This window comes from Pipra filicauda, unplaced genomic scaffold (genome assembly GCF_003945595.2).
Source record: "Pipra filicauda isolate LSUMZ 115617 unplaced genomic scaffold, ASM394559v2 scaffold311_size1313980_pilon, whole genome shotgun sequence".
NCBI lineage: Eukaryota > Metazoa > Chordata > Aves > Passeriformes > Pipridae > Pipra > Pipra filicauda.
The window spans coordinates 1-288358 of NW_024104434.1; the positions used below are offsets into that span (position 1 = coordinate 1).

The 288358-nt window shown below is 45.5% G+C and overlaps 2 protein-coding genes and 1 long non-coding RNA gene across 7 annotated transcripts; 1 reads left to right on the forward strand and 2 right to left on the reverse strand.

The window, feature by feature from the left end:
- Positions 1-12169: 12169 nt before the first annotated feature.
- On the forward strand, positions 12170-57120 carry LOC113982172 (podocalyxin-like). 4 transcript variants are annotated; one of them, XM_027710187.2, is made up of 9 exons: positions 12170-12238; positions 41549-42418; positions 44553-44716; positions 45859-45942; positions 51423-51579; positions 52439-52497; positions 52601-52771; positions 54287-54343; positions 55656-57120. In XM_027710187.2, the coding sequence occupies exons 1-9, from the start codon at positions 12187-12189 to the stop codon at positions 55848-55850; spliced, it is 1809 nt and encodes a 602-aa protein (XP_027565988.1). In that variant the 5' UTR covers positions 12170-12186; the 3' UTR covers positions 55851-57120. The 4 variants fall into 4 exon arrangements, with proteins under 4 accessions (XP_027565988.1, XP_027565993.1, XP_039239422.1 ...); XM_027710192.2 differs by having other exon boundaries at positions 55659-57120; XM_039383488.1 differs by lacking the exon at positions 54287-54343.
- Positions 57121-60042: 2922 nt separating this feature from the next.
- MKLN1 (muskelin 1) lies at positions 60043-162750 on the reverse strand. Of its 2 annotated transcripts, XM_027710054.2 has the most exons (18): positions 162644-162750; positions 148319-148388; positions 140536-140678; positions 139050-139138; positions 132998-133107; positions 129011-129203; positions 121715-121792; positions 120409-120474; positions 112802-112914; positions 95917-96129; positions 93939-94160; positions 92270-92399; positions 84245-84392; positions 83148-83262; positions 81270-81409; positions 79285-79387; positions 71057-71111; positions 60043-69139 (listed from the first exon to the last, which is right to left on the reverse strand). In XM_027710054.2, exons 1-18 carry the CDS (start codon positions 162739-162741, stop codon positions 69018-69020), a joined length of 2208 nt encoding a protein of 735 aa, XP_027565855.1. In that variant the 5' UTR covers positions 162742-162750; the 3' UTR covers positions 60043-69017. The 2 variants fall into 2 exon arrangements, with proteins under 2 accessions (XP_027565855.1, XP_039239421.1); XM_039383487.1 differs by lacking the exon at positions 148319-148388 and having other exon boundaries at positions 162644-162692.
- Positions 162751-227398: 64648 nt separating this feature from the next.
- Positions 227399-229777, reverse strand: LOC113982190. The gene is made up of 2 exons (XR_005564352.1): positions 229615-229777; positions 227399-227698 (listed from the first exon to the last, which is right to left on the reverse strand). It is a non-coding gene; the product is annotated as an uncharacterized LOC113982190 (long non-coding RNA).
- Between the last annotated feature and the right edge of the window lie 58581 nt (positions 229778-288358).

The window sequence follows — 288358 nt, forward strand, 5'->3', positions numbered from 1 at the left end:
TAGGGTTTGAAGAGGAAAAACAGACTCCTTTTGGAGAAAATGGTTCTTTTTTCGTGATGCACCCTGTGAACAATAATGTTACAGCATCAACCTGTTCTTTAATCCAGCATCTTGAGAACAACATTAAGGGTCAGCATCTGGGTTTGTCATCTACCCTGTGACTTCAGTTGCTTTGAAGGAGGTGAGGCTCTTCCTCCAGGGAAGGTTCTCATGGGACAGCAGTTGTTTCCACATTCCTTGTTTCAGAGAGGTTTTTTTTCCCATTATACAGCAGGCAGTTTGCATTGATGCATACGAAGCTTTATGCATTAACTGATGATGTTCCCCAAGTCTAGGTAGGAATTAATTTCCTTCTCAAGATCTTTGAGACAAAAGGGCTGGAAGTTCTTCCGAGGTTACCTGACTCTTCCCAGTGCTGCAGCACCCTTATTACCCTTGTGAACCCATCCTGCTCCTTCCACCCTTTCTCCTGGGTGCTCCAGGATAACACCAGATAACACCCATGGATGGGCAACCCTGCCTTCACCAAAACTATTCACAGGTCATCTCAATGCTTGAGTCCACTGTCCAGAGGGTTAGAAATACAGAAATACAACAGACTTAACATTTGCCTTGTTGACTTAGGATCCTAAATGTTTCCAAATATGAAGGAAGTTAGTGTGGCACTACCTTCTGTGGCATGAGATGATAACTGTGCCTCATCTAACATTACCCACAACAAAGAATAAACATCCATGCTCATCCCTCTGTTCATTCCACCCAGGGCACTGTCAACTTCTCAGACTGGTGGTGGGAGTTATTTGCAGGGAAACATCTCCATCTCCACTGATTGGAGAGACCCTGAATGGAGAGACACACTTGAAAATGTCCAGCTGGTGGTGAACCAGGACCTACAGGAACTTCACAGGGGGACACAGAGCACTCACTAGTTGAGCGTTGCCTAAGCCTGTCTTCCCTTTGATTGTGACCAAGAGACTGCAGTGTAGATTCCAGTTCCACCCTGCTCTTGGTAGGTTTGGGATCTAGCTCAAATCCTGGAGTAGGTCACTCAGACCAGGCATGAAAAGCACACCCTCCTTATCCTGATTTGCCAAAGCCATAAACTTGATCCATCATCAAAGGGATCTCTGACACAGTCACTGCTGGTGGTGGGTTTAGCTCTAGATCTTTGCAAGCCTGATGGGAGGGAACTGCAGGTTTTCTTTGAGTGGATTTGCCATTTGCTACCAGGAAGGTCAACCCCGTTCAACCTGCTGGAGAGAGGTCAAGGTCCCGTGTGTCCTTTGGCATCTTTTGCAGATGTTCTCCTCAGTGGACTGTAGCTCGCTCACACACAGGATGTAGGGACATAATGACAACTTCCTCTGGTCCCAGAGATTTCAGCAAAGCTCTCCCCACACCGGGAGCATTCCCACCATGTTCATGGCAGAGGTAGTGGTCAGGCTGGAGCAGGTCCAGCCCAGCCCTCTCTTCTTCCCGGAATTTCCTTTTATTGTTGATCTCAACAGTGTGAAACATAGACCACATCTGGACTGTTCTTCTGGACATTCAACTTTCTAACCAGCAACCCTTTTTCGTGACGTTTGTTCCCTTCTCTGGAAAGAGAGATTTTTGCTGCCTCCTTGGTTCACTGTTATTCTAATTGATTCAGGAGGAATTTCTCTGCTTTGCTGTGCCCTACCTTGCACTTGGCACAGAACTGAATCCTGAAAAACCCTCCATGCCTCTCTTCAGTGCCTTCAGATCTTGTGCCCTTCTGTGTCCACACACCATTGCACAGCTTGCTTGGCATAAATACATTTCTCAAATGCAGAATCATCAACAAAGCAGCCACATCTTTTGCCTCCATGAGCACAGGATGTCTCTCTGGACCCTTCAATAAATTCAGCGTCCATTTGAGACATCCCTGAGCAGCTTCCAGCTACTGCTCCATAAGGACACGTGCCTTCTCTAGTTACTGGGACACATCTGTCACTATGGGTGAATGTCCGAAAAACTGAGGGTTTGAATCACATCCCACCCTTCACTTGTGCCTCAGAAGTGGTCACATTTCTACACAGGGCAGAGGAGGGTTGTTGGATGTGATATGTTCCCTTCCATGTTCCTAAATCCATCCTGTAATCCTCATGTAACTGGCAAGGACTCTATTGCAAGGACTCCCAGAGAGAGGAGACCAGGCCACAAGCCACAGATTACTGGGTAATTATTGCCCAATTTGTTAATTTTCTTCTTTACGCTTCCACTCTGGCTTTTGACTCTCCTCCTTTTTTACCTCAGTAGAGCTGCAGCCCCTCAAAGCTGCAGAGCAGGGGGTAAGCAGGGGTGTGCCTCTGACTGCTGCAAGTGTAGGGGTGCACTTGCAGAGCTCCCTCCTTCTGGCTGCTCAACCTCAGAGCCAAAACTGACATTTTTAGGGCAGAGCAGCTCCCCTGACATCACTGCCTGCATCTGTGAGCTGAAGCCTTCCCTTTGCAGGCAGCAGAGATCTGAGGCACTTGCTGTACGAAGCAGGGCTGTGTCTGATGGAAAATATCAAGGTGAAGAGTTGTGAATGCTGCTAATTCTCCTCCACAAAATGCCAGCTCCCCAGGTACCTAATTAACATCCTTAACCCAGCCTGGAGGATGTGGCTTTACCCTGTGCTGGAACAGGGATGCTCTCCAATGCCTGTTTGCACAGCATTGAGCAAAAGTCAGGTTTGAATCCATTTGAGCTTTCTTAGATCAATCCAAGCCAAAAGAATGAACTGTAATATTCCTTAGCTCTAATAAATCCCATTTCATTGCCAATGTGCCAGGCTAAAAGAAGAATTTCTTTTTACTAGGAAGGAGGCTGCAGGCAGATTGCCTCCAGGCTGGCTTGATCTCAAGTGGGTGAAGTGTTTGCACAAAGTCTCCTGGCAACAATTTCCCAGTGTCTGGGCAGTAGGTTTGGAAGTGGCTTAGGCTGAATCAACAGTGACTCCACGTTTGGGGTGATCTGGGTTAATAACTCCTGCCCAACTTATCCTAGACCTGAGTGCCAGAGCAGTTAAAGCCATCACAGATGCCAGTACCCGTGTGCAGCAGGGAAACCTACCATAAACCTTTCCTAAGGTCAACACTTCGCTGGGAGTCCTGGCACCAGCAGGAGGGAGATGATGACAGGGTCTCACATCCTCAAGGTGTTTTCTTTTCCAACTGCTTGGAAGGCTCCGAGGTGTCTTTTCTTTTGCAAACACCACGCAAAATTGTCACGCTGGGGGCGTTGCTGATGTGGGCACCTGCACAGAACTGCAGGACTGGTGAGGAGCTGGCTGCATGGAGATTTCCCCTGCTATTCTCACCTCCTTTTCTCCTTTCCTCATGACAAACCTTGCAGATGCACTTGTCAAAGTATGTGGCTGCTCTGCTCTGCTGTTGTTTTTGTCACCAGCAAAAGGACAGGGACACAGGGGGGTGCAGAGGTAGGTTGGGCTGCATTACAATGAGGGAGTGAAGGGAAGGAGTAAAGGCCAAAAGTGCCTGATAACTGTTAGTCTGCATCTCCTGAGTGGGCCTTGACATCCCCTGGGAGTGGCGCTGGCTACCTGGATGTTTAGTGTGTCATGTGTCTGGAAGACACTGAACATGATGGAGTTGCCTCCAGGAGATGGTTAAGGGGTGTCTTGGTGCAAGTGATCTTTGAAGGACTTTGCATGTCACACAGGGTCTGGCTGCAGCAGAAAGAGTCCCAACCTCACCAGTACCAAGGTACAATTAGTCCCTATTTTCCCCATTCTCATAAGCAAGCTAAATTCAGCAAACCTCTGGCTATTAATTGTGGTGGGTTCCTTTGCAACCAGAGATCTAGAGAGGCCTCAGCTGTGTTCTCCTGAAGAGTTCAGTACTTTCACCATATGTTGTGACACAAGCAGGAATTCTCCTGTCTCCTCTGCACTTCTCCAGCAGGAAAATTCAGGACTTATATCTCCATCCTTATCAATCTTCTGATGACATAGCATCCACCTAAGCCAGACTTAATTTATTCTCCTGTCCCAGCCAGGAGTCACCAGCTACAGTTGAGATCCATGCCAAGGAGTGAGGCAGTATGTCTTGCTGATGCAGTTTAGCTTAGTTGTCCATTAGCCAGGCCAAATCAAACTGAAACATGCTGTGATTTGTCCTCAGCTTTCTGGGGCTGCAGGGATTTCAGGGAGGACTTTGTGCAACCGATGTCCTCCTGTAATTCCCATTACTGCTGATGAGAGTGACGCATTTCCACTAACTGGATGAATGTCCTTTAAATTAGGCTTCACTAAAACATGGGAGTAGGGAAATAAAGGAGAGGCAGTGTTTCAATTAGCTTCCAGTTTGTTTTCAGTCTTGTCTCTGAATAGGAGAGCTCCTTATAAAGTATTTAAAAAACCCACACTTTTATGCAGGTAAAAGAGCAAATGAGTTTATATGTACAAATCTTCAGTTCTTGGAAATAATAACATGTATTCTTTCCACTGCATGTTCTTTCTTTAAATCTCAAAACCTTTCATAGATCCAGTCCATGAATTAATCTCGTGTTATTAATCTTGTTAAAATGCAGGATGTAACTTAGAGCTTGCATTGGGAAACTGAGGCGCTGGAAGAGAAAAACACATGTTAAAAACTAAACCAGCATCACTATTAGGGCTGAGACTTACGAGTGGGGTTCCCCTCATCTGGCTGCAAACAGTAACTCATCTGTCCCGGCTTGGGTTCCCACTGAAATTAATTCCCTTTTCCAAAAGCATATTGATCATCTTAATCTACCACAAGCAAAAACCAGCATAAGGATTGGAGGTACTGAGGTACTGACACAGGATTTACAGCAGCTCTGCCATGCTGATACCCCAGAGAGAAGGTTTTGGGGTGGAAGGAAGCCAGCTGTGGTGATTTGTGTCTCAGCAACCCACAGCTGCTGCACCAGACACAGGGGAAACTGTTCACAAGACAACTGGGAGAACCAACCCCACAGAGGACATTGGAGTGGGGAAGAGGATATGAGTTTTTTGATAGTACTGAAGGAAGTGGAGGGGTCAACCACTACTCTGGGACATGAGGGACATTTGACCTCCTCTTTACCCTTTATTTTTCTGCCATGTCTAAAAAAGCACATGGAAAAACAGGAGGACACCAACTGAAACACTTGAAGTCCGGGACAGGGCCGGAGAGACAAACAGGGATTTTCCGAAGGCAACCCGACTCAACCCAGCCATTAACCCTCTGCTCCTCACTCCCAGCTCACTCCAGTGCTCAGCAACCCTCACTGTCCCCCAGGCACCCTCACAAAGCCCCAACCACATCCTAAACGCTTCATGGAGGGGGTCCATGGAGCCAAACCACTTGCAACAAGCTCTGCCCCTTCCCCTTCCCCAGTCCAGGCTTCAAACAATTCACCTCATCCCTAATAACTCAATGAGCTTTGTTATGACAAGGCAATGCAGTTAATGGAGAGTGAAATTGGAGAAGAATGTGTGGAAGTTGCAGCTTTTATCTCTAAAACAAATAGTGAATTCCTCAGGGCTGCTGCAGCCCCAAAACAATGATCCAGGCTGCCGGAACTTCGCAGGTTGCCCTGGTAACTTCCAGGATGGTTTGGGGCAAATCCTTGTCAAAGTGGGAAGAGGAGGCGGCAAAGCCAATGGGAAGAGATGTGGAGTTGGTGTTTGGAGAGCAGTGTGTGCCCAAGTGGCCAGCACAGAAGATATTTAGATTGGAGAGACGTGCTGCACCCAAGGATCATCTTGTGAAATTCCCGCTGAATCCAGATCAGGACTTCAAGGAGTTTCCCTGCTCCATCCAGAAGGAAATAATCTTGGTACATTGTCCAGCAAAATGGAGCAATCCATCCCAAATTTATTGTAGAGGTCTCCTACTGGTCCTTCCCAGCCCACAGACCTTTTCAAGCATTTGTGGGGAGGATGAACAGAGTGGATTTTGGAGCAGGAGTGATCCTCTCACTCTGGGCTTGAACAAAGAGACACCTGTTTTGCTCTTTACAGCTTCCCAAGGCGGGAAAGCAGAGAGGGAGGTGCTGAGCTCTTCCCCCTGTGATCCAGTGACATGTAGGAGTGATTCAAAGCTGTGTCAGGAAAAGTTTAGACTGGGTATGAGGAAGCATTTAATTACCAAGAGGGTGGTCAAACACAGGAACAGGCTTCCTAGAGAGGTGCTTGATACCCCAAGCCTGTTCAAGAGGCATTTGGAAAACACCCTTAACAACAGAGTTTAACTTGGTCAGCCCTGAGCTGCTCAGGCAGTTGGATTAGATAACTGTAGGTTCCTTCAAACTGAAATATTCTATTCTATTCTGCTTAGCTGGAGACACACAGAGTGACAGGTATCAACCAGTGCCTATTTCCAGCAGTGGAAAAATGCATCTAGCTGCTGGCCTGTCCCTCCTAAAGGGCTGTTTGCTTTTTTTTTTTTCCTGCACCTCTTCCTCTTCCCTTTTAATACAAAACCATCAGGCGAGCCCTGTATGAAGGACAGTGCACGACAGACGTGATGTGAAACTTCTAGATGTTTCTGTGAGCCACCCTTAGCCCCAGTGGGGAGAGGTTTGCCCCTCCACATTCCCCCTTCTAATGCACCTGCTGTCCAACAGCCATCAACGTCCTTGTGCATCCCGATGAAGGCATTTCTAGCACCTGAGATGCCTCCAGGCACCTCTATTCAAACACCTGCACTTTTCCAGTGATGATAATGAGCTCAAACGGAGATCCCTACAACTATCCTGGAGACACAGACACACAGATGTGGGTGTCTTGGTTTGGACCTGAATCCACCCACAAGTGGGTTTGTTTGTCCATCTGCATGTGGTTGAGGTGGTGACCAACCTCCTGGAGCAGATGCATTGCAGGAGGGTCAGCAACTCGCTGAAAAGGAGGTTCCTCCCTTCTTCTTCTTCTTCTTCTTCTCTTAAAAAATTAAACTCAAGAGAATCAGAAATTACATTTTTCTGAACAGCGAAGTCCAAAGCAAAGTGCAAGAACAGAGATCCTTCCAAAAAGGATCACAGTTGAGATCAGGATATTATTTCAGAGCTGAACCCAGATTTTAGAAGTCTTTGACTAATACCTATAGGATTTTTGCCTCTTCATCCTAGGAGTTCAGGGAAAGACAGTTGGCATTGTGAGGGGTATCCTGAACTGTTCTTAGCTTTCTCAAGGTAATTCCTGCTCCTGAGGCAAAGCTGCATTTTAGTTCCTCCTGGGTCAGCTCCAGGCTGAGGAACAGACTCCCACATGACACTGCTGACTCCTCATCTTCTGAAATACAAATACAAACATCAGACCACAGGTATTTTTGCCTCTTAATAAAGGGAGGGTACTTTGAGGGGTTTTTTTGGGTTTTTTTGCTTTCCTTCCTGAAATAACCACTTGGTGATCCTCACCCCAGGAGCCCACGTGCTGTTGCCCACGTCAGAGGTATCAGCTCTGTGTGTGTCGCCCTCCATCTTCCCATCTTAACCCCGAATTTGAATTCCAAACGTTATTACTTTGCGCCCGACCGCACAAGGAAATAGGTGACGACATCCAATAAAACCGGATTACTGGCAAGTTGAGTGATCCTAAGCTGGATCTCAGCCCGAGGATTTTCCTGCTGCGTCGCTTTCCTCGGTCATTTTCTGTGAAAAGAGGTAAATATCGCAAGGCTGCCTGGAGACGTCAGTCAGATGTTATGACGAATCTGAACACAGCTGAGAAGGAATTACAAGATAAAACTGTCATTGGGAATTTATCCACCAAGAGCAACTCCTGCTTTGTGTTTTCTCCTCCTTTGCCCAGTCTACTTTTAAGTTGCAGAATAAAATGGGGTTTTCATACCTCTTTGGGGAGACGAAAGAGCATCTTGGGATTTCCTCGACAAGGAAATCTTGTATCGGGTGAAATCTTCCTCCTCCTGAGGCCATTTCAGCCCAGCTGACTCACATACCTTGAAACCACTGACTCCCTGTCCTGTTCTCTCACAGTCTTAGACAAATATTTAGCTGGTACACACAGAAACAGGTACATGTCAATCTGTGTGCAGTGACAGGATTAAAAATGATACCTGACTGACTTAAGCCCGTGAGATTTTTAAATAATAATAATGTTAATAATAAATTTTAAAGCAAATTCCTATTTTTTTGCCCCCATTTCTCAGGCAGGTGTGCAGGCCATTCTCCAAAGGGTTTCTCTACACCTCAAAGACATGACTTTCATGTTTGGAGTTGAAAGCAAAAGCTTTCACATAATTTCCTGACCTTGTGATGTTGGTATTCAGGAAAACCTCCAGAGCTGGGACACTCGTGACAGAGCTCCCAGTGAGCAGTGCTGCACTGGGCATCAAAGACTGTTTACATCTCTCTGTGAAACACCTTTTTGACCTCCCTGGAAGTGCCCAGTTTCCCAAATTAGGGCTTTTTCTGACCTTTTCCCAGACTGATGGTAAAACATTGGTGCGGGATATGCTTTAACAGACCCCCAGCTTTTGAAGCAGCCATGCTAAATATCCCTTTCTCTTTTCCTTCAGCTGCTCATGATTCATAGCCCTGATCTGACACCCTCTCAGTAATTATCCCCTTTGAGGCAGAGGCGAGAGGCAGATCCTGGGCCGACGCCTGTACCCTGCAAAGCAGTGGGAATAATGCAAGACCTTTGTGCTGCCCCCTTGAAAAAGGGAAGCTTAGCACCATGTTTCTGGATGAATCAGTCTTTCCAAGAAGTGGAGAGTCTTGGAACGCCGTTATTTTACCCACCATGGCAACTGCCAGCAGCCAACACTTGCAGCAAAGGGAGGAGCAGCATGTCCCACAAGTAAGTTGAGAACTGACAAAACTCCCTGCGTAAGTGCCAGGGTTATGGTAATTAAGAGAAAACCCACATCCCAAATTAGCAATTTAAAAGGATTTAGGCATCAGGTGCTCAGAGGGTGAGGGTCCCTTCTCCCTGCATGAGGCCAAAGGACCAGCACAGCCCAGATCTGCTGATGGGACCAGCCAGATGGAATTCTTCTCCTACCTCTCATTACAAACATTGCACAATAAAACCAGTGGCCACCAAAACTAGGCTGATTTTTAAGTGGATTTCAGGTCATTTTGTTTTCCTTGGGTTTTCCCTGCCAAAGGAGCTCTTCTTCTGTCTGTCCTCCCCACAGCCGTCATCCACGGTGGAGATCCAACCCTGGAGGAGCCCATCTCCCAGGCACTGCTATCCCAGAGTAATGTGCCCTGGGATATTTTTGCAGTGTTTTGTGGGCACTGGTGCCATAGAGAGTTTGAAGAGCTCAGCATTCCCCCCCTCCTCTTCATCCCAGGGACACTGCTACGCTGGAGCACCTCAGATTTTCCCCTGGGCTGCTTTGACTCGGCAGTTAAAACCAAAATGTGCTGACTGGGAGAGTGTGTGTGTGTGTAAGTGTGACCTGATATTAAAAATACTCTGCAGGGGGAGAAGAAACTGCCTCTCTGATATTGGCAAGATTGATAATGTGCATCAACGTGCTCATTCACTTATTGCAGCTTGAGTTTCCCAGGTTTTAGGGGCTGTGTAATGCAGAGTTGTAGTAAGAGGAGGTGAGGCTGGGCTGAGGCACAGGGAAAGTCTCTCCACTGACTCAGAACCCAAAATCAGGACAAGAAGCCTTTTCTGGGGACAAATGCAAAGCAGGTAGGGAGGGTGAGCCAGCCAACCCAAGCATCTCCTCATCTTCTCAAGGTGACCTTGCAACAAGAAGAAAGTCCACCTTTAACTGAAGGCATCAAGAAAACTGTATTTGAAAAGTCCTTTTTGGAGGGAAGGTTATTTTTGCCACCTCTGGGTCCCGGCTGGGAAGGTTCCTGGTTTAGTTGGATCTGTCAGAGCCAGGAGAGGGATTCAGTGCAAAGCTTTGAACTTATTTTTAGTTTCCTCCCAGCTACAGCCTGAACATCAGAGAAAAAACTTTCAACACCCTTCCCTCTTGCCACAAAAAATGCCAAGATCTGATAATAATTTTGTCCTTCATACTCTGGGCATGTTGTTCCTTTAAGACATTCCAAACAAGAGTAAACCTTTCCTAGAAATCATCTTGTGAAAAAGTACACTCACTGTGGGGTAGAGGAGGGATCAGGGGGATTTTGTACCATTGGGGTACTGTGTGTGTGTTCAGATGGGTGAAAGTGCAGAAAGTGATCCCAAATTAACCCAAAACTCCAAAGAAACCCCCACTCATGGTGAGAATCCCAAAATGAACCCAATCTAGATGAAAATCCCCAAGAAACCCACACCTGGATGTGAATCTGAAATCAAACCCCCATCCAGATGAAAATTCCAAATCCACCCCCAAATGCCCGTCCTTATAAAACCCACAAATTTTCCCCATGCAGGCAGGAATCCCAAATTGATCCCCAAGTCCTCATCCAGATGAAAATCCCAAATCCTTATTCATGTGGGTGGGAATTCAAAATCAACCTACAAACCCCCATCCAGACAAAAACTTACAATCCCTCACAAGTCTTCCCCCCAGTGAAAACCCCAAATTCACCCTGAACTCCAGTGAAACCTCCCAGTTCACCACTATGCAGGTGGGAATACCAAATCATCCTCACACCTGCCATTCCAATGAAAACCCTAAACCCTCCCCAACTCCCCAGTTCCAATGAAAACCCCAAACCCTCCTACATTCCCTTTCAAACCGCCCACCCTGACAAAACCCCCAAATCCTTCCCAAGTCCTCATCCTGATGAATTTTCCAGATCCCCTCCACACAGGCAGGAATCCCACCACCCTGATAAAAATCCCAAATCCACCTCTAAACCCAATGTACTCCCCAAATCCCTCCATGTAGGTGAGAGCCCCAAATTCACTCCAAACCACCATCAAAACAAAACCCCAAATTCTCCCCAACCACTCGATTCCAATGAAATCCCCAAATCCCCCCATGTAAATGCAAAATCCCACCGAAACCTCTCACCCTGACTAAACCCCCAAGTCTCCCCATGCAGGTGAGAACTCCAAATCCCTATCCCAAAGAAACCCTCCATTTCCCCCCATCAAGCCAGGAGTCCCAAATGTCACCCTAAAGTCCCCAATCCGATGGAAACCCCAAACCCATTGAAACCCCCAAATCCCCCATGCAGGTGAGAACCCTAAATCCCCCCAAACCTCCATTCCAACAAAACCCCTAAATCCTCTCCAACCTCCCAACTCCAATAAAACCACAAAATTGCCCCATGCATTTGAGAACCTTAGATGCTCCCAAGCCCCCATCCCGATGAAAACCCCAAACCCAGTCCAAACACAATGAAGCCCCTAAATGGCCCTATCCAATTGAGAACACCAAACCCCCTCCCAAATTCGTCACAACCTCATAATTTCTATGAAACCCCCATGCTCTCCCCAAATCTCCCACCCTGACTAAAATCCCAAATTCCCTCATGCAGGTGGAACCCCAAATACAATCCCAAACCCCAATCCCAACGAAAGCCCCAAGTCTCCCCACGCAGTTGAGAACCCCAAATCTCCCCCATACCCTCATCCTAAAGAAACCCCAAATCCACACCCATCCCCCAATCCCCCAAATCCTCCCATGCCGTTAAGAACCCCAAATCCCTCCCAAATCCCAATCCCAACAAAACCGCCAAATCCTTCCCAACCTCCCAAATCCAATGATACCCCTAAATCCCCCCATACTGCTGACAACCCCAAACCCCCGTCCCAATGAAACCCCCTAAATCCTCCCCAACCTCCTCACTCCAAATCTCATGCAGCTGACAGCCCCCAGTCCCCCCAAACCCCTATTCCAACAAAATCCTCAAACCCCTCCACACAGTTAAGAACCCCAAATACCCCCTCACCCCAAAATCCCAATGAAACCCCCAAATGCCCCCATGCAGTTGAGAACCCCAAATACCCCGCACACCCCCATCCTAACGCAACCCCACATCCCCTCGGCAGGTGGATCCCCCTCTCCTCATCCCCCCCTCCATCCCCATCCCCATCCCACCGCTCTCTCCCTCCGCTCCGGGGGCGGAGGCGGGGGCGGGTCGGGGCCGCTCCGCGCCTCCCCCGGCGGGGAAAGGGGGGGCCCGGGCCGGGGCCGGGGAAAGGGAAGGGAGGGGAGGGAGGGCAGTGGCCGGGGAAGGGAGGGAGGGTGGGAGGGAGGGCATCTCCCGCCCGCCCCGCCGGGATTGAGCGCCGGGAGAGCGGCGGGACGGCCGGGAAGCACCATGCGGGCTCCGGGGCTGCTGCCGCTGCTCCCGCTGCTGCTGCTGCTGCTCGGTGAGTGCCGCCTCCTTCTCCGCTTTTTGCCCTCGCCGTGCCTTTTCCCCACCTTCCAGCATCCCTCGCCTTCTCGTCCCCCTCTGTTTTTCCTTTTACTATCGGCGAGTTTGGAAGATAACGATCCGGGGGGGGGGGGATGCTGAAAGCCCACCCGCCTCCTGAGTCCGGCTTATCGCCCCGCTTAGCCAAAACCAGAGCGCATCCAGCCCCCCGCGGCAGCGCAACTTCGGGTGCAGGAGCCGCAGTGCTGGTTCGCTCTGCAGCGGGATGAGCCAAACCCGCTGCTTCCCGCCCGCATCCCTGCCCGGGCGCTGGGGAAACATCTGTCTTGGGAGAGCGATTTTTTAGGGTCCCATCGAGCAAGGGGGGGACCTTGGGTTCGGCTTGGTGCGGCTGTTCTTGCAGTGGTCCAGCGCTCCGGGTGCTGCACGTACCGAACACGAGCCATCACCTCTGACCGTGGAGATGGCGTGGGAAAAGAGTGCGGGGGGGGAGAAAGCAATTCCCTGTTGGAAGTTGATGGAGGAGTTGGAAAAAGGTTAAACTGGAGACCCCTCGCTGTGGGGCAGCGGTGGAGCCGGGCGGGATGTGTCGTGTCGGGGAGGTTTGGGAGTGGAAGCAGTGCCTGGGGTCCTGCGATGGTGTTGGGGTTCAGGGTCTGGTGGGTGATGGAGTGGGAGGTCTGGCTCTTTGATGGGGTGTATTGTTGGAGAGGTGGCCAAAAAAACACATGGAAAAGCAGCAGGGAAAGGAAATGCACTGATTCTTTGGAAAGTGAATAAAGGTAGGGAGGAGTGGGGTGTTTCTTCCCTGTAATCAAAGAAGACAAGGGAGGTGGGAATCTAATAAAATGAAATAGTATAAAATAAAATAAAATACGAAATAAAATAGGAGAAGGTGAAATCTTGCTCCGACTCCTGTCTCCCAAAAGAGCCTCTGCTGAGCTGAATGTGCTTTTATTCAAGGTAACAAAAGCTGGAGGAGGCTCCGGAGGTAAAAGCACAAGTGGAGGCAGGGCCCTGGGGATTTAACTGTGGGGTGAATTCCCAGAGGTCTGGCTGAAATCTCTGCCTGCCTATTTTTTTCCTGTTCCTCTCATGGAACTCACGGTGCCGGGGGTTTGGTGGGTGAGCAGGTGTGAGCCCCCATCTCTCCCGGATGCCAAGGTGGGCTTGAAAAGAGATTTCTCTTCCCCTTAAAGCTCAGGAAGGCTGAGAGTCATTAATATATCGGCATAAAGTAGGAGCAGTTAACACAATTTTCTTGTGCTGGACAGAATTTAGCTGAGTTTAGCTGACTTTGCCTTCTCAGAAGGTTTTGTTTTGTTTTTCAGAATGGGGCAATAAATACTCTGGGCTCGGGACAAAACAGGCTTTCAGTGGGAGGATGTGGGGGGACCTGTTTCTATAACACTCTCAAGTGATCCTATTACACCTTTCTCAGAAATTAATTAACTAAATCCTTGAAAACAGCATTTTCTGTCATTCATTGCTGCTCTTAAGTTCTGAAATAAGCTCCTTAGAGATGCTTTTATGTTGCTCACTGGGTATTGGCACCAGGATTTTCTTCCTTAGGGGCCAAAATAGGCATCCCAGTTTGCTGGGTGTTTGGGCTTGGAGTCTCAAGGCTGATATCTCTGCAATCATCTGAGCTACTCAAAGCTTAAAATTCATCTTTTTTTCCCCTCCTTAAATGGGAAGAAGTTGAGTCTGTAAGTGAAACTGCAAGATTTCGAGTATCTTAAGAAATCGGGATGGTACCTGCATGATTTGCTCTCCTTGAACTGGATGTGAAATGGGTGGGTGAGCGGGAAGTTGGGATTTTGGATCATGTTTTTGGAAGGTGACAACCTTTGTGCGTGGGGCAGAGCAGAGTCAGCGCAAGGTTACTGAAGTTTTTTAAAGGCAGCTCTTTTGGGTACAGCTATTTCTCTAGAAATATTGACTTCCAGGCTTGTGGCATCCCAAACCCCTGATTCTGCAGAGATTCCCTCTTATTTCCCTCCTTAAATCAGGATAAAATCAGCTTCAGACAAGAGCGTACAAGAGATGCAGCAAACATGGCACTGGGCAAATAACATCTGTAAATTCAACCAGCCAGTGAGTGGCTCAGTTACCCATTACAGTGTCTTCATGGGATATTTAATTTTATTTTCTCCTTCCCCATATTGCGTCTTGTATTCCCACAGGGGGGTCTGATAACAAAATTGCATCAGGAAGAGAAAACCAATTCTTTTTATTCACAGAGGATTCAAAAGAGCCACAGCACAAACCTGTCCTGGGGGCAAAAAAGAACAGGAAGGGGCTTTACTGGAGATCAACCCCCGGATCAAAACAAACCTCAGATTGATGGGTTTTAAATCCTTGTTGCCAAAACACTGCTTTTCATTCCCAAAGCTGGGCTGGCTCCCTGGTACTGGGAGTTCCCTGGTACTGGGAGTTCGTGTTTGTAGAAGACAAGCTGTCAAAGATGTGCATTTTTAAAAAACCATTTTATCCGTTGAATACTAATCCTGACATGGGCGGGAGGAGGCAATTTGGGGCCATGTCTCCTGGAGAAGAAAAAAATGGTTAACCTGAGGGTTTCAGAATCAGCAGTGAAGCAGAGTGTCTTCTTAATATATTTGCTGTTGGAGGAACTTTGATAAGATTTTTGCAACCTTTCTGCAGGCTGTTTTAGCAGTGCGGCATCTTCGATTCCCCCGTGGCAGAGCAGGTACAGTAATAGTAGCCTGGGGCCTGTTTGGAAGGCTTAATTAAAGAATTGTTTGTAAATCATTTGAAGATCTTTGGATGAAAGGAACTGGAACCATGCAATATGCTGATTTAATTCTGGAGAGTTGCTCTAAAGGTTTGTGACAAGGAGGTTGGTGATCATTCATGTTGGCGGTGACGGGAGACCGGCTGGAAATATCTGCTCTCAGCATTTCTAGGGAGGCTGGGGTTGCACTTTGGTTATTATTTACTTTATAAATCATGTATTTTCTCTTCCCATTTGGGGGAGAGAAAGTTCTGGGGTGTTTTGGGGCTCAGGCCGTGGGGAGTGATGGAGGTTATCCGTGGCCAGTGAGGATCCCTCTGCTGTGCTGCTCCCCTGTGAGCGCAGAGAGGAGCTGCTGGGGTTTAGGTACCCCAAATTTTGCCCCCTTCTCCATGATGCTGGTCTGGGTGGCCTCTTTGCCCTGTCCTCAAGGACCCACCGCAGCACCCAGAGCCCCCCCTGGGGGCTTTGCAGGGCTGGGGAGGATGGAGTGATTGGGGTTTTATCCTTATTACAGAGTGATGCTCTGTGGAGGTGAGATCCTGCTGTAACATCTGCCTGTGCTATGGGAGCTCAAGCCCCAAGCCCAGGTGCCTTCACCTTTATCTCCAGGGGGTCCAGGCAGTAGCAGGACCAAGTACGTAGCAAATCCATCTGTAGATGCACAGAAATTCCTCCCTTCCCACTGCTGATCTGATGGGGAGTGACACAGACAGAACCACGCAGGTTGTGAGCCTGAGGATCCGCCTCACCCTCAGTTCTGCTCCCAACCTGACAGCGCTCTTGCATGACCAGCAATCACCCTCAGCTCCGAGGGCTGAACACCACAGAGGGTTTGAACTCTGCAGGAATCCAGGTGGCCCTGTTTAGTCCATTCCCCATGTGCAGGAGTGTGAAATCTCCCCAAGCCTCCGAGGACAACTTCCTTGTCCAAAGCCTGTTTACGTGCTCAGCTTCTTCCATAACTGGCCCATCTCCATCTAAGGATGTTGTTTCTGAATTCTTGCAATGCCTGCCCTTTCCTTCACACAGAGCTCCTGAGCAAACCTGGCCTTTTTTTTCCCCACTCTAAGCCATGCACAGTCATCTGGCATTTGTTGTTCTTCAGCTACCTGTGCTCTGTCTGCTGCAACCCCCAGGGCTTTGCTGGATACTCCACATGTCAGAGAGCAGTTCCTTTGGGCTTGGAATTCCCAAACAAATCCGCCAAGTCTTTCTCTTGCAGTTTGTGAGACAGCCAGGCTCAAGCCTGATTCTGCATGGGAGTCTTGCAGGTCCCACTGCATGGTGGGGTTTGGGGAAGTGCCACCCATCTCCCCCCAAACCCTCTCCATCTGCCATTGGGGCTTAACCAAAAGAAAATCCCTATTTTCCTCCTAGAATTACCTGGTGTGATGGTGTCCTACAACCCAGAGTGAAGCTGCTTTCTCCTGTTATTTTGGAGGCTTGGGAACAGTTTGTCTGAGCTTCATCAGGTTTTATGGCTCTAATGTATATTTGTTGTAGAGTTGTACCACAGCCTTGTTCTCTTTGCTCTGGAGATCCTTGTGGAAACTGGGTGGAGGCAGGAGGGATGTGCTCTGCCCACATCACAGCTCCAGTTTAGAAGTGCCTAAATGTGCCATATCCAAACACATGTTAATATTTGTGCTAAACAACCCTGTCTGAGAAGGTAGAGCTGGGGAGAAAAATACGATCTTCCCTGTTACTGTACAAAAATCATATATGAAGAGCTGAAAAGCTGTTTAAAGGACTGTGACAGAGTTTCTGCCTCTGTTTTTCCTGTTTTTTCTTAAACTATGTGCTGTTTGGTGGAGAGACCGTATGGTGAGCGGTCAGGGATGGGGAGATTCTCTCAGCTGGGGCTGCTGCAGGACAAAGAGCAGTGAGAAGTGTTCAAAAAACAACTAGACGTGGTGCTTAGGGACCTGTTTTAGGGGTGGACCAGGCAGTGTTAGGTTAATGGTTGGACTCAATGATTTTAGAGGTCTTTTCTGGCCTTCCATGGTTCCATGAAGTTCTGGTGAGCAGGGGACTGAAATGCAACAACAGCTTTCCATGGCCAGAAGCAACCGCGCGACGCTGCAAGAGCAGAAGGCACAAGCCACAAAGAGGGCTTTTATCATGAGACCCACTAAATTTGGAGCTTTGTGCTGTGATTCAGGAGGAGCTGGTGATTTGCACTGCTTGTTTTCTACCCCTTTATAGTGTGACAGCCTGGGGCCACCAGATGCAGTGGTATTTTTCTTCAAGGTGAACTTCCCGGGGATGGGTATCAGTGTCCTCACCTCCTTCCAGAGCCAAGGAAGAGAGTTCATCATAGAACCACAGAATGGTTTGGATTGAAAGAGTCATTAAATATCATCCAGTTACACTCCCTCCCATGGGCAGGGACACCTTCCACTAGACCAGGTTGCTCCAAGCCCCATCCAACCTGGCCTTGGACACTTCCAGGGATGGGGCAGCCACAGCTTCTCTGGGCAACCTGTGCCAGGGCTTCACCACCCTCTGAGGAAACCTGAGGTTCCCTAAAGGATGATTCAGCCTCCTTCAAGTTTCTTGCTCGCTTTGAATTACAATTAGTGCTGGAAATAGTGAGTGTCTGGAAGAGTCTTAGAAAATGCCAATAGTAAAGTTACTGCTTTCTGGAAGTACAAAATTTGTTTTGTGGGTTATTTTGGGTGACCTTTTTCAGGATTGCATGGACATATTCACTTGATTTGAGTCCCAGTGTGTCTCAGAGTCAGCCTTTGGTACCAAGTATTGCTCCCCATGGAAGTGGTCATGGCGCCAAAGCTGCCAGAGTCCAAGAAGCATTTGGACAACACTCTTGGGCACGTGGTGGGATTCTTGGGGTTGTCCTGTGCAAGGCCAGGAGTTGGATTTGGTGATCCTTGTGGGTCCCCTCCATATCTGAATATTCTGTGATTCTGTGAAATCCTTTTGGAACCAGAAAGTGCCAGGATGCCCCATCAACCCTAAAGAGAAAAAAAAAACCCTCTCTCCTTCAAGACTCGGAGTGAAGTTGCTCCGAACTCCAAAGGCGCCAACATCCTCCAGTGCCTATTTGCTTATTGAGCCCCAGGCCTTGTTGATGAAGGTTTTCTCATCACTAAATGTGTCTGTTTTGCAGATCTCTGCAGCTCCTGCTGCTCTGCACGTTGCAGGCACCTTTTCTGTCCCGTGGAAAACGTGTGTCTCACAGCTCGCTTGGCCGCGGGCCAGGGGCACTCAGCAGGCACCGGTGACACTTCGGTGACAAAGTATTGCAAGGAGACAGGGAGGATGCAAACATCTTGTTAAAATTAACTGAGTGTGGCACCTCAATGCCCTGCAGAGAGCAGACGGGGTGAGGAAGGGGAATGAGCCTTTATTTTGGGCTGAAGCACCTGCTTTTAGAATGTGCATCCACAATAAACCAGCTGAGGGAAGGCGACGTTGAGGTTTCGCTTTCAGCAATGGCTTGACTTGTGCATGATGTCCAAGGTTCTGTGTCCTGGTGTAGTGCTGGGGCTGGGTGGTGGCAGAAGGGCACTGGGCTCCAGTTTGGGATGAACTGGCTTGTGGAGGAGGAGAAAACTGGGAGTCCCAGTATTGCCAGCTCTTCTGTAATTGGAGACAAGTTGCTTCTTCCTCCTACTGAGGGACCCAAGGTAATGCCATGTAGGTTCAGATATTTATCCAGGGTGTTCAAGGTTGGAGCTGAGCTGTTCTTTAATTCAGCTGCATCCTCTGAAGGCAATTTAGATGTGTCTTGGGCTAATTTGTCCACTAGAAAGGTTTGTTTCCATATATGCTCCTCAACATGATCCAACGTTGTACCAAAAATATCCAGAATCTGCTCCTGGAAATACTTATCATAGAATATACTGAGTTGTAAGGAACCCATCAGGATCATTGAGTTCATCTCCTGGCCTTACACAGGACACCCCAAGAATCACACCGTGTCCCTGGTGTTGTAGAATAGTGTCTGTATGTGCTTAAAAACATAAAAAAAAAAGGTGTGTTTCGGGATTTGGAAGAACGTCTTGGTGGTGGGTCAGGAGTGCACCCTAAAGGCTGCAAAATGAAAAGGCAAATATGATATATGATCCTTGGGTTTAAAACCCAGATCTGTGTTCGATGCCAGGTTCAGGACAGATCCTTGGAAATAGGCAGATGGGATCTGTGTTATAACCTCCTCCAAAATGGAAATGGGAATTTTTTATCTCTGAGTTAGTCCCATTTTAGATGTTGGTTAGAGGTCCAGTTGATATTCTTAGGATCCTTAATAAAAATTGCATTAATCCAGAGCCTTTTTCTCTGTCTTACAAACTCTGTGTGCAGGGAGCTTTGGTCTGAGGCCACATGGCTCATGAGAGTGGTGAAAGGCAGAAGGAAGGTCATTTTGCAGTGGAAGAATAAGGCCTTAGTTATTAATGGCAAAGGCTGAAATTTTCTCTTGCAGCCTTAATTGATTTTAGCAAATTTAACTGGAAGAGAAGGGAGAAATTGGCTTAGAGTTATTAAGCTGTAGTGCTTAAATATATATTAAATCTATTGTAGAGAAATGAGGAGACAACCTTGTCAGACATTTATTCTAAGTGGCTTCTGTTAGATGAAGGCAAAGAGAAAAATGCCAGATCTCTAACTTTGACAAAGGGGACTTGAAAGGCTCTTCAGAAAGATTTGGAAAAACTGTATTTGAGAAAGTCCTTCTTTGAAACCTAATAGCAAAGACCACTTTTTTCTTTTTTTTTCCCTCCTCCCTGGAGTCTGAAGGCAGGAGAGTGAGATAAGACATTCCACCACGTAGGCAAATGGGGGGGGGGAAGAAAAAAAAGGAAAAGTTTAAATGATACTGCTGCAGGCTGAGGGAAGTGGAGAGCTCTCAGGGTGACCATTATATGCTGCTTATCAAGATACTGCAAGCCTTGGCTGTGAGAAAAAGCAGAGTAGAGTTAAGGAGATGCTCTGTGCCAGCAGGGATCTGGTTAGCAGTGGCTGTGCTGGAATAACATCAAGTAACCAAGGTCTTGGGGATAGATAGATATATTTATGCTAAATAAGCAATAAAGTTGTCTTGGTTGGACATTTCTAATTTATTAAGCAACAGAAGAAATGTTTAAAGCACAGGTAAAGGGAGCAAGTTTCTACCAGGTACTAGGCCAGCTAATAAGTAACACCCTCAAACCAGGCTGTGATTGCTCCAAACCAGCTTTCTCATTAATGCATTTTTTCAGTCATCACTCTCTGCTGGTGCCCTGATTTGGTTTTGGAGCCTAAAGGAATAGAAATAACAAATAAATAAATACAAATTTGCTCCCATGGGTTTCTCTTGGCAAAGTGGAGAAAGTAGCAACGTGCAGTAAAAGCACAAAACGACCCCCTCGTGGTTTTTATTTTCCTTTTCGTTATTTTTTCCTTCTAATATGGGTTTCATTTTTACTCTGATCTGGCTGTGAGGTGTTTGTGCTCTCCACTGCCTCCTTCTGAGGCCACATGAGTTTATACCAAGTCCCAGCAATGCCATAAGCCCCCAGAATCCCACATGGAAATGAAAGTGTGCTGCAAATGGGATGAACCAACAATTCTGGGGCTCCCAGAAAAGCCTCATCCAACTGAGAGACAACAGGGCAAATTATAAGCAAAGTGGGACATGGCATCACATCAGCTGTGAAGTCAGAAAGCAAAAATCACCCCCTTGAGCCCATTTTCCAAGTATGCAAGAGTTAATCTCAGCCCATCATCACTTGGGGTAATTCCCATGCCAAAAAGGCCATGAGAGGTGTCAATCTCTTTGGCATAAGGAATAAATTTTCCTGTCCTGATCAGTCGTGTGGAATATTGTGGGGGAAAAAAGTTTAGAGATTAATACAACACTCTGTTATAGAAAATTATTTTGTTTCCTTAAAACTTTCCCAGATGGCTAAAAAAAGCCCTCAAGGCTCTCAGTCTGTGTGATTTTGGAGGCTTCTAAGATAGTTCCTGCCTATGAATGGCACCAATAAATCCCCATTAACTTCATTCAACGGGAGGACGATCTTTTTTTTTTTCTCATTAAAACCTCACAAAGGGTTCAAAACCTCATTTTATGGCAGGGTGCTTTGATTTAAATTGATGTGGCTTAAATTATGAATTTTAATCACGACTTAAAATACGGCAGGAGAAAGTCAGAATTTGAATGATTTGATTTTAATCATGTTTTTCATTTACAATTCATAGCTACATCCCTTCAGCAGGGCTAATTCTCCTCATTGTAAAACTTGGAGATTTACAGCCCACTCTTGCCTTTCAACTGTGTTTTCCAACCAGGTTGACACACTCTTGAACATATTTGTTTAAGCAATTTTATAGCCTGATGCCTCTCTGTCTTGATTTCTAATTTATGCATCTCAGAAGTCTTCCTTGGTAATGATGAAAAAAACTAATTCGGGGTTTATTGGTGGAAAACGCTCTTTGCTTGGAGAGGAAATTGCTGTTAAACTGACAGATGCAAAACCAGCATTTAAAATTCCTTTAAGTCACATCAAATAACCCAGGGCCTGGTTACCTAATGAATAAAGTTTTCAACACACTTTTGAGCTCAGCGCCGAGCAGTTCACTGAGCAAATCTCAAGCTTAGTGATGGGGTTTATTTCACGACTGAAATGAATTGTTTCGTGTCCCTCGAGGATTCTGAACAAGCAGGAGTTGTTCCCTTAAAATTCACTTTTACTGTTTAAAACGGGAGAGGAAACAATTTTATTTTTCAGCTGCCAGTTCCCAGTTGTTTTCGCAGCTCGGAATTAACTGTGGATGGAGCGGCTGGCTGTGTCTCCCCTTGGTCTGCAGAGGGAATTTCAATGGAGAGCTGAGGTTTATATGTGTAACTTCTGACAGAAGAACCCCACGCTGAGTGTCTGGATACCCTGGATATCTGCCCATAGTGTGGGCAGAAGGCAATTAAAGGAAAGAGAAGCAAGAATTAACGAGGCTTCCTTTAACTGGCTGCCTGTTTTTTGTCCCGCATCCAAATCCAATCCTGTTTAGTGTTAGAAAATCCAAATTCCCCAAGTGCCATGAGTACCCTGCTTGGGTTTGGTCTTACTGAAGTATATTTAATATTTTATTTTTTTTTTAAATTTGGTCTTTTACAAATTAGGAAGAGATTTGGCCTTGACGGATCGTGGCCCATGGCAGTGAGCACACCCATTCCCAATAGGACAAGCCCAGACTGGAAAGATCCTTCTTGTGTCCAGGGGACCAACATAGCCTAGCAGATCCTGGTGGACCTCCATCCATTCACAGTGCATGCCTATCATGGCAGTTTGGTGAGGATAGCAGGGATAACCTGAATTCCCCTTCTTTTTTCCCAAGTAAAACACTATTCATAGACAATTCCACAGAGCCTGGTGAATCCTGGATCTCCTCATCCAGCCTATTTTAATGCATCTCATTGCTGATCCAACATGAGACCATTTTATCCAGCAAGTCTGAGAAATAAAACTTTACAATTTAAGGCAACAATCACAGGGGGTGGGGAAGAAAGGAAAATAAAATGATCTTGAGATGATTGTGATGCCACTCCTGCCATCACTGCTGTGCCACTGCCAGTGACAATGGTGTTCTGTTTCTGCCACAAAACATCAGTTTAGGCTCATAAAGTTCCCTGATAAGCTGCAGTTGAACCCAGCCTAAGGTGGAGGATGCACTAACAGACCCTGGGCAAGACCCTGCAGCCCTGACTCTGCATTTGATTAGCCCAAATCCCTCTCAGGGTGTTGGGAGGAGCAATATCCCATGATGGCCATGGGAGCCAGAGGCTCTTCCATAGTGAGTGGTTCTCCAGACCCGGCCTATAATTTACTATCTCACCCCAAACCTTATTTCCTGTGGAGTTTTCCAATCAGGAGAATGTCAGTGGTGGATGGGGTGGTGATCAGCAATTCCTAATGAGGGAAAGGATGGTCAAAACAACCACTCTGGGCTGCACAGCGAAGCACAAAGCCTGTCACCCACCACTGTCCACATTACCCACTTCAGGTTTCTCCAAATCATGGCTTCAGTTTCTGGGGGTGATTTAGGGCAGCTGAGTTGGGGGGAGAAATCTTTTATTTTGGCAAAGCAAGTGGTACAAAAAGAAGAAAGGCAGACTGGTGGGACGAGGGGGAAATGTAGCCATGTAAGGTGGGTTGGTGGCAGGAGAAATAGGGGACCCCATGGTCAACATGTGTGTTGTGTGGTCCTTTATGAATGCCCTTTAGAGAGGGTTAGGGGGGGAGAGACAGGAATCCAAATTGATAGGATGAAAAAGTGAAGAGATTGTTTTCTGCTTTAAAAAAATCCAATTTTTTGTGTGCTGCTGTTACGCATCTGGCCACGGGTGGGCTGGGTAAAATTCTGGGGGGTTTAAAGGACTTTTGGTGGCACAGGGAACCCCAAGGGAGCAGGGCTTTCCCTCCCCTGATCACATTAGGAATGAGATTACAGCATCTCATCAGCATCTTGCCCCACCAGCAGCTCCTGCAGAACCCTCTGCTTACTCTCCCTGGCCAGTGCAGAATGTTCCAGCATTGCAGGACACGGTGTGCACAACTGGATAGGCCTCGGGATGGGTGGAGAGCCCCAGCACGATGCTTATTGGTGAGAAAGTTGGGGGGACACTGTGGAGAGAGGGTGTATTTTGGGCCAGACCCAAAGCTCTGGAGGGTGTGGCTGCTGAGGTCCCACTGTGCAAACTCTCCGTGTGCTCTCACACAGGAAAACCCCGCTAACAGTCCTGATAAAAAACTGCAAAATCAATAAATAATAATTTTTAAAAATCGGAAAACCACCAAAAAGACGCTGCGTGTGCCTTGCGGGTTTGAGGAGAAGCGCTCGGGGGGCCGGCCGTGCCGAAGGAATGCCGGCTATTTCGGGGCTGTGTTTGTGTTTGAGCTGGCGGATGAGGGTGGCAGCTCCACTCTTTGTCTTCCGTGAGAGCATTTTGCGTGTCTGGCAGGACCACTCCAATCTGATTAGGAGGGGGCTCGCTGGAGGGGGGGTGACAGCAGCGATGCCGGGATGGATGTAAAGCTGCTTTCCCTGGGAGCAGGGGCTGCCCCGAGCCTGAAACACAGCCCAGCTGGCCTTTTAGGGAGGGGTTCCTTATAATCCAGCTCAGAAGCAGTTTTGGGGCACGGGTTTATCTCTGTCTTGGCTGGGAAAATTGGTACCCTGAGGCGCTGGAGGAAGAGGGTTGATAAAGCGGATGGTGAGTGGGACTAGCTCTGGGAAACCTCTGTAGGAAAACTGGCTTTGAAGCTGGATTTTGGAAAGCACTTTGGGGATTCACTTTATTTACTCCCATCCTGAAGGCTGACGCTCATCACAGTGGGGGGCTCAGGGAAGGGAAGGGTAAGAAAAGTGCAGCCCATGAGCTGTTCCCGCAAGGATTTCGGCTCAGTCTGAGCAGGGGCACTCACCCTACTGAGGGACAGGAGAGAGAAGGGGTAATAAGATTTTGCCTCTGCCCAAATCCGGCAAGACCAGATGCTCACAGCCTGTGTCTGAAGTAAGAAGTATTCCTGATGCAGGAATTTGTTTCACAGAGGCAGGGAAAGACCCTCGGATCTCTCAGCTCCTGTTTTTAAGCAACAACTCTGTTCTTTGCTGATGTGGACAGATGTCCCTGAGGTGCCTGTGGGCAGATTTCCCGTATTTCTCCTCACAAAAGGCTTGTTACAGGAGCTTGGTGACACCTGGACCTCTCAGGACTTCCCAAAGTCTAAGAGTTGCACATCATCCCAGCCTGCTCAATCCATGGATTTTTCCACGAAACTACCCAGAGTGGGGAAAGGAGGAGCCCTCTCCTTGATCATATAGATTAGGAATAATGCATTTGTTTTGTAGCAATGAAGAACAACTTTTGGAGCTGATTGGGTTTGGATTTGAGCCACCTTCCCAAGGGTGAGGGTCTAACATACAAAGGTCCTGCTGCTGTAAATCATCTCCATCACATTCCCTTTTCTCCAACACTATTCTGCTCCCATTTGGGAGATCTGATCCAAATCTTGCAGCAACACAGAACTTGTCCATCTGCTGCATCCCCCACAGTCCCAGAATGCAATGCTGGCTTCTAGCATGGGTGTCCCTTTTATTTTGCTACTCTGCTGTGCAGAAATTTGCTGGACAAAGGACTTGGTGCTGTTGATCTTCAAGGTTCCTTTCTGTGATTCTGTGGTGATTCTATGTCAGGTAAGAGGGGCCAGGAACATGCCTGCACCAGAGAGCAGTGTCTGTAGTAGGTAGACTTGCAAGTTATTAATTATTTAAAGCAATCAGTTACTGAGAATTTAAAACAACCAACAATCAATTACTGAGAATTATCAATAATCGCTGCTAGAAGTCATTGTTTGCTTTTGATGGCTCAGCTCTTTCTTGCCTCCATGCTCAGCAGGCTCAGGGCTTGCTTTCTTAGTGGTGTTCAGCAGCATTTTGCCCAGATAATAATTTCCAGAGATGTCAGGATGAGGTGGGGCTCAGGGCAACGGGAGGGTCTTTTTGCACAGCTGATTGTGCTTCTCCAAATGTGCATTTGAAATCTGTGTGTGGATTTTTCAGTCGTCACTTCTGCCCTTCCATAGTCAGGGAAGCTCTTTTCTTGTATCTCATAAAACTGGGTGGTTTCTGCAGCAAATTCATGCTTTGATTTGGCTAAGGGTCACTTGCAAATATGACAGGGCTGTTCATGTAGCTTCAGCCTTCCCCAGTGTAGCACATCCCCCAAGTGGGGCTGCATTTGCTCTCCCTCCAAACTCCCCACTCCTGGATTCCAACCAGCAGCACCCACTGAATCCCAGCTCAGTGCTCTCTCCCTCCTCTGCTCTGCCGATGCCCTTCTGTGGGTCCAATCACAGACCTGACCTGCAGTCCCTGCCCTCTCTTCCCATCCCCAACCCCACTGTGACTCCAGCTCAGTTTTCTAAAGGAAATGTCCAAGCTGACATGACGGAGTTTCGCTGCTGAGCCAAAAGCAGGATCTGGTCTCTGCTGTCTGGGGAACGGAGGAATTTGAATATTACCATCAAGCCCAGCCCCACATCCCACCCCTGCACCCAGAGCTGCTGGTCACCTCCCTGCAAGGTGGGAATTCAACCTGGTGTTTGCAGACCTGATGGCTGCTTTTAGGAGAAAGAGGAGGATGATTAACAGCAGGGAGGGGATGCAGCTCCTTCTTCCTTCCTGCTTCCTTTGCTCCCTCCCCTTGCCCTGCCATGGCCTGCCCTGCAGCACAACCTCCAGGCACTGCCCTGGAGAGAAGGGTTTTGGTGGCAGGGAGATATTTTGATGGCAGGAAGATGCCAGCAAAGCCCTGAGCTCAAAAGGTGACATGGACAGGGGTCTTTTCCAACCAGGCCACTGTGGGTGTAGGTGTTGCAAGCTTTCCTTCCCATGAGATATCATTTAGGATTTTGCTCCCTAACCAGTGAATCTCTTCATACTCAAACTCGCTACCTGCACTTACCTGTCCAGGGAGTCTTTGGGGAGCTGAGTATGGCCACTGTGTCATGCTGCATTTGTATTATAGATTATATTTTTTGGGTGCGGTTTCTCAGCACGCAATGCCATTGAAACCCAGCGAGTGCAAAGCTTTGGATCCCCATCTCGGTGACATCCCGCAACTTCCCATGCTCTTCTGCTCAGCTGTAACCACGCAGGAATCTCACTCCTTGCTGGGCTGCTGGGTGGACAACATTGTTCCCCTATTGAGTCATAACAATGAGGTCACTGGGCTGGAAAGACAATGTCATTCAGCAGCCAAGAACCCAGCTGGCTGATCCCGGTTGTGTCTCATCTCCTATGACAAAGCCACATTTAATTGACTAATTAAAGCCTTTGCAGGCTCCATCTTGGAAGGGGTGAGCAAAATAGGCATTGTTCTTTGTCAGCATTAAGTCAGGGCAGTTGGCCGATTAATAAGCAAGACCTTTCTTCCTTCTCCACTTTGCTACCTGCTGTGGAGGCCTGAATTCCTGGTCCTGGCAATGGGAAAACATCCTCAGAGACAGCCCACCATGTGTTTCAGGGCAAGGTGTCCGAATGAGGACCCAAGGACCTCAAGAGAGCCCAACCAAAGCCCACTCTGCCCTGAGGTGACCCAGCTCAAACCACTGTTGTGGACTTTTGTGAAGCCTTTTGTTGAACACTCGATATTTGGGGTTCCCAGCTCCCTCTAGGAGTTTGATATTGCACCCAAACCTGCAGCATTGGGGTGCTCCCATACTCTGTACAGCCTACAAAGACAATTTGGTCCACTGGCTGTGGGACAAAAGCATTTTTCTCCCCATTTATGGGTCATCTTTCCCTTTATGCACATTTTGGGTGGTGCAGGCCGGATGCCCACAGCACAGGCAGAAAGCAGGGACATGTCCAATAACTGGCACTGTCCACAATAAATCTCTGCTTCCCTCAGCTGAGCACTCCTGCAGTGCCAGGGCCTTCACCACTCTCTGGATGAAGATGTTTTGAGCCCTGAGACCAACAGGCACTTCTGCTCTCAACACTTCTTGCTCTTATTGCCGATCCAAATAAGATCATCCTGAAAATAGTGAATAAATGTGCCCTAAGGGACCTTTCAGGGTAAGAGCTGTTTCGTGCTGCTACGTTGCCGTTTCCATTAAACCCTCATTTTTCTTTTTCCGCCCTCAATGTGATTGTCTTACATCAGATTTATCTCCTTTCTTGCTGCCCAGGCCCAGCTGAGCGGGGTGTATGTTTACCACGGCCGGTGTCCCAGCCCTAAAGCACAGCAGCTGCTTCTTTTGAAGAACATACAAAGCAAGGAAGAGGAGCAATTGTTTGGGAGGAAGTTGAACCATAATGTAATAGACTCCCATGGGATTTACTATTAGTAATTATTTGTATTGCTCTGGCACCTCACCAAGGTTGGGGCCCCGGTTAGAAAGGTGCTGGACCAGCCTGTGAGTGAAGACAGCTCCTCTATCCAAAAACTGTCCACTCTTGCATGTAGAGATGGGGAAACTAGGACAGGGAGAGGTTAAGAAATATAATGAGGTTTATTCTGGAAAGTTGTGGCTGAGCAAGGGTGTGAGCCAGCACATAGTGCTTCCAGGAGCATCCTTCCTCTCTGGAGGTAAATACTAGAACATGGAATCATAGAATGGATTGGACTGGGAGGGACCTTAAAGCCCATCCAGTTCCACCCCCCTGCCATGGGCAAGGACACCTTCCACTAGACCAGGTTGTTCAAACCCCATCCAACCTGGCCTTGAACACTTCTCTCAGTAAAAGGCCACTGAGTAATAAATATGCTGTGCTGGAGAACCTTTCTTTGGGACAGCACTGAAAAAGGTCATCACTCACTGTTCCTGCCTTTAATCAGTGATTCCTGTGATCATGTGTATTATTTTAAGGAGGGGAAGAGCAGGAGTTGTTGAAGAACACAAGTTCTTCAAATAGAAACTAGGTCCTAGTGGTCCTGAAAAACAAAATAAAGCAAAACAACAACAATAACAAAAAGCTAAAATGGATATTCTTTTTTCTGTAAAACCAACTGTTAAATAATGAGGCAATTATGAATTTGCCAACAATAGAAGTTGATCAGATTACAGAGCCTGTAAAGCCAGATCGTCACTGGAGCCCTTTGGTGGGAAAGAAACTCAGTGCCAGACAGTCTTTAAATAGTTTTGAATAGGAGGGAGGGTTTGCTGTGTCCTTCCCTTCCTAGGCTCTCCCCACCTAAAGAATAGCACCGAGCCTCCTGCCAAGTCCTCCGTGTCCAGTCAGTGCCCAAAGGCTCAACTCGCAGGCACAGCTACATAAATATCTGTAGGTGCATATGTACACATGTGTGTATATATAGAGCTCCCAGTTATCCAGGAAGACCCCACCCTGAGGGAGGTGTGGGTGTGGAACAGAAGAAAAAAAAAAGGTGGGACCCAAAATAGCACCGGCACACAAAGGATCCCAAGGAAATGTGGAGCTCTCCTCACGGCATTAACAGGAAATCTCTGGGCTGCTGGCTCGGTAACCCTGGCTAGCCAAGGTCATGGGGGACTGGTCGTGGTGGGGGGACAGATCCTGGCATCCATCTTCTGCAGAAACATGGAGTGAGGGGGGTGTGGTGGCAGCTTGTGTGTCAGTGAAGGTTTGCAGGTGTCCCAGACGCCCCCGCAGACAAACCTGTCCCCAGCACGGCCTGAACGACCAGCAAATTCTCACTGGGGGGGGTGAGTATTTAACTAGGAATCACCCAAAAGTTTACGTAGAGAAGTTGGGATGCTTGAGGAGGTCACCAGTGCCTGTTGGATGTGGCTCCTATGTCACTTGGCATCAGTCGTGTCTTTCACCCCGTCACATCACGGCGCCTGTGAGTCTCGATAGACCAAAAATCACGGAATCATAGAATGTCTCAAGCTGGAAGGGACTCATAAGGATCATCCAAGATATTTCAGCTTGTCATCTTTGGGTCCATCCTGGCTTGGTGGTGGGTGACGTGTGAGATGGGCTGGGGGAAGCAACATGACTCACGACCCCAAAAAAGGTCAAAAATAAAGTTGCTGCTGGAGGGCGTAAATTTGGGCCGACCTGTGACTCACCAAGGGTGCTGGGAGCACAAAGGAGGGTGAGGCTTTGGGTCTTATCGTGTCCCCACCATCTCTTTTCCGCTGGCCCTTTCTGCCCTCGAGGTGGGCGAGCAACCTCTGAGTCCTGCCCAAGCCTGGCCCCGGGGGTCTGGCCACCTCCCCACCAAAAACCTTGGTGGCAGGAGCAGGCAGAGGCTGCTGAGCGAGGGCGATTCCTGCTGTAAATCTTCGGGAGAGGTGGAGAGGAAAGGGAGGTGCAAGGAGCAGGGGACAGTGTGTTGCAGCACCACAGCGGTGCTGTGCCAGCACAAACTGACCTCCCAGTCACCCAGCTCCAGTTTTTTTTCCCCTTGTACTGAAGCTGCCTGTGACCAGGCTGAGGTCTCCTTATTCCTTTGGGTTTGGAGTATCTCCTCTTCATTTCTGACCTTCAGGGCTGCAGGTTGGACCTGCTCCATGCTGGGCCTGCAGCAAGTGTCAGCCTCCAGCTGAGGGTGGAATCATCTGTATTTATGGCACAAGTTTGGGCATGAGATCCCTGTTGCTAATGCCAGCTTTAATGCCCCTCTGTGGTCTGGCTTTGCTGGGCTGTGAGATCCCAAGGGAAACCAATACCCCCTATTTGGGTTTGGGGTTAATCCTTTTCCTTTAAGAAGTGACCCCACCACAAGACAGGGCATGTTCCCTCCGCTCCTCTTCCTCACTGCAAGATTAGTGGGATACTCATGAAAAGTGGGGGCTTTTTGGCTGCAAAACCTCTCCACGGGAGCTCTGCTCTGCAAGAGCCCTGTGGCCCTCATCCCCCATGGATAAAGTCTAGACACATCACCGATGCTCGGCGCCCAACTGGAGTGACATGAGATGTGACAACTCCTCCCTGGTGCCCGCCAGCTGGCAGGGCTTCAGCTGGCAGGATGAGTAGCTCAGGGCCAGCTCCATCCCTGCGTGGCTCGGTGTGAACCCAAATACGAACCCAGCCAGCTGGAGAGGAGAGCAAGGCGATGGATTTTGTGTCCCCGTGCCCCTCAGCAAGACTGGGATGGTGAGCCCACCTTGCCCCTCTGTCCTCCTGCCCATCCTGTCCTAGAAGACAATGGGTGATCCCACTGCCCTGTGCACCCACTCCCCAGTCTTGTGGGGACAGTGCTCTGTCCACTCTCTCCTTAATGTCCTGTTTTCCTCCACGACAAAAACTGAGCAAAACTGAGCTCCAGGGAGACCTTATTGTGGCCTTTCTGTACTTCAGGGGGCTTGTAAGAAAGATGGGGACAAACTCTTTTACAGGGTCTGTTGCAATAGGATGAGGGGCGATGGTTTCAAACTGAACAAATTGATTATCTATTCAATTTAGATTAGATATAAGGGAGATATTTTTTATTGTAAGGATGGTAAGATAGTGGCACAGTTTGCCCAGGGAGTTGATGGATGTCCCATCCTTGGAAACATTCAAGGCCAGGTTGGATATGGTTCTGAGCAACCCGGTCTGGTTCAAGATTTCCCTGCTTGTTGCAGGAGGTTTGGACAGGATGGCTTTTTTCTGGCATCAATCAGAGCTTTCCATGCCCAGGAATCACAAAAGGCCAACCTCAGCCAGGGAGGCAAGTGTGCCCCATCCCTGATGTTTGGTCAGTGCAACATCTGGGAGCTTTTTTCTGCAGGGACCATCACCAGATTTCTCCTGAATTAACTTCCTTAAACTTCATCAGTTCCCTCTCGTCAGCTTTCAGAGCTGAGGAGACTTTAATTTGATTTAACCTACTTCATTTTGGCTAAATTAAATAAAGAGTGATTTAAAGCTGAAACAAGAGTGGCCACCTGGTGGGTTGTGTGCACTTTGACTAATCCACTCTGAAATCATACCTCCTTTTAATTTTAGATTAATTTTTCTGAGTACCTCGGTGTAGACAAGCCATCAGGCTGAATAAAGATCAGTTCCTGTCTCGCAGGCTCATGTCCTCCCTCCTCCTCAAGTTGTCTGGAGCAAAGTCCTCCAGGAAAAGCCAGCCAGGGAGGATTCATCTCTCTGGGGTGGGAAGCATGGGGAGGAACTTTTGCTCTGTCTTAATGAATAAATCTGTGTCCCCAAACATCTCCACTGGTGAGCAGCAGCTCCGCGGCGGGGCTGGAGAAAGGAGGTCAGGTCCCCAGGAAGGGCTGCTGAGATGTGACAGCTCAGCCCTCAAGAGCAAAGCAGATGCTTTGGCCAAGGAGCATTTAGTGTTGGCTTCTCCAGAGCTCTCCTTCCCACCACCTTGCCAACAGTTTCACAGCTCCTTAGTGCTGGAGTCAGTTCATGGCCCAGCCGTCAACTTTGGAGAGAGGTGGTGAACTCCTTCAAACCTGAAGAAAGATGGTGAAGCTCCTTCAACCCTCTGAACCTCTTACCACACCTCTCTGAACCTCCCTGGGGTTCAGAGCGAGGTGGTGAAGGAAGCTGGGTGGTCTCCTCATGGAGCCAAAGTGGAATTGTCAATCTGGTAGCTTTAATCATCTCTCCATCCTTCTTATGGCCCTGAGATTCCTCTCTAAATTCACACAAATCTAGACTTTTCATCTATTTACTTTTTGGTTTTAAAAAGGTTTTTTTAGCACTTGTGTTTATTTGACAAAAGCCTAAAAGAGCATCCTAAAGACTTACCACATTGAAGTTATGCAAGAAAACCCCCGGATATTCAGTGTATAATCAAGTCGTGGTCTTAAGAATTTCTGTGGATTTCAGTGTTGTGTTGATTCTCTTTTGAGACAGAGGTACCTGGGCTTTACCTTGCTGCAGAAAGACTTTTCTGGCCCATTATTCAGTGTAAATGCTGAGTTTCTTCCAAAGTCCTGGGTGACTTTTGCAGGAAAAGAGGGGTCTTGGGGTTGAATGTACCAGACATGGTGTCCTTCAGCTGATGGGTGATTGATGCTCAATCACTGCCACAAATCCTGCTTCGAAGCAGCAAGGTCATCACAGGATAACTCCACTCTAATGGCATAAAGGATTCAGGAGAAGGACAGGAGCGTGGCCACATTCTGTGCTTTGAGGGTCTGGTCAGGCAGGGATGTGAGGCTTTTTTTGGCTCGTGCTCCCCATGTTTCCGCTCCAGCGGCTCCGCCACCATTTCCTCCACGATGAGGTGTTTCTGTTCAGGCTGCAGAGCCCCCAGTTCATTTTGCAGCCTGGGAAAGGTGCAGGACTGGAGCCAAGCCCCTTAAAAATCCCATCAGCTCCTGGTGGAAATAGGATGTTTCCAGGCTCGGTGATCAAAAATGTCTGGGGGTGGCGTGGACAGAGGGGCGCGCGTGTGTTTGTGTTTGTTTGCCTCCCTGGCAACCTCTTGTGAAGGATTTCAGAGCTTTCATTTTCCACAGTGGTCTTCCTGTCTCCTTTTGATTATTTTTTCATCTTTCCCTTCACTTCTTAGACAGCTACAGATTTTCCATGAGAAGAATCGTGGAGACACAATCCCAAATAGGATGTCCTATGTTTATCCTTAAGAGAGGCTGGACTGGTGCTTCCTCCCACTGCTGGCATTCCTCACCTCTGGCTGGGGCTGGCCATGGGATGGAACACGGCCTGGGATTAGACTTGAAGATCCTTGTGGGTCCCTTCCAACTCAGCATCTTCTGTGATTCCGTGATTTGGGTGAAATGTGTCCCTTGTCACAAATTTCTGGCAAAAACAATCTTTGAGGGGAAATTCAGGAGAGCATGGCATGGAAGACAATTCAACAAAGTTTTTGAGAGGGTGGGAGTGAGGAACACTGAGATACTCCTGCTCCCTCAAACCCACTGTGTGGTCATTAATTAGTGCAGCAAACAAACCCATTTCTGCCTCCCCAAATGTGGTGTTCAGAGGCACCAAGGGATCAAGGAGGAGATGTGTCAGGGCTGCAGGGGAAGAGGAGTGTGGGGAGATGTGCCTTGGGATGATTATTTTTAATATTTGTCATCCTTCCAAATGAAACAGCAGACAAGCTGAGCTGGCTCAAATACTTGCAGAAAGAGCTGATGGGGAATTTGTTAATGAAGCAGGTTTCTCATCAGAAAATGCCGGTTCATCAGAACCTGGATTCTGGGGACATGTGTGGCAGTCCTGGTAGGAAAAGTGTATCAGATTGTGGATGGGTTTTTTGGTTGAAACCAAAGAGGTTTAAAGGCTGCTGTGTGAATTAAATAAAGTCAGGCAGATCTAACAGGAGGGACAGAGCAGCCGAAGCTCGTGTGAGGTTTGGTTCAAGTCCTGCTTCCTGGGCTTCAGGGTTACTTCTACTTGGTAGAAATAGGGACAACTTAAATTTTTCCCAGTTCTGGAAGCCAAATGGCTTTTGGCTACTGTAGGGATGTGACTGACTGCAAAATCCTGCAGACTGGTAAGAGTCCTCAGGATGATGCTGAAATACTGTGGGGACATGCCCTAAATCTCCAGCCAAGGGGTATCTCCAGGCTGGCAGTAGAGGAAAAAGCCCTGGATGCTCCTCTCCATCTGGAGATGAAGCAAAATTGCTTGGGGCTTGAAGCACATCCATTTTGCCCACCTCCATGTCCAGCCAGTAAGGGTTTTATTGGGAAAGTCTTCCAGAACAGAGGCTGTGGGGCAGGTTCCTTTCATTTGACAGCAGAGAAAAGGGCAATTGTCAGCATTATTGCCTTGAGCTCTCTGTCACTTGCCTGCAAGATCTAAACAGCAGCAATTTGAAGAGTCTTTTCAACAGAGTCTTTTCACAGAGGGGTAAAGAAGGTTCCCTACTGAAAACAAACCCAATGGCTTTAAATCAGAGTCCAGGCATCCTCGTTTCATAGAACCATAGAATGGTTTGGGTTGGAAGGGACCTACAGATCATCCCATGGGCAGAGACACCTTCCACTAGCACCAAGTGCTCCAAGCCCCATCCAACCTGGCCTTGAACATGTCCAGGGATGAGGCAGACCCAGCTTCTCTGGGCAACCTGTGCCAGGGCCTCACCATCATCACAGTAAGGAATTTCTTCCCAATATCCCTTCTAACCCTGCCCTCTGGCACTGGGAAACCATTCTCTGTGTCCTGTCCCTCCAGACCCTTGTCCAAAGTCCCTCTCCAGCTCTCCTGGAGCCCCCTTAGGCACTGGAAGGGGCTCTCAGGTCTCCCTGGAGCCTTCTTTTCTCCAGATGAACACCCCCAGCTCTCCCAGCCTGGCTCCAGAGCATCTCTGAGCATCCTCTGGACTTGCTCCAGCAGCTCCACGTCCTTCTGATGTTGAGGACCCCAGAAATGGAGGCAGTTCTGCAGGTGGGGTCCCACCAGAGCAGCGTAAAGGGGCAGAATCCCCTCTCTTGACCTGCTGCCCACAGTGCTTTTAGTGTAGCCCCTTCCCAAGTGTTACTGCAGCACTAATTAGGTCTCATCTTTAATATTTTGCAGAGCAATTCTATCTAAGCTGTTTTGCAGCAGTTCTTATTCTGGCTGGGTTTTGGATAGGACAGACATCCCTGCCCTGGATAATTGGATTAGAGTCTAATGCTCTGGCAGCTGCTGTTGGACCTTTCCCCATTCCCCATTCCCTAACCCAGGAAGCCAAGTTGGTCTTTGGCCTGGGTGAAACTGTTTCATAATGCTGATGGTGAGCCTGGCAGGAAAGGGGTTGGGTGATGCTGGTTTGGAAGTGCATCTTATGAGGTGGACAGTGCCATTTTTCAAGGGTGAAAGGTGCTGTGTACACTGACAGCATCCTCGTACCACCTCCCTCACCAAAATCCCAGCAGGTAGCTCAGGAGGACAGTGCTGTTTGGATCCCACCTATCCCTGAGCTGATGGAAGGGAGAGAGCCCTCTGCACAGGCAAAATTAAAAGCCTTGTGAGGTATTTGCTCTGGTAGCCCAGCTTAATTCCAGGATAAATAACACTGCTCTGTGATATTCTGCCAATCTGATCGCTCTCACAGTTTCAAAAGGAGGTGACAAATTTCCTGTCCTCTGCAGCGACTGGTCCCTGCTCCACCTCAGACACGGCTGCATTAAAACACTCCTTTTGCCCAGGAGCTTCTTGTGATGCAAAGACAAGTCCAGGAGCCTCCTCACTGGCTTTGGCACACGCTCTTCCCTAGGAAAGGCCACCCCTGGAGCCTCAGCCCCCACTTTCCCTTTGATGAACTCAACCCGTTGCCCCTGTTCAATCAGGAAAGGCTGCAAAAAAGGGGGAGGAAAATAGGAACTTCCTCGGGCCTGGCTCACATCCCTTCCCCTTCCCCGGCTTGTTCAGGCTCCTTGGCTTTCTCATCCCGCCTTGGGAGGAGCAGGAGCCGGCTGGCGTAAGGCTCTGAGCCGGGCTCAGCCCGCCGGAGTGGGGTGTGTCACCCACCATTTCCTAAGTTATTCTTTTGAGTTTCCTTTTCTCACTATTAATAGAATTTCAGCCAATATCTGAGCTGTTGCAACAAGGCGGATGGGGGGGGGGGGAGAGTCGGGGGAGGCGTTACCAAAATAGGAAGCGGGAAGCTGTTGGGCAGGGAATTAATCAGAGGAGCTGCGTGGAGAGGGAATTAATCGCTGGCTTCGGGTGGGCTGATGGGAGGATGGACAGGACGTGTCCTTTCACTTTGTGTTTTGCGCTGATTTGATTCTCTTTCTGTGCTCCAAGCCGTGACCTTTCCAAACGAGCTTCTCCCCTGAGCACCTTCCCCAGCCTGCAAAACACCACGTACCCACTGCACCGAGGTTACAACCAGAGCATCACTCCATGGCACGGTTTAACTGAAAGAGAGAAGCTTTAGATTAAATATTAGGAAGAAATTCTTCCCTGTGAGGGTGGGGAAGCCCTGGCACAGGTTGCCCAGAGAAGCTGTGGCTGCCCCTGGATCCCTGGAAGTGTCCAAGGCCAGGTTGGATGGGGCTTGGAGCAACCTGTTCTAGTGAAAGGTGTCCTTGCCCATGGCAGGAGACTGGAACTGGATGATCTTTAAGATGCCTTCTAACCCAAACCAGCCTATGATTCTGTGATTAGTGGTGGTGCACAGCAGCTCAAAATTCTGCCTGTAACTGCTATTGTAAGGAGCTGTGTTGGCACAGACCAGCACATCTTTCCTTTTACGTTTGGGGTGGCTCTTCAAATCCCATCAGCTCCTGACCAGAGAACTCCCACACCAGCCCCATCCAGGAGCACCCACGGTGGCACTTCCAGCCTCCCAAACACTGCCCACTGCGGGCCAAACAAGCCCATCTGGAGAATTAGCAATAAGGGAAAGTTCTCTCCCCTCTGGGGCTGTCCCCATCATGGCCACACCATATCCCAGGCACAGTCATGGGATACACATATCCGGACATGAAATCATGTTTATGCAGGGGACTCATTTCCTCTGGGCTGTTTGGCCGCCGTGCTCACGGATGCGCGTGTGGAGGGCTCACCCTCTCCTCCTGTGGGTCTGCCCCACTCCCAGCACAGAAGGTTTGGGTTTTCTGAGTGGCCCACGTGAGAGAAGAAGTGCAGACCAAAGCTTCAGACTCACTGCAACCAGTGCTCTCAAAATACCCTGGTATCTGCTCTATTCCTCTCATTTTCCCCCAAATGACGAGTTGGTGACGGTCCAAAAAGTGAAATCAAAGAAGTGGCCTTGTCGTGCCAAAATGCAGCCAGGAAGGTCAGGGGCAGGTAGTATTTTTTTTCTGCCTTTTGGAAAACAGGGTGAGGGACCCTGGCTGAAATTCAAATGAACTTTCTTTTGGAAAGGATCTCCTCCGGGTGCAGGGAGTGATAACTTGGAGGATCTCCTCTCTCATGGCGTGTGTTAAATCCTTTTATCTCCGTGAAGGGGTCACTTTGTTTCCTGCAAAAAGACTTACTGTATCTTTTGTGAGTGATTTTCATGCTGAAGGGGCACTGAACATAATCCTGTCCTGTCTGGTTGTTCTTACCACCAGTCTGTGGTCACAGGGCTTTTCTCCTCCTTCAACCAGATCCTTTTTGATTCCTCTGTTGAGCGCATTTGTCAGGCAATACTGGCCACCAGCCCAGGCAAACAGGGGCTTGTTACCAGTTATTACCCCTGGGTCCACTGGCAAAATTTGGCACAGGTGGCCAGTGAAGGAGGAAAAGATAAAAACATCATTCTCTGGCATTTAAAGGGATACAGTACATGAAGGAAAACAGTGACTCCTGGGATTCTTGTGCTCTCACTGCTTGTTCTGTATTTGTTTCTGCTTTGTTTTTATGTTTGCAATCATTTTGCCTAAGCTAGGCCTTCTGCAGGTGGTGAACCTGCAAGACACCAAAACCATGCAATTTTTCTAAGTAAAATACATTTTTCTCCAGTGCTGCAGTGAGAGAGTCCCTGGGCAAACACCTAATGTTGAGCTCAGAGCAATAAAACTGCAGAAGGGTATTGAGCCCCGTGACTGCAGCAGCACTTGACTTCTTGAGCAGCAGTGAGAAAACAGATTAATCTAATGCAGATGCAGAGAAAAGGTAAATTTGGCTGAGAGAAAGGTGCCCAAAAACCTGCAGCACAGGTGTGGGGATGGATACAGGTGTTGGTCCTCCATGGGAGGAGGATTTTACCAACTCATAGCCACACTCTCGCCTTTGGCTTGTCGTGAGTCCAGGCCACAGTGCTGCACGTTTTCTTGGAGTGTCAAGTTTGCAACCTGCCTGGATTTCTTCTTCCTATGGCTGCTGTTCACCACAGCTGCTGCATTTCAGCCAGCAACAGTCATTCTTTAAAACAGTCTGCTTTGAGACAAGCAATCTGTGGAGGAAAAAAGGGGGAAAGGGAGAATTTGGTAGCAGCCCAGCTGAGCTGGGGTGGAGGTAATTAAAGAAACATCATCTTCAGATCAAGTTTGGTATGGGAGGTATTTTGCAAGGGGCTTTCCAGTGGTCCCATCCAGCCTGATAGAGCAGGAGCAGGTCTGTGTGGCCACTTACCAAAGAGATGCAGGTCATTACCCACCAGAGGAGAGTGATTTCTACCTCTGTGACACTAAGCATTGCCCAAGTTTAGCCAGGGCCATGTAGTAGGATGTATAGGATGTATAGTGTCCTACTTGCCCATGTGGTTGGCACCCATTGAGTCCATCCCTCAATCCCTCCATCCATCCCTCCATCCATCCATCCATCCATCCCCCTCCATGGCTGCTCACCGCTTCCAAGTAGGAGTGTGCTAACTCCTCAAGTTGCTTAAATCCCACTTAAATCACTGGTCCTGGCTTAACGAAGAAGAATAAATTGGTCTTTTAACATCTCTTGACCTTAGCAAAGAGGAAAACCAGGAGTGGATGCAGAAAGATAAAACACCAGTAAGTTTTGTGGGCATCAACTTGAGTCTTGGTTCTTCTCCCAGTTATTTTTTTGGTCAGTGTCACCCTGTGCACCTCAAAAGAAGCCCAGCTAGCACCACAGCCAGGGCAAGCTTGGAGGATCCCACCAGATTCCTGCATCCCTTGCTTTGGGCTTTTGCCTCCATTTCCAGTTTAAAGTGGTAAAAAACTATCTGCAGCTGCCCAGGTCGAGGCGGGGAAGTGCTGGGGCAGGGATCCTGTTTTCTTGGACCACAGGGTCCCAGCTGGCCACTGGGCCTGGCCCAGAGCCAAAGCACGGCCCCTTCTCTTGTGGACAGGGTTGAATGGAATTGTCTTTCTGACTTCTCTTTGGTGCCTGTGCTTTCTGCCTCTCTGGGATGGGACTGTGGCACAAAGAGGAAGCGAGAGCAGTGGGTGATTTCCACTTTGCTTCCAACCCTTTCTTTATTTACATCTCTTTTATGTATTGTTGCTACGTTTAGGGGATATTTTTGCTTTACCTCTTCTGTTGTCAACAAAGTTTTACACCCTATTTATGGGACAGACCCATTTTGTGGCTCACTGGATGCCTGGCCTCTCTCTAGTGATGGTGCAGCCATCATTGAGGATTCAGATTCAAGGCACACAGGTTGATAATAAAACTGAGGAGGTGGGTAGATCAAAACTCCCTCCTGTCTTTGGCACTTGGGGTTTATCTGTCAGATCCCTGTGACGGTGTTTTGCTTCCTTACCTTTCCTTCTCCTGCAGACAGCGGTCAGCCTATAGGAAATATGACTTATCTCCACAAAAGCTCTTTTCCTGCAGATATAATGGAAATGTTCTCTCACAAGCCAAGTGTTTCCTAAAATAATTCATGCTGCTAGTTTCAGTTAAATTCACATCTTAATGGTGTTTCCAGGAATGGGAATGGCTGCTCCCAGAGGCTGGTGGGGAAACAAGAGTAGGAACAGTATTTCAGGAGGAGGTCTGCACTTTTATGGAGTGACAGGACAAGGGGGGATGGCTTTAAAATGACAGAGTACAGGATTAGACAAGGTATTAAAAAGAAATTTTTCCCTGTGAGGGTGGTGAGGCCCTGGCACAGGTTGCCCAGAGAAACTCTGGCTGTCCCATCCCTGTAAGTGTTCAAGGCCAGGTTGGATGGGTCTTGGAGCAACCTGAGATAGTGGAAGGTGTCCTTGCCACAACAGGAGATTGAAACTGTATAATCTTTAAGGTCACTCTCAACCCAAACCATTCTATGATTCTCCTGAAATGGTCAGGCAGTTGTATTAGCAGATCATTACAGGTCCCTTCCAACTGAAATCTCCTCTCCGACCCTCTCCTCTCCTGTCCGACCCTCTCCAACCCTCTCCTCTCCGACCCTCTCCGACCCTCTCCTCTCCGACCCTCTCCAACCCTCTCCAACCCTCTCTGACCCTCTCCTCTCCAACCCTCTCCTCTCCATTCCACGGGACCTCAAATCTGTTGCAGCCTCCCTACCCCAAATCCCACTCCTCGAGTCCTTCTCAAGCATAACTCCACCACGCCAGGTCCTGACATGGTGGGGTTAAGTTTTCCCATCAGAAACTTGAGCTTTCATCAGGCCCTTGACACACAACCAGTGCTAATGGGCAGGTTCTGTGAGAGCAAATCCTTTGCTGTTGTGCCGGCACAGAGGAACGAAGCAGATCTCTGGAGAGCAGCATTAGGCTGCAAATCAGATCTTGGAAGTGTGTCTCCTGTTTGGGAGGGTTGGAAATAATGTACAGATGCTTCATGAAGGAAAAAAATAGCATTCTTCTGTACAGTCACCAAATGGAAGACACCCCCCCCCTCAAAATCAGGTTGTTGCCTTGACTCCGGACAGATCCATGGATAAAGTGGCTCAGTGCAGCCTGCGGTTCCTGAAAGGTGAAATATTGGTCAAACCTTTCCTGGGGTGAATTTGAGCAAGAGCCCAGAGCTGGTGGTTACCACGTGGAGAAATTACCTCTGCAGCAGTTGATGGAGCTCCTGCAGTGATTACAAGCAGAAAAATAGACCCAAGGTTTTATATTGGTCTAGTAGTGAAAGTACCACCTTTTAAAGCTGTGGGATGTTGCAGAGCTCTCTGCTGTCAGAGGGTTCTCTCTTGTCAGGAAAGCTGTCCTTCAGCTGAATCCCTCACTGAGAAACAGCTTCATCATCTAAGAACTTAAAGTTTTGTTCAGAAACCAACCACAGATCTCCTTATGTAGGATAATGGGAGGTGGTTGTTTGGACTCGATGATCTTGGAGGTCTTTTCCAACCTTAATGATTCTATGATTCTAAGTGTCACCTAATTTATCATCACCACTTCAGGGATGTGAGAGACCCTCATAACAGGGTTGGACAAACACACTCGGCACATCCCTTGCTGGCCCCTTGTAAGGGCTGGATCTGCTTCATTTTGGGAATCACTTGCAGGGTTTTGCATAGAAGGTGGTGGACCTGCCATGTGAGAGGGACCTGCCTTCAGGGAACCAGCAGGTCTTGTCCTCCTGCTCACACTTTGAAGTCCTGTGAGTTTGACTATGTTTGTCATGGAGGTTCCTCGGGTTTCCTCCTCACAGTGATACCAGAATGTGGAATTTGATATGAGTTCAGAGAGCACGAGGCAAGACCCGAGTGAATGACTCAGGGTTTGTGGGCAGCGTTTATTTCTACAAATACCTGTTCTGGGTGGAAACCAAGGGCAGCTTCCTTAGTTCACGGTTTATCTTGGCATTTTTACTTTTCCGCAGGTGCCAGCTGTGAGGATGATCCAGCTCCTGCAGGTCCAGACGGAAGTGACACCATCACCACGACCACAGGCACCAGCAAGGCACAAGTGACCACCCCTACAAGCAGTGCAGGAGACACACCACCCGAACCTAAGTCACCTACCACAGTTCAAATGACCACCACAACAGCCAAGCCAGAAACCCCTGCACCCTCTGTCACGTCACCCACCGCTGCTCAAGGCACCACCACTGCAAGCACTCTGAGAGCCACCCCATCCACCCCTGCATCATCACCTACCACAGCGCAAGGGGCCACCACCACCACCGCCAAACAGGGAAACCCAACACCCGCCCCCACCACATCGCCCCCCAGCTCCCAGCAGGCCGGCTCTGCAGCCAGTTCTGGAGCATCCACAGCCAGCCCTGCTGCAGCCCCCGCTGCTGCCGAGCAGCAGACCAGTCCTACAGTCAGTTCGGGAAGCTTGGGGACCACCACTACTGCAAACCCTGTCCTCACTCATGTGAGCAGCCCTCCAACCACCCAAGGAGGTTTAGGGGCTGCTGCCACATCCAGGTCGGATGCTCAGGGAGGCCAGCCTCCGGATCATTTGGCCAGTACCACTGAGAGCACTGGAGTCCTGAGCAGCAGCTCTGCCCTTGGCCCCAAGGACCGTGCCCCTTTTTCTACACATGTCACCAAGCAGCCTCATTCTTCTTCCAGTTCTCCAGCCCAGGACCTTGCCTCTTCCACCAGACCTGGAAGCACCAATCCTTCTGTTACCCCTTTAAGTGGATCTCTGCCCCGCCCCACCAGTAAAACATCTCCGACTTCACCACCTGGCAGCATCCACAAGAGCCCAGAGGCAGCCACCACACTGACTCCTGGAGCAGGTACCAGAAGATGAGAACCTTGATTTCTTGTGCTGGGAGGCCCTTCTGTGGTCTTTCCCTTTGTCTACCCTGAACACCTCCTGTCGTTACGGGGTGTCATCACCTCGTCTCATTTTAGGACTTCCCAGCCTAGTTGTCTCTGTGACATCCTTGCATTTAGGTCCCTGTTGCCGTCGGCGGAGGTCGAGTCAATGCAGTCAGTGAAACTCAAGGCAAGAATCAACTGGCAAAGCATTGACAGTGGCTTTTGGATGGACTAAACAGTGCCCAGGGCACCATCAACTGCAGTGACTCGATCTCCAGTGACAGCAGACGGGGGCCAGCAGCGATGGGTTCAGGGGCGGGGACCGACGCTGCAGAGCTGCTGAAACAGTCTGACAGCACCCGGAATGTTGAGTGTAGGAGATCCCTAGTACAGCTGACAGCTTAGTGAAGGCTGTCTGGGCATGCACAGCAAATGAGCTTTAGATGACTAAGGAGATTTTGTGGCTAAACTCTGAGTCTGCAACCTCTGAAAGAGTCTGAGCACTTGGGGAGGACATTCTTCACTGCTGCGGGAGGGGTTTGGCTGCTGGCTTCTGTCTAAGCAGCATTAGGAGTGTCCATGTGGTGTTCAGGATCTTGCTGAACACCATTAATATGTTTTATCTAGATCTCTGGAGCTTTACAGAGTCATGTTAGTTACAAATGCCCTGCTGAGGCACAGTTTAGTGTCCCCCTTGGCATTTTCTCTGGTAGCATTCCCAGGGAAGGAGTCACCCTGTGGGAGTGTGAGAGCTCCATGGAGCCTTCCAGACTTGGCTGGGATTGTGGGTTCAGCTCCCATTTGGCTCTGAATAAAAGCTATGATGACACTGAAGCCCTTCATCATTTTCCCCTGGAGAATGTCATTCTTGAACCAATTTCCAGTTACCTGGAATAAAGAAGCCACTGTAAAACCATCTCCATCCCCTTCAGCTGTTGGCATCACTGAATGGGCCAAGGTCTTAATGCAAGACCATCTTCACTGGATTTGCCTAAGTCATGTTTTGAGCATTTTAGCAGCCATAAGGAGGTGAAATGAGTATCACCATGAAGGATGTTTCATTCCCCTCCTGCTCCACAGGACTGCTCTTCATTAAAGGATGATATATGAAAACATGTTAATTCAAATTTGACCTCAAGCATTAAGCCTAAAGAGGTCTAAAAAACCCTTTATATTTAATAACTAGGTGAGGGAATGTAAGAGAAACAGATGGCTTTGGAATTAATTCTCTCCTGGAGCCTTCAGAATGTGTCTGGGAGAGAAATATCCCTCATCTTCTCTGTGGAAGAGGCAGGAGTCCCAAAAGCAAACAGGCTGTGAACATCCTGTGGCATTTTATTTCTCTTTGTCATCATCTAAGGCTCAATTAGGAATGCAGGGATGAAGATCCATGTCTTCAAAGGGAACTGGGGAGGCAGGAGGCTGCTATGCTCCTTACACTGCTCCCATTGCACACATAATTCTAAGATGCTCCAGACCTTTACAAAATCATCTGAGGTCCCTCAGATCTGAGACACCTGCATGAGGGTGGTAGACATGGGGCTCGTGCCTTTCTGGAGTAACAGGCAGGCAGGACACCCCAGGCTGTCTCACTTAGCACCAGGCACTACTTCTAAACATGTCTCCCTGGACTTCTTCCATGGAGGTGCAGCCAACAGAGGCTGTGGCACTTCATCCCCTCCTAATGGAGGTGGTTGGGAGATTTTGGGTAGCCAGGTCTGCCTCTGTTGAGGAAACCCTTCATGGAAGACACCCCAGGTCAAGTGAAATGAATGTCATCCCATACTTCTTTTCTAGGTGATTACCCAGCTACCCACACACAGCCATCACAGCCTTTGGGTTCAGCTCTCCAGAATGCTCTGATGGGTTTCAGCAGCAGAAAGTAAAATCAGGAATGATATTCTTTCCATATCGAAGTTAATCTAAAAAAAATATAAATAAATTAAAAGGAGCAACCCAAAGCCTCTCCAAGCTTTGACACAGTGATCCTCAAGGCAGGGCTAGAGCTGAAAGCTTATTTTCAGCTGATCCCTAACAGAGCTGTGTCAGCTGTATCCTCTGTACTGTAACAGTGTCTCCCTGCTTGTTTGTGTTTTTTGGTGCATGTAGAGGACTCAGACCAGAGAAGCCACGATGTTGGACCTACATCAGCCAAACCCACCAGTGCCTCCCGGGGCCCTGGCAGTGCCCAGCCATCCCCCCCAGCCCCAGGGGACCACACAGTGCCCAGCAGTCCTGGCCACCAGCACCCGAACACTTCTTTCCAAAATGAGGTAATGACACCTGTGGGAAGGTGGGCACTCTGGAGTACCTTTAAAGGTCATTTAGTCCCATCCCTTTCTGCTGTAGCTTTCCAGTGAAGAGACACAGAGGATGGAGGTGAAGGGGAGCATGTCCAGAGAAGGGAAAGGAGCTGGGGAAGGGTCTGGGGCACAAGTCTGATGAGGAGCAGCTGAGGGAGCTGGGGGGGCTCAGCCTGGAGAAAAGAAGGCTCAGGGGGCACCTTCTTGCTCTCTACAACTCCCTCACAGGAGGTTTTAGTGATGTGGGGGCTGGTCACTCCCTCCAGGTAATAAGTGACAGGATGAGAGGAAATGGCCTCAAGATGTGCAAGGGGAGGTTTAGATTGGATACTGGGTAAAAAAAAGTCTCTCTGAAAGGGTGGTCAGGCTTTGGAACACCCTGCCCAGGGCTGTGGTGGAGTCCCCATCCCTGGAGGGATTTAAAAGCCGTGTGGATGTGGCACTTGGGGACATGGTTTAGTGGTGGCCTTGGCAGTGCTGGGGGAATGGTTGGATTGGATGATCTTAGAAGGCTTTTCCAACCTAAATGATTCAATGATTCTGAGATTATGGTCTGGATGTTGAACAGGGAAAAAGTGAAATTTGGGAAGGAGGGAAGCGTTATGGAGAGCAGAAGCTGCCTTGGTGTGAACTTGGACTTGATGAGAGGGCAAATATCACAACTCAGCATAAACAGCACATGGATGATACCAGCAGAAAGTGGTTTGGGAACTTTGGGGGGTCTCAAAACACAATTCAGGATAACCAAAGTGCTGGGAAGGGGATCCTGTTTCTGGATGATCATCTTTTGTGGGGCTGGGCTGCATCACAGTCTGCTGGCATGGATCTTCCTACTTCCCATGAAATTCCTGCTTTACCCCATACTGCAAATCCTAGGCCTGGTCTGGGAAGGGCATTAGCAAACATTCCATGGACAATCCTGTCAGTCATCTGTGAAAACCCTTTCCACATATAAAGGGCTGAGTGAAGGGCTCCTGGGCCTGTCTCGTGTCCATAAAATGGAGCAGAGCTTTTGCTGGGACATCTCCTGGTTTGGAGCAGTTAAATCAGTGACCAACTGTCCTTCCAACCTTTCCCAGCTGTTGAGAGTTGCTTTTCTTCTGTCTTTCCAGGTCATCTGCAAAGATGCTAAAGGTGCACCTGTAGAGGTGCAAAACAACTGGCTCACCATGTATCTGAAAGAAGCCAAAACCTGTGTAAGTACCACCTTTTTGGACTTCCATGGAGGATTAGCAGCTGAGTTGTGAGGGGAGATCAGCTGCTGCTCTGAGCACGTGAGAAAATGCTCACAAATAAGAGTAATTTCATCAAAATAAGATGTGACCAATGTAAAATGGTGAATGCAAACCCACGCTCAGCAGTGTCAGCCAGCGGGGGATGTGGCAGGAGGAGAGGCTCATGTGGTTTTCCTCAAGCTGAAGGACCAGCTGAGGCCACAGAGGTCTTACAAAAAAGTTAAATGGGAAATTTTAAAGGCTAAATCTTTCCCTACGCAAATCCTGACAGAAGAACTTTTTGCCTTAACTGAGGGGCAGAAATTTTGTTCCAAAACGTAAGAAAGGAATGTGGTGCTGCTCCAGAGTTGTTGTGTAGTTGGTGAGACCTTGCAACCTCACACTGGGTTAGGGCAGCATCCAACTGCAGAGCAACTGGGAAGCACTGGAACCTGGAGTTTGGGACTCACTGTGCTCCTTGATGCTGTATCAGCTCTCACAGAACCCTAAAGTGAGAGCAAAAAACTCCATTTCATTTGTTTTGGACCCTGTACAAGACCAGGGAGTAGCAAAATGTAGTGCCAAGGCTGGGGACAGGCAAGCCCAACACAAGTCTGCACACCAAGACCCCTTTTGATGGGTCTGCTGGTGTTCCTGAGGGATATCCACCTTCAAAGTGGTTCTTGTGGAAACTATGAGTCTCCTGTACTAGGGAAGATGCAAAATACTGATAACTTCTAAATAGGATGAAGTTTTAGGCTGATGATAAAGAGGAAGAGACGCCACTTGGCTGGTGAGGTCCTGACAGGACACACCTGAGCTGTTGGGTGGGGCTCAGGGGTGGGTTTTGGCATTATAATGCCCTGATTTCTGACAGTCTAAGCATCAGGAAACTGGCATTTCAGGGATGTGGTCACAGGCTGTGCCATGGGCAGGGACACCTTCCACTAGCTTGGGTTGCTCCAAGCCCTGTCCAACTTGGGCTTGGACTCTTCCAGGGATGGGGCAGCCACAACTTCTCTGGGCAACCTGTGCCAGGGCCTCACCAACCTCACAGCCAAGAATTTCTTACTAACATCTAATCTAAATCTCTCCTCTTTTAATTTAAAACAATTCCCCCTTGTCCTATGACTCTCTTCACCAAGTGAAGCCACACTGTTCATAAAACCCCTTGAGACACAGGCTGAGACGAGCACAGTCATTCCTGCTGACCACAGCAGCTCTGGAAATTCCCTGTACCTTGGTGATGGCCCTGCCTGGCAGCCCTGGAGAGGGCTAGGACCTCCTGACAGCACCCACGGTGCTCCTGGAGGAGGGGAAGCACCTGCTTCTGCTGCCATCTCATGGTCATCACCTTCCTACTTGGGCTGCTGCTGGCTGAAAGTGCTCCTTGCCCACACACCCAGAGAAGTGATGGTGTTCTCAGTGTTGCTGTCAACGCTGAGGATGACTCCAAGGGGGGACCTTATTACCACGATGCCCCAGTTTCTCCTGGGACCACCCCTTTCCCCCTGCAGTGTCTGGACGTGGCTGCAGGTTTCATGCTGGGAAAGCTTCTTGCCAAATTTTATACTGAATATAGAAAAAAATATTTAAAGAGATTGACAAAACCCAGTTTTGGAGCCTGAGATCAGTTATGACCGTGCCGGTGTTTAATGCTTCCCTCTTCCTTGTGGGTACAGTTATGGAGCCGCTGTCCTTCCCATTTTGCTGGAGGTTTTTTGGAAGCACTGGTGAGTTAGGGAGTAGGCAAGCATCCCAGCTTGGCCTCATCCATCACTCCTCTGTGCCCACTCCATCGGGCAATGGAGTGTTGGAGCTGGTGAGCAGCGAGTCCGTCGTCCCGTTTCCCTTTGATTCCTCTGGGCTTAATAATGAGCCGAATCACTGTTAGTACAAAATGCCAATTATGCCTCAAAACAGCCACAGAAAGGCTCCAAGGGTGCATCCTCCCACAGCAGCACCCTCCTGGGCTGCCAAAACAACTCCCATCAACCTTCCACTCGATGGATTCCTGAAAACTGCGACCGGTTTTGTGCCTCCTCAGCGGAGCAGATAACAGAGAAATGGCACTATGCAGCTTCCCTGCTTTGTAGGCCCTGGTAAACATGTCCCCAGCCAAATCCTGACAGCAAAGTGAAAAAATCCTTTGCGTTTCACAGCCCGTGGGAAAACAGGAAAGTGTGTGCTATAAGGAGAAGTGGCTCCAGAAACAGTTCCAATCCTGAGCCAGAGTTGGGGCGGCGTTGTGCTGAAAATTCAGATCCAGCAAGAAGCCAGGGGAGCATCGAGGGCAATATGGGGGACCAGTGGTGGGGGACGTGTCCAGATCACACGTGGCAAGGGAGAAGGCACTGTGCAGCCACTCACCCCAGGGCTGGGCTCGTGGGGCAGCAACATTGATGCAAAGACCCCAACAAACAGTTGGGACTGAACCCAGGAATTGTGGACGTTTCGCCCCATCCCACCTCAGTTTCTCCAGTAAATTTAAAAATAAAAAGGAACTCAAACTATAAATAATAAACAAAAGCCAAATATACAGTTGGTACCACTTTGTGGATCAAATATACTTTATGGGCTGGTTGGTTCCCTGCATCCTTCCTCTTCAGGTGATGCTTTGAACCAGCCCTGAACAGTTTGGTCCATGTATCCCCCACCCTCTCCTTCTCCTTCCTTTAATTAGAGCAGGATCTTAATGGGGTTTTTAATAAGGCTTATTAGCTTGATGCTTCACATTCCACAGGATGCCTTTTCCCAAGGACTGGCTGTCAAGTATTTTCAGTTGGGTTTTTCTTGGCTGCTTGAGTAACTCCCTCCTTGGAAGAGATGGATGTACGGATGGGTGGATGTACAGATGGGTGTTCTGCTCCTCATCCCAGCCCCAAAATGAGTCAGGTGAAGCAAGAGGTGATGATGTCAGAGGTGGCTGGTGCAGCCCGAGCTATGGTTGTGCCACATGACCCTGTGGCCTCTTCCCAGGGAGTCACTGGTCCTCCTCCATCGTGTCCCCCACCGGGTTGTGGATGTGCCCAGGGAGCTGAGTCGGTGGATGCTTGGGAGAACCTGCTGCAGTGGGGGTTGCAAAAGCAACAGCAGGAGCACCTGACCTTTACTGAAGGAATTTCTGTGTGACACCCACCAGTCTGGGCACAGCAGGACATTGCCCGGAGCAGGTGGAGGGACCCCCTGACCGAGGAGGGTCGTGGTCCCCCTCGCCCTGTCCAGCTGGCGGGGCTGGTTTGTTGACTCAAGTGCTGTTACCTCATTCGGGGATGTTGGTTTTAGGTCCCCGCCAGTGTGGGAACCGGATCCGAGCTGCTCGGCAGCGCCTCTCAACTCCGGCCAAGGAATGCGAGCGGGGAGGGGAGAGCTGCCAGGGCATCCCTGCCGGCTCAGCGGCCTTACCCTGCCCTTCTCCAAGCCTGGAAAGGGGTCAGTCCCTCCAGTTCAGCCTCGGAAGGGGTTTGGGCGCTGCTCACCAGCCGGCAGTGAAGTGGGTTTGGTGCTCAGTTGCGTTTTAGCCTCGCATCCAATTTCCTTTCCCACCCAAGAAAAAAACATTTTAAAAGCTTTTTTTTTTTCCCCACAGAGTGGTAGGGAGAGAAGCGGGTTATTAAGGGCTGGGGGAACGCAGAGCTGCGGGGGAAGGAGGATGCAGGGAGGCAGCAGAGGCTTTCCCTGCCTCTGCCGAGCAGAAAGCGCTGCACAGCCAGGGATTGATAAACCTCAGGACATTCCAGGCGTAGGAGCAACACCCAGCGTCCAGACATGATAAAACCACCGCCACGACCAAGCCACAGCCCCCTCCTCCCTGTCCTGTTGGGAACCAGCTTTCTAGGGAATGCCACCTCGTCTTGCTGCCCCGGGGGCAGGTTTCCCATGCAGCTCTTTTCCCAGGAGCGCACCCGGGATGGTACAACTCCCGAGAGGCCCGAGGGAGGTTTCTCCCGGTGCGAAGTGAAAGGACAGGCGAGGTTCCCGGGGACAGCGAGTGCTGAGCTCACCCTCGCACTGTACCCGGGGCCGGCCTTCCGCCCCGGCAAGTGCATCCTGTCTCCACTGACTGCTTCCCAAATATTTAGATAAGATGGGGTGAGATTAGGTGCCTTCCTCGGCCGGGCAGCTCCCATCCTTGTGGTGCAGCAGGCGGGATGCTGCCGGCCGCCGGTGGTGTTGGAGAGGGAGGGGAAGGTTTGGGGGGAATGGAGCTGGCAGGAGCAGAGCCTTTCCCGTCCAGCCACCTCGTTTCAGCATGGATTGAGGAGTTTTACACACAGGACTCTGCAGGCAAGACCCTGTGCACGAGCACCTGTGCACAAAGGAGCTGTATATGCAGCATGTTCCATATAGGACCTGTGGAGGCCAGGTCTGTGCATGGAATCATAGAATCATTAAGGCTGGAAAAGCCCTCCAAGACCACTGAGTCCAACCACTAACCCAGCACTGTCAAATCCACCACTAAACCATGTCCTTTAGTGCCACATCCATGCTTTGGGATCTGTGCATGCAGGAGGGTGATGGTCTCTAGTGAGCTCCCAGCTGCTACAAAGCGCTGAGCAGATACAGAAAGCCTCAGGAATATCTTAGAGGGACCATGGGCTCCACCTACCCCTTTACCACTCCTCCAGTGCTGACCAGGCTACTCCCCCCAGGGACACTCCTGCTTGCCCAGAGAAGCTGTGGATGCTCCATCCCTGGAAGTGTTCAATGCCTGTTTGGATGGGACTTGGAGACACTTGGTCTAGCAAAAAATGACCCTGCCCATGGCAAGGGCATGGAACTAAATGATTTTTTTAAAGTCCCTTCCAACCCAAACCATTCAGTGATCCATTTTATAATTCTATCCAAAAGCAAAACACTGTCTCTTGCTCTTCCCCATGGGGAAGTCAGGAAGCTCTAAGGACAGGGACCCGTGTTGGTGAGGACAGATGGTAGAAATGCGGGTGGCAGAAAGGCTGAAGATGCCTGTGGGGGAACAGTGGGGCTGCACAGCCCTGCCCTGCTGCCACTGTGGCCCCTCAGCCTCCCCAGCCCCCCCGCCCTGCTTCCCTCAGGGACCTGCTATTCCTGTAACACCGAAGGCTGCGGCTCACAGATAAGGCTGGTGCAGGGCCCCGGTGAGGAACTGCGGCCAAGAGCTCGGCTTCTTGTAAAGAAACTACTTTTAAACTTTTCCTGTTCCCTGGGAGGGCCGGCAGCAGCCAGGCAGTGCAAAGGGATGAGGGAAGATCACAGAATCACAGAGGGAATTTGGTTGGAAAAGACCCCTGAGGTAACTGAGTCCAACCTGTGACCGAACACCGCCGTGTCGACTAGACCATGGCACCGAGTGCCACGTCCAGTCTTCCCTTGGAGGGGTCATTCTTAGAAGATGGGACATTTCCCATCGCTGTTGAAGGGGTGAGGTGTTCCTGGGCAGTCCCTGGGTGGGGGGACAGGGCTGACCCTCGCTGTCCCCACAGGCTGAGTGGAGGACGGCGAGCGCCAACATCTCCTTCTTCGAGAGCTTGTGCTCGACGGGCCGGCACACGTTCGACGCCAGCAGGGAGAGCTGCACGGTGACACTGCTGTCCCACGAGCCACAGTCCCAGCGCTGGGACGTGCAGGTGGTCCTGCACCGTGAGTATGACCCCGCCCTCCTGCCCGGAGTGGGACAGGATGGGACTGGCACTGGGGACCCTGGCACGGGGATGCAGGTGGAGGCTTGGCAGAACCCTCAGGTCTGGTGGGGCTTGGCCAAGGGGCTCTGTTCTTTGGGCTGCCCCATCCCATTGGCTCAGAAGACTCCAGAAATGAGCTTTTCTCTCCAAGGAAAGCACCGGATCCCTCTCCCATCCACGATGCCTAAAGGCAGGAAACCAGTCCCCAGGATGAAAAATTCCTCCCAAGTGGTTAAAATCCAGTGCCCAGTTCAAATCCTTCCCTAAGGGACCACAGAGGGGAGTTTCTTGCCCATGTCACAGCCCTTTGGGGAAATCCATCTCAGCCCTGGGATGCCCAAATGTTGCTTTAGGACCAGGGTGCCAGGCAGAAGGAGACATCCTGCTGCTGTAACATGAAGGCAAGGAAGGCCTGAGCTCCATCTCCCCCTTCCTCATCATCAGGGCAACCTAACCATGCATTAGGTGGGGAGTCCAGCCTCCGGCATCTGACCTAAGGCAAGGCAGCCAGGCACTGGGGACTAATCCTACACCACTCTGGCATGGCCTGAAGGAGCTGGTAACAGCCCCTCGTTGGCCTCGCTCATAAATCATCCACTGGAGATGCCCCCAACCCCCTGGGGCTGGGGGATGGTGGGGACTGAGGGTTGTCCCCCTTCCAAGAGATCCTGGCTCCTTGTCTGGCTGTGAAGCACCTAAAAGGGTTGGCTTCATGCCCACACATCTCCAGAAAGAGGATCACCCCACAGACCAGAGGATGGTGGCACGACCTTGTCCCCCCCCGCCTTGTGCTCATTGCAGCCTCTTTCTTCCCCCAGTCCCTTTGCACCCTGAAAACATCCTCGAGGAGCTGGAGAGGAAGGACAAGTTAGAGCAGGTAAGTGGGTCCCTGCTCACAGCACAGCTTCCCCAGGGCAGACGTGCCCTGAGGTGCATCTGGGTGGGTGGCTCCGGGGCCTGACCTGTCCCTTGTGTGGCAGTTGGGCATCAGCATCGCCAACGTCACCAACGACAAAATGGAGAGGGAGGCGATAATCGACGAGTTCAGCACCCCCCTGATCATCACCATCGTCACCCTGGCCGGCTCCCTGCTGCTCATCGCCGCCATCTACGGCTGCTGCCACCAGCGCTTCTCCCAGAAGAAGGACCAGGTGAGGAGGCAGGGGGTGGGACGGGTATCCCGAGACCTTTTCATCCCCCTCGGGAGATGGAGGATCACCGGGGTTGCCGTCTCTGCTGGTGGAGACATCCTGGCTTGCCCAGTGGGCACCACCCTCGCTCAAGGGTTGCCCAAGTGCTGTGGGTGCTCCTGAGGGGCAAGAGCTGCTTCTTTGGTGGGGAAAGCAGCCAGGATGAAAAGCAGGAATAGGAGAGGCCGGGCACTCATCCCTGCTGCCACCCAGGGCACAGCACAGCTGGGCAGCACCCTTGGGTCATAATTTTGACAAGAAAGGCTTTCTCAACGCAAAACCCCCCTCCAAAACCACCTATACGCCCCCCCCAAAAAAAATTCTTGAAATACTTTTATGAGTAGTGGGTGCCCAGAATCACCTCGATGCCTTCCCAGGGATGCCAGGGAGCCCGAGGCTGTGTGCAGGGGGGGAGGGAGGAAGGAGAACATCCACAGGAGGGCATCGACCCTGCACAGCTCAGCCTTTGTAAGAGCTGGGCCAGGGCCAAACCTCAGAGCAGCAGCAGCAGGATTTAAGGAAGAACAGGACATGGAAAACGAAAATAATGTAATTTTTATCTCAGGAAGCAATTTTGGGTGATTTTAGTGCAGCATCCACCTGCAAGGACTGGCCATTCCCACACCCTGTGGCACCGGCACCAGGGTTTTCATTGTTCCCAGCTGCTCTTGCTGAGGATTCAGCTCCAGAACAGAGAGAAACAGAAAGGGAGGGAAAAAAAAAAAAAGGATAAAATCAAATTATGTAATCAGGGAATGAAGAAGCAAACCCCTGCATCCTACTTCAAGTCATTTCCCCCAAAACCAGTTCATCCTTCCCCGGGGATCCCAATCTTTGCCCCACAGGGATAAGGCAGCCTTTGCTTTAGATACTTGCAGTGTAAAGGAGGTGAACATAGGAGGCAGGAAAGAGCAAACCAACACCAGCATCAGAATTGCCTGTATTTACAAGGCTTGATTTTTTGGGAAAAAAATGGGGGAGGATGCAGGACCTCAACAGATGCTTGACCTGCAGTGTGGTCCCCTTGGGGTTTCATCATCCCTTGGATGAAATCTCCCTGACTGGGATGAAAAATATCCCAGCAGAGACAGGGAGCAGTATAACAACTCTTGCCCCATATTGCTCAAAAAACAGGTAGAAAGAGGGTATTTTTAGCGATGGGAATGTGTGTCCCTCAAATATCCTGGTGCAGAGGAACAGGTACCAGTCCCAGTTGGATGTTCCGGAGGTAAATTCCCACCAGGCACCGGGTAAAGCAGCGCCACCAAAGCAAGGGATGCGAGTTCCAAAAATCAAACACATTTCTCCTTCCTGGCTTTGTTTTTGGGTGGTTTATTTTGTTTTCCTCCTGCTTCGTTTCCAAAAATGATTTGAAAGTTTTTTTTTTTTTATTTTACTTTTTTTTTTTTCTCCAACCGTCCCTCCCCTCCCCTCCCTCCCTTCCCCCCTCCGTTGTTTTCCATTGGAAATACCCAGCACATCCACCCTGATCTCCCCGGGTTTGATGATGGACATGTGGCCCTGATCTTTAATGTGAGTTCCAACACAGGGGTCGGAGGGGCGGGAGCTGCACCCATAACACCCCCAGCTCTCACCTCCGGCGCTTGGTAGGGTCCAGTAGCTTTTAACAGGACTAAAGCCTACTAAAGCCCAGCTTAAAATCCCCCTTCCCCTTGCTGCATGGCCAGGGGGTGCCTTGCCACGGCGGGAGAAAGCGCTGCCCGAGCATCCATCCATCATTTTGGGGGTCGGACCAGCAATCCCACAGGGAAGCAGCCCCTGGGAGAGCCCAGGTGTGTTCTCTGCTTTCCACCCCACCGTCCCTGCCCACATCTCCCCTGCTGTGAGCGACCCAGGGGACCCCCAGCAGTGCCTCTGCAGCCCCTCTGCCAGCACCAAGCCCTGCAGTTTTCCTTCATCATCCCTTTCCTTCTCCATGGATTCCCTCCCACGCCTGTCTCCTGACATTTACTAGGAGCACTGTAATAGATCAAGCTGTAAATCGAGGCAGATTTTAACAGGGGTGCCCACTGAGAGCTTTACATTCCCCAGAAAGGGCTCACCAAGGATTGCAGTTCCCCACTGAATCCTTCCAGGGAAGGATGGGGATGAAGGACCCACTAAGAGCCCTGCTGTCCCAAAAACGGCTGACCAAGGACTGCAGTTCCCCACTGAATCCCTCTAGGGAAGGACAAGGATGAAGGAGCCCAAGTGGATGCAAAATTAGGATAGGCTGGGGGTCTGCCAGGGGATGAAGGGCTGAGTTGGAGCCTGAAGCACATCAAAGGACCAGGGTGATCAAGTGCTTGATTCCATCATTCCCTGCTTGGTTTCCACTGAGCTCCAGGATAAGGAGGGATGATGCTTATGGAGGGGCAAGAGCCAGCAGCTTCTGCAAGGTGGGAGCTGCCCCTGGGTCAAGGAGGAGAATAATAATAAAATAGCTAAAAAGGGACAGGGTGGGAGAAAGGGGAGGGGAAGAGCGGAGTTGAGTTAGGCAGGTAGGAGTTGGGATGCAGGGTTGGGGCAAGGCAGCAACACTCAACCTCTTTCCAAGGTCCTGAGTGGACCAAGCTGAAGCTGGCAGCTGCTCCTGGAGGTTTTCCACATGTCTCTGGCTGCTCTTTCCTCCCTCCCATCATTAGCAGAGTCTCTCTCTTGCCAGCTCCATGCTATCCCCTCGCTGCCCCCCAGCCTCAACCTCACTGTGAAAGTCCCTATATGTAGTTATATAAATCTATGGGGCAGCTGTCACAGCTGCCTGGGGGGTGACAGCCCCAAGGTGACACTCACAGTGTGGCCAAGATGTTTTCCAGTGGGGTTTATGGGTTTTCTTTTCTCGTAGCAGCGCCTGACCGAGGAGCTGCAGACCATGGAGAACGGCTACCATGACAACCCCACGCTGGAGGTGATGGAGACCTCCTCCGAAATGCAGGAGAAGAAGGTGAACCTCAACGGTGAGCTGGGGGACAGCTGGATCGTTCCTCTCGACACCCTCATGAAGGAGGACCTGGAGGAAGAGGAGGACACGCATTTATAGGGTGCAGAACACGATCAAGCAAAAAAACGACCACCACTCCCCCCAAAAATCCCCTTAATCCTTCTACACACGCACACACAGCTCCAAAATAAGGCAAAATCCCCCCCCCAAAAAAAACCAGAAAATTCCTTAATGAACTAATCATGGCCCCTTGTGCCACCACGTGGGTTGCAGGACGGAAGAGGAAGGGGCATAAGACACCTCTGGGGCACATCGAGTCAAGACACTTTGGTGGCCACATCAAGACAAGCATCCTCCACCCCCCACCCACCTACCACACCAGAACTGAACAGCCATGGGCAAACAGGGTGGCTTTGCTCCTGAAGAGCTGTTGGTGTCTCCTCCCATCCCACATCCAACCACGCCAACCGCATCCTCCAGCTACCGAGTGACTCAAAACTGAAGAGAAATAAAGCAAGTAGGATGGGAGAGGGAGCAAATCCAACAGCAAACCAGCAGCTGGCAACTACAGCTCAAAAACCCCTCTGTTTAGTCATCACTCTGCCCTCCCCAGCACCCAGGTATGGAGTGGAAAAAGCTGGAAAAGCCTGTTCTTTTTGAATCCAGTTTCCATCCTTTCCCCAGAAATCGCCGGCTAAAACGCACAAGAGCCCCTCGCTGTGCCGTGGGCAGGTGGATGCATCTGGACCCAGCAGGATGGGAGGGATGCAGCAGTGCCAAGTGATGCTCAGCCCTGTCACCCAGGGCTGTGGAACAGATCCTACACCCACGTGGAAACCAAGAGAGGTGCAGCAGCTTCTTGTATTGATGGGATGAGATAGGGGAGGAGAGGAAAAGGAGTAATTCCTTGAGTTCGTCCCTCTTGGGAAGGGTGTGGAGATCAAGAGCGATGCCAGGCATGTTGGGGGTTTCGTGGTGCGGGAGACCATCTCTGGTGCTGCATTTCCCTACACAATGATCAGTCACCTTCCAGGAATTATGCAGCAGCACCTCACGGCCTTCATCCATCCTGCAGGAGACTGTGGGTGATGTGCCCCACCATGGTTTGTGATTTTTGTGCTCATGTTTTTCTGCCTGAGCAGCAGAAGAGGTAAAGGAGCAGCAGAAACACGAGCCAGGCAGCCTGGCGGCATTCAAGGTTTTCCACCTGTACAGCCCTTGGTGTTTCCTCCCCTTGAGGTTTGTAAGTTCAGCCCAAGCTCTGAAGCTCTTCCTCACAAGCCAGTAAACTAACAGAGACCTGCAAAGCAACTTCCAGCACAGCAGCAAGGCTGGGACTGAGGTTTGTCCTGCAGCCCTTGGTTTGTCATCTCTGCTGAAGTCTACAGAGGGGAAAAGAAACCCATGGCTGGACTGAGGCTGTTTCTGGTTTTCTGTTCCCCATCACAGCTCCTGAGTGGCTCTAAAAGGATGGGGAGAGTTTCACACCTTTGCACTGGTGCCAGTGAAGCAGCTCAGCACTGGCAGAGTCAGGGACCCATCCTCCAGCACACGGGAAAGAGAGGAGAGGACCAGAAGGTCACCTAGGTGAGCACACCTCCCACTAGGAGGATGGTGGTTGTCCCAAGCCCCCTGCAAACCAGAGGAGCTGCAGAGAAGAGCAGTGTCCAAGCACTGCTCTCCCTCTCCCATTTGCCATCAACTGTGCACTCATCATGTGCACAACAGGGAGATTTCCTTCAGGCTCTGCTACCAAGTCAACACAATTGGGATCCGCTCCCACGGCTGCCCTGAATGAGGGGAAAAGCACAGCCAAGCAATGGAAAGCTTGGAGAAATCAGGTTGAGTTGGTCCTTGGGAGTACTCAGGAAGCAGAGGGTCGGGGTGGTTCTCTCAGCCCCAGGACAGGCAGAAGATACAAGAGGCTCTTCCCCCTTCTCCCCTGCACCGAAGGGCAGAGTCTGAAGTGTTCAAAACCTTTCTATTTTTGTATGTAAATATTCCTGCTATTCATTAGCGATGTATCCTGCACACCTCACTTACCCGTGCACTGCACTATGGGGAAGTCATTTTGGAGGGGAGGGGAAATAAAAGCTAAAATAAATACCAAAAAAAAAAAAAAAAAAAAAAAAAAAAAAAAGAAAGGAAAAGCTAAAGGCCAGCCTGGTAGGGCATCAGAATTTGACAGGAAGCAGGAAAACACCTCTCGCCCAGGTAACCCTGCGCCACAGCTTTGTCCCTGCTCTGGCAGCATAAAGCTCAGCTCAGTAACGTGGCCACAAGGCTCAGAGAACCGGTCTGGGTATCCACAACAGCTTCCACGAGTGTCTTGGCTTCCCAGTTGCCCTGAGAGACGAGCAGCAGGTCGGTGACCTCACCTTTCTGTCCCTCCCAGACAACAAACAGCAAAAACACGGGGCAGCAGCAACGCTGTGGTCGCAGGGGGCTGGTGTTCCATGAGGACACCCCTGGCAGGGCATCTCCAGGCAGTCGGGCTTTGGCATGTGCCTAAAGATTCCCCCTTCCCAGCAAAGAGATGCCGAAGTGCTTTAATGAATCAGGTCCAAAGACTTTCCAGGAGAACCCTACAAAGGCTTGAGATCAAACAACCTTAAATCTTTCCGAGCAGAGACCAGTGAACTGCTCAGCAAGTGCTTATAGTGATTTATATTTGAATAGGAATTGTACATTTATTTATTTTTCCAGACACCATATTTTTAAACCACTAATATTTTATAGTAGATTTTCCTTCCCCTATTTAAAGAACTATTTCCACAGGAAAAGAAAACAGTACTTTTTTTTTTTTTTATGTTGAGAACATTCTTCTTGGAAAAAAAAAAAAAAAAATCAGGTAGGAAATGCAGCAATGAGCATCTTTGGCCTTAACCCTTCCCTTCATAGCTGTAGCCATAATTGTTAGACCAAAAATAATAAACAAAGGCATTTCCTCCCTCCCTGCCCCTCCTCCCTTCCCCACGCTCCTCTTCTCTCCCCCAGAACAGCTTTAACATCCGACACGTTGTACAAAGAGATTATTGCTCTTACCTTTGGGAGAGAGTTTTACAAGCAGCTCAGAGGTCCTTGCAAGAGACTTTTCTATTTTCAGATTCACAAGGAACGTGTAAATACTTTAGGACCATTTTATCTCCCGCTCTCAGTGCCATGACCCAACTGATGAGGTTGAAACTGTGACTGTTGCCTACAGAAGACACACAGAAGTCATAATTCATAAGGGACTGGAGAAGGAAAATCTAATTCCCAAGGTGGCTACCTGTTGAACCTTGCACATATACTAGAGCTCTTATGTACTGTGTAGCAGCATCTCTCACGGGGACAGGAGTCTGATTTACACTGGAATTTACTGAGGAACTGGATTGTAGAGATTATTCTTGCATTTTCCTACAAATATATTTTGAAAGCATCATGTATTTCTGTCAATAAACATTCTTAAGTAAAAGACTCGTTTCTTGGCTGAGTGAGAAGGGGGTGGGCAGGGCTTGTGCTCCAGAGCCACAACCTTCTGCTCTGCAGATGTTACATGGGAAGACACTGAACCAGCAGGAGCAAAACCAACCCAGACCTTCCTGGTAGTCAACCATGGAAAAACTGGTATTTTTCCCATGCAGGAGGAAGTATGATAGCGGTGGAAAACTTATCTTAATTTATAAAACAGATGACTCAGATGGGTGGGATGCTGGGTTGATGCGGGTAAGGGCAGCCCCACCACGGCCAGAGCACTTGTTTGAGCTGTGGGTGCCTTCAGGCTCACGGAGGGAAGGGAGAGGAAGCTCATCCTTATTTCTGCATTTCATCCCAACGCACTCCTGGTCTGCAGCCTCTCCTCGCTCTCAGGTCAGGCTGTGGAGGAGGGAATCAAACCTCACATCCGTAAGCAGGGAATGGCATCACTCGAGGGCAGCAGCAGCGTGGGCAGTTCATCTCTATTTGCCTCCAAGTGCCCAAAATAAAACATTTTGTTCCAGGTTAAGTCTCAGCTCATGTAAAGAAGAAAAAAGCAAAAAGGACTTTGGTTTAAGTCAAGTATTAAAAATCAGTGGTTTGCAGCAGCCTATATTCTAACTCTGTGTTCCTCCTCAATAAAAGTTGTTGTAAATGTTAGGAACACACTGGATTTATGGGATACCGACTCTGCTCACCAGTGATGTCAGGGAACAAGGCCAGACGTAATGCACCACTGGTTTCACAATTTCTCCACCACTACAGCACCTTCACAGACATTTTTCCGTTCTCAGAAGCGATATGTGAACAAACAGACCTTAAATAAACACCCTTGCTGGCATATACATTTTTATTAAGAAAAAAATGAACAAAATACATTCTCTCCTTATGTACATTACATACAACATAACTACATTGGTAGATATTCCTCGTGTCACTCATTCATTTATGTACAGCATGGGGCTCACACACCAACCCAGAAATCATCAAAGATGATTTATGCCAAGGAAGAAAATTAACACTCTGAGCTGAACAAAGATCATCCGTAAAGAAAAGGGCGGGATGGGGAATCACCAGAGTCCAGGAATGATTCCTGTAATCACCATGGGCTCAACACAGGACTAGTCAATATTTAACTTGCCTATTGAAACACATGAGCAGTTCACAGTGTTCATCACCCCACGGATGCTCCTTCCCAGCCCAGGGCTGTCCACACCCCTCAGCTCAGCTCTCCTGTGCTCAGGTGTCTGAGACAACAACTGCAGGACAGACACCAACGGGAATTCAGACGGACACCAGAGGCTGCAGGATTGCTGTAGAGAGGCAAAGGCTTCAAGCTGGCTGCCAAAACAGAACAAGAAGGGCCAAACTGTGGACAGGGGGTGGACACTCACGCTTCCAGAACTACGTAGGCATAACCAGCTTTCGGGGACCACACACAGGATTAGAGGACGAGCTAATGAACACTGAAGGTCCAGACAAACAAACCACCACACAGTACATTGCTACCATCAGAGTAGAAGCAACAGCTCGACAAACAGCCAAAAGACCCATCCCAGCCAGGTAATGGTGCCCAGCCAGCTCACTGCTGTTTGATCCCAAGCTTTCCAGATCCTGTCTGTGCTATCAACTCACCCAAGAGGGATGATGGCAACAGTTCCAAAGGGAGAAGGTTTAACAAAGCTCAGTACTCCAAAATGAGACACGGTGCGTCTCAGCATCTGAATACACCAGATGCACACCACCACCAGCCCCACAAGGACGGGAATGTCATCTGTAATTAACAGGGAATGAGCCCACAGACTTTGATTCTCTGCCCCCTCAGCAAAGTGGTCTGTGCAGTTTGAGGCCTCCAAGACCCAAGACTCCCATAAACACATTTGTTTGTATAATTAAGCTCGTTTCTCTGGCTTATGGTCTCCCCACCATCCCCTCATTTCCTGCTGTGGAGGAGGGTGTGCTGGAAGAGAGCAGAAAATACAGCTCTGGTAAATAGTAACAGCTACTAATAACAAGGGGCTTGTTTTCTTTTCCAAGATCCAGCACAGCAGCTTCTGAAGTGAAAAGTGTTTCACACATCTAAACATCAACGGGAGGGAGGGGAGGAGGGATAGGAATGATGAGGGAGAGATGAAGGCAATATTCCCTCACCACTGCAAGTTTGCATTCCCGGGGACCACAGCAGACAAGAGAGGAAACCAAGTCAGCAACACAATAGTTTTCCATTTTCCCCCTAAGAGACGAAATTTTTGTCAAAACCTCAAAAAAAAAAATTAATTATCACCAACCCAAAAAACTTTTCAGCCTCTAAGTGGTTTCTCTAAGGAACAAACCCTGTTCACATGCTGCAGCACTTCTGTGTTTAGTGAAACACTGAGTAATTGATTGAATCCCTTGGTTACTAAGTCAGGATATTTAAAGTGTATTTTCTCATCACTGGGGAGAAAAACCTATCCACTGGCATTTGGGATGTGGAGATGACTGCTACCACCAGAGTCACTGTTGTGGTCTGGCCTCCCCCCCCCCACCACATTAATTAAAAAGCACCTGATCTCCCTTAATCTCACTGGCAGCTTTCACTAGAAAGCTGAGAACATTTTTAGGTTTTAACAATCTCTTAAGGCAGCCAGAGCTGATGGTGCTGTACCACCTCTGGGCTGTTGGAGCAAGGTTAAGCCCATCTGGCTTTCTTGCCATCACTGTGGAAGGACTGGAGAGAGAGTAAAATCTGTATGAGTCTCTCTGGTGTCCTTGGGGTAGAGGGGGACCAAGCTTGAGGTGAAGCTCCAGGACTCCAAGATCCTGGTATTGCATCACTTCCATTGGAAAAAGAGCCAGGGAATCCGGCTCACATGAAAAAATCAGGTGTAAACAGCAGAACTACTTGTTAAAGAGTCTTCAAAGTCCTTCCACAAAGACAGATCACATCTTACACACCTACTCACATGAGCCACTACTGTATTATCCCTAAGCATCTTTCTCTTCCCATTCCCCCTGCCCTGCTACACTGCAGAAATAAACCAAACCCCCACCCCAATACCAGCTGCTTGCCTCCACCAGTGAAAGATTTGGGGTGATGAAAGCAGGTCCAGGAACCTTGGACAACTTGAGGGTTGGTCTCATCACCCTTTTTCTTCTGTTGAACAACTACTACCCTCTTGGGGCCAAGAAAAACAAACCCTGAGACAGGAGGGAAGGCTTATGACAGCACTGAATGTGGGGTCATGGAGGGGCACAAGTAAATCATGTTGCAGTGGGAAATCAGCTCCCACGCTTCCCTGTCCTTACCCAGGATGAAAAACATCCCTGGAAAGAACAATGTAGATCACAAGGATCCTCCCTGACTGTCTCAGAGGCAGCAGGAAGGAGTTTTGCAAAGGAAGCAACTGGAGGATGGTGTGACATGGAGAAACTGCTGCCTCAATAACCACCATGCAGCTCTAACCTCTAATTCTTCAGCTGGTATCCATTAAACTCAGGGAAGTCTGAAGGCATTTTAACAGCAGTGAAAAGCCACACAGGGAAAGAAAAGTCAGAGTAAATGGGGAAATAGCCAAGGAACCATGCTTTCACCATCATATCTGCTCGTGATAAGATTTTCCTTTCAAATTAATAGTAAATCAAAAAATCCAAGCAGATAGAGCCAGTTTTGAGCCATTCACTCATATTCCTGTTTTCAGGAATGAACTGTGATGCCATGCTGGAGCTGAACAGTAGGCTGATTTCTGACAGCACTCACAGTCTCCAGGTCACCAGTAATAGCTGTGCTGACTTAGAGCAAACAGCTGGAAGCCAGGACAACATGTAGTTCTGTCTGCACCAAGTATAAATTAAGATTTCAGAGTACCCAGGTGATCCACTGACAGCAGCTCCAGTGAGCGGCTTGGAAGCAGAGCACTGAATTTGGGTCACAGCAAGTGCCTGGAGTTCAACCCTATCAAATTCAGTCCATGAAAGCAAAGGAGACAGCAGCAATGTGTTACCTTCAGGATATGTGTCTGGGGAAGATGCTGCCTTGCAGATCTCCACACCTCAGCCATACAGCTGGAATTACATCCAACCCACGCAAACAGGTTCACATATATAACCAAAGCACACGTGGATAATCCCAAACTCCAGCCAGTTCTCTGACCTCTGCCAGGAATGCCAAAAGGATACCTGCTGGCATTCCCTGCGAGGTTTTCCTGGGGGACTCTCCAACAGCAATAAGCAGGTCATTAACTGGCTTCCACTCCAAAACCACACTTGGATCCACTGCCTACAGACAAAAGCATCTGGAGTCAATTGATCCAAGTGCTGAGCCATGGACTGTTATCATGGTTCCAGTACAGTAAACCTACTTTTTCCACTCCAACTTTTCATTATAATAGAGGCTTTCAGTAAAAAAGGGATTTTGCCTATAAGCCATTACCACAACTCAAATCATTTCCAGTATAACCTTTTCCATGACAGGATATGATCAGGTCTCCCATTCCCACAGGAGTTTTAGATACACTAACAAGCTTCTGACAGCACATTTACATTTCAACACTATTTACAGCTTATATACTACTACAATCTAGACCAAGAACAAGTCATATAGTTGTTCTTAAACTCTCCTTTCACAAAATAAGACCCATTTCCAAATTATCACATGTACTTATTAAAATAGGCCAAGCTCAGAGTTTCTATAATCTTCTCCCTAAATCAAAACACCAATAATTTTAATTTTTAACTGGGCCCACCTCTGTTTCTGTAATAAATACAGCTATAAAACAACACAAGCACTTCCAGAGACATAACATGAACTGCTTTTACTGTCAGGACTTCACTTGACAATAGCCAAACATTCCTTAACTCCGAGCCAACTAATAAGCTAAAATTCAAAGCATACACGGGGACTCAAGGTTTCACAAGACATTTTTCCACTTGTAAAAACAAAGGGACCGAATGGAATCGTATCTAATGATTTTTTTGCCATTTCCCCCAGAAGTGGCACAGCGTTCCACCCACAGAATTACTGCCCGCACAGAGGTGGAGGCTGCACAGAAGTAATTCAAACTACAAGCTTCACTTGATGAGCTCTACAAAAGTATTTCTTTCTCAGTTCTGAAATACAGGAGGCAGCAAGAAAACTAATAATATTTGCGTTACTCTCCTGCATTTGAAACAAGCAGCACTGATGCTCATCTTTTTCACAGTAAGAGCAGCAAAACAAGTTTCCAAGTGCTGCTCGGGCCACTGCTCTGAAATCCCTCACTCCCCAGTGCAGGTTGGCACGGCAGGGCCAGATCAACGTACGGCTCCGTCACACAAAAAAACCTCCCTTTGAAAAATCTGCACACATCAGGAAAATGATTCAGAAAGCAGCTGTTCCACAAAGCCCTATGGAAAACACTCTTCCAGACTCGTTACTCGGCTTTGGAAGGAGTCTCTTCTGGAAGAAGACACGGCTAATGGAGACCTGGACGCTCACGGCTGCCAATTAAAGGAACACACGGATGAGGCCGTGGCATTCCCTGGCCACCAGCCCCACACCTCTGCCACCTTCCTGCAAATAGGGGGGTCCAATTAATTTGCTTACTGACTCCTCAATCATTAAATTTTAGTCATTAAATCACAAATTTCCAGGTTAAATTGTTATAATCAATGACTAAAAATGTTTCAGCAATTTCACTTAACTCTTGTCATTCCAATTCACAAAGGGAAGCTTTTCTATGCTCTTTAGGAAAATTCCCTACTTTCACTCTAGTTGCCACTGCATGAGGCTCTACCTTAAAAAAGATTTTCCAATTGGGTGTTCCCAGACTGATTTTCCAAATTTAGAGTGAGATTCTGCTAACCTGATGTTCTGGTAGGAAGCTTCATCCTGATCCCTGAGCTAGGTAGGACATTCCTGTGTTCACATAGAGCCATCCTGGGCAAACAAAAACCAAATTCCAGATGTTTATTCACACAACTGGATCCGACTACCTTAACTACACATACAAGATGCCATCTAGGGAGAGGGCAAACTGAACTTTTCCAAGACAAAGTTCTCCTTCCTCATTATACTCAGCAAAAGGAAGAGATGATAAGAACAAACACATCACAAATATCTTTAAAAGAGACAGAAGATAAAAACTACAATTAATTTCAGTGAACACTCTGCATCACCCTTCAGGCCTCCCTGGGATCAATATTAATCAATGAGATCCTCAAAAAAACATGGCAAGAAGGTGGCTAAGGTCTCCTAACTTTTATCCTCTGTCCTTCTGCCACATGAAAACATTCTGGGTAATGCTGTAAGAGCAGCACTTGCTTGGAGAGGTCATTTTCGGAGAACTCTTAAGAACTTCTACCTTGTGACTACTTGGAGGGGTTGTATAAAACAAAAATTAACAAACTCACTTAATTCTACCTAATCCAAATGACCAAAAAAGTCAGTTCTGTAGGGCTTTATTTCTCTAAGAAAATGTGTCACTGAATAGGAACAATATAAAGAATAATTTCTTGTTTTCCAAAGAGATGATCTACTGAATGATAGTGTAAGGGTCACTGCCAGTGAAGAACTAAACTCATGGATCTCAAAGGATATTAAAAAAGCTAAAACAGGACTGAAGTCTGGGTGTCTGTATCAAGTTTATCCCACCCTGATTTCCTCCAGCTTTAAAAGACCTGCCAGAACCTTGCAACTTTGGCTTTAAAGACCCCAGTCCTCGTGAATGAGTCCCTCTCTGACAAGGAACGACACCTTCCTCTGCAATACCTTATTTACAAGTTAACATGGAATTTACAGATAAAACTACTGTAGTGCAAAGATTATGTGGTGTCAGCTTCATACACAAAGTCACCTTATAACCTAAGGTAGAGGCAAATAGAGTACGTTTGTCTTGCCTAAGCTAAAAAGCAGCCTCAGACACAGCCTGCAAGCGGTGATGGTGAGGTTCGAAGGCTTCTCACGCACAGTTTGTGTATTTATAAACCTGGCATGCACCGGGCTGTGAAACACTTTCAGGTGGCTGTTTTCAGATCCAGTGGGTTTCTTTTCTGTTTGTACTTCGGGATTTCTGTAATGAGCACATCTAATGCTTTCCTGGAATATCACCAGTACCTTTAAAGATCTGCATGCAATTAAACCCATGGCTGATTTTGAAAGGAAACTTGTACTTCACTGCGCAAGAATTTTTGATTAGGTTTTAAAATCAGGCAGTGCAGCACACACCAATGCAAAAAAATCATTTAATTTTGATTCCTAGCTTTAAGGTCACAGGAGAAGGAAAGACCCTTGGCAAAGCCACAAGAAGCCTTTCCTTTGGCTTAACCTCTCTGGCCACACGGTGCCTCTGCTGCTCAACAAATACTCAGAGGCTGAGCAAATATTTTCTGCTGGTTAATCACCAGCTGCCATCCATGAACTGCACTGGTGTGAGCCCCCATCGATCCGCCTGGGATAAAGGCAGGTCAATATTTGATCATCCTGAAGGGCCCTCGTTAACTGGGACTGTCAGTCCTGCAGAAGCAACTCCGACAAACCATCGATTCACACGGTGCTACAAAACACAGAGCCGAGGCTTGCCAGGCTTCACAGGCACCCCCCCACGCAGAGGACAACGAGTTTGGATCGAATTTCTGTGACACAAATCAGACCTGACACCATGCACTGCTCACCACCAACGCCATTCACAGCTTTTGGCAATCCTAAACTTCTCCTGTGCGCTCCAGCCACGTCTATCTTTTGGCTTCATATGTGGTCATCCAAGGCGGACACACATAAAAATTTATGAAGAGCCTGGCTGATTAGAGAACTGTGACAAAAAGCATTTAATACCTGACTGAAGCTGGAGGACACACAGGCAATGAGATCAAGTGATAAGGGAGCACAACAGCACTCAAATTTTACGTACTAGAGGGCTGCAGCATTTTGGCTGGTTGCATTAAAAGTGATCAGTTCAACCTCAAAGGAAGCAACACCTCAGCTGGAAATATTCCTCTGATATCTACATTTGTACTGTATAAACTCTAATTAGTTAACAAAGCCTCAGCACAGGTAGCACATCATGAAGCCCAGCGGTAACGTAAAACTTTCCACATCAATGGGAAAAAAACCTGCCACGTTCCAAAGAAATGATTTCATCAGATTTCATTTCCTTCACTGAGTGGAGTCTTCCCCAGACATGTGATTTGCCATCCACTGAAGTGTACAATGTCTGAACGGTCTCAAGTGACAGGTTAAAAACACTGCTTTGTGCAGTCCTCCCTGAAGACAAGCAAAGCCCGGCCTCTGACATATTGTTCCTTTCTAAGTGATTAAACATTAGTTATGAGTTTTTTTTAAATTTATTTCTAACGTAGCAGGACTACAAAAGTCACACAAAGAACATGATAAAGAGGCAATACAATGCAATCAAAGCAAGCAGACACTCGAGCTCTGAAAAAGACACTTGACCAACTCTTTATTTCAAGAGTCCATCTTTGCAACACAAAGGATTTTCCATCAGGTTCAACAGGGGCCACGAGGCCTCAGCGGGTGCAGCAACGATACCCAGTTGGCATGAACATTGCTGGACATAAAGCTTTGCAGTCTCATATAAATATTTACATCTGCCAGTGTGTACTGAACACTCACTGACACCAAATGCACAGTTTCTAGTGCTGGGTATGCGTGTCCTTCATTCCACTTCACAGTGCAGCACCAAGCCCTTACAGTGTGTATAAAGAAGGCTTTCAGCGAGGAGGAAGAATATATTTTCTACACATATGCATCAGCTGGTTTTCAAAGAGATTTATGCTAAGAAGGCCTCCTCACATTCAGATCTAGGTCTAAAATGCACTGATGAGTGAGCTGCACTGCACAGGAAGGGACAAGCTGCTGGGAGCAACGCTCTGCACACGGACACACAGACAAACGCACACAGAAGCACATGGAAACGAAGACAATCTGCTTCAGAAATCCTACACCCAACCCAGGGTCAGGTTGCAGAGGTTTGGGGGGGGATGTGGTGGAAGACCCAGTTCTGCCGGGCTCACCGAGGACCCCTGTGGTTTCCCAGCAGAAGAGCACAGCAGCAGAGAGAGCGATCCCTGAAAAGGGGCCTGTACGGCTGACGGCCGCGCTCCCGCTTTCCAACGGTTTCTCTGAGGTTCCCACTTGCCTGCCAGGTTTAAGTGGAAGGCTCCAGAGAACAGAAGAGAGGGATGTAGGTATTCAGCTTAGATCGAGTCTCAGATGCAGTTAGACACGACTGTCAGCTTGATTCTGGGGCGAGGAGACAGACGCTTTGTAACACGCGCTCGCCGCCCCATGACACAAGATTACAAGACTCAAGACATAAATTACTTTTACCTCAATGTGTGCCAGTGTCCTGCCAGCAAGTTATTCAGTTGCTGAGGATGGAGTTGTAGCATAAAGCAATATATCATGAGGTACAGATGAGGAAAGAAAACTTCTCCCCCCTCTTCCTCAGGAAACCCAAAATAAAACCCATCATCTTTAATCCCAGATAACTCACAAATCTCAATTTTCCCCCACAGGCAAAAAGATCACTACATGACTGGGTTTTATTTTTTTTTTTCTTTTCCCCCCACCTTTTCATCTTACATTTGCTAACTCAAAATCCAAAGTCAGAAAAAATATATATATTTAGTCAGAAGTACGTCAGTTACATTTTATTAACCTACTCCAAGGGAAAAGCTCCAGGGATTCACCATACAAGTATAAAACCCCTTTCAAACACCTAGGGGTTACTATATTAACTTCATCCCAGCAGTCAATCAATGCAGTAAAAAAATTAAAATACTGAAAATGGATGCTTTTTTTCCTCTTCCACGTGTCCAGTGATTGCTCCGTTACAGTGTGATGAGGTCCACCAGGTTGCCTTTAGGAGGGGTCATGTTGTCTGGAAAGAAGTTGACTAGTGTGTCAAACAGCTGAGTTCTCTGGGCATACGTGTGGTCAACATCTGAAAATCCTGGGGAAGGAAGAAACAGGGAAATTGAGTCAGTTCTCCCTATTCTAAATGCTCAGTGGAACAGGCCAGTTGTCCACCTGGGATCGATGTTAACAGTCTGCTACTTCTGTCTCCACTAACAAGGCTGCCAACCCTCCACCCCGCTGCTGTGTGCACATACACACAGAGTTCACGTCACCCCAAGCCAGCACTGCCATCAAAATGCCATAAAAAGTAATAAGCAAATGCCTGTCAAGCTCATTGACAGCCCTGAAGAAACGGAGTTCTCAGGGGGCTGCTCTGATGTCCCAGAAAACAAAATCTGTGCAGCTATTTTTATTTGGTGCCTCATTTCTTCTGTCCTCAGGCCTTCCTCGTTATCTTCACTGCCATAACCAGAACTGCTCCTTGGATTGCTTGGAGTTTTCCTTGAGACAAGTCCTGCTGACGGGTAGGAGTTCCAAGTCAGGTATTTACTCACTGGAGTTGCACAGGGGACCTTGGCTGCATCTTGGCACAAGGGAGCTTTGCAAACTGGGTTTCTGAAGTGCTGCCTCCCCAAGAGGGGAGGGTTTGGTCTGCATTTTTTATCCAAATCATCACACTTAAACCATCAACAGCAAGAACAATAGGGCAGGCACACAATGATTTCCTCTGCTCTGTGTTACTTCTATCACTGGTATCTCCAAGGAATGCTTTTTAATTCAGTGAACTCACTCTTCAGTTAATCAAAGTCAACCAAGTTAATCAAATCAAGGAGGGTTGGGGGTTTTTGTTTTATTTTAGAAGCACTGCTTGACATGTGCATCCTATCTGTAAAGCCAAACTCTGGATAAAAGTACTGAACTGATTCAACAACTAATTCATCTTCTACAACACTTAAAACCAGGGAAAGGTTCTGAGGGTGGTGAGGCCCTGGCACAGGTTGCCCAGAGAAACTGTGGATGCCCCATCCCTGGGAGTGTTCAAGGCCAGATTGGACAGGGCTTGGAGCAACCTGGTCTAGTAGAAGGTGCCCCTGCCCATGGCAGGGGGCTGGAATGAGATGAACTTGAAAGTCCGTTCCAGCCCAAACCATTCTGTGACTACGAAAAATCCAACTTTTTTGAAACATCTGTTTTCTTTCTTTAAAAACAAAATTAATTTCACGGGATCAACTAGATGTCTTCCAAACCACGCCAGCTCAGCAGAGCTTCCTCATCCAGCCGGGCAGACAGTGCCGTGGGCTTTTTCCTTCCTTCAATTTCTTATGTTGGGAATTCTGCCTCCATGAAAAACTGAAGTCGTCCAAACTCTTAGCGAGAGCTCGGTAACGTAAGGACAACCCAGCGCTACAAGGATGTGAGTTGTGCCTACAGCCTTCCTATAGCTCTCCCAGGATTAATCTCTGAGCTCTGTAAAAGAGTTAACTGGACAGAGGAGCGAAACAAATCATGGCTTTGGCTCAGCCCTCCTGTTTCCAGCCCTTCACGCCACTGTTTTCTTCGCTCTTGACATTCTGCCCAAAGAACTCGTTCTGCAAAGAACAGGGCGAACCAAACTACTCCAGGAATTGCAGTTATCACAGCAAACAGAGCTGTAGCCATGCTGTGAGATTCCAAAGTGACATGACAGGAGGTGCTTTATTCTGACCAAAGCTTCTGTTTACTTGGGTAACAGCAACGGATCAGATGTAATAAGACACACAAAATGATCCCGGGAGGCACTGGTTTAAAACCACTGATGTTGACAGATGTTTTAAATATGGGCTCGAGGCATTGGACACTGGTCATTATAAATAACCTCTCAAATGGCTGGGTAGTGGCACTTTGCATATTCAAAATGAAAAAGGGCCTACAATGTTCATAGCAACTACAATATTTGATATAAAATCCAGTAGAAACTAACAGCAATTATCAGATGGAACATCATATAATTCCTGTGACACACAATACTCACCAAGAGTCGTGAAATCCGAGCCAGACTTAAATAATGCTGAGGCAAGAAGCTGAAACTGCAGAAGAGGCGAAAGAAGAAAGAAAAAAGTGTTATTAACCACACAGGAAAAAAACCCAAAAGATTCATAGAAGTCCAAGTGGCTTGAAAGTTGCTGTGTTTTCTCTGCACAGTGCTCAGAACTGCTGTGCCATACACATGAATAACAACAGCAGGCACTTTCACATGAGCAATACAATTTGTCAGCTTGGCACAAGTCGGATGGTTTTTCCTAGAATTAGAGCAGTGTTGATGCAATGAAAGGTACTTGACTGAGAGCTCTAAAAACCTCATTTTTTTACATATAGTTTTTTGCCTCTTTGGCAGGTATCACAGAGCAGAAGGAAGAGTCCCTTCCACGCAGTAACATTCCCAGGGCCTAACATGGTACAGGCTCAGCAGGCAGGGATTAGATAGCACAAAAAACAGGGGAACTGCTGGATACAGTTGGAGCTGGTGCAGCATGAACTTCTTGAACACAGAGAAAGCTCTGCCCAGAGAAGTTCTGGATGTTCCTTCCCAGGAAGTGTTCAAGGCCAGGCTGGATAGGGCCCTGAGCAATCTGATCTAGTGGGTGGCATCCCTGCCCATGGCAGGGGGTTAAAACTGGATGGTCTTTAAGGTCCCTTCCAACCCAAAACATTCCACGTTTCTAATGGTATCAACCTTTCTGAACTGCCAGAGAAGATGATATCATAAACTTAAGGCAGCACCTCTTAAATTAAAAATAAAACTTCTTTGGGAACATCAGAATCATGAGTACAAACATTTGAAGTGACACATTCATGGGTTTGTTATCCCTTAATATCTCACTGATGGACAGTGACCAGTGTCTTCCTCTGCCCCAGCTGCTGTTTTCAGACATCCCCACAGTAGCAACATGCTTTGTCATGTTCCTGTAAGGAATGAGCTGATTTCTTAAAGGCTTGGAATCTTGTGTCTCCTGTGTGTCTTTTCAGCACACAGCCCAAAGGAGAGAAGAGGGGGGAAGAACCAGGATAAATACGTTCAGGAAAGAGTGGAAAGAACAGCCAGGAATTACATATCCATCGATTTCACTTCAAGAAAAAATGGGAACACAGACAATGTGAAAGCATGAAGGAGTGGAGAAGGTGATGAGTAGCAGCCAATGTGAGTTTGGCAACAACAAGTTGTATCACATCAACCTGATTTCTTTTATAGGCACCAGGTCCTATGGACGGGACTTGGCAATGGACATTGTCCATTCTGACTTTCACAGGAATTCTGATGCTTTTATATGATATTTAAAGCCAAATTATCAAGGCATCACCCAAATTAAACCAACAGGGAAAGGCAAACAGGTCAAATAACTTTTCTGTGGGTGGCCATCAGTGGTTTGACATGAAAATGGAGCCGTGAATCAGGAGTGATTCATGTGTGCCCTGGGGCAGCACTATTCTGGGTTTTCAGTCATAACCTGCTTGGCAGGACAGGGCAGGATCACTGAGCCCACAGACCTTAGACCGTGCTCAGACAGACTGACAGCATGGAGCAGACAGCCTTCCTACTGTTTTTCCACTAAATCCAGTTTAAAATGATGGATCAAGGTGTGTTTCATTAGGGCCAAGTGCAAATCAACACCAACAGGAAAAATCAGTGATACAAAACAGGTGCAGAGGCTCTGTGAAAAAGCACCTATAAGTTATAAGAGATCAATTATCATCCTATTGTAAAACTGGCAAATGCATAGAAAGTGCACAAAGAAGGAGCAGGATCTTCAAATAAATCAAGTATTCCTGCTGTTATCAAGGCTTTTAAGTCTCCTCTACAACAAGGTACCCACTTTGGGATGCCCTATATCAATTAGAAACATAGGAGGGAAGCGCTAAAAAAAAAGATTTAGTGGTCTCAAAACCAAGTTCTACGAAGAAAGTTCAAAGGAGTCAGGGCTGCAGAAGATGACAGAACAATGACCAAGGAGGAATCTGCCAAAAGTCACAAATGCAGAAAGCTGCTACAAGAAGTAAATCTACACCTAAGTGTAAGAAGCTACAAAAACACTTCAGCAAGATCAATTTCGATGTGGCATCAAGGGCAAAACCAGTCTAAAATAAGGACTGTGGTGTGCTGGAGTAAGTTTACATCTTTTGGAGAGAGTGTCCTGGGAAGGTGTAAGAAGAGGTTAGAAAGATACAGGATTGACAAACTCCAGAAGAGGGGGGAGAGGGTGATTAAGCTCCCTCTTGAGTGTGAGGCCTGGTTATCCCAAATCACGAGTGACTGCAACGCTCCACGTGTATTTTCCTGCAAGCTTAATTTCCCAGAGTTGCTTGGCTTCCAATCAGCAACATCCTCAAACAGCTGCCCAGCAGAAATAGCTCTAAAAGTTCCAGTAAAACCCGTGGCTAAATCCATGCTGCTTCTGAGAGCAAATGCCATGTCCTGGCCACCCTTCCCTCTCACACAATTGCCTCAGGGGCATGCTGCCAAGGCAGATGCCACATAATTCCAGAGGTTTCCTTTCCTCCCATAGCAATGCCAGCAGCCTTCCCACTGGGAGCAGAAAGCCACACTCCAGGCTGGGGCTCAGGTGCCCAACTAAGAGACCATATAAGCAGGATCCAACTTGTAATTCACTGAACTGAGACTAAAAATCCACTGAAAACACCTTATGCCAAGTATTCCAGCCTCATCTGCACCAGGAAGGATGGATTTTCATGGCTACGAGTTTCTTCCCCTTAAAGCTGGAAAGAAGTATCTTGTTTCCTTCTGCACTGATGACACTGCACTTCAGTTAACCTTGAGGTTGTTTGTTTGTTTGGTTTGAAGTTAAGTTTATGTATCAGCTCGCATTTAAAAAGCACTTTCTGATAGAAAAGTCAAGCACGGGATTTAAGAACATCAGTTACAGACAGTGCTGAGCCTAAATTGGTTCACTCTGCATTTGCATTACAATCCCAGCTTAACCCTACGATGTTCTCCCAAAGGATACCTTTTTTCCCAGGGCATAGGACAGTTACTGCTTACTCAAGACCACTCCTTCAGTTTTCGTAATTGTTATTGTAACAGATAGCACTTTAAATTCTGATTAATTTTGGATTCCCTCTTTGAAACTAACAGAAACTGATTTTTCAAAATAATGTTATGCAACAACTTCTGAATTCACAGAAAAAGCAAAGCCCTCAAGCAAGTCACACCTGAGATCTCTCCCATCAGGCACCAGAACGAAACACTCAATTAACGACCATCTAGGAAAAACAATTTGCTTAACATCACATGGCAACTCTGTTACAGAGGCAAGACCAGAATTCAATTATCCAGCAGAAGCATCCAACTGCTTTAATCACACACCACCCATTTTCTTCTGACAACCCCTCTGGCTCACTGGCTTCATCCATTCCAAATAAAGCCTGCACTCAAAAGACAAGTTTCCTTTGTTATACAATTAACTTCTCTCTGAGATCCAACCCACCTTCTGAACTGAGCAGGGGTTCCTTGGAGAAAAACAAGGAACTAAAATAAGGCTGTATTAGTTATATCTATTTTTGTATATTTGCTGCACACCTCAGACTCTGGAGAAATGAAATGGTTAAGAGGGAATGAGTAACTCCTGTTTGGGATACCTGGCAGGTTGTTTGAATCAGACATAATTCCTCCTCCTCCTCCATAATGTGAGCACTCAGATCACAGTGCAAACCAGTTCCTCAGCTTTGCCCAGTTCTCTGGGGCTGGTGACTCTCAGCACAGGCTCAAAGAAGCAAAGAGAGGCTCAAACTCTTTGAGGACGGAGCCGTCGCTGAAATTGGGAAGGCTGAACACTGTTTTTCTAAAGGCTCCTTGGCTCCAAAGCTTCTGCTCCTGCAGCACTCAGGCTCTGAGGCTTTACAAAGAATCACAGCAGGACACGAAGAAGAGAAACAGGCTTTTCTTAGCTCCTTCTTAGAACTATTTTTCCCATTTGGGTTTGAATTTTCCCAGAAATATCAGTCTAATGCAGACTCAAACAATACTTTCGGGCCCCGCTGGCTTTATCTGTCAAATTTATTAAAGACAAGGTTTTAAGAATGGAAAGTATGAAGCAGCCTTGAATAGGGGCCTCCAGCCTGGGTCTACAAGCAAGTCAGGCCTCAAATTGGCCTCCAGGTCCTTGCTCTTTCTCCCACTATGCTCCAAGAAAAACATTCTGCAAGTTTTCCTTGTGCTTGGTATCTGTTTTACAACAGTCACGGGATTGAGCTTCGTCAAGTCACTGAATCTCCATGTACAAAACCATCTTGATCTCCTTTACTTGGAAAGCACTGGACATTTTTTTGTATCATCTTGATTTCTACTGTAGCCCATTTAAGAGCAGCAAAGTTCTGGGTATGATTCCTGCAGTGTTCAAGGAACATTTTAGCTTGGTACATGACCTACTGATGTTTCTGTGCTTTAATAGCACCCATTTTTCCTGAAGTACACAACTTGGAATTCGACTTTTTATTTTGACAATCCTTTTCTCTTTAAAAGCCTACAGCTGTAACTATCATCAAAATCTGTGTGAGAAAGAGGAGAACACCCATGCCACCAGAAATTTTTACACCAACAAATGACACTTTTATAGAACTTTAATCTCTTAAATCACGGACAAAATTCCACATGCTCTGGGGATCTACCCTCCTTTACACACAGTGTCAGGGGTATTAATCCACAGTCAGTGAAAAAGATCTACTGATCAGGAAACCCTGAACTGACTAAAGGGATTTTAGGTGATTCCAAGCAGAATCACAGTTAAAGAGAACTGGATCTGCATTTATGGGTAGAGTTGCTGGCACACAGCCTGTGGCTACTAAAACAGGCACCCTTGCAATACTTGTTACTTGCAGGCATCTACTTCACTTTAGAATAATAAAAAAAGTGAAATAAAAATATAATCCTATTAGCATCCCTAAAATTCACAGCAAAGGAATGAAAATCTGGGGGTATGTTTCTACCATCAATCATTCATGCTACTTTAAACAAAATTGGTTACTAACGCCAAAGTAAGTTTCAAGAACAGTCTGTTTGTTTTCCTTGGCATCAAACTCCAAACAGCTGAACAGACTTGTCTAACTAAGTTAGAAGGAATTACTTCTATTACAAAGCAAGCAAACCTCACCACAAGGGGAAATTCTGTTTGTAATGGTATATAACACCACCCACACCTCAGTCCAGAAAACATGAAGGTCTGGTCTCCAGGAGAACTATTGCACAGGGTTGGGGATAAAACTGTTCACCTTGGTCCTTCCCAGACTTAACAGATGCCCAAGGAAGAGGGAAAACAGGCAGAAATTGCTTCCCTATTTGCCACAGTAAGAATCCTTACAGCCTTCCATGGCTGCAGCCAGCACGGAGCACGTCAATCACCTTCAATATTAAAAGACAATCTCAACTACAAATAAAGGCAGAGCATGGAGGTGTCTGGGCTGAGAGATACAATCAAACTGGTGCTTGAAATTCGATATGGAATCCAAAAAGCCTGCGTCAGTCCTTTGGAAAGCACAAGAGAGCTGTTTGAAGATGCAATGCCAGAGCAAAAAGCCAACTCGATGTGATAACCGGAAGGTAAATTGACGTCAACTGGAAATACATCCAGTCAGTACCAGCCCAGCAGCTGGCTCAGGGCCACAGCCCTGCCAGATCTGTTCCAGGGTAAAAAAGCTTTGGAAGTAAAACCTTTATGACCAGCGCAATTAATAATAAAAAAAAAAAAAAAAAAAAAAAAAGAACAAAACCCAAACAAAAAAAAAATTGTCCCAAAACCAGTTAAATGATTTTTGGAGGTCACTGGAATGGAAGCTTTAATTCTGCTGAATGGTTTGTGTTGATCCGACAGACCAGCACGACAGACAGAAGCTATTGGATTTTGTCTGGATCAGACATCGGGCCTGCAGAGAAAAGAATCCACAATATATTCACTCAGCTGGACTGAGCTATCTAAGCTCACATGCTGGATCACTGACGTCCAGAACACCAGTGTGCTCTCTGAAAACGGGTAAATCTTTTTCAAACATTTTTATTCTATTTCTACCTTGTAAGATAAAGGTGTTAGATTCCCCCAAAATCTCCGAGGAGCCCATGCAGGCAGGTAAATTCCTCATTCTTACAAGTTGGACAAGTTGAACACTATGCACTGAACTGGGAAAATGAAATGTAGAATATTAAAAGGCTTTCCTGTGCCCAATGTGCAGCGTCTACGGCAGCTCCTTCCGTCTGTGGGTGACAAGAGGCAGCAGGAATGAGGAGAGCAGCTTGCTGATCACACCACAGAGGTTTTTCTTTCAGGGAATAAAAAGGCCCAGCCAGCCATGAGATGCAAGATCTCTTCAGGAGTAACTGGCCAAAGAGAGACAGGCCACCAGCACACAGGAGTGACACGGAGAAAAAGGGAGAGATCAGAGAACACAGGACAGGGTCTTACAGGAGTGGGAGGGAGCAGAAGGAGAGAAAAGAGCATCAGAATGGGGGTTTGTACGCTATGGGTTAGTACAAGTTCAAACAGGAAGAAGAAACCTCAAATCTTGTGTCCAGTTCTGGGCCCCTCACAATAAGAAAGACATTGAGGGGCTGGAGCATGTCCAGAGAAGGGAACAGAGCTGGGAAAGAGTTTGGAGCACAAGTCTGATGAGGAGCAGCTGAGGGAGCTGGGGGGGCTCAGCCTGGAGAAAAGGAGGCTCAGGAGGGACCCTCTGGCTTCCTACAACTCCCTGAAAGGAGGGTGGAACCAGGTGGGGGTTGGTCTCTTCTCTCAAGTAATAAGCACCAGGACAAGAGGAAATGGCCTCAAGTTAAGATTGGATATGAGGAAAAAAGGTAACCAAAAGGGTTGTGAAGCATTGGCACAGCTGCCCAGGGCAGTGGTGGAGCCCCCATCCCTGGAGGGATTTAAAGGACGTGTAAATGTGGTACTTGAGGACATGGTTTAGTGGTGGCCTTGGCTAATGGTGCCGAGTTAATGGTTGGACTTGATCTTAGAGGGCTTTCCCAACCCAAAGGATTCCATCAAAGTGCTACTACACTGGTACAAGACAGTGAATAACTGGGGAAAAATAAAAATATAAATACCTCCTTTTTCTACCCTAAGAACAGCACAATCATCCATTGTCTTTCCTATGCTAGAAATGACTAGAAAGGATGTCAAACAACTTGATATGGGACAATTTAAATGAGAAACCATGTAACAGAACACACAGACATATTGGATCAGATGTTTAGAAAGGCTGACCATAATTTATGACAAATGTGACCAGTTCCAAGATCCCGGTAAGAGTACACATTTTTTTCATAACTCTAACCCTACAATTCTATACTGTGCACACACAAGCAGAATATTCTCCCCCAAAAGCTTTCAGTGTCTGTATAATCTTTTTTTTTATCTAAAGTAGCAGCTTAAAACCACCAGATTAAGGGATTTAATCCAGGGAGCATGGAGTAGAAATACCCATTCTCCTATCACGATTTTATAAAAGGAGCTGCTGAATGACTTCCAAAGTCACTAAGGCAAGAAGACAGTAAGAACCATGGAGTTTTCCCCATCTCCCCCACGGGAGCTGAATGCACATCTTTCCATATGGAAATTAGTGATGAAATCAAATCAACCACTTTATGTGTCACTTCTCACTATTTCTTTAATCCGTTTTGTAAAGTGACACGTACTGCGGTGCTGGAATCAAAACAGGAAATGGGAACAAATTCCTGGAATAAATAAAAAAACATGCCTACTGGATAATATTCAAAAGGCAGAGGAAACAAGATTTTAAGGGTAGCAAGCAATGTGTATATACAAATTACTTCCAGAAACACTGGTCACCTCAGGAAAAACCTCTTTCCCCCTCCCAGGAGCTGCTGAATATTGACAAGCCAAAAGGCAGCATGAATAAGTTTCTACTCATTTTCTACCACACAACCAACTATAGACTTGTGACATTTCAGAGAGTTTACAATTCAATTAAAGCTCCCAAAATACACACCAGTATGCTGGAATTAAAACAAAGGCCTACTCTTCACCCTTAGGAGTACAAAAGCTATTTTATCTGGACCTGCAGGTAAATGACTGTTTCTAAAGCAAAGTGAACTTCAGTGGGGAGAAATATGTGATAAAGCATTGGACACTGTAGAGCTTTTGAAAACTGAATAAAAACAAGGTTTAAGAGGTTCAAAATTTTTACTGAGAACAGTTTAAGCTTCTTTAAGACAAGGATTTGTTGAGCCCTTACCTCTTTTGTCTCCTCGGGGTCCGAGTGATCCACAGTCACATACAGGTCATTCTGCAGGTACTTCAGTGCACTAAGAGGGTCAGTCTGAGCTTTTTCTTCAAACCTGAAGAGACAGAAAACTTGAGCACAGCCACTTCCTTCAGGGCTAAGTACTACCAGTTCTACAAAGAGCAAAACCCATCTATCCAAAGAAAACCACGTTAGTGGCAGCTCAGCCTGTAATTTGCAGGAATACAGACTGAAGCGTGGAGGAGGATTTTTTTGGGGGGTGTAAGGGAGTTACGAGAGCAAAGCATCACACTCTTACTGAAAATATTCAAAAGCATACGTACAGCAAGTTCTTGATGTATATATATAAAACATTTTAAGTTTGTTCGGTTTGTAAGGTGTGAGTAGCACAGTTCAGACACAGGCAAGCCCTGAGCACTTCAGTCCCAGGGATATTTATATCCCACCTCTGGAAAGAGCACAGGTACCTAAAAATCCTGTTCACCACCACCATTATTTCCCCATTGTCTTTCAACAAACAGAAACTGTAACTTCTGTGAATTCCCTGAAGAAGTTAATAGAGCCCTGAGAAAATGATTCTGGGCTCAACATCCTCAGTGAGCAGAGCTATGACCCTGCAGCACTGATTGGGTGCATAAGCCTAAAAAGGATGAGGTTTAAAATGATCTTTTCCCTTCTATTACCTATCCAGCCAGTGCAGTATCATACTGTCATCTTCTCATATTGTTATTGCTTTGTTTGGGTCATTTACTTGGCTATTTATATCACAGTGGACATGTGTAGCCCAAATTTTGAAACTGGCTAAAGATGCAACTCCAGCCAAGCACCCATCACACCTCAGGTGGTCAGGTATGGCTCCCTCACAGGGAACCCAAAAATGAGGGAGCATGGTGCATAAACCCCAAATTTCTGCCAGACAATACACAGCAACACTTCCTCTGAGTGCAATTTAAGCAAGTAAAAACAAATACTCCAGAGCTGTCCCTGGAGGCTGCACAGCTGCATTTCCATACCACCACATCTGGGTTTAATAAGCCTCCCAGATAACTGGGCAAGGCCTTTATTAATTTCTGTAGGTATTCACATCTACTGTGTGGCTGATCTTAAAGGCCCCATCCAGCACAGTGGTTGTGAGTTGAGTGCACAAATTTTCTTGCAGCCTCAGAGGTAAAATACCATCAGGAAAACCTGACCTCTCAGCTCTTGGCAGAACCTGATAACAAAGTATTCTCCCCAGGAATGCAGGGAGAGCTATTTATTGGCTTCAAATAATTTGCTGGGTCTTGAAAGGCTGTTTTCTGCTGCAATTTCTTGACTAAAGCAACACCCTAAGCTTGATTTTGAAAAGCTGTTGCCCTAAATAGCAAATATAAGGCAGCTCTGAAGCATGCAGAGTGCAAGAAGCATTGCTTTGTTGAATTCTGCCTAAGTGAGCTCTTTCAGGAGTTTCTGAATGAGAAACTCTGATGACCTCACCACAGTTGAGTCTCAGATGTGCAAAGGCATCCAGCCCCCAGACTTCATTAGCATCCTTGTGAGCTGTTACTATCTCCTAGCACAGTGTTTCCAAAACATACTCCATTTCCTTGGGAGGTGACAGCACCAAAACACATGTTGATGAGCAGCAGACTGAAAAGGGAATCTAAAAATTCCCCATGACTCCCCCCACACCACATTTTTCTAGTTTTAGAATAACATAGTCAAAGCAGAACGAAGTTAATTTTGTAGTTTAGTTCTGCCCTGCTGCGTTTTATTAAAATAATTTTAAAAAATAACCAAGAAACCTGCAGACCATCATAGCACAGCACCATAGAATGGTTTGGGTTGGAAGGGACTTTGAAGATCATCTACTCCATAAAACCAATAAAAAGACATTTCCCAAAATGGTATAAGATATTCCAAGTTTCACCAACTTAAAAGAAAAAAAAAAGGAGACATTTGGAAAAGAAAATTGCAAACCACCTTTGTTTCTATACCTGTGCTTTCTGATGAGGTATTTGCAGTGCCTTAGCAGGTATTCCTTTGAAGGTCGACAGAGCTTCAGAGACCAGAAATCATCTAATCTCATCTTGGGAGAGCAGGATTTACCAGGATTCCCTCCAAATAAGTAATGAACCTAAGGAAATGAGAGGCAGATCAAAAAGGTGATTGACTGTGTACATGCACTGAACAAGGACAATTCACTACGTCAGTAGCTTTGGAGAGGTTTATTCTTGAGGGAGAAATTCTGCCTTTTAGTCAAGTTGCTCCATCTTTTTATTAGTTTCATTTTGTCCCTCAGGAGATGAAGAAAGTTCTCTTAAACCACTTACATTTGAAGACAATAAAAAAGCTGCACTGTTAGAACCTACCTCTAGCAGATTCCTGAGGTATTTATAAACAAACATCCCAAACCCACACACACTCTTTCTTTAGGAAAAACCTATGAGCATGACAGATCCTTAAGCACCAACCAAGTGAGTGGGAAGTCCTAAAGATGCTCAAAGTAAAGTGACAGCAAGCCCAGTCCAGCATAATCCTGGGAGATGATCAACGTCCCCACATGTCCCATAAATTCTAAAGAGCTTTAATTCGACTTGTCTGTCTCTGAAAGGCAAGACTAGACTTACAGAGAGAGGCATATTTCCACAAGAGTGGAAGTGTTACAAAAAGGACTGTTTATTTCTTCACTGTATTTTTCTTCCCATCGTTTGGTAATTTCAGACTCTGAACTGTTGACATTAAACATGCTACAAAGGATCTTCAAATACTGAGGTTTAACAAGTCCAACAGGCTACCTTTCCCCACAGCTTTAAAAATAATCACTCAAAACAATGTATTCTGCATCCCACTGCTGTAGGCTCTCCTTATTTATATCAGAGGAGTTTAGAAAGGTCATTGGAACAGAGGTTTCTAAAAATAAAGACTCTTCAAAACAAGCACATCAAACAGCTCGTCAGATAAAGCTGGGCAACTGCAATGATTTAGCAACCTTCAGAGTAACTTACAAAATACTACTCTCAGTCTCAGGGTACCTTACAATTAGAAGTAAAGGCAGAGCAGTATTTACAGTCAGTGTTACAAGTCTGTGAAGACAAAAAGCAATGCAAGTTCTCCATATGGAATTTGCACCTATTCTTCCTTCAAATCTCCCTTATCCCCAAAGTTTTGGGCTTAGTTGGGTTTTCCAGATTTGATTGCCATCCTTATGGAGTGCAAGGCTAAAATATATTTCTGTTCTTCAATTCAGACTAAAAAGAATTTCTAGAAAGAGTTTAACTGGAAAATATCCATGAAAGGTTCAGTAAGTTTCTCACAGTAATTTAAATTCATGGATTGATGAATTTATGAACCTAATCTGTGGGTTTGTGCTTTACTGGTTAATATGCACAACACCCTAAGTTTACTGAGCAGTCAGGTACACTAAAAACAATTTTAAGTCTATTTTTAAGTCTATGAATGTGTCTGATAGTGCTAAACAATGACAGTTGCTTCTAACATGCAGGGCCCAGTCAGGCACCTCTGGTACAGAAGATTCTTAACTGAGATTAGTTAATTCAGATTTTTCCTAGAAATGTTGGTAACTGAGACCATTTAGTCACTAACAGATTATGAGATTAAGTCCCTGAAGATAATGAAGATTCACATGTTTTGAAGTGTGAGAACAGCTCTCGTATCTGCTTCGTAGTGACATAAAAAGCAGCTCAGCATTTTATTTCAAAATACGGGAAGTTAAATGAAAGTTACTCACCATATTAATCCAAACATTAGCACTAAACAAAAAACCTATATTAATTGTACCATCTTTGAGGAAACAACTACATCTTAAGAGCTATAAGACTGAAAAAATCATGTATTTATCTGGACCCTCATACCTTGTGCAACTCATCATACACCAGCTGATGGGCAAACCTTGGGCAGGGCTCCTCTTCCTGGAGGCTTTTACCTGGATTCTCTTTTGCTGCTTGGTCATTCTTATAGACACATGACCTGAAATACAAAGCAGTAAATAATGGTTAGCAGGACTTAGAGGAAGTAGGAAAAGTTGCTGAAATGTATAACACCAAAGATTTTCTTACTTCTCTACATGTTGTCCTCTACTATCCCATCCCCATTCTTAGCTCTACAAAAGAAACCCATCCAACAATCAGAGGTCACCTTGGCTGAACACAGTCCTCAAGCACAAGCCAAATACAAAAAAAATTCTAAAAAGTTATCTGCCATGAGCTTTGGGAGTATCTTTAGATTTTACATTATCTGCCCACAGAATTGTCAGTATGAAGTATTTTTATTATGGAGAAAAACATCTTGGACTCAGAGCTTTAGACCATGGATTACAGCAAAGCTGTAATCACTTAATCAATCACTGATTTCCAAGCAGACTTAAGTTGTAACTGAAAATCCATTTTTAGAAAACAACATTCACACCTTTCAAAGTGATTGACCCCCACATTAGAAGAGACCTTGAATACAAAAAACTCTGCCAGCTCTGAAAAGGGACATTGGAAACCAGAACACAGCAAACAGACCAGGATATCTTTTCTCAGAATAGTGGATATGCCATGGACACTTCTCCATCACCATTCACATGCACCAGTTTTCCTTAGTTTTTAATAAGTGGCACCACGTACCAGTTATCAACTGAATCACTATTATCAACTTACATTTGACTGAATTTGCTGCACTGATGATGAATCCTGGCCTTGAGCACTTCCTACAGGAAAAGCCTTTTATAACTGTTCACTTCCCCTTGTCCCCTCCACCTGGTTCCAATAATTCACATGGTTTCTCTCTCTCATTTGGGAGATTATTGCCATGGTGTATTTAAAGACTATAGTGAAAAAGAGGTGCCTCAGGGGAACTTAGTTGTCTTCAACATCATCATTCCAGGGTCAACAGAGGTTACAATTCCTTGGGAGACAGGATTGCTTTCCAAAGAAAGTCAGTATAGAAGTTAGAATTTATGACTTACCAGCTGTTCCTCACAATGTCATAAATCCAGAATGAATTCCTTACATTCTCTTCCCGCTTCTCCTTGTCTTTACTGAGCCCTGACAAGACGTGGATTTCATTCAGTTCTGGATCAATGGTGGCCCTTTGAGTGAAACCTGTCATTGGAACTGACAAAAGAAAATAAAAGTTACATGCTGGAAATAATGGAGGACTCGGGAAGGGATCCAAGCATCAGGCAAACGCATTTCACTCTCCCTGCAACTCAGCAGATTATCATCCAGAGGCTGAATCCTTCCCTGCTAAAGCCAAGTCCAGTGCAAATTCTCTTCTTCCCTTCTTATCTGTGACTCGTGGAAGGAAACAAAACGTTCTGCGAGCTGCTGTTTCGTAGAGAAAGATACGGAGAGAGCTATTTGTGAGACTACAAATAGCTCAGAAATGAGGATTAAGCTGCCTAAACAACAGAGCTAAATGACCAGATGACCCTTGCAAATATGAATGGAGTTATTTTGTTATTATCTCATCCATAAAAGGAAGCATTGATTCCAAAAAGCCTAACTGCAAAAGCTGGGAAACTCCAAAAAATTCAAGATGAACTCATGATGAATTCAAGATGAACTCACAGCTCATGGCCCTGCATTGCTTCCTCCAGGATGAAGATGCCAAGGAAGACTTTTGTATTTTCCAAATAACTGTGGTGCAATTACCAAACCATTCTTCTGTTCTACCTTCGGATCTGGAGACATGGTGAAATCCTGCGGATTCCAACAGTTTTCATCACAATTCCCCGAAAAAAGGTCAGCAAATTTGCTTGGCAGTCCTTCTTGTTTGTTGTATAATTCCCCATTTCCTGTTTCCCTAGGCAACCATCCTCCCAAAATGTATTTGGGAAGGGCACGTGGTCTTTGTTTACAGATCCTGTTTGTCTCCTTTCTCTTTCTGGGTCAGTTTACAAAGGCTGGTGAAGGTTCCTGGCCTTCGGTCAAGATTTTGGCATGAAAAATTCTCAGAACTCTCCTATTTTGCAAATTCTTCCTTGCAATTAAACTAAACTGCACCCACGGCCTGGAAAACGGGCCCTAGGCTAATAAACCATTTAATATTGCTGTTTCAGAAGACACAAAATGGTATTTTGGAAGCCCATTCCGTCACAGGCTTCATTCTCATACCTCACTCTTTTCATTTCCTAGGCCAGGAAAGTAATAAACTAATTAAGAAATTCTGGGTAGAATTTGGTTTTCTGCAATTTAAGGCTCTCCTGAAGCGTTTGTTCACACCACAGAACCCAAGCATTTCTTTAAAAAAATTAAAAATGGTTAATTCTTATGTAAAATTAAGTAGAAACTGGAATATATTCAGATAATTCATTCTCAGCGTCCCATTGACAAAATCCTTCCTTGTGGTTTCACAAACCTGCCTAGTTTGACCTCAAATTTTGCCACAGAGTTTTAAAGGAAAATTATTCTTGTTTAAAAACAAATGGGTGGCAGAGAAGAGGAAAAAAAAAATCAGGGAATAAGGTTGGAACAATGACTACACACCTTGTTTTACCTGCAAACCACAAAGACAGTAATTTAATAATTATGTCTTTTTAATAAGAAATGAGGACTGAAAGTCAGCCCATAAGGAAATTGAGAATAAAAAGACAATTATAGACTAAATATTGCCAATTTTTGGAAAGTATCATGTGATATGCTGCTGCCATAGTCAGGGACTAAATTGCTGACCCAGAAGGATTCAACTCAAGGCCTATTTGAGACATTTCTGGCAGCAGAGCCATCTAAATTTGATCAGCAATGCTAATGTAGATGGAAAATGTCTTTGCAACCCTATCTGCTGCTTTGAACATTTGAGACCATGCCGGGAATATTAGAAAAAAAAAAAAAAAAAACAAACCATGCAAACCTTCAGAGCATTAATAACTCAGGCTCATTGAAATGAAAATTATTATAATCATGAGGAAGATGGTCCTTCTATTACCACTGATACCAAAAGCATCTGAAACTTGTCTTTGGAAGTCCCATCCCTCCTCCTGAAATGTTGTTAAATAAATGAATGTTGTATCTCGTTTATGCTCGATTTCCTGAAGCTGAAATTATTATTTAAATAATGAAGGAGGGAAAAGCTGCCAAAGTTCAGCGCCGCTGTTTTTTTTTTCCCTCTTGATATTAAGAACAGAATTCATCTGCAGCAACTGCAATCAAACCTCAATTCAAGTCAAGTAATTTCAGGCTTCCCTCAGTCTCTTCTTGACTGTTAGAAATGCAGAATGTCTAGAAAAATAGCAGAAACATAAAACCTTACAGTTACTAAGGGCCTAAGACAAGGAGCAACTTACATAAAACTCTGTGACCTATCTAAGCAACTGTGTAGAAACCATATTTAAGCAGTGCCTTAGGCTGGAAAAAGTTCACATCAAGTCTTCTGCAGAGGAAGACAAAACTAGAAAGTTCAATGTAATATGATTAAAAACCCCACAAGACAACAAAAATTTGGTAAACAAGTCCCTGAAGATAAATAGAAAATAAGACAAGATACTACACAGTGAGAACGAGACGCTGTGATGTTTTAAAACCAACAGAAAAAGATGTTTTCCAAGAAAGTCTGATCCTTGACAAGAGCAAAAGGGCTCCATAAAATCCTCAGGACTGAAATACTTCCACTAGAGGGTAAGAGAGGTTCATCATCTGCAAGCACAGCAGGCTGGCAGGAAATGCTGGATATAATTCAAACGAATGCAGTCGGAGTATTAGACAGGGACACGGGCTGGAAACCTCGGAAAAATACTTGGGATATTTAGGTAACAAAATGTACGTTGGGAAGGGAATTTAACTGAACCAACAAAACCGAACCTATAAAAATGAACCTGCAACAGTGGCAGTAACTGACTGCTTACAATGCATTTTGTTTCATTTTAGGACTTGGAGGAAAAAAAATCCTGAACAACAAGGGGTGAGAACCAGAGCCCTGCATGACCTGCTGTTTGCAATGTATTAGATCCAAGGGGTGAATAAAGTGGTAGGAATGGCTCCATGGGAGTTCCCTCACTTCTGCTTCTTCACAGAGATGTAAGATCAGATTTGGAGCAAACCTGCACTGATTCCACACCTTTCAGGGCACCTCTGGGGCAGCCAGCTCGAGGGACAAGGCAGTGACTGAGGGCTAAGGTCTGTTTTGAACACTGGCCCGTGTTTACACGACTTTAACTTGGCTCCTATGACAACAGATCACTTTGAAGAGGAAAAGCTGTAGAGAGAAACCACTAAACACAATCCCAAAAAGTCTAGTAGATGGTAAATGTTTTTCCTGTGCCTCTGCATATTTTTTTCCCCCCTTTAATCTTATCAACCAGCCCAGGGTAGAAGGGCAGTAACTAACTGAAAATAAGAAGTCTGAATCCTTATAGTATTTTAATTTATTTTTATACAGTAAAAATCAAAAGCTCATGGCCTCAATATCTGAGAACAATATTCAGCCACACGGGCCTCGAGTTCGCAGCCAGTTACATAAACAAGCAATAATTCCTGAGCAAGCTTCCATGAGATGCTGTGGAGCTCTGTGCAATGTAATTTCCATTTAAATATAACACATGGGAAAAGCTTTTCTCCGAAAGCGACACCTAATCGTGCAACAGCCACGTTCCCACTACCACAGTCCCTACGTACAGGAATTTATTGGATCACAGTGATCATTTCAGAAAGATGAATATTTTTTGGCTCTTGTGTGCAAACAGCCAGTCGTTTCTAGCACAGCGTTGGCTGTTGCCAGTACTGAAGCAAGAAAACAGCTTTTACACAGAGACAGAGCTTGAAAAGCAGGAAATCGGAGTTCATGGAATCCTAGGATGGTTTGGGCTGGAAGGGACCTTAAAGACCATCCAGTTCCCACCCCCTGCCATGGGCAGCAACACCTTCCACTATCCCAGGTCCCGTCCAACCTGGCCTTGAACACTTCCAGGGATGAGGCAGCCACAGCTTCTCTGAGCAACCTAAAGTGGAATTAATGGTTTCACAGATATTCTCATGGCACCAGACAGAATTTTGGAAAGGAAAGTTCATCTCTCACATTGGAGGGAACACTACGGCAAGTTTCAAACACTACGGTTTGAAACGCGGCAATGGCAAACAAATTATATAAATTTATAGTCTACAGACCGTGTCATGAAGGGTAATTAAAGGAAGCCTTTTAGTGCCACCTGAGTTATGAAACCCTCAGAACATGTGATGCCAATCCCACTGCAAATGACTCGCAAGTACCTCCCTCCTTGTGATGCCTCGTGATTACAAAATTGGGAGAAAGCTCCATCACACGGATATTGCTGTTCACCAGAACCTGGTGCTTCCCAATGCATTAATTTTTTAAAAAGTGGTAGGTCTGCAAATTACTCCATGGCATTCCTTGTAATTCCTATAAGATGGAAGCAGCACCTCCCCTGAACTCCAATGTTGAGTGACAGCACACAGGCCAGCTGTTGACACAGCAAGATAATGATTATCCTCTTGGATTTTTCCTGATGAGACTGCACCTGGCAGCCTGCCAAGGAGCAGCTAAGGAGACCATCCGAACAGTTTGGCTGTCATGTTGCCAAAGCAACAATCCAATGTCCAATGCTCAGTTCGTTCTGAGTTTTTGGAAAAAATAGGTCAGTCAGTAAATCTGAATGGAATCCTGAGCTGTGGTATCTCTGCAGGGCATCCTTGGGATTTGAGGACTCTCCACTCTCCTCCTCACCTTCACAGGCAGAGGAAAGGATTTTGGGACTGAGAAGCACCTCACAAGATGAAAGCAGCCACAGTCCCTCACAAAACAAAAGTGCTTCCGTGGCCAGGGATGTGCTGGCCATGGCAAGGTAGATCTTGCCTGAGCACAGGCAAAACATGTCAGGTGTCACAAACAGGTGATCAAAACAGAACATTCCAGCTGTTTGGCTGAGCTGGATCCTGGTCATGCTGCTGTGCTATTTTGATTCAGGTTTTTCTGACTTTGCCTTATTTCTAACCATGCTTTCCTAGGCTGAGCTGTGTCGCCTCTGTCCGTGGTACTTATCCATGAAATTCCCCATCCATCAGGTGCACAGTTCTGTATCTGGAACAAGCACCTGCCCAGCAAAACATGCAGGATCTTCACTGTTAGCTAAAAAACTACTTGTAGATTGCCCAAAGAACCGCTCCACCATTACAAGGAGCCACAAGAAGGTTTAAGGCTTGTTCACATTTGACTTTGGACATCATTCGATGCCAAGGGATAAGAGGTGATGTGCATTCTTGTGCAGAAGGACATTCTCCCTCTGACCAAGAGCTCTGACACACCACCTGAGTCAGGGCCAGAGGGGATTATAACAAGAACCTTGACCACAGTGTTCCCATTAGCTTCCTTAGACATGGAATGATTGTCCATGTTTAGTCATGGATTGTGCATTAAGCGAGTCAGAAACAGTCATTCCAGCCCTAGGGAGACACCTGAGACTGGTGGCATCTCTAGACCCCCTCTGTACTTCAGAGGTACACTCTGGAATATCTTCTTGGGGCTTGGTGGGGATTTTTTTTGTTGGTTGTGTGCTGTTTATGTGCTTTTTAAAGTGATTAAGAGTATAAAACTGCCTTTCCTCCAACCACAGGCTCTATCCAACAGTACTAAACTTCCTCCAGTTTCCACCACTACTGCCTTCCTTCACATCCAACACATCATCACAGTTCCATGTCTAAATCTGCTAAAATTATGTCCTTTACTCCAAGTTAAGAAAATTTAACTGCTACTTATCACCCACTGTTTTCAAACATGTCAGCCGTACACAGAACTGCTTGAAAGACCAACATCACAGGCAAAAACAAAAGCAAAGAAACAGCATAAATCTCTCATCCAGAAGATGAGAGCAGCAAAACCAACACATCATCACCACAGTTTTACAGCATTGCAACAACTCTATGTTACTGATAATCCTCAGTGATACGTTTTACTACTTTTAATAAAATCTTCTCACTACTCCAAGAGATACTCGAACAAATGCACAATTAGGTTCTTTTAGAAAGGGTAAAAATCAAAATAGCTCAACTAAGAATAGAACTGAATGCTACATGTGAGCCAGGAACAAAATGTAATCATGGGACTTTATAGGAACATTTAGGTCAGGCATCCTCAACTTGACTCATCACACCGAGCAGCTTAAAACTTCACAGCGACCAGGCAGGGAATCACTTTGTTCAGACAGATCAAAATGGAGCATCAGTACCTAACAAGAGCACAATAAAGACTTGCTTTTTTCGGGTGAAAACAGTGCTGTCAACATTTGCTGTCTGAACGTAACAAGCATTTTGTTCCCTTCCTGTTAAAATGCAAATTATTCCAGCATTTCCTTTCAAAAGCAATGGAAATGTTCAGATCTGTTTGTTTACTCCCTGCACACAGGAGAACAGTAAACTGAGAGATCGACTCGTGAATTATGTCCAATGAGTCATTTTCTTACCAAAAAAAAAAAAGGTCTTCTATTCACCACTTCAGGGCCTGTGGGAATGGGGAGGAGGGCTAAAAATTATAGTCTCTCTTACTCAGCTGAGCCTTGCAGTTCATATACTCTGAAAAGCAGAGCTCAGTGTCTTCTCCAGCTGTTAAGACAAGCTCAGTATCTTTAAAATCTGAAGCAGACACAGGTGTCAGCTTAAAGCCACGTGTTTTAAGGCTTCTGGCTACGAAGAAATGTAGTTTGAAAAGATCAAAATGGCAGAATGTTGGCAATTTCCTGGAAAAAAAAAATCAATTCTTTAAAAGCTCTGAGGATAACAAACAGTGCGTGGGTGTGTGTGGAGCAGCATCAGGCAACACGCAGGCACCTGAATAAAGGAGACTGTCAACAATCCAAGCTGGTTCCTTCTTGGAAGCACTCAAGTAAATAAATGACTCCAGAGAATAAGAGCTTGGGTACTTTTCTCCCTTGTTGCCATAACTAGATTAACAAGCAAACAATAACTCGTAACCATCAATAATTCACTTCAAACATTCAGCAAAATTACTTGCTAAAAATGAAGCCTGATCAGAAGAAGGAAGGCAGCCTAAATTCAAGATAAATTAGCTTCCTGGGATTTTGGTAACTGGGAGAAGAGAAAACAAGATCAGGACTGAATATAAATAATATTGAGAAATACTCCCATGGTAGTACACAGTGAGACTCCAATTTCAAATTCTGAGTTGTGTGATGAAAATCAGGGTATTTGTAACAGGAAAATGATGTGTTTATACAAGTAGAAATCCTTTTGGAAAAAACAAGAACATTTTTCTCTGTCATTTGAGGAGAAAAGGTATAAAATCAGTTCTTTATGGTTATGTTACAGGTCTTTTGGGTGTTTCTAAAAGATTTCTGTCATACAGAACTCTGCCTGGGGTATACAGCTCCAGTGGTATGAACCAAACAGAGCTGAAGCCTTGCTCCCTCCTCCTACCTTTTTTTCTTTTTGGCACTTCCTGATATTTGTTACAAATGTAACAGGACAACAGGTTAGTCTCCTCTTTCTGGTCAGCTCCTGTCAGCCGAAAGAACTTCTGTCCCTCCAATTCTCTGTCTCTGAGCATCCTCTCTGCCTTTCTGCATCTCAAACCAAGCAGATTTTACAGTATCTCACTTAGCAAAAACAGAAAAATAAAGATTTACTTTCTCCTTTCCAGATTTAAAGAAAAAACTTTTTTCAGGTTTTTTTTTTTTGTCTTTGCTAGAGTTTCAAGGGGTATTTTTAATTCTTATTTTGCTCTTTGTTTTGTTTGGTTTTTTATTCTTTTGAGGTGCTACATGGTTTCATGCATCAATTATTTGTATTGAGTTGAAGGTGGTGAGTGTCAAATGACAGAAAGGACAGAAGAGCCGGCATAAGTTTAACCTAAATACTGTGGAGTTTACTTGGGTATGGAGGGCTAGTTAAGGATGCCAACCTGATCCCACAAGACACTGGACCTGGCCTCTCACCTATATATTTCTCCTTTTACAATATTTCACCTTTCACAACTTATTTCTCATTTGGACCAATGGAAAGAAATGATTATGAAGATCTCCTCTTACCCATCCCTGAATCTTTCTTCGTGCCATCTGATATAATGTCCACGTGGTCACTGTCCACATCATAGCTGAAGAAGTCATTCAAGTAAGTCTTTGATCTCTGGCCACCAAACACGTACAAGCAGCGATTTTTCTGGAATGAAGGGGGGGGGGGAAAAAAGTCTTTACAAAATTCAAGGAATTACGTTGGTCAACTGTGACCATTAATCATAAAAATCACAGAATGGTCTGTCTTGGAAGGGACCTTCAATATCACACAGTTCCAATCCCCTGACACCACACTAGGCTGCTCCAAGCCCTGTCCAACCTGGCCTTGGACACTTCCAGGGATGGGGCAGCAATTAATGAATCAAAGAAGAATAGAGATGTTTCTTCTAAGTTTAAAATCACTGTAACTACTGTAGCCCTGCTTCATCTAGCTTTAACTCCAGAACATTAAAACACCAGTTCATCTTTCAAGTTTAATATTAAAGAATTAACAGTCCCTGTGTCTAAAACCCACCAGATCATAATTTCACTGTTAAAAACAGGACAGGAACAAGAGACAGACTGTAGGAGAAACCCTCCAGGTACCAGCACATTACTAAGTTCACAACAGGCAAATGGCAAGCAGAAAGCCAAGAATAACAGGTTTATTACTTCTTTCAAGTTTGCCAAGTGGAAAGTCTGTAAGAGGTAGATTATTATTCTTTCAAATGGTTGAGAAAACAGAAAAGGACTTAAACTTCCATGACTGTGCTTACAGAAACCAGTATTCCTACATTTATCACAGACACAAACTGGAAAGATCCTCAGGTGCCTGTGCAGAATTTTGTGTTGCAATATGTTTTTCATCAGATTTTAAAGAGCTATTCAAAACCAAAATAAAATTGAAGGCTCTGAAAGCCCAGTATTCACTCTAAAAATTCTGATCTTTCATTGGAAAGGGAAAGAGAAACAAATTCAGTAATTTCTTCAAATTGGTGGGTTTTGAATTGGTGGTATCAGTAAATAATGTCACAACATTAATTTTAATTCTCATCTCCTGAATTCTCCTCTTTAACTCTCTTCTCTTAAATAAACATGTGGTTGATGAACACAGCTGGAAAGGTAATGGAAGGTGGGGTTTAATGCCTAATACTAAATAAAATGCTATACACACCCCATCCCACCAACTCCTCTGCTTTTCCATCAGGCTCTGGATGAAGTGCCCGTTATTCCATCTGTGCCCAGCTGTCAACAGCTGCTCAGGACAACAAACTGCAGCAGAGTGCTCAGCACCATGGGCTGTGAGGCCTGTGCAACTCGATGCACACCTACTAAGTCCCATTCCAGTAAGAGTAGCTATTAGACCAGAAGCTTCTAAATTGCTCTACCAACTTAAAAAGAACAATTCTTTAAGTCAAATTGAACCACAGCCTTCGGGACTATTTACTATTATTCCACTAAAATTAACTCATTAAAACTCACCTTGTTTCTTGAAATAGTACTCAGCTGAACTCATGAAAGCCCCAAGACTTGAATTAGTACCTCCTGCACTTACCGAAGCAGCACCAGAATGTCCACCAACACAGAACTGAGACAACACACCCCTCAGGCGATTAAAGAGCTTCAAATTTGCAAGAAAAATCAAAAACAGATGTTCTCCTTAAAAGTCAGGCATCATCAATCAAAGCAGGGCGTGGATACTTACAGAATGGAACAACATACAGTGTCCTATCCGGGACTGGATATCCTCGGGTCCAGCATTGCAGGAATCCTCTCGCAGAAGTTTCCATGTCTGGCATTGGCAGTCGAAAGCAAACAACCCACTGAACTGTGGCTCACTGGCTCTGCTGTCATCCACACTGCCATTGCAGGTCAGGATTCGGCCTCCAAAGGTGTAGATCATGTGTTTTTCAGAATCCATACACATCTGCAAGGACCAGAGAAGCAGTTTTAAGCCAGCACATTGAAACTTCAGCACTCTGAGGTTTAAGATTAAACATTCCTCTCCTGCAAGCCACACCTAAGTTAGCGCTCTGCACATCTCCTGAGCCTCCAACAAACAGGGAAGAACGCACATCTGCGTGGTCGTCAGGTATCAATCTCATAAAATTAATTTAAAATGTAATTTCTATGTGCTGTTTAATAAGGAAAAAAAAAAATAAGTGTACCCTTTATCACCTACGAAAACTTATCTCTAGCTGCTGATTTCAGGGGAAAATATTTTAGAGTCTTTCACAAGGATCCACAGCCAGAGAGTTAACAGAATATCACCTTTGGCAATGGCTGTGCCATGGAAAAATTCAAAATCCCTGCTAATTCACTGCCCACCACTCGGTCGACGCAAAAATCAGCCTGTGATCTGTTACTCTGATTCCATCCCCAGCACACTTTTACTGTTACCCCCATTACCTGAACACAAAGGGGCATAAACCCAGCCAAAGACTCCTGATGGGACTGCAGCAGAAATATGTTTTACCCTCAAGCCTGACTTGAGTTTATGGCACACAAGAAAAGCACTGCAGCACAAATTAAACCAAACTCCCTGACTCCAGGTGATGTTTTTCAGACAGAGCATTACAAAACAGCAGAGGGGGGGGGGAAGCAAACCAACAGACAAGATTACAGTAAGATAGAGATGCTACTCAGCAAAGCCTACACAAAACACCTCTAGTGCAGCACATTTTTGAAGGTTAAATAAAAACTGCTATCGCAGTAGGTGCTGAGGGAGAGGAGAGGAAGAGCTGCAGATTGATAAAGAGTTTAGTGAGGACACAGGAGACGGCAAAGGGAAAAAAGGAACCATTTCAGGAGACAAACAAGGTACCCAGAGTGGCCTTGCCAGCTGACAATTTCCTTGTGCCTCTTCCCCAACACCTGGAGACTGGTACTCGTTATTAATAGAACAGAAAGACTGATTGGCTTTTGTTCTGCAGACATGGCGTATCTTTAATTTTCGGTGTCAGCAGAAAGGCACATTGTGCTGGCAAACAACAGCTTTGGTTACAAAACAGCCAGCACCAATAAAACACATCTTGGGCTGCCTTAAAAATGAGCCCTGATGTGCTGTTTCTTGGCAATGCTTTATAACAAAATCAATTGAGAACAAAATACCTTTTTCCAGTAGACAAAAGCCAGTGAACGCACAACATAAGTAAAGCAGTTGTCAGTCTGCACACGTGGACAGGTGTGGCTTTTTAAGGGATTAGCAGCCACTCCTCTAAGGTGTTTCAATCGTGACAAAGCAAGCACATAACTTAATTTGAAGGAATAACCAAATTTGAAGGAATCCTGCTCTTGTGCTGGCCTCATTCCAGCAGCCTGCTTGGAATATTATTCCAAAGGTACCAAGCACAGCTTTCCAAGTTGCTCCCCAATGGCCTTGAGAAGGCAGATCTGCAAACCCAGCTCAAGGAGGCTGATTAAAACCAGATGAATCGTGCTTTGAGCTTCAATAAAACGTGTCTTAATAAAACGGATTTGTTTGCAAAGGTTTTTATGATTCTTCTGACTCAGTTTGATGAGAATACCAGCATTAAACAGCAATGCTGTTAGAATTTAACTGAGGGCACGTCACACCCTCCTCACCCCTTCTCTGGGTCACCTGGTGCAGCACTTCTAAATCACAGATCAAAACTGACTCTCCAGCACCGAGACCTTGCAGGAGGAGTGTGAGTGTGGCTGACCTGATGATCAAACACCAGCTTGGGGCCTCCATCAGCTGCAGTGTCCTCACTCAGTAACATCCAAGTGTTGGTGTCAATGTCGTAGCGATAGAAGTCACTTTTCAGGGACTTGCTGTTCCTCACGGAGGAATCCAGATAACGGCCCAGCGTGTAGATCTGCCTTCGCTGGATGTCAATGCACATCTTGTGACAAGATCTGGCACTGGGACCACTCTAAGAGAGAACAAGACCACAAAAATCAGGCAATCATAGATTTAATATTGCTCCGGGGAGGTCACTAAGGGCAAATACGTATTATCAGCAACTAGAACTCAGGAAAATCTGCTTGTAATCAAAGACAGGATTAATACATAAGTAACTATAAGAAGACATCCCATTATTTGTCATTTAGAAAGACACGAGCAAAAACCTTAATGCACTTGTCACAACAGACTTGTGACTTGGATCTTTTTTGTCAGATTCCTTAGAAAAGTTTCCTCCAGAAGTGATTCTCAGAGGCCTGTGAAAGCTACTTGAACTTTTAAAGTAACAGAAGTTGATGCACATGAGAGGCAAATTAAGATGTCACAGCCTATAAATAACCACACAGGAAGAAGATTAAGAAGTGCTCTATTACAAGAGCCTCTGTTTTATTAATAGGCTGTTTTCTAACAGATCATAAGCAGACACTCCCACAAGCAATCACATCCCATAATGGGTCTGGGAAGGTAACAAAAGCACTCCCTGTCCTTCACAAATAGATATGGCCCTTCCAGCCTCCAACCAAAAGAAAGTTTCCCACGGTAAGCAAAGCTGTCCTGAGTCATGGTCTTCAAGAGAAACACAGAGAATGCCCCTGGCAAATTATTACAAGCTAATCCACCCAGGAGTGCTCAAGTTAAATCAAGGAGTGATTTATTCAATGACATTATGATGATGATACACAGTACTGGGCAGTGACCTTTCTGCTCCCAAATCTAATTTTAAGGGCCTTCATACACTTATCTTGAAGCATGAGGAGTGATATTCTGGTACTCAAAAATACTGTAAATCAAGATGTGCAGAGCCTTACTTGCAAAATATCGGACAAAAGAAAAACATGGCATCAGGAGTAAAGATCAGTTCCATAGTTTATTTAGGCTTAGTTTGTATAATTTTGGCACTTCACAAACGAGGATGTCAGAACAAGGCTGGCTGACCTGAGAGTCTGGAAACCAACATGAACACGGGGAAGATTTGAAGTGACAAAGGAAGGTAAGATGTGCAGAGGACTGAAGTACGAAAGACCAAAAGGTGTGATCAGCAGGTAGAGGGAGCGGATTCTGCTCCTCTACTCTGCCCTGGTGAGACCCCACCTGCAGAACTGCCTCCAGCTCTGGGGTCCAACAGCATAGGAAGGACATGGACCTGATTGGGTTGGGTCCAGAGGAAGCCACAGAGATGCTCTGAGGGCTGGAGCCCCTCTCCTCTGGAGCCAGGCTGGGAGAGCTAGGAGTGTTCACCTGGAGAATAAAAGGCTCCAGGGAGACCTATGAGTGTCTCTTCCAAGACCTAAAGAGGCTCCAAGAGAGCTGGAGAGGGACCTGGGACAAGGGATGGAGTGACAGGACAAGGAGGAATGGCTTCAAACTGACAGAGGGCAGGGTTAAACTGGATATTGGGGAGAAATTCTTCCCTGTGAGGGTGGTGAGGCCCTGGCACAGGTTGCCCAGAGAAGCTGTGGCTGCCCCTGAATCCCTGGAAGTGTCCAGGGCCAGGTTGGCCAGGGCTTGGAGCCATGGCAGGGGGGCTGGAACTGAATCATCTTTAAGGTCCCTTCAAACCTAAACTGTTCTATCGTTCTATAAAAATAATCTATTAAAAACTACAGAAAAAAATAAAGATTATACAAGTAGGCAAACATGTAGCAATTCACCATTTATTAGGAAACTTAAAGCCACAACAAATAATCAGCAGAATATTTGTTCCATGTGCTCCCAACTACTGATTTATGAAAAAAATGTATCTTCATAATTGTACCATTTCACTCCAACAATTCTACTGAAATTTAAAGTATGCTGATGGAACGTGCATCACTAAATTGGATAAAACATGAAAGGAAGCATTACATCTCTGTAGTCAAAAGCCTTTACTATTCATCTTACAGAATTCAATTTCTCAATTAAACAATGGTTCCAGGAAACTGTTTACAGTAGCTCAAAAGACAAAGTGAAGAGGTGAACTGAATTGTTCATATTTTGTAAATATGAAGCATTATGTCAGCAGTGATTACAGCTCTGAGGATTAGTTACTTCATGGTAATTAAGATAATTTTCTTTTCTGAAAAAGAAAAGGAAAAAAAAAAAGTACTGATAGCAGTGAAATAGTACCATAAAATCCTGAAATGCAGCAAAAGCTCATTCATTGCCTTTGGTCACATGGAAGATGATAGGGAAGGCAACAACATAATTTACTTTGTTACTAGAAAATACAAAATAGTACCTTCCAGAGGACCCTGTTCCAAACACACGGGGGAGTTTCTCTGCATGAGAAGCACCAATTTGTGTATTCACCAAGGCTGCCCCTGACTCACAAATAGGTCACCCCAATATGCAAAGTCCATCCCAAGCCCTGCAAGTTGGGATACTGAAGGATATGGCACCAGCCCTCTGCCAGCCAGCACATATTTGCCTTGGCACAGCTGCCCAGTAAGTGAAACGTGAAGACCCACCTGTGCTTTCTGACCCTCTGTCAGGTCACTGCAGCTTTTTAATTGAACCAGATGATTTAAGTATCATCCCCCACTGCCTCACCTCCTTTGTGTACTAAAGTAAATTCTCCCAAACTTGCTCAAATAGCGTTCTTTGGCTGTTTGAAGAATAAATCTCCAATTTAGCCATTTGAGACCTGCCTTGCCAAGAAAAGCTGCATCATCAACCCAAATTTGTCTGAGTACAGACATGAGGCTGAGACAGTTCACACACAATACCCATTTCAAGCCATTGGCAACAACACCACAGTTGCTACACCAAGTATACAAAAAAAAGAATTTCCTAAGACTACTCTAAAATGAGAGAAGAATCAAGGATAAATACCTACTTCCTTGAATTATATCCACACCACACCTCACACCGTAACAGCTCCCTTTTTAAAGAGCTATTAAGGTTTTAAGATTGATCATTTCATCAAACTTCATCAGCTCGAGTTCACTCAAGAACAGAGCCTGCCATAGCGTGAACTACCTCTTGTAACAAAGAAAACTTCATCCAATTCAAAATCTGTTCTCAAAGAAAACTGAAGTTCTGCCTGCACACCACTCACATCATCACATGGAACCTGTCAAAAGTTTCCTACTGAGCCTACAGGTTTACCAGTATGAGTAAATAAGTCCATCAACAGTGGTACACGTTGGTTTGACATTTGAGGCAGAAGAGGGGAAAGGCCAAATCTGTGTTCACTTGAGAGTTACTCGACCATGGAAGTCCTTGTAGTACGAACATACTTCAAAGGGGTACACAGAGTCCATTTACAGAGACACTGCAAATGACTAAAAACACTTCAGGGCACATGTGGTTGAGTGAATCAAGTGCCTGTGGGTGGCTGTGAATGTTCATCCAAAGACGTGTCACTCCATGTGGTTACAAGAGCAGTCTGTCTGGACAAAGAACACACTGCCACAACTTGTCATGGACAGTGTCCCACCAAATCCAAATGGGAAAGTTTGTTGATTCCACAAGTGACCCTTTAAAAGCAACAAGTGAGAAGAATGGCCCATGACAGAGATGACTCACTCTAACCTACAGCTGAAGAGATCAACTAGTGAGAGAGCAGGAGAACCACCTTTTGTCCCCCTTGCCAGGATGGTGGCTGGTGACAACCCATGAATAGATGTCCTGAGATGAGTGGATCTTACTAGAGATCTCTATACCCTTCTTCACATTCAGGCCTCATCACCCAAAAAAACCCAGCAGATACACAAAAAGTACCTACTGTACTTGTTACTCCTCTAAACATACTCATTTCCAAACATGTTTGCAGCTAATACAGACATTTTTACCTGCATGCTTGTAACCACAAGAGAACATTAAACACACCCAAGTCTTCTCAAGCAGAGTGGAAGGCAAATCACAGTTTTGACTAGTTGCTATTTATCTGTGGTAGACTGCAATGACTTGGGTATTTTGGTGAAAGTCCTACTCAGGACTCAAACAATGTAGCAACTGGGCAATTGCCCAGAGAAGCTGTGGCTGCCCCATCCCTGGAAGTGTCCAAGGCCAGGTTGGATGGGGCTCAGAGCAACCTGGGATAGTGGAAAGTGTCCCTGCCCATGGCAGGGAGTTGGAACAAGATAATCTTTAGGGTCCCTTCCAACCCATTTGATGATTCTATAATTAAGTACTTTTCTTTAGATCTGGTTTCTTCAAACTGTTTTCAAAGTTGTTCACACGTGGAACCCACACTTTTGCAGAGGAAGCTTTGTGACCTGACTGACTGAGGTAGCAGAGATGTTACTTCCCAGAGCTCACCTTCAATAAAACAGACTCTAGTAAAGCCACATCCAGCAACAGTGCCCAAAGGACCTGAACAAACACCAGCTTGGGGGACTCCTTCCAATTCTCATCAGGAAGCTCCTGGCACACACACACACTGCAGAAACCACACGTGAAAGAGGCTTGTGACTAGGTTTAAGTTCTTATTCAGGTGGCAAGCAATGTGTTAGGCTGCCTTGGCCAGTGCCTCTGCTGCTGCCAAGGCTGGGATAGCAGCAGGAAAGCATTAGCATATCACATTTCTAACCTACAGGACACCAAACAATACCAAAAACTACTGAGCACAGGCACTGCTGGGTTTCTGGGGAACTCAATAAGTGCCCACACGGAGCCAGGACTAACCTGAACAAAGTGGCTCTATGCCACCCAGCCCCACCATACAATCAGCACAGCACAATAACAGCTAAGACAGATTAAACAGCAAGTGCCACGGCCCCCTTTGGAAGTGCCACAAAATCCCAAGCTTTATGCCCTGCTCTGATGCTCTTCCTCAAACAGGTTGGTCTTGACGCAACTCCTCTGGTCTCTAAAACACAGATAAACGCCCTGATGAGGGTGGGATGGTGAGGAAAGGAGGAGAGTCTGTATAGCCAGGAGTACTTAAGACAGGCTTTCAATCCTTTAAGCACCCAGGGCCAAATAGGATTTTTAGGTTTCGTCAGTGCTACACGAAATTCAATTGTGCAACGCCAAGTGAATACACAGTATACTTTATGAAAAGCCTTCTCAACATGCTAAGCCACTTTATAAAATCTAATTAGAGCTTTCTTCATTTAACTTGCAAATGCTGAAAGCAATTATCCCACTTAAGGACTAACTTACAAAACGTTTTCAAAAAGCAACACAACAGCAGCAAGAGACAACACTGCCTCCTTAGAATAATTGATTTGTTCCTATACAGGAGAGAAAGGATTGGGACTTGGTTCCTTAGGGCAGGGGCTGCTCAAATCACTCTTTATGCCAGAATCAGCAGGCATCATCTTAGCAACAGCATCATGGCATGCTCTGCTAAGGCACAAACATGATAGCTTTTATTTTTTTGGTTTGTTTTTAAATAAATGTCCTATGAACCTCCTCTAATGTGAACATGACCTCAGGGAACCAGTTCCACTCCCCATCCCACCCTCCCAAACAAATACTGGGGGAGCTTGGCTTCTTCTGGTTATCATAACCTTTTGCAAATAAAGGGTTTTCAGTTGCAAGAAAAATCTGTTTTATTCAGACCAATCCAGATGAAAAACCTCAGGAGCAAGCCTGGACCGTGTTCAAGAGTCAGGGAAATAAAAACAAAGAACAGCTGACTAATTCTCCGCTCTTGGTCCTGTAAAAGACTGAGTGGAATGTGAACACTGCCTCCAGTATAAAGTTCAAAAATAAGCGTCATGAGGTAAATGCTCTTGTCCTAAAGCAAACTAGGACGAGGACATAAAAAGACACAAACAACCTACTTTGTTTCCAGTCCTGAGAGCAGCCTGTCATGCAACAAATAGTCCCTCCTGCCTACACACAACTGCAGAGATTAATTGCTCTCATTTCCTAGTTTCAGAGTATAATTCATATCCTCCTCCACCCCCCCCCAAAAAAAAACAAAAAAAAAAAAAAAAAAGGGAAAGTTCCCCACAATCTTGAAAATGAAAGGAAATGCATATTATTCTTGGTATTCATGCAAGTCCATGTGCTTTAAGATTAGAGCTTGTTAGTGCTTTATCAATGGCAGTGTTCAGCCAATGCTCTCCCAAAATGTTTAAACTGAGCTGTAGCAAAGACTTGCTTTGCTCTAGATGGGCGCTTAATTCAGCAAGGGAAACAACTGCAGCCATACACAACATACAAGTTACTCACAGAAGGCATTTTAAGTTTCTCATAACCTAAGGGTGCTAGAAACATAACAGAATCATTTTATCTACTGGGGTTTTTACAGTAGCATAGAGGATTTGTATGGCCCATCAGCCCACACTATGAAGCAGAAGGAGCAGAAGCTGATATATTGTTCCTATCACCCACAAAATCACCCACCACGTGCCAGGAGCACCGAGCCAGGAGAGGGAGGAGGGTCCTGCATGTTCAGTCACACAAAAGGAGCATCACAACCACGCTGATGTCCAGGGCAGTCCAGCACTGGCACGTGGCAGGGCTGAGACCCATCTCTAAGGGTTCCTTCGGCAGGCAAGACCCTCCCACAAATAGCACATCCCAGCTTCCTGCTCTGTATGCTGGCAGAAATCAGTGCCACCTGATGTCATTTGATGTCCAAAACCTGACAGCTCCAGCACCAGAATCAAAAACCTTCGGATGTCACATGAGGTAGATGCTGCAAAGGGCTGAACCGGGACCTCAAATGTTCCCAGGAGAATAAGATGGAAGTTTAGCTCCAAAAAATATATTCTGGATGCTGTTGTACAGCATGAACAGTGTACACTCTGTTCATGCAATTATTCTGCAAATAATCCCTGGAGGTGTTCAAGGCCAGGTTGAAAAGGGCTTGGAGCAACCTGGGATAGTGGAAGGTATCCCTGCCCATGGCAGGGGGTTGGAACTTTGTGATATTTAAGGTCCCTTCTAAGCCAAACCATTCTGTGATTTTATGATAAATGTTAATGGTCACAATTGACCAATATAATTTCTTGAACTTTGTAAAGACTTCTTTTCCCTCCATTGTAGGATTCTATGAACTTGCATGTTCTCAAGGAATATTATTTATAGCAGGTACAGTAGCCTTAAAAGTAAGCTGGAATACCTGTTACCTTTATAAATAGTGGCAAGAATATCACAGAATCCTAAAATGTTTTGGGTTGGAAGGGACCTTAAAGATCATCCACTTCCAACCCTCTGCCATGGGCAGGGACACCTTCCACTAGCCCAGGTTGCTCCAAGCCCCATCCAATCTGGCCTTGAACACTTCCAGGGATGGGGCAGCCACAGCTTCTCTGGGCAACCTGTTACATGTAAACTATGTTCTGCCAATAAACATTTAGGGAAGTCTAATAAATACATCAGAAACTGGCTAAGAACCACGACGCTTAAAACTCCCCAGGACCAGCACTGGAAAGCCATGGATTTACACAGTTTCTCACACAAGAGAGTTAAGTGTCTTAAAAAATATTAGATTTGGATATAAAAAAGTTATAATTAACCATTAATAAGTCTATCCACAGCTAAGACAGAGAAGCCACCCTCGGTCAGGCAGTTGACACAGTATTTGAGCTATGGCTAATCTGCTTAAGGGTGCCCTCCTACAGCGATGCCACGGGATAGATTTACCAGCAAAGTCCTTTCTGGGCATCTGACTCAGACATGATGGAGCAGATTAAAGTCAGAGGCAGCTTTTAGCACACAGTTTTGTGTGCACATCTCTGTAAGGTGGGAAAACAAAACAAAACAAAAAAACAGGATGAAGTTTTTTTTTTTTTTCCTCCTTCCTCCCTATAAAAGCACACACACATTTGGGATAGTCCTAATTTCTCACTGTTGATTCTTGGCGGCCTTGAGCTGAGCCTTCCACGGAGAGACCTTCCCTGCTTAAATTAGAATTAAAAAAATAAATGGCCTGATGTTCTATTTTTGAAAGACGGTTCAATGAGCTTATAAGTCAAATGATCAGGCTCAGAGATCATACGACACGGTCCTTATGACAGCGGTGGATTTGATGACCCATGAGAGCCCTTCCCTTCCAGTCCTACGTAAGAATTTACTCCAAGTGTTTGCTCCATCCCTCAGGGATCAGCACAGGTTTATCACGGCCCAGGCTCAGCGCAGCACATGAACATTGCTATGAAAACGGAGAGATGCTTAATGTTCTATTCCCATGAAATTGTTATTTTTTAGCCTCCCTGCCAGCCTGCCTGCAGGAATAGCTCATTTCAGAGTATTTTCATAAAGGAATGAACTAGCACATGATCTTTTGGCTTCTGATGTGCCCTGATCAAGGCACCTCTAAAGACAAAGTGTGTCCTCAGAACTGAGCCTTCCACAGCACCAACATTTTCCTTTGACAGCTGCACTGCACAAGTTCACCTACTCCGCAGAAACAACTTTGGCAGGTGATGCCAGTGCAGGGAGCCACATTCCTGGGCCTTCTGAGCCCTCTGCTCTCACACCAAGGCATCATCAAAGCCTTCCAGCAATGCATAACACGGTGGATCTCATGTTGCAGTAAACCAAGACATCTTACAAGCAAGTGGAATAGTGGAAAGGGGAAAAAACTCCCAGAGCTTCAAGTATGCAAATAGCGTGAAATAATTTGTGGTCCTTCAGAACTTAAAGGGAGGTTATAAAAAATATGGAGGGAGACTTTTTACACAAGGAGATAGTGATAGGACAAAGGGGAATGGGTTTAACCTAAAAGGGGAGACAATTAGATTAGATGTTAGGAGGAAATTCTTCACTGTGAGGGTGGTGAGGCCCTGGCACAGGTTGCCCAGAGAAGCTGTGGCTGCCCCATCCCTAGAAGTGTTCAAGGCCAGGTTGGATGGGGCTTGGAGCAACCTAGGATAGTGGAAGGTGTGCCTGTCCTATGACAAGGGGTGGAAGTGGGTGATCTTTAAGGTCCCTCCCATCCAAACCATTCTGTGACTCTAATTTATTTGAAAAAGGCTACAGGAATGTGTATGAAGGTCTCGTCTAGGCTTTAGTTTACAATCAAAAAGAAGTCATCCAGTCTAAGTGATTCAGCTTACAAATGCAAACAAGAGCAGTAGCTGAAACCTTGCAGCAGAAGGACATAAATTCTGTGCTATATCTAACAGAAGGGACAATTTACCTGCAAACCAAGCACTGCTAACACTGGTGAAATGTGAAAAAAAATGATAACGTCTTAAATTTCATCAAGTAAATCACAGTTTGCTCCACATCAACTGCGCAGCTTTGCTTTCAGCAACACTGATGAAATCTAAGAGATGACCCACTAGAGAAACACAGGTTTCACCAGCTCCAAGATGGGCCCTCAGGACAACGTCCCCCGTGTGCCCAGTTTAACTAACCCCATTAACAATGGCAGGATGTTGAATGAGGTCATTCTTGCATGAACCACAAGGTCACGCTGTCCTCTCATTACCAGTAACAATGGCCAGCAAAGGTCCAGCCAAGAGAGATTTTTCCACAGATGCTGAGCCTCAGTCCCACTCACAGACCAGCAGGCTGATAACAATTAACTAGTCCTTTATAAACTGTTTAGCCACAAAGATCAGGGTGCAGCAAGGTTACAATTTTGGAAGTTGTCTGGGTTTCTTTTTTAATTAATTGTCCTTGAAAAGCTGGTGATAGACAAACATTAAAGTCTAAGTCTAAATCTTCTGAGTGCCACAGGCTCTCAGATGTTTGTGACAAAGCGAAGACAGAGAGTAGTTTGCTCTCAAAGGTGTTAGAAAGTCATAGAAGTGGTTGTTTAATCTCCTAGAGCCCAACAGTTCCTGAATACCATATCAATATGTACCAATAACAACTCCATCACACACAAGCCTTGGAAAATTCAAGGATTAAGTCCTATTAAACACACTAAGCTCTTTCAGGTAGGTCTGAGAACTCAACACATCAATGCACCATCCATTCTGCCAGTCTCGAGACAGCCCAGAAAGCTCAAATCCCTAATTAGCTCCAAAACCCAGTGGCTGAAATGCTTCAGTAGCAAGGTCCACGAAAACTTACTATACTTTCAAGCATGTAATTACGCAGACAATTTAGTGAAGGATTTGGCAATGCTACTACTTGAGACCGCTTCCCCTGTGTTACCATCTTGGGGTAACCGATATTTCTTTAGGGATTTCAGTATTTGAACAGCTTGAGGAGTGTTAATGTAACAAAAGTCTCTCTCAGTGTACCTGAAATAAGAGACTATTCCCAAGGTGAAGTCTACTGGTGTGTGAAGCCACTTTCACTTTGCTGGCAAGAGAATAAGCTTTCCTCCCACCTTCTACCTCCACATATTCTCCTGTTTCTTTCAAATCCTTTTTCTTCATCCCTTCAGTGTGAAATGCTGGGGTCCAGGGATTCCAGCTGGTTCATCTTATAGGTGCATATTTCTGTGTCTTCAAAAGCCAAAAGGATATAGATCAGAATTCCCTGTACCAGTATCAACCTCTTCACTAAATCTTCACCTGAAAATTCTGTAATACTTCAAACATTTGAATAACGTCCTCTTCCCTGAGATGGATCCACAGCCACCCGAGCAGGACTGCACACTGCCTCATCTACAATTTACAGGGAACTGCAATATGCATTAGGATGATGCAATAATGTCCTAATAAAGTCACATAAGTAAAATAAAGTTCCATTCCAGACCAGGGATCAGAGCATTAAACTCATCATAAGCTGCAGCTGAAGTGGTGATTTTTATCAGGACATAAATGCCACAAATCAGCTCTGCCTGACGCTTCACTTCAAGGACTAAAAGCAGTTTTACTTTGCAGCTGAAGGCTTTATGATGACTTGGAAATTCAGATGTAATCTGGAGACTGGCACACACAAGTTCTGGGACTGCCAGAGTTGTGCAACCTCCAGAACACCAGGCATAATCCATTTATTTAATACTCCTTTCTCCATGAGCGTGACTTCAACATCAGCATGTAGAGGAAAGGGACCCCCACTCATTCAAACACCTGGTGTGAGGAGTAACTGAAATTTGGCTGGTTTTCTGGGCTTTTTTCATGCTGGAAGCAAGAACTAGAGGCACGTAAGTGAGGGAACTGAATAACTTAAGACCTGGAGCTGTTTTCAAATATGGATGATCTTTTCTCTAAAAAAATGTCAAAGTTAAAAAAAAAAAAACCAAACCACAAATAAACTAGGGTTAAGAGGACAGAACTCCTTAGGCACATAAGGTAGCATTAGCACATAAGTTATCTTTAAAAGGTGAAAACCTTTCCAAAAAGTTTATTCCAAAATAAATAAATAAAAAGCTGAGGTGCTGCTCCCTCAACGGGGTGTTTTTGCTTTAGGCTGCCTAAGTAGAAATCACTGGAGACGTCAGTCAGGCATATCTGAAAGTCTCTCTCTAACATTCTCTTGAAAGAATACTGGCTTAGAACATTCTAAAACCATTATGCTACTAAGCAGGGAGGAAAATAAGCCATTAGCCTGCGATATTTAGGATCAGCCTGGGATACTTTTCAATTGGTTCACTTCAGCATCTGCCGTCTTTGTCCCTACTTTTGTAGGCATTTGCACTATTTAGGAAGTTGGCTCCGAGGTATGTCTGCAGTATCCAAGTTTCTTTCAGGGACAGCTGCTTTCTCCCTATGTGCTTTTGTGGCACCAGGCATCTCGTTCAACTGAGCATCTGTACAACTGGAACTGCTCAGCAGCAGGACATGGCACACTCAGTGTATTAGATCTCGAGTCCGTAAACATCACAATATTTGAAACAAAAAACCCTCAAGTTACTTAAAGTGTCTTCCAAACTGTATCACCATCTGTGAGAAGAAGTCAATATTTGAGACTAGTTCAATTCCTACACTTAAAACAGCACAGGGTAAAAGCCTGACACAGATAAGCTCATGTATTGCTGCATCACACCCAACAGATCAGTCACAAACTCTTACTTCTGTGGTAATATGACACTGGAAAGCTTTGGGTAAATTCATCCATGTCAACAAATGTACAGAAATGCATGCAGAGATTGGAGAAAATTTAACTGGAAATACAACAGCAGCTGAATTTCCCCCTGGCTCTCACCATTAGATCTTTCTACACTTGTCAGCTTTTACTTGCAGCATCCTGGAAAAGCACTTGATGTTCACTGCAAACTGTCACCTCACAATACACCCATTTTCTAGATCATTTTGAACCTACTGAACAGGAGGCACTTGTTGACCTACACTTTCCTTCATTGTGAGGAAAGATTTATCCTCTCAAGCAGTTAAACCATGACAAGACCTCCACTTCTACCTTTGGCAAGAAAACACTTAGAAGTTTTTGAGAGAAACACAGTGTCACCTGAATTTAACCCATTGACACAATTTTCATGTCCTTCAGAGAGCTGATTTGTGAGCTGGATCTTCCCTCTGAAGAAGCCAGAATGAGGATGAGTCAATGTACTGTATTTACAAATAAGCACCACAGAAGGTATCAGTTGATGCAGTGACACTGTTTGAAGGGAGATCCCTCATCTCTTGTCTCCAGGAAATCCTAAAACAAGGTACAAGAATGGCAGTGCCATACAAAGCATGTCAACATCATCCTTGCTTTAGTCTCATTTATCTCATCTCCAGAGGCATCAACATCCCTCAGCATTTTGATCCTATTTCAAAATCCACATGATTATCAATTTACACCAAAGGAAGTTTTTCCTAGACTTAAAACTCTCCTCCTGTGCTGAATTTCACTAAATTACTCTTCAAAAGAGAAAGTTGCTGCTTGGAAACCAGAAATATTAGACACCAAAACACACACATTAAGTTTCTCTATTAACTGACACTGGCCTAGAATCAAAATGCCCAAGGAATGACAAGGGTTTGTTTTTTTTTTCAAAACTATTTATTTCCTAGTCCTGAAAAGGTCTGCTGATATACAACCTCTAATAAACCTCAGAGACAACGGCATTTGTCACAACATTCCCCCTGGTTCAGGGTAAAAACCTTTAAAGGTTCAAACTAAACATGTTTTAGCTGTGCCTCGTGCCAACTGATTCAGAGAGCTGTCACAGATGCCACAGAGGAGACAGAAGTTGAGGGTAAGTTGAGAGGTCCTGAGATGCTCCATGGAGCATCTCCTTGGAAGGATGCAGGCTTGAGGAAGGTCTGGAGCATGAGTCTGATGAGGAGTGGCTGAGGGAGCTGGGAGGGCTCAGCCTGGAGAAAAGAAAGCTCAGAGGGGACCTTCTTGCTCTCTGCAACTCCCTGACAGGAGGGGGGAGCCAGGCGGGGGTCAGGCTCTGCTCCCAGGGAAAAAGGGACAGGACAAGAGTAAATAGCCTCAAGTTGTGCCAGAAGAGGTTTAGATTGGATATAATGGAAAAATTCTTCACTGAAAGGGTTGTCAAGGACTGGCACAGCTGCCCAGGGGAGGGGCGGAGTCCCCATTCCTGGAGGGATTTAAAAGCCATGTGGATGCAGCACTTGGGGACGTGGGATAGTGGTGGCCTTGGTAGTGCTGGGTTGACAGTTGGAGATGATGGCCTTAGAGGCTTTTCCAACCTAAACTATTCAATGATTCTGTGAAAAAGAGTTATGGAAAATTAGCTTTGATGGTCTGTTAAAAAAGACAAATGCAACAACAGGTGACAAGGAGAGACCTCACTGGTAAATTTTGAAAAACAGCAGCAAAAGTGTTCACTAAAGTCACACAACCTTTTCAAGATGCATTGCAACAGAAGCTCTGGTACCTTTATCCCAAAAGCATTCCTGTGCATTATCCCCATAATAACACTGGATAAGATGCAATTTTTACCATATTCTGTTCTTGCCCAAGCTTAATTATTGAATGCCTAATTTAACCACTGTCACTGATTAATTAGAACAAAAGAGCCAGAAGCAGAACCAGCACAATACAACAAAACAGCAATATTAAGCTCTACTGGAATCTACCCTGAATATTTTTTAAAATTCCACGTCAACAGACATTTTCTTTTTGCAAATTGTTTGTGAACAGTTTATGTCCCTATTAGAGAAACATCTGGAGTTTTTGTTTTTGAATTTTCTTCTCAACATTTGAGATTGACCTTTTCATTTCTAAATCAGGTTTTATCCAGATTTTTTTTTGGGGGGGGGAAATAAAAAAAACACCACCAACAAAAAAAGCCACACACACACAAAAAAAAAAAAAAAGACAAAGTAACCCACTGCTGGCTTCCAAGTACTGTATCTCAGTAGGTCACCAAACCCCTGGACTGTGGCTCAGCAGTTCTCCTTCTGAACAACACTGCAGATCATATCACAGAATCATGGAATGGTTTGGGTTGGAAGGACCTTACCAGTCATCTAAGCTGCAACCCCCTGCCATGGGCAGGGACACCTTCCACTAGCCTAGGTTGCTCCAAGCCCTGTCCAACCCGGCCTTGAACACTTCCAGGGATGCAGCAGCCACAGCTTCTCTGGGCAACCTGTGCCAGGGCCTCACCACCCTCACAGGGAAGAATTTCTTCCCAATATCCCTTTAAAACCTACTCTCTTTCAGTTTAAACTCATGCCCCCTTGTCCTGTCACTACATGCCCTTGCCCCAAGTCCCTCTCCGGCTCTCTCAGAGCCTCTTTAGGCCCAGGAAGGGACTCTCAGGTCTCCCTGGAGCCTTCTCTTCTCCAGGTGAACACCCCCAGCTCTCCCAGCCTGGCTCCAGAGCAGAGGGGGTCCAGCCCTTGGAGCATCTCCGTGGCCTCCTCTGGACTCACTCCAGCAGCTTCTGATGTTGGTCCCCCAGAGCTGGAGGCAGCTCTGCAGGTGGGGTCTCACCACGGCAGAGCAGAGGGCCAGAACCCCCTCCCTTGGTGCAGCCCAGGATATGACTGAGCTTTTTGGGCTGTGAGTGCACACAGTCGAGATATGTTGAGCTTCTCCTCCACCAACACCCCTCCCAAGGTGTTCTTCTCAAGAGTTGCTCTTAATCCATTCTCTGCTCAGTTTCTATTTGTTCCTGAGATTGCCCCAGTCCACGTCCAGGACCTTGCACTTGGCCTTGCTGAACTCCACGGGCCCACGTCTCAAGCTTGTCACAAAGAGTCCTTATAGAATTCCCTTTCTAAAGCCATCCACATTGCTTTTCTCTTTCATGTACATCCTCAATACATTCAACTATCCTCCACTCTTTAAAAATTCCTCTATGTTCCTTCCTCTCACTCCTAGACCCTTCCCATCTTCCATTTGGGTTTCCTGATCTTCCATTACACCCTGTAACTTTTTTCCCTCCAAAATCCCTTTATAGCCTCTTCATTGTATCAGCTCACATCTCTTCTACTGAGTCTCCTCCACAACCCTCCTTCTGTGTATCCCTCCTTCCTCCCAACCTGGTGTTAGCCCTGCTAGAGTCTGGCACAAGGAACCTGAGGTGAAACCATCCCAGCCAGGCCTTCTAACTTTTACAGAAACTCAACTTGACGCAGCAGGATCCCAGTAAGAAAGGAAATGAATCCCTTAAACACCAGACTGACCCACACTGGTTTGTGCAGGAAGAAAACACAGTAACCCCTTTTCAGGAAGGCCCTACTTCGTTCCATCCTGAGCACAACAAATGTATGTACTAAACAGTACATAAATATAAAAACTTTACCTTTACACATCTCTGTTATGATAGAAATCAGAGTATCGTGTTCAGTTTTGTTATTGCCCATTTTGTAAAGGATGTTACAAAACAGATTTGAAGGCAACAGGAAGCGCCTTACTGTGAGATTTTTTTTTTTTTTCAGCACAGGCTCTTTGTCCTACTTGACTGCAACCTCTAAAAACCTTTGCTGGGGGAAAAAAAGACAATATTAAAGAGTTATTTAATCTCGTACGGAAGCTCACAAAATTAGCCATGACAAGAAACTGGGAAAACACAAATGAGAAATGAGACATTTTTATACTTTTTTTTTTCAAATAGTTGAAGAAATTAACTCATGACTTTCTCAAAAAGTGGTGGATTCTCGAACTGTTCACACCTTCACGAAGAGGCTGCAAGAATCTCCTGAAGTTATGCTCTGACAAAACAAGTAACGAACTCAAGACACAATAACCACACAAAACCTGGACATTTCACAGTGCACAGTAAAATGAACTGTAGAAGCCAAAGCTCTTGGACTTTTTTTTGTTACCTCCTATAACCCAAGCTACATTCATTTCAGTTCTCATACGTCAAACACTGAGCAAAACGGGCCAAAGAAAATGGCCCAAATGAATTCCACGAAAGCTCTTGGGGTTGTGTAGCCTTTGGCAGTTACCCCTTGTTCTCTAGAATTCCATCCGTTAGTTGTCCCTTTCGACTCATTTTTGACAGAAGTTAAAAAATAAACAATTTGTTTCTGAAGCTCAACACCAGCACTGGGTCTGAGAGGTTTCTTACCAAGTTCTTCTTGGAACCTTCTAGTGGGGGGTGTCCCTGCCCATGGCAGGAGGGTTGGAACTGGATGATCTTTAAAGTCCCTTCCAACCCAAACCATCCTGTGATTCTGCGATAAGTCTGGTTGTTCAGCCATATAAAATTACTTAACTCATGTTCCACTCGCTGAGCTGATTTTTGGCCGATCATTCTGCTTTTGAGAAACAAACCTTTCCCCTCCAGGAATTTTAACACTTCAAAGCCACAGCCAGCTCACATTTTCCCCATGTAAGCATTTCAAAAGTCTTCAGAACTTGAAGGTCTGAACTCTGTGGTTCTCACTGCAGCTGCACTTCAACACAAGCACTTCAGAAGGGGCACTTTCCTGGGCAACAATTCATGTATTTTTAACAATATGGATGTTTGCAGAACTTACCTCTTTCTCAGTATCCCTGGATATGCAGGTCCACTGGTTTTCCTTCACACTGTATGCCCAGAAGTCAGCCAGATCCTGAGTTCCATCCCAGCCACCAAACAAATAAACAGTTTCTGCCAAAAAAAGGAAGGACATGTTAATGTTATTTGAAGAAAACATCTTTAAACAGGTCGATACCTACAAAACACCTGTGACAAACAGACAAACTATCAGAAGAGTAATTTAAAACAATTTTTACTTAAAACACTGCTCCTTTTTGGACAGAACCAGTCACCAAGACAAAGAAATGTGGTTTGGTTTAGTAATGGAAGTTTTTAAGATTGATAGTCAGCCAGTTCTCAGAGTCATTTTCTATTTCTACATTTACATAAGAGGCAATCAAACCCACAGCCTTCTGATTAAAATTCCAGACAGACAAATGAACAATATTTAACATTTTGGATCCTGTGCACTTAGTCTATCAATGACATCTCAGCTTGTACCCTGTCTGGTGCAAGATTTATACATCAGTAAGACTTCTGAGATAGGAGCAGCAAAGTTTTTCTGTTTAGTCCATTCCCTTAGAAAGAAAAATCTACTTCAATTATGAAATCTTCTTGAAGGGAAAAGCCTTGCATAAAGGAACTTACCTGATGGCACAAAAGCAAGTAAGTAGAAGAGTTAAAGTCAGTGTTTCAGGCCTGTCACCTCAAATCCACAACTGCTCCATGCACAGCAAGACCAAAGGATTCTCAGACTCACTGATAAAACCAGATGAAGCCTCTGAACAGGGGAAGCATTTAAGAAAAGCCTCTGTTCTGCCATGGAGAGATAACTAAATTGCTCCCATTATAGAAACATCACTATCTAGTCTCAAATGCTGAAAATACTTCATTTTTGGACTGCATTAAAACATAAACACAAAGCCAAGTCCAAGAAGAACAAGCCCCTCAAGACCTGTAGAGCTTTGAAAAAGTCCTTTAAAATCCACAAACCACTCCTATTATGGAGGTAATGGCCAAATTTTAATCCAACAGCAATTAAACAGCAGAGTTAGAAGCAGGATTACAAAATAGGACCAGTCCCTGACCCTTACCTACCATCAGGATAGTGGTCATCACCATGGAAAGGTTACCCTGGTTCATTAACTTTAATTACCCTTCCTCCTGGACTCAGGGCTCCCAGTGTTCCCTGCAAAGAGCAGGTCCCTTTGTGCACATAAATTCTCACAGCTCACAAAACCCACATCACCACAACAGCTTCATTGATAGCTGAGAAAAATAAAAGATTTGGCACCGGCTAAATATCCTCCTGGGGCCTTGCCAAAACGTCAGGCCTGCCTGGAAAGGCTTTGTTGGCTCACATGAAATTTAATAGCAAACCTGAATGAATCTGATGAAAACTCAGCTTCTGAGAGTTACCTACACCAAGCTGACAGAGTGAAACGGCCCGTGAGCACTGAGGGAGGAGCACAACCACCCAGCTGGTGCCACCGAGAGCATCCCCAGAGTGACACTGGGAACACAAGGGGACACCAACGCTGTGCCAGGCTCCATTTCCACCATGATGGAAAACTGTAGCTCACGCCAAAGAAAGGCTCCATCACTATCTAGACCCAATGACTATCATTTTTTGGTTTTATGCCTTCCTGCAGAACTACATACATATTTTATAGGAAGTTTCTGTACTGAAAAGAGCATTTTTTAATGCATAAATGCAACTGTTGCTGGTTATGTCAAGAAAATAATTTTTCATAGTTCTCCTAAATTTTGCAATGGTTCTCCCATGTTATAAGGAAAAAGTTAGTTGTTAGGTGCTATTCAGAGATTGTTTTTAGTTGGTTGGTTTTGAAATTTTTTTCGATTTCCAATTTTTTTTAAAAGTCAAACTTCAGTATGTTCCCCAACCAGAATCACCCTTCTGTTCTACCTGTTAATTCAGATTTTATGGGAGGGTTATTTTTCCGCCTTGTACGCAGAGATCCAACCAGGACAGATCCAGGATGCAATTCCCACCTCACCAACATATCAGCAAATACTCAAAAGAAGAGGGCAGAGACCACAAACTCCAGACACAGGAGTGAGGCAGTCAGAAGGGAGCCCAGGAATCTCACACCAATATAACTATTCCTACTCTGGCAGCACTGGGGAACTCAAGGAGGAAAGGATTTCTTCCTCTGTATCCAAGCAATGTGTAACACAGCAATAGTGATGCTGCTTTATTAAAGCAAGTCTCTATTCTGCTTCAGGGACAGAGAAGAATTTTCAAACCTACCTGCAAGGCAACAAGAAAAAACATGAAAGCAATTATATTTACCCAAAGCTTTCACCAGCTACGTTTAGGAAGTCAAATTTCTCCTCCAGCATTTTCACCGTATTTCCTCTACATTTATTTCTGAATACAAATTGAACACTTTGAATTAAATATGCTCTGTGGATATTTCTAAACTGCTTGCTCAGACAAAAATGTTTCTGTAATATCTGAATTCTTCTCCTCCCTTACTGTCTGGATGACTAAAGGGTGCCAGGGCACTCCTCAAATTAGAGGACACATGTTCCCAAAATTCAACATATTTCCTGTCGATCTCTCATTAATTTTTATTTTTCAGACAAGTATGTAAAGCATCCCCCTCTAACCCCTGTGAAATACTAAATATCCTGGGGCAGCTTCAGTCCAGGTTCATTCATGTTCTCCAAGACAGTTGTCTATTAACTCTACCTTCCCCATGTGATGAAATCCGGGGTGGGATTTTGGTACAAGTGGGTCTTCCTCATCTGACCAGGGTGTTACATGGCAAATTGCTCTGGCCAGGTTGACAAAAGCTGCTTGGTGTGCCTGAGCCTCCCTGTTTACCTTCTAATACACAGGTACACTGAATACATTCCAATCCTGGTGACATATCTCACTACATGCTTTAGTCAAATGGTATCTCCATGTGTCTGCTAGAACAGTTCTCCATGAAATATGAAAGAATTGTGGACCTACAACACCTCTGCAAGTCATCTGATCCATCAGTCACCTCCCAAACCTCTCACAGCAGGACCAGGCTGCACAGGGAATTACTTAGTTAAACTCTGAGTATCTCCAAGGAGGGATATTTCAGTCTCAGATCTGCTGCAATGACTGATTATCTTCGTTACATTTTTTTTTTATTCCTAATATCTGAAATACGGAGTTTCCCATCCTGCCCTTTGTCCCATCCCTCTGCCCCCCCCCCCCCCAAAATGAGTGTGGTCAGCTCCATGCCCCCACCAGCTACATGAAGACAGCTCTGAGACCCTCCCACAAACCTTTTTTCTACCAGCTGCACAAAAGCAGCTCCCAAAGCATCTCCTCACACATCACAGGCTCCAGCCCTGACCACCCTGGTGGCTCTTCAGTGACTCTCAGTTTGACACAATCCTTATTGTCCCAGAGAGCCCAAACTGGGCACAGGCACACTCCAGATGTGGTCTTGAGTACTAAAGAGAGGAACACCCCCCTCCTTAACCTGCTGGCCATGCTCCTGCTGACACAGCCCAGCAGGAGGTTGGTTTTCATCACCACAAGGACACACCACTGGTATCTCAAAAGCCTTCTGTGAAAAGACATCGCTTCCCCATGTAGAACCACAGATTCAGTCATGTGCCAGCAGCACTGTCCACTTTGTGAGGGGCACTTAGAGCACAAATGTAAAACCAGACCCAAATTTCTGTGCAGTATCACACCCCTCGGTTTCTGAGCCACAGTTCAGCATAGATGTTGGCTGGATCCAAGTTTTTTTTCAGGCTAGGCATAGAGTCTTCCTCTCCAATGTGAAAGCACCACGAAGTTGAGTAACCTCCAGGATTCAGCAGCTGTTTGTGTTTCAGAGCTTAGAAGCCATCTGTGTTTTGTTTCAGAGATCCCTTCATCTTGTACACAAGTCCTGTCTTTAAATATCTTATGGATAACAGTGTTTTCCTCAGGCAAAACAGCATCCTTCATGTCTGCTGCTCTCTCTTCATCTTTTTCATCTTTCCATGCTGCTTTTGAACCAGCCTTGTCATTTCCACTGTGCTGCCCACACATACCATGGGCATGCTGGGCCCAGGGCTCTGGATCTCCCTGTTTTCCCAACCTACAGCTTTGTTCTCACTTATCCAACAAAAGGAGGAAAACAGAACTCCTTCCAGCAAAAGGAAAAGCAAAATAACGTACAAACAAAATTAGAGCAGTCGCACTTCAGTGAGTGAACAGAGGTAACAAATCGATAAACACCATTCCACTAATATTTTCCCCTCAAAAAATTATTTCACTTGCCAAAAAGAAGAGAAATAGAGACCCAAGAAAATCATCCTGGTTGTTTTGCTATTGTTTCTACAACAGGTTCATTGGAAAACTTCAGCAGGCTTTAGCTTAATGAACTGAAAGCTGAAAGTTGAAAAAAGCAGGATATAACACAAGATTGTTTTAAACAGGATGATTTCTATATAGTCTATAATTCTGTTACCAAAATAAACTGTGTATCTTTATGGACTGCACTGTGATTCACACAAAACTGTGCCCGTCCTATGAGGGCAGAGGAGATCAATTCCACCTTATCTATGGAATTATAACCCAAATCTCCAAAACACAGCACACGTATTGCTCTAAAACACTGATGTTATTCCTGAAAGTTTGAATTTGGCAATTCACTTATTCATTCCCACTTTCTTCCAGAATAAGCACTGGAATTTTGAAATGCGTGCCATATCTGAACTCTAAAGAGGCCTGGGAGGGCAGACTCAAAGTTCTGTTAACAAAGTACCAATGCCAGATCCCAACATCCTCATCCAAAACTGCATTAGGGCTCGATGCCCCTGGGAACACAGTTCCACACACAAGCCTGTGTTTTACTGCTCAAGTATTTCACCAGGGCCTGCATAAACAGCCTTCCATGACTGACATTCAGCACACACCACTGTGTTCCTGTGCAGTTTTGGGGTTGTTTGGAGGATACTTTTGGTTTTAATTTATGTACCTGGGTTGTGACTACCCAATTACCTCCCCTTCCTTGTATAAAAGCACAGAGAACTCTCTAGTTTCCCAAAGGGAGAACTCCATGAGACCTAGACCTTGCAGGAAAAAGCAGGAATAACATAAGCCTTCTGCTTTCATTTAGATTCTAGAGCTTTCAAGTACCTAACAGTGGTTTCAGCTCTAGTTTATGTTTCTGCACGTGGCTACCAAACCCAACCTCCTAATTCTGCCATCTAGAGTCATTCCAGTCTGGAGTGTTAATATGATTAAAAGCATGGAGGGCATTATGAGAACCAGTAACTCTTCATTTTTAATTTATTTTTTATGTAAGAAGACAAAACATGCTAAAAGGCAGCTTAGACCAAGTTAGACTATGTCCTACCTGAAACTCATAAACAGAGTCTCAGTGACTCAATGCATCAGCAGGAATGTAAGATCTAGCTCAGCTGCTTCCCAATCCATATCCTCTATCCTAACACCAACACATGCATCCAGCAGGCTCAGTGCTATTTACCAAATTAAAATTAAGCATATTTTTGTAGTCAGCAATGACTGGTTAATATTTCCTTGAGGTTAATCAAAACACAGAACTACTTGAAGCTCAGTTATAGCTACAGCAGGTCTGGCCATCAGAGATGGAAATTTGCTTCCAACACGTATTCTACGTGACATGAAACTTCAGAATCTCCTTATAAGTATGATTTTGGTGTTTCACTTCATTTTCGAAAGACTAAAGTTGAAGAAAACATTTGTTTTTGAGAAGGACCTCACCTCTCTAACAAGGAGTGCAAAGTGAGATGAGTTTTCAGTTGCCAAAGAGGAAAAAAAAACACAACTCAGCAAGTGCGTGGGTAAGGTAGGGAGGATGTCTTTGAAGGAAAGAGTACACCACTGCTCCTTTTTCCATTAACACTGGATTTGCTCAAGGTTAGCCAGGAAGCTTTACAGCTCCAGTCTGTAAAACACATCCTGACATAACTGGCTCAATTCCCATCAGCTCATTAAAAACTACCTATATTCAAAAGGAAAACTCCAGCAATCACCAGTGGCTGGTTTTAAGGATAACAGCTCCAAGAACTCCCCCTGGCCTGTTATGACCCAAACTAAATGGCAATACTTATAATCTCAAAAACATTTTGGCTTGTACAAGCCTCAGTGGACCTGGATGCAAAACTAAGAGCAACTTCCCAAACAGCCCACAGAGAAACTTTGGGAAGGTATCCCACCACCACTGGACAGAGCTGCAGGAAGAAAGGGCCAGCATGAGAGGGGGAGATCCAGCTCTCCTACACTGGGACTCCACCCCTGTGGGTGCTCTCCAGCCACTTTTGTGCAATTGAAAAAAAAATATATGTATATAGACAGATGGTTTTTATTGCCTTATTAAAACAGAGTGAAAGGTGAAGTCCAAGGCAGATCTTACAAGGGCTTAAGAAAACCAACAGCAATGGAAAGGAAGGCTCACACTACCAGGGATATATTATTTTCACAAGGTCTGATGGACTATCATTTCCAAGTTAAGGATCACGTTACTTCCAAGCTCTAGTGAAACACTCACTGTCTACTTATTCCCGAGGCCACTAGGGAGCGTTCCCAGCCTCTTTGTAGGGAAACACCAGCGATCCTCCAGCAGCGTTTTGTTCTAATCAATCTCAAACCTCTTCCACCAAAAAAAAAAAAAAAAGTTTGCTTTCATACACAAAATAACTCGAGTGCTTCCTCCAGAGCTGTAACTACACTGTGAGCACAAGCCAGAGACTGCAGCTACATTTTTGCTTGTTCACTATGACTTAGCAAATTACTCCTGAAGGTGCTGCCCTGTCACATGCTCTGGTCCCGTCCGTGTGACCACAACAGATACAGTCACAGGCACTTTTCTGCCAACTCCCTCCATGCCACCCTATATTCCTCTCCATTAATCACACCCTGATCTTGTTTCTCCTTTCCCCAGAACAATCCTCTCACTCATACAGCAAAGTTTCAGGCAGATGCTTTCCTTATTTTAGCAAGGGCTGACGTGCCACGGGAATCTGATTAAATTAAAGCAAGACAAAGATACATAAAGTCATGGAGAACAACTATCACTGGAACTGTTACTGATACACAGCCCCCTTTCTTTTCTGTGCAGGTTCTCTGAAGCAGAGGTTGAACCATTCTTTAAACTGCTACAAGAAACAATTTTTGTAAAAAAAGTCTAACAAATTATATTTAACAGGAGTTTCTTGCACACTGTGGAAATTAGAAGCCACTCCAACCAAAATACAAAGAATGTTTCAACACATCAGATCTATTGCTTGAGCTCTATTCCAAAGAGCACAGCCTGTAGCAGACAAGGGAAATTATTATCCTTAATTTCTCTTTTCTTGTTTGAGCTCCTGCTCTAAGAGGGTAGGAGGGACAAAAAATAAAAACCAATTGTTCTTGGTTTCTTAGTTAAGCCAAAGCAATGGCTAAGGCGTAACAGAGAATTAATAGGGAAGAAGGGGTGGGAAAGGCAGTTGGAATATAGTTCCAGAGAGAAAGCAGAGTATTAAATCCAGCTATTAGAAAGTGCAATTTTTTTTCCTCAAAACCTGAAAAAAACCTCAAAACCTGGAAAACAGAGGATTAAATAAATAAGTTAATTAAGAAATGTAACAACTACTCACCTGTCTGCACATCTATAACCATCTGATGGCCACCTCTCATCCCTGGTCGACTGTCTTCCCCATCACCTTCAAAAAAGAGGGAGGAGAGGGTTTTCCATTATGAGATTTTTTAAACCAAGGAAAGGTACAACCTCAATACAGAAGCAGAGCAACTTAGTAACTCACCCTTCTTGAAGCATTACCTTAAAGCTTTCATTAGCTTAACACTTTTCCCAGGTAATATTCTTCTGTGTGTTATAAAACTGTAAGAAGTTTTATAACGAATTATCTGGTGACTGACAGTACAGAGAGCAAAAGTTTATACTCTCCTGCAACTCTGAGTACCTTGGAAAGGAACTCCAGAGTTCCTGGAGCCACACAGGTGCTCACAAAAGAGCTCTGAGCCATCCCTCCAGCTCTCCAGCAGTGAGGACACAGCCAGCCTTTGGCTCCTCTTCCCTCTCTCCCCACCTGAGAGTTGCCTGAGGGCTGAGCTGTGAGAACAGACACTCAACTGACAGGGTAATGAACCCCTGGGATGGGAGCAAGGAGGTGATGGAGAGACACAGCACAGCTGCCTTTGCAACACTTATCCTCACACATAAGGGAATCCCAATTGTCCCATTAAAGCTCCTTTCCAATCTCTTTAGATATCTTAAGCTTTCAGGACAGGTGTCATCCACAGGAAGCAACACTAGCAAGATAACCCGTGTTCTGTTGGAAGAGAAACCTGCTTGAATTCCTGATAACCCTTCCCAAGGGGTTTGGGGACACTGCTCCACACTTGGCAGTTGTCACCTTGGATCCTACATTTGCTGTGTGACAGTGAGTTTTGTACTCTGTAGTCAAGGATCCTGCTACAAGTCTGGTTTCTGCCTTGAGAACAACACAGAAAGATTCTGCAGTTTACATTTACTACATAACACATAAAGACTTCAAAAGATCTCATTCAAAACACGCCCTGTTCAGACAATGTATTTATTTGCCACTCTTGGCTTTGAGTTTGAGTCAATTCCATTCATTAAATCCAGTAACACAGATAACTGTTCTCATGTTTAACCTATATCCTGAGATTTGGTACTGAACTGATGATCTGCCCTTGAAGTTACTGCAAGTATTCCTGCAGTCTTCCTTCCTCAACCAGAGACCAGGCTGCATTTCACTGACTCTGCGGACAAATGCAACTTTTTCACAGAAAAAAACATTCCCTAGAAAACCTGTCCTAGAGGAGCCTTTCTTGCATCAGCATCATTTTCTTGCTCAGTATTCTCAAAGGAACAAGACAGAACTCACATACTGCCAGTTCTATCTTAAGAAATGTCCTTACCTTTGGTGCTTTTGGGGATAATCTGCCCCCAGCGAGGTTTGTACTCTTGCTGACTGATATACTGATTGAATAAGCCATCTGCAAAACAAAAGTGTTGCTGGATAAAGCATTTATACTTCCATTATAGCAAAATCACTTTTCATGTGGGTAACTTCAGCCTTACTCAAGCCAGTTTGCCACTCCAAAGCCTTCATGTTCAGTGAATGTGCCATTATATGTCACTTAGTTTGTTAAACTTTTGTTAGTTTGTTAAACTTTTGTTAGTTTGTTAATGAACTAAATGTGAAAGCACTAAAATAAAAAGAATACTTGCTACTAGATCAATCAGGAATTATCCAGTTTGCCTGCCAGGTCATGCCAAGTGTCTATAAATCTCCAGTGTGGTGTATTTAATTAAGAATAGAATCCCTACCCCTTATTTAAGCAAAAAGGAAAGTTGCCAGTGCATATAAAATTCAACCATTTTAGTCCATGTGAAGTTAAAACTAGGTCAGACAGCATCTCTGGAGCTTCATCTGAGAAGAAAAGGGAAGTAAAGCAGATTGTTTAAATGCTCCGATATGGGACAAACGGGCATTGGATGAAAAACAAAATAATAGTTTACATTTTCTTCAGGGAGTTAAGCGAGAAGAGAAACAGAAGATGTGTCAGGTCACAGGGCAGATATGCCAACTGCAGCATTTTGGTGAGAAACACCAACTCCAGCACTTTATCCACGCTCCCCTTGTGCTTTCCTCTCCTTGGTACACCTTCCACACGCCACCTCTTCAGCATCCAGAGGCCAGCTCCTAATTCTGGTTCTAGGTTATCAGTCTATCACATAAGCATTCATCTTTTGAAAAAGAGATTCAAAACACCCACGCCCTCCAGGACTGCTCTTCAGTCTGGGAAGGGCTTGGCAAACCTTTGGGGAACTTGGTGCTGCTGATCTTCAAATGTCTTCTCTAAAAAAGCCACCTCACCTTCTGCAGGCACAACAAACTCTCAGACAGCACTGCTGTCCTGGCTGCATCCCACCCACCACCTCAACACACAAGCCCCTCCTGACAAGTGTTTGTGCTGCATTTATGCATTGCCTGAAAAAAAGAAGGGAGTTCAGGCAACCAACATCAATTAGTTTTTAGTTCTTTTGACCACAGTAATTTCGGCTTTGAGGTAAGAGTTTAACAGATGATGGATGCCTCTGTTTATTTATAGAATGATCCTTACTGAACACATTCCTATTTATTTACAAAAAGGTAAAAATCTTTGCTAAGCATGACACAAGGTTCAGAGAATATTTTAAAGTGTTTCCTGGCATCCTGTAGTTTGTCGTGACTGAAATCCAGGTTTTAATTAAACTCCAAGCCGGCAAGTATTTCCTGGGAGAAGATGAATGCTCTATTTAGAGACCATCTAATAGGAAAACAAGGGCACTCAAGAGCTCCTGAAAGGTGCTGAGTTTGGTCTAAAAACACAGAACTTCCATAAACTCAGCTGTGCAAGTTTTTCAAAATAAATACTCTGAAAACAGGGCAGGTTTTACTTTCACCTCAGAGCCAAAACCATCAGCTCTCTCCCCGCATTAGGTAATCGAGGAAAGCCAGAAGTTTGCTCAATGTATGTAGAAAGTGGTTTATTTTGGGTTTAATAGCAGGGTTCTTAACTCCCACTTCTTCAGCATTTATGAAGTTGGGACAACACACGAGAGGCTTGAAGCTTGAGATCTCATAAATTCTGATTCAGAAAAGCCAACTCTAATAGAACAAATGCATGTGCTGTAAGAAATCCCATAGTGACTCAGCCACAAACCCAGACAGAAACGCAGCCTTTTGGTTACTGTTACAGCCCTGGGTCTGCACGACACAAACCAAAACCGTATTTACCCCGATGGCAGCCAACAGATAATTGGACATAAATAGCTCCAAAGGATGAATTACACCACATAGGATCTGAAAGGGTCATTTAACCTCTCTCCCATGCTCAACACCCACAGGCTGCACTTGTCAAGATACGACACTTCTCCCCTACTGTGCCTTCAGCCTCTTTTAATAATGCTTCTTGTCTTCCATGGGACACTGGTTTGGAAACACTCCAGCTTGCTTCCCAGAAATGTTTCTTTCTGCGGGGAGCAGTTCCACATTCATTCTACTTGTGTTGCAAACCAGCAGCAGCTTGTTTTGGAAGCTGAATCATCACCTGTCTGACACCACCAGGGACCAAAAAAAAAAAAAAAAAAAAAAAAAAAAAAAAAAAAGGAGGATTTCTAGGTGGATTCTGCACCCAATGCCAGACCTACACCAGCACACTCCTTATGTTCCTTGTCAGGATGGCTCTGCTGACCAAAAGGTCTCCAAAGCTTCTCCAAGGATCAGATCTAGGCCTGCTCAGCTTTGTCAGCTGTTCCCAATGAATCAGGAGTTTAAAATAAATTTCAAGACTCCTGACCAAAAAAAAAAAAAAAAAAAAAAAAAAAAAAAAAGTGTCAAGTGGAAGTTTTTAAAGGAAGTTTTCCTTCACTCCAGAGACCTCTCACTTCAACGTCCATGTTTACTAAAATTACAGACAAAACCTTGCTCTGTACTATTTTCAAGCTCTTCTCAGCAAGTCATGACGCATTTTGGATGTAACAACATGAAGTTCACAGTGGTTAAAGCTCAGTAAATTCTGCCACTCTGATAACCTGAGCCTTTATTTTGCCAGCCAACTGCAGGTTACCCAGAAAGGATTAGGACAAACACCATGGACAAAAATATTTAACTTGTTGAAGCCAATCAGGAACAAGTTGTATTAAGTTTGGGGGTTTTCTAGACAACACATTTGCAGATAGGATTACTAAAATCTATTCACTTCACTGCTAAGGGCTGAAAAAACTTCAGAGTGACCCATAAGTTCTGGGAGTTGGGCTTTGGATTTTTAAAGAATTATGATTTTTCTCAAACCAAAGAAAAATACCCAGAACACATCCAGCCATTACTTGACAATTTTTTGGGAGAAACAAGGAAAACCACATTTTTTTCTCCAGCTCAGAGCTCTAATATTTTCTTCAACTTTATTCTTCACAAAAATGAAACTAGGTTTGCTCTCAAGTCCCTATAAGATCCCTCTTCCACACAAACCCTACCATTTACTTAGGACAGGCTTTGGATCCCCAGCCAGCCCTTCCCCTCCATATATCTGAGCATACAGAGCAGCAGCCACACTTTCTCAGAACCAAATCCAAACAACATTGGATGGTAAAATTAAGGTATACGAGTCTGTCTAGAGCTCCCAGGGGAATACAGCTGTTCCTGTGCGTCCTGTTCCTGCACATCCTGAGTTTTGGGAGACGTCGGAGCCTGCAGGCTGTGCATCACTACTTCTTGTTTGTTGTGCAGGGCTCACTTGTCACCAGATAAACACATGTCACACCCTGACACGAGCAGTGCCACAAGGAACACCCCAGTCCCTGGAATACTAATACGAACCGAGCAGATCTTCCATCCATTCCAAGCAGCTTTCCATGTCTACAGGAGCTGCAGGCAGCTCAACTAAGTAATTTGCACTCCACATACTCTCTTGCAGGAATATTAAGCAGATTTTTTTTTCCCTTCAATAATATAGGCCCGAGAGCTATAGGAACGGATCCAAATGCGAAACATTTGAACCGAGTCTGTGAACCAGCTGAGATTTAAGGGACCCTTTTCTTTTTGAGAGGAAGTCAGGCAGCTGCCAGAGTTTCCATTTGCCCGTTTTCGAAGTGCAACGCACGAGTCAAAAGAATCTGCGGGCGAAGTGTGGCTGCCTGCCACCGAGCTCTCAAAAGAAATCATCTGGTGATGTGAGGTGGAAGACAGCGCTCGTCATTAGCAATGCAAAAGAACAAGAGTTAGCTCTGCCAGCGCTAATTCTTGACCACCTACTCTTTTTCTACATGACTAAGCCTATGGAAATGGCCCTGCGAGAGATGCAGCGCGTCTCCGCTTTTTCAATACCCACCACTGCAAAGATCGGCCTCTCCAGGAGACATTTTAGGCTGAACTGAGTGTGCAGTATCTCTGTCAACCTCGCTGCACTTCTGTTTGTGCCTTTAAGGCAATGAACTCCCAGATCAGCGAGCGGTCAGGAGTTCACATATTCATGCCCGGCCTGCAGCAGAACAGGCCGCTCTTTGAACGATTTCAGGGATAATTTAAGGATCTGTATGTCTCAATTAACTCTACACTTCAGCTACACTACACAGACACGGGACCAAAGTTAATCCGCTTTTATTTGGAAAAGCAACACATCAGAGAGAGGAGCTCAGTGGTAAGAACACCCACACCTTAGAGACTAAGCAGCAGCTACGGAGACTTCACAACAGAGCTGCTAAGAAAGTAAAATGGTAATAAATCATCGTAGAACAGCCCGGGTTGGAAGGGACCTTAAAGATCAACCAGTTCCAACCCTTATGGAAGGGTCAGGTCCTTATGGACAGGGACACCTTTTATCAGACCAGGTTGCTCAGAAAATGCTGAGAAGCTTAAGATATGCAGAGCAGACTAAGGACAGTGGAGCACCACAGGGAGCAGGAGGTAGGAAAACTGCAGGAGAACGTGCTAAAGGCTGAAGACATCTACTCCCATCCCATCCCACCAGCACCAGTTAAGTACCAGTGATATTCAACACTTTGACTGCCACCTTGCACAACTCCTGACAAACTATTCCAGCTGCAGTTTTGTGGTTATCAGTAGAGGTTTGTCCTGTCCACTGTCCCATCACAGCCTAAACAGCTCCATGCCCAGGTTTGCCATGAGGCAGCACGAGCACCAGTGCCAGGGGACACAGTGTCCTGAGTGAGGGCACAACTGACCCAGTTAGGGAAAACCTGCAGTTGTGTCAGCTTAAAGCAAATATGGGCTGCAGCCTCCGTGTCTCGGGATAGATGGTACTTCCCTCCGGAGGGTGCTGGGAGGCGACAGAGCTCAAGAGCTGAAGGCAGCATAAAGAATGGCAGGAGGATGGGGGAAGGAAGGTTAATATATTCCAAGACAAGCAAAATCATTAAGGATGACCAACAGAGCAATGGGAGATGTGCACGCTGACATTTAATTTCAGCTGGCCAGGTGCCGGATTAAAGTGCAGCAAAATAAACACCCTTCACACATATTTTTCTGTCCCTCAGAAGCAGTGACAAAACAATGATGCTCTTGAAGACTCTCCTGCTAAATTACCCACCGTCTGTTGTGAGCAAGACATGTTTCTGTACTTGCTGGAATAAAAAAAAGGACTGATAAAACAAGCTACAGTATATTCCTCCCATTTGCTTAAGGGTTGCTGAGTTCCTCAGCCTTCCTAGAGGGAATGATCTCAAGAACCAGGGAAGCAGGACTGTCCACATCAAATCTGACACAGAACAAGTGTCTGTTTGTCAGACAGAAGACTGCAGGTCTTGTTTTGAACTACCAGGAGAGTCCTTTGCCAGTACTTCCAGCCCTGGAAAAGCTGAGCACTGTGGACAGCAACCCCGCTCTCAACATACACCAGCTCAGCTCAAGTCCTAGGGGAAAACTGCTGGATGAAATAAATGTCAAATATTAAGTAGAAAAGAAATAAAGATATAACAAATTTAAAAAAAAGTTACAAACATTCACTTCATTAGTGCCCAAGAAAAAAAGTCCATTTTTGAGGGAACTTTTTCAGCACATTCTAGACTTTGAGTGAAATTCTATTCGAGCTCCTACCCCAGCCTGCAATGAAGTGGAAAGAGGAGGGCCTCCAGGCATTGAGATTAAGTCACAGCCAAAGCTGTGCAATGATAAAATCATCACCATCAGCACAGAGCACTCCTCTGGCTGCTGTAGCATCCTGGTGGGCTCATCAGCTCCCCCAGGCACTCGTGTCTTTGCGACACAGACAGTAACAGCCAGCCACAGCTCCCTGCTGCTTTTCCAGCCTGCAATCCTCCCTTGCCCTTAAGATTCAGGAGGAAGCTGCCAGTTGCACAATGTCCCTGCATTGCAGGAAGCTGTTCACGCTCCCATCCCAGCCAACAACACTCCACGGGCTCAGGAGGGCAAGGATGAACGCTGTTCTCAGTCTCAACACTTGTAGCTGCTCCTGGAGCTCAGCACAGGGCAGGGCTCAGCTGCTCTGCCTAAGAAACCTTGAGCCAAACACACAGAAAACCACTCACTGCAGTTCTGGACGACCTGTTACAATAAGCTCCCTAAAACTGTGCTCAGTTGAACGGCTTAGTCACAAAAAGATGGTGGATTTTCATGGAAGACAATTCTTGATTTTAAAGCTATTACTGCTATCAAATTCTGAGAACCACTACCAACTTCAGTGGTACAAGCCCCACTGCTGGAGTCAAGCAGGTACACCGGCATCTATCCAAAGGTATTACAAAATGACTGATTAGCCCAGAATCAGATAAAAACATCTCTGGTGCCAGATATCCATGAAATTGGTTCACTAAGTCCCTGACTCTACTGGCATCAGACACACAGTTCTCCTCTCATGCCAGCACAAGTGTCCCATGAGGAGTGACTGCACATATTCAAACAGCACTACACCCACAGCAGGAGCACCACTCTTTTATCAGACTGCAATCCAAAACCGCTGCACAGGTCTTGAGAGACACTTCAGTGCAATAGCCCAACTCTTTCTGCATCCCATTTTAACAATGGAAAATACATCTCCTTCCTTTTAGGAGTTGAGAGCTGTTTATACACCATGTTTTTAAGAAGAAAGCTTCCAAGTAAAAGATTAATAGTATTTCCAATGAAACCAACAAGGTCCTGCTCTGCAAGGGAAAACAGGCTTTGCCTCTAGTCACTGACTTCCACACCATTCTCCAAGGATTATTTTCCCCATAAGAAAAAACAGCACTCTCATCCAGACACAGATGAAAACTTCTGCCTGAACACCAACTTGGTGGCAAGTTCCAACCAGAAACCATGATCCACATCACCACGGAGAACTCCAGCTGTCAGCTTCCCTACTCACCACTTCAGTGACTTTCCTGATAGTCAAGCCCACCCTCAGCTTGCCAACACTTAGATGAAAAACTTATCTTTACCCACTCAAGTGCACCTCGTTGTCATCTCTGGGGGAAGGAGACTCCAAAAGCAGCAGTGACAAGACATTTCATGACTGAATTTTTAGCCTTCGTCACACAACACACTCACAAGCCCAAAAGCTGACAGCACACCACACCAGACACCAAACAGCACACAGACCAGCCAATTCTACTACAAAGCACATTAACACTCAAAAAAGGCAATATTTCAATGGGGTGGTTTTTTATAATTAATTTTTTATAGTTAACATATCAGACTCCTCTGAGCCTCTTACCGTTCACAGCTTTTTCTATCAGTTCTTCACAAGCATCAAAGTCTCCCTTCAACACCAGCTTGTCGTGGAGGTCTGTCAACATGGGGTGCTCCAGAGCAATCTTGGTTTTCTTCTGCAGCGACTCGAAAGCCTCGGTGTAGTTGTGCTGCCGAAAATGCTTTAGGCAAAGGCGAATGGCTTCCTGTTCACGGTACTACTGGAACACAAGAAAACCTATGAGACATGTAGATTTTTCCTTCCACCAGCACTGCTGGGAGCTACCTGTGAACCTGGAGCAGGATCTCTTGTCCACGCTGTACAAATTGCTCGCCAGCTCACAGAGGAATGCTGTGTGGACCACATTACAAGCTGTGCAGGCATTTACTTTCCAACGGTATAGAAGTTATACAGCTTGGTATCATCCAATTTAATGAGCGTACAAGAAGAGAGTGCACAGTGTCCCAGATCTCTGGAGTGACCATTAGTTCCCCCCCATCTGCTTGGCCCTGCTGTTCGAGGCCTACACGAAGCGCAGAGCAGGAAAAAGCCTTCGCTATCAGCGTTACATAATTTGATTGTATGACTCTTACATAACAAAATAATTTAGAAGAGTAAGTAGGTCACAGCTTTTCTAGGAGCAGAAGGGAAAAAAAAAAAAAAGCCACAAGAATAGGAATACTTGCAATGACCACCACTCCTGCAATGGAAAGGCTGAAGGCTGGCCCTAAATCCTGCGGGTTCGTGAGGGTTTTGGATCAACGGCAACAAGGATTTATGTGCACAGCAAAGTTTTAACTTCTAAATATTCCCCTGAATCTTGAAGCAGAACCTCTCTGAGCCACAGTTGCCCATATCCCACCTGACTGTGGAAAGGGGTGACTAAGGTGAGAGAAACCCACACTGGGTCCAACATCCCTGCACAGACACGTGAGGGAATAGTAAACTCTGAGTAAGACCCACAGTTTGTGCTGTTAACCAACCAAATCTTCCACTGTGTTTTCAAAGCTGCTAACAACATGCATAAGAAACACAGATTTTTAAGGTGATAAGTAGCAGAACCACTTATTTTAAATAGACTCTTCAAACCTAAATTCTAAGGCATTAAAGAAAAAAAAACAACCTCAATTTCCATCTTTAACACGCAACTACTGTGGTAAAAAGCAAATGTAACTTTAAGCAGCTATAAGATTGATTAAATTACAGACAAGAGATTTTAATCCTAAGTGGACACGACTGCTAAAAGTGAAGTTTATGGTATTTAAATGAATAGAATCTTTGTGAAAGCCTGGAACTAACACTGACTCTCAACAAAAAATTAGTGCTCTCAGAATAATGGCTCGATAGCAAGAATTTCACAAACTGAAGCGGCTAAAAAGAAACACGGCCATGTGATATATTTTTAGTTCTTAATCCATCAGTATTTCACAGCTGCAAATAGCCAGAACTATGCATTTTTAGAAAACCAGTTCCCAGCCCACATGAAAAAGGCCAAGGACACGTACTGATAAGAATGCAAGGCTGCAGCAAAGGAGTATTGAAGCTAAAACAGTTTTACAGCACAACTGGCAAAAAACAACTGTTTTTTTGTCTTTCCAACAGATATCTAAGACACTGTCTTTAAGAAATGTTCACTTACATCAAAGCCAAAACCAAATTAGATCCCTGTTGTTCAAAGGGATGGCAAGCAAAAGCAGAGCTGCACACCAGTAACAACCAGCTTCTGCTTTTTCAGATCCTCCAGTTTAGAAATTAGGTAAAACTCAGACTTGCTGTATTTCCACTGAGCTTGGCTTCTAAAACAGGGAAAGACTGCTGGGTGCAGGTTGGCCACTCAATACCATAGAAAAGTTTCTATTCAAGTGACATCATAGTACTACTTCAGAAGTTAAATATGAAAACCTCTTTTTTATGGAAAAAGGTGTATAAAAAGCACGTAAAAGGCTCCCTTATAAATGCTGTCATACAGGTTTAAAGAGATGACAACCCAAATAATAGCTCTGATCTGAAGCTGTAAATAATTCCTATGGTTAAAAACGTAACAGCAGCATGAGACCAAGATATTAACACTGTCAAACACACTCGTAGAATTAAAAATAAGTTCGTGTGCTCCTTATTAAACTGCCACTTCTTAGGTGCTGAAGTTTGCCCACTCTTCAGGAGAAAGGGATAAGGCTTTTGTGAGGCAGTAGGCTGAGCTGGACAGCAAGGAGAAAGCAGTAGGGGGGAACTGAGGAGTGTGCTGGCTGCTTTCAGTCCTTATCCCTTACCCCCAACTCCACTACCTGCAGGAAAGGGAGGTTTTGCTGGCACACAACAAAAAGGACAGGCAACTTCAAGCAGAACCTTCTTCTCATCTGATGTCACAGGCAGTAAAGAAATACTAGATTTCAAAGCCTCTGAGATTCCCAAAAACATGCATGAAAATATTCACAGCAACTCAAAGAAACAGGTCAACCTTCCTGCCTTTCCCAAAACATGGGTCAACACATCCTCCTATGTGGATCCAGCAACAGCGGCCTCTCAGGGTTGGGAGGGAAGAGAACATTAGTGGCACATGCACTCATCACCAAAAACTTGGCAGCTGATCCTAGCAGAGCCCAGACCATCATGACTAAGTCTCTGCCTTGCTGCTTTGGGGCTCTCAAGCTTTAGGAGAACAATGCTGGCACCCCCTGAAGAAGCTGTCACTACACTCATGCTGACCATGAAAAGTGCCGATGGAAGAAAACAGATGCAGACATCATCATCAGATGGCTCCCAACCAAAAAAAAAATACAAATCAGAGCTTTCTGCTTGCAGTAACTGGTCCAAACTGCCAGACACAGCACCATGTGCAGAGGCAGCAGAGAAAACCATCAGCAGCTTCTGTCAAGTTGACTCTTCAGAAGTCGACATCGATCATCAGCTGACTAATGACCACACCACCACTTGGATCATAAAGCAGCTACAGACAACTTGTCCTGTGCTTGTTAGGGTTGCATTTAAATCCTCCCTGCAGAAGCTCGTGATGTTGGTTTAAGTGGGTATGAGCCAGACACCACGGTCACACATTTTCCTCACCACACTGGCAGCACCATGAACTGGTGGAGAGAGTCTCACTGCTAATCACACACAGTCTCTATCCCCTTCTAAGCTTTTCCTTTTGGAAGCAGAGATACATTGCTCCACTATTCAGTCTTATTCAGCTGGGAAGGATGTCTCCTCTGCAACACAATATGAATCTCATTAATTGTTCCAGAAGATCCAGTGCATAACATGCAGCAACAAAATGAATTCCGGTTGTCAGTGTGCACTTCCCTCCCACAGGAAAGGCGTCTCTTGTACTCAATTAAACACTGTTTATACAAATAACATTTGGAACCTTCTGAACTATCAAAGTGACAAATGGCATAAATCATCTCATCTCACAGTCCAGCAGCATCGGCCCCACTCTGTTCCAGAGTGTTCAGCAAAAACACAGAAAGAGGGAAACAACAAAAGTGTAAGGAGCTGCAACAGGAAAGACACCAACACGGATTCTCTTTAAAACAAGCTCATTATATACCCTGTAACAAAAGCTGCACCTCTAACCCGAAAGCCTCTGCGCCCACGTAGCTCTACGGACTGGCACTTTAAAAGAATGACTAATCAAAAGGCAAAAAGAGAGGGGAAAGGGAATCTGGTTTTGTCAAGATTCATTTCCCTTCCAATACAAATACTATTTTCCTAATATTGTCCCCTTTGAGTAAGCGTTTCTTTGTTTTATGTTCTTCTTATGGTGTCTACGTGGCAGGTTTTTGTGGTGGTTTTGGGGTTTCTTGAGACTGTTTTGTTGGTTTCTCAAAGAGAACAAGTAGATGCAATTCAAAAAGATTCCCTTCGAGTCAAAGTCAGCCATGTGGTCTGAGTTTTTGCTGGTTCTGATATTCAAGGAGTGAAAAGGTCACATCAATTCCAGGAAGACAAGTTTCACAACATCCTGAGACCGGGAATCTTCAAACAAAAAAGGCATCTAAAATGCAGGCCTACCTTGCTGTACCAGTTGAGGCACGGCTGGACCACATCTGGATCATCAATGCCATTAAGTTCAACATACCAGATACTAAAATTGAAGCTAGGCCCCCAGGACAAGAGTGGAACTGGAGAAGAAAGGGAAAGGAGAAAAAGGCTGCATAAACATCAAACAACCACTGCATTGCACAGTACTATTGCAACAGAATGCTCTTAAAGATTACACAAATTTCAGTATTTCAGATTTGACTTAAGTTCTAGTTTGTTTAACTAAGCTTATGAAAATTACTGAATACATCATGCTCAACTTGTCATTTAAAGCAACCTGTGCTGAGCAACATTAACACAGCAGATCATTACAAAGCAGAAGCTTGCTTTAAGCAAAAGAGCAAAAATACTATCATTTAAAACAGCTCCAAGAGGCAACAAGCTTTGACAAGGCTGGGAATCACGAGCACACTAGCGACAGTATTTGCTCCTCATAGTACATTTATTTCCCCATTTGTCAGCAACAATTATTTTCCCTAATGGTGAAGACAAGAAGCTTGGGTATTTTAAATTTTACAAAATTAGTAACATCTGCAAGTTGTGGAGGAGGGAGGGAGGGATAACTGTCAGTTCCCAATTTAAAAACTCTAATTTTTTTTAAAGCTTTAATCTGTGCAGGTTTATGTTGAAACTATTTTATCTGAGTATTGGAACAAATGTACTTAAAATACTAAAGGACCCATGAAAGACATTGCAGCCTCTCACCTACAGCTCCTCTACCACTCTGGGTTAGTATCTGAGGCCTTGCACTGATCTCAGGATTAATCTGCAGGTTAAGACTTGGTTCTGCTTTTTGAAGCAGCTCCAACTCCCCGAAAACTTGTGTGTGAACTCTGACTCCTAAAAACTGCAGTGAAATCAAGTGGTTTCAATTCAAATACTTTTGTTTCCTTTGTATTTGACTGTAACTGATAAACAGGAAAAGGCAGTATTAGAGGTGAATGTGCAGTTACCAGCAACAGCAAGGAGTCCACTACCTCCTCCCTTCCACTGTTTTTGCCACAGAGAAATTACTTGTTGTCTTTCAAACCACTATCAAATACCACTGAGATTACTCTGTTGAACTAAGGTTTTTCTGACCTACTCCTACTCCATGAGGGAACAAAAAACCCCAAGCTTATCAAAAAGTTGTTCCTGAGCTCTTAAAGCTTCTTAAGTATTTATACTTCAAACAAGCTACATCTATTATTTTCTGCAGTGTGTTTGGGCACAAAGCACATGCTCAAACACCTGATTTTCTTGAGTTTTAGAGGGTGTATTTACAAACCTATTTCTAAAGGCTCATTATAACTTCTGGGAACAGCCATCCAGAGTAAAGATTTTTTAGAAAAGATCCAAAGAGACTTTGTATATGCAACTCTTAACTGACTTTAATATCCATAAGTAGGTACTTTCTATGTTACAGCTCTCAAATCATCTTTTCCAAGAGCTTATTTCTACTTGATTGTTCAGCACACAAAGCAAAGCAAGATGCTTTCAGAACAGGTCCTTTTAGGTGCATGTTTGTGGAGACAAGAGAGATGTGAACTGGTCAGAAAAACCACGAGTCACCTGTCTCCCATCCACAGTCCACACACTCTGCCCAGGAAACTTCCTCTTGCTAAATTTTGTCCTCCACACAAGGTGAGTGCTGCCAATATGGTCCCTTAATACCATAAAACATTCCTACTTCTAAATCCAAGCACAGAGATCAGTTTGATCCCGGATATCCTCCCCATTAATGCAGCAGACTGAAAATACCACACGTAAGGGTAACGCAGACACCTTGGGTCTGTCTTCAGACCTGAACACACAGACCAGACCAAACTGAAGTTAAATCTGATATCTGGTCAGGTACAGAGATCAAAGACCAGCAGCTCACTGCACTGACACACTGAACTAAACCACAGACCACCTCAAATGCACCCAGACCATGAATTTCCTGAGGTGAACCTGAGGCCAATTTCCTCACATCAAGTTTACTGGGTGAAAAACCAAACCAAGTACTACCACCTTCTCACCTCTTTTCAGAGAACACACAGAAGTATCCACCTGTACTTCTCTTCAGCAGTTCTCCTCAGAACTCCAGTGAGCTTCTCCCAGAAAAAAAAAAATTAACAATTCATCTCTTTGTAGCCAACTACAACACCAAAGAATACACTGGGGGGCACAGAAGAATCCTGGACAGCTCTCACAACCACCAAAATGCAAAGCCATCAACTTGCTGACACTTCTCCTCCCCACAGCTAACTCAGCTTCCAACAGTCTTTTTTACAAAAAGGAAACAAAACACCAGAAATGCTGATTTTAACATCAAGACTTTTGTGGTGCAACCATCTATTCCAAGGAAAGTACAGATATTAAACTGCATAGGGAATGCAAGGCAAATGCCTCCCTAGTGCTGAAAAACTCTCCCCCAGACAGAGAAAGCTGAAGCTGATCTTCATCAGCTCCTCCATAGGAGCAGGAAAAGAAACAAAGCAGAAGGGTTGAAAATGGAATGTGATTTCTACTCCAGTTCAGCAAATTCAAGTGTTCTGCTGGATCATCTCCCCACTTTTTATCCTCTCCTCTGGCTCCCAGGAGACCCCTCTCACCCTTTTTTTTTATCCCTCTCCTTTTTGAGGTGTGCTCAGCTCTTCAGACAAATGTCCTGTTAGAGCAGCCAAAATCTGACTTAAACCTGGAAGGAGGAGACACTAAGTGCAGCAAGGAAGTAGTTTTTTCCTGTACATCTTTGAGGTGGAAATACACTGCAATTAAAGGTGTTAAAAGCCCAAAGCTACATTATTCCTCCAGTTTTTCCCATAAAGTCCCCTCAGCATGCCTGTTTTTTTTCTGCAGGTACTACAGCAATCCATCCTGAAACACGTGTAACTGTTCATAACAGTTGAACTGTCACTCCACAGTGAGAGGAGTCCAGCAGAAGGAAAAATAATAATTAAAAAAAAAAAAAATCAATATCCTTCTAAGAAGCAGAAGGCATTTGAGTCACTTAAACAGTTCTTAATCCATACAAGGATGATTTTAGGGGATACTTCTCAGTAATAGCTACGCCTAGACAAGGACTGTGACTCTGTATTAGAGGAGACAGTAGCAGAGGCACTAAAAACAGCACAATAAGTTGAAATACCTCTCACAAGGTGATTTCTGTTTCCCTCATCTATAGGCACAGACAGACAGTGTATGCTTTTAAAAATTAAGAAAACATCCATGAAGAAAAAATTGGTCAGATTTGTTACACCAAAGCTTAAAAATCTTGAAGCCTGGTTAGCAACTCCCATGCTTGTAACAAACTGGCATGAGAATTACACCTAGAATTTTTCATCTTTCACTGCAATCAGTCTTTGCACCTTCTGCTTTCAAGGACACAGCACAGAAAAATCTCTGCTTGGAGGAATCACAAGAGCAGAGCCAAAAACAAAGCTCACAGACATTAAAAAGATTATTTTTTGATATTTTGTCCAGATAAGTATCTTCTTCCCTCTCTCCAGTTCTGTAATGAGGTGCTACATGAAATGTAAAAATTACCTGTTAAGTAGGTCAAAAGCTGCACAACTGGGCATTTCAGTGCTCAGGAACTGAAGTTGAACTAATTAAACTAACAGAAGTGCAAGGCTTCTCTTGACAGGAGGAGAGGGATTATTCTTTCTGCTTTCTATGAGCCTGAAACTTCCTTTGATATGAAAGCAATGGAAGCTGTAGGATGAATTTTACCCTCTCCCAGATCAACCCATGCCAGGTTCCTCCTGCTCTGTCCCTCCCTAAAAACCTCTCTGTATATTAACAGTGGTGTTGTAAGGTCTCTGTGCTGATCTGCAGAATTATAAAGCAAACTCCTGATGCAAATGCTGCCCCAGTGCCAATGCCTTTCCCAAAACCCAAACCTCACTGATCACAGGAACTCTGGTGGTGTCAAGCCTCCAAGAGTCCGAAAGGGCAGATTTTGGCCTCGTTTCCTGGCAGGCTTACGAGGAACACAGCACGGTGCTTGAAATTTGGAGTTACTTTGGCCAACAGCTTGGAAATTCTAACAAACTCAAAACATTTTCAAGCTGTGAATCTGAAAAATAACGGAATTTCGTAACATTGTTTTGCAGTTGTTTCACAGCAAAAAACACTCTCACAATGTCATAGACAAAGTGACACCAGCCATCAACCTGAGGTTTTCACAGGTTTTGGTGAAAAGATCATTTCCAGTTCTGTTCTAGCACAGGAATTTCTTCATGGAAGGCAGCCTCAAGATAGAGCTGTAACTGGTGAACAAGTGACAGCTCAATCCAAATCTAATATTAATGTATATCATATAGGATGCTGACTCATGGAATGGTTTGGGTTGGAAGGGACCTTAAAGATCACTTAGTTCCAACCCCCTGCCATGGGCAGGGACACCTTCCACTAGACCAGGTTTCTCCAAGCCCCTTCCAACTTGGCCTTGAACACTTCCAGAGATGGGGAGTCCATAACCTCTCTGGGCAAACTGTACCAGTGTCTCACCTCCCTCACAATGAAGGATTTCTTCCTAATATCCAAGCTACATCTACCCTCCTTCAGTTTAAGGCCATTCCCCCTTGTCCTATCACTACCTGCCCTTGGGAAAAGGGCTACATGAAGATCCCATTCCAACAAAACAAGCTGCTCATTCCATGTCAGAGAAAAAATCCTGGCAGTAGAAATTAATCAGCATTTCACCATCCTAACAACCTTCAGCTTAGTGCTACACTTCATTACATCAGAACACACTTTCCTGGAATACAATTTACATACTCAGAGAAGAAGTCAGTAATCTCTGCACTGGCCCTCTTAGCCCTGCAGGAACTACTTGCTGCTTTTAGCCCCTAAAAAATAACATTTCCCAAAAACCTAATGCTGGAAGCTTCAGAATAAGAAATTAAAAAAAAAAATGATTTTAACTTCCCTTATGTAGTCAACCTTTAACTCTAATCCTCTGCTACTCTTGAGGTTTCCTAAAGCCAAGTGCTACAGATGCTTCCAAAAGTAGCAGCCAGAAAGAAACCCAAAGAACAACCAAATCCTCTACTTCTCCAAGAACAGGAAACCCCACTGTTTATGGCACACAAATGATTCCTGGATTCTCAGCCTGAGGCTTCCAGTTCCTCAGGCAAACAGGAGGAGATTCAGAAAGCTGTGTAAAACACACCAGAGCAAAGGGCTCCCAGGGTGCCCCTACACAGCCACTATCAGCTGAGTCTTGGCAAAAGAATTACCCAACACATCAAAACACTCCTAAATTCATCTAAATTAGCCAACGGGATCTTTACCTCCTTTTTCAGCAACTACCTCCTTCCCCTATTTTTAACCTTAAACATTTAGTTTTAAAACCAGTCATTCTTGTACTATCTCAGTAGTTAGGAAGGGGAAGATAAATTTACTGAGCAAGTCAAAAGGCTCCAAATTCTTGAATTAAATCCAAGAACTAAGACTCCTGTTCTCTGTGGCCTGCAGGAAGCAAGAAAGAGATCCTCACCCCTGCTCCCATCACACACCCCCACGCCCCCTCAGCAATCCCCTCCAGCCAAACCAGACACCAGGGGTACAATCCTTCTGGTGCCCCTGGATGACATCTTCACCCAGAGCTGAGACACACTATTAGAGTAGCAGGAAGAGAACAAGGGAGGCTCCTGCTGTTGCTTTACGTGTCACAAGCATGTTTGAGAATGAAAGGTTTCAAGCTTTTTTCAAACTCTGACCGGTAATTAGCTTAATGAGTTATTTAAAGCTCTATACAGCAGTTTATAGGAGGACAGGAAGCAGCTTCTCCCACAATGAAGTTGACTCGACAACTGTATTTCTGAAAATTAACTCTGTTTTGCTCTCACTCCCCAGGATTTAAATTATGAAGGTATTATTTCTTATTAACAGGACTTCACTGTGTTCCAAATCTAACCAGCCTACAAGATGATGAAATGGAACAGCTATTGTGGATACTTTGCCTGAGTACAATGAAGTCACGAGTGCCAAGACCGGCACAAGTATCAGAAGAGATTATTTTCTACTCAGAATGCTGAAAAAATGCATTTACCTATCTTAATGAATCGACAGGGGAACATCTGTTCATCAATTTTATGCTTCAAGGTGAATGTTTCTTTGTTATAATCATTCTTTAAGCCACTGTGGGAAAAAATAAATAAGGTTACTAAATCTTACCTTGTATTTTAGAACTACCTAATAAATGCAATCTAGGTCATGCCTGAAACACGAAGCTTGTTTCATATCACTCTGAATCATAAGTACACGTGCTGGACCAATGCCTGGGCTGTTCTCCACCACCTTGTGTCTCCCTGGGAGGCAGCACTGGGTGGTGATTTTGGGAGGGAAATGACTTTGGTTCAGTGCTGCTCCCCCGTCCCTGTGACTTCAGCCAAGGATCTGCTGAACTGAGCTTTTCCATTCTCCAGAGGGAAAAGGATCAAATCTCAAAATTATCACCCTGACAAAGTGCTTTCTGATCCGTTTATGGGCATTACTTCATAAAAATATCAAATATTTAGTAGAATTTATCAAAAATCTTAAGTTCATTTTTACTGAAGATGCAAGTACAGGTCCCACAATGAGGATTTTTATTAAACTTCAGCACAAGTGAAATGACATTAGATATCAATAATTATTACGATACTAAGACCTCTTCCCTCACAATTGTAGGAGCAATAAAGGCAAATTGCAACACTGGTCTATCTAAAGAGGGCAGAAGGGTGGGAAGGGTTGTGGATGGTTTCTATATGGTCATGAAGAATACCTGCAACACAGAACTTCCCATGTTTCCCCATGGCTATTCTGCTTGGCTACAGATGATGTACACCCATACATTCCTGCAGGTGGACTTCTCTTCTGGAGGCCTCCCAAAATAGACTAGTTCTTGCTTCTCTTGTACTCCTGGATATTTAACTCTCATTTCCCTTTCTGAAACAGCAGAGTCCTTAAAAGGCCCTTGCAAATTTACATTGGCAACTACTCTGGAGTTCTGGATAACGTGAACAGCCAAAAGGCTCTTTCTTCAGTCCTCATCCAACCCTAACTACCAAATCCAACTAAACAAAGGAAAATGCAGTTTTTTCCCATTTGCCTGTTTAATTTATTTACCCATTTGAGGAAAGGCAGAGCAGATGACTAGTTCAGATCTTTACAGCTGCAACGAGGTTTTTAGGGAGCTTACTTGGGCTTTTAAAAGCTACTTCACAGTTACGCACCTGGGGAATCATTTCTCTTGTGCCTCAAGCACAGGGAAGGAAGGAATCACAATCCACCAACGCTGCACCCTGCTCTCAGCTCTTCCAAATCCCCAAATTCGCTCTCCACAAATCCTCTGTGGTTAGAGCAGGATCAGGAAGGCTTCCTGAAGTGAGTGTTGGGATTGCTGCTCTGACCTGACCGTAAACATGAGGGCAGATAATTGCAGGATCACAACCACAGCTCTGCTCCACTGTTGGCTGCGTCTGCTCGGGAACCAGGGGGGAAGAGCATTTTGGTCCAGCCTTTACAATTCCATAGCTGATGGAATCATGTCTTACCTGGATAAGAGATCTGTCATATTCTCCTCGTTCATCCCACCAAAAACTTTAAACTTCTTTAAATTGCAGACGTGTGTTTTCTCATATTTGCCAAACGTGATGCTCTGGACTATGGCAGGTCTTTCAAGTTTCAGAATCAAATACTGTGGAAGAGAGAACAGTGGATTTTAATATTAAAGCCAGGGCTGCAAAACACACTAAGGGAGAAGCATTACAGCCTCCAAAAATTCACTTTCATTCTTTTAAGCTTTGTAAACTGAAGATGAAACTTCTCCATTATTATATTTTCTCCTTTGTACTGGAATGAAGAAAAGGGTTTTTTAGGAATATTCCTTTAAAAGCAGTTTATCCAGGAAAAAGATGTGGTTGAACTATCTATTCCTAGCAATTCTATTCAGGACTTACATACGTTCCTTTAAGTTGGACGCAAGACTTCCTGAAATCTGGCAAATAGGATCAAACTACAGGGAGCGAAGATTCAAACGCCCACCACAGCCTGAAATGAAACCTAAACTGAATACACAATTAGATAAATACAGTATGTTCCACATGCTAAGAGAACATCAAATTACTTTTCCTCTCTGGGCTGACGCTGTTTAACCACTGAGCACAAAGTTTGGTGCGTGGAGAACACAGGAACCAACTGCTTATTAACCATCCCAAATAAAACTGAGCCACTTCGTGACAATAAAGGGTCTTTGCACAGAAAATGATGAAAAGGCGAACTTGTGAACATTTGCTGCCCTCTTACACCGTGGGGACACATCAGTGTGTGAATATTTAGGTGATTTATACTCAGGCTCCAGCTACCACCTTCACCGGCACTATTGGAGGAAAAGGGTTGTTCCCAGGGAAAAGCAGGTGCAGGGAAGTATTTGCACCATTCATCGGGGACCACTGAGCACCTTCCCCACCAAACAGGTCTTGGAGGGACTGTAGAGACATCCTGTTTTGCAGAACACATGGAGTTTTACACCTGAAAACAACGCGTTTAATTCTTTTCCCTGATTTCTCCGAACTAAGCAGAGCACACGGGGAACCGAGGCAAAGCGCAGAATCACAATTACTCATCGTGCTGGATTTTGTTACAAAACCCCATCAGGACTCCAGCACAAGTAGATCAGCACAGAGCTGTAGGACACCTCCCACCACAGGCTCTGCTGGTGGCCCTGTCCCTCCAAGCAGCCAAGCCAGACATGACACCTTATTAATACTCTGCTTGATGTCTTTCATCGACATCAAGCAGAGTATTTTGCATGTGTGTGGCTGCTTTCTGTGGATCCTGAGTAAAGACTGAGAAGTCTCCCTATCAAGTGCCACTGACATCACTCTGCTTAGGACAAACAGCTCCATCAGTAGGAAAACCTTACCCTAGAAGTGTAACTCCCGGGAGAGAAGAAGAACAAACTTGCCCATCCGTTTAGTTCTCAGTCCTTCTGTCTCAGCCCTACAGAGCTACTAATTCTTAACCTATGAGCAGGACTGACATCACTCTGGAGAGCACCAGGATAAAGATGGGATGGATAAAGGTTCCTAGTGGCTGGTGCCCACTACATTCACAAGAAGCTTCGATTGAAAGAAATATTTGTACATACAACAGTTGCAGATGATGCAGACTGGGTAGATACCTAACAGAAGATGATTTACTGCCAAAGATGTTTCCAGCAACTCAAATTTTTTCAGAGTGAAGAAAATAAACCAGTGTCAGCACTGGAAGGGTACAACAGAAGAATGCTTTGGTGTGTTTCCAGATTTTTCTTAATGAAAAATTCCTAGTTTTGTGAAGAACACCATCCACCTAAATATCAGAACCCACTGTTAGTTTAACCTGCAGCAAGCCACACTTTTGTCTCAAAATATTCCCTAAACTTCCAAAAAAACCTCCTGAAGTTATATAAAGAAAACTGATTTTCTAATGCAGAGGAGAGGAAAGGATGAGCAAAAGGACAGTCCTGTAATGAGTAAGGCAGTACTTGATACATGGCACAGCCCGCTGCCAAAATTCCCATGCAGAACAGACAGTACACAACGTCTAAGAACTCCTCCCACACCATCATATCTTCCCTGCAGATTTCTCCCGAAGCTGGAAAAGCAAAGCCAGCACTACCAGCAATTGCAATTCTTAATCCTGCTGGAATCCCAAACCTAATGCCTGGGCCATGAACACATACTCTTTTAAGTACCACACAAGACTTGCAAAACCTTGGCACAAAGGTCGTCCTGCATTATTCAATTCTTAGCCTAAATTATGGGAGAGAAAAGCAGGACTGCACTTAAACCCTTTGTGCCCCGAAGGGAGCAAAGCACAGCAATTACTCCACAGGGCCAGCAGTGATTTCTTAACCCTACAGACAGAAGGGAACTCCGCAGCCCTCCTTCTCGCTTCCACACATCCCACCACCTGCTGAGTCACACAGACTCCACAGAAAATAGAAGCACAAAAGCTAAACACAACCTTTTTGTGAATTTATCCACTGACTGATATGGAAACCAAAGACAGGTTTGCTTTAAAACCCCGTACCTAGGTATGGACTTCGGTATTTTTTAATGCATATACACACACAAACTGAAAGACTTTTACGCTGAAAGAAGGGAAATTTAGGTTATATATTAAGAAGAAATTCATTACTGTGAGGGTGGTGAGGCCCTGGCACAGGTTGCCCAGAGAAGTTGTGGTTGCCCCATCCCTGGAGGTGTTCAAAGCCAGGTTGGACAGGGCTTGGAGCAACCTGGGATAGTGGAGGTGCCCCTGCCCATGGCAGGGGGTTGGGGTTGGATGATCTTTAACATCCCTTTCAACCCACACCATTCCACGATTCTATGATATATATAAAAATACAGACATAATATACTTTTTGGGTTTCTAAACACACACACTGCTGCCACTCTGTGGGTACCAGCTACAAATCTCACTGATGTTGAAAAAACACTTTGCCTCAAGAGCTGCAAACAGCTGGGCTGCATGGATATTTCTGGACTGCTACCAGGATTGTAGCCACCACAGACTATTCTCTATGGCTTTGAAAGAAGTGGCAGAACTGTATGTAAGACCAAGTGATTTATTCAACCTGGAGAGAACGAGTCTATGAGATTTCAGGCCAATACATACACCAAGATACTTGACACTTTTCCTATTGCAATAAGCAACATCAGTACATTTAATGTCCACGTATTCACGCAGTATTCCAAAAGTCCAGATTATAAACTCAAGAGTTTGTTCGTTAAAACAGGGCACAAGGACACTAACTGGAATAACTGAGCAAAAACCTCAGCCCAACTGTTTAAGCCTCGAACTACAACACTTACAAAAGAGATGCTACAAAACATTAGAAGAGTAAAACTTCTGGTTTATGACTCAACGTATTTGTAAGTGAAGATGCACAAAGAGTAAAGTCACGTATAGCACTTCAGCACCCCAACAGCTCATTACACTGCACCCAAAATAAAGTAAATTCAGCCCTGTCACACTGGGAGCTGCAGCAAATTCCAAACTCTTTTGAAGCTCTGGTCTGTGCTACCATTTGATGACAAGCATATGAAAGCTTCTGCATCACACAACTGAGTGTAAATGTTATTAATGTACTTTACATTAATTCCTGATACAATCTACTGAGTAGGATGGAAATCAAGAGAGGAAAACTAGTCTTCCCAGATGCAGAACCAATTGTGTCCACAGTGCCACTAACTTTCTACATATGCTCTTCCAGTATTCAAAATTCACATTTCAAAATCCACAAGGTTGGAATGGGTTACCCAGGAGGTGGTGGAGTTACCATCCCTGGAATGGTTCAAGAAAGGACTGGATGTGGCACTTAATGACATGGTCTGGTCGATGAGATGGTGTTTGGTCAAAGGTTGGACCCTATCTCAGAGGTCTTTTCCAACCTATTTGATTCTGTGATCATTATACTGAACCAGATTCCAAACTGCACTGCACAAGCTGCCTGTGCAATTAGAGTCACACTGTAATTTATTAATTTCTTTCTCTTTAAGCATTTTTTTATTATGGAGTAGTGAAACTTGTACTGCAGGTAAAAATAACCACTACAACATAACAAAATAACAGGAGCTGTTCTTGTCCATGACACAAACCTCCTGATTGCTTTTTCAATTAAGTTGGTGGCTAAATAAAAATCTATCCTTTTGTTCTACACATTATTAATCAAGCCACTCAGAGAAATTAGATGCTGTTCTGTGTCAGACCATCACTAGAATCATCAGGATGAGCCTTTATGACAGAGCTGTGGTCTTCAGCATCACCAGCCTCATTGCTTCACACTTCCTATGTAAACTGAAAACTGGATTAAAAATAGACCCATCAGCCCTCTCCTGCTTGAATAGGTTACTACATAACAGGTTTGTTATTAAATATATAATTTCTGGGTCATCTATTTCAAGACTCAAGAAAGATATCTAATTTAATAAACAGAAAACCAGCTGTCAGATGTATTTCCTTTCACTGGCACTCATTCATAACCAACTGGTGGTTTTCAAGGCCATGAGAATTACTTAACTCTACCATACTCATAAAGCCAGGAAAACCCTTTATTAAATACAGTCACGTGGCAGCATTTCAAGTGTCCACATTTCCACTTTCATTCTCTTTCCTTCCTCAAAAAGGTTTGATACAGATTCCAACACATTTACTGCCTTTTCATGGAGCTACTGAACACATTTTGAGGTTCTTACCTACGTTCTTCCAGCTCATGCTCATCCCAGCAAGAGGAACATTGTGAAAGGAAAGGTGCCTGGGAAGGTTTTGTTTCACTTTTCACTCAACAAGGGAAGGGAATAAATCAATGTTTAGGGATTCACTCATACTTCTACCTCTAAGGCAGTACAGCATCCTCACCCCGGCAGGGAATTGCTAAGCCCTGACGTTCAGGTGAGACACTGACGGGACAAACACGAGTGACTGGAGTTGCAGAGCTCATTAAACTATCTCCCAGCACGTTCCCATGAGCAGGACTGACATGAGTCCCTGTGCTGTGCCTTAGCCCTGGTTTCAGCCCATAAAGCTGGGAACAAGGAGAGCTTTATTTCCCTGAGTTTTGGTTCGCTTCCTCTCCGGACCATTATGGCCACCCACACACTCCAACAAATGCGTCACCGCACAAGTGACCAGTCTTTAACTGAAGTGCTGCCAACACACCACCCATAAAATGAAGCTTTGCAGCTTCATTTTCCATAGGATATGTGATGTTTATTTGGGGGATTAAAAGCTATGTGTATATATCAACATTTCTTGGAATATGAACTACTCAACTTCTAACACAGGAACTGATTTTGCCCCAACTTCTCTCCTCATCACACTCATAATTTGGTCACCCACTGTTTCAGTCGAAGGTTTCCAAGCTAAGAATCTGCCTTAAGGACTTCAGACACCTGGAAAAACAAGGAAGCAGAGTACCTATGTATAAGTTTTACCTGCATTTAAATGTGGCAGTCTTTCAATGAGCAAGGTGCAAGAATTACTCTGAGCAAAACGCAACCAAATCTGAAGTTCTTTTGTCAAGTATGAGACAACACAAATGGGAATTGTTTCTATACACACAGAAATAATAAAAACTGCATTCTTTGCATCCAGGCCTCTTCTACAAATTTTAATTCCCAATTCCCTCTTTCCAGTTAATTTTTCAACAGAGAAATTAAACTGTCAAAAAATACTTTACATGGATAAGCTCAGGTTGGAAACACGAGAATTAGCTAAAGTATATATGTACATAAAATATAAATATACATTATATTATAATATGATATATTCAATATAAAGTATATATAAAGTACTCTACATAGTATAAGGGCACTGCAAATATTTCATCTCTCTCAGCACTCAGGATTGGGCTTGCTGAATCCAACTACATAGCATTTTATATTCTCACTGTTGGATACAGAGAATCAGTAAGAGGAATTGAGCAGGATGATCTTTTCCAGTCAGGCAGCCAGGTTTTCTGTTGGTTTTGTCTTTAAATAACAGAATAAAACTCAAATACTGTCTTGCCAATCTCGATTGCAACTACTGAGATCAATTTTTTCCAAGTCAGACTTTAATTCTGGATACCTAATACATGTCTAGATATGTGACACACAGGTAGATAAATGACAGTGTTAATTCATCTCTCTCCTACCAAAAAGGTTGGTTTAAATGCCTTGCTTAGCATTCAGAGCAGTGCCCAGTTCTCCAGGGCTGGATTCAGTCGTTCTGCAGCAACATCTCCATTCGGGTCACGGCCAATCCACATAAAATTTTTGGAAGACATCTCTTTAACAAGCTCGTGTGGTTTGTACAGAAGTCTGCCACTCTAATTATTACCTGCTTAATCTACATGTCTGAATACAACCCTCATCACTGCTTGTCAGCTTGGAGCACAGGCTGGGAATATTCTAAAGCACCATTTACAAGAGGTTCCTTCCCATTCCACAATCAGATTTTTAAAAGCAATAAATATTCAGGATGGCTCAGAAAATGAAAGAGCAAATTTGAGCAGCAACTAAAAGTACACCTCAGATGAAAAACCCAGTCCAAAACCACACCACAAAAACTGACCCTGCCTTGGGAACAAGAGCACCCTAAGAACAACATGTGCTTCCTGCACGAGAGGAAGGATGTACAGACTGGAATAGAACCCAAGCTCAGCATCCATTACCCTGCAATCCATAGTTCCTAGATAGACTAAAACTGCTTCAGGCCATGGATTAAGCTCCTATGCTGCTTATCAAAATTATTATATATTAAAAAAATCAAATTAAAAGCAGTATATGCACAGAGGTATCAAGAGAATAAAAATTATTAGTCTTCACAAGCAGGTTTATGAAACATGTTAATGGAATAAAGAGGACAGTTTTCCATCTCCTCTAAAAAACCTTCCACTTTTGCAGACACAACAACAGAGAAGGATTGATCAGAAAATCCAGATGAAAGCTCTTCAGCTGGACAGGATGACCTGCTGCTCTAAGGAGCCACCAGTGCAGACTATCGATTTTTAACACACCTCCGAGGCAAAGCAGCAAGATTTACCTGGAGAAAAATCCTGTGAGAGTTCACTCATGAGGAATCCTTGGATTAAATAAGCAGATAAGCAGAACTCTGCACAAGAGAGACACTGCACAAGACACTCTGCTCAGTGCTTTAAACAGAAGAATTTAAAAACAGTTCAAACCAGCAAGAAACATAAGAGATACAGAAGCTGACCAAACAGTATCAGAGTAATAAGGTGCGGATCTAACACAAAAAAAAAAGGATAACACATTTATTGGAGAAAAAAAAAAATAAGCAGAAAAGCATTTTCTGGATAACCTAAAACCTACTTAATAGCAAGAAAGCAAATTAGATGCTAAAATCAATACAAATCTTATTTTAATAAGGTGCTTAGCCAGCAGAAGAGGTGACATTGGTGTTTTCTTTAACCAGAGGCTACATTTCTAAACGTGCTGTTAAGGAGAAACAAACACAGGCTCCTTAGATCTGGGATTCAAGGCCAAGAACCTACAACAGCCTCCAGTAGTGCTGACAAAGGGGGACCTCACGCCTCATTAGCAACTTAATCTCACCATAAGGTTCCATTATTTCCAGCACGACCACGACTGCCAAGGATGAAACCTGAAACTTCCCCCGCAATGAAGCATTTCTTGAAACATCACAAATTGCTAGAAATGTAAATACCTGATGTACCAACAATCTGCATTTTACTCAGAGAAGGAAGCCAATAAAAGCTGTCAACAGCAGCAGCATGCATTCAAAATAAAAATTCCAGGATATATTAAGTTGTACAACACGGCTTACCTGGGGGGGATAATTGCTTTCTGAAGACCACCTTGAGGACTGATCATTGGGCTTATCCACCAAGATATTCCTAAAAAAAACCCGAGAAGCCAGAATTAATTTAAACAACAGCCACCTATTTTACTTCTCCAATAAACCTGTTTACATGCAGAGCAGTAACATTCTCATGCAACCACCTAAATCACCAGGTGGAGACTCGGGTTCTCCCCCTCATTGTTAAAAATTTTGTACATCACTATTTTACAGGACCCATCAAAATACGCCCCCGAGCCTCGTGGTTGAGAAACGGAGCCCCAAGTTGCGAAACAAAAAAAAAATCCAAATTGTGAAACAAATGTAAAACAGATGAATTACAAGTCTGTAATGAAGTGGAAAAAACGGGCTCATTCACCCCATCGGGGTAAGAACTTCTCAATAAGGTTAGTGATGAGCAGTGAGAGGGTTACTAAGCCAAAAATTGTCCTTTACTAGACAGGCAATATTGGAAGGGAGAGAGAGAGAGAGAGCTGTTAACCTACTTAAGCTTTCCTGGAGGGTGGAAGATGACCACCTAACTCATGCCAAATTTTAACAAGTATTTTTCATGAGCTACGAGCCTAGGACAACACACAAGAAAGCAGAAGTTCAACCCTTCAACCAAGCAAAACTGAGCTGCAGTTTGGAACAGCACAGTATTTATGGGGATTAGCAAATTGAGAATACATTTTTTGGCTAAAATTAAACAGATTCATCATGACAGTCACATGACAGGTCTGCCTCCTCTCCTAATAACAAAGTTCACCTCCCAGATTAAACTAAAAAAAAAAAAACTAAAAAAAAAAACAACCAAAAATGACTAAAATGTATATAATTATTGGCGAGGTGACGATGCACCACCTGCTGGACAGGCCTTATGAACTCCACGACATCCAACTAATGAACTCGTCAGCTCATAAAACTTATGTAAAAAGAAGGAAACTCATCAAAAGGCTTATGCCATCTCCATCTGCTGTGTAGGAGGGAAAGAACACGAGCATCTGGATTACTACAAAGGGCTGGAGGAAAAAGCACTGCCATGAAAGCTCTGAAGGGAAGGAGGTTAAGTCAGAGGTTGAGCACTAAGAGACAGAAATCAGCTCGCTCTTTCCACACCGGGCAGACCGAAATCGCTGCTCTAGCAACGGTATCCAAGCAGTCCCTGCTGTGACAAGGGAGACAGCAAAGAGCCAACCAAGGGTGGGTGGCCTCTGAAATCCCAACATTTTCCAGAGCTGGTGAAGTGGTCGTGTCCATCTGCAGGCTCGGATCCTCAGGATTTTCACACAGCATGGGAATAAAACTCAGGTTTCCCCTCTGCCTTCAGCTAATTCCCACCGTGGCATATTTATTGACACAGCGATGCCAATAGGAAGGGAAGGGAAGGTTCGCTGATCCAGGGCTGCAGGTACTTTATTCACCCATTTCCAATGGGGAAAATGCGATGGAACAGGATATGGACAAGCACTGCCCTCCTGCTCAAACCCCATCGAACAGGGAACATCAAGCCATGGATCTGCATAATTAAACATCCATCTACTTTGCAGTGCGAACAATCTATCAACTCCAAGAGAAAACCTAACCCCCATCTTTAATTACAACCAGGACAAAACCAACTAAACCAAAAAGGGAGAACTTCTGAGACACAGATTTCTAATAAAAGCTGCCAGTCTCCGAGCTAAGTCACAATTAGAAACCACAAGACACTTGCTGTTGAGAAGATTCATACCTGCACTCTCCTATAGCACGCCACAGGCAAGACAACACGGTATTTAATAAATTCTTAATGCCTTTTTCTATCTGGGGAGGAAAAAAAATGCTAAACTTGAAGATATGTATCTTATATTAAATACTTAAGGGATATAAAGGCAGATAAAACTAGATAATGGCCTTTCTCCTTTATGGAACTTTATCCTAGAATGCAAGAAGACAACTTACCCTACAGATTATATTTTATTTATGATGCCATTACATTTGCTTAAATACTGGACATAAACTCTTCATATGTTGAGCAACAATTGCAGGAATTGGCACTGTTACACGGTCAGATAATTCCCTGCTGGAAAAAGGCATTTTATACCTGGGACAGATCCCAAATATCGTATTTTTAGAAGGAGATTTGTTTGCTTCTCCAGGTCAAAGATCAATTTGCCACAACCAAAGAGAATCTCAATCAGCACAGCTAGACAAGATAAAAATCCTTCCACAGAGATAGAGAAAAGAGACAGGCAGTCACACAAAATTAAGGCTAAAAAGAAATATGAAAGATAAAGATAGTAGTGTCAATGGAGTCAGAAATGTTTAAAAATACGTGGGTTATTAATTTGTTAAGATTAAACAAACATTGAAGACAGAAGTCCGTATGTACAAAGTCAATTTACCAAAACAATTTAGGAAAATTTATGGGCTTGGAGGAATTCAAGCATTCCATGAGCCATAAGACAGTAAGAAACAAACAAATTCATATCCTAATGGCAGACTCCTTTTTCCATGTAAAGCCCTTTTTCTGGACATCAAACTCCCACACAATACCCGGGGGCAGGCTTTACAGATATGACACCTAGATTAAAATCTGAGAAACTTTAGAAGTGAAAATTCCATTAACTCAACGACTTTCCATGTAATTTTCACAAGGTACTAAAATAAAAAAAAAAAAAAAAGTATTTGTAAGCCCTCGAGCTACACAAGAACAGAAAGGTTTTACACAAGCTTTTCCTGCGAAAAAAGCAACCCATTTAGTGTGGTTTGAGATAACTCCTAATCATCAGCTGTGGGTACAGGATCGAGTCTCTCACAAATCTCCAGCAGTGCCAAGAGGGACCATCCCACCCACTCTCTCCACCAGCAGCTATAATAAAGATTTGCATAAATAACTTCTTTAGTCAGATCAGTTCTCCAGTCCAGCTCATCTCCGGTGCCACCACCACCAGGGATGGCAAAGATGAGCAGCTGGATCCGGACGAGGGGTTCCCAAACTCCCAATCCCCCTCTCCCACTGGAAAAATCAGATGTCATGATACCTCTGCTACTAAAAGCTAAGGAGAAGGAGCCATTTTCTTTGCTCCACGAGCAGCACCGTGTCCAGAGGTGGCACTGGTGTGCCTTCATTTCCTAACCTGGCTGCCTGCAGGGCTATTAACAGCTCAGCCTTACTGAAAGTGCTCCCAGCCCTAAATAAGTGGATGATTCTGATTTCTCCATGCAAAAAGCCCTTCTGGCAGAGCACAGGGCAAGGTTCTTTTTATTACCCAGGCAGACACTGCCCTCACAACTGCTGGAAGTAGATAATTTTTCCTTTCACCATCCCAGGAAAACCGTCATATCCGTTGTGCCAACTGCTGGTTGATCTCTGCTGGAACAACAGAGATGACCCCATGTCTGGGGACTTCTCTGCAAAGAGCTCTGCACGACAACCACGAGGAGAGAGTTTTCCTTTGCTCTGGGGGGAGGGGGGGGGAAGGGAGAAATAAGATGACTTTGCAGAACACGCTGCAAATTAGGTTTAAGGCTGCTATAATTTGCATCTAACCTAAATATTTTCATGAAGCTGCTATTAAGAGAAATCCACGACTTTAGGAACGAGTCCCTAAGAACAAACAAATCCCAAACACTCGCTTTGCTTGGCACACTCACGTGGCTCCTCGGAGAGCAGCTGTGCAGGAAAGGGCACGCGCGTCGCCAAGAGCACTTGGAACACGGACAGGGCTCCTCTGGAAAACCACAGAGGTACCAGGCCATTACACTGCAAAAAGCATTTGGAGTGCTAGGGAAACACAGACTAACTGAAAATGGGCAAAATACTCGCTCCAGGGTTGATTTTTTTCAGTTTTTCCTAAAACCATCCCAAAAGGGATTAAGGGAGAACATGGCAACTGGATTACACGGACTAGAATTTCCACTAAGGCCATCGTAAGAGGTGGTGGAGCAACTATTTCAAGCATGTGAAGCCATCACAGCAGCCAGCACAAGGCATCCACAGAGATACTCCTGCCCAGCCAGGACACTGGAATGTACACACAGTCTTAACCAAGAAAAACGGGGGAAAAAAAACAACTCGCCACCAAAAAAAAAAGTCCACGGATCTGGAAAGAACTACGGATTTTTTTTCTCCTGCAACTCGAAGAAACTCACTGCAACTAATGCTGGTTTCAAACCACCTGACGGGGATGTTTGAAGGCCTGTGTGTACCTCTGGCTGTCCCCTAAAGCAGTTCAAAAAAAACTTTTTAGATTCTCTTACAAAGTTTTTCTCCTTCCTATGGGAAAAGTTCTCTGCTTAAAATGGCAGAAGGATGTAAGGACGTGAAAATGTCTTGGTTGAAACGCAGCAAAACACACACAGTTATTATGCAGATCCATTCAGGAAACAAGTTTTTTGGGGTTTGGGTGCTGTTCTTTGGGTTTGCTTTTTTAAAACTCGGGATTTTTTAACCCCACAGGAGGACCTCCTGCACAGCAAAACAAAGCTTGAGTTAAACATGTACAAGTGTGCACTTTTAAATATGATACTGTGATGAGATTTGCCAAGTGACTGCTCAAATTTGCTTCATCTCCTCAGCAGTCTCACACAAACATCCAGCATATCGTAAATTCACTTCTCTGAAAAGTAAAATAGCTTAGCAAGTACGGCATAACAAAAATAAACTGAAGGATTTAGAAATCACCTTACAGAGATATCCTCATCAGACCACAGCTGATTATACTGGACAACAAACTTGGTATTACTTAGCTCTGGCTAAGATATAGCTCAATTAAAAACAGGTTTTCAATTATTTCTTTCAATTAACATTGTACTTTTTGGTTTTTAAGCAGCCTCTCATCGCTGCCAGACCAACCAAACTGCTTCTTAAATGCAAAATGACACTGCTGAAGGCACTTCCAGTAAGGCAAATTACGAAGTACTTGTTTTTCACTCCCCCCACCTACTTAAGACTTCTTTAAACAAGATCTCTTTGATTCATCAGCACTTCCTCCTGACATGCCAAGAATGAAATGTTTACCAATAGTGACTAAAATTGCAGCAGTGAATTTCCAGGAAGTCATAGAACTGTTTGGGGTTGGAAAAGACTTCCACGATCACCAAGTCCAACCATTCCCCCAGCACTGCCAAGGCCACCAATAAAACCTGTCCCCAAGTGCCACCTTTAAAATCCCTCCAGGGGTGGTGACTCCACCCTGTTCCAGGGCTTGACAATCCTTTTGGTGAAGGAATTTTTCTTGATATTCAATCTAAACCTGCCCTGGCACAACTTGAGGTCACTTCCAGGTTGTCAGGGTCCAGTAAATAACTTCTATTCCAGTGACACTCCACAGCCCTAAATCACGGATTAAACTTTTGACTGTATGGCAGCACTGAGAGCCCCAAATCCAGCTCCAGGATGGGAATATCAGTATTGGCACAGCGGAAAAACAAACTGGAGACAAAATAAAGTCAGGCTTAGTCATGTATGTTGGTACCCACAAAAACTTCATGCATCACAGATGATTACCAGCCTAATTGTCCCAACATTTAGGGATTATAATTTGGATGCAATTTAACTGGTAAATGATGCTGAGAACCTTTAAGCTTGAAAAATTACCAAGGTTTGTTCTCCCTCTGCACAAAAGGGAACTTTTCCATGTACTTCATATCTCTCTACTTTTTTATATGAAAGTAACTTAAAATGTCAGTGATATTAGTGAACTCAGTGATTATAAGATCCTCTGGAACAGTTCCTTTTACTCATTTCATACTCAGTGTTCATTTGTACATGTCCAAGACACAAGCATACCTGAAATCCAGCCTTTTAGCTTAGCCTAGGTGAGGTCTGAGGAGGCTGCCTGAGTAGAAATAAATCCCTGGCTTAATAAAAGGACCAAGAATAGCGTGAATTCTGCCCTTCAATAGTCAAGGAAAAAGATGAAGAGATTAAATTCTTCAGCTGATCGGATTTGCAGCCAACAGATAAAATATTGGAGTAAAATTTGCCAGAGTTTAAAAAAAACCACCAGCCACGACCACTTGATAACAAAGTTCAGTTTTCATTTCATAAAATATCTCATAGCTTGCTGAAAAATAGTTTAGGCAGTGTGTGAGCAGGAGGATTTCTGCTGCCAATCACCAGAAAAGTCGCTGAACTTCAGCTTTCCAAAACTTCCCCAGTTCTGGTTTAGCAGCTCACTTCAGTACTGCATAGTGCTCACTTCCCACTTCCAAAAGCACTTGGGAAGGGGCAGATCCTTTACCAGAAGATTAGAGGATAGCAATGTCCACACAAATCCCTTGGGCTGTGTTTTGGAAGCATCACAGCCCTGGTGGAGTATTTTTGCTTGACTAATGCACATATGGAAAAATTTACCGAAGGCCAGGAAGTAGATTTAGGCCTTCCACACTTTCACAACATTGCAGGGATGCTCTTACATGCCACAATATTAGTAATATTTCCACTCAGAGGAAGCCACAAAACCAGACTAAGTTATTACATGTACAGATATACATTGCTAATGTAAGCCATAAACACATCTTTAACATTCATCAGCACCGTAACCTCACACCCAGTAAAAGTTCACCCAAAAAACTGATGCCTGTAAAAGAATTTAAAGCAGACCATGTTCAACAAAACAGACTGGAGCCTCCTCATGCCCAGAGTGACGTCAGGTTTGGAGATTTTTTCCACCAGAACTCTATGGAAAATGCCTCTTGGTCCCAGGTGGGACAACCTTCACAGCTTTCCTTTCAAAATTAAGTTTCTCACTAATTAACTCAGGGAATGCAGAAGACAAAATACTGATCTGGAAAATAAAGAAGTATATGTATATATGGTATATAAAATAAAGAAGCCTGTTAAGTGTTGCTTATTTGGGGAAATGCATTACAAGCCAAACATTTGCCCCTGGAGCTACATTACAGAATAATTCCTTATTTTGGGGCAATATACATAATTCATGCTGAAGGAAACAGCAGTTCCCAAGCCAGCATTACTTTCATATTTGGCAGCTTCCAAACCCTGTACCCAAAAGCAGGTTTTCAAGGAGACAAAAATGTGAGAGTTAGCAATAGTACACCACCATGAGAGAGCAGAGTGGGAACTCATTCAGCAATTCCTTATGGGTCAGTTTACTGAATCCAAATTTTTCCCTTCCATTTTAGCACTCTGTGTGAAGACCATCTCTTTACTGATACAACTTTCAAGTTCAGAACACGCTAGGAAATTGGTATTTAAATACAGCTGTAAGAGCCAAATGCTGCTTAAAGGAAAAGGAATCCCAGAAAAATACAGGTCACGTCCCAGAGCTTCAGCGTTTTTTCAGGCACCTTCCCAGAGCTCCAGGGTGACATTATGAACCCAGGAGTCTCGGGAGGAAAGGCAGGGAAGACCAAGGAAAACACCACCAAATTCAAACTGACCAAGGCACAGTTTTTCTCCAGGATGAAGATCCTGTTATTTGCCAGGAACAGCAAAACACTCCAGCAGAGGAGGAGCAAGTGCCATCAGCCACTCTGCTGCTGCAGCTCAAATCCAGACGTGCAGGCTGCTGTCCTCAAATCAAATAGATGGCTGTGCTCCTTGATTTAAATTGATCCAGGAAATAATTTCTCAAGGATTATGCACACTGACTTTCAAGTAATGACTGAAATAGCAACTACCTAAAGCAACAACCACTCTACATCTTCAGTGCTCCCTCCTCCCCTTCCAGTAACTGGTGCATTATGGAATTCAGGCCCAGCTGAACTTACAGTTCCCTCTTCCCACAAAATTCAACAGGCAAAAAAGCACAGCTACATTTGGGTTTACAAGTTCATATAAAGTCAAGCACTGGTTTGCTTTGGAATGTGATGAATGTGCAGAATTAGAAACTATATTCTTTGCCATGAAAAAAAAAAAAATCAAGCAGACTGTACATGATGTCTGAGCAATTACACTCATCCCAAGGAAAACTCTGTTTCACAGAGTGTTTTAGTCTTTAAGCCAGTAATTAGTCATCAGGAGCTGGAACACTTTTATTAAACTCACAGGCTGTACAGCCACATACAGGGCAAATGATCCATAATCTGATGATGTTAACACCTTCCAGGAAAATTGTACATTCTTAATGTTCCTGAAAAATGCCATCCCAGAATAGGCTGAACATCCAATACAGGTTCTGCCAGGTTGGTCACACCAGGGAACCTGAGCAATTAGCATTTCACCTTCATCCTTCTGCCAGTGAATAAAACTGTCTAATCTCTTAAGTAATGTCTATATTTTATCTGGGGCCCAGAGATTTCTTCTTATACTTCAGCACTTGTGCTTCTACCTGGGAAGCAAGAGGTATCATAACTCATGATTCATCATAACTTCATAATTGTGTGATTTTTTTTCACTCCCTTCACCTCTCTGACATTTTTCTTTCTCACTAATTCACCTTATCAGACATCAGAGTTATGTATTGAATCTGTGCAACTTTATTTTCTACAGAAATGTTTTGCTCTCTAAGTACTGAATTTCAGCTTTTGGAGAAAAATCCTAGGCTACAGAAGTGACGTAAACAATGGGAAAATGCCTGTCAGAACGTGAGATTGTCCAGAAACATCCAGAAAACCCACACAAACAAGCAGGGGGGGAAATATTTTCCACTGGACATTGAAAAGAACGAGAAGCAGAACTGAGAACATTTCTATAGACAGGGTTCAGCAGAGGGGAACAGAGTCGGGCAGCTCCCTGTTTTAGCCAGGGTTTGCATTCCCAGCTCATTTGAGGGAATGTTGGAAGTACTGATCAATATTTAAAGCCATCAGCAGTGACAGCCCCAGCCCTGTGCCTGCTCACCTTCCCATATCTCAAGGCAAAGCAATCACAAGGAGGAAAGTGAGTTGGCTACACTGAAATATTCAAGTAAAGCTATAAATACTGACAACTGAAGCTGAAAAAACTACATTATTGCTTGTTTGTGCAAAAAAAACCCCAAAGTCACAGTTCTACGACTGGTCCACCCTTTAGGTCTGGTTTAAATGGCTTTAAAAGGCCTCTGCAGAGGGTACCCTCACCTTGTCAGGGAAACAGAGCTTGGGCTCAGGGAACAGAATATTAAAAAGAAACCTTTTCATTAGTTATGACTGATCTCAGCTCGAACATGGGATTCTTCAAGACCTGGATGCATCTTTATGGAAATTTATGAACCTCTAAGGTGCAGATCTGAGTCCCTGGTTTCACGTGACAGGAGGAGAAACAGGGGAGCTGGAGTTCAGGTTATTTTCCACCTGGGTTTTTTTGTTTGGTTGTTTGGTTTTGGTTGTTTGGTTTTTTTTAATCCTTATGGACTTTACCCCCAAAAGTTTGTCACACGTGTTGTTCTCAGCGCTTCCTTACTAACGTTTTGCAGGACCTTAGATTTGAAAACATAGAAGAGTTTTTACTCTCTCAGAGTAATCATAATACAGAACTACATTTTAAACTTTTCAGGAACTTACTGTCACATCCTCATAGCTAGAAAGCAAAACAAAAAAAAATTTGCTTTCTCACTTTAAAAGTCTATGAGTCACTCACATTTTACCACCAAAGTATCTTTGACTAAGTTTACTTCCTCCTGCTTTGATGGAAATACAGAAAACCAGCAAAAATACAGAATTATTTTAAGTGCATTTAACAAATCAGCTGGTTCTTTCCCTGCTCCAGTACACTTCCTAGGAAAGGGACAGCAGAGTCATCCAGCCTTCAGCATTTGACACCATTCATGGTGTCAAACTGGAAAAGACTGGAATTCTCAGAACAACTGAAGTCCACCATGAATTAGATAAAAATGAGTTGCAGTGAAAAAGCGACACAATTAGGAGGCTGTAAATGGTACTAAATTATCAGCTAAGAAACCAATCAATTTATATTCTTAGTAACCACCTTAGCACAAAAAATAGTAAAACAAATTACCAACTAAAAATCCTAAAGTCAAACCTAGGAAATACACTGATCTTCCTCTACAGGGATTCTATACAGGAAGACCTGAATGACTCTGAAGATCTGAGCAATAGAAATGGGATGAAACTTCCTCACAAAGGTATGTGACTAGTGCAACATCACAAAAGGCTCTTGTTAGTCTCTGAAGTGGGATTTCAGCTCCATAAAACGGTGACAGAAGGACCCAAGTGCATCAGTCAAACACAAAACACCACCAGTCACCTCCATTAGAAACCGGGGTCCTTGGATACAGTAATTTGGCAGTAGAAAAGGGTGCACGACTGCCATGCACAGAGCACAGCACTTCACCCCTTATCCAACTCAGAGGAAGTTCAAACAGGAGCAGGTACAAAACCAGGCTACTAAAATATCAGGATATCAAGTGCTTCTCTCAGAATGCAGAGTAAAAGCTTTTGATTCTTTTCCTTATCAAAAAAAAAAAAACAACAAAACCCCATTACCTTCTATAAATTGTTTATCCCTCCTTATCCAAAAAAAAAAAAAAAAAAAAAAAAGAAGTGACTGAGCTCATCACTTCCTGCAGAAGTGCCTCTGCACAGGCAGAGCGTCTCTGGAAACACCAGATGTTTCAACAACAAATTTCCTCTTGGATCAATTTTCTTCCCAAAGGCAAAACCTCCCCTCAGTGCAAACTGAACTAGCCACTATTACCAGACCAACTCTTTCACTTCTACCCACAGAGTTTTTAAAGTAAATATCCAAGTCACTGTTCCTGCTGGCAGCTACAAACCAACAGAGGGCAACTCCAGTGGTTTGAAAAACAGGAGAATGATTCCTTGGCAGACTCCAGAAGGATAATCCACACTCAGTGTTTGGAAAGGTCTTTGTAAACATGCAGGTAGCCGCAGCCCTGGTGAAAGAGTCAGACACTGAATCCAACATCAACTCCGTGGTACCAGCACTAAATGCCAGAGGAGAGATGCCAGCATTCACCAGAGGAAGCTTCTGAGTCACTGAAAGAAAACTGGTCTTTTTTGATAGACTACTGATCCTCAACTAGAGCATGACCAGAAAGGTCTTTGAAAAACACTTCTAATTTTGTTTTCTTTTGCTTGGGCTTTTTTTTTTTTTTTTAAGAAAAAGAACAGTTATCAGATGATTTCAGTACTCTGAAAAGTTTCAGTGCCAGTTCAGCATCACATAACCAGATGTGATATAAGTCACTAGACATCTAACTTCTTTCCTGGTCAGCAGTGATTAAAGTTTTATATTTCATAACTTTGTTTTACATTTAAAACCATAGAACTACTTAAGAAGTGTGTTTAAATCATGTTTAGCTGACAAGCCACTCTGCTCCCCTTCCACAAGCACTTCTCCTGCACTACCACAACTCACAACAACAAGCAGCAATATTTAGTAAGTTGTATATTCATTCCTACATCCATGAGGGCAGAGTCCCTCTTCTACTCCAAGGTCAAGTGGTTTCTTCCTAGTTAGACTAGAAAACTTTCTCAAACTTTAAACTACAGCATAACCAGAATTCTCATTATTGTGGAATCATTTAGGTTAGGAAACACATCTAAGATTGACTCCTTCCAGACAAGCATCATTCTGTTCCTCATGTCAAACACTAAGACAAGGTTTAGCTCTACCTGCATGTCCATCCCATGGTATGTTATGTTCCTGTCCCAGCAATTTTCAAGTTTTCAATCTTTGCTCCAAAAAAAATCCACCCTCTCCTATGTTTCTTCACACATTTTCTCTTTTTGAGAGTCTAATCTCAAATCACAGGTCGAAGCCTTTCCTTTCCATTTCAGACTGCATTTAAGCTCTCTCCTTTTTCATTCCCATGGGAAGCAAAAGCTAGAAAGTAAAACCCAAAACTTTCAGAGCAGACAGCTCTGACAGACATTAAGACCAGCATTCCTCAGACCAAGGTCAGCATGCCAGAGAATAACCCCATTCCTGGAATTACGCTGCTGAAAAGCCAATAAAAATTGTTTTCCCTGATGATTAGCACTTCTAAACAACATCTTAAAAACAGCCAAATGCAAGGTCATGCTTTGGAAAACACCAGCCCCGCTATAGGAATGGGAATTGTATCAGGGAAGGCAATGACATTAAGGACTTTGGGCAGCACTGCAGATGCCACGTGAACATTAAATCCTGACATGAGCCTGGAGCAAAAGGGACTAGGGGGAGCCTTGGAAAGGGGTATCAAGGAGAAAGACAATACTATCTGTTTACATCTCATCAGTGAGATCAATAATGGACTGTCACCCTCCTGCTCAGGGAACAACACTTCAACACAGAGTTAAAAGCCAGAAATGCTGGTAGAAATAACTACAAGATGATCAGAGACCTGAAAGAGTCGCCTTAAAGTCAAGTTGTTTTAACAAGAAAGATAAGGGGATTATTTAATTATCACCAAAGATTATCAATTAGGAAAGAATCCATTTCTTTTTCATACCTAACACAGCAAACACAGGGAAAGATACAACAAGGAGTTCAGTTAAAAACTTGTTTTTAAAGGTTCGCTTCATTTTGGAAAGTGGAGATAATTGAGGATATTAATAATTAACAACTAAGGCAACTCTGTCACTTGTTGAGAGCGGGTGAGTTGAGGATACTTCAATCAAAGGTCAGTAAAAGCAGCATAATCGATGATCAGGTGAGGCTCTACAACCCACAACGACCCAGCTGTCCTGTGATCCTAACGGTCCTCCCAAATTCCAGCACCAAGACTGCCTTATCAAAAAGGTGTTACTGAAACTATTATACCTAAACCTCACTGTGGTCACTCCAAACTTCTCTGACAGTCACTGGAGGAATTTAACAGGCTGTAGCTGAATGCCACGGAGCCAACTCTCCCACTGAGGATGTGATCAGGGTAGTACAGCAGCACAAACACACGGCTGTGAAGCACAGCTCCTGCCTCCTCCTGCCAACCCCCAAATTCCCAGAGGCAGGAGGTGAGGGCAGCAGGGGACCCCCTCCCCCAAAAGCCACACACAGCAGGTGACAGAGCCCAGCATTCCAGGTCAAGGGCAGGAGAGGACACCCAGCTGCCAAAAAACACAGAGCCCAGAGGCACCTGACAGCCCCTCACCTGCAGGGCAGGGGGGCACTGACCCTTCTCCCCATTTCAACCAGTGACTGACCAGCCTGTCCCACAAATGTCCTTCCCCCAAACCTGGGGTCAGCTTCACCTCCTTAGGTGCAGCTTTCCCTTGCCCATCCCTGGGGCTCAAGGCCCCCAAATCTGACCCTCCAGGCCCCCCCCACTCACTCATCACCCCAAACCTACAGCCCAGACCCTCCACCCCAAACAACACCCCAAATCTCTTCATCAACCACTTCCCCAAACACACCCCCCAGTGATGGGGCTCAGTTCTCTCTCTGAACCCCTTTCAGGCACCTCTTGCCTCCCAGCTCTGCTTTACAGACCCTCCCTCACACGAAGCCCCCCAAACCTTGCTATACAACCCCACACACGGCCCCCCCCAAACCCTGCAGTACAGACTGCCCTTCACACAAAGTCCACAAACCCTCTTGCACAGACCAACACACACACATAGAACCCCAAACCTGCTCTACAGACCCAAACACACGAAACCTCCCTCGAGTCTGCTGTAAAGACCCCCTTCACACACAGCCCCCCAAACCCTGCTGTACAGACCTTCCATCACACACAGGCCCCCAAACCCTGCTGTACAGACCCTCCCTGACACTCAGCCCCCCAAACCCTGCTGTACAGACCCCCCTCACACAATGCCACCCTAATTCTATTGTACAGATTCCCCCTTTTACACAGCCCCCTCCTAACCCTGCTCTAGAGACCTTCCCTCACACGCAACCCCTCAAACTCTGTTGTACAGCCGCCACACACACAGCCCCCCCTACACACACAATCCCCCAAAATTCTGTATAAGCCCCCAAATTACGCTGTAAAGACACACACGCACAGCCCCCCAAACTCTGCTGCACAGATCCTCCTTTACACACAGCCCCCCGTATTCTGTACAAAGCCCCAAACTCCGCTGTAGAGACGCCACACGCACAAACCCCCAAATCCTGATATGCAAACTCCTTTCACGCACGGCCCCCCAAACTCCGCTGCGCAGATCCTCACTCACGCACAGCGCCCCAAACTCCGCACAAACTCCCAAACTCTGCCGCACAGCCGCACACGAACACACCGCCCCCCCAAAACCCGATACACAGGCCCCTCCCTCACACACAGCCCCGCAAAACTCTGCAAGAAACCCCAAACTCCGCTGTGCAGACCACCCCCATCACACACCGCTCCGTTCCCGCTCCCCCCGCCGCCGCCACCTCGCGCAGGCCCCGCGCAGGCCGCGCACAGGCCCGGCCGCCCGGCCACCCCCAGACCGGAGCCCGGAGCGCGCCCCGGGCGCGGCGCTGGTGCCGGCACTCACTCGGGCAGGTACGTGGAGGAGAAGCTGCTCCAGCGGTGCAGGCTGTAGCCCAGCACGCGGCTCTCGGCGCCCGCCGGACCCACCGCCGCTGCCGCCATCTTGTTGTCAGCAGCGGCCCCGGCAGCGACCGCGGCGGGCGGGGCCGCGCCCTTAAAGGGGCCGCGCTCTTAAAGGGGCCGCGCAGGGGACGGGGGGGGGGGACACACATGGCTGGGCTGGGCGGGACGAGCTGAGGGGCTCGGGGTGTGCCCCGTGGATCTGAAGGGCTCGAGGGGTTCAGGGACTGGCCTGAGGGGCTCAGGGAATGCCCTGAGAGGCTCAAGGGGTTCAGGAGGTGGCCTGAGGAGCTCGAGGGATGCCCTGAGAGGTTCGAGATGTTCAAAGCCCTGAGGGGCTCTGGGGAGGGGTGCCCCCTGGGTCTGAAGGGTTCAAGGAGTTCAGAGGGTGCCCTGAGGGGGACCTGAGGGGCTGAAATGATGCCCTGAGGGGGAGCTGAGGGGCTGAAAGGATGCCCTGAGAGGCTCAAGGAGTTCAGGAGGTGCCCTGAGAGGCTCAAGGAGTTCAGAAGGTGCCCTGAGAGGCTCAAGGAATTCAGGAGGTGCCCTGAGGGGCTCGGGGGGGTGCCCTGTGGGCATGAAGGGCTCAAGGGGGTCAGAGGGGGGGCTGAGGGGCTCAAAGGATGCCCTGAGGGGCTCGAGAGGCTCAGGGGGTGCCCTGAGGGGCTGAAGGGTTTGAGGGATGCCCTGAGGAGCTGAGGGGTTCAGGGGGTGCTCCATGGGGCTGGAGTGGGGTGTGGGGCTCGGGGGGATGCCCTGAGGGCCTCAGGGGGTGTCCTGTGCAGCTGAGGGGGACTGAGGGGTTCAGTGAATGCCCTGTGGGGCTGAGAGGCTCAAGGCGCTCAGGGGATGCCCTGAGGGGTTTTAGGTGGGCTAGGGGGCTTGGGGGGTTGCCCCATGAGGCTGGAGTGGGATATTGATTACCAAAGGGGTTGGCTCCTTTCCCAGCCCCGTGCAGGGAGGTGCTTGGGAAAAGCATCTAGGAAAACCCAGTGGGGTTTGATCCCACACTGGCTCCTGGAATTACAGACTCATAGAATCGTTAAGAGTGGAAAAGACCTTAAAGATCATCAAATCCAACTGTCAACACCACCACCACCGCTTGCCCAGAGAAGTTGTGGATGCCCCATCCCTGGAAGTGTTCGAGGCCGGGTTGGGAGGAGCTCTGAGCAACCTGAGACAGTGGAAGGTGTCACTGCTCGTGGCAAGGGGTTTGGAACAAGATGGTCTTTAGGTTCCTTCCAACACAAACCAGTCTGTGATTTTATGATTCTATATTAAAGTATTCATAGTTTCCTCCTTTGCAATTGATGTTCCTGAGTAATTCTCTGGCAGCACTGGTACCTCTCTGGGTCTCTGGTGCTGTGCTGCATTTGGAGGGACGCTCCCTTTGGGATCTCCAGACCTGGACCAGGTTGGATTTCAGTGCTTTGGACCACCATGTGCCCAGAGCCTGGCTCTGAAACCCCAAACACTGATGGGCCAGCACATAAGCTGGCGATTCTTTTACAAGTTTCTCTATTCAAGGTTGTTTAGGGTTTTTCCTGGAGAAGGGAGATGTTTTCACCCGGAGCTCCCACCAAAACCAGGGGGAAGCTTGGGACATCCTTGGGGCAGCTCTGGAGAAAGCAGGGGAAATATTTTAAGACCATGGGGGGAAAAAAAAGCCAAACAAATAAACCGCTGTCTGTTGGAAATGACAGATTGGAGAGATATTATGAGGCAGGACAGCAGGATGCCTGGCTAGATTAAATTAGCACAAGGATTCTTTTATTTTTTTTCCCCCTTTATTTTAGGAAAGCGAGTGAGAATGTGGCAGCAAAATCTGCCTGCGGATGAAAAACTCGTTCCGCAGCCTTGAAGGCTGAACATCAACTGGGTGTTTCAAAAGCGAGGGGGAACAGCAAGCACTTCATCTCAAGACCCCTTCCCGGAGGGGGTTCTCAGTGTTTTCACTGGAATCAAAGCCACAGAGCTCTGCAACACCACCACAAAGTCCATGGATGAGGCACAAACATCCACATCTCCCTCCGCTGCTGCACTAACGAGGCTTTTTGAAGTTTGTGGGCTTCCCGTGGCATTTCAGACTTCACTTATCCAAACTTCTGCCTGCGGGCATCCCTCCTCTCCCAGAATTACCACAGGAGTAATAAAACAAATACTTTACTAATAATATACTCCCAACCCCAGAGGAAGAGACGTCACCTCGATGTTCGGAGCTTCACGAACAACCAGCACAAGAGGAGCAATGACATGGGAAACCTGTGACCTCTGAATGTGAAATTTAGGGGATTGAGAGTGGGGGGCAACAGCCCCACAGCAGCCAGGAAGAGGTGAAGGAGGAGGAGGAGGAAGAGGAGGGAGAGCCAGCAGCTCCCTGCTGCACAGTGAAACCACCCCAGGATTTCTCTGCCCAGTATCCTGTTACCACTTGAATCAAGACCTGGATGCCAAGCCAGCGTATTTTTAGCACATTTTGGACTTAAAGTGAAGGGAATGCTGGTGAAATACGCAGTACTGACAGCCTTGGAAAATCTTTCTCCATCTGCAGCACAGGCAGCAGGGAAGGCTGTGAGGAAGCAAAGCAATCCTGAGCTGCAAACCGACCCCCCCCCCTCCCCGGTTTCTCCAGCCCAGCCTTCCTGGTGCTGTGCAGTTACTGGTGGCTGCTGGAGAAGAGGGTTTTTCCACGCTGGGAGAGGAGGGTTTTTCCACACTCTGAGTGGACGTAGTACGGTGGGGAGGAGTGTGATGTGCAGCTCTCTGTATCCCAACAAGGGTGGCTGCCCTTGCAGTGGTGATGGGGCCATAGAGGAAGGGGAGACTCAGAAAACACGAGTGTCTGAACCCCACTGTGCTGCTCCAGGTCTGTGCTGCATTTCCTGCTCTAATGCAACACTGGATCTGTGGAACCTGTGGAGCCCAAAGGAATCAATGTACCCTGTCCTACCTCTTTGGGGAAGAACCCCAAAAGAGGGCACTTATCACAGAATCATTAAGGCCCTCTAAGACCATAAAGTCCAACCATTAACCCAGCACTGCCAAGGCCACAACTAAAAAATGTCCCCAGATGCCGCATCCACATGTTTTTTGGACACTTTTAGGGACAGTGATTCCACCACTGCCCTGGGCAGCCTGTCCCAATGCCTGACCACTCTTTTAGTGAAGAAATTTTTCCAGATATCCAATCCAATCCTGGTGCAACTTGAGGCCATTTCCTCTTATCCCATCTCTTGTTACCTGGGAGAAGAGACCAAACTTCACCCGGCTCCAATCCCCATTTAGGGAGTCGTAGAGAGTGAGAAGGTCCTCCCTGAGCCTCCTTTCCTTCAGGCTGAGCCCCCCCAGCTCCCTCAGCCTCTCCTCATCAGACTTGTGCTCCAGACCTTTCACGAGCTTCCTTGTCCTTACAAAACGAACACCTTGCAGAGCTGTCCTTCTCCTGAGCCCCTCATCTGGGACCTTACTGAAACTCTCCAGCACAATTCCCAGACCAGAGCTGGCTGGGTGGATCTGTGCTGCCTGTGGCTGACTGGTTTGTAAGGAAGGGGCCGTGGAGGGGAAGCAAGAGCTTCCCTTGCTGCAAACAGGGTCCCTTTGGCGATCAGGGCCCAGCCTTCTGGCGAGCTCAGAGGTCCCCGGACGGGTGCCTTGGACAGTAGCTGGACTTGCTGGCAGAGACCAAGGTGACCACAAGAGATGTGCCCCACATCTCTTTGCCAGGGGGACAATACACACACGACGTTCACGTGCTTGTCATCAGAAAGCTGGAAACCCAAGGGCAGGAAACTTGGGGATATGACAATCGTTTGTGTCAGCCTGGAGACAAATATCTCACACCCCCCCCACAACCCCCCCCCACATCAGGAACTTGTTCCTCTACCGCGCGTGTGTTTCGAGTTTCCTCATGCAAAACCTCGCGTGGGCGTTTGGATACGTAACGAGCACATAGTTCAGGATGAAAACAAGTTGCGTGGAAGAGCCAAGTAACGCCAGAAAAATGAAAGCAATACAAACAACAACATGGCAGGCGGCCATACCAGCCCGCTCGTGGGCCAGCCGGATCTCACGTACTCCCCGGAGCTGCGGAGCCGATCAGCTGTTGGAAAAAGAGACCTCTAAAGAACAGGCGGGAGGAAATAGCATTGGCAGCACAGGCCGCTGCATGTTTCCTTCCAAAGCAGGACAGAGCCAAGGACATCAGGCAGAGCTGTAACATTTGGGGGCTCGTGAAGTAAGGCAGAAGCCTCAAGTGGGCTGCAGTTGTGTAAACTCCCATTGTTCTCGGAGCGGAAGCGCAGCGCTGGCCCGGCAGGGGATTGTCCTACCAGATTTTGGCGATGCTCACCTAACCAAGCTCCTTCTGCCTCGTTTCACTCAGTACATCGAGCACAGTGGATAAAAACTCCTGCCTGCACCAGACCCAGGCTCAGAGCACCCTTCCAAGCCAAACACCTGCTACCTCCCACAGCACCTTCAAAGGAAAATGCCTCTAATCACAGAATCACAGAATATTCTGAGTTGGAAGGGACCCACAAGAATCATCAGAGTCTGGCTCCTGGCATCTCTTCCAACCTGTGGGCAAGGCTGGAGCAGGACCAGGGGAATTGCAAAAACTCCTCAAACTGGCCTCACTCATCTTCATCTCTCATTTTGGTGACACGATGGAAAAAAAAAAGCGGCAAAGCTCGTTGAGACCCGTTTTCTGCGTGGCTGCTGTGCACATTCACACTGAAGAGGCATGAGAACGAGCCTCAAAACCAGATGATTTTATTGTTCGCTCCCTTTAGAGAGAGGGATCATCTGTGCCTCCTTACGACATGGTAAAACAATACCTCCTTCCAGAAGAGGTAATAAAATACCTCTTCTGATCCAGGCTGTGATCCAAGCATCTGCTCCTGGGCTACGCACTCCAATACCTGCTTGAGTCCTCTTCACTGCCTCTTGCAGCATCTGTCCTTTGGTTGAAGGCTTACATCAGTGAAAGACCTTGCTGGCAATCCAGAAGACTGAAAGGGGCCTGAAATGCCAGTGCCTCCATACACACATTGCCATAATTCTCTGCATAAAAGCCAAGCTTTAAAGGACTTGTTTTGCACAGCACAAGTGTGCATTTTTTTCGAATCAAGGTCAGTAACTCAGCTTCATTCACCAGTCTCCAGCTGCAAAACAGCATGCCCCAGACAATGGAGGAGAGTGTATGAGAGTCAGAAGATGCCTTTTAAGGGATGCAAGTGGCTCCGAGCCATGCTGGGGAAAGAAGATCTCCTTGGCACCCTTGTGTGCTCGGTTCCATCTGAACTAAAACAGGGCACCCGAGGGCAGGAAAAGCCGGGGAGATGGGAAGGGCGGCACAGATCACACTCACACTCTCTGTCCTTTGATAACATCATAAAATGTTAAGGGTTGTAAGAGACCTTAAAGATCATCTAGTCCCAACCTCCCCTGCAATGGGCAGGGACACCTCCCACTAGACCCAGTTGCTCAAGACCTTATCCAACCTGGCCTTGAATACTTCCAAGGTTGGAGCATCCACAGCCTCCCTGGGCAACCTGTGCCAGGGCCTCACCCCCCTCACAGTAAAGAATTTTTTCCTAATATCTAGCCTAAATTTCCCCTCTTTCAAAAGTACCCATTACTCCTGGTCCTATCACTCCAGTTCCTGATGAAGAGTCCCTCTCTGGCCTCCCTGTAGCACCTTCAGATACTGGAAGGTTGCTGTGAGGTCTCCTTGCAACCTTCTCTTTCCTGAACAGCCCCAACTTCCTCAGCCTGTCTTGGTAAGGGGGGATGCTCCAGTCATCTTAGCAACTTCATGGCCCTCCTCTGGACTAGCTCCAACAATTCCATGACCTTCATTTTTTTGGAAAATGCACTTTTCCAGCGTCACCCCCATGCCACCCTCTCCATGCCCACCAGCGTGACGTGCTGCCGTGCTCAGCTCCACTCCACAATTCAACGAGCACTCGTGGGAAGCAGAGGAGATCCTTCCAGTTGTGCCTCAGGCTAAAAATATTTACTCATCTCTTCTCCCTCCAGGCAGGTGTGCTCATCCCAGGCAGGGCTGCTCCTGCTGGGATGCACTTCCACGTCAGGCACAGGCTGCTTATCACACACTGCACTGCTTCTCCCTTTTCCTTGCGCCCAGGGTGCTGTGATGATTTCTCTGAATCACCCAAAGAGGATGCTCTGTCCTGTGTTTCAGATGCAAAATGTGCCTTGGAATTCAATAGTTGCTATAGTGCCTAATTACACATTTTATGGAGTACTTAGTCACAATGGCTAGAGCTCTTGTTATTAGGCTTGGACTCCTTCTGTCGCTTTATTTTAAAGACATTTCCACTAAACATTTTCTCTCTACATTAAAAATAGTGTATTGCAGCATTTTCTCCCTCCCAAAGATACCCCCAGTTCATGGAGCACCGATCACCCAATGGACAGTAGGAAGAAGAGAATTTGCAGCCTGCTTTTGTCACAGTGCTCCACGATGCGCATAAAAGTTGGCTCAAATGACAGCAACAATACATTTCCCAGGAGCTCCTGAGCACTGATCCTGGCAACAGCATGTCTGCAATTTGGAGACAACTCACACTGAATGCTTGGGGCATCCACACTTTCCCCTTGGCAGCACGGAGAAGGTGGACGCCTTGGATGCTCTTCCCAGAGGCTGATTCAGCCCATCACAATGGGACATGTCTTGGGTGAGGCTGAATCACTCTCCTGAGGTTCTGGTCTGTTTATGCACATTCTAGAAGAGGCTCAGCTTTAGCACAGTCAGTTGAGATGGGAAAGACAAGCCCCAAGCTCCTCATTGCCCCTCCAAATTGGAGAAATTAGAATTCAACTGGCATTGACTGGAAGGTCACACCCCACCTGCAGTGCTGTGTTCAGCTCTGGGGCCCCCAGTGTGAGAAGGACGTGGAGCTGCTGGAGCAAGCCCAGAGGAGGCCAAAGAGATGCTCCAAGGGATGGAGAACCTATGCTCTGGAGCCAGGCTGGGAGGGCTGGGGGTGTTCAATCTGGAGAAGAGAAGGCTCCAGGGAGACCTGAGAGCCCCTTCCAGTGCCTAAAGGGGCTCCAAGAGAGCTGGAGAGGGACTTGGGACAAGGGCACATAGTGACAGGACAAGGGGGAATGGCTTTAAACTGACAGAGGGTTTAGATTAAATATTAGAAAAAATTCTTCCCTGTGAGGGTGGTGAGACACTGGCACAGGTTTCCCAGCGAAGCTGTGGATGCCCCATCCCTATAAGTGTCCAAGGCCAGGTTGGATGGGGCTTGGAGCAACCTGGGAGAGTGTAAGGTGTTCCTGTCCCAAAACAGGGTTGTTGGACATATGTGATCTTTAAGGTCCCTTCCAACCCAAACCCTTCTATGATTCCATGATTCAAGCAGAGGGATGTTCTCCACCCTACACAGTGGGATTGGTCTTTCCCCTATTAACCTCTTTTTGTGCCCAGGTTTCTTCATCAGGAGAACTGAGCTAAATACTTAATTGCCTGCTTTCTAAGGAGTCAGGCAGGATAATTAGCTAATGTTTGGGTAATGTGTCATAGGGTAGGAGTGCTAAGCAGTGTTGCTGTCAGCAGCACAGTGGGAAGTGAAGGACTCAATCTTGTTTTTCAGTTGGGAATGTCACGGTCTCCCTAAGTCCATTGTTCCCGTTGACTGGTTTGCTGAGGGCAGGGAACTTAGGCAAAGTGTTTAAAGGAAGAGGATGCCAGGGACAGCGGAGAGCTCTTTGTGATCCAGAAGAACTGTCAGAATAGCTGGATGGATTTTGGAAAGAGAAAACTGCCAATGAAGGCAAAAGCAGGGAATACTTGGGACTGCCCAGAAAGTCCTTATGTGTGTAACTGTGACATAAATATTCAACAGCAACATCCTCTGAGTAACAAAAACACACCAGGGAAACTTTTCTTGCACTGCATTTATTGCAGTGCAGGCAGCGCAGCAGGAATCGTGGTACAGGGGCCCATCTAACTCACCCTGGGGATTGAAGTAGCCTCAGCCCAACAGAGATTTCACATGTTCAATTTTTATTATTCTGCAAATTACGTTATGGATGAACTTCACGCCCTTCTCCCGTCCGCTGATCGTAATTGATGGGATTTCAATCGCACCTCCTTGAAGTTAAACATCTGAGAGACACTTTGGTTAATAGTTTGCCTTTCGGAGCAATGCATTAGCTCTCTTGTGCTCCTGCCTGCTTAATTTAGAGCGAGTGGCCAAGAGTGCTGTAATTAAGGAAGGAGGAATCTTGGGCTGAAGCTCTCCGCGCTTTCAAATGACCAGCAGACCCTTCAGTGCCAGCTTGTTTTTTACAGTAGCTGGAACAACACTTTCCATGACTCACTACTAATTATGCTCTGGGTTTGCAAACAAATGTTTTTAACCTCTTGTTGTTGTATATGAAAATTATAAACCCACCAGTGCTGTCCCAGTGCCTTCCAAGGATCCACTGTCCCACCTCTGCAAGCCTGGCTCTTGCCAGGCCAGTCCAGGGCGGCACTTTCTCCCTCTGCCTCTTTTTTAAACAGCCCAATGTTTCTCATTCTCTATTTATTTCCTCATCCTGAGGACAGTCCCATGCTTTGATCTGTGCAAGAGATGACTTTTCCAGCAAGGCTGTTGGGCTCTTCCTGTTTCCTGTGGAGTGTCCAGCCACAGGCCACATGGAGATGATGCCAGCTCCCATCTCTTTTCCCTGGTGTTTGGTTAGCCAGCCACAGAGCATCTCAGCAGCTTCTGCCAACTGCTCTGCATCCTGTACAGACATGTCATGCTGGATCTCCACAGCCAGGAGCCGGGAGAGGGAAAACCACGGATAACCTGGAACTGATCCTCTCCACCACCAGCATTCTCTGATCTTTTTCAGAGAGATCCATAAGGAGTAATGCCTGACCTCTGGAAAAGGAAAGCATCCTTTAACTTCCCTGATGAAATGCACATCTATGGACATGCACATAAAATGTCCACATGCCAAACCCACCAAGCCATCCCAGCACTCCCTGGGGATAAATTGTGCCCAGTCTCCAAAGTCTCAGAAAGGCTGCTTTATTCCAGAGCATCGTTTCCTGTTGTGTCTGTTCCTGGTTTTATAGTAAGTAGGTGGAACTACTGGCAGCAGTTCTGGAAAGGGCAGGGCTTGGGGAAGGACATGGCTCACCAAGGACACCCTCCAGGCCATGGCCAGATGCTGCACTTAAGACCCTCTTTGGCATTGAAGCGCAAGTGCTAAATGAGGGGAACACGCTGCTCCCATGAAAGGGGATGAATTTTCCTTCCACCGAGGACAGAAATCATATTCTGTGAAGGAACAAGCAAATTCTCTTACTGCAACTCATTCAGGTTGCATTTTTAACTCCAGAGGTTGCCCCAGCAGCAAGTCCACCCAAGTAGTCTCTGCACTGTCCAGAGCCCAAACCTTAGGGCTCCCCCCACTTTTTTGGGAGGCGTTGGGGTAACACATGGGATGGGGCTTTTTTTATCTACAGACCCAGAAGTTCTCGGTCCATTGCAGAACAATGTTTCCAGTTTTTTGGGGGGAGAAAGGAGAGCCACGTACCCAGCAGGAGGCTTGTTTCTCACCAAGCTCGACTTCTCCCGCCCCATAGGAAGCAGTTTCCCAGGAGCCACAGATGGGCGTGGACTGGTGCCTGAGCCGATCCACACTGTGTCAGTCTCCGCGGTTACACGGTTTTGCAATCTGCTTCCTGGGAAGAGGAGGGAGGCAACAGTCCTGTGACTGCTGAAGGCTTGGGATGGACTCGTGCCTACAGGCAGTCGTCTGTGTGGGCTTGGCAGGCAGAGCTGAGGTTTGTGGGATGTGGGAGCGCCATTCCCGACCTGCTTCCACATCCCTGGCTTGGCTGTGGGGCTCAGGGGCCTCCCTACACAGCTGAGAAGGAGGAGTCCCTCTCCAGAGATGCCAGAGGCGGAGGACACACTACCCAAAGTCAGAGGAGAAGAGAGACAAGAATATGATCCACGTCACCACGTCCTTCAACCTGGGCACCAGGAAAAGCACAGTCCAGAGAGTATCAGCCCAACACTTGATGGAATAAGCTTCCTCCTAACCCCATCCAGCACCGGTTTTCCCTTGCTGGCTTAGACTGGGACACAGAATGACATTAAATCATGTCCTGAAATGGTGCTGGATGCCACAAGCCAAGCACAACCCAGTTTCTCCTGGTCCTGGGACTAACAGGAGGGACACCTGCAAAAGGCAGCTTTCCCTTCTCCAGTCTGAGCACTTAGCAAAGGACTTCACTTCCTGCACAGGTCATCCTGCATTCCCTGCTGATGTATCCCCATTTGCCCAGATTTACATGTGGAAATTCAAGCTCCTTGGTCGCTGTGGGTAGTGGAGGACTTTCCTTTGCATAAGCCCCAGGGTAAGAGCCTTTATGCAGATACCTTGTTCCTGGGACTTGTCTCAATGGGGCCTGTCTGGCTGTGTCCTTCAAGGGGAGGCCCTGATCCCATGGGAGTCCTCTAGTTCACCCTCTCATCTTCCCTGAGGCCCTTATTTCTGCCCTTTGCCTTGAATCCAGTCATCTTCGTCAAGGGTGGTGAATTTGGCTCCGTGTAAAACTGCTGTGTTGTAACCCCATTGAATATATGATGTACCCCAAAGCTATGGATTTGCTTGTGATTCCCAACTCCCTGTTTGCCCTGGATGTCTGGGGAGCACCTACCACCCATACCTGCTGCAGAGCCCTAAAAATGAGCCTAGGGGAGGCAGAACAGCCCTGCCTCCTCCAGCAGGATGGCAGCAGCAGACATGGCTCCCCCAGGGAATACACAGCTCCAAGGGTAAAAATAAGTTGTTCTGGAAAGGGAAAAGGGCAAAGCAAGCAAAGAAGACAGGGTGAGTCAAGCCAGGTTTGCACAGAAAAGGGAAGGTGGGGGGAAGAGCAACAATACAATACTGAGCCAGGGGATTGGTGCTACAGAGCAGTTAGAGGGGGGTGAGGCCCAAGAAGTTCCAGAGAGACATGTCTGTCTCTGGAGGACGAGGGCTGGAAGATGTGTCCCTGCTCTGCCTGACATCACCTGGGCGGTGCTGGGGGGGTGGCCACAAAAACCACATCCCCAGGGTGCTCTGAACCCCGTGCAAGGCTTTCCCCTCACAGTGCTGGCCTCACCGAGCTCCTCCCCAGCTCCCATGTGTCTCCTTCGCTGCTGACCCCATTCCATGATGGAGATCACAGCACTGGGAAGACTGGAGGTGCCAAACCTGCGCACAATGGGTGCTAGGGTGTCTCATGTCAAGAGAGATTCAAACCACCCACTGCTGCTGCCTGTGAGACCTTGGCTTCCCCTCTGCCAGCAAGCAGCAGTCATACCTCTGTGTGGGCATCCAGAGCACGGGGCTGAATGTGGAAGCAGCTAGTGCTTAAAAAGAAGGTAATTCCAAGAAAAAGCTTGTGTGTATTAAGCAAGGACAGTGTGTACTCCAGATGGCTCAGAGAGGAAAAGAAGCAGCAGCAGTGACCTTTTATAAGTGATGGAAAACCAGGCAGATAGCTGTGAACTTGGAAAAGGAAATGGAAAGAAGAGCAATCTTGGAAATTTTTACCTGGCAATTCTGACTTTGGTCCTGAACAGAGCAAGAGGAAAGGCAGGGAGTGACATCAATCTCTGACTGGCTAAAGGATGATGGGATAACAAAAGTTAAGGCGTAGGGCTATCGAGGATCATAGATGGGGAGCTTTCCTATCACTCTATAAAATGAGTGGATGTGGGAACATATATCAACTCATCGGTGAGGAGTTTGATGTAGTGTCTAACAAAGCCATGTCTTTTTTTTTTTTTTATTAATTTCTCTTGGCTTGGATCTGAACATCTTGGCTGAACATCGCAATTTAAAGGTCCTCTCAGATGACCACACGGCGTCTTGACTCCTCACAGATAAGGTTTGATTGTTTCTGTTACTGACCCCGTCCCTCCGTTGAAGCCGTGGCCCTGCAGACGTGAAACCACTGCAATTCATCTGCTTCCTCCAACCTCGGTGCAGATAAGACTCGACAAAACACTGCATCCTCCAGGATGGAGGCGGGGAGCGAGAAAGCCAGAAAATGAGTCATCCCAGCCTTACGGGCAGGAATTGCCTGGATCTGCGCCGTGCAGGAGGCGAGGAGCCGTGCAAGGGGCTTGCAGGGAGCTGGTGCTGGTCCTGCAGGGATCCTGGAGCCTTCCCAAGGATCACCATGTGCTTGCATCATCATCATCATCAACACTTTAATCATAGAATCATTGAATGCCCTGGGTTGGAAGGGACCTTAAAGATCATCCACTTCCAACCCCCTTGCCGTGGGCAGGAGCATCTTCCACTAGATCAGGTTGCTCAGGGCCCCATCCAACCTGGCCTTGAATCACAGTCCCAGGGATGAGGCATCCACAACTTCTCTGGGCAACTTGTGCCAGGGCCTCACCACCCTCTCAGTAAAGAATTTTTTCCTAATGTCTGATCTAAACCTACTCTCTTTTACTTTGAATCCAATCCCTTGTCCTGTCACTCCATGCTCTTGAAAATAGTCTCTCTTCATCTTTCTTGCAGGCTCCCTTCAGGTACTGGAATGTTGCAATTAGGTCATCCCAAAGCCTTCTCTTTCCCAGGCTGAACAATCCCAATTCTCCCAGCCTTTCCTCACAGCAGAGCTGCTCCATCTCTCTGGTCATCTTGGTGACCTCCTCTGGACTCTCTCCAACAGGTCCATGTCCTTCCTGTGCTGAGGACCCCAGAGCTGGATGAAATTAAAAGACCCTCAAAGAAAGCATCTGCCAGTCTCTGACATGTCCTTGTGTCCCTCTCTTGTCCTGCAGGACTGGGAGCCGTCTCTGCTGGCTTTCCACCAGTGAAGAACTGTCTTCTGAGAGGATGCAGCAGCAGTGGTTTGTGGCTAAAATCCTGAGGAGTGTAAATGTAGGCCACACTGCAAGAGAAAGTGGCTTTCCAACTGTGTGGCAAGAATGGCCCCTCATTAAGGAGCAGAAACGAGATCCATCAAGACTGTCTCTTGCAACATGCCCAAGTCCTGATTATGGTCATTTTCCTCCTTGCTTCCACTGCATGCCTGGGAAAGGGCCACAGTAATTAAAGTCTGAATCTCATTAAAATCCAGAAAGTGCTTGGCTTTCTGAGAATCCAATTATCACAAACGCCACGTAACGCCAGTCAGGGCACGGCTTGTTTTTGGTGTTTGGAATTATTTTTGTTAAACCTACAAATATGGTGTGAAATCAAATTTTCCAGAGGATGCTGCAAATCCAAAGAGGGCACAGTTATAAAAGCAGCTGAAGAGAAACGCCTTGGAGAGGGAGGGAGAGGCTGCAAGGAGGAACATGTGGGGGGAACATGATGCTGCTAAAGAAGGACAGAGCACGGGTGTCTCCAGGCAGCAGGGATGATGCACATCCCACCCAAAGCCCTCCAGGGACAATCTGGCTGGGTCTGGACCAGCATCCCAGCGATATGGTCAGTCCCAGCTTATGGCTGGTGACTTTAGACACAGAGCAGTGGCCTGCTGTGACTCAACTGTGTCTCAAACTGTCCTGACTCACCACATGGCTGCTAGGGTTTGCAGGGAAGGTCCTTGAGTTAATGGGCAGCTGGGTCCAGTGTGTATCCATGGGATGGGCATGAGGTGGGAAATGATGCGAGCTGGGCAACAAGAGATGAAGCTGCTCTTCCTCTCCCTCCTCAGTGTAGCAAGCCCTACCAAAACACATGGTGGGATGCAGAAACCTGCCACTTTCCAGGGAAATTGATCTTGGTCACAAGAGCTTGGCTGTGGAAAGGGAAGAGATGGAGTCTCCATCCTTCTCCAGGATGGGAGCCTTTCTGAGGACACAAGCCCCTTGTACAGCACATTTACAACTGGTCCCGGTGGCCGTGCACTGATTCCACAGTCCTCTCCCCAAACACTGGTGGGCTGCAGCATCCAGAACATCCTCCCCCTCTGCTCCCAGCTTGTCCCCAGGGTTTTGCCAACAATGGGCATGGCAGCATCCGTGCAGCCAGGGGTTATGGAGTGTCACCCCTAACCAGAGGTGGAATTTGGGATGCCCGGCTTTGCTGCTGAGTCACCACAGGAATGGGGACAAGGCACTTCGCTGCTCTGTGCCTCAGTTTTCTCAGCTGTAAACACATATTAAAACGATTTCCTAATTTTGTTGGGTGCTGACAACCTCCAGCAGCAACACTGAGAAGCTCTGCCAGCCTGGGGTAAAAGGTGCTGGTTCACTGCAGAGCAGCACCGTGTTTTTTGTGGCACAGTGTGTCTGCCATACATTGCACTTACGTAACATTACTTAGCACTTGGTTGGCACCTCACATCTTCAACTAATGACACACACTCGAGCCACTTACCAGCGTGGAGGGAAAAACATCCAATAATGACTGATCTGGAAGCCCTGGACTGATTTCCACATTTCTCCAGGAGTGAGAATTGTGGAAATAGGTGGGAAATAGGGTTTTGAAAAAGAAAGGCCAAGCAAAAGGATGCATTAAAAGAGAAAAAAAAAGGGTGTGCATACACACATATGTATATATATATATTTGTATATGAAAAGTGTGCATGGAAGGAGTAGCAGGGTGAAAAAGCCCACTGCAACTCCTCATGGAAACAGGGCTGCAGCACCTCCAAAGTACATTTAAAATTCACCTCCTCCTTCTTTTTGCAATTAAACACATATTCTTATGCACCTCGACGTTTAAAATAAATAATGACAATTTTTAGCGCTGGCAATTAAAAGCGACGCTGTTTACATTTTAATGAGCTCCTCCAGCGTGAGTAGCTCAGCTTCTTTCAATCAGAAACGGATGGATTTAGAAACAAGGCATCTTTAAATGCGCTTCGGATTTCTGTAAACAGTAGCCCAGCTCTGCTTTCAGGTTCTCGGGGTGGAGGGAACAGAGGGACAATCTGCTGGATAGAGAACTCCGCACAGCTTTTCTTCCCGGTGGCGATTCTCTGTGGGAGTGCAGAAAAGGAAGTTTATTTTGGAAGTGAGAAAAATAAAGCAAGGTTTTGTTCCAGGAGAACACAAAGATAAGTAGCATCTGTGCAGCTGGAAGTGCTGCGTGTGGCTGTGAAGCCCGTATTTACAGCTGCAAAATGCCAGGTAGATTTTCGCATCCTGGGAAGACTTCAGAAGGCATCAAAGTGCTACCAAGCTGGTTTCCAAGATGCATTTTCCACCCACCTTTGGCTTGCGCTTGGAAAATCATTAATCATGTTTGGGCTCGGCGCCATCCGTGGGCCTGGATTCGGTGTAGCGAGAGTTGATGAAAACTTTACTGCTGATTTCAGTACAAAAAACAGTGTTGTTACAGCCTGGGAAATACAGGTGGGGCACGTGGGGCCCTAGGGCTCTACACATCAACGCTGTTCCACAGTTCCACGTCTCGCAGGCAGCAGGTTGTAGCCGGCACATCTGCATCTCAGATGTGAACCTCTTGGAGGGGATGTCAAAACACCACGAGGAAAGCTTTTGCTGCTAAATAATTCCGTCACAAACAGCAACTGTGAACAAGCTGATAAAGCGGGTGGAGGGGAGGCAGGTTCAGAAATCCAGCGTTAGTAGGAGCAGGGTTGGGTTTAGCGCTGCCAAGCAGCGTGTTCTCCTTCCTGCACCCTCACGCTGCTCAGTGAAGAGGTGTCATCATTTCTGACTCACGGAAAAATCCAGTGGTTTGCCCAGGGCAGCAGGGAGTCTTTGGAGGTAGGATGAGGATTTAAAGCTTTTTTTTTTGGGAAAAGTTATCATAGACTTGTAGAATGGCTTGTGTTGGAGGGAATCTTAAAGATCATCCAGTTCCAACCCCCTGCCATAGGCAGGGACATATTCCACTATCCCAAGTTGCTCCAAGCCCCATCCAACTTGTCTTTGAACACTTCCAGGGATGAGGCAGCCACAGCTTCTCTGGGCAACTTGTGCCAGGGCCTCACCATTCTTACAAGGGAGAATTCCTTTCCAGTATCTAATCTAAACCTACCCTCCTTAAGCTTAAGTTCTGTCCAAATATCCCCATTTCCCAGTGATTTCAGCCTGGCAGGCTGGCAGGGGAAAAGGTCCAGAGGCACCACAGCTCCTGAGAGCTCTCGCACTGAAAATGCATTTACCTTGTCTCTCTGCTTCTGTTTCCCTCTACAAACAGCTCATCTTGGCTTAGGGTAAATGTAGGGAAAATGCTCTCTAAAGACCCACTATTGTTATGGAGTTGGGAGAGGAAAGGCAAATCACTGTGGTTTGAAAGATAACAGAGCATCCCTGCCTTGGCTGAGTGTGTAAGGAGAAGGGATGAGGTGTTTGGAGATTGTCTGGGATATTTCCATGGGAAATGACTCCTTCTTCAGGAGAAAAAGGCTGTAGAGATTCTTCCTTGGGCAATTCCTGATTGTTCCCCCCAGGGACAGCTTCTGGTGAGTGAACCTCCAGGCTTGTCCCTGCCAGCCCCAGGATCCCCTAAGCCTGTGTTCTTCCCTCTCTGCTCAACCTCCTCCAGCTACATAATAAGCAGATAAAACAGTAAGACCTTCAAGGCTTTGCATTAACTCGTGGACGCCACACACCAGGACTTGCTGGGTGTGCAGCCAAAATCACACCCGAGTCCTGAGTTGCCTTCAGAGAAATCCATCAACAGCCAGGCCCTGGGGGAGGAGAAAGACCTGAAAGCTGAAACACACGAGAGCCATTCCACAGGGAAATGCAGTTTGCAGACTGACATCACGGCTCCCACTTGCCCAGTGAGGCGAAGACCTCCGAGTCCGTGTGATTGAGCCATTATTCCCCATGGCAGGGCTGAAATCTGAATCTAAATTCTCAGTTTAATCACAGCAATGATTAAAGTGGGACTTTCCCTCCCCCCCATTTTTGGTGCTTTCTGAATAGCAGGGGTGGTGTTTCAGGCATTGGGGCTCCCTCAAAATGCTTCTGCACTTGCAACACTCATCCTTTCCCCTTCCCCAGAAGCAGTGTGGGTGGTGAGGGCAGAAATGCTGGTGCAAAGAGTGTCCCCCACACCAGGCCAGTGCAGTGATGTGACAGAGCCCTGAGGCAGCATGGCAAGTGCAGGAGGAATCCAAGATGTTACAACTGGTTACGGCTTCCTGGCGTGAGGTGGAGTCCCTGGTTCCTTAGATGCTTTGAAAAGGAGCTCATCAGCTCCTGCTGTAAGGCTGAAGGACCACCCCAACCTCCCAAAAACTATGGGGTTGTTGTCTTGCTGCTTCAAGACTGTACTGGGCTTTCACATTTTTCCAACCAATCCTCCACCCAGTCCCTGCTTCTCTCCAACTCAGCTGCTCATCCCAGTGCAGGAGTCCAACACATGCACTCATGTGATGAGTTACGCTTTGGAAGACCTTCCTAAAACTGCTTCTTGCAGACTGGGACTTGATGGGAATCCTTGGACATGCAGCATGTGAATGGAGTTCAGCCAAGCCACAGAGAGGATCGCATAGGGATAGAAAGCAAAACAGGGTTTTGGGGGAATTTAAGTCTGTGCTTGAAGGGACAGTAAAAGCCAGGGGTGAGGGAGAAGGCTGAAAAATCCCAAGCAAGGCTCTATCTAGGGCTGAAGTCCAGGAGTTTGTCCGACATAAAAGTAGGTCAAGGATGAGTCTCAAGAGGCTCCTCAAGGATGAGGAGCCATGGACAGATGTGTGCTCCTGGATCCAGCTGTGCCACTGGACATGCTCCCCCTCCAGCCACTCCTCCCCACCCTCCAGCTGCTCCAGCCTGTTTAACACAAAGCAGTGTCACCCACTGGAGTGGATTTGGGGACAGAATGATACTTCCATGTCCAGCTGAGGACAGTAACAATTAGCTGGGACACAGTGACATTTCCAACTGGCAGAGCCCTCTGTGGGGTGAACATCTGCCCATGGATGGAGAATATAAAGGGATAACCACATGGGAGCCTTTTGAGACCGTTCAGGATTGCTGGGAGGAGGATTCAGCGAGCAAGGAAGGAAAACTGGTTGCTCTCCATTGAAGGATTAAGAAGGGATTTACATCCAAAAGGTAGGAAGGAGGTGAGTGAGGAGGAAAATGACACTATTGACAAGCCAAAAGGGCCAACACTCTGAGCAATCCCTAAAATCCTGTCCACCAAGTGTAGGGAGAAAGAGGAAAAAGAGGTTCTTTATATTTAAAAAATCAATCCGTGTAGGTTGCAGACATCCAGTACTCGTTCTCAGTTGCTAACAAGAGGATTTGTTAACGAGCACATTGATCCTTGGGTGGTTGTATTTGAAAATCTTTAGACGCTGTCATCCTTGAGAGGCAGAAGAAAGGAAATGTGGTGGTGATTTAAAACAAAAGAGGGAAGAATATAATTCTGGCAATCACCAGCCAATAAAAGTAATAGAACAAATAGTTAAGAAAAAATCATGATGAAATGTTTAGAGCTTGGTTCTGTCCACACAATAGTGTCAATGGGGAGAAAATTTGCAGAAGCCAGACACTGAATAAAATTACCATGAAACAAGAGTCAGACTTGAGGGATGATTGGCACAGAAAACTGCCGGTTTTCTTATTTTCCAGCTCTTTTTCGTGCTAAGAGGAACGCTGTTAGGGAACGGCACGGCCCGAGGATGAAGGCAGCGCAGCCTTTTATGAACATATGTTTTTATTTTGACTAATATATCTTGCTTCTTTGTCTTAGGAAATAAAAAAATTAGGAAAAAAAAAAAAAAAAAAAAAAGCCTTGGTCTGAAATGTGGTTTGTACAAACTGAAAACACATTGAGGTGCAGTCAGTAATCCTGAACAGGAGTGGGCACACCGACCAAGGCACATTTACCGGGGCAGAATAAGAGTCAGGAGTAAAGATCAAGTTTCATTAACATCTTTGCTAATGATCTGGAAGGACAATGCCTTCCTTCCAGTATAAAATGAGATACACAGAGGTTGGTAAATTCGCAGAAGTTTGGGTGATAATAAAGAATTTTCTCTGATTTTGTTCCAAACACCTGGAAATTTCCATCAAGCGGTGTTGAACACACTGAAACATCTCATCCCGTTGAGTGACATCTTCATTACTCACCACTTAGCCCACTCAGTGTCTCTTTTTAACCCTCTGAATGTACTTATGGGTGTCTTTCCCAGGTCTTTCTGCAGACCCAGCCCTGGTTTGATATTTAGAGAGACATTTCTGGAGCAGACACGGCAGCCCAGCGCACGCAGCCTCCTTCTCTGGGCTCATCGCCTGCCTCCTTTCCCCCGCAACAAAAACCACTGGAAAGGCTGATGGTGAGCATCGTGCCTCCAAATGTGTCGCCCATCCCAACCTAACGTGGCTTAAACTGGACCCACCAGCAGCCTCTGAGCTCTGTGTTTGCCCACACGCTCCCCTGGCCGCCTTGTCTTTGTGCTACTCGGGTGATTCACGGCTGTTGTTGCTCAAGACCTTTCCATCCGTGAGGTCTTGAGCAACAACAGCCGTGAGTCGCTGGAGCAGCCTGAGCCACGTCCCTGGAGCACTGAGCCGAGCTCTCCTGGCTGTCAGGAGAGAGGGAGCAGCAGAGGACACGGACCTGGGAGCATTTGTGTCTTCTCCAAGCAGGCCGTAAGGACACAAGGTGTTTCTGGGGCTGATTTCATGGCTCTTTGTCCCTTCTCACAGATCCAGCTCAACGGTGACAGGAATCAGGCTGGTGATGGGAGAGCGTTACCCTCAGCGAGGGAGACCTTCATCTGTCAGTCTTCTCAGGACCTGCTGGGAATGAAAGGGAGAGGAGGAAGAGGTGGGGATGGCAGTTGTGCTGTTTTCACCTGCAGTTTCTACAGCAGATCCCAACACCCCGTTCTCTCTGCTGGCTGTGTCTGCCTGTGGGAGATGCCCTGGTCAGGGCATCGCTGGTTGGCCTTGGGGCTGTAACATTGTGGCCTCACACACCAGGAACAGGAGACCCAGAGAGGGGAGGGATATGCAACACTGACACCCAGGAGGTCTGGGGATGTGGCGGGATCTGGTCCTCAGGAGGTGCATTTTGCAGTCCCAGAGCTTTTGTAAAGCCTTAAATGAGGAGTGGGGTTCACAAACTGTAGGACCCTCCATCATCATCCGTGGAAGTCTCAAGTGCCCCTGAGATAGAGGAGGAAGAAACCTGGAGAGAGTAGAAATACTGGATTCAGCAACTGATGAGGGGACCAGGAGCAAAATTACCAGGGGTGGGGTCTGGGTGGGTCAGCCATGGAGGCTTTACCCTGTGAGGGGCAGTAGGTGTGAGGTAAAGCCTTTTGGAGAGACAATATTTATCCAGTTTGGTTTGAGACTGTTTGAATCTGCTGCAGAATTTGCTGCAGAATTTGCTACCAAACAACCAAACAAAACAGAGGAAAAAGAAATGCATGTGAATGGATCCAAATGTCTCCTTATGGTGTTTGGTTTTGTTTTTTTTTTCTCTCCTTCTTCTTTTTTTCTTAATGAAATATGTGGATTTTGCGTTTGCAGGACATCAGGGCTAATTTTAGGAATATGCAATTATTTTCTTTCAAAAGAAAGCACCCAAGGGGTTGCAAAAAACCCTGCACAAAATAATATGTGGTCTTCAGCCCCAAAGGCTGAACATTTGGCTTTCCTGCCAGAGGAGCAGCAATCCCTGGGGTGGAAGGGCAGGCTGTCTGCAAGGCCTTCCAACCAAACCATGATCCTCGAGCAGGGCAGAAGACCAAAGAAAACTGCTGCCTCCCAGCACGGGGAGCAGGGTGGCCTTCCCAGGGGAAGCAGCTCCGGGATCACTGGGAGCTGGCAGGACCTGCTGTCTGGTACCTCCTCATCCCTTCCAGCCTCCAAGGGACCTCCTGGCTTAGGGGGGACAACACAACCCGCATCTGACCCTGTCCCCTCCCTTGGAGCTGCTCTTCCAGGCCACGCTGGAATTGGCCGTGGACACCTCGTTCTCTGACTCAGCCTTTTTATCTGGGGAGTTTACAGCCTTTCCTTCCTGCCAGCCTTAGTAAATAACCCCGTCATCTGACTGGGTTTTGGGAACTGCCCAGGGGCAGGAGCCTCACAGGGAGGCTGAGATGAGGGCCTGAAATCAAGAAGCGTTGCCAGGGCCGGGGGGGTTTCCAGTGGGACTCTCATCCATGGCATCACTGTCCCTGGTGGGGCCCTCACCTGCAGCATCCCCATCCCCAGCAAGACCCTTGTCCAATGGCATCACCATCCCTGGAAGGACCCATGGGATCATTATCTCCAGCAAGACCCTTTTCCTGTGGCATCACCTACAGCATCACCTACAGCATCACCATCCCCAGTGAGATCATTACCCAATACATCACCGTTCCTGGTGGGATCCATGGCATCACCATCCCCAGCAGAATGTGGAGCCAGGACCAGCAGGTCTCACCCACACCCAGGAAAGGGAACACTGGACAGAGCTGTGCTCCCACACCTGCGACGCCTGGCTGGGATCTGGCTTTTATTTTCCTTTAGCTTGGAAGAGCATCCACAAAACTGGGAGGATGGCAGGAAGGAGCAGCAGGACTGAAGGCATGTGCTTCAGCACTGCTGGTACCTCCTCTACTTGCTTATTCACCCAGTGGGAGCTGCCCAGGGTTCTCCACAGAGCCCGGGGCTCCAGTGGGCTGAGCAGAGTAGGAGACCTGGGCTCTGCCGGTGGGGACAACTCGCTGCTCCTGGACAGGCCAAAGTCAGCTCTCTAGATTCCCTATAGCCAATTTGGGCATCCTGGCTTGCCCCCTGGAGGCAGCCCCACGCACTTGGACGGAGGCAATAAAAACGATGCTGGCAGCAACAAGTGTGAGGATGAGCTGATGGAGAAGTTAAGGCACGTCCGTAGGGCTATGGGGAGAAATCTGCCCTTTTGGGATGTGGAAGCAGCTCTTTTGGATAAATGGGACCATGCAGGGCTGGGGATGGGATGAGTCAGAGCCGAAATCTCAGCTTGAAAAACAAGCTGAGGCATGTCCAGGATGGATTGTCCATCCCAGGAGCACTTTCTCCCGTTAGGCACCTCAAGGATAACAGGTCTTTTGAGCAGGTAGATCAGAGAGGTATTTTAGTTCCCTGTGATGACCGAAATCAGGCTGAGCCTTGGGGCCTGTTGTGGAAACTGCAACTTCTGTGCCAGGAATTTTGTGCTGCATCCTCCTGGCATGGGTGTGGGGAAGTGCCTCTTCCTTCCTGGCTTTCCTCTTCCCTGTCATCACCTCGGCAGGCTTTGAGGGCTGCTCCAACACAGGGTCTGCACTCCCCGTGGCATTTCTGGAGCCTGGATGCCCATGAAATGCCATCAGGTGATGAGTGTAATTTCTGTGCTCTCCCTCCAGAAGTTCACCCTTATGGAGGGTCTTCCAAGCAGTCCCCCCTCACAACAAGACTTTTCCCTGGTGCCTCCTGCACCAGCCAGTTGCCCCAAGCACCACCCTCACATTCCCTGTCACTAAGGTTGCTGTTCCCTATTTAACAGCCCCATGGCCCCCAGATCCCTCTCTTCATTGCCATGGGGCTGTGCAATGATCTGGGCTGGGGAACTGATCCAGCATGGAATAGCCTTGCAAAGAAAATCCCTCCTCAGGCCACGCTCGGACAGCACAGTTGCTGGAGAAATGGCCCCAGAGACATTGAGTGGGGCTGGTTTGGTGACCAGGCACATCCCTACATCCCTACAACCACAGAATTGTTTGGGACCTTAAAGATCATCTCCTTCCCACCCCCTGCTGTGGGCAGGGACACCTTCCACACATGGAAGCAACCATGTGTTACTCCTGGAAGGCTCCAGCACACAGTGAACTGGAGGAATGGCATGGAACAAGAGCTGATCTCCAGGCCTTGGAGTACCTGTGTGGACGTGTACTCCTGGGAGCTGGGCTGCACCAGGTGTAAAGTATCCTCTGTCTCGTGGCCAGGCATTAATTTCCCCCCTCAGAAATGTCTGGCTGCTGATAGGACATAATTAGTTTCCTGTCCAGCATGCACTTATCTTGTCTGTGTGCTCGGTGCATTTGGTGGCGAGTCCATAAATCAAAGAATTCCTCTGTCCCAAGGAGTTTTCCTGGGCAAGCAATCCCCCAGAGGCCCCACAGCAGTGATTAATAGCACCCATCTCCCTGTTTGGGCTGGTCTAGGGCAGCGTGAGTTACTGCTCTCGCCGGATCGCCGAGGAATTCGTGGGTTGGCACAACTTCCCATCCCCAGAAACTCAAAACAGCAAATCCCTGTGAGACACCAGAGGCAAAAAAAAATAAGTGAATAAGTAAAAAGTGCTGCTGGGAGCCTGGCAAAGACCCCGCAAGACAAAGACTGTAAAGATAGTCAGCAAATTGCCACTCTGGACAAAGCTGTGAAGGCAGCCTCCAATCACCATCCTGATGTAGGGCTGCCTTAGTCATCCTTTATTGATTCCCTTCTCTGTGAATCACCAGCTCCTCGTGGGGAAGGGCTCTCCAGCTTGGAGAGAGCTCGGAGAGACACAAATTACCGGCGCACACGTAAGCGGGAGCGGGAGAGCGGAGATGCCGACGGAGATGCTCTCGGTCGTGTGCCCAGCAGTTTGGGAAGGCGATTAGAGCTGCTCACCAGGGAAAACAAATTAAGTTTTCCGTGGGAAAAGGAGCTCGTTGAAAGGCAGTGGAGACTCAGAGGAGGCTGCCAGTCTTCCCCAGGAGATAAAGTCACCTCCTGTTCACCTTCCAGGGAGCAACAGGGAAGGGGTTTCTCCCTTTGACCAAACACCTTCTGCTCTTAATTAATCAGGTGAGAGGCTTCTCATGTCTTCACCCATACTGAAGTAGCAGGAGCGCATCAGGAGCAGTGATTTGAGGTCACCTACATCACTCCAACCTGCTTTAACACCCTTTAAATCATCCATGCCCTGTCACACCTGACCCATCCCCTCTCCTGCTCTTCCCAGGAGATTCAGTTGCAAGAGCCAAAATTTCCTCCCTTTGCCCCATGGCCATCATTGCTCTCACCTGGAGGTCTGTGCACAGAGCAAGGGCAACAACTAAGGAAGGATTTGGACCTTCTAGAGAGGACCACGAGGAGACCAGTCCTCGAGGCAGCTCTTGTCTGGCTCTGCTGGCACTGGCACGGAGCACAGCTGGGTCTGAGAGTGGCTGCAGAGCGTCCTTGTCACTTTGCACACACAAACTGCAGCAATAACTGGGGTGGGGGGGTGGGGAGGTGGGTGTGGAATGGGGATACCAGCCAAAAACGAGGGGCTTCTAAAAGCTCGGGGCTGTGTCCTTGCGATTAACCCGCAGGGCAGGGGAAGGCGGGCACGGGCTGAAATCCATCCCCGCTCCACCCTGGATTTGTTATCCTGCCTTGCCGGGGAGGCAGATGCCGCTGCAAGAGCGAGGCAGGCGGTTCCTCTGCAATCCAGAGCAGAGCGAAGGCGAGCAGGCGCTTCCGCTGCCAGGGAACGAGCTTGAAAGGGATCCAGCGGATAAAGAGATATTCAAAGTTCAGCTAATGAGTGAGATGAGTCACTGGCTCAACGAGACAAAGGTTAGGCTGGAAAAATAAAAATCCTCGCTGCAAGGAGCGGGGTTGGTGGGGATGCAAAAGGCAGAGGATGAGACACAGCCAAAAGCAGACAGTGCTGACAGGGGCAGAGGGGCAAAGTGAAGGCTGTGGCTTGGATGTGACCCCGGAGCTTGTCTCAAATGTGGCCCAGGATGGGCACAGGGGAGCTGAAACAGGAGCTGTGGATGTTCAGGCACATGGCAGCACCCCCCTCCCCAGAAGTCAGGCAGCCCTTCTGCAGCCCCTCTCCTGGGTAAAGCACATTTATTCAGGGCCCCAGCGAGATGCTGTTTGCAAATGAAGCACAACAGCCCTGTCTTCACCTCTTTCAACAACCAGCACTGCTGAGAAGGGGCAGAGGATGGTCAGAGCTCAAAAAACACTAATTAGTCACTGGGAAGCATCAGCCTACTTCCAACACTCTCATTGTTACCACTGTTCCCGAGGAAAAGAAATACTGCAGTAAATGTGGGTCCTGCTCCAAAGCATCCTGAAAATGAGGGCTGGAAAACCATCACCCTCTTGTTCCATGGGGATGCTGGTTTGGGAGTACCCAAAACACCTGTTAGAGCACCCCTGTGTTAATGCTGAGCGAAACAAAGGAAAAGATCTTCTCTCCCCATGGTCTTTTATAGTCCAGAAAAGAAAAAGCTGCAGCCTGGGAGCCTACGGACAGCACAGCACAGGCCCGTGTGGCACAGAGCAGGTGCAGTGCTGAGGGGCTTTGCTTGTGTTCTTGGGGCTTCATTTTTGGATGGGGTTTCATTTCCTTCACTACTGGGCTCACCCTGGGCCAGCTGAGTTGCCACCTGAACCGAAAGAAGAAACACTCCCCTCCTCCTGAGAAAGGGAGAAAAAGAGAGATGGGGAAGGATGGAGTGTTTTTTGGGGAAAGCGGGGCAGGAGATCAGAAAGAAAAGTGGGAATGGGTGGGGGAATGAGGGATGCAGCAGGATACAGCTGTAAGCAGGGCTAGAGAGGCTCAGAAATGCAGATGCAGGTGCCAGCCAGGCACTGCTGCCCATCTGAGCAAGGTGGGCACTCCCAGCCCTCCACAGCCCCACGGGAGCTGCCACCTGCAGTTATCAGGGATGTCACAGCAGAGCAGACAATGTCTCATCACCCACGTGCCGGGTTTTAGCAGCCTTGCTCCATATGGGGTGCAGATGCCCTACAGCACTGGATGCTTAGGGATGATCGAGGGAGTGGGATGGAGATAAGGAAGAAGGAAGGCAGAGGTGGAGATGTGGGTCTGGAGGCCAGAAATCACCTTTCCCTGTTTTCTGCAGACAGTTTTTTTCCCCCCACATTCACGGCCTCCTCTGTGCACTTTTATAGCTCTCCTGTGAGACCTCTGGAGAGATGGAGCTTTGCTTCTGAGCAAGGTGCAGGAAAGGAGGCGGCTCAGCCAAAGGGAGCAGATGGCAGGATGCTGGCCCTCTCCCACAGCCCCCTTCTTCCTCTCCAGCTTCCTTTAATTCCCATGGCTGAGGGTTGGGACCCAGGCACAGGCAGAGGTGAATGTAGAGAACCAAGAGATATCTGTTTGCTCCTTTCCCATATCCCTTGCAGCTCCAGGCATGCTTTACTATGTTCCCCAAAATCCTTGCGCTACCCTTTAATGAATTTATCTGGAAATAAAACAGCTCAGAAGGGAAAGGAGAGGTGTAGCAGATCCCAACCTGCTCCAGCTCCTCTCCTTCCAGAGGATCCACAGCACAGCCCAGGTTTTCCTGAGTTCAGGAGTTTGGGTGCAGCATCCAAGAAAGGGTGTTTCCAAAGTGGGCAGATGCACTGGGTCCCACACCTGGACCCTGTGTGCCTGCTCATGTCACTGTCCCCAAGGGGATGAGGCAACAAGCTGGTTCCTACAAGCCTGAGGTTGCTGGTAGTTGATTGCAATGTGGGACAGGGATTATTCCAAAGGAAGCAGGATGTCTTGCAAATATTAAATTGACTGCACTTGGAGACTTCTGTGGTCCTTAACATGCTCTGGAAGCCTTAATTAATCAAATACTGCACATTCACACCAGCTCTGCTTTGCCAGCCCACTGTCCCTCTGTCCACCAAGACCTCTGGGACAGGCTATAAACAGTGGGATGCACACACAGACCCTTAGCACAAGGGGTGATGGTTTTAAACTGAAGGAGGATTGATTTAGATTAAGTTATAAGGAAGAAGTTTTTTACAGCGAGGGTGGTGAAACACTGGCACAGGTTGCCCAGAGAGGTGGTGGATGTCCCATCCCTGGAAACATTCAAGGTCAGGGTGAACAAGGCTCTAAGCAACCTGGTCTAGTTGAAGATGTCCCTGCTCATGGCAGGGGTTTAGACTAAATGACCAACCTGGCCTTGAATATTTCCAGAGGTGGAGTATCTACCACCTCTCTGGGCAGCCTGTGCCAGTGTTTTACCACCCTCTTTAATTTCAGAGGTAAATGTGCAACCAGGGAACGAGTGTCTGAGCTGGGCTTCCCAAAATGCAGCACCTGCATTGGCAGTGTTAGAAGAGCCAACACAAAAAGGTCTGTGGCCTCATCCAACCCCAGGTGCTGTCACTGCCAGGAGCTGGACCTGCTTTTGTCACCAGAGCAAAATGTGAGGAAATGGGTGGGTTGAATAGAGGCAAATTGACCGAATCATCAGTGAGTTCAAAGAAAATTGTGACAAGTCAAATTGTTTTCAAAAATTATTTCCACTTTAGTGGTCGAAGGCTGCCACGGATTTCTCTCAAAAGTTCTACTGAAGGAGAGTGACTCAGAATAATGCTTTCTGGTAATAAGAGCATTGGCATTTCTGAGGCTGCACAAAGAGGTCCTGCCTGCCATGGAAAAGATTTTGACTAAAATAAGATAGTCCCATGACTGACTGATGTTTAGAAAATAGAAATGTGGCTAAAAGGCATCAGTGTGGACAGAGTCATGCTCCTCCCACCAGAAATTCTTGGAGCATATTCATTTCTTTAGCATCACCAGTGGCACAATGGGGAATCCAGCCTGCAGTGTGGAGCAGCCATATCCCACCAGGCTCAAATCCTGCCCCCACCTAAGGCCCTATGCCCTCACAGCTGTGCTTAAAGAACATCCAACAGCAGTAGACTGCAATGACTTGGGTATTTTGGTGAAAGTCCTACTCAGGGCTCAAACAACGTAGCAACTGGGCAATTGCCCAGAGAAGCTGTGGCTGCCCCATCCCTGGAAGTGTCCAAGGCCAGGTTGGATGGAGCTTGGAGCAACCAGGTCTAGTGGGAGGTGCCCCTGCCCATGGCAGGTGGGTTGGAGCTGGATGATCTTCAAGGTCCCTTCCACCCCAAACCATTCTATGGTTCTATGACCTGGCAGAAATACACGTGCAGAAGGGGCTTGGAGAAAAGTGTCCTTGCAGTAAAGTCTTGCCTGTGCATATTTTCTTGTGCATCTTGAGCTAATCCTTTCCCAGGGTGGTGCTGAGGAGCTCATTAATTTCACAAGAGCGAAAACCTACCGAAATGTCCCATTTGCTTTCATCAATTGGTCTGAAATGCACGTTGTTAAAGCAAAAGTGAAGGAGCAGCCAAATCCTCAGCAGCTCGTGGTGCTGGAGCAGCATCATCTCAGCTGACCCCCCCCCCCCTTCCAGGGACACCACGAACCAAAAAAACACCTTCTGAAAGGTTTGAATGAAAAAAACACCACTTGTAAGGACGTGAAACACAAACGAGTCTGTGTCTGTACAGCCAGAGTAAAACTGAGACGAGGAGGCAAATGAAAATGAACAGATTGAATTTAGGAGCGATTTACGCCCAAAGGGACGCGGTCGCCGAGGTGAGAGCTCGACTTTGAGAAGTCAGCACTGTGTTTTTGCCGTGGGGCTTCAGGGCAGTGGGCGTTTCAACAGACATTTGCCCTTTGCGCTGCCTTATCACACTTTTTTCCGCCTTCAAGCATAACCTGGAGGAGCCTGGCCTTGTCCAGTGATGGGTGAAAACCCTACGATCGTGCCAGAGAGGCGTGAAGAAGGAGGGGACCCGATGCAGGGAATCCATTCTGCATCATCTCAGGCACCTGGGAGCATTTAATTCACCCAGACAATGCTCTCAGGCCAAACAGAGTCATCCCTTTAACGTGACATTATCTCCTTGCTGCTGTAACTCCTGTTATTAGCTTGGAAACAAGCTTTACAATGGATTGCCAAAGGGATAAATGGGAATAAAGGGGTGAAATGAAGAGAGCAAGTGTTTAGGTTAAATGCTGAAATTTTCTCCTGCTGGGAAAACTGGAACTTGCTCACAGCACATACACTTGGACAAGGCTGAAGACCAGTAAAGAAATAGAACAACCCTACACTGGCAGGGATGAGGGCTGGTTGACCTGTTGTATCGTTCCTATCTCTATGTTTAGAGCAAAGATTTTGCTTTAATTGGCCTTAAACCATCTATTTAAGTCACTCCCAGTACTCCAGAACCTGAACAACAGCCAAGTTTTTAATATACTGATCCTGGTGCAGCTCTGCAGGGGGTAGGAAAATACCAAGACCTGTTTTGCACGTGGGAAACTGAGGCAAAGAGGGATCAAGGCACAGCTTGCAAGGTGGGATGGCTGATCATTGGGTGGGATACAGTGGCCTCTCCAGTGAAATGGCCATAAAATCTGGGACATGGGGAAAATGGGCAGAGAATGGCACTGACTGTGGTCAGCTTCAGGGAGGTGCTGGACCACTGTGTAGAGCACCATTTCTTGACTAAGCTGGGTCTGGCCTGGCCAAATTTCAGTGGTTAGTTTTAAAGTGTTGTCTACTCTGTGGGTTCAGCCAAAGATGCCACATGGGCAAGAGTGTGAATCACCACTCCAGCACCTGCACAACGCTGCCATCTTCCAAATCCTGAAATGTGCTTGACTCCACACAAGGAACCAACCACATTCTAGCACAGCAGAAAAATACTGTTGGCAACTCTTATGAAATACCTGGAGCACCTGTGAGTCACTTCGGAAGCACCTCTCTCTTGGTGTTATATAGTAGGTCTACAGCTGCTGGATTTCGTGACAAGTCACAGCTTGCAGGGTCCCCATACCCTCCTCAGCAAGCCCATCAAGGACATCTCTCTACGGCACATCCAGCAAACACCTGCCCAGAGAGCTGAGATAAACACATTCTTCCACTCCCTCAACAGAACAGCTCTTCCCTCGGATGTTCTGCGTGACTTTACCCTCTGCCAGGTTTGGAGCTTTGGTCTTCATCCAGGAGAGGCAGAGACCAAGCTCGTCAGCTTTTGCCTCCGAGCGTCCAGGCGCAGGTTCCAGGTGCTGTGCTGAGTAACCGGCGGGAGCCACATCCCGGGAGCCAAGGTCGGTGAAGGTCCCTCCACCAGCAACTCCTGAGCGATGCGTCAGCTCTTCTCGGGCCAGTGGCACAGCAGAGCACCACAGGGAATTCCAGTTCTCCAGGCTCCTTGCTGGATTGCAGAGCCACTGCCCCTCGCCCCCAGGGGCCTCTTCCCTTGTAGCCGCCCGGAAGGCAATTCCTTGGTGAGATCTCAAGGCGATGGAGTCACGCCGAGGGGGGAGGACTTTACTCCTGCCCTGTTTTTGCAGCTAGTCCAGGACAAGGTTCAGTGTCTGGATGTGACTGACTGGCAGTGAAACAGGATCGTTCTGGGCAGTGCTTGCAAGTCAGCAGTGGCTGAGTTTTGGCAAAGACAACGGGGGCAAAGCCTGGCACTGGAGCAGTCGGTGACACAGTCAGTTGGCATCCACTGAGGCCCCATGGCTGGACCTTTTCCTTTGTGCAGTGATGCCCTTCCTCCATCCCAGCAGGACCATGCCAGACCCCTGGCAAAGGGACAGCGCTCATCTCCCCTAGGTTTGGGTGTAAACAGCAGGTACCTACTGCTCTCATCACCCTCAGTTCCCTTCAGTCACCCGCTGATGGAGAGATGTGGGTGATCTGGAGACTGCCCTGTCATTTTTGATGCCAACCTTAAAGTGAAAGCAAATCATGGCCCCTACTGTTGCCATTGGCATTTATAATGTTGATCATGTGTCTTGTGAATCATAAAGGTGCTTCAGGGAGACACTTCACAGCCCCCACACAAAACCTGACCTTTCTCATAAATGGTCCTACCTGTCCTATAAACATATCCAGATCTTCTAACATGCCAGAGCCTGGCATCCATTTAAGGGGTGCCATGTGCCTGTCAACTTCAAGGGGTAGTACCAACTTAATCCCTACAACAGCTTTTCATTCCTTGGGGAAATACCTTCTCTCATTTATTGTGATAACAGCCAGGTCCAAATCTGTGGATATGGACCAAAAAGCAGAAAGTCCATGAGCCAGCGCTGCCCTGGCTCACCAGAGAGGTCTGTGCAAAACAAATCTCTTAACTTCATTTATGTTTTGCCCCAAATACTTCTTGTGGATCTTGAATATTTTCCAGGGCTTTGTTTTTTGCCTCTGGCACAGCGGACACGATGTTCATCAGCCTCCACCATGCAGCAGGGGATCACAAACAAGATGGTTTTGTTGGCAGATGTTCTGCTGGGATGTCTCAATTTGGCCAAGGCATCTTCTATAATGCAGTGATGTTGGTCCTGCGTTTTCCCATGGAGGAGGGACAGGGTTGTGTTGGACAAGGGAACCCAACAGGACTCTCACGGGCCACATCAGATGTGCTGGGAAGTGCACAAAGACTATGGTCTGTATTATCAAGTTTTAGAGCTATGGTGGCCTCTAATGGCTTTATTTAGTCAATCTGTAACACATCAGGTGCCATTTTCATTCAGTTTTCTTTTCCCTAGTTAATGTGCTGATGAAAGCTTCTCCGTCTGACCCTGCACTGATGGGACTGTAAGAGCTGTGGGAAGATGTAAAGTGTTTCTGTGTTTATCTCGGGTATTTTTAATTCCAGTATTTTCTCATTGTCCTTCATCTCATCAGGCTGAGCTTATAATTTATTGATAGTTTTTTGCCTCCTGAACACCTCAGAGACCCTAAGGAAACTAAGCTCTATGATTTTCTGGTATCTTACATGGCTTATTTGTTTAAAAGAGCTTTTGGGGAAGAACAAGGGAAACATCTCTGAGTCTAGTCTGGAAATTGTGTCTTTTGAATTGTTCCCCTTTCCGTTTGGCTCAGCTGAGCTAAGCTGCTCTCTTCTTTGGAGCAGTTAATTCCAGTGAGTGATGGAGACATATGGTTTTTAACGTCTGTGTAGCACTCCAGGATGGGTTAGTAAATCACCCAAAACTTCCCACTAGAAGATGTATTATCTTGCTTTTAACACTGTGAACTCTGAAACAATCGGGCAGAAGTTTTCTCTACAGAGTGGTTTGTACAACTGCTCAATCTTCAGCCAAAACCATTCACCCATTTCTAAAAACGGGGGTAGGGAAGAGTAAGATGTTTCTCCCTTTTTAAGAAAATACCTGTGGATTGGAGTTTGGAGCAGGATTGTCCTTTGGATTCCTGTGAATATCTGCCTGAGTGCAAATCATCTTCAAAAATGGCCATTGGCTGGCGCTCAGGTGAGAGGTTTTTGATGACAGCAGCTGAAATCCCAGCAGATTCAGAGCCCACCGGGTGCCCTCCCTCCAGCTGGAGACAGAGCAGGACTATCCCTGTGCTCTGAGGGCTGCCAGGTCCGTCGGCTCTGCGGGGTTCAGCCACAAGCAACCAGAGAACAGCACTGATTAGCTGCTCATTAACTGAGCAGGGCACATCCTGAGCACTAAACGAGGCAGCAGCTCAGTGCAAAAAATAGCTCGGGAGTGCTCAATTAAGGGCCATCAGGACTCACCCACACAAGGGGGATCGTTGCAGGTTGCACGGATATTTTTAAGCCAGGGTCTTCCCAGCTTGTGTTTTCTAGTCTTTGCTTGGCCAGGGTGTCCCACCATAAAGGTGCCTGGAGTCAATCTGCTGAGATTTTCATATAATTCTTGAAAAAATGGTGCTAAAATTAAGGAAATATAGCTGTCTGATACTAGAAAGTACCAACAGCAGTGATTTCTTCTTGCCCAAGCCCCGAAAGGACCTTGCATCACGCAGACACACCGTACAGAGCATGGCAGGGCAGACCCAAGAACAACCACACTCCTCACACCCGTGGGCATCAGGACAGAGCAAACGTTCCAGCAGCACATCCCAAGTGCCCGCCCTGCCCCACCAAATGTTTGTCCCAGGTTCATCCGCGGTTGGCAGGGGCAATGTGACCCTGCCCTGGCCCCGCAGTGTCACCCCATGCCAAGCCACTGCTCCAATTTCGGGCTGGTCACATGGTGCTTACTCAGAGGGGGTGAGGTAACATCCCTGTCAGCAGTGACGCCATCGCCTTCCCCGTAAAGCACCCTTCTTATCGCCCTCTCAGTCATGTTTTCCTGGCAGGCAGCCCAGCCAAGGGATATGGTAATCTCCAAACGGCATCAGGGTGATCAGCTGAGGCCAGAGTATGTCACTGCAGCGTTTAAGGTGATTGCATCCATCCACCTAGAACCTTGGAGTCGTTTAGGCTGGAAAGTATCCTCGAGATCGTAGAATCACTGTAATCGTTTGGGTTGGAAAAGCCCTCTAAGATAATCGAGTCCAACCATTAACCCAGCACTGCTAAGGCCACCACTAAACCATGTCCCCAAGTGCCACATCCACAGGTGTTTTGAACACTTCCAGGAATGGTGATTCCACCCCTTCCTTCCCTGGGCAGCCTGTTCCAGTGCTGGACAACTGTTTCAGTGGAGAAATTTTTCCTAATATCCAACCTGAACCTCCCCTGCTGCAACTTGAGGCTGTTTCCTCTCATACCAGCTGGTTACCTGGGAGCAAAGACACATCCCCCCCCCGGCTCCCCCCGCCTGTCAGGGAGTTGCAGAGCCAGAAGGTCCCTCCTGAGCCTCTTTTTCTCCAAACTGAGCCCCCTCAGCTCCCTCAGCCGCTTCTGCTGCTCCAGACACTTCCCCAGCTCCTTTCCCTTCCCTGGACACTCTTCAGCACCTCAATGTCCTTCTTGCCATGAGGAGCCAGCAAGACAAGATAGATTCCTGGCTCCCTCACCCTCTCTCGCACGTCCCATCATTCCCTGACTGCTGTTCTCATGGCTCTCTCCTTGGCCAGCAGGCTCTGTCCCTTTCTGGTCCCACCACTGCAAATGGGATCAGCCTGATGCTGTCTCCTGGCCCTTCCATGGTGATGCAGAGTACACGTGGTCTCCATGGGGTCCTTCATCTGGAATGGGACTGCAATCCTAGGCAGCAGGTGTGGGTTGTCCTAACACACACCCCAGCACTGATTTTAAAAATCCACTTGTTTTCTCCTCTGGATGGCATTCTTGTTTCTCGTGGTAGGTTTCAGTGTTGCTGACTCACGTAATTTTATTATAAATCTTGTGATATTTCATGCCATCGATGACGCAAGGGTGGCCAGAGTCACGTGGCTCCGTGACAGGGAGCTTTTATTAGGGGCAAAAACAGTCTGGTGCAGTTGTGGTCCTCGTGCTACGAGGGAAGCAGGAAAATATGCCCCCTAAAGGTTTGAAAAGCAGGCATAGAAAGGAAAGAAAAAACAAAACCCAGCCCAAATCTGGACGGTCATTTTATAAAATCCCATGATTTTTAACCTGCTGGGATTTTTCCTGGTGCTGGTTCACATCTGCTCTCCTGAGAGCAGCCACTGCACTGGCTTCCAAGCTGTTCCCTGAAATGTGGAAATCCCCCCTTACACAAACAATGGCACTGTTAGTCTTGCTGATTTTCTGGAAGCACAAAAACATGTTTGTTTTCAGCCATGATCCACTGAGGGAATTTCCTCCCTGATTTGGAGTTTGGGAATTATTTTTTTTTTTTTATTCCTCTGAAAGCCGTTTTCCCAGTTTCCAAGATCCTTAATAAACTAAAATTACCAAGATTAGGAGCATTATGTGGTTGGCATCCGACACAGAAACAGACCCTGAATTGTAATGGCTTTGGTGGAAACTGGCTGGAATAGCTGAGTGAAATGACCCCTTTTCCTGCAAAGAGGGTGAGAGCATGAAACCAATGTGCTCCTATTTGGGACAACAGGTTCCCTGTGGCAGGAATTCCCTGTGCTGTGCTGTGGCTGAAGGGCATTGAAGACCTTATTGCACCATCAGAAGGTGTTTGCAGGTTCACGGGAAGGAGGTTCAAGGGCTTTTCCCAATGGTGGCAGAGCCTCCAAGGATCCAGCATCTCATTTATCAAGGGGATAAACATGCAGGAGTCACTGTCCCCACTCAACATGTTCTGCATGTTGCTGGTGGTCATCACATCCCACTGCGTTCTCTTCCTACCGTGAACGGCTTCCAGCAGGAATGCGATGGAGGGATGGATGAAGGGGAGGGCAAAGGACTCGGGTCACCACCTGGATGGGTGACAGGGAGGAAGGTGCTGTCCTCACAAGGAGCCTGGGAGTGTCACTCCTGTAGCTGGTGCTGGGTTTGAGGGCATGGAGTCTGTGATTCAACTGGAAGACAATCTGACCCGGCATGTGGGGGCAGGAGGAAGAGCTGCTCCACAGGAAGAGCACCTCCAGCTGCACCACTGGCATATGATCTTGTGGTTCCTGGAGCTTCCTTGCTGTTCTTGCTCCAGCTGCTTATGTGCCCCTGTCTGGAGAAACATGGGCAACACCAAATCCCGCCCAGACCTCGCGGGGATGGCAAAGTGCCGCCGGCGGAGAACAAACACTGACCCATCCCAGCGAGGCTTTTTGGAGCCAGATGGGCTGTAGCACTTGGGAGCTCCCAGTGCCGCCCTTCCTTCCTTTGTGTTTCACTGACTGGGGCCACCCTGTCCCTGTGCTCCCCGTCTGGATGGCACATTGAACCCTCTGATCCCTCCACATCCCCAAACAGTGCCATGCAGACACAGAGCAGATCCCAGCCGGCTCCGGGTGCCTCAGCAGAGGGATCTTTGCGGTGTGGAAGATCTGAAGGGAGGTCTGATCCTCCCAGGAGCCGCAGAGGTGGGGAGTGCCACGAGGGCTCCACGCACATCCCTCCCGTGGGAGGAAGAAGCTCCTCTGCCAGTTACACATAAGATCTTCCCAGCAGGGAAGACGGCAGCTATTCAAGGAGGAAGTCTTTGAAACGTACTCTGCTGCAAGTAGCTCAGACATCCTCAGTGACCCCAGGATGAATAAGCAAGGAGGGGTTTTTTTTTGGTAGAATAGGTTGAAGGATATGTGGGATTTCCTAAAATCCTCCTATTTGTATGAGCATCTAGCTTTGATTCCAAGCTGCCAGGCACACTGGCAGCTCAGCACATCCTTTGGAGGACAGCATTTGCTGTTGACCACGGTGGGCCTTTCCACCCCAGGTACTCAGTGGAGAGCCAGGAGATGCCAAAAATTTGCCCACATTCGTTCTTATTTAGGCACCCACAGCAGGATTTACAACAACACCCACATCTGCCCTAAAAAACTGTCCCAAGAGAAGTGCTCCTCAGTCACATCTGCAGTTTGATGGTGGGATTGCAGCTGGTGCAGGACGAGGAGCCCTCACTCACTTTCTGGCTGTCTGGGCTGACTCTGAGACCTTCAGCACCAACCACCTCCTGATGGGCTCAGGAGAGCATCCTGCAGACGGATGTGCAGCACCAAATGCCTCCTGACGGGCTCAGGAGAGCATCCCACAGATGGATGTGCAGCTCCAACGACAGCCTGGCGGGCTCAGGAGAGCATCCTGCAGACAGACACGCTGCTTTTTCCGCGCCGCCTTCCCTGCAACGCTCCACCAGCGCGAGAGCGGCTTCGCCTGCGAGGGAGGCAGGACTTAATTAGAGGAATCTGGAGAAAGGCAGATTTTGTCATGTAAATGATTCCTGTCATAGGACGCGTTCTAAATTTGGATTCTGAAGCTGGGGCTGAGCAGAACAATCTCTGCCGTAGCGTGGCAGCTGTCAAAGGTAGGGAGAAGCGTTGAATGCCTACAGGAGAGTTGGCTGGTGCCTTTTGTTTCACTGCAGGGTGCTTTCAACTTCTGAGCACATCAAGTGATTACACATTGCTGGACAGGAGTGATCCTGTGAGACAGGCTCGATCATCCCCACTCCTTTTAGCTAAGGTAGCCAAAACCCCAAGTGCTTGTCGGCAATAAAAGGAGTTGTTATCACGGACATGATTTGATCCTGGATTTCCAAACCCCTGGGCCTGTGCTCAGGCTACGAGCCAATATCACAGCCTGTTTCTGTTTAATGTTTTCTCTCTCCGTTGTTCAGTCCCCAACAGCATCACAACGGGAGGCAGCGCTTTCTGCTCGGCTCCACCTGCTAATGGTGTCTCTCACTGGGTCTTTCTTCTGATGATGCACCACAAGGTATCCATTCCTTTAAAACAGCAACTTCTACGTAAATTAAAAAAAAAAAAAATCAAAGTAGTTATGACAGGAAAAAATGAGGTTCCTTATGAGGATGCATTTTAATGTGGATTCTCTTGCGGCTCACGGGGTCAAAGGTCTTACAAGGCTTCATTTCTATCTGTATTCCCAGAGAAGTTTCAGTCAGTCTGCAATCTTTCTCTTTCTTATTCCTCCCTTTTGATTGCTTGCTTTCATTATTAAACTTACAAAAATTTTCGTAGAATCATAGAAACATAGACTGGTTTGGGTTGGAAGAGACCTTAAGGATCACCTCATTCCAGCCCCCCTGCCATGGGCAGGGACACCTTCCACTAGACCAGGTTGCTCAGAGCCCCATCCAACCTGGCCTTGAACACTTCCAAGGATGGGACATCCACAACTTCTCTGGGCAACTTTGCACTTTTCCATCTCTATCAAATTCAGATGAAGACTCCCACCAGGTTCACCAGCTGCGAGAGGTGCTGGAGAGACAGGTATGTGAGTGTGAACCCAAGCACACGGTGCTTGAACCCATAAACTTTTGCTTCCTTGGGAAGCCAAGCTAACGGGAAACAGTAAAAAAAAAAATCACCTTGGAAAATGGCTGGAACAAATCCTGTCGAATGTATAATGTGGGTAATCTTCCAGCAGCTCGGAGAAGTGCTAAGAGAACCCAAGCGGGGCGATAAGTGCATCATTCATAAGCACCAGCTCCTTTAACAAATGTGGCTCCTTATTATGCTCATGAAATAAACATGGAGATATCACAATTCCTGAAGGTTGCTCGGCATCTGCAGCCGCTCCGTTCAGCTCTTTGACTCTGCACGGACCAGGCGCCGGCGCCGCTCTGGAGCTGATTCCATTTGGATGGGATCGTTTTGGCTGGCCAGGAAGTATGGCTGCTCCTGACTGACTGACTGACTATTTAAACAGCTCCAGCCTCGATGTAAATCTCCCTGCTGTGAATATTCCCCTTGTAAATTTTACATACAACTTCTATCTGCCAGTAAAACCTGACCTAGGCCAGCGAAACTCTTAATGAGCTAAAAAAACCCACCCACCCAAACACAAATCTTGCAAACCTCTTGGAATACGGGAGGAAATAGAGGCAAAATGCTACTGGCAGTATTCGCTGAAGGTTCTCCGTCAGACTTTAGTTTTGTGACCCATAGAGTATTTTCGTGGCATATTAAATCAAACAGACCACTCTAATAAATCATTTTCTGAAATAAAACCCCTGAGGAAGAGGTCCAAAAGTCAGACTGCTTGCTATGCCATCATGTGCAGCAGTGATCTGCCCTCCCCCTGCCCTCTCCATCTGCAGTGGGTGAGAAGCAGCAATTAGCCAGCCTTGGGGTGTATTCCCTGCTTGGGCTGAACGACACCCCGAGCCCAAAAAGTTCAGGTGTGACCCTATTTAGGGGGAAACCTGGCTTGGGTTCAGCCAGCCAGTGGTGAATTGAACTCTAAGGTCGAGATGAGTTTGCAAAGTGGAAAAAGCCAGGGAGCAGCAGCCTGAAATCGTACCCCGAGTGCCCTGATCCCAGAGTGGTGGCTGAGCCACGTGCCAGGCTCCAGGACACCAGGTCCTGGGCTCTGGCTCATCTCCCACTCAAAGGCATGGTCCTGATTTTGGAGACCTGATCCCGAGCTTGGCTCACCTCCAGGATGGAGGAAATGACTCAAGTGACTCTTTGGCAGCAGCAGTGAAGAGGAAATAATAAAGAAATCCTTGAAAATAAAAATATACCATCATTAGCAGAGGACAGCGAAAACCCAGCAGAGGTTTTATGGGTTTTTTTCCCCGTTGAACAACCAAACCCAGAGGGAAGCAGCACATTGTTCATATTCTTCCTGTACCTGGGGACTATATGGACCGGGCTGTGCAAGGAGTGCAAAATTCAGAGTAAAGGACTCACCTCACTTCAACAATGGCTTTTACCTCCTGTGTTTAACACAGGAGACAGCAGATGGACTCGGATTGAAGGACAGATAAATGAATACAGTATTTCAGTGACAAAGCCAGCTGTCTAGCCAAAGTCACCCACTTCTGTAGTCTGTGAGGCTCGGATCCACCCACTTGTGTTGTAGAGCCAGACTCTAAACTCAGTAATTTTACTTATGGTTGACTGTCTGCTTTACGGGGAGATGGATTGTGCCCTAGGGGTCTGTACTTCTCTGCATTTACTGCAAATGCAGAGCAAGATTTAGTTCTCGTTTTGTCAACTGTAGTCAACACATCCCAGGCAGACAATTAACAACTTAGCTCTTTCCCCATCAGACATAACTTGGTTTGGTGTCTTGGCTCATCGGTATTTAGGGCTTAAGTGATGGACAAGCAAAGGGGATCTTCAGGATACTCTCATGAGTTGACCCAATGACTTATGCTCAGAAGAACCAATCCTACCTCTTCTCACCCACTGCCACCTGACCATGTCTGTTCCTAGCTCAGGAAAAATTTAGGACTGCTTTCTTCACCAAAAGGGTTGTCAGGCATTGGCACAGGCTGCCCAAGGCAGTGGTGGGAGAGTCACCATCCCTGGAGGGATTTGAAGACTGTGTAGATGTGGCACTTGGGGCCATGGTTTAGTGGTGGCCTTGGCAGTGCTGGGTTAATGGTTGGGCTCGATGATCTTTGAGGTCTTTTCCAACCTTAATGATTCTGTGATTCTGTGCTTAAAGGGCCCTTCAGGAGCACAATTAAATAAGGCCTTTGATATTTTGGTGCAATGATCTGTTCCAGCTGGAACAGAGGTGAAGTTCCCTGCTATGCCACAAGTATGCTTTTTGGTTTTGTGTGCTTGGACATGAAGAACCGACTGGTCACCCACCCACTCATCCCAGTTCAGTGCCTCCTTTGAGTTCCTGCACGCTGGGAATTGGCAGGAACATCTTGGATGCACATGTGGGCATGTGGACAAAGGGAGAAAACACCTTTTGGAGCATTAGAAACAAGGCAGCCAAGAAGGTCTCAATGCCTTTGGGTTAGGCTGGCTTTGTGGAGGTGTTTATGCCTGCATTGATCCCACGAGCACCCTGTGGACCAAAACCAGAGCCCTTGGTGTGGGGCAGGCTGCCCCTCTTCCTCCCTCCCCCCGCCACTCCACAATATGCTGCCTGGCAAAATGAAGTTGCCACGTCTCCATCTCCATGAATCCCTAATTTCTGCTTAACAAATGGCCCAGTGGGTGACAAAACCAACCCCTCCTGCTGGTTTTTCCCGCTGGCTGGAGGGGGCTCTGCATGCCGAGGGACCTTGGGGCTTGGTAGGGCTTTGTTTTCACGCTGTTATTTTGAAATGTCAAGGCCACGTCGCATTTTGCTGCCTGACATCAGCAGGAGCTGCCCCACAATCCGTATGGGACGTGCAGGGAGCTGGGTCCAGCCCTGGCAGAGCCTCGGGAGCTGCAGCCTGGGAGAGGTTTTGCAGGAGCCACCCGGGAGCCTGTGCAGTCTCAGTGCTACAGTCAGGAAAGGCGGTAGCTCTGCTTCCAATGTGTTTCCTTTGCTGTCCTCCCACCCTCGCTCCTACGAGCTCCTCATCATCATTTTTACAGCACAGCTGACAATTCCCTCCCATATTTTCTGTCCCTGAGAACTCTCTGTTCAAAGCTCCAGCAAGAGCTGCCAGGTATTTAGACCGAGGGCTCACACAGGTACCTCTTAAGAGCTGTTTCTCTGCTATTTACCTGCTTTTCTTTTTATGTGTGTGGTCTGCAAAGTATTTGAAGGGGGCAAAGGCACATTCGCCCTCTGGGCTCACGGGCTTTTTATGGAAAGAGCATCAAAAGCTCCAACCTTTCAAAGCTGTGCTGCAGAGCTTCTTGCGGAGTCATTGCTGGCAGCGATCGTCTCGTTAAAATACAGGTTCCCATTATCTCTGACTCGGCCAGGAGTGTTACAGGTGCCTTGCTAGTCCTGCACGTGTCTCTCCTGCAAATGCATCACTTTCCTTCGGTCTGGCTGATTTTTCCAAGCCTTCCCACGGCCATTCATTGATTCTTTTAAGCAAATTGCAAAGCAAACAAACAAACAGACACAAACCAGACCACAGCCCCCAAATACAACACAAAACACAAAATAAACACCCCAAGCCTCATCAACCTGAGCAGTTTAAAGCTGGAGAATATATTAAAAATTTCCATCATGGAAATTTCCTAGCTCAGCATGGAGATTTCCCAGTATATTAGACACTTCTGTTTTTCAGGGCTGCAAGCAAAGAATGGAAATTTCCAATTACTGCATCAAAGGCTGCTGCTCTCCTGACAGTCTGCTTAGCAGGGGTCATCTGCTCCTGTAGGACATTAAATAATTTAAGGGAGGGACAGGGAGGATTTACTCAGCAGCACTGTTTCCTCCACGAGGCACGAGCATTTCCTCTGGTGCTTGGTGGAAGGGAAGGAGCCCGGTGGCCCGAGCAACAGCTCAGGGTCAGGATTTTGGGGAATGCTTCTCTCTCACCCCCCATAAGTTTGGTGTGCAGAGGTGGGACCAGGGGAGCACAGGCTCCTCTGCCTTCACTGGAGCTGTCCAGCCCTCAGCCCACCACTGGGATGCACATGCAGAAAGCTCCTCTCTACCCATGGATCATCAGTTTTTGTTCCTCCCAGTGCACTGTGGAGGAGAGGGGAGGAGGGAATACGCCAAAAAAGGAAGGACTCATACTGCTCCCCCACTCTGCAGCTGCGCCTCAACTCTTGAACTGCAAAAAACCCCTTTCCTGGCCACTTCCAGCCGGGCTGTGGATGGAGACATTCAGAAAGGCAGGAGAATCAATCCCTGCTTTCTTCTCCCACTCCACCATGGGATCAGCAAAACCCCCCAAGCCTTGGCACGGAGGTTGGCAAAGGTGTGTGATGGCTCCTACTGGGCAGTGCATTGTGGGGCTCAATCACTTTGTGCTTGTAGACGGTGTGGGAGGTCCCAGCTGCAGATTCTGTATAAAAGTGCAAAGTAATGCCATTACACAGGGATTTTCTTTAACAAGTCTTGGTGCTGCAACACGAGAAACGCTCAGGGTGATGCCATTAACAATAGCCAGCTCATCTCCGTTGGCAAAAGCAGCAGGGAAGGAGGAAAGGGAGAGAGGGAGGAGAAATGAATACATATGAGTCCTAGGAGAATTCAGACTTGAACTCGGTGCCTGATTTTTTTTACAGGCCACGTCTTATCTGTCTCTGTAAATCTGGCTCCAGGGCATTTAAGGGAGATCTTTTGTACCAGCACTTCTTCTGAACTCTGGTAGCTACAGAGTGTTTTTTTGTGGGTCCCAGCTCATTACAGAGGTAATCATGCGAGCCAGTTTATTTAAAGGGGAAAGTAGATCTGAATGTTCTCCAAGCTGAGAACATCTCTCACGAGCATGAGTCTGCGGTGGTAACTGCCTGTACTTTTGCAACCTCTTGCATCCAAGAAATTCAGACCCTTTTGTAAAGCAGAGTTGATGTTGTTTCCCTTACAGTGACGGGGGTGGGGAGTGGGATGGAGAGAAAAAGTGGTTTCTCTCAAGGTTTCTTTGTGAGTTATTGGTAAAACATGATTAGAGGCTTGGTCTTGTCGGCCCATATGCCTTCTCTACACTCTCAATTTTAAAAACAAGTCGAGCTGATCGTAGTCAAGCCCAAGAGCAGGTATGTGTAGCATCTGAGGATCAATGTGGGTCATGGAGGTAAAGAACAGAGTAAAATGAACTTTTCTATGAGTCCATCTTCATAATACTTTTCAGGAAATACAGCTGTTATTAAGATGAACGTCAGCATGAGTCAGGTACGTGACAAGTTTCAGGCAGCCAGGAGAATAAAACATCCACAAGCCTTCTAAAAATTAAAGGAGATCAGTTCTGACACAAAAGGTCTTGCACCAAATGGGAGCCAACTGGTTCAAACCTCATTATGACAGATAAAATTGTATTTATCACTGGACTGGAAGCTGGTGTCTGTTCACAACCTCGTGAACGTCACCTGCAACAGCATTTGGTAAGGACTAAGAGAGAACAGACCCAAAGAGAGACACAGCAGCTGGTGGCACAGTAGGTTTCCCAAAGCTGCGGAGAGAAATGGGATAAAACATTGGGATGCAACTCCCCGAGTGGAAACGGGAAGGTCGCGAAGAAGAGTTTTTTGGAGATGTCCGAAAAACTAAAGTGTTTTGGTGCTCACCTTGGGTGAACAGCAAGAAGAAAGCAGCAAGAAGAAATAAAAAGCAGCATATAATAAACAAAAAGCAGGGGAAAGGGGGGATACAGGTACCAGGTAGAAAGCGTCACGTAGAAAATAATTAAGGGAACTGTAGCTGTGAGAGGCAACACGGTGGTGGTTGGGCTGAGGAGCATAAGGAAGATAAGGAGAAATATTTAGGGCACATGAGGAGCAAAAGGAGGGCTTGCAATGGAGATGTTAAATCATTGCCAAAAGGGAAGAGGGCTACCAAGAGTTATCTCCTGATGCAGCTGCCTGCTTTGCCTTTCTAAGCAGCTGATGGGGAGAGACAGCTCTTCTGGAGAGTGATTCAGTCGCTCCTGAGATGGGTGGGATGAGATGCTTTCTAAAACTGCTTCCCTCCATTGACTAGAGAGGGGGAGGCCAGACACTTGGCTCGCACCGAACACCTGACGTTTTGGCAGCTAAAATTAGGTGAGATGAGTCTCATCTGTTGGTAGAACCAAGGAGGATATTGGATATCTACTACAGACAAGTATTTTTAGATTAGTCATCTAGGAAATTTGCATCACGTGGTCCTTAAGAGGACCCATAGGCCCCATAGGCCTCTGGATTGCTCGTGTTAATATTATTGCAAGCCTTGGAATATGGAGGAGCTCTTGAAGGCCAGGGGCAGGGGAATCATCAAATACTGGAATGGTTTGGGTTGGAAGAACGTTAAAGATCATCTATTTCAAACCCCCTGCCATGGGCAGGGACAACTTCCACCAGACCAGGTTGCTCCAAGCCCCATCCAATGATGACTGATGAAAAGACAAACAGGACAGCACAAGTAATTATAGGCATGGTCCCAGGAAAACACTGGAAATGCTGACACACAATTCAATCCATATGGAATTAAATGACAAGAACATAATCAACGTCAATCAAGTTGGTTTTGATAGAAAAACAGCATTTTCAAATGAGCTTGGCTTATCATTCTTGAGTGAAATTACAGATTTGTTTTAGAGAGGCAATTATGACTTTGCAATATGCTCAGACCTTTGTCCTCGTGCCCCACAGTCAATACTCACTTGTTGATGATATATTTCCATTAAAAAACTGGCACTCTAAATTATCACAAATTATTATTTGCAAAATGGATTAAAAACTGGCTGCCTGGCAGACCTCAAGTTCCAGCTTTGGCTGGGAACTAGCAGCAAATGCAATTTGGAAGGTGAGGTGTCACACGGATGAGGAATGTGATGGTAAATACAAATTCACTGCTGGTGATGTGTCACTTTCTGATGACACGTGGTGGGGATGAATAGTCTGACCTGGGCTCCCCAAGCAAACTGTGCTCATTCAAACACTCACCAGTGGTGAGTTCTCCACCCAGAGAGAAGGATGGCCAATCATCCCCATCTGCTGAAGGATTATACTCTGAAAAATATTAACTGTGGAAATAATTCAGGAGACCAGGAACTCAATTTGGTCTCCCAGAGTGAGACTGGTTAAAATGGTTGATGCAAACCTTCTGCAGGAAGCACGTCCTCCTTTCTGTGCATGGTGGGGAGCTCTGTCCTGCTTGTGGTTATGAGAGAGTGTTGGAAAAAGGGGTAAAAGGAACAGGATAGAAATGCTGCATCCAGAGAAGGGCAACGGAGCTGGGGAAGGGTCTGGAGCACAAATATGATGAGGAGCTGTTGAGGGAGCTGGGGGGGCTGAGCCTGGAAAAAAGGAGGCTCAGGGGGGACCTTATCACTCCCTACAACTCCCTGACAGAAGGTTGAAGCCAGGTTGGTCTCTTCTCCCAGGTAACAAGCAATAGGATGAGAGGAAGCAACTTCAAGTTGCACCAGGGGAGGTTTAGTTGGATATTTGGGAAAAGTTCTTCATTAAAAGTGTTGTCAAGTCCTGTAACATTTCTGGAAGGGTTCAAAAGGCATGTGGATGTGGCACTTGGGACATGGTTTAGTGGTGGCCTTGGCAGTGCTGGGTTAATGGTTGTACTTGAAGATCTTAGAGGGCTTTTCCAACCAAAATGGTTCTATGATTCTGTGATCAGTGCCTCAGGGGCTGGAGGCAAAGCTTTGGAGGGAGTGGGTCAGGAAGCTCTGGCTTTTTAGCTGGTCATAAGGTAGGCAGAGGTTTGTTCTTCCACAGGATGTGGGACACTAGGCTCTCAAGGGCTCTTTAAACATCAAACAGTTATAGCAAGACCTGATGACTCAAAGTAGAAGCCAGACAACCTCAATTAAGAGAAAAGCTTCAAGACCACAGTGGGAAACCTGACCTACCACTGGAATAAGCGGTGAAGTGAATAGTGGCTCCTTCCCTGCATGAGGCTTTTCTGGGCTGGAGCAGGTGCTTCTGCTGGGAAAGCCTATGGGCCCCCACACTGAGGGAACCAGGGAAATGCACCAGCTCATCATCTCAGAACAGTCCAACCAGATGATCTCACACCCCTCATATGGCTCTGACTTTGAACTCCCCCCAAGCCTCCCTGGGCCGGGGCGCTCGCCAGGCCCTGGAAGGGGAGCTCTGCGTCACCAGGAGGAGCCGTGCAGAGCCAGCAGTGCCTCCTCTGAGCCAACTGTGCACCACTCACTGCTGGGATTCGCTCCAGTACTTTGGGCTTTTTGTCATGTTCCTGCTGCCGGTCACACGGCTCTGACAGGGCCCTGACTCACGGAGGGACGCGCCGCGTGTGCATGATCCATCTGCCTCCCTGACCCTTCGCTTGTGTACCTAAAGACTGCTCAGTGATTTCAGGGTTTGGACATTTTCCTTGCACCAGCTCTGGCTCCTGTGACTTCAGCCCTAATATTTCCCCGAATCCCGACGACTGCTTTTGCCAGACACTTCAACACCAGCAGCTGTTTGGCTGCCGTGGTTGGGATGGAAGGATGCTGACGATGCCGGCAGCGAATTTTGGGGTTTGCAGTCCGTGGCTGGGGTGGTGGCACCCCAGGTGGTGCTGCCAGCCCTGGTCTCGTTGCCAGCCAGATGACTCCTCGTGACTGCTCAGCTGAGCAGGGATGAGCCGGTGCCGCCCACGGTCTGAGCACAGGCTGAGAAGGGAGGATGCTCCACAGAGTGATCTGCCTCAAAGAGCACCTTCTCCCCCGGGAGTCTCCCACCATGTGGAGAACTGGACAGCTGGAAGGTGGTGGCTTCACCAGGTCCATCTTTCAGAGTGGGATTTAGCCTCCTCACAACTTGGGAGAAGAAGGCAGGTGCTTTGGGAAAGTGTATAAACCTGTGTATAAACTAGCAGGTGATGCTTTTTGCCTGTGTGAGGGAGAACTTACTTAGGGATAGGGGAGGGAGATGGCATCAGGTGTCACGGCCAAGTGGAGGGAACACCTTCCATCCTTGCTGTGTCCAACCTGCTGGGTGGCAGCAAATCTGTGTGCTTGTTCCCCTACACATGCCTCAGTTTCCCTATTCATAAAATCTGATGCCATAACCTAAGCAGTATGACAAGGGTGGAAGTCTTCTGTGCATCAATCTAATCCCGTAATTAACCCCTCCAAATAACGAGGAGATGGCTGAATAGCTCAGTCTAACCTTTCACGCTCAAAGGATAGTGTTTTATGGGCTGTAACACATTTTCCAGCTGGGCCCTACTGCTCTCCTGGTGCCACTTTGGACTTCCAGGGACTAATATAATAAATATGATATAATATAAAATGCCTTCGTGCCAGCCAGTTATACTTTAAAAACAAAGTCAGAGATGTGCTACATGAGATGGCAAAAATCACTCTGGTAGCCCAGGAGATGCATTGCACAAGGCTTTTTTCCTGGGATGCCCAAGCAATGACGAAATCTGATGGCTCTTGCAGCTTCACTGTATCACGCAGAGGCAGCAAGAGAAGTGTGCAGAAAGCATCCAAAAGTCCTGGGCTGAAATCCCAGTAAAGCCAGTGGCAAGATTTCCATCCATTTCAGTAGAGCCAGGACATCTCCCCTGAGAATCCCTGCTGGCTCTGCTGGCCTGGGTATCCATCACCAGCTTCTCCTTCTCTGTTATCCATGACAAGGACACAGGAGCACCTGTTTTACTCCTAGGGCTGTTGGGCAGTTTAACTCACCCATTTTTGCATAGTGGATGGGAATCATCTTTTGGCAGAGCCAAAATAACCACATTATTGTGTTTAGTGCCTGAATTTCTGCCCATTCTAAAGGTTAGGAGCAGATCCATGCTCCCAAATGTGTGCTGTACCATCAGATGTGAAGTTTGTTGATGGAGTTCTGTATCCCTCTCTCCATCCTTGTGCATCATCTCTCACTACAGTCTCTAAACTGGCCAATTAATATCAATAATGAGATCAGCAGTGGGTTTTCCTGGTGTTTCCTCTGTCCTGCCTGGGCCAGGTTTAGTCCAGCCCAGTGGGATTGCCTGGGCTGGAAGGTGGACCAACATTATGCCATTCTCACAGAGGGATCCATCCGCCCATCCAAACACCCCTCTGGACAAGTCATGGATTCTGCTGCTCTACGTTTTCGAGGTCCAAAAGCAAAGTACAAACTCCATGTATTTTTTTTTAAGAGATTTTCACCATGCAAATCCCTATTGCTCTATGTTCCTCCTGGACTTTGGGTCTATATCCTTAAAAACACAACAAAACCAGGATTCAGATTGTGCTGGAGAGGTTTTCTCTGCGGAAGCTTCGCAGACCTTCCCTGACAATGGGCTGAGCTGAACTCTGCTGGAAAGAAACATCTCCAGATGGTTTCCCATTGAAACTTGAGGTGGCTGTGAACCTCCTCAAATCACAGAATCATTAAGTTTGGAAAAAGACCTTTGAAAGGATCAAAGGATGGCGGGGCATCCTGCACCTTCTAAATCAGACAGGCAAGGGTGAGCCATTACCTGTACAGCATGTCCTGCCCATGTCTTCCTGAAAAGGCAGGAGACATTTGTGTTTAAAGACTGAACTGTCTTTTCCTAAGCAAAAGAGAACTGCTGACACAGCATCCCTGTGATCCTGAGACATCGGGAGAGAGCTTGAAGTTCAAAGAATCAGAAGTGGGGAGAGTTTTGCCATCAGATGTGTCATGGGGGGGGTCAAAGCCGAGGAGAAGGTGACATCACAGGTGCATCACCCTGCAGACACCAGTCATGGGTAGGAGGGGAAACCAAGGGATGAGTCAGAGCCAGCTGCTGGGAAGGAGACAACACTAGTGTGCTTTGTGCTGGGTCCACATCCCCTTTGCTCTCTAAGGCAGAGGGTTTACAGCTCAGTGTAATCACCCAGTGAGGTCCTGAAATATTCCCTCTGGGGGATGGACTGGAGTATTTGGAGCAGGAGGCTGCAATCCAGCCCTGGTGGGATCTGTCCCACCCTTACCTCTGGCACCCTGCGTGTCCTCCAGGGTCCCACATCCAACCCTCTGAGAGCTGAAGCATCCCAGGTGAAACGTGGGTGTTTTTCCCCTTCCTCTGCTTGTGCTGGAGCAGCATCCCGGGCTCACACTGCGAGCACGGAAGACTCACGAGGGGCCTGCAAGAACACAGCGGACAAAAAGGGAACCTGGAAAAGCTCACCAGAGGACCACCCACCGCAGATATTTCCCGGAGAACATCTTTAAGGCTTCACTAATTGCCACGTGCCAGGCAAGTCCTGGGCTAGGAAGCGCTCAGGTAAGATGCTGCGACGCTGCCCACCGGCTTCGCGCGTGAGGTGATCCAGACCCTGCGTGCTGTTTTATCCCCAGCCTTGTGCAGCACAGAGGCAAAGGCTGCCAGCAGTTTGTAAGTCTGGGTATTACTGTCTAGCAGGAGCCAAGGTTTGAGTCGTTCGGCGCTCAGGAGTGTTAGAGGAGCCCTAAATGGCCGAATTGTTGCTTGTGCTGAGAGAAGCAGGCATGGTGTTTCCAATTATTCTTCATTTCAGACAACAGCGAGCTGTTTTGGTTTATTGGAGCAGTAGCTGGGTAGGGGAACAATATTGAGTAAACGGTGCTGAAAAAGGCTCAGTGTGAGGCAACAAATTTTTCTGACATAGACCCAACCTTACTTTGGAATATTGCTGGCAAGTCAATAATAGGTACGGCAGAAATCAATCGGGAATAATGTTGCAAATGAGGCAGGGAGCACAGAAAGTTCTTTCAGCTCTGCAAATAAATCTCTGTTTGTTCGGACAAGTAGCATTTATGACATGATATGGAGCTTCCAAAAGCAGGGATTTGGGCAAACAGGGAAAGACGCTGAGTTTATTAAGCAGGAAAAAAACAGGCAGCCTTCTTTTCCTCCCAACAGTGTAGAGATAAAATATTAGAAACAAAATGCAAGCAAAGGTTTCTGATGCTAAAGCATCTTACAGAGAGATGCAGCTGGGGGGGGGGAGGCAGTCTCCTGCTCAGAGACGATGCTCTCCTGGGCATAAAATTATTTTTAGGCTACAAACCTATGTTACGATCCTATAGAATTTAGCAGGAAATTATACCTTTCTGTTGAGCTCTTAGCCGATATTAAATCAGTGCAATAGAGTTTTAGAGGTTATTAAAAACTTTGTAAAAATTAAATTATTCTCTGTTTAACTCTACAGCGTTTTAAAATAACTTCCATAAAACTGAGTTACATTTCTATCGACTCCCACTGCTTTCTTTCCTTACTCAGTTCTACGAGATTTTTTCCCCCATAAAGTTGTATTACGTAACATTAAAATTACAGTTGATTTTCATTTGCTAGTGGACTGTCTTTCAGCTATTTTAATCTTTATTAAAATGTACAACTCCGTAGTACTAAAAAATCAGTAGCACGGCAGAAAAATCGCATAAAGCACTTGCAGATGCACATTGAAAGAAAGGTGATGTTAAAATCATTTAAAATATATTGAAATTCTAAGCTTTAAACCTTGGAAGGTTTGGTACCACCAGGATATTGAAAAAAAAAATTAAGGGAGAGTACAAACTGCAAACAGGAAAGGGCATTAGGAAAAAATAGGAACTTTTATAATGTATGAGGCAGAGTAAGGAAACCTGAAAGGAAACTGGTAATCTGGCAGCCCATCAGAGAGTAAAAGGGGCAATTAGGATGTTGCAGAGAAGAGAAATGATTTCTTTGTGTCTGTTTCCAATCCAGAGATTGTCAGTGAAATACTTGTTCTGTGCTTGCTCTTTGCATGTAATAAATCTGGGAATATTGTCAAAGAATTAGGCTAAACCCATACTTAAACATTTTGGCGGAATAACCACGTCAGCAGAAGCCCATGTGCTTTTTATATTATAGCAGCAGAAAGTCAGCATAATGCAAAAGACAGCTTAGTCTGCTGGAGGGAGCTTGTTTACCCCAAATTAACAAAAAACTGAAGTGTCAACAAAAGATAAGTGTGTGTAATATCTCCATTGAGGCTGCACAGCCCCTGACTGCCAGGACGGGTCATGGAAGCAGCTCCTTCCCTGTGGAAGTGTTCAAGGCAAGGTTGGATGGGACTTGGAGCAACCTGGTCTAGTGGAAGGTGTCCCTACCTATGGCAGGGGGTTGGAACTGGATGATCTTGAAGGTCCCTTCCAACCCTTCCAACCCAAACCATTCCATGATTCCAAGGTTGGTGGCTTTTGCGTCTGCCCTGCAGAAGGGTTGGGAAGCCAGGAAAGCTGAAGGATGTCCCGTGGTAGCAGTTGACTCGGAGGCACCCCAAGAGCCAGGAGCCAGCCTGGGAGTCACGGGAAGAGTCTCGGATGTGAGAGTTTGGTTGTGTGTCCACAGGTGCTGCCTCATGGGGCTTGCTGTGGTACAGTCCTGGTCCTCTCCCAGCACAGAGAAACTGGGGCTTGTGTGTCCCTTGCACAGAGGACAGGCTGGTGCACATGTCAGTCTGTCTTGGATATGAATTTAGGACATGGCCAGGGCTTTCTTGCCATAGAATCACAGAATCATTAAGGTTGGAAAAGACCTTTAAGATCATCAAGTCCAATCATCCTCCCAGCACTGCTGTGTTCCCCACTAAACTGTGTTCCCAAGTGCCATCTGCACGTCTTTTCAATCCCTCCAGGGATGGTGACCCCACCACTGCCCTGGGCAGCCTGTGCCAACACTTGACCACACTTTCCATGAACAAATTTTTCCTAATATCCAACCTGAACCTCCTCTGGTACAACTAGAGACCATTTCCTCTTGTCCTGTCACTTGTTCCCTGGGAGCAGAGCCCGACCCCCGCCTGCCTCCACCCTCCCAACAGGGAGTTGCAGAGAGAGCAAGACGGTCCTCCCTGAGCTTTCTTTTCTCCAGGCTGAGCCCTCCCAGCTCCCTCAGTTGCTCCTCATCAGACTTGAGCTCCAGACCTTTCCCCACCTCCACAGGTCTTCTTTGGACACCCAAAAGAAGTTCCAGACTTAGGAACCAGGGACCTGGTTTCTCAGTGTGGGCACAGCTACTGTCCCTTTCAGGTACCAGAACATCCAAGTCTGACCCTCATTCCATATGGTGGTTGGAGAGAGACAGGCATCAGTTCAGAGCCTACACCTGTAATGCCTGGTAATTCCTGTAATTCCTGGCACATAAAGGACATTTTTGGATGTTCTCATGTGAACCACATCAACAACTCCCAAAAAAGAGCAGGCAAGTGCCCTGGGCATTGTCCCTGCCATGGTTTATACATGATGGTTGTGCTGCCAGGTGCTCTGCTTTGGGACAATCCCATCTACCAAGCATTTTCCAGCACCTCTCTCTGAGGTGTTTATCTAGAGAAGTCATATGACAGCAGAAAAAGAGATGCTGGGAAAAAAAAGGATGAGCTAAAGAACAAGAGGTCTTTAGGACTGATTAATGTACCTCGACATATTTTGGGGGAAAATTAGCTATGAAGTATTAAGCCACTAGGGAATACATGCATTCACTGCATTAAAAATCTGTGACAAACCAAAGGCCTGGAGTACACCTGGGTAATGATGAACTCTACCATGGAAGAACAATCGTGTAACAGCCATCCTGGCTGTGTTCCCTGGTCACTGGGATAAACTCCCAGCAGCATCTGGCCACCGGGATAAACTCTTCTACTCTCAAAAACAGGGGCCATATAGTCAAACTGCCCATCAGGAGAGTTAATGTCAAGACTGTGCCTTGACATAACCCTGGAGATCGTTCATTAGCCTTGGCCAAAACTGGCCCAGGGACCACACTAAAAATTTAAGATCATGGGCAATGCTTGACCCTGTGCCCTGGCCCCACCTAGTCACTGCTGTAGGCTCAGACCAAGGTCCAACCAGCCCAAAAGACAACCCCCAGCCATGCCCCTGTGCACCCCCACACCCCACGGGGCTCTTTGCAATGAGCAGGTCTCCACCCAGGAGGAATTCGTGACTGTGGGATCTGTCTCACGGACTCCAGCATTGCGCAAAAACAGGAAAGCCCTGCAGTCACCGTGGCTAAAAGCAAATTCATGATTAGCTAATATGTTTTGCTCTAATACTAACACTGTGATGTCTGGTGCTAGCTCAATAGCCAAAAATGACTGGTGATAGTTACACCCTGTGCTTTGCACAGAACAATAAATAAATGACCCAACAAAAATGCCTTGCTCGGTCTATCCCGTTTCCTTGCTAAGGTGCAGGCAGAAGTGCCAGTCCCAAGCTCCTAGAGCCAGGACTTGTCATGCTTTAGGCTGAGACTTCCAGCATCCTCCCATTCATCACTGTCCTCAGTGGTTTTCAAAAATCTCAGCTATGAAGGAATCAGCCCAAGTGAAGGCAACATAAATAGTTGTGCTGGTGAAGGCTCAGCTCGTGCCCTGCATGGTCACTGTCTGCAGCCAAAGCAGCTGCAGACATGCAAAGGAGACTTTTCCCAAGTGCATCATATGCCACAGCTCATGTTCTGGACAGCTTGTGTCCCCCAGCACTGCTGTTGAGTGGCCTGGTGAGGGTAGAGGGGTGGCCTTGAATTCCTTCAAGGAGCACCATGTCTCTCCACCAAGAACAGCACTATGGGATCCCACCTCTTTCCACAATGTAGAATCTATGACAGGTTGCCCAGAGAAGCTGTGGCTGCCCCATCCCTGGAAGTGTTCAAGGCCAGGTTGGGTGTGGCTTGGAGCAGCCTGGTCCAGTGGAAGGTGTCCCTGCCTGTGGCAGGGGATTGGAACTGGATGATCTTTAAGGTCCCTTCCAACCCAAACCATTCTATAAGGGATAATAGCAGCAAGGACCTGCTAAACCTTTTCCCCTTTGATTTCCAGCTAAGAGCACTTCCTAAAGGAGCCAGCCAGAGTCTGGCCCAGCATGGATGATGTGGCTTTTGGCTAGCCCTTTTCACCTGTGGCTCTCAAAGCATTTGACAGGGTGCTCTCCTCACTCTCCTGTAATTGCACTAATCTAAGCAATGCACATAATGATTCAGAGGCTTTATAATCACATACCTTTGTCCAAAGGACATGGCACAAACCCATCTATCTGCAACTCAAAATAATCTCCCCTCGTTCAGGTTGCAGTCAAGAGTTAATTGCACAGAAAGAAAATGCAGAAGATTTCAGACACCATCCCAAGAAACTGTTGCTGTCATTCTTCCAGCTGGTCAAGATGTGATGATCTGTATCAGTTACTCAGCAACTCAAGTGGCACTGGGCTGCTTTGATTTAAGGTCCCGTAGACTCACTTGAACTTGCACACAGGAATAAGTTCTCCTAAGGACACACAGTCTCCCCTTGGAAACTTCTTGTGAATCTTGGAGTTCCTTTGCATTGGAGGGAGGAAGATTTTTTTTTGCCTTGGGCCCGCTGACTGCTTGTGAATCAGCCTTCTGGAGAAAACTTAAATTTGGTGATAATTTAAGGTTTAGCTAATGCACAGGGCGATTTTTTGGCAACCCAGTGATGCAAGCTTGACGTTTTCAGGTTATAAACCTCAAGCGGGTAAAAAGAGAAAGAAGGATGGTTTCAGAAAAGTTCCATTGGGCTGTAAGTCAGAGGCTGTTCCACAACATTTTATCTCTGAAATGTCACGCTGTACTGGCCTCAAAGCAAGAAGAACAGACGGTTCATCTAATACAATTATTTTAGGATCCTTTCATCATAAACAGTGAGCATGCCAAAATGAAAACGTATCATGGGAAAGCATTTCTCATTGAAGCCTGAATCTCCTCCCTAATGTTTATTCTATGTCATGGAGAACACCAAGGGCCAAATACACTCCGGGTTAAAAACACTGGCATCAGCTCTTGCAACACAGATCTGGCAGGGATTCAGGATGTGACAGCTGAAGGAGGCTGCAGCCTCCCTTGGACCAGCAAACCAGTTGGTGCCTAGTGCTGGCCAGTGAGGAAAGGGGATGAGAGGAGAAATCTGGAGCGTGCCATGGAGGTTTGTTTCCTTTCTGGAGCTGCTGGCTGGCATCCTGAATCTCTGCTGTGATGTCCCAGGTGCCTGCAAAGTGCAGAGTAGGTGGGTAGCAGCAAAACTCTACTCCTTTATTGATATAAATCTCTGCATCGTGGTGGTTGTTCCTCCTTGGAACAGCTCTTTGAATGCTATCCTGGGTGCCAAATCAATCTCTTCTCTATCTTTGAGAACATCCTGAAGTCTTTTTCTTGAAAAAAAAAAAAAAAAAGCTTTGAGTGCTGTTAGTTGAGTTGGGGTTGCTGCAAAATTCCCTCAGCATGTTCCCACTTAGTGGATTATTTGGGCTGTTTAATTGTTCCCACACTTTGGGCCATTGTCTTGTCTTGCCAATGTGATCTGTTAATTTAACAGCAGTGACACTGCACTTTGCTGTATTTAAATTCACCTTATTTCCTTGGCTCTCTCCTACTGTTGGTCTGGAACTTCCACGTCATCTTCAAGTTTATCAGTGATGATTATTATCATTTCCTCTGGGTCAATTCTAAAGACACCGAGCAACCCAGGGTCCAAAATAAATAAATGGAAGGCTTCAATATCTCCAGTCTAATTGAATTTCAAATTACATTATAAGATCTCTTGCTGAAATAGTTTTTAATCCATTTAGTATCCTAGATTAGGTTTTGTACCGTTTTTCTTTAATTGGGACTGTGTTCAGGAACTGTTCAATAACTTGCAGAAATCTAAGTAATTTATAACAGCCTTATCTTTATTAACCAAACTTACATTCTCATTAAAAAAACATTCATTTGTGTGACATGACAGGCTTTCCATAAAACTGCTCAGGCATATCAATCAGGTTAGCATCCTTTAATTCATTACTAATCACAGCCTATATCAGATTTTCTTTGATACTGTTTGGGATCAGTGTTAAACCAATGAATTCATAATTACCTGGGATTTTTCCCATTATATGCAATACATTCTTCTGGATTCTGCACAGAGTATTCTTACGAATTTATGCAAAACAGAACCAACACGCTCAGGCAGTCTGTAGTAATTTTATTGGCAGTCAGTTGGAATGAGGAGGACAGCAACGCAACCAGCGCAGATCCATCTGCACAGGTCCCAGCATCACACAGATTTGGGGAGGAAAAGATCTCCAGGGAACTCCAGATTTCCTTCTCGCAGCAGGGCTAACGTCACCTTTCCATCAGATTTCCCAGAGCCTTGCCAAACTGACTTTTGCAAGGATGGATATCCCCAAAGCCCTCTGGACGCCTGTTCCAATAGTTGACTGCTTTAGTTGTATTCCACTCCCCCTCCCAATATCTAATTTTGACATTTTTTGCTGCAACTTGGGTTGATTTTGTCTTGCCCTATCGCTGTGCGCCTTCAAGAAAAATCTGGTGCTGTCTTTTCAATAATCTCTTATGGGTAGTTAGTGACAGCAGAAGGCCTTGTTGTCTCAATAACCTCTCTCTCCTGGGTCCCACCAAGTGCCCTCTGGCTCAGTGCTGGCTCCAACGTGGTGGAATGTCCAATGATGGGGAACAGGCTGCTCAGGTACTGAGAGCTACTTGTTCAATGTTCTCTGCCAAAATAGAAGGGGACAAACTCATTCTCCTGGCTTAAATGCTGCCTCAGTCCTTGCACCTGCTCAGTGGAGAGTGTTCCTGAGCCTGGAGAGCCTAAGGAAAGCCTTAGCTCACCTGTGTGTAGTTAATGAGAAAGAAGAGGCAGGTGGATGTAGGTGGAACTGCAGGTCTGTGTGACCTTGCATGTTTATGTTCTTCCTTGTTTAGAGATGTGATCACTTTATGAACAACAGTGACCCAGAGAGCTGGGAACTTAATTTAATACATCTCATATGGGCCTGAGTTTGTTGTCTGATTTACTAAAAGACAGCAGCTCAATTTTGGGTGGGGAAAAAAAATACCATCTGTGTGCTGGCCACTATAAATCTCAAAGGGTAAAGGGATGTTTCAGTGCATGGTACACTCAGACCTCTTAATTCCCGTTTCCTAAATGCCTACTCAGTCTCACACCGAGCTGGAGAGGGGAACCTCAGCAGGCAGGTGACCTCTGTAATGCTTACAGGAGCCATCATCTTAATCAACCATCCTAAAAAGGCTTTTAATAAAGCCTCCTAGCTCTGAATCTAAGCACTGGGAAGAAGAGAGAAGGAGATGAGGGGATGGGAAATGTCCTCTTTCGTCCTTATGGCTGGAGGTAAAAGTCAGGACTGGCATATTGCAGAGGTGAACACGGGTTTAGGAGACAAACTGATTATTAATTAGATCTGCAATAACAGAGCAAAATGAATAATGGTTTCCTATCTGGCAAATGAGCCTCTGCAAAAGAGGGACTGCACAACAACTGCCTTGCAAGCCCAGCAGAAGAGTGTGAAACTGTGTTTGGAGAAAGCTGGCACCAAAAGTTCAAATGTTGGAGCAAAGATCCTGTGGGACGAGGAAATTGGAGCTCTCTGAGATTAGACTCTGACTAACAGTGAGGAAGGTGGAGGTTAATTAAAAAAAGAGATAACAAAATGATGGAGCGTCTTCCTCTGAGGAAAAGAAGGAGTGAAGGGAGCAGAAAAAAGGAGGATGGACATTAAGCTGCACAAAGACTGGAAGCAAGATTAGGAAAATGATGTCTGTAAAGGAATAGTGTGACTCTGGAGGACTAAAATGAGAAAGACCAAAGGCAAAATGAGTTTCAATTAGGAAGGGATATAGAGGTTGATAAAAGAATGCTCTGCAAAGGTATTGAAATAAGAGGAAAGCAATGGAAATAATACTGAATTAAGGGAAAGTAAGAGAACAGAAATTACAGAGAAAAGAATGGACCACTCATTAGTTTCTATGCTTTAGCCATGGAGGGGAAAAAAAATAAAGATTATAAACTGGTATTTATCAGAACCACTCTTACCAAGGGGGTAAGATAATGCCAAAACAGCAAATAAACCCCATTAAAATCATTCAGGGAAGTTAGACAAGTTCAAGTCAGCAGGACTGGATGAAGTTCCCCCTAGAGCACTTGAGGCACTGGCCAGAGCAATCTGACTCATTAGTAATTATCCAGGAGAGCTCATGGAGAACAGGGGAGATCCCAGAGGAGGGGGAGAAGGGCAAACACAGCTCCCGTCTTTAGACAGGGGGATGAAGGACTTAGGGAATTACACAGCAGTCAGTTCAGCAAGTAATGCAGAAAACACAATACAATAAACTGTTAAATGATCACTTATTTAAGCATTTGACTGATAATAGAAAAACATACAATCAACCAGACTGGATTTGTCATAAATGAGTGATGTTAAAACCATCTAGTTTCCATCTTTGAACCCAACAGCTGTTTTGTAGAATAAGGGAGAGGGAGGATATGTCATGTATTTTGAAATAGGCAGGGTTTTTAACACCATTTCACATGACATTTCCATAAGCTGACCGGGAACTATGATCTCTGTGAAATCATCTGAAGACAGACTTGACAGAAAAAAAATTGTATTTACACAAGAATTACTAATTCCTTTCCTTTGGATTTAGAGGGTTTTCCAAAAGGGCTCCCTCAGGGATTGCTCCTGGACACAATTCTAATATTTTCATTAGTTATTTGGATGACAAAATAAAGAATATATAAATACTCCAGAGAATTTCTTCCAAATTGTGGCTGGGAAATTGCAGTCACAGCAAAAAATCAACCAGATTTGGTTCAGTAAGGTCATAAGCTACAAAATATGTCAATGCAAAGTGGTAAATCAGTGGTCAAGCAGATATTAAATGGAAAAAGAGCCATGAACAAGGCACTGAAGAGTACAAAGCTGTTGCAAAACAGGGAAAATCTTATTCTGGGGTGTATCAACAAGAGTAAAACATCAGAAGCAATGATTCCACTCTAACAAGTGAAATACCAGGTGTGGGTCTGTATGTCATGCTAAGAGAAAGTAGAAGAAAGTTGTAGACAAATCATAGAGGGGCTGGAGGAAAGCAACAGGGATTATAAGTGGTTCAAAAAAATTGGAGGATTTTCTTTGCTTTTTCCAGAAGGGAAAAAAATGTGTGAGAAGATGAAAACTGCCTTCTAAGGCAGAGGAGACTTATAAAAAGGATATTGACAATTGTTCTGGGTCCTGCAGAAGTAAATTGGCTGGTTTCCTGCAAAGATCATTGTTACTGGATATCTGGGAAAGAAGAAAACCCCACAAATCAAACCCAAAAGCTTTTTAATTCAAAGCAGATTTCTTTGAATTAAAATCTCTAAATTTATTCCTAAGTCTCCCTCTCTGGAAGCTGATTAGCTTCTCTCAGTGAGGGTTGGATCCTGCTCAGAGTGGTCTTTCTCCATCTCTCCTTTTCCATGACTGTCTCCTCAAGGTGTGCCAACTCTTACATCTTCCCCATGTCTGCCCAGAATGTAAAATATCAATGCAGATCCTGTGTTTGAGCTTCAGCAGAGCTTCAAACACTCTGTTGGTGTTAATTAATTATCCAACAACAGCAGGAAGCCAGTGGTACCAAATGAGTCCTGGAGCTTCCCTGACCAACAACAAAATCAATCCCTCCTCCCGTGTGTTGCAGAGCTCCACCAGTTCTCTTTTCTAATGCACCAGTGCAGTTCTAAGAAGCAGAATGAAGAGCCTCCTCTCCTGCAGACCTCCCACAGACAGTGTGTGGTTGATGGGGATGAATGTGGTACCGAGGTCCTCGCTCCCGAGAGATACAATAATTAGGGAATGTGCTGGAGTGCAAAGCAGTTGTGCAAAAACACACATTGCACAGCAGGAAAACAGCGTGTTTCTCACTTTTTTTCCTAGCAAGGAACATCTTAATTTGCAAATAAAGGAATAATATGTGGATAAAGTTTGCCAGAAGTGTTGTTCAGAAAGAGCAGGTGGTGAGGAAAAAGGAAGAGGGCGTTTGCAAGCTATATTCCTATCTGGAAGGGATATACTTTCTCTGAACTCTGGGAAGATTATGAAACAATCTGCTGGATGTCTCTGGGTAGTGATAAAGGAAGGGAGAAATCAAACAAAACCAGGAGCAGTCTCATGGTAGAGTCCATTGTGCATCAACTAATAAAAAAAAGGGAGATTGAGGAGGGTGTTTTTTGAGAAATAAAAGGGTTATGCAATGAACAAGTGCTAGTGGATCTGAAGGACAATGATACATCAAGGATATTGTGAACTGTAAAGTGAGAAAAAAGAGAAAAAAAGGAAAAGAGAGGAAAAAAGAGGAGAAGGAATTTCAGATTTTGCCTGCTGTTCAACACAGCCCTTAGGGTCTTTAGGAATTTTCTGGTACTTTGAAGGTGTTGCCTTCTCCCTCCTTAGACTTAAACACCAAGTTCTGAATTGATCAGACAGCAGGGATGGGTTTCTGTGAGCATCTTTCTTCTTGTAAAACACTTTGTTTCACCTATACAAGTAGCATAACTATGGACTGAACTTCTCAGTGTAGATGTGCAGCATGGTTTTGGGGAGGGCATGATGTCCATCCATATTTTTACAGAGGGAGCAACCGAGCACTGACCAGCTCATTGTGTCAGGCAGCACGATGAGTCCCTAACACCTACGAATTTGTTGCTATGTTTTACCTTGACTATTTACCACAGGCATGATACTGAAGGTGTTCAACTCAAAAATCACTTTATGGATCTCGTACGATGCTTGCAGCACCCTCATTCAGCGACTAAATAACTCCTGTTCTCAGGAGCATAAAACAGAGGCAAGGAGATCAATAATGAATATTTGGCAGATTTTGATAAGCCTTGAGGGTGAGACCCCTTTGTTCACTGGAGAAACGAGGTGGGAAATCAATGTGCATATGGTCCCTGCACCTCTTCGCTCGGTCGCTCTCAGGATGCTGGGGTGGCTGTAGCTACTGCACTTCTGTTTGCTGAAGAGGTGGATGAGGAAATGATCAGAGAGGGTAGGATGTGGTTAAAGCCTCGGTTTGCTAACTGGGGCTAATGTGAGGGGAGCATATTATGCCTCACATCCATTAAGGCCTCCAGCAATCACCTCCCACGAAGGTGAAGGAGCAGCAGAGAAGGAATTGCGACTTCCTGAGTCCCAGTAGCTCCTGGAGCTGTTCCTGTTAATATTCAGTTATGTGCTGCCCTGGACTTAGAGCACTGAACTACATCTCACTTCAACCCTGAGGCTCAGCTGCAACAAACACAGCTGCAGGAGGGCTGAGCCACGAAGAAAAACAGCCCCAAAACGCACCTCCAGCCATCTGTGTGGAACCAGCACGAGGGAGGAACCATCCACCCTCTCCAGGCTGCGAGACTTTGGGGAGCTGCTCATACTGTGAGCTGTGGGCAGGGTCATCAAACTCTTTTCCCCCTGCTTTTTATCCTGGATGTGCCAAATGACCACAGAATGCTCTGCATGTGCTTCCTCCGCATCTCACACCACACACCTTCTGCTACGGCTTTTCCTTCATCTCACCCCCCCCAACCCTGACTGTCTCCCATCCCTGTTGACCCACCCACCCTCTGATAAACCCCTTCCACTTCCAGATCATGGTATTAACTTGACATTTGCAAAAGGTCACTGTGTTTGCTCTGCCTGAGTGTTACATTGCTCACTCTTTTGTTGTTCTGAGTTGTAAGCCCTTCAAGGCAGAGGTTATCTCCTAGAGTGTGACTACGCAGTGTCCAGGAGAACGAGGCTCCTGGTCAGTTGGTGTCTAACAGCTATAACAAAGATAATACCATGCTCCTCAATGAAGAGGCTGACTCTAATTTTATAAATTAATCCTCAGAGGTTAATGAATCTTAATTTATATGTAAAAGCCTTCCTTCCAGAAGAGGTCCATAAGCAGGATCACAACCAACATCTTAATTTCAAAGTGCACCAGTGCCAGATCCCTCCTGTATTTCCAGGAGTCCATTTGGACCATGTGGTATTGCTGGAGCATATGCCATTTGCTGCAGGAACAAATGTGGGACATAAGGGAGGTGACACACAATACTTACTTTGTGCATCCAGTTTATGCAGATGAAGTTCTGGCTTTTTTTAGCCTGGGCTTTGTCACGCTGAAACTGTCTGTTGCATCAGATTAATAGCAATGGAGATGAGCGTGTATGACACGTGTTTGGGTGTCTGTCCTGCAGTGGTTGGTGCCAGCAAGGTGCAACTGGTAAAGAAAGGGCACACGAATTAAGCCCTTTGCTCTCAGGTAAAAATGGATCTGATCCCGTCCACAGTCCTGACCTGACCAGCATCCCTTGAGGAGAAGATGCAGGGCTGGAGCTCTCCCATGCCATAATCTCTGGGAGAGCTCCAGCCAGGGAGGGACTCAGCACTTCCCTTCTATCCATGAGGAGACACTCCAGTCTTGGCTCTTCTCAAGCAGAAACCAACTCTGAGCCTCAGTCACAGCGAGGCTACACCAGAAAGAGGGATGGGAGGGTGGGGCTGCAGGACTGGGCAGGCTGAGCTTGTGGTTGAGGTTGCTCTTCACCTCATGTTGGCATCGCAGTGGAAATGCATCTGGAAGAGCTGCACGTCTGGAAGAGGTGCTGATGGGGGATCTTTGCCTTTAGCTTTGGTGCCAAGACCAACAGAGCACCAGACTGACAGTCGTGCTGGCTCTAAGAACAGCCCAACCTGGCTCCTCTGCCTTAGTTTGTTTTGAGACTGACACAAAGCCAGATCATTCACAAAAAGCACGTACAGCCTTTCCCAGGTACTAATTTTCCCCTTGCATATGGTGAGACTCCTTAAATTCCTCTACTATTTTGCTTTGAAAATTACTTATTCCCAGAGCTACCCTGGCTCCTCTGCCTCTCCATGATATATCCCTTGCCTGCCAGGACACTAGGCTAGGCTCAGAGTCACTACACACAGATTAATTGCCTGGTATGGATGGGTTGGGTGGCTGGAAGGTGGCTGCCAACCCGGAGGTGTTATGCCTAAGTTCCGCTTCAATTTATGATCCCAGTCTCTCTCCCTCCTGTCTGTGTGCAACTTGCAGGAATATAACTGTCTCTGAAATATCTGCTTCCTCCCAAATTCATCTGATATTCATTAATGGGCTCAGAAGCTTTTGGGAGAGGGGGATGGACACACATGCACGGAAAAGCAGCACAGCAGAACCTTTATTTCCTTAGGGAAGCAGCCTAAAGAAATATTAGCATTTATTCTCCTCTGTTGCTGAGCTTACGACCCACACAAATAACAGGGAATAGCAAGCAAGCAGCCGACTGCAGAATGGGAACAGGGAAAATGACTCAGCAGGCTTGGCACTGATCTGGAGAATATGCAGGTACATTATAACCTTGCTTGAGCATCAATCTGATCCGTGACGTGACGTAGAAACAGCAGCTACTGTGGATATTTGCATCCGACGGAAACATTCCTCCTGATAAATGATTTAGCTCTGCCCTCGCAAATAGTTATATCCAGGAGCAGAGCAGGTGAGAAGCTGCTTTCATATTTGCCATGAAAGGAGAGAAAAAAGTTCAATGAAAACCTCTCACTGCTTTCTAAATACCCTTTTTTATTTTTTTTTCTCTGTTATCAGTCGACAAATAGCTGCTGAATTATAGTTTCATGCTTTGTTCGTGTCATTTTCCCCAAGATCAGTATTTCCTGGTACATCACCTTAGAAACTTGATCAACAAACACTCTGCTCGACACATAAACAAAGCTTTATTTTACACTATTTTTGACAGCAGCCACAGTTTTAGAAAACAGAACATTTCGGGTTCTCTGGGCTATTTGCCTCAATGTCACAATTTGGTTTTGGTTTTGAGGGCCTGTCAGCATTGTTTATACCCAGATCTTTAGCAATAGTGATGTTTTTGTGTGAGTGGCAAAGAAAATATATTGCTGCAAACTGCCTTCTGGAATCAGACTTTCTTTTCTTCTATGAAGAGTCTAAATGAAACTGCACTTTCTAACACAGGGGAACTAAAGAGTGAAATGAATTCGAAAGAGAAGTGAAACGAGAAGATTCAGTTTCAACAACAAAAATGAACCAAAAAGAAGCAAAGACAACTTCGACAATGAATCAGGACCATCTCCAAAGTTCAAGCTGCAATAAAATCCAGGAGTGTTATCTCCAAAAGAACAACTGAAGAACTTAGCAGGCCCTTTAAATACTTCCTTATGGAACAGCATAAAATCTTGTCTTGACCTCATGACAAGGTCTTTGTTTTATTGTGAAAAAGCAAGACCAGAGCCTCGTAAAGTTTTCTTACTTGGTTTCACAAGATGAGCGTTTCCCAGGTAGCTGCTGTGAAAACACAAATTAATCCAAGAGCAAACAGGGGATTTTATTTGGCAGTTTTTAAAAACCTGCACAAGAACCCCAGCTACTGAGCCTCCTGTGATCTGCTACCACACAGAGTCCATCAGTTAGGGATTAATTTTAAGGCAGATATTAAAGCCTATCACATGATGAAGGATTTTCCTATATGTGGACTTCAATGGGATGCTTTAAATCCTGTGCGTGCGCGGGTATACACGTTAATGTGCGCGCCGGTGTTTGTTCAAACCTTTTCCATTCACAGCCAGACACAGCCTGAGGCTTCTTCAGGCCTTTCCAGGGAACAGAAACTCGGGAGGGGAGGGAGGGAGAAGGGTCATGTTTAAACCTCACGTTTTTAAAAGTAAGTTTTTGAAGGAGACAGGCTCAGGTGGAAGGAGCCAAGATCGTCAGGATTTTATAACTAACATAATTTTTTAAGAGGAGGCAGAATCCCTGCTCTTTCTTAAGCGCAAGATCCCCTTGCAAGAATTTAAAGCGAATTAGGGAGAAAAGGCGCTCTTTTTACAGAAATGCATCGTTTTGCTTTCCTGCTGGGCTGTAACCTAAAGCGTCTTGGCTGGAGAAAATGAAATAAAGCTGAGTGATGGTGCGCTGTCACTGCTGCTGCCGACACTCTGCCTCCTGCAAATCTCTCCCGACATCGCGCACCGATCTCCCGGTCAGAGCCCGGGAAGCGAGCGGTGCCTCCTCCTTCCAGGTTCAATCCTGCGCCACACAAACTTACCCTCCAGCTTTGTAAAGCACGGCCGGGGTTTGCAGCGAGCGGCTCTGCCCGAGGTGCCGCTTCCCAGGGCTGGTGTGGCGAGGAAACTCTTCCCATGACACAGCAGAACAGCAACAGCAGCAGCAGAGTAAAACAGATCAGTTCTGGCAGTGCTCCTGGAAGACTACTTTATATCCCAGCTCCAGCCTCTTCCTCCTTTCAGGATGAATTTGAAGGAGGGAATATGGAATAAAAAGAGGCTTAGTGAGGCAGGGAAATAAGGCCCAGAGAGATGGGAAACAAGGCACACTGGAGGTGGTCTCCACGGCACGGGGACAGCCTGGATAAATGGCAGAAAGGAACCCAGAGGAAGAAATTCCCCCAAAATTGGATGGGAAGGAGGGCTAAACACAAACGTTGTGTACAGTGGATGAATAGAAGACTCTGAGAGGAGGGAAGGAAAGAAAGAAGGATAAACTGTTTCTCACTTTATTAACTCTTTTCAGCTAAAATCATTACTAATTTCTACAAAACTCCTGAAAGTTTTGATAAAATAATAGCAGAGGTTATCTGAAACACTGATCTGTAGATACACAGCTCATTTCACGGGCACTTGAAAATGAGAGGGGCAGAGCACAGGTACTTCAACCCCAAAGCACGAACGGGAGAGAGAAGGGAGATGATCCACCGTCATTGCAGGATTGGGCCTGGATGGCCGGGCAGCTCCGGTCCCCTCCCGAGGCTAACAGGCACCAGCATCAACCTGGCAGTCGGAAAAAAAGTCGTTTATACGAATCCCACCAGGAAAACTCGGTGGGACACTGAAGAAATTAAATCCCCAACTTAAAATTTGTTGCACCTGTGGGTCGTGCCAAGGGGTTGCTGGAAGTTGTAGGGAAGGAGGGAATGCGGAATTGCTTTTCCTCCTTCAGTTTTTGACAACGAATCCATCCCCCTCTCTCAATTCAGCCCCTCGAGCCTTGCACTTGACCACCAATACCGACGTGATGCCACCGGTTCGGGAGCGGAATTTGGGGACCTCCCGCAGGAACCTTTCGCGGGGAAAACCCCGAGAGCCCCCTGCGCGTTGTCAGCGCGGCGGCGGGAGCGTGGAGCGGGTGGGCTTTATCTCCCGGATCCCAAATCCTGGGGGCAGAAGGAGAGCGGGGAATAAAACCCACTTCAGCACCGCAGGCGGAACAGCAGCCGGAGGAACGCGGTGCTGCCGCCGCCGGCCCCGCACTCCTGCCGGGATGCGCGGAGCACCGGGGGCTGCCCGAACCACGGCGAATGTCGGCACCTTCCCTTTTCCCTTCCGTAAGGGCTGGCTGCTTGCTGGCAGCGTTGCAGCGGCCGGCGCGCATCCCTAGGAGCGGCTCGTTCCAGCATCCCGGCGCACAGCCGGCTGTCGGGAGCCGGCGGTGCGACGGGTCGGGACGGTGAAATCGCTTCGCTGCCGACTGGCAGAGTTAAAGCCCGGCGGTGGCGACCACCGGCATCGACTCCGCACCGGCAGCACCGCTCACATCTGCCACTCCTCAGTCCGACACAAATAAGTTTGGGTTCCCCCTTCCCCCCCCCCAGTTTTGTTCTTTTCTTTTTCTTTTTTTCTTTTTTTTTTTTTTTTTTTCTGTGGGTTTTTTGTTTTTTTTTTTCTCTGCCGGCTTCCAGCATCCGAGACCCACCGCGGCCGCAGACGAGCCCCGCATCCCGCACCCTCCAGTAGCGGGGTCCATCCCTCCGCACGGTGCCTGCCTGGTTTGTTTTCACGTAGCGACCGGTGCGAAAAGAGGAGGAGGGAAAAAGAAAAAAAAAAAAACAAACCAAACCGACAAACCCCAAACCAACCCTAATTAACAATAATAATAACAATAATAATAAAAGAAGCAAGCGCAGCAACTTGCTTTAAGCAGAGGGCGTAGGAGCGGAGAGCGCAGCCCCCCGGGGAGGGCAGGCGGGGAGCGCAGGGAGGGCAGGCGGGCACCGCCGGGGCTCGCAGCCCCCCGGGGGTACCGGCGGGTCCGGCGGCGGACGTGGAAGTCCCCTTTAAGTTTCCATAGAGAGGCCTCCGGGTGTCACATGATGGACATGATATAACGAAACAACATCGTGGGGAGGAAGGGAGGGAAGCAGTGGGGGAGCCCGGGGAGGCGGCGGGGTAGGCGGTGGTGCCCCCCGACCCGCCCGCCCCGGCTGCACCTGTCTCGGCGCGCCGGGAGCGCGGTGTCCGCCCCGCTGATGGGGCTGCGGGCGGCACCTTCCCCCGGGGAGGGGACGACGAGGAGGAGGAGAAGGGAGGAGAAGGAGAGCCGGTGGCGGAGGTAAGTTACCGGCGGGACCGGGGCGGGGGGCGCGGGGCGCGGTGTGCGGGGAGGGGATGCGGAGGGGGGGGGTGTGCGCGGGGTGCCCGCGGTGTCCCCGCGGAGCGCCGGGCGTGTGCGCGCCCTCCCGCCCTCCATGTCCGCATTCCAGCTCATGTTGCGCAGATAAAATTCAAACTTGAGGTAAACACAAGCGGCGGGGGGGGGGACCGGCGGGGGGGGGGAGAAAGGGGGGCGGGGAGCTTGGGGGGGAGGGAGGTTCGCTCCTCCATCCCGTCTCCATCCCAGCTCCATCCCGGCTCCCGCCGCCCCCTCCCCGCCGCTCCCCCCGCTCCGCACTCGCGGAGCCCCCGCGCACCTGGGGCAGCGCCGGCACCGCGCTGCCTCCCGCGGGCAGGGAGAACCGAGGGAGAGCCGAGCGCCCCTTTGCCCGTACCCCCGGTAGGACGCGGCGGGTCGGGGGACGCGGCAGGTGCGCGGGGCGCTGTCGCGACATGGCTGGTGGTGGGGGGGGTGCGCGCGTCGCGACATGGGGGAAGCAGCAAAGTGACAGCGCGGGGGGGGGGGGGGGGAAGGACGGGGCTGCGCCGCGTTGTTCTTCCTCGTTGGTACGTGGGTATCCTGAATGGAGCGGGAATAGCAGCGATTACCCCCCGATCCCCCTTTTTCTCCATACGCATTTCCAAGTGCGTATGGAGAAAACAAGATGCGGAGCGGGGCGGGCGGGGGGGGGGAAAGAAGGCGGGGAGGGCCGCACTGCTGCTCGCAGCCCCGCTCCGTGACACAGGCGGTGCCGCCGCGGGGATATTTAGCGCTTCGCTCCCGGGGGGTGATGATGGAAGCGGCCGAAGGCACCCACAGGTGGGTGCGTGAGGGGAGAGAGCGGGGGCGAAGCGGTGGCCGCGAGGGGAGCGCCGGAGCGGGTCGCGCACCCCGCGGGCTCGCGGCGGGAGTGAGGGTGAAGCGGGGAGCGGAGACGGGGCTTGGGCTGGCGAGTGGCGCAGCTCGGGGCGGCGCGGGGGTGCCGGCGGTGCCGCCATGGCGGGTGTGAGGGAGCGGCGCCCTCAGGGGGGTCCCGGCAGCCCCGCCGAGGGCGGGAAAAGCGCGCGCGGCCCCCGCCTGGCGCCTCCTCAGCACTGCACCAAGGCGGCGGGAGGGGGGGGGGAGGGCGAGAGGACGGGGGGGGGGGGGAACCGGCGGCCACGCCCACCGCGCCCCCCCGCCGGCCAATCGCCGTGGGCGGCGCGGCGAGGACACGCCCCTCCGCGCGCGCGCCGCGCCCTCCCGGCCAATGGCAGCGCGGCCGCGGGGGCCCCCCCGGCGCCCCCCTTCGCCCACCCGCCTGTTTGTTACGGCCGGGGCCACGTGCCGCCGCCGCCTCGCGCCCGGTCACGTGGCCCCCCGGGACCTGGGGGGTCTGAGGGGGAACCGTGGGGGTCTGAGGAGGAACCATGGGGGTCTGGAGCCTGCCGTGTCCATGGGGGTGTGACAGGGACCGTGGGGGTCTGGAGCCTGCCGTGTCCATGGGGGTGTGACAGGGACCGTGGGGGTGTGACAGGGACCGTGGGGGTCTGGAGCCTCCCGTGTCCATGGGGGTGTGACAGGGACCGTGGGGGTCTGGAGCCTTCCGTGTCCGTGGGGGTGTGACAGGGACCGTGGGGGTCTGGAGCCTGCCGTGTCCATGGGGGTGTGACAGGGACCGTGGGGGTCTGGAGCCTTTCCTGTCTGTGGGGGTGTGACAGGGACCGTGGGGGTCTGGAGCCCTCTTGTCAGTGGGGTCTGACAGGGATTCTGAGGGTCGGAAGACCTCCCTGTCCATGGGGTCTGATGGAAACATGGGGTCTGACCAGGACCATGGGGGTCTGGAGCTCTCCTGTCAGTGGGGTCTGACCAGGACTGTGGGGGTCTGGAAGCTTCCCTGTCCATTAGATCTGCTGGGGACCACTGGAGTCTGGAACTCTCTTGACAATAGGGGTCTGATGGGGACTGTGGGGTTCTGCAGTCTTCCCTGTTCATGGGGTCTGATGGGGACCATGGGGATCTCGAGCCCTCCGCCCTCTTGTCTATGGGGAACTGACAGGGACATTGGGGGTCTGCAGCGCTCTTGTTCATGGAGGCTGATAGAGATCGTGGAGATCTGGAGCCCTCCTGCCCATGGGGACTACAGGGGTCTGCAGCCTTCCCTGTTCTGGGGGTGTGACCAGGAGCATGGGGTTCTGGAGCCATCCTGTATCCTGGGGGGTGTGACCAGGAACATGGGAGTCTGCAGGCCTCCTGTCCAGGGTGTTTAACAGGGATCTTGAGGATCTGGAGCTTTCCTGACATTGGGGTCTGACATGAGACACGGGGGTCTGGAGCCCTCCTGCTCAGGGAGTCTCATGGGGACCATGGGGGTTGGGAGCCTTCCTGTCCATGGGATCTGACCAGGACTGTGGGGTTCTGGAGTCCTCCTGTCCACAGGGGTCTGACAGGGACCATGGGGGTCTGGAGCCCTCCCTGTTTATGGGGTCTGACAGGAACCATGGAGGTCTGGAACTCTCTCTGTCCACATGAGTCTGATGGGGAGAACATGGGGGTCTGGAGCTCTCCTGTCCAGGGTGTTTGACAGGGATACCGAGGGTCTGGAGCCCTCCCTGCCCATGGGGTCTGACTGAGGACAGTGGGGGTCTGGAGCCCTCCTGCTCCGGGGAGTCTGACTGGGCCTGGGTCTGGCTACCAGCCCAGGGGGCCTGAAGCCCCTCTGCCCAGGGGAGGTGGCCAGGACCCTCTTGCTGTAGCCTTTCTCACTGTGAGCATCCATTCTGCCCCAGCCCCATTAAACCTCCTGAAGGGCCTGTCCCTGGCTCTCGGCTCTGTCATGGCCGAGCCGTGACAGCCTGTCCGTGGCTGGCTCTGGCCTCCAGAGAGGGAGGTGTTTCTCTCCCGAGGAGAGCTGTTTATGCCCAGTGATTTTTTTTTTTTTTTTTTTTTTATTTTTTTTTCACCTCCCTCCGTGCTCTCCTGCACAAGCCACGGCAGCAGCTCCATGTCTGCCCAGCCTGGCAGTGCTCCGGCACGACTCTTTATGTAGGTGAAGCAGGGAACGCTGTGAGGATCGTATTGAGCTATCAGTCTCCTGAGCCTGGAGCTTTGAGCCTATTTATGGGTAGGTTGAGCAGTCTTCAGCATGAGGGACTCGTGCCACGTCCGAATCCGTGGCAAAACGGGGTGTTTTAAATGGTGCTGTTCTGTTTTCCGTGGCCGTTCCTAGAAGAAATTGGGTTTTACGGAACGCTCCGGAGGACGGGTTGTTAGTAGGTTACGTGGAGAAAGGCAAGTCAGTTTGGAGTTAAGGAACGTGATGCCATTTTAATGCAACTTCTCGGGTGGCAGAGCAAACAGTAAGAGGATACTTGGTTCTAGATCAGCAGCTTTCAGCCTGCAGGCGGTGGGACAACTCACCCGGGGGTCTGTGGGAAGCCACGGGGGAAAGGACATCTGTTTTCTGTAGGCTTGCATTCGTTATACAGATTTCTGCACTGCTAAAGATTTTGTGGCCGGCCAGCTGAAAAAAAATATGGAAGTCGGCTTTTCTAGATCACTAAGATGTTTTGGTTTAGAGTAAGTGGAGGAGGAGTGGAAAAAACCTGTGTGTTTGGTTGTGTGTGTTTCTACTGTGCTGCTTCAAAATGCAAAAATTCAGTGTATTTTTAAGAATTACATAACCACTAATAATGTGGTGACTCTCAAGTAGCCCTCAAGAGTTAAATAACAGCAGATCAACGAGGCTGGGTCAAGAAGAGGAAGAGAGGGTTTTATAACGAATGGTGAGCACCGTGCACAGATATTTAAAATTGCACTAGAAAGGAGTCTTTGGGTAGGAGGAGGATTTTAATGCCCTACAAATATGGAACATGAGAAGGAGGATGGAAAGATGAGGTTTGCAGTTTTATGCTGATCTAGCCCAGTAAATGGATGGGAAAGGGTTTGTGATGCTTCACATTCTTCAGCTTCTCTTCCACCTTGACTTTATCAATTCGGTTTTTTGCATCTGAAATAACGAGAATTTCCAGATACTGAGTGCTGTGGGTGAGGAGGGAATAGGGCATTAAAATAACCAGAAGTTAGTCAAAGGAGTGAGGGGCACTGTAGGGGTGGAAGGACTGGGGTGGTAACCGGCCGTCCGCGGCATGTGCTGGGAGAGCTGGTGTTCTGTGTTGGTTACAGGAGTAATTTGACACGGTGTTACCTACAGAAATATGTTTATTCAGCCCGGGTGGTGCACTTGGTCTGTGCAGGCATATCCGCGTATCCTGGTGTTTTTGGGGAAAAAAGAACCCTACCTTAATACAGGAAATTAACAGGGATGAGTGTTGGAGATTAGAGGGTACCCGGAGGTGCGCAGTGACATGGGCGTGCCAGCGCCTCGGAATTCCGAGTGTACGTGGAATTGCTGGTGGAATTGATGCACCAGGAAATTGCTTTCTCTATTTTTGTTGGTGAGATGCAGTTAATGTAGAAGGAGCCCTTTGCATCCTGTATCCCATTTCTCTTTAATATAACTAAGATCATTTATCTTCTTGGGCGGCGAGAGGGGGGGGAAAAAAAGAATATCTTGTTTTGTAACTTGGTTCACCTTCTCTTCATTTGCTGTCAGCTCATGACAGGGCACAATGTGTGCTGCACACTGTGTTCCACAGAGCTGTTTTGGTGACGAGTACAACGTATATGAAAAAAAAGGGCTATGAAAAATAGGTATTGTGCCAGTTCTCTTCACTTTTTATATAGACAACCCCTGTTTATCTCTAAAAGAGATGCTCAAAAGTTTCATTTTAGGGTCTCTAACGGTTTGCCAAATTTCAGTGGCAAAAAGGTTGCTGTTTTACTCCTTGTAAGCATTCAGAAAGCAGCCGAAAAGGATATATTTAAATTAGTGTTTGTATTGGTTTTGCAGTAGGAAGTAGTGAAACCTTTTATTTTCAGTTTTAATAAAAAGGGAAATTGTGAAATTACTTGAAAAAAATGTTTGTTTATGCTCTAGTAGCCTCTTATATGGTTAAAATTAAGAGGATTTCTTTAATCCAGGCTAGATTTTAATTGTTGTAGTCACGTGTTTACTAGATTTCTTTTATATTTAAAAGTGAAAACATGCAGTCATGGTTTTTTGACCTCGTGTATAGCATGACTTAGCTGTACTTCGTGCCATATTTGCACGGTGTTTTTCCGTAAACATCTTGCTCCTGGAATTATTGGTAGCACCAGAACAGGAGCTTGAAAATACTGTCACATAAAGGGTGGGAGCACTTGCAAACAGGAACACTGAAATACAAAGTTAAAAAAGAAAAAGAAAAAAAAATCTCTCCCCAGCAGTTCTTTCAAGTCAGTTCGATGATAATTTTGGATCCCGACTCGTGGTTTTCTAAACGGCTGGAGACGAAATTAACGGGGCTGCGACTGTTTGTCACGAATTTCAGCATAAAGAGTATTTTTCTTTTGGCTTTGGATTTCGTGCAAATCCAGTGAACCCCCCCCCCCCCCCTCCCCCGTCCTTTTCCAGTCCCTCAGGATGCTGCACCTCGGCCAGCAGACGTGGCGTTGTTGTCTAACAGTGAGGCTGGAAATGGGAGTTGTTTGTGCTGAGTTCTACCCTTACCAAGGTCAGAGATTTCATCCTTCCGTAGATTCCTAATCTGGGAATTTAGAGCTTGCAGAGGGTCCTGATTTAGGAGTTTTCATGAACTATTTTGAGCTCTGGAGGGAAATTTTTAAATGTCTCCATGTCGTGCTTCTTCTTATCAGACAGAAGTTTGGAGATCTCTGAAAGACTGACGTCTGTGCACCAAAAATATTAATGATGGTGGCAAAGGAATCAAGCTGAAAATGTTTTCTGAGTTTTGTATATAAAAGTGATTTATTTGTCAGGACAACAAAAAAGTGATAATTCTAATAATATGCTTGTTTTCAATAGTTTTAATGAATATGGACATGGAAGTTTTGCTGTTGACAGTGGTTTGTTTTATGAACCCTGTAGTCTAAACTTGTGGGAAGTTTTTTGGATAAGGGGAAATGGTCCTGCTTTGTTTCACAGAGAGCTGAATTTCAGGGCACTGTTACTTGAGAATTACTTTTTCACAATTACGAAGCATTAATGAGCTGATGGTGAGGAGGTTTTTTATTCTTGCTAGGCTAGAGATTTCTTACTAAAATATAAACAAAAGAAACGGGGAAACAAATTATTTAAAAGGCATTTATAACACCATTTGTAAGCCACGATTTTACAAACACTCCTCTGAATGTGTTTTCTTTAAGGAACAGGTCCTGTTAAGCAACATAAATTGTGCAGTTGCGTAGAAAATCAGCAGAGTCTGTAAATTCTAAAGCAGTCATCTTATTTTTTCTATCCTGTATTTCAAATTCTTACTCTATTCCAGCCAAGCCCATGGCGTGCTTATGTGTGCAGAGTGCTGAGCAGGAGTCTCAGCTGAACAGAAAACTTGTGAAGTCAGCGTAGTAGTAATATTTAGATGATATTATTAATTTTTAGATTTATTTTATTTTTTCCCCCTTCGTGTTGTCTTGCCAATTGCTAGAAGCAGCAATAGGTTGCCTGAGGAGGGGCATATGAGTTGAGCAGAATGAGGAGAAGGAAATCTGGTGAGCATCATGCTCTGCTGTTACAAAATCTAGGTATCTCTGCCCCAGGAACAAGCTGATTTCCCTGTGTGCCACCCCAAAATGTACCAATTTCAGTGCAGCTCCTGTAGTGCTGAGCCTGAAGTAATCCTTGGGTTTTTTTATAGTGCTTATTAGGTTGGGTTGAACACCATCCACAAAGCTTCTCCTGCTGCAGGTGGAGTAAGTTTGGGTCTCTCTGGAAAATATACCTTGAATCTGGGCTAGTTCTTTTTCATCGGTGTTGTCACCAGGTATATTTTTTTGGTAGCTTACAGATTTCTAGAAAAGAAAGATGGGTTTTTTATTCATTTAATAGCATCGTATATGGAATACTCCCAAAATGTGCTATTTTAAATAATACCTGTGTTATGCTCAGGTTACTGAATTTTAACGTAACTGTAGTATCTTTTCCAGGAGCTTCTGCTAAAATAGAGTTCTAAAATGAAGGCAGGTGCTGGCCTCATGAATTCCAGTGTGCAGGGGAAATAAGGGAGAATCCAGCTGAGGTTCAGTTTAAGCCTATTCAGAAAGAAAACAAGCATTTGCCCGGTTTTATCCTGATTATTATTTACATCGGCGCAGTAAGGTGTTTCCCAGGGGCTGGGTACTGGGTGGTTGGTGGCGGTGGATCATCCGGGAGACGTGTCTGGAGCAGGACGGATCCTGGTGTCGGATTATTGGAACTTGGGAGATTTCTTGCTACGCAGCAGCTCATGTGAGCAGCTGTGAAGTCTCCTGGGAGGGAGACGATGCCTCCAAGCCACCGTGTTTACATCCAGCAGGAGGAGGGAAAAGGACATTTCTGGCTATTATCTGGATGTGTTTTGTAAACTGAAAGCGCTTTTAATGCTTTTTAACAGGGTGTAGTTGCTGTATCATTCCCGGTTCTGCAGTGTCGTTCCCCACCCCCCCTTTTTTTTTTTTTTGATTTTAGCATAACTTGTTAATCTGTCAACATCTGCTGCGTGTTGCTGTATCATCTGTAGCTCGTGGGAGATCTTTAAATCCTAATTTCTGTGACTTTGTGGCAGCGCTCCAGGACCCCGGAGCAATCAGGATTACGTTTATCCCATTGATACAGAGCAGATTCCAAATCTGGAAAGCAGTAGGTATTTTTTTTTACTTGGTAGGATGCAGGTGGAGAAAACGCATCTGTAAGAAAAGCCTCGGTGGAGCAGCAGCGTTAAAATCCTGCAGCATTAAGTGCTGCGTGTGTTCCGAGGCAGATGTCGGCGACGTCTCGATTCCATGAGATATTCCGCTCCTTTCCGGGCGATTTTTCCAGCATTGCCCTCTGCCGGAGGAGACCCGCAGCGCCGGGGCTGCCAGGGATTGCTGTGTGGGCTCCTGGATGGAGTTCCTGCCACTTGTCACTCCAGCTTCCTTGTCAGCCCCAGTTCCAACAACCTGTCTTTCTCCTGGAGCGGCAGCAGTGGCCCCTGTTCGAGCCAGGTCGTCTGATTCCTGCTCTTTCCTTCTTATATGTGTCCATGGGCATCTCTTCAGGGAAACCTGTAGTTGTTTGTATAAACTGAAAGCCAAACAGAGGATCCAGCATTATGGGATCAGCTGCTTCTCCAAAGATTATTGTCCTGCTAGCTCTGAGAGAGGACTGTGCACCTTGCCCATAAAAAAAGGAACTAAACCAACTTTAATCTTTGGATTATTAGCCCTGTCTGGTTTTGGTAATCCAGACAACTTTAAAACAATATTGACCTAAAAATCAGTGTTTTGAATGTAAAAAACCCCCACTTAAATTTAGTGGTGAACACACAGTACATGGAACAGGAATGAGGTCAGAGGAACTTCAGTGAGGTTTCATTAGCACTGAATGAATCTGTTCTGATCACCCTGATGTATAGCACAACTATTTGAGTGTTGTGGGGTTTGTTTGTTTGGGGTTTTTTATTTAGTTTTTGTTTTTGTTTTGGGTTTTTGTGGTTTTGTGTTGGATTTTTTGTTGTTGTTTTGTTCGGTGTTTTTTATTATTATTTGTTTGGGGTTTTTTTGGGGGGTGGTATTTTGGTTTTTTGTGTGTTTTTGTGGCTTAGGAAAAAACCTTCTGTTTGGTTTTTTTCAAGGAACTGCAGGTTTCATATATTACTGATGTTGAGGATAAAAGGGATTAAAAAGGGCAGAGCTCAGTTGTAGTATTTCAGTGGGAGTTCAGTGGGAACCTCTGTTCTCTCCCAGTCCTTGTTAATGGAATTGCTGACATTCATGAGGAAGTCCTTGCTGAATGCTGGAGAAAAAGAAGTCAGTGATGATGACTGTGGAATTGTGAGCTGAAATGTTATTTATTGAGTAAAGCTGAGTTCCTCAAAAGCAGTATTACTTCAGCACTGAATGAGTCACATCTATAAGCAGCAGTAATTTGTACTGGAGACCAAAATTGTGTAATATAGTTGAGGGAAAAATGCTGGTAGAGAGGTTTGATGGGTTAACCCAGACCTTCAGTGTTGTAATGGGAGAGAAGCATCTGTTAGAGCACTCTTCCAATTACAGCAGCATGGAAAATAGATTCTCATGGTGCAGCCTGGATGGCAGGGTCCAGTCCTTCACTACTGCAAGCAGATGTGGAGTATGATTCCTGCAAGAGCTTTCAGGCTCCAATTTGGGACCCTCATTGCTCCATTTTTCAGCTTTTTCATGGCCTTCCCCCTTTTCAGGATGTTTTGTAGCCCCTGGCAGTTTAAAGACCGCTGGTTTAAAAAACAAGCCCTTCTGTTCTTTTCCTGTAAACCAAACTTTGTGTTCCTGTGGGTAAAGTTACTCTGAGAAGGTTTATGTAAGATTATTCTCGTAGTTGCTGGATCAGGTAAATATTATAAACACAATTTGTCCTGTCTAATGTTATCCTGGTCATGTTCTCTGTAGGAATATATCTGGTTGTATTTATCTCTTTGGTCGATGTTCAGCTTTGAAATTACAAAGTACTCCTATTACCTCGGATAGGTTTAATTCTGTTCCAGATGCTGGGGGCTGATAAAGTACTAATGCATCTTCTGGCAGTTTCTTACGGGATCAGTTACCACGACAAAATTCTATTTACCCGAAGTAAAGTCTACTTTGAAGCACGGGGTTGTGATGTGTGTACAATTCCTGGTAGACAAAGACTGTAATCTATTTTTTTTTCTAATTCTGCTACTTCAGAAAAATCTTGCTGGTTAGATGAAAACTGGAAGTCAGCTCTGAGACTTTCAGATGGCAGTCTCTTTGGTAGTTGTGTCAACATTAATTATTGTATAGCTCTAATGTTGCCATATAAAATGACACCTCTTCTGGCCTGCGACATTTCTCCTGGGTAAACTATGCTAGGCTTATTTATTTTTCATATTTGATCCGTAAATCTTTGCAAAGATCTTAACCAATGCTTTTTAACTGTGTTGTACTTTCTAGTAACGTGGGCAGAAATGCATCAAGTCTTTGGAGGAGGTTGCAGTGATTCTTTTCCCACTTCCTGACTTTTCCACAGAAATGTCCCTTCATGGCTGTGCCCGCAGTCAGTGTCCGTCCTAGGTCTCATCTTCAGTCTTCCTTACAGGAAACAAAAATGGAGTGACTAAGTATCCTTTTCCTGGGAGTGGCATTCATGATTTGTCTGTTTTCTTCAGTTGTTTTTTGGCTTTTCCTGCAGCAGGAGGAGACTTCGCTTCTTTGAGGTTATCTTTTGTGTTTTGGTGGTTCTGGAAATGTAAAGAAAGAATGTACAAGGGAGTAGAAATTCCAGCAAGGAAGGGCAGGTGTAGGTAAGTTCTCTTCATGCACTCTGTCCTTGTGAGGGATGCCTCTCACAGGGTGCCCTGTTCTGTTGGTGTTACAGAATTTAGTTGCAGTCAGACTCTTTAAGATCAGCTTTCCGTCACTGCCACCAGGTACCCAAAGCATGAGGATGGGCAAAATCCATCCTAGGCTCTTAGTAGTGCTTAAGGCAATCCTCCTGTGGATTGCAGTGGTCTGGTTCATAACTTAAGGATTTCTGGAGTGAGGAATGGGACCGTGGGGTCATAGAATGGTTTTGGTTGGAAATGACCTTAAAGGTCATCCAGTCCCACGCCCTGCCATGGACAGGGACACCTTCCGCTAGCCCAGGTTGCTCCAAGCCCCATCCAGCCTGACCTTGGACACTTCCAGGGATGGGGCAGCCCCAGCTTCTCTGGGCAATCTGTGCCAGGACCTCCCCACCCTCACAACCTAGAATTTTTCCAACATCTAATCTAACCCTACCCTCAGTCAGTTTGAAGTCATCCCCCCTTGTCCTGTCACTCCAGGCCTTTGTCCGAAGTCCCTCTCCCATTCTCTTGGAGTCCCTTTAAGCACTGGAAGAGGCTCTAAGGTCTCCCCAGAGCCTTGCCTTCTCCAGACTGAACACCCCCAGCTCTCCCAGCCTCTCTCTAGAGCAGAGAAGGGCCTTCAACCCTTGGAGCATCTCCATGGCCTCCTCTGGACTCACTCCAGCAGCTCCATGTCCTTTTCCTGTTGGAGCCCAGAGCTGGAGGCAGCTCTGCAGGTGGGGTCTCACCTGAGCAGGGCAGAGGGGCAGAATTGTCCCCTCACCTGCTGCCCACGCTGTGGGATGAGCTCAGGACATGGTTGTTTTCTGGAATGCAATTGCATGTGGCCAGGGCATGTTAAGCTTCTGCTCTACTAGTACCCCCAAGTCCTCCTCATATGTGGAATAATCATATCTGTTTTCTGTAGATCAGGGCCTCTGAGTAAGTGACTTCCCATCTTGTGGTTTTAAGGTATGTTTCCCTGGCATCTCCACTGTATGTACTAGATGGATGCTGGTTCTCAGGATATTTGCTTTTAGGACTGATCTTGTAGCAGTGTTTCTTACCGAACTGACTTCAGAATAAATTTCCCTCCTAGCATTCAGTTTAAAATGGATGAGGATCGTAAATATATGTTTCTTTCAGCTAATCGTTGCTCATCTGACCCCTCTAGTTCTACATTCTGTGCCTCTCAAGGGTTCTGTTAAATAATATTTATATTAATAGTACCATCTACTGCTGAATCCCTCCTGTGGTTTATAAGAGCATATTTAAGTATTACATTATGTTAACCAGCTTCACTGGTAACTCAGAATTCAAGCTGTTTGTATTTGAAATTCTGCTGCTAAGTTCTTCATCTCCTGTGAGTGTTGTAAATAAGATTTGGGCCTGCAGAGAAGGAGGCCTAGGCAGCAGGGGCTGGGGATTGCCCAGCCCTGCAGGGAAAGGGATGAGCCCAAACTGTCTTGAGATGCATCCACAGTCAGGTTTCCTTCTGGGGAATTTGATGTGTGTGGCTCAGTGTTGCCAGCACAGAGGGCACAGCAGAGGAGGCAGTGAGGGGGGTGATGTCTCTGGGCAGCAGTTCTGAAAGCGCAGAAGGACAGAAACCCTGACTGGGTAAGATTAAAAATCTGAGATTGTGAAGAACTGACAGATGAGACCAGTACAGGGAGACCAGAATAAAACCACAGAATGGCTTAGGCTGGAAAAGACCTTTAAGATTTAGTCCAGTGATTAACCCAGCACTGCCAAGTCCACAGCTTAATATAAAAAGTTAAACAGAAATGTTTCCTTTGTACACAAAAATCACATTTGAACAGTTCCTAGAGCTTTTCTGTATTTCATCTGCTTATTACTAATTCATGTTCCTAGTACATCTTGCTACGGAGTTTTGCTAACTCCAGGGGTCTATCAATTGACTTTTATAAACTCTTTATTATATTATTATCTTACCCACCTCATGAGTAAGGAGGTGTGTTATCCCATGCTCAGCTCCATGACAAGGCAGCAGTTCTGGAGCTCCTACCTTTGCTAGGCCGTCTTCCTACACATGGAATGTCTTCTTGGATCTTCCGTAATCCTCACTGTCGACCGTGCTTCCTGTTGATTTGCTTATTGCCCATTCTTACAAGCGCTGGTGTTTGACCTGGTTGTGTAAATACAGAAGGGTTGGTGCCTTTTATTGAAAGAAACATGGAATTAATGGAGGAATTAACTTCAGAGATGTCGAGTGCCTGAAGCCGTGGTGCAGAAATTAGTTCAGGAATAAAGAAGGAATCTTAAATTTAGATTTCATGGAAAGATATGTCATTTTGTTACCACGAGATTAATGTGTTGGCCCAGAATGATGCTGGCTTTTGAAGAGCTTATCTTCAAATGTTTAAAAATCTGTTCTTGTGTTTTACCATAAACTGATGTGGTCCAGCAGTCATCTGGCTCACATACTGGAAATATTTTGTTTTTCTTTTTACATGACTCATTACCGTGCATTTGTAACTATGGTTATTTTTCTCTTAAAGGATTTGTTCTGCCCCTTAATTATCATGTTTTGGGGCATTCATGTTTGACTTATTACTGATGTAGAAATTCCTCCAGGGACTGCTAGCTTCCAAATAAATGTTTTAGGCTTCGTGCCCATAAAATTACCAGTCCTCTTATTGCTTCTCCGTTAGTCTAAATTAGAACTTCAGTGAGGTTATGTTGCCCTACTGCACGTGTGAATCTTACAACTTATTTTAGGTGTCAAAAGTGTTGCTTGTGATGTGTTTGGGGGAGCTTCGCTGCTAGAGGTGCTCTCACTTGCTCAGTAGCAGTGGTGTGTACTTGTACTGATGAAATAATGAGTGAACTACCATGGCAGATGTTATTACCAATAATTTGGACTCTTAAAAAATCATGAAGGATCATTGTCCGTGCACTCCTGTTCTCACTAAGGCATTCCATTAATAGTGATTGTTTCCCTGTTTCCTTGCATTATTAAGTATGTTCTTCTGCAATTGTTTTTAAGACATTTCTTTGCAGAGAGTTAGAATGTCTGTTTTTGTTTGCTTTCTGAAGGACTGTGTTGCAGTTTCTGTCCATTTTTTTTTTTTTTGCCGAAGGGGTTATTTTAGATAGCAGAACTTTTGAGTCATTTATTTCTTCAGTACTTGATAATTCTCTTTTCTTACCTTGATTTCCTGATCTAACATGCTTATTGCTAAAAGTGTTTGTGATACTCCTGCAGGATTAATGCTAACTTATAGTAAGATTATTAAACTTGGAATGGCTTCCTAGGATTCTCAGTTTTATCACTTGATATAGAAAGCCAGATGTTGTATAAATGCTATATAATTTGTACCGTAAAATAACCAAAGTCTGACTTAAGGACAGGTATTTTTATTTCAATTATTAGAGGTAGAAGAAAGATTCCAGCTTTCAGACCATTCAGGGTATTGAAAGCCTTCAAATTGCCAGCCTAACATTTAGAAGGGCCATTTCATGCCCGCTTTTTTAATGATAATTGCAGACTTTGCCTTGTGCCTCTTTGCTCATGTTTATTACTCTAATGCTTTTATGACCAGGAATTATATCACTTACTACCTCTTCAGTCAGGTAAGCAAACAAAGCTGCTGGTCTGTGTTCAGTGTTGAGTTTTCCATTCTCCTGACCCCCCCCAAACTGTGCCTGATCTTGGCTCAGATCTGAGCTGAATCTGCACCTTGGTTTGCCGGCAGCCAGCACTGTTAAACCAGCATGAACACAGTGTCCCTTAGGATCTCTGTGTGTCCTCCAGGACCTCTGAACTCTGTGGTGAGTTTAGCTGCTGTGCTGGGCTTTGGTGTGCAGTTGGAACTGATAATCAAAGGAGAAAGTTAAATGGTTAAGGAAGCTATTCTTAATCATTTTGCTGTTGTTTGCTGCTGTTTGCAGCTGAGGCTGCACGAAACGACTGCTTGACTTGTCCTCCATTTCCTGCCTCACAAACCTCATGGTCCTGCCTTTCATTTTGGAACTGGTGCTCCTGTGTCATTCCCCACTGTCTCTCCATTTATGCTTACTACTCCTCTTTGCTCATGGTTTACTATATTCTGCTTATAGTCTCCTCATATACTCATAGTCTAGAGAGAGTCCTTTGACTACTTGCATTGATCTTGGCTTAGAAATCATATTTCCAGGTTTAAGACCACTGCTAGTGATCAGACAACATCCTATTTTCTTTGGTTTTTTTTTTTTTTTTCCATTTTCATCTTACAGTGAAGTGGACCAGGTCACTGCGTTCTGGCAAGCCCTGAACTCACAGTTGCAAGGCAGAGCTCACCATCTGTTGCCATTTTCTACCTAAAACTACCTCTCTTTCCGTGCCCGAGTCTGAATCCATCTTCCTTAAACAGGGCACGCACAGTAATTAGGTGAGTTTTCCAGGCAGCCATAAATTGGGGTCACAGTTGCTTTATTTAGCAGGTGTGTCACTCTGATGACCTGCGGTCACTTTGTAATGAGCTGGGATTTTTCCTCCTTCATAGTTTCCAAATTAAGGAGCTGTTTACCTGCTGGCAATATTTATTATACCCAGTTATTTTACTGTTCATCTTCTGCCGTTGAAATTATTTAAGTCTGTGAGGTTATCCAGTTCTTTTTGTACAGCCTCCTAGTTCTCCTTTCCGAAGTCAGTTACGTCAAAAAACATCAACAAAAGACAGGGTTACTAATGAAAATTACAAACCAAAACTTATCCCAAACCCTGACAGATATATAATTCTAAGCATCTGCACGTATCCATCAACAAAGACCATGAACTAGTTACACATGGAGAACTTAGTGCAGTCCGTGTGTTGAAAAAAGTTGGAGTTTTGCATGTTCTCTTTTATCAAGATTAAAAAAATGTCCCAGGATATATTGGTGGATTTAAAAAGCAGATGGTGAGATCCAGTTCTTCTGAAGGCGTTTCAGCTCGCTCAGTGAAGTAAACCAGAGAGAAATCCTGCAGATCTGAGGATGGAGAAAGGAGGGAATTTGTTTCCATCAGTGGTATAAGAGCCGATAGGACAGTGATTACATTTTTGTATTATTTGGGTAGAAATAAAGAGGGCTTCAAATCCAAATGTTCGGTTAAGTACATCAAAGAAGAAACAATATAAAGAATGGAGGTAGGACTAAACCTGCTTTAAAAGATGAGAAGATAAATAAACCTGAAAGCCACTTTAAGACATGTCAAACAATGATAGATAAATATCAAGAGATTCTTCAGTCAATTCAAATCAAAAATAGAAGAGGGAAGAGGAGCTGTCATTGCAGGGGCTGGCATTTAACAGCTGGTTCAGTCCTTTGTAAGGATGGGGGGAAAAGGCAGGATAATTAATGAACACGGTTTAGAAACTGGACAAGAAGCAGTGACAAGTAGTTTTGAAAATGGAAGGAAGGGGCTGGGTTCTTAGAGAATACATGAATTTTTGGTGGTTGACATGGGTGTGAGGGGTCACATCATCTGCCTGATGGGGCTTGGCACAGTAGAGTTAAAATTCAAAATGAAAAATAAAAATCATTGAAGGGTTGTGATATTACAGCGGTGTCTCACTGCTTGGAATGCCACAAGTCTTGCATTGGTCTGTATTTTAAACCTGTAGATAAAATTCCTTTTGTCTGCAGTTTGCCTTTCATAATTGGGAAGCGCTGAGTGAATAATGAACACGTTAAAAGCAATAGCAAGAAATAATTGTTCTTTTCTCATTTTGTCATTGTGTGGTGTTTACATGGGGCTCTGAGGTCACCGGCTTCCGGCACGAGCCACTTCCTGAAACCTGTGTTTTACATGGTAAACCTAAAAATAAACTTCTTAGAAAAGCTCAGCTGATTTTTGTTTTTCCTCCTCCTGCTGCTGACTGTCCACCTGACTTCTGTTTCTACTTCAGAGCTTACATAGCCCTGAAGAATAGGGATCCCCTGGGATGGAGGGTAGTGCTGCAGAGGGCACAGGATGTACTGGAGAAGGTGCCACAGAGAAATCGAGTTCACAACACCCAGAGCAGGCAGTGAGAGCTTGGAAACAACTCAAACACACAGACTGACACGTAGAAAGTATTGACAGTCCTGGGCTTTAGCAAAGTGGGAGTCACACGTGGACAAGTGATGCAGTTATGTTTAAAAATAATGAGGTAAAACCAGCACCAACAAAACTGTTTTGTGTTCCTATTTCCCTGTTGAGTTCCAAGTCTGTAAAGAGCATTTAGTTACTTACAAAACCTGTTAAAAATAATTGTTTTATTTTTTTAATGCAAAGTTCTCACGCTGTCACGGCTTCGAAACTTACAGGTTTTGGAATAATGGAATCATTAAAGTTGGGAAGGGCCTCTAAGATCATTGAGTCCAACTGTTCCCTCAGCACTGGCAAAAAAACATGTTCCCAAGTGCCACATCTGCACGTTTTTTAAATCTCTCCAGGGATGGTGGTTCCACCACTGCCCTGGGCACCCTGTTCCAGTGCTTGACAACCCTCTTGGTGAAGAAATCTTCCCTAATATCCAACCTGAACCTCAACTTGGGGCAGTTTCCTGTTGTTCCATTGCTTGTTACTTTGGGAGGTGGAAGTAGCCATAACATTTTGTGAGACACGAAGGATTTGGCAGTAAAAAGCAAGAATAAATTTGTGTGTGATGAGGGAAAGAGGCAGCCAAACTTTATTGCACATTACATAGAACATAGTTTGGGATTGTATAATATTTATTATGTAAGAGAGATTGTTTTGACCAAAATGCATTCTTAGAAGTGAAATATAGTCCTCATAGTTAATACAAATCAACTAAACTGTGGCAGGTCAGCGTGTGTTGGAACCAGGAAAGATGAAGAGCATGTCTGAAGGAAAAATTAGAGTTCTAAGGTAGTTTTAATAGAGTTATGTCTGTTGGTTTTTTTTTTATTAGTTGTTTATTTGTTTGTTTTATTTTGGGGTTTCTGTGTTTTTTTAAATTATTATTATTATTATTATTATTATTATTATTATTATTATTTATTTTTTATTGTTACTTATTTTTTTAAAACCAAGTTGGATGAACTGAAATTATTCAGAAATATATATATATTTTTAAAATGACAATATAATCCTAAAATGCTGGGTTGAATATTTTGTTTTGTTGTGTGGGGTTTTTTTCCCTGTAATAGTATTAAATATTATTAATAAAGTAATAATAATTAAATATTAATTGGCTAAAATACTAACTAAGGCTAATACCTAAGGTGGAAGAGTAATAGCTAACTAGAACACCTTTAAAGGAGTACTTTGATTTATAAATAATCTAAGTTTTGCAGTATATGAAGGTACAGAGATTCTGCTGTAAAACAGTGTTTGAACATCATGTGTCAGTTTGAAGGTCGATGAAAAATGTGAATATTTGGGATTAGTAATGCACTCATTTCAAATTAGGTTATTTGGTTTGATGACTGTGAACAATATATTGAAATTTGCCAGACTTCACAGAAATAATAACAATGGGAAATTCCTAAATACAAATAGTTTTTAAATTTACAAGCACTTCAACAATGATGTGGTTTTAGCCAGCCATCATGCTGTTTTATAACAGCTATATATTCCCTCTGTTTCCAGAAAGACACGCTGCCTGTCAGCCTAAAGTTGGCAACATTCCTATAAATTTCCATGGTAATTTTATTGGTAATTAGCATTTGTCAATAGCTTGTCTGTCATAGCCCTTGCATGTCTCAAACCTTTTCTGCCTGTACAGCAACCAGTTTTTAGATTTCTAAAACTAAACTTGGTGGCTTTTATCGCGTCTGTGGGAAGAACATGGGGTTTTAAACTCCCTTGAGCTGCCTGTGTTCACTGTTCTGTTGATATTACATTTGTTTTTTTTTTCTTATTGTCTGAGTTTTTAAACTTGTGGCTTTGGAACCAACATCCTCTTCAGTGTGTTCTTAGTTCTGGTGTGTATTTCCCTTTATCCTGAGTCTTGGGGAGGATGTAGAGGGGTGGTAGCAATTGCAGGTGTTCATTCCAGACAGTATTCATGGGAAGTGCTTAACCCAAAAATTGTACTGTTATGAGGTCCAGGTGGGCTTTTCTCTCAGTCTGATAGAGCCCTGGATGATTTTTGCATTGCCCTGTAGCTTGGTGGTGTCGTTCAGCTGAGATAATCTGGGAATATCTCATGGAATCAGTCTTTGCCAGTTTTCTGGTCAGTGCATGTTCGCCTGACAAGTGATAAAAATTATCAGATAAAGTTCTGAAGGAGCCAGAAGATGCAATGCAATAACCTGTGATAGAAAAGGACTTGGATAAAGTGACCTTAAAGCCTTTGGCCTACAGAGTTTCAATCCAGCTGCTTTGTAGAAATGGCCTTGAAGTTCATGAATCTTTATCATCGCATTGATAGAACGCCGTGTGTTTATTCACATTTGAAATACTTCATCTCTGAGTGAATTGGGCACATGGACTAAGCTGAAAATTGTGTTGGAGTCTGCTAGTTTTCTGTGTTGCTTAAAAGCCTGAACCTTGAAGTACTTTGCACTAGGCTGTTTATAGCCTTCCTGTGGTCTTCTGAACCATGAAAACTGCTTTATTGTTTTTACATTTGGTGTGCAGTATTTACTAGCTGTCATTACATCTTGATTATATTCCCGACGGATGCCTGGTGTTGAACTCGTGGAGGTTTAATTTGCAAGAGGAACAGCGAGCAGTATGTGGCTTGACAGCTGGAATTTCCCAAAAATAAAAGTAAAACGAAGTAAATGAAGAGTTAAAACCAAGACCAGGAGCTCTCGGCAGCGTATCAGTGCAGTTTCAGATAGTTATCACTAGGAGGACACATAGACCGTGATATTAAGGAACTAATTGTTTACCTTTTCATATTAACTGCTTTGGTACTGGAAAACTGTGTCTTGAATGGTTGCCGTGCAGTAATGTGTTAATTAAGATACTGTATTTTACTTGAAATTAAAAAATAGGTTTGTCTAACGAACAAAAACACGAGTGTGATGACGTTTGGAAATCTCCCAGAGGTGACTTTGTCGGTGAATCAGAAGAACACTTATTCTCGAGGGCGTTCGCCAGCCAGGAATAGGTGACATTTAGGTAGAAGTGATCCCTCTTTTTATCATTTACTTTACAGTTTTGTATTGCAGGAATTCTTCACACCTCTTCCTGAAATGTTTAGGGTGTTTCTTCCTGGGCAGGACGCTGTGTGAGGTGGATGAGTGGCTGGGATTTTTGATGCAGCATTCACTGTAATCTTCATTTAGTCCGTTTGTGATCTTTCACAGTGTTTGCAAATAGCTTTTATTTTATTTGTCTATATGTGTTTAGATTCTGAGATACAGTGTCTGTACCAGGTTGAGTAATATGGAAATTAGTCTAATTGATTTAAATAGTTTGTAGACTGCCCATGTTGCTGAGGCAAACTGTTACCTAATAAAGATTTCAGAATCTGACTCCTTCTGTATAGAATCATTATTGATATCACACATGCAGACAAAGATGATAACTGAAGCATATGCTTCAAATAAAATGACACCAGAAAATGAAAAATGGTTCAAATTTGAAGTTAGTGAAGGATGCACGGAAATAACACCAGATGGAGAGAAAGAGAAACTAAGACACAGGATTATTAATAAGTGTGATGTGTTACCCTTGTATAGAATAGAATCTTACAGGCTCCCAGTGTATAAAATTCATTGTGACTTTGGTGAGAGGCACTGTGATGTGCTGAAGTGAAAATGCATCACTGACCCTTCCAAGGTAATGATCCCTGAGGCTACAAAAAAGAGCACAACCCAGTTTTAGGTGACTTTTTAAAACTTAGTAATTGTTTTGCCCTGGTATATCCAGGCAAGATTGAATGACACTCTCATGGAAAATAATACTTGTGGAATTAGTGCAGTTTTACATCTCTGGCTTCATAAACTTATTTCACTTGGAGATATTTTCCTCAATATTGAAGTTTGTTTCTATAGTTCCATTTTGTGAGACTGAACAACAAACCACTGAATCTCCCTCTGGTAAAACCTGTCATCTGGAATTGGTGCCTAGTTGCTTTGTTAAAATTTCCATGTTTGAACACACCTGTTCACCTTCCCCTCAATATCTGTGTCTAACACAGTTTAATTTTTCACACATTTTTTGGGACTCGCAGTTTCTTTCCTCCTTGCAGCAAAACCTGCTTTTTAATTTTCCTGCAGACTAAAGTTCCTGTCCATCCATTTGTATTCCCTCAGTTCAGTTGACTTTATTGTTATTTTTTTTTTTTGTGGGAACTCAGTCTCTGCTTTACAACAAAAGCTTGGTGTCCTGCATGAGTCCCTTAGTTGTTGAAACACGAGGACCCAGCCTTGTTCCAGACTCTCAGTCTGTGCTGACTCTGTGGACAAGACTCTGCAGATCTCAGGCTTCAGCCCCTTGGATCAATTAATTCTTCATCATTTGAGCAGAATTGCAGGTTTGTCAAGGCAACATTTTATTTTCTGACCCTGCAGAGATTTTTCTCTATTTTGCAGAACTTTCTAGAAGTCTGGACTAGGACTTGACTCAGCAAAGTAGTTCAAGTTCTTTTTTTACTACGTAAGGTGGTTTTAATGACCGAGACTTCTCAGTCTGGCTTTGTGATTTTTAAAAAGACCTTTTAATCCCTCAGCCTAAAAATATCCTGGGATACTCTAAACAGAGGTTGGTGTATGAGCAGAAACACTGTATAATGCTGCTTGTTACGTCATTAGAGGTCTGCATTGGTTTTGTGGATGATCTAGTTAGAATTTTGGAAACTTTTGAGCATAGAAGGTGAGGATGAGACCCCATATTAATACCTGGAGAAAAGATGATTATCCTTTTTATTTTAATGAGGAGAATGAGGATAAGGCTGCAACACTTGATGTTAAGTGGGGAGTATTCAAAAGGAGGGGTGGGGTTTGTTGGGGGTTTTTTGCTGTTTTTTTATTTTCACCCCAAAAGCTGGATGAGATACTGTGTGCTGAGGAGTTACACTGGACTACTAGAATAAGACAAGTTGCTCTGAGCATGAAGAAACACTGAAGTATATTTCTTGTTCTTACTAGGGAATAGTTGGTACTGTCAGGGTAATGCCACAGAGAGTTATTATGGTACCATGGAATATTTGCAGAGTTCTCAAAAGGCAGTATTGTGCTGGTAGTGAAGTGGGGTTTTGATTATTTGGACCCTTTAAATTAAAAATTGCTTTCTAAGTTATATTGAATGACACAAATTAATTTGATTAGGTTTTTGTTTTACAGCATAAGAATTTTCAACCTTAGACTGAAAACGAGTCCTTTGGAAGTCGTTCAAGGCAACACATTAGGATAATCATTCAGATTTTGAGAGTTAGGAAAACAGATCAATACTGGGATCTTGTTCTGTGAGTAATATCATGTTAAATAATGTCTCATACACTCAGCCGTGAGACTCATGGAAAGACAGCTGGGACAGCCTTGGAAGCAGGAGCAGGGCAGGGGAGGATGGAGGGAGGCAGGAGGTTGCAGCAGGCGACCATCTGATGGGCAGACGCTTCAAAAGGAGCAGTGGCTTCAAAAGGAGCAGTGCAGATGGCACAGATACTACAGTGAGTATTAGTGTTTGTAGCGTGGCACATTGGGATCCCGTGTGCATTTACCACTAGGAGTGTACTCAGCCGTGAAATCCTGATTTTTGCGGCATTTAGACTCCGTTGTGACAGATTTGCCAGACTTGCATTTTGCAGCCCTATGAGGTGCTACCAAGAGCAAGTCAGGTATGGAGCAGCCTCCTTCCTTCAGCTTCCAGGATGGATCATGTGAACTGGAAAAAGGGAATTGTTGAAATGAGGCAGGGGCTGAGGAAGCTCAGAGGTGCTGAAATAGGGGGTTGTTCTATATCAGCTTTTCTCAGCTGGTGGCCCAAGGCTGCGCTGCTTCTTCCAAGCAGTTGCAGGTTTGTGCAAGGATGAAACACTTAGGTTTCCCTAATCAGAAGACCAAAAAAACCCCAGCAAAAGGGCAGGCTTTGCTTGTCTTCACAGCTCTAGGGATTTCCATGCTGCTGTTTCAGTGAGTAATCAGATTTTGTACTTGTTTGCTTTGGTGTAGAACTACGTTAGCACTGGGGGAAAACACTGTCTCTGCAGCAGTGTTATTGCCAAAATTAGCATCTTATACATGGTAAAGGCGAAGAGAATCAGATCCTGGTATTGTAGGGTGGTGTAGGATTTGATGTAGCTTCTCTCTTATTGGCAGTTTCTGCTATTATAACCCTAAGAGTAAGAAACCAATTGTGTGTAATTCTAACAAAGTTCCTAAAAAATCATCTTCATTTATCTTTTTCAAAGAGTCTAAGGGATAAAGCAGAAATCCTGAAATTTATGTTAAAATCATAACTAACAATTAAAGGATGATTTCAACATTTTTCCAGAAAGTCTGTCTTCGTGCTTCTGTCTTCGGTAGTTGATAATTTTTTTTGTCCTTTTTTTTTTTTCACCCTTTAGTCTTTTTTTTTTTAACTGAAAATGTTTTAGTTGCTAAATGAATTTTCTGTTTTAAGTGCAACAAGTGGCAGCAGCATTGGGATGCTGGATGGGCTTGGGAATGACAGTGAACTGTGTGTCGTGTTGTTGTCAACGTTAGAACATAACCTTTTGTTTTGACCAAAAAGATTTGTTACCACAGGAAAGCAATTTCACCAGCAGTGTCTGTATAGTCATGTAAATAGTTCTGGGAACTGGAGCGGAGAAGTTCATGTTCTGCCCGAGGACACGAGCTTTACCTGAATCTATCTGATGGGAGTTTGATAGAGATCCAACGTGCAGGAGTGGAGATCCAGGGTGCAGGAGTGGAAATCTAGGGTGCAGGAGTCCCACAGAGGCCCTTGGGTGGCAGAAGAGTGTTTTTATACTTATTTTTTAACTGTCTTAGGGACAATAGATGCTGCAGCCCAGTGGAGTTGGCTTATTGAAGATGAAAGGTAATTGAACCAACATGGGATTAAATAAGGCTTTTCCATCTATCCATGTGACCCGTCTTAGCAGCTTTTAACCAAACAGTGGAAAAGTACAGAGTGTGTTTGTAGCCATTTGGCAGTCGGTGTCTCCAGACACCATTTCCAGGGCCTTCAGTTGTTCTTGTTCATTTGCATTAGCTGGTATCAGTTTGTTGAATTTGATAACACTATTTGATATTATTTGATAGCATATATTTAAATTTTAAATTGAAACAGAGAGTGGCAGAAAAGAGAGGGAGAATGAAGGACAGCCTGGAGTGCTCACCCCGTATATTGTGAACAGAATAGGATCTTGTGTAGAAATAAATTGAATAAATACCTGTGTGAAGTGGAGGCTGGGGTCTACTCAGTGCATGAAGGTTACTCAAGTGTTTTTTTTTCCAACAGAAATAGAGTAAATTGATATCCAGAGAGAGTTTCCCAACTCAGTTATCTCGGAGCTGTTGGCCACGGAGGGTGAAGCTTGCACAGTTTACTTTAAGCACAGGACTGATAAGTTCCAATGGAATTTATATGTCTTCATGTTTCAAAAGATGTTTGGAAATTTCTCGGAAGAGGAAGGTGACTGACAAATGTATCTCAAACAGGAAGGGAAGGATGTTTTTCTCTTCTGTGGAATACAGTTGAATCACTAACAGGAATGACAAGCTGGGAGGTTTGGGAGGGAGTGCAAGGAGTCAAACCCCTTAAGGAGTCAAACCCCTTGCTGACACCAGATCCAAGTGCATGTTAAAACAGCCCAGGAGCTTTTCTGGATCTTCAAGTGTCAAATACTCAGTAATGTGTAATTTTCTTATTTGTTTGCTTAAGAAAACATTGGAATTGATTTACTTTTCAATAAAGCCTTTTTTTTTTTGTGTTTTGGTTTTTCTTTATTTTAAACGTTGTGTAAAATCTTTGGCAAGTGATCACAAGTAGTAAAATATTTACAAGAGCAGTGTTAGGTGTTTTAATCTTACACATTGTGTTATGTGGGTAACAACGTTGCCTAATTATAAGGAGAAAATCTCCAAGAAGTAGAACGTTTTCAGAGCAGGTAAAAGTTTAGAGCAGATTGATGTAGAATATAATTCCCTATTTGCAAAGATGGACCTTATGGCTTCAGAGTGCTTTAGGGTGACCTCTCCCCACACCTGTACTGTACTGTGAGAGGTCACAGGTAGTTTGGTTTTGAACCCCTGACACCCCATTACACTCTTTGTACAATTTTTCTGGTCACAGGTCACCGAGCTGTCAAGGATGTAAAGATTAAATGAGGGGAACTGCTGTATACTGTGCATAAGAGAAATTGTACTTCTCTACCTGCATTTCATAACTGCTCTCTTCTGTCAGAGGTTCTTGTCTATCTGTTATTTCCTGGCTTGGTATGAAAGACTCAGCAGTTTCAGGAAATAAAATCACATGTGATGGTTCATTTCTCTCAGGGAATGAAGAAATATCATCTTTTCAACAGAGGGAGGTTGTGGTCAGACCAGGAGGGCAGAATGTCTTTGTCCTTGGCGTCATTTCCTTGGCTGGTGACCACGGGGTCACCGTGTCTTTAATTAATGTTCTGGGGTTGGGTGTATAATTTTTGATACCAGAAGTACAGATCTTCCTTTTTGCCAAATGTTTTAACTTTTTGGACAGGACTGTGGCATTGCAAGCACCCAGGAGAAGCCTGCACTTGCCAGCGAGATTAATCCCTCCAGACTCCAGGAAGAGCAGGGAATGACTGACCTGGGCAGGTCACTGTGGGCTCTTTATTGTCAGCGGAGGGCTACCTTAAGTTTAGGATATGATGCCTCATTTTCTCATGGAGAGATTGGATTCAGTGAAAGGAACCATACCGAAGAGTCCACTGGTTTAACTGGATCTCCTTTACCTAGAGTGGGTGCCTGGACAGCAGGTACTTTGTGTGGACAAATCCCAATATTCCATAATTCAGTTACTGTGCTTTTTAAGAAATCTGGATTCATACGGGTGTGCTGGTTTTCTGTGGAAATCTGTAGAATCCAGGGTCTTTTGTCTTCCAAAATGAAAACAATATATGCCAAAATAGTCTTTTGCATGCAGAATGGATAATTATGAATATTGTGCTTTCCCTTTTTTTTTCCTGTACGTGTTGATGTAGAATCTTTTTTGGGTAGTGAGAATCGAATCAAGCAGTTAGAGGGGAATGTACTGGATTAGAATAAAATTAGTCTGTCAGTTCTAAATACATAATAGACAGCACAGTGCTACCTTGGTCACTGTCATTAAAATCCCCAAAATAGTCTTGATGAGTTTTATTCTGTTCTTGTAATCAGACTCTGCAGTGCAGTTGACTGTAGTCTTAAAATACTCGTATGGATTGATTAAAGAGGTGCTGAGTTACAGGGCTGTGCTCTGATGTTCCCAAAGGACTTGGCCATCTGTGGACATGTGACCTGCTGTTGAAAATAATGGGGGGAAAAGTTAACAATGGAAGTCATATTGGTGAAATTGGATTTTTTACGGAAAGGTTTGGATGTGCACTAAATGCTCTGCTGAAATGATTAGGTAGGATCTTTCCCACCTGGTGCTTGCTTTACACCTAAATGTAAGTTAGAATAGAGTAGAATATTTCAGTTGGAAGGGACCTACAGTGACCATCTGATCCAGCTTCCTGAGCAGTTCAGGGCTGGCCAAAAGGTTAAAGCATCCCAGGTCATGGACAAGTACATTGAACAGGACTGGTCCCTGGGATTGATCCCTGAGGAGCACCACTGGTGACAGTCCCCAGTCAGCTGGAGCCCCTTCAGCCAGTTCATCACTGTGAACCCACTCATCCCACAGCTGGACAACTTGTCCAGAAGGATGCTGGGAGTACCAAAAGCCTTGCTAAAATCCAGAAAAACTACATCCACTCCCTCCCCTTCATCCCCTGGGCAGGTGACCTTATCATAGACGGATATCACATTAATTAACCTGTGTTAATTGTGCCTGGGAATTGTATTCTTCTTTAAAAGACTCAGTATAGTCCTCTCCATATTTTTTCCAGGAGTTGTGGTAAGACTAACAGCCTGGTTTTTGCTGGGATAATTAATTTTCCCTAATAGCTGGTGCAGTGCTATGTTTTGGATTCAGTGTGAGAATAATGTTGATAACACCCTGATGTTTTAGTTGTTGCTACGTAGTGGTTACTCCATGATAAAGACTTCTGGTTTCCAGGGCTCTGCCAGTGAGGAGGTGCATGGCTGGGACAGCTGACCTGAGCTGGGCAAAGGGATATTTTAAACTATAGGACATCATTCCCAGTATATAAAGTGGGAGATGTTGTCCTGGAGGGGTCAATGACTGTTTGGGATGGGCTGGGCAGTGGTCAGTGGGTGGTGAGCAGTGATGCTGTGCATCATTTATTTCCTCTGTTTTTGTTATCTCCCTTTTTGTTGCTATTAAAACTTTATTTAAATTAATTTATTTAACTTTATTTAAATTATTAAACTGTTCCTATCTCAGCCCAAGGGATTTAACTTTTTCTGGTTCTCCTCCCCATCATCCCACAGTGCTGGGAGCAAGGGGCTCTGTGGAACTTAGTTCCTGGCTGACATTAAAACCTCGACAGCTTACTGGTGTTGGTTCTTCTAGAATTATTTTCTGCACATGTAGATATCTCTTGCAGATAGTTTAATTACCGTGGATTATTTTAGGTATCATATTGATGACATGGGTGAGCAGAAGGAAAGGGAATGGGGTTGTCATGACTACTGTGATATTTTTTTTTTTTAATTTTTGTACTTCTATTTAAAAATATTTTTATCTCTAAATTTTTAGGGATAAAAACCGTCCTTTGCTGATGGTAAATTACTGGTCATGCTTCAGACTCTCCTAATTCTAGCAGAGACAGTTTTTCTGGAAATCAGAGAGGGTGAAAAGAAAGGGCATTCTCTTGGCAACTTACATAAAGGAAAACTGGGTTAGTTTAATACGTAATAGTTGAGTACAACTTACTGTGTTGCTTGCACAAGGGCATGATCTGTTCCAAATCAGATGGTTTTGCATAGAATTTGTCTAGAAATTTTTTGAAATGCTAATTATTGCTTGAACTAGTAAATTCCTGCAAGCTTGCAGCTGCTATTACTACTATTACTAACAATAATTTCATTGTTTTATTTAAAACAATATACTTGTTTTTGCATTAGTAGATCTTACAATGCTCATGCCTTAGTTGTGGTTAAAAATGAGTTTCTCTTCAGGAACTGAATCAGGCCTGTAATTATTTTATAGCAAAGGGAAGACTGAGGTAATTTAAGGTATTTTCAGTCATGAGAGCGGGCCACAATAACTGCTCTATGACTAATGGAGTAAGCACACTCCTCTAATGTACAAGAGTGGGTGTCTTTTGTGTTGTGGGTACATTCATTCTTGACCTTTGCATTACTTGGACCATAAACACGGTAGTGCAGGGATGGACACAGGTCAGAATTCCAGTGCCATCCATGTGTTGTCAGCGTTGATCAAACAGGGATCCTTCTGCAGCAAACAGCTCAGGTCTGGCTTTTAAAAAAGAGAAGGAAATTTCTTGTTTGTTTGTTTGGTTGTTTTTTTTTTTTTTTAAACAGGTTCATTTACTAAAAAAAAACCCCAAAATAAACTTGCTTGGTTTATCCCTAAATGTACATATTTATGTGATTAATACCTACATAGTTCCCTGCTGAATTTGATTTATGCCTCTGGCCTCCTTTATGTGCTTACTCGGCAGCGACAGCAGTGTCTCTGCTCTGATTCCCAAGCTGGTTTAAGCTTGTGTTGGTGATATAACCAGATCAGCCCAAGCTGGAAAATGGGTTAATTTGTCCTTTTTTTTCTCAGCCTAACAAATCAGCCCTTGCTGAATTGCCTGGTACATGAGTAGGCTGCCACTTGTCCCCCTAGTTGCTCAATCTCATTCTTAAACAGTCTGGCAGTCACTGTTGGAATTAAATAGCAGAAAAATTATTCCTCAGTCATCCTCAGATTGCTGGCGTCTCTTAATATCTTTTTTTTTTTTTTTGTACACTTACTGGAGACTGATAATTTCAGGTATTAATTTTCTACAGGAGTGAAATGTCTTTTCTTGTTCTGGGTTTTTTAAAAAAAACACAAAGTATTTTTTTTTTTTTTGGAAACCTAGTTAATATTATTGAGTAAGAAAAATAAGGAGTCTTGTATAACAATGGATTTTTCTCCATGCTGTGTCAGTGTCAACTACATGCAGTTCATTCAGCTGAAGGGTTTGTGTCTGAAGTCCCACAACTGAGCCACTTAAAAGAGCAAAATCTAAACAGAGGCTGTGAATTTGTAGAAAGTGCAAAAGGACTTCAAAGCCTTGTGATGGTTGAGATGTTTTTGTGCAGTGGCTTCATTTGCAGTTGGTTTTCAAGGTGTGTAAAGCCAGGCAGCATCAGCTGTGAGAACTGATGGTGTTATCTCTGCCAGCACGTCTTTATCCCGTATATCCATAGCTGTTCTCCCCTCAAATCCATAGTCTGTCTCTTCATGTTGGATTTGAACGTGCAGGTTGCCAGTAGTAGGGACTAATCCCACTTCCCTGAAAGGCAGCAGTCACATAGAAAGCAGGAGAGGATATTACAAAATCCTGATTCCCTGCCCTGTGCTGCTTTGCTTTATTTCTACTTCTCTGACAGGTGTTGCTATGTAAGTCAATGACACTGTAGTTAAATGAGCACAGTCTTTATTTTAAAATGAAAATAGGATTTTGGCAGAAGTTGGCAGCATTGGAAAAATGCTCCTACTTGCCCTGAGCGGATTGTTCCTTTCCAGGGGGTTGTGTGTATGTGACAGAGGCTGGAAAAGAAGCATAAGTATGTGTGGGCACTGGCAAGAGGCCACACTCTTCAGGCCGTGCTCTGTATCGTCTCTTCCTCCTCTCATTGCCTTGCAAAATGTATAGGCTGAGCTATATAAAATAATACATTTATTTCAAAATTGTGCTAAGTGAGCTCATCTCAGTCACTCAGCAGTTATGAAATGCTGCCAAGTGCTACACGTCTTGTAAATTTAGAGGGTTTTTTTTTTTTTTTTTGCAAAGGATGAAATACTACACTGCTACTGAGGCAGAGAGAAAGGCATCTTCCCTCACCCATAACATACTGAAGCATGAAGGGGGATGCTGAAAACCAAGATTTCTAATTTGACCCTCCTACTCGGAGCTTCCGAACGTGCAGATTTCCGACTCACGGAGCCTGTCTGCTCGTGGCAGGCAAAATTATCATTCCCTGCACTCACAGCTGAGGGTTTTGACGAGGTCGGTGACCAGCTCTAGCACAGCACGGCTCCTTCTCCTTCCTTCTCCCTCTCTGCCAGCTTGGAACCAGGAGCAAGTGAGACTTCTGCTGCTTCCCTCCTAACGAGGTACGAATTCCAGATCGAATGTTAGAGCTGCTTGTTTCTACACGAAGAAATCACATTGAACCCCTGGACTTGTTCCAGGCAGGGATATCATTAGATTTGACTCTTGTGTTTCAAACTGTTAAAGCCTGATGATCTGACACAGCCAAGGAGGGAACTAAAATATATCTGCGTTTCAAAGATGGGAGGCAGAAGGAGCTGTTGGATAATTTAGTCTGACATTTAGGGTGTTGCAGGTCATTACGTGTAACTGTTACTCCCTGTTTTGAGCTCAGTAGCTCATGTTTGACTGAAGAATTGAAAAATTACCAGGCATTTGCTGAAAATGTTTTTCAGAAAGGCAGGCTGGCTTATTTGGGAGTTACTTAGAAATGAGGATTTCAACATCTCTCTTAGTAATTTGCTCTATTGGATAAACAGTCTGTGCTTTCTTCTTGGTTTTTTGTTGTGTTTTGCCGCATTTCTAACTTGAATGTGTCTAGTTCTCCGTAGTTTCATGGGAATTTTAAGCTGGCATAAACTGGCAGAGCTGCTGAAAGAGGCAGTCAGCATCTCCCAGTTCCTGCCTGGATGCCAGCTGGCATGGCTGGAGCACTGGCCCCTGGTCCTGGCCTGGTGTTCCTACAGCTGTGAGTGACCACACTGCAGAACCAACAACAACAACAGCAAAATCACATTTGTCCAGGGCCAGCACCAAGATCTGGTTTGTGGCACAGCTGCATGAAGGGGGAGTGAATAGTCAGGGATAAGAAATGGGTGAAGGTGGCTTCGTCAGCAGATAGTGAAACCGTGGAGTTACTTTCAGCTGTTGGTTCTTGGCCTTTTTCTGCTGGGAATAAAGTTGGCTTGTGTTCTCTGCAGCCAGCAACGTGTGTCTGCAGCTGTGGGTTGGTCCTCGTGGTGTTAAACATCACAACTTCACAACCAGGTGTTCATCAGAACACTGGAATGAAAAAAAAAAAAAGTGGTTATTTGATGTAGCAAAGGCTGTTCAGAGGCAAGTATTATCTAGGTATTAAAATCTATTTTGTTGATAAGTTTTTAGTGTCTGTGTTGTGGTAATTGGTAGCTAATACACAAGGGAAAAGGGCTTTGGATTGTTTTACTGGAGGGCTTACATGAGGCAAATTAGTCTCAGTGTTATCAGGTGGAAAGTGAAAATTTTCAGTGAAGAATTGATGTGAGGCATGTGTTTAGTAAACAGTTTTTCAAAAAATGTGCTTGATCTTAAAGATACAGATTGATATGCATCTAAAGACCTAACTGTTGAACAATATTTAATGCTAAACCAGGTGAAATTCACACTAAATAATTTTTTCTCTCCACTGGATGATTATTTTTCTTAGGAGAGTATTTGGTAAGAAATATCTGTGCCAGCTCTCATGTTTTTAATACTTTATCATGCTTTTTAATAAGAGGACAGCATCTTGAACCTGTTAAAATCTGAGAGAGGTGCACATTATACCAACATTTTACTGGTTATCTGTGCTTCCTCTGTAGTCTGAGGAAGGGTGAGGTTTTCTGACATACTGGAAGAAAGAGCTGGAGGGGGAAGAACAAGATCCCGAGGACAAGTCAAGCCCAGCAACACAGGATTGTACAGCCTGGGTAAGGGAGTGACTCCAAACCTACACTATCACCACAAAACACTGTGGAGTTTGTCCCTGTGTAGCTATGAACTAGAAATTCAGAATATACCAGTCTTCTGGAGCATCACGTACTGATGTTATTCTCTGTAGATGGGAAGAAATTTCTTCCAGATACTGCTGAAAAGTGTTGACTGATTTTTTTCAGTGCTGTCAAAATAATTTTTTTTTTTTTGCTCGCATTTCAGTTTCCCAGTGACTCTTTACTGTAGTGAAAGTTGTTACATGAAATTGGCCTGTATTTTCTTGCCAAAAGATTCCAGTATTGTTTAAGCAACAGTGCTGAATGGATGAAGCATAAAGTCACTGTTCAGCACGTTGATTCCATGTCTCTTCTGGCAGCACAGTGCAAAGCTTGCGTGTGCTTAGCACTAAAAATCATTCCCTCTTCTTTTGGGATTTGGTTTTGCATTTTCTGGTTGTGTGGTTTCATCAAGAGTTCACCTGCACAGGCTCTGTTTGGTGCATTTTAATTGTAGGAATTGATGAACTCACCTGTAGAGGCTTGTTTTGCAAGAGGAATCTTCTTTATCCTTCCCCTTCTGTTTAGGAACTCCTGACAGCCCAGTTCGTCAGAGCTGTTGCCACCACTTAGGTGGGGAGCAAGGAAACCCTTCCCTTGAGATCTGACCCATTGCCAGTGTGATTCAACTCATAAACATCTTTAAAGTGACCATCTGATTTTGGGCTGTCCCAAATTTAGCTTCCTGAAGCTGCCCAGCCACAGTTGCCCTGAGGATGTTCTTCTGCTGCGTCTTGGCCGTGTTGGGTTCGTGGTTGGACTCAGATGATTTTGGAGGGCTTTTTCCAACCTAAATGATTCTGTGATTCCCTTCTTCAGATGTCTTTATTTCTACTGACTGAGCCTACAAACTGTGTTACCTGTCTTGGTTACCTTCTCATTTCCCTTCGTGCAGTTGCTGGCTGGCATCTCTTCTTAACTAGTCCTGTCCCAGGCAGTGTCTTACAACCTGAGGGTTCTTTTTACATATATTTTGTATAATGTTTTTGTTGAAACTCTGGGAAAACTTTGCTTGGCCGAAATTTTTCTGGCCACCTGTGATTTTTATAGGGGAAATTCCCATATTTCTCATTTAAAATTCTCACTTTAAGTTTTTTTATTGAAGACAGCGAAGGCTGTCTTTTCTGTTCTTTTTCATCTTTGTTTCAGTATTCATTGTGCAGATGTGTATTAGCCTGGTGAAGCTGTAAAGCAGGCAAGTCGTGATGATCTTCACTGAAGGTGGAACAGTTTAAAGAAAGCTTTGCAGTCTGATTTAGTTGTTTGTAGTTCAAAATAATTTAAGAGAAAGATGCCTTTTTTTTATTTACCAAACATTTGCAAGTAAACCTTAAAACCTCATCATAGTAAATAGCAAATAATTTTCTTTACAGGCTCTTTTCTTTCCTTGTGAAAAGATGGGATTCTTGCCAGCCATTAATGTTTTCAGAAGATTGCTGCTATTTTCTCCTTATTATATTTCAAATAGTAAAACATAAAAAATTGAAGAGATTTCTCAAAAAAAAAGTGTTGAAGTTTGACATCTCTTGCTAGAACACCATTTAACTTCTTTTCAGCTGGAAAATAAAGGATGTAAGAAGGGAAGATCAGTAAACAGTGCTGAAATAAGAGGATTTCTCTTAAGAAAAAATCTCAAATGATTAATTGCTTCTGGAACCTTATTCCACTGCCTTTGGAGTCAGTGGGAGGCTTTAACTTTACTTTCCCAAGAGAGCAGTGGGGCTCACTCTGACTGGCAGTCCTTCTTTGCTGTTGTATCTGTTATCTGCAATACATTTATTTTAAAAATATGCAAAACGTTAAATTCAGAGTAAGTTCTGTGCTTGGTAAAAGCCGTCTGTGTGCCTCCTGCAGATGCTAAAAGTACAGTTGTCAAGAAAACATCGGTTTTCCGGTTTGCTAAGGAATGTGGTTGTGGCTGTGTATCAGTTTCGTGCATAGCAAGTTCTGAAGACTTGTTTAAGAGGAAAAAAAAAAAAAAAGTCGTAACTGGAGAAACCAAAATTTTAAGATGAATGGTCATTAAGTTTTCCAAATTATTAATTGAACTGTGGGTGGAACCAAGAACAGGACGAAGAACTTTGCGCTGTGAAGCACCGTCGTGGCTTGAATGTACCTTTGATAAACCAAACAGGAAATTCTGCAGAGGAAAAAAGGGAATTAAGAACTCGGGTCTTGTTAATTGAGGTTTTGGCAGGCTGACCTTTTGGTCCTTTTTGAAAACCCCAGTGTGGGATGCACCGTGAGCGGTGTTTGAGTTCCTTGTGTCTTTGCTGAGCACGGTGTGGGGAAGGTTCCCTGTCGTGCTCTCCTGGTTGCTGTATTTACCATCAGCTGCAAGTCTCTGGTAGGAGGGAGAGGTTTATTTCTGGGGAGCAGCTTTTTGGAGGACTGGATGGAGACCGGTCAGAAAGGAGCCTTCGGCAGGAATGGAGATGGAGGAGGAGAAAACCAGCAGTGTTGGTGCACACTCCAACATGGAAACAAAGACTTATTTCAGGGATGCAAAGGGATTTGCAAAATTGGGTTGTTAATGGATTGAGAACAAGCTTGAAAAAAGACTAAGTGAAACCACAGTGGACCAGGGGAGTTACTTAAAAGTATTTTATTCATCTTGCTTTTAGTTTTACTATTCACGAGTGCCATGTTTTATGTATTTTGCTAATAACACAGAGCTCTGGAGTTTACAGTGCTTTTAGTGTTTAATGATGCTCATTCTGAAGCAGGGAACAGGCAGCTCCTCCATCACTCAGCGACTCAGGGTCTCATTGCAGTGGTGGTAGAGACAAATATGAGCCTTGAGGCAGCTCTGGGCTTGGGGGCTGGAAATGAGCAAAGATTTGTGTCCCCTGAAGACTGAGGCAGAAGATTTGATTTGTATTTTGAAGAGACAGTGAGACAGAAACATTCCCTCAAGTCTAGAAAAGAGCTGCAGGGAGCGTGACATCCCTTTTTTCGAAGGGTTGGCCAAAAACTCAGCTGGTTGAGCTCCTTGGTGGTCCCGGTGTCTTTGTGGCACCTGGGAGGGGCAAGTGTTACAGAAATTAAAAGGAATCAGATTCAGGCATTGGATTATTCATTTCATGGCTCAGATGCATGACCTTTATCTATTGAGTCCCCAAGAACCAAGTCACATCACCAGATTGGCAGAGATAGAACTGGGGTTAAGAAGCTTGAACAGGAGGAACATGGCAAAGATAACCCAGTGCACAGGTGGAGCTGCTCACAGAAACAATATCTGAAGAGTATGTGTTAAAATGAGCATATTTAATTTAGATACATCTCACAAAGGTTTCCAAAATAAATTAAAAAAAAAAGGAAAAAGCTAGCAAGACATCTCTTACAGCTTTTGAAATTATTTACTTGCTCTGAGATGACAGGGAAAAGATGCAGTAGTTTCATCACATACTATAGGTGAAGACTCCAGAAATCAGCTTGTTGAGACATTCCTTTCAAACGGTGTAGGATTTAAATCAAGTTAGAAGAAGACTTGTAACAGAACTTTTGAATTGATCTCAGGGTGACACTGCTCCGAGAATACGGCAAATGAAAATGGGAGGCGTTAGAGCCTGTTGAGAACTGGATGCTCTGGTTTTGGAAACATCTCAGTGGGTTAAAAGGGCTAACTTTGGGGAATTGGTCAAGTACCAGATTTGGTTGGAACAGTGATAGATGAACACTCTGAGTTGACATCACAGAGTTCTTCTCCCTGCCCTGTGAGAAGCAAAGAAATCATATCAAGAGTGCAGAGTGAGACGTGCTTGAAATGTTAAGATACCTGAGGCAGGGATGAAAAATCTGCTTTTCCTCGAAGGAAGGATCCATCTGTGATAAAAGGGTCGTTTTTAGGCTATGGAGACTCAGTCTGTCGAAGACACTCGGGAGAACTGGGGCAGAAAAGGTGTTTTCTCCTGCATGTGGTGGTTATAGCTGTAATTGTGAAGAGGAGGAACAGAGAAATGCTCTGGATATTCCACAGTATTTTGGCATACCACTTCTGCAGGGAAAATCCCTGAAAGATACTGAACAAACCAAACCTGATGAGCTGAAAGGGAGGCAGGTTGCCTTTCCCAGAGGATGGAGGTGGATGGCTGGATGGCAGGTGTACCCTGGGCTGGCAGGACAGAGGGGTTCAGAAAACTCATGTTCATCCTAAATTGAATCCAGAGAGGATTAAATAGGTCTCGCTCCTGGAAATGCTGGGGTAGGAGGGAAAGAAAATGCCTGTTTTTGTCAGCTCATGTCAGAAACCTTGTTTGTAAAGTGGAAAATTACGTGACTGAAGGAGATGTGCAGGGGGAAGCAAGAAAGGAAAACCTATGGAACCCACTAGGAAGGCAACCTGTGTAGGAATACTTTAAATATGCTTTGTCCTTGGTAGGATTCGATGAGGGAGGGAAGAAGGGAGAGGAGGAAAATGGTTTCATGGTTTCAGTCAAGCGAGTGATTGATGAAGGCAAAAAAGAGAGGGCAGAGTGGACACTGGGGGGATCATTCATAAACTCTTTCTGTTACTTCACCTGAGTTTTTTTCTGTGCAATAAATACATAATTACTGTAGTTTGTTCTAGTAAAACTCATCTCTAGTATTAACAGTCATATTCTTGTGTCTTTTGGGTGTCTCTTTATGGAAGGGTGAAGGAAAATCCACGTCTTACTTCGGTTCCTGCCAGGCAGTTTGTTAATACCACTAATCCAAGTACTTCCATATGAGTGAAGTCTTGAGAAATCATTGTAAACTTGGGCATATTAATCATATCAGCAATGATAGGGAGGCCTCTGGGTGTGGGAGTGACCATTTGCATGACCGATAGTTTGAATAAAAATGATTTTTCTGAGGAGTATTGCTGAACTGTTTCTCAGTTAAAAAGTGAAAATGGGTAAACAAAAAGAAAAAGGTTTTTGAAAAATTGAGATTTTTTTTAATCTTGACCAGTGACAGAAAATGTAATGAGGTTTTGCTTTGGTTTGGTTTTGTGGCGGTTTTATTTGTACATTTAAGTGCGAGTTATCAGCTTTTGAAATAACGAGAAATCAGAGAGGGAAAGGAACATTTTCTGCACTTCTAGACCAGTGACTTGAAAGCAGAATTAGATGCTTTGCTAGGCTTGTAATTGTGTTTTAAGCAAAGAAAATTTTCCTAGTTTTAGAAGCTAAATGAAGTTGGGAGCACTTTGCTGTATGATACGGAATACAGTGATTCAGCATTCGTGGTGGGAGCTATTTATAGTCACTCTATTTTTATTCAAAGCTAAACAATAGCACTGAATTTCAGGCAGTTGGACCAGATGCTCAGGAAGGTCTCTATTGAAGCCGAGGAAAATATCATCTTGCTGGATCCTGAAAGCTGAACTCGTGAGGTCCTTCAGCATTACAATTCCAGCGCTGTCCTCCAAAGGTGAAATCCAGGGCTGTGCTGGGAAGCTGCACTGGCAGTGTCTCCCTAAAACGTAGTTTGTATCTGCTGTTAAGGGCTTATCAGCATTCTTTGTGTTTTATATCTGAAGAATTGAGCAATGTAATTAATCCCTGTTCATTTTAACCATCTCTTGCAGGTTTTCGTGACTGTTCTGATTCCTGTTGCTGCAGCCAGCGTGGATCCGGATGCCGTGGCTACAGAGGCTTGTTACTTTCTCATGCTGGATCCCTCAAATCCAAGAGCTACTTGGCAGTTTCCAAGGCAACCACCTGTGGAATAATTAAAAAGGATGAAGTGTTAGCCTGCCAGATATAAGGAATTCTTGCCTGGAGAGAGCATTTCACTTTCATCTGCCTTGAAGAATCAAATGTGCTTCTGCCAGCAAAGTTAAGGTAGTACAATTAAAAAGCACTGATTTATTTTCTGGAAGTACTGAAAGTCTGAGGTGGAGCAACAAACATGACATGACTGTAAGAAAATTGCCACCATTCATATTCTGGGGATATTTAAACATAAAATCCAGGAGAAAGGTGGTGATGGAAGGCAGTGTGGGTGAACAGTATTTTGTATAAGTAAAACCGTTCCCTGGACTGTTTTGCGTTTCATGCCGTCTTCCCTCAGATGATTTTAAGCTGGTAAAGGACTAAAACGGAGCATACATTAGTGGGAGCATAAATATAGGAAGTGCAGCCTTCATGCCAAGTACACTGAGATTTCTTTGGCGTTCAGTGAAGTGATAGATATAAAAGGAATGTAGGAGTGGGCTCACTGCAAAATGACAGTCGGAATCAGGGATCGATCTTCATCCCAGAGCCTAAAGGGGTGGGCAGTGACTAAATCCATGTTTAAACTGAACTGATAATCAGGTTTAGCTGCTTTGGTGAAACAGCAGCCAAAGCCATTTTGAAGCCCATATTCCCAGATTCAGAGCTGAAATTGCATTGTGGAAAAAAACCAAATATTAAGTGAAAGAACCCCATTAGAATAATAAAGAATAAGAAAAAATGGCGAATTCATTTCTGAAAGTTTTGAAATGTTGCTATAGAAGTTGGTGGCAAAGCTGTTAGGCTTTAGATAACTGGAAAAGTTCTTCTACAAGTAGAATATGTTACTGGATGTATCTGCTTATTATATCTTCCTTCTCTGCCAGTCATTCAAATGTAGTTGAATAGAAAAATATTATTCATTTCTGACAATGGAGTTAAATGGAGAAAACCACATTCCCATTCTTCCCATAGTCCAAATAACTGCTCACTTAAGTCTGGTTACCTTGCCTGATGCTCTTGCACAGTTAATTTTAGGCATGATGCTTTTATATAGTTTATTTTAAGCAAAAAAAAAAAAAAAGTTCTAAATTTTGAAGTAGAAATATTTGGGATGCCATCTGGGCTTTACATAATAAATTTTCCCTGCCAAAATGTTTGTGGGATTCTGTTGGGATGTGGATGGGATTTCACATTCCATCCCTTCCACAGCACAAGAGGATCATTGTTTTTTAGATATGGTGGGTCCAAGAAGAAATAAGAATTGTGTGGTGGCAGCTCTGTGATTTGAGGGAATACAAACAGAATTTCTCCAGTAACCACTGACACCTTTTACAGCTGTTTCCCAGTTTCAGAAGTGAATACTTGCAGGTACCAACTGAGTACAGCTGCAATTTTCCACCCTAATACTTGATTTCCAGTTCATTGGTTCATTGTTCACTACATATTAAATGCCAAATTGTTTTTCTTTTTGAAGTAATTCTTCAGACTGTTTAGTTCCTTTCAGTGTGGAGCTGAGAAAAGTGAGGTTTTTTGAGACAAATGTTGTTTTCACATGTGAAGGGAGTGTGCTGGCAAAGCATCCACACCAAACACAGTGGAGAGGCTACAAAATTGAGACACTGTGCAAGTACAGTAAAGGTAGTTGGTGTGTGTGAATCCAGATCTTTCCAAGAAGCATAAATAACTCTCAAAGGTGGAATTGGATAGTTGTGAAAGAGCATATTTGGGTGTATTTGTGTAAGCCTCGTATAATAGCTGGGTAGCAATCGGGTAAAGGATTGCAGGGTTCCCAAGGGTGTGCACAGAGAAGTTTCATCTTGGATACTCCTACAAAACATGCTAAACACACACAAGAACCTCCATTTTTCTGTTTTGCCTTGAATACTGTGGGTGAGAGTCTTCTCATGAAGCTTAGATGTCCAGGTTCTGCTTAAGCAGATGGTGAGAAAGCAGGTAGGATGAACAGCTCCTTGAAGGTTCCTATTCCAGGGATGACCTGCCTCTATAAAGGTGCCTGTAGAAAAGAACCTCTCTCCCTCCGTGGATAGTTCAGCCTGAGCCACTGATTTAGCCTATTTGTCTGACATTTCAGAAACTTCTAAGTGTGTAAATAAATGCGTTTGTATATCAAACTCACCTCTGCTTTTTTCTCCATGTTTCATTCCCAGCCGGAGCTTCCCATGATAAATGGAGTTACACTTCATTCCTGGTACAACCCACTTGTTCATCCTCCTTTTCCCAGCTCGGTCATTTGACCCTGGCACTTTTTCCAGGCTTCATCTACAAGCCCGTGGTTCAGTATGGAGGGTGCTGGAGTGGCCCGTGGAGTTTGTTAACATAGTTTGTAATAGAAATAAAAACATCCAGGCTAAATTTAGGCAACTGGGCTGTGTGAAAGAAATTACAGTGACCAGGCAGAATTGAGTGCTGATGTTTTGTATATAGGTTATGTTTTAATGATCTTTATCCCTGAGAAGTTTTACAGGACTAAAGGGGAATAGAAGCTCAGGAGTAGTGATTTGTTCAATAATTTTAATCTCTTAAAGTGATTCAATACGTGTCAACATAGAAGTTGTTTCTGTAGCCTTGACTATAAAAAATTAGTGCTATATGCACCCAGAAAAAGTAAAATTTTCTTTGTAGTCTTTTTTCTGTAGCAGAAGATTTATGTTATGCTCCATGTTGAAGTAACTTGATGATGTCTTTTTGAATGGAAAAAAATGGCAAATGCTGATATGGTAATTCTCTTAGAGATTATTTTGATACTGTGGTTAAAATTTTCCCTTATTTTTATACCATCAGAACAACTGTATCAAGAGTCAATTACAGTGTGGTAGTGTGTCACTGAAATACCCATTAATTTTGTTAAATAGATAGGACTGTTTCCTAGAATAGGTAGGACTTTGATCTTGTTGCTTGGAAATCCAGGTAATTTTTCAGGTTGGGATTTTTCACAGGGAGTTTCTCTTCTTAGCAAGAGGAGCATATAGTGAAAATGAGCAATAAGCAGCAAGTCACCTTCCAGTTAGTGGAAGAGGGAACTCAAATAGTGAGTGGACCCTTTTGTCTGGGCTTGATTTTCCTTTCAAAAGGAGGGAACTGTTTTGCTGCACTTTGGTGGGTGAATGGTTTGTGGGGATCAAAGCTGCATTGCAATGATAATGGTTTTGCATATAGAATTATCTAAGAGATGATTGATAGACCTTATGCTTAGTCACCAGATCCCTCTCTGCCCTCCAGCTGCTACTGCTGTGCAGTTTGGATATGCCTTTCCAGTTTAGTTCAGAGGATTTTCCCTGGCAGATTACACAGAAAGAGTAGAATAAAAAGGTCCGACAACTTTAGTGTTATTTTAGGGACCTGTTGATCCCTCTTTGAAATCAGTGAAATAGCTAATAAAATGTTTGGGGGGTTTTTTAGCAGTAGAGTTGTTGGTATTAGCCTGTTTAGAGCTCCCCCTTTGTGGTGTGAAACTGGATGATGTGATCTGTGTTGTGATATTTATAACAGGCAAGGAAGAGATGCTGACACTGTAACAGTCCTTTGGGATATTATACCTGTGACAGAGAAAAGGACTCACAGAGAGGTAGTGAAGGTAAGAGCAGGAGAGCAGCTCTTCTTGTACACTCATCTAGAGCCATGGCCACAGGTGGGTTTTTGAGGAGCACAGGAACAGAATGAGAGTAAGATCCTCCTTCTGCACACTCTTCATTCTCCAGGCATCTGTAGCACAGGGATTTACTGAGCTAGATTTCTTTTTTTACAATGATTACTGGACTTGTCTTTTGGAATTCGTTAATGAGAAGTATTAGGAGCTGTAAAACTCAGTGGTTCTCCAGCCTACCTAACATGGCAGCTTGTTCAGTGAGGAACCATATTCTTTTGTTCGGTTTAGAACCAGAACTCCATAAAAAAATCTTCTGCTTGCACTGGAAGTGACTTAGATAATTCATACGTGCTCTCTCCATGACAATCACAGTTTTCTGGAGCTCAGCCTGCTCCAAGGGTTGAGTCACTTTGGATCCTGCTGACCTCTACATGAGGTAGAACCACTTTCCCCACCTCCAGTCATCCTATTTCACACTTAATTTCATGGAGATTCCTCCTGAGTTTCACTGATGTATATTTTATTGTCCAGTGAGTAATGTACACACAGTCCTTTTTGCAGTTTTTCCCACTCATTTACTGCTTTTGCTACTGCGAACAACTTCGGTATCATCAACAGATGTTGTCATCTCACTGTTGAGCCCTTTTCATGTCATTTATGAATTCATTGAACAGTGCTGGGAACAGATCCCAACTCAGATCCTCGTGGAGAGAAGAGCTGAAATGGCACCAAGTCCTGCCAAAAGCAGAGAGTGGGTTTGCCCGCTGCTGCACGTGGCACAGCTGAATTTGTAGTAAAATCACTGTGTTGTGTTGGTACACTTAAAAATCTGGAGTAATTGTAAAATATTTAGTAGGAATGGATAATTTCATGTATAAGATACAATGTCATCCTTCGGCACAGAACCACTGAAGTCAGAAAAGACCTTTAAGATCATGAAGTCCAATTGCATCAGCCCAGCACCACCACCATATTCACCACTAAACCGTGTCCTCAGGTGCCACAGCCACGTTTTTTGAACACTTCCAGGGATGTTGAGTCCACCACTTCCCTGGGCAGCCTGTTCCAGGGCTACATTATTTGTAATTTCACCTTTGAAAGATAGGGAGGGGAAGGAATTCTCGTCTTTAGATGACTGAGGATGATACTTAATATTCAGAAGGGCCAGACCTGCTTTGTTCACAGCACTTTTCATCTTATGAGTTTTTAGTCTCAAAATCAGCTTGGTTAGAACTTGCTGGTTTTTCACTCTCTGCATTGGCAGCGTGTAGAAAATAATGTTTAATAAAGTAAATTAGGCAATTGAATAAATCTCCACAATCATAAATACATACGGGTTTTAGATGATTTAATGTAGGAAATTGCCTTCAGAGTAGAACTGTTAACTTGTTCTTGTTTTCTAACATTAACAGAGCAAACTTCTAATGCATAACTGAGCCAGATCTGAAGGACCTGTAGCATAAAATAATTCTTCTCATGGTAGCCTGTAGCTGCAGCTTAGGGAAGTGTCCAAGAACAGGGAATGTAGTTCTGCTTCCCATGGCAGAGTCACACATCCTTCCAGCTACCTGGGTTTAGGGAGTCCTGAACCACAGGCTGTGTCACAGCTCTGTGTTTGCCTCCATGGACTTGTCCAGTGGGAACACACTTTGTTGTCCCTGGTGTCCTAGGGCTGTGAAGTGCACAGGTTGTGTATTCACCTTTTGAAAAAGGCTTCATGTTTCAGAGGTGTTTGTGGGATACCTCCGTCTCTTGCTTGGCTGGTGCTTCTGCATCTGATCTCTCTTCAGTCCCTTCTTTTGGAATTTTGCTTGATTTCATCCCTCCTCGTGTGGAGCTGCTCTCTGAGTCTCGTCTTCACTGTTCCATACCCTGGTGTGTTACCCCCCCTTTCTAAGATAGGAGACCAAAACTCTGCAGAGTTGGATAGGAACATGCTGCAGTGTCCCAGTGTCCCACTGCTGCTTCCTCTTACCCCCTCTGTTCCTTTCCTAATTGCTCCTGAAATTCTGTTTGCTTTTTTTTTTTTTTGCTGCTCCTGTTATCAACCCCTGTGAAAACTGTATTTTCACAAAGTTATCTACAGTAACTCAAGGTCTTCCCTAATCAGAAAAAAACTAATTTAGAACCCATCATTTTCTGTGTGGAGTTGCCTGATCTTTTTTTTTTTTTTTTTTTCCAAAATGCAGGGCCTTGGAATTAATCTACTTGAATTTCATCTTCTGTTTTCTCTCCCAGTCACACTGTATAATAACTAGTTGGACAAAAAGACTGATGATAACTGCTTTAATGCACTTGCTGGTTTATCTTTAATAGACCTGTGACCTCAGAGTGTGGCCTTTCAGCATAATTTATTGTTCAGTTAAATAAGAGAGGTTTAACTCCAGATCTGTACAGGACTCTGCTTTTGTGCATGTGTGTGTGTAAGTGGATATGTTCTTAGCATGTCAGTTATGAGCATGTCCATAATAAGACCTCCCTCCTTGCTGCACTACAACTGAATTTTCTTTAAGAGCTTTCCCAGTTTCTGTGAATTTCTGGGAATCCCAGTATCCAGTTTATCGGAGCACTTTCAAAGCCCTCATGTCTGTGACCTGCATATTGCAGTCCATCAGTTGGTATTTTTAGTGTTTTGGTTTCCTCAGAAGTCTGGCTGGGCACATGTGCTCCTGGATGTGTCATTCCTGGTAGGCTTTGGCAGTGACAGTTCTCAGCTGCCCAGAGAGGATCCTCTGTCCTTGTCTGCTCCGTAGGCAGTGCTGGAAGTTCTCTAAACTTCAAGTACTGAACAGTGAATCCATTTGGGTTTTCGTGTGGCAAAGAAGGACTTCTGAGTTTTCCCCCTCCCCACGACTCTGTCCTGTTGAATTTTTACCTTTTTGTCCCCTATTTTCTTTCTCATAAGACTTTGTGATAAACTTCATCCTTCTGCTGTATTTGATAAAATTTTCTCTTAGCACATGAGTTCTGGATATTATTTCTTTTTTTTAAACCTGAAATACTGTGATTTTTGCATTTATTTTGTCGAAGTTTTTATTTTTTTTCCCTGGCATCCCTGTATGACTTCTCTTTTAGAAGGACATGCTTTCTTAATGTGATTTATTGTTTAATTTTTTTTTTAAGTTGCGCTTATTCTGTTCTTATGCAATATGGGGTGTTTAGCAAGCTGTCAGCCCCTAAAAACCTTCACCTTTTTGCCTGTTCTTTTTAGTTTTCTTTAAAGAAGCCTCCTTGTTTCTTAATCACAGAATGCTTGAGGTTAGAAAGGACCTGATGAAGGTTGTCTGGTCCAACCCTCCTGCTCAAGCAGGGCTTTTGTTTTAGTTGCACAACTAAAAATAGAGAAAACTACCATTTCAAATACTGAACTTGAGTGATTTGTAATCAGTAATGCAGCCACTTTTCAGCCATGAAGATCCTGTACACAGGTCAGGATTGGGGCAAGTCTTTCTTGGGGGTTTTCAGAGTTGTTTGAAGAAGTGGTAATTAATGGTATCTTAAAAATGCAGTTTTTACATCACAGTGACTACACTGAGAATTTATCTGTCTCCAAAATCCTATAATTTGACCACCTTAATCTCAAGAGGTGATGTTTGGCACTGATAACTCTCTCATCTGCCTTTGTGGTAGAATGAGTTGGGTTGGAAGGGACCTTTTGAAAGGGACCTTTAAAATATCTTGTTTCAATCCCCTGCCATGGGCAGGGACACCTTCCACTAGACCAAGCCTTGAAGACTTCCAGGGATGGGGCATTGGTTGTTTATCTTCCACTGCAGGCTGGAACTGGGAAGCTCTTCCAGCCTGGTTTTGTGTCTTTCTTGCTGTGCTTTTGTTGGAAGAAGGTTTGCTCTTCATGAACTTCCATGTATTTTGAGATAGTCAAATCAGTCAGATGATGTAATGTGGATCCTACCAGAAAATTCCTCCATATGGATTTGTGGCTCTCATCCTTATGGAGTATTCTGCACTATCCAAAATAGCACCAGGCTAAAGCGCAGTGGTGGATGCTCTCCCAGCCAGTGAAGCTGAATTAGCAGTTTGGTTTATCCTACTGTCACTACTTCTGTGTGGTCAGATGAGCTGCTGTCTGCATTATCTAGACACCCAAAATGCTCATAGACCCATGTACATACTTGAGACTGAGTGAATTAAATCCCACCCTGGTATTTCAGTCGTTGGAACTGGTAAATGTTTTCACATGTAGAGAGTTTTAGTCAGTCATTGTGATGCTTAAGAAGGAGCACCTGGATCACTGTGGCTTGGTTAAAAATGAGAAGACTTACAGAGTCTCTTTGGGTGAAAAAGAGTTGTAGTTTTGTGGGTGACCTAAAAGGATAAAATGAGAGTGGAGTTTAAAATTAAATGTAAAGATAATGTAAAGGTAACATTGATTGCAAGAACAGCTTTGTTTGACTTGGATGATTGGTAGTTTTGCCTACTTTCCCTCTTAAAAGTAAATAAATAAGTAAAAAGTCTGCAACCTAGAGATGGGATCAGATATTGCATTTTTAGCAGTATATATTCCATTCCAGAGACTATTTACAAGAGCATGTGGTGACAGGACAAGGGGGAATGGCTTCAGACTGACAGAGAGTAGATTTAGTTTAGATGTTAGGAAAAAAATCTTTCCTGTGACATTGGTAAGCCCTGGCACAGGTTGCCCGGAGAAGCTGTGGCTGCCCCATCCCTGGAATTGTTCAAGGCCTGGTTGGATAGGGCTCGGAGCAACCTGAGATGGTGAACGATGTCCCTGCCCGTGGCAGGGAGATTGAAATGAGATGAACTCTAAGGTCCCTTCCAACTCAAACCATTCTGTGATTCTGTGAAATGAGGAAAAAAACCCCAACATATTCAGCAGAAGAACTTGAGTGAGATGAATCTGTCTTTAAAGGTCAGATTTAATTTATGTGTTACCGCTTTCTGATAGTTCTGTGTGGTCAGTGGCAACATCAGTTGAGCTGGTTTTGAGTTTTTAAGATGAGTTTGTGTCTGGACTTACTCATACACTACCAAAAAAAGGAAAACCCAGCCCCAGCCCTAAAGTGGATCTTTTAACCTATTAGTTGTTAGTGGTTGTTCATCCAAATGACTGATCTGACTCGCTGGAAATTTTGTGGTGCTTTACCCTTGATGTTCTGAGATTGCAGTGCTCAGGTTTGTGTGGGTGAGTGGACAGTCCTGCGTAACTCTGCAAACTCAGACTCGTAAGCAGCCTCTTGGGCTGAGGTTGATGAACTCTTTCTGTTCCCTTTTGTTCTGTCTGTAGCTTCCTCAGTTTTTGGCTCTGCAAAAATGCAGACTGGTCTAAAAACTATGTAGATTACATAATGTAGGGCTGGAGTTTATTTCAGCTGAGTGGTAGCTGATCTCAGTTTTAGCAGGTTTGAAGTGCTCTCCTGCCCACCAAATCTTAGAGCAGGTGTTTGCTTGAACTGTGGCATTCACTGATCTCTTGTTGTTATGTTAATTTGAGGAAAGACAATATTTTTCCGGAGGACTGAAGGATGCTGAGAGCTCACTGTTTATTTGTTCCCATCCAATAAGCGTGGATTGAATACAAATGTTCATGGATGGTGTCAGGATGGAGAGGATGAGGGGTGTTTTCAGTTAATGTCTGCCAAGAATTAAGGAAAATTAACACAAAATTCTTGTGGTTTGGGAGAATACTCACTGGTGGAGTTGTCTGCTCCACAGATGAGGGCTAAGCAGGGTACTTGGGATACAACTGGTTTGAAATGAGGGTTCAGGCACAAATTTCAGGGAGATGTTTCAGTTTCCTTGGGATACAGTAACCTGTATTTCAGTTGCTGAGCATTTCTCAAGGGAATGACCCCTGAAATCAGTGGTAAACATTTGTTGATACTGAGGCCTGAAAAAGCCTCTGCGCTGGTTTAGGTGTGAGGCAGGACTGCTCAGCAGTCAGGGAATGATCAGGTTGGTGTTTATTCAGAGGGTTTGTTTCCTTCAAGTTGTCTGTTTTCACCCTCTGTACGGTCCTGAGGTTATTTCAGGAGTGATGTTTCTAGCGTTGTCTATTTTAGACAGCTGAAGCAGGATTTCAGGTTCTGCTGAGGTGTTGGCAGTGGTACAACATGTGTCTGGTTTACGGTAACTCCCTTTCATGTTTGTAATGCAAATACCATCTCTGCAGATCTCTCCAGAGCTCTGGTTCCCCTGGAATCCAGGGCTTCACCCAGCTTGCATTGTGAAAGGTAGTATCCCATCTAATCCCACTGGATTAAAATTAATCTCTTCTGGATATCTGATTTTTGAAGTGAGGTGAGATTTATCCAGAGTCTCTTAGTTGCTGGAATAATTCCAAACAGCAAGTAGTAAGATCTTATATTCTTTTTATCACCATTGTTGTAAACAGAGAACTTAGGCTTCCTTCATAGTTGTTATTTCTTGGTGTTCTGCCATAAAAAGCTGAACAGTCTAAAGATAATTGTGCAAAGGAAACTTGGTGCTCCATGTGGAGGGGTTTTTGAATTGGTAGAAGAGGATGAGCGTCCTAAAGACTTCAGTGTAACTCACTTGGAAAAAAAGCTTGATTTGGTATATAAGCAGTTTTTTAGAATGATGCTGCTTCTCTTCCCTGAAGCTCTTCCAACTGAGACACACACTGCCATATGCTGCTGTAATACCAGCACACGAACTGGATTAAAATATAAATGAGCAGAACTGCAGTTTGAGGCTTTAGTTCTGCAGAGGGATCCATTTTGGATCCCCTTTTCACTCTACAAAAGGCCTAAAGTTCGTTTTCCCCCCGTGCCTGTGCAAAACATTTTGGAGGCTTTGGGTCTGAAATGAGGATGAAGGGCTTGAGAGGGAGAGATAAAAACTTCTCCAATTTTTTTGTCCTAATACAGGGACAGTAACAAGTGACTTGGTGCCAGTGTTTCTCCTACAGCAAATAGTCATAAGGCAAATTTTGTGGGCAGCTCAGGAACCTTGGACATCCAGCCCTCTCGTAATTTCCAGAACTACAGCCATAGTTTCACAGTTGCCTTTATTTGTGCTCTTCACTTACAATAACTTTTAAGGCGTGAATATTTAAGTGTTACATAGGATTTAGACTTCTCAGTGTGTGTGTTAATCTTTTTTAATCTGCTCGTGTATTTTACGAGAATTTGTGGACCATATAAACATGTTCTTTAATTGAGAACAGATAGTTTGGATGCCTCATTTTTATATTTTATGTAGATATTTGCTAAGGAAAAATGCAAAGTCTCCCAGCTACTCTTCTGAAAGTTGTTTTGAGCCAGAGTCATAATGAATAATAATGAGCAATAAATTAACAGAGCTGTTTGTTGCTGTCATTGATGGGGAAGTGCTCCTGCTGATTTTATTCCATGTGCTGATTCCATAGTGGTTGGTGCCATGATGTCAGGAGAAAACTGATGTGTTTCATTAAAGCCATAGATATTCATTTTAATAACAATGTCAAGTACTTGTAATCTTGAAAAGGCTGGAAAACTGTGATGCAAAGTAGTACTTTTTCTTTTTTCTTTGTTTTTTTTTGGGTCTTTCTTCTTTTTCTTTTCCTGGATAGAGAAGACCTGACAGGAATTCATGGTAGCCATTAACAACATTCCTGACCAAGTATTCAGGCACAAATAGGCCACCAGTATTTCAATAATTGATAATTAATGAGACTTTTATTTATAACACTTTGAGTTCTTTTTACGTGCCTTCTGGGTTTTTTTTTGGAAGGGGGAGGAATGTCAGACAAATTTCTGACATTTCTGTGCTACCTTGGAGACTAGAAAATGTTTCATTATTGGCATCTGAGATTCTTATGTAACTTGGTATTTCTGGGAACAAGAATTTTAAGAAAAATGCTGAGCAGTTGAAATCTTCTCATAAAATTAATAGATTCAGAACCACTGTGCTAAATATTTCTGTGATAATTTCCCCAGAAATTCTAGTATTCTGAGCTCCTGAAATGCATTTCTTTTGCTAGGATTGCATCCACAAGGAGTTAAAACTCGAGTGCTGTGGAGTAAACGACACACTGGCAGTTATTACATAAAAACAGTGTCTTTGATTTAGGAGAATATTAAAATGGAATAAAATGGAAGTGTGAGGAGAAGGTGAGGAGTTGTTGCCCCGTGGCATCAGGAGCAGAGCTGGTACTCTTTAGGACATGGGTTTTATGCTGTTTTACACAGGCCCCAGCACACACCTGTGTGAAGGAGTTTGCCCTGATTTCTTACTGCTGTCAAGAGGTTTTTTTGTTTTCTCCAAGTTCTAATGGGACAAACCAGGGAAGGACTTTCTCTACTTTTCTCCTGTGAAGCAGCATGCCTTATTTTACCCACTCTGTTCAAAGCTCTTATTATATTCAATAGAGAGAGCTTGATTAAAATTTTTTTTTCAGTATAAAGGGAAAATGGTGGCCTGCTACTCTTGCCTGCTGTGAGAATTTCCTGATTCTTAAGTAGATTAGAAATTGCCGTATTCTGTTACCTTCTTCAGGGCACAGAGAGTCTGACACAGGAATCCACAGATTCGGGATGACTCAGAATTAAAAATGAGTCAGTTATGCCTTATTCGGTCTAATTTTATTATTTATTTTTTTTTTTAAATACAGAATTAGAAGAAAGAGTTCAGAGCTTATATACTTTAGTTTTTGTGTCTTCCTTGGAGTATTTCTTCTGATGTTCTTCATTTCTCAGGGCACATTTGTGGTGTTGGTCAGTTCATTCCCTTTGTTCCCGTTTCCTCTTGGAATGCTCGGAGCAAGGTGTCAGTGATGGGCTCTGGGCGGGCTGGCACAGCCACCCATGGAGGTCTAACATGTGCTTCTAAAAGCCTTATCTTTTCCTGGATTACTGAACTGGCTGTGCTGTCCACTTTGGTTCCTCCACGTACTATCTAAACTTCAGTCAAAAATTCAGGTTCAGGAGTTGCAGAAGGGATGGCAGTAAAAAGTGTTTGGATGATAGAAGGGCTGGAAAGAGGGAGCTGTGTCATGAAAGCAGCAGGCATGTCCTTGGTCACTTCTGTTAATTGCTTTTTTGGCTAAACTAGTGTCCTTTTGTGTAAATTCTCATCATATTCTAATAATACACAATCTGAGTAACTATTTATGTCTGCCCTAAATTAAGGTCTTAGATTCTCTTTCTTTTCTCTATCTTCTGTGTTACTTCCTGAAGTAATGAGTTGCAAAAAAAATAGTAAATCAGGTAATTTCCATGCTTGTATTTTTTCAGGTAAGTTTACCAAGGGGAAAAACCATCTTTAAAATGCTTCTTTCGAGGCAGAAGAACACAGTTGATCTTGAGGGACCACACAGCAGTAAGCATTACATAGCAGTAACAGTAAAATTAAACATGAAAATTAACTTCAGTGCAGTTTTCAGTTTCCACAGCTAGCATTTAATAAAGGGCAAGCAGTGTTAGGAAAAGGGGGAATGGCTTTAAGCTGAAAGATCAGATTTAGATAGGATATTAGGAAGAAATTCTTTATTCTGAGGGTGGTGAGGCCCTGGTACAGGTTACCCAGAGAAGCTGTGGCTGCCCCATCCCTGGAAGTGTTCAAGGCCAGGTTGGACAGGACTTGGAGCAACCTGGTCTAGTGGGAGGTGTCCCTGCCCGTGGCAGGGGGTTGGAACTGGATGATCTTTAAGGTCCCTTCCATCCCAAACCCTTCTGTGATTCTGTGGAATTTTTAGATTCATGTGTATACCAGGCCTGTAACCTTGGCTGGCTTTCTGCAGAAGATAAGAATTTTTCCACAGAAGTGCGTCTTGGAGAGCTGTTAGAAGCTCTTCGGTCCTAAAACACCAGGTAATGGTAAATATTTAACAGCTCTGTTGCTAAAAAGTGACAAGTTATTTCAAACTGGAGCTCTTTTGGCTTCCAGCTGTCATATCTTGCTGTGCCTTTTCTCTCCAGGGATTGCAGGGTTGTTTGTTATTTGTCATATTCACAAAGTACCTATGAAAACAAGGTCACGGACTCATCTCCTTAATAAAGGACGTGTTTGGCCTGGCGTCACGGAGTCTGTGTCCCAGCCAGACCCACTCTTTTCTGAGCTCTTCCTCTGAACCCTTGCCAGTACTTTGGCTTCTTCTCAGTGTGGGTATCAGAACTGGACATGAAGTTCTAGCCTAGAATTCAGCTTGATTTGTTGCACGGACGCTGAAGGGTGATGTCATTCAGCCAAGCCCTTAATATGGTTTTGCCCTGCACTGGCCGTTCGTACCAGGATGATTCAGTACAATTCCTTCCGAGCCCTTCTGTGGGTAGAAAGTGTCCAAGTCACGGAGGAGTAGCCTGAATTCCTTCAAAAGTGAGTGATTTCTGATTTGTTTAGGCTTAAAATCAGTTGTCTTTGACCCTCAGCTCACTATGGAGTGTTACTGTTTCCTCTTCAGTTATCTACAAACTCAACTCTAAAGTATTTTTATAATTATTATGTAGATTGTTTATAAAATTACCAGGGCCCAATCCTATGTCTGTTGTTCCTTTATGTCACTCATGCTCTAATAGGAAAGCCTGCCATCCACTTACTTTGCATAAGAAAGGTGTTACCAGCTCTGGAAAAGATGAGGGGACTTGGGTATCCCAGGTGAATATTCTTACGGACAGAATGAGTCATTTTTGTGTGGACTTTTAACATGTGGGTGAGTGAATCATCAGGTGTTGAACAGATTAATCTTTTTTAATAGGACACTCACAAGGTAATGTTTTCTCACTGAGACAACTTGTACCTGCCTAAAGACGATATTACGGAGGCAGAAGGACAGTGACGTTGTGTGCCTTGGAGCGTGTTAACTTGGGAGATGATCCATGAAACAGCCCAGTGTTGCTTTTCATAGTCCTTGGGATGCGTGGGGAGTAGTGACCTTTAAAGTATTGTGAAGAGTAGAAGAATTTTGGGGAAAAGTAATAAAAAGTTGACAGATAGTTGCATAAGAAATTAAGCGAGAGTTTGACTTCCTGATGTGCTTGTGTTATAAAGCAGTTGTTGGTAGGTTGTGTTGGTCTTTTTTTCCCAGTAAGTGATAGGACGGGAGGAAGTGGACTGGGAGGGGGAGTTTAGTTTGGCTATTAGGGAAAATTTATTTGCCAAATGGTTGTCAAGCACTGGCACAGCTGCCCAGGGCAGTGGTGGAGTCACCATCCCTGGAGGGATTTAAAAGATGTGTAGATGTGGCACTTGTGGGCGTGGGTTAGTGGTGGCCTTGGCAATGCTGGACTCTGTGATCTTGGTGGTGTTTTCCAATCTGAATAATGCAGTGTGAGTTTGCACACTTTGTGATGATGATCCAACATGTATCAAGAGCATGGGAACCAATAAACCCATGACTGCTTGTGTTTTCTGATGAAGTGCTGAACCCAGTGCCCATTTAGGTAGTAAAACCAGACAAAATTTCATAGATTTTCTCAGTGTTGTTTTTTTTTTTTTTTTCAGTCCACAACCAAGTTCCAGCATCCAGAATCGTGCTTAGTGTTGGGTTTGACTGAGATCTTAAAATGACAGAGCAAAACCATCTTGCTGTTATGACTGATTTAGGATAGGAAATGAAGTACAGAATTTGGGCATTTGTAGGTAGGGTTTGAGGGCTTCAGTGAAAACTCACCACAAGTTTACGTGAAAAACTGTTGATTCTTTCCTAGAACTTGAGTTAAGGTTTAATTTTGTACCAATGCTGTGAGCTCAGGCAATGTTCTTTATAGATTTCATTATAAAGCACTTCTCAGTAGGTGTCTTTTAGAGGGTTTTGAAGGGATAAAAATTATTATAGCGAGTCTTGTCTGGACCAAAAAAACCCCAATTTTCTGAGCAGCACAACTTTTTATCCAAGTCAGGGCTGCAGGCTGGAAATACATATTTTGGTCACCAAAGTAAATTTGAAGGGAGATGAATTAATTCATTGCAAATGAAGGTGCAGATGCTTTTAGAATCTGACCAAATATCTGTAAGCAAAAGCATCGTCTTCGTCCTTACAGACTTCTGAATATGGATTTCATATAGAGTGGAAGGGTTGAACACCAGAAGTGCAATAATAATAAAAAAAAAAAAAGACCACAACACCACCCCCACTCTTCACACCCCCCTCTTCCCAGCTGTCGAGCTCAGTGAATTTCACACCATGGTTGCAAGGCCAGAATGATTATGAATTAGGGTTAGCACAAAATCTAGCTATTTGAAAATTTTTACAGCATTTTACTGTAATGGAGAGGCTGGAATTTCTCCGAAAACCAAATCTGAAATAATGCACGAGAGCAGGGAGGTTACACTTTGAAAACCCAATTCATTGTGACAGAAAATGGGATTTTTAAGCTTGTCTTTCAAACAGGCCAAATTGTACCTTGTCCCTCTGCACTTTGCCATTTGAATTCTCATCTGCTCTGCACTCCTTCATGCTGTCTGCATCCCTGGGTGCAGTACATTAAAAATCTTTCATGTAATCAATGTTTTTTGACTACTGGTTGATTTTTGACCTTCATTCTGAGGGTCCTTGGGCAAGGCCCCAGGCTGTCATGACCAAATTCACAGGAGGTGCAGGATATGGTGAGCTTTTTTAAAATATTGCACTATGAAGAGGCTCTCTGAGGGAGTATCTTTATTGTGGTGAAAGTAATACACCAAGTTTTAACTGTGATTGCAGCTTCAACATAGCTCACTCTAGTTAGCCCAAGGCTATAACATACTGCTTTTTAGGATTGTAGCATAGCCATTAATGGGAATTTGTTTAGAAGGGGTGTGTATGCCTGAAGGAAGAAGTCCATAAAAAATTAAAGCCTCCTGCTTACGATGTGCTTGGTGCGTACTGTTATCTTTGAGCTAACTAAACTGGGTGCTACAGGTGAGAGCAGCACAGCAGCTCTCTAAATAAGTCACTTCAGCCTTGAAAGCTATATTTGATAAGCTTTTGTTGGCCCCAGTAGTGTGCAGCTGGTTCCTACAAATGAGTTTTCATCTGTGTGCTCAGTGATTTTTACAGCTCTTTGAGTATGGAGCAGTGTCTCTGCTTTAGGGATGGCAGAAGATACGTGGCTTTCAAATATCCTGACAGAAAGTAGAATTTAATGAAAGGGTTTACAGTAATTGGTGATAAAGATAACAGTCCAGTTCCAGGTTCTCAATGCATGACCCCTCACTCTGGCCAGTGTCGCCTTTCCTTATATTGGCAACTTTCTTTTCATATAAAAAGAGGGCAGATTTAGATTAGATATCAGGAAGAAATCCTTCCCTGTGAGGGTGGTGAGACCCTGGCACAGGTTGCCCAGGGAAGCTGTGGCTGCCCCATTCCTGGAAGGGTTCAAGGCCAGGTTGGATAGGGGTTGGAGCAACGTGGTCTAGTGGAAGGTGTCCCTGCCCATGGCAGGGGGGTGGAATAAGATGATTCTTAAGGTCCCTTCCAACTCAAACTATTCTATAACTGCGATTCTCTAATATGTAATAATACACTTTTTAAAGACCATTTCTATTCATGGCAATATTAAGAGGTATTGTGTCAAAGAACAAATTCTTTTATTGCTGCAAAAGGAGTATTTATAGAAATAAGCTCCATGCCAGTCTCAGCTCCCTGCTTGCTGCCCTGTTTTAAAGGAGGTGTGAGAGCTGTGAATGCATCCTTCAGGGTTTCAGGAAAGCATTGATACTTCAGTTGGCTGTGCCAGAACACCTCAGTGCATGTTAAGATTTAGTAACATCCCCTGCAGACAAGTCAGAGTTCCCCAAGAAGCGCCAAATGGAAACCAAAACCAATGTAAAGGCAGAAAAAAAAACAACCTGATTACCATCACAGATCTAACAACCTGTCTTAATTTCCCCAAGAATATTGTAGTGGGTTGGTGGCTTTTCTTCTTCCCACTCCTTTTGGCACAACATGTTCTCCTGGGACTGTGGACAGGAAAACTGTTGTAAAACTGTTGTGTTCCATGCAGGACTCTATTATCCTGCTCTAATTATACTCAGTGTGGCAGCTACTACTCTTAAGAACATGCTACACTCATGGTGTAAAAAATTACAAGAATTTAGCTTTTAGTTTATTTGCCCTCCCATTTGGAGAGAACACTTAATGTGATTTCATACAATAAAATCAACTATGTGAGCGTTCACAGAGGTGATTTTCTAAATTTAAGATTTCCTTTGAATCTGTTCTTATCACAGATAGATTGGATTACTATGGGCTGTGTCAGCGTGAGCCACTTGTAAGTGCCTGTTAATCCAATAAACCTGAGCAGTTTCTTATGGAAATACTATTTTCTGATTTCTATTTATATTATGGTCCTGGCCTTGTTGAATCCACACTGACTTCACTGGAAATACCTCTTTGGAAAAAACTGGTATAATTTCGTATGTTAATGGAAATTGCAGCGAAGCAGTAAAATGAAAAAAATAGCCTCAAGTAATTAATAAATGGTTTAGAAGTTCTTTGTGTCAACTTTATTAGGTATTTTGTAATGATACTGCCCGAAACTAAAAATAATCATCCTCAGAGGAGGTCATTTTATTGTGGTGGGTTTTTTTCAGTTATTAATATTGTTTTACTCTCCCTTAATGTTGTTTTCATACTATACTGCAAGTTGTTTTTCTTCTGTTGTTGCCACTGCCCTACTCAGCGATGGTGGTTGCATCACCCTGGGCTTTAATTTCCCACCCATAACATACTCAATTACTGAAAACTAAACAGTTAAGAAAAGAAAAGTAGCTGGTTTAAAATCTTAGCTTAAGCTTTTTGTGTTTTACTTGTGCAACAACTGGTATTCAGTGGCAGCAGAAGGCAAAAGCTTTGCCTTTGGAATATTTGCCTGAAATAAGAAGAAAAAAATCAGGATAAGAAATGTTTTTCTAGCCTGAGATCCAATGTGCTTCTGAACCAGAGAAAGTCTAAACACTCCTAAAAACTGGCTGGTAAAACTGGTCCTTTTTCAAGCTAGAAAGTGCAGAATATAAAGATTTATGTTATACATTGGGAATTTCTAGTGCTGAGGTGGGGGAAAAAATGCATTTACTGGAAATAGTTTGACAGAATTCAGCATTTGTAACACGTGCAACAGTGCTGCTACTGTAAGGCACCACAATTTTCATAATCTTAAATTTACATGCACGTACCAAGTTTCCAAATATCTTCCTCCTCTCTGTCTCCGCCGCTGAATTTTCTCATGCGTGGTATGAGGGATGGGATGCTGAAAATCCCTGGATTTTTGACGTGTTAAAGACAGACTTCTGTAGATGTTGACTGCCTACATGATGACACATGGAATGTTTATTGAGCCTGTGCAGTAAATGCTGCTGAGGGAGCTGGATCCGTAGTGGAGGGGATGAGAAATTATAAATCCTGATCCCTGGCGTTTTGCAGAGGCAGCTCAAGACTGTGAGGTTGAGATTTCAGATCTGTTAGTGACAGTAGTTTATTGGGTAGCTACTTCAGATCCTAATCAATTGAGATTTCAGCTAATTTTACCAGCTAAGCAGATGTCCTAGTCTAGTGGAAGGTGTCCCTGCCCATGGCAGGGGGTTGGAACTGGATGATGTGCAAGGTCCCTTTCAACCCAAACTATTTTATGATTCTCTGATCTCTCCAGAAGATACTTAAAGGAGTACAGAGGCTACATAGAGACCTGAGGGTTAACAATGTCTAGAGTAAAAGCACAAGAGAAAAGGGAAAACAAAGCTGTGCATCATGTTGGTATATTAAATTTAAGTCACTTGTAAAGTAGAAACAAGGACACAATTTAAAACTAATGTAAAAGCATATTAGAATCATAGGATGGTTTGGGTTGGAAGGGACCTTAAAAATTGTTTTATTCTGTTCTTATTCATGGGCAGGGACACCTTCCACTAGACCAGGTTGCTCCAAGCCCTTTCCAACCTTGCCTTGAACACTTCCAGGGATGGGGCATCCACAGCTTCTCTGGGAAACAGTTAGGTAGGGATTATGTAAAAATCTAACGTAAAAAGACATGGGTAACCAGCATTAGTAGGGGACATGAAAAGACCTTGTAAATACATTGGAAGTTGGAGGGAGTCAAGGGAAAATGCAGATCTCCTCCTTAGCAGAGTGATGATAATAAATAAGAGATACCACACTGAATAAACTGCTGGGTGTAATTGTCTAAAGGAACCAAAATCCCTTTGGACTCGCTGTGGGAATAATTTTGGTAATTAACAGGTCTCATTTGAAAGCAGTGTATTGTGATTTTTCCCATCTGAGACCAGTGCAGACTCTGGCATTTTACTGGAAAGCAGGATGTTTAGGCAGGCTGACTGAGAGGGTCAGAGGCAAAATTTCTTCAGACATCAGTACTTCAAAAAGCAAGAATTTAAAAGCATTTATATAAGTATATTTGTTGCTGTGGATTGGGCAGTTTAGGTAAGGCCAAATCACACTGTATCTAATCCAAATGGGCTGTGTAGGAAAAAGAGCAGTGTGTGGATAGATGCTGAGTGTAAAGTTGTGGTCTGAAACCTGCTTAGAGCTCTTTCCTTTAAAGTCAGGAGTTGCTAAGACTTCCTGATCCCAGGGCTTTTCTGGGGGAATATGAGACAATAAAAATTCTGCTCTTAAAAGGAGGGTTTTTTTTTTTTAATTTCTTTGTGGTCAGCAATGTGGTGCACATTACCAAGAAGTTCTGTTCCCTTCCAAACACAGACAGTAACCATAAAACCAGAAATAGGGATTTTTTTTTTTGTGGTCTGTGACACAAAATACTCCCATAGAGGTATTCAATGGCAAGAGAGGACTCTCACCCCAGGTATGTGAATAAGGCTGAGTTTATCCAACAGGTTTTCTGGTTTGTATGGAATCATAGAATGGTTTGAATTGGAAAAGATTTCTAAGATCACCAAGTCCAACCATCAACTTGAAAGCACCACCATATTCACCACCAAACCACGTTCTCAAGTGACATATCCACTTGTTTTTTGGACACTTCCAGGAATGATGACTCCACCACTTCCCTGGGCAGCCTGTTTGATGCTTGACGACTCTTTCCATGAAGAAATTTTTCCTGATATCCAGTCTAAACCTTCCTTGGCACTACTTGAGGCCATTTCCTTTTGTCCTGTTGTCCTCTTGCCTTGTTCATCCTTCAGCAAGAGTATCTGTCCCGTTTGTTATCCCGGGAATGTCTGTATGGAGTCCTTCCTGGATCTGAAAAAGGGGATCCAGTCATACCATGTTGTGTTGGTTTTCATGGCACGTTCAGTGTCTCTGTCCTGCTACACGTGGATAAACTTTCCTGCAGGCAAGGTTGACATTAACCTGTTCAGCTCCAGGTACAATCAGGCTAGCAGGAAACTCAGGCTGAACAGAAAATGTCTGGGGAGGCAGTAAACATTTCACTGATGGAGTATTTGGGAATATATATATATATATATATATATATAAAAATATATATATAAATTATATATATTGAGGGTAGAGCTTGATCCTTAATTTAAGTTTTCTGGATGAGGTCAGTGGAAGGACAAAGCTCATGGTAGGTCAGGTGGAGAGAGGAAGCCTTGCAGCAAATATTTTTATGTACAGAGCTCCAGCCTGTACATGCTGTTCAGCACCTATGAGGGAGGGCTGAGCCTGCTCTGCAGTCTGAGATTTCTCACTCTGCTCCCAGGAAGAACATGCTGAGGGTACCTTTTTACCAGCATTACATATCCTAAAATTAAAGGTTCAGCTAATAAGTCATTTTAACAACAACAGCAACAACAGAATTACAGTCTGTTCCTTGGGCTTTGTGCAAAACTAAGTGCTGCATACTCAAATGGAATTATATATTTTCTTCTGGGAGCGAGAGATCCAATTTCTGTGCCGTTTTACGAGATAGGTTTGGTACTGGCTGTTTATCAGACATTGAGAGCACTGCAGAGAGGGAAGGGGGTGGAAGAAAAAAAACTCAAAAAGTAGTAGCAGAAGATGCTTTAGTAGTTAAGTACTTCTTTTGTAGGAGAATTGTTTCCAGGACAACAGGGCTGATGGAGTTATAAAGTGAGTGTGTGTTTCCTTTCCTCTTCTACTTGTTACTAATCAGTGAGGTTGGAAAACCTCTCTCTGTACCCGAGTTGTTACATCAGTTATTTTTAGTCTGTCCTGGCTTGTCTGCGTGGCTCTTTTCAGCTATTTAGGAGATACCTGGTATGCAAGAATTCATATTTGCCTTGTTGTTTGTTAAGATCACACAGTATTTTAAAAAATCAAAATCTGGAGCTTGAACAGCTCTGTTTGGTATTTTTTTTTTGTGTGCGTTTGTTTTTCAGAGAAATAAAACAGCTTTGTGCTTTAAGTTTCAAGCTCATCTTGCTGGTGGGATGTGAGTTTCTTTCACTGTTTGCACAGAATTTTTTCTCTGTTGATATAATACATATTTTTTTGTATATACTAATGATATACTGTCATGCAAATGAATTTGGAATAAATTAGAGTATTAATTTTCTCC

Coding starts and splice junctions, on each gene's coding strand:
- LOC113982172 (XM_027710187.2), top strand. CDS start 12,187: ATGCGGGCTCCGGGGCTGCTGCCGCTGCTCCCGCTGCTGCTGCTGCTG. Junction 12,239..41,548: donor GCTGCTGCTGCTGCTGCTCG/GTGAGTGCCGCC, acceptor ACTTTTCCGCAG/GTGCCAGCTGTGAGGATGAT. Junction 52,498..52,600: donor GGAAGGACAAGTTAGAGCAG/GTAAGTGGGTCC, acceptor CTTGTGTGGCAG/TTGGGCATCAGCATCGCCAA.
- MKLN1 (XM_027710054.2), bottom strand. CDS start 162,741: ATGGCGGCAGCGGCGGTGGGTCCGGCGGGCGCCGAGAGCCGCGTGCTG. Junction 129,204..132,997: donor GCCTCAACTGGTACAGCAAG/GTAGGCCTGCAT, acceptor GTGTTCCAGTAG/TACCGTGAACAGGAAGCCAT. Junction 94,161..95,916: donor AGCTGGTGTTTGATCATCAG/GTCAGCCACACT, acceptor TGGTCCTTGCAG/ATGTGTATGGATTCTGAAAA.